The sequence below is a fragment of the Siniperca chuatsi genome, linkage group LG7 (genome assembly GCF_020085105.1).
Source record: "Siniperca chuatsi isolate FFG_IHB_CAS linkage group LG7, ASM2008510v1, whole genome shotgun sequence".
Taxonomy (NCBI): domain Eukaryota; kingdom Metazoa; phylum Chordata; class Actinopteri; order Centrarchiformes; family Sinipercidae; genus Siniperca; species Siniperca chuatsi.
Window position 1 is genome coordinate 29,009,367 of NC_058048.1, and position 282,638 is coordinate 29,292,004.

The 282,638-nt window shown below is 40.7% G+C and overlaps 18 protein-coding genes, 3 long non-coding RNA genes, 21 other non-coding genes and 1 pseudogene across 72 annotated transcripts in view; 25 read left to right on the top strand and 18 right to left on the bottom strand.

The window, feature by feature from the left end:
* The window catches only part of slc8a2b (solute carrier family 8 member 2b), a 165,196-nt gene extending 157,102 nt beyond the window's left edge, over positions 1 to 8,094 (top strand). For all 8 annotated transcript variants that reach the window (XM_044202644.1, XM_044202643.1, XM_044202646.1 and 5 more), the window contains one exon: positions 2,860 to 8,094. In XM_044202644.1, coding sequence (XP_044058579.1) covers positions 2,860 to 3,236 — 377 coding nt within the window. In that variant the 3' untranslated portion in view covers positions 3,237 to 8,094. The remainder of the gene's footprint in view (positions 1 to 2,859) is intronic.
* Positions 8,095 to 13,559: 5,465 nt separating this feature from the next.
* LOC122878868 (golgin subfamily A member 6-like protein 6) lies at positions 13,560 to 14,768 on the top strand (the record flags this gene model as incomplete). The annotated part of the gene is given in 1 exon segment (XM_044202342.1): positions 13,560 to 14,768. A coding segment is annotated over 1 exon segment (1,209 nt), but the record flags the coding sequence as incomplete, so codon positions are not given.
* On the top strand, positions 14,718 to 23,289 carry srsf7a (serine and arginine rich splicing factor 7a). 3 transcript variants are annotated; one of them, XM_044202341.1, is made up of 8 exons: positions 14,718 to 14,954; positions 16,150 to 16,383; positions 17,188 to 17,373; positions 17,549 to 17,635; positions 18,243 to 18,284; positions 18,580 to 18,624; positions 19,874 to 19,972; positions 22,375 to 23,289. In XM_044202341.1, exons 2-8 carry the CDS (start codon positions 16,160 to 16,162, stop codon positions 22,424 to 22,426), a joined length of 735 nt encoding a protein of 244 aa, XP_044058276.1. In that variant the 5' UTR covers positions 14,718 to 14,954; positions 16,150 to 16,159; the 3' UTR covers positions 22,427 to 23,289. The 3 variants fall into 3 exon arrangements, with proteins under 3 accessions (XP_044058276.1, XP_044058273.1, XP_044058274.1); XM_044202338.1 differs by lacking the exon at positions 22,375 to 23,289 and adding an exon at positions 20,982 to 21,246; XM_044202339.1 differs by lacking the exon at positions 22,375 to 23,289 and adding an exon at positions 20,982 to 21,246 and having other exon boundaries at positions 14,737 to 15,028.
* A 598-nt stretch (positions 23,290 to 23,887) lies between these two features.
* Positions 23,888 to 39,133, top strand: LOC122878869 (heterogeneous nuclear ribonucleoprotein L-like). Of its 2 annotated transcripts, XM_044202343.1 has the most exons (14): positions 23,888 to 24,043; positions 25,108 to 25,223; positions 25,450 to 25,687; positions 27,645 to 27,730; positions 28,157 to 28,253; positions 28,730 to 28,802; positions 34,369 to 34,401; positions 35,121 to 35,192; positions 35,594 to 35,841; positions 36,416 to 36,537; positions 36,969 to 37,170; positions 37,484 to 37,541; positions 37,732 to 37,842; positions 38,520 to 39,133. In XM_044202343.1, exons 1-14 carry the CDS (start codon positions 23,966 to 23,968, stop codon positions 38,576 to 38,578), a joined length of 1,593 nt encoding a protein of 530 aa, XP_044058278.1. In that variant the 5' UTR covers positions 23,888 to 23,965; the 3' UTR covers positions 38,579 to 39,133. The 2 variants fall into 2 exon arrangements, with proteins under 2 accessions (XP_044058278.1, XP_044058279.1); XM_044202344.1 differs by lacking the exon at positions 34,369 to 34,401.
* Positions 39,134 to 41,835: 2,702 nt separating this feature from the next.
* LOC122878880 lies at positions 41,836 to 46,824 on the top strand. 4 transcript variants are annotated; one of them, XM_044202373.1, is made up of 9 exons: positions 41,842 to 44,599; positions 45,531 to 45,601; positions 45,689 to 45,865; positions 45,956 to 46,017; positions 46,100 to 46,186; positions 46,274 to 46,315; positions 46,384 to 46,557; positions 46,637 to 46,672; positions 46,771 to 46,824. In XM_044202373.1, exons 1-8 carry the CDS (start codon positions 44,442 to 44,444, stop codon positions 46,670 to 46,672), a joined length of 807 nt encoding a protein of 268 aa, XP_044058308.1. In that variant the 5' UTR covers positions 41,842 to 44,441; the 3' UTR covers positions 46,771 to 46,824. The 4 variants fall into 4 exon arrangements, 3 of the variants coding, with proteins under 3 accessions (XP_044058309.1, XP_044058308.1, XP_044058307.1); XM_044202374.1 differs by lacking the exon at positions 46,384 to 46,557 and having other exon boundaries at positions 41,836 to 44,599; XR_006378564.1 differs by having other exon boundaries at positions 41,843 to 44,599; positions 46,384 to 46,672.
* LOC122879723 lies at positions 42,358 to 42,521 on the bottom strand. Its single transcript, XR_006378775.1, has one exon. It is a non-coding gene; the product is annotated as a U1 spliceosomal RNA (small nuclear RNA).
* Positions 43,515 to 43,705, bottom strand: LOC122879708. The gene has a single exon (XR_006378762.1). It is a non-coding gene; the product is annotated as a U2 spliceosomal RNA (small nuclear RNA).
* LOC122878876 lies at positions 46,815 to 48,560 on the top strand (annotated as a pseudogene).
* A 1,522-nt stretch (positions 48,561 to 50,082) lies between these two features.
* On the bottom strand, positions 50,083 to 50,273 carry LOC122879709. The gene has a single exon (XR_006378763.1). It is a non-coding gene; the product is annotated as a U2 spliceosomal RNA (small nuclear RNA).
* Positions 50,274 to 51,561: 1,288 nt separating this feature from the next.
* LOC122879710 lies at positions 51,562 to 51,752 on the bottom strand. The gene has a single exon (XR_006378764.1). It is a non-coding gene; the product is annotated as a U2 spliceosomal RNA (small nuclear RNA).
* Positions 51,753 to 52,748: 996 nt separating this feature from the next.
* On the top strand, positions 52,749 to 55,190 carry LOC122878887. The gene is made up of 2 exons (XR_006378565.1): positions 52,749 to 54,276; positions 54,357 to 55,190. It is a non-coding gene; the product is annotated as an uncharacterized LOC122878887 (long non-coding RNA).
* LOC122879732 lies at positions 52,965 to 53,128 on the bottom strand. Its single transcript, XR_006378784.1, has one exon. It is a non-coding gene; the product is annotated as a U1 spliceosomal RNA (small nuclear RNA).
* A 1,678-nt stretch (positions 55,191 to 56,868) lies between the features above and the next one.
* ech1 (enoyl CoA hydratase 1, peroxisomal) lies at positions 56,869 to 65,317 on the top strand. 6 transcript variants are annotated; one of them, XM_044202365.1, is made up of 11 exons: positions 57,085 to 57,313; positions 57,435 to 57,500; positions 59,037 to 59,205; positions 59,957 to 60,087; positions 60,179 to 60,303; positions 60,422 to 60,470; positions 61,564 to 61,628; positions 62,272 to 62,342; positions 63,002 to 63,073; positions 64,095 to 64,245; positions 64,380 to 65,317. In XM_044202365.1, the coding sequence occupies exons 2-11, from the start codon at positions 57,464 to 57,466 to the stop codon at positions 64,482 to 64,484; spliced, it is 975 nt and encodes a 324-aa protein (XP_044058300.1). In that variant the 5' UTR covers positions 57,085 to 57,313; positions 57,435 to 57,463; the 3' UTR covers positions 64,485 to 65,317. The 6 variants fall into 6 exon arrangements, with proteins under 6 accessions (XP_044058302.1, XP_044058300.1, XP_044058301.1 ...); XM_044202366.1 differs by having other exon boundaries at positions 57,460 to 57,500; XM_044202368.1 differs by having other exon boundaries at positions 57,087 to 57,313; positions 59,999 to 60,087.
* cep295 (centrosomal protein 295) lies at positions 64,818 to 82,396 on the bottom strand. Of its 5 annotated transcripts, XM_044202347.1 has the most exons (29): positions 82,041 to 82,395; positions 80,639 to 80,839; positions 80,185 to 80,309; positions 79,998 to 80,091; positions 79,167 to 79,280; positions 78,936 to 79,076; positions 78,292 to 78,475; positions 77,841 to 77,993; positions 77,353 to 77,589; positions 76,809 to 76,906; positions 75,470 to 75,673; positions 75,052 to 75,128; positions 73,937 to 74,759; positions 73,519 to 73,699; positions 72,964 to 73,161; positions 72,604 to 72,843; positions 72,380 to 72,477; positions 71,177 to 71,273; positions 70,550 to 70,774; positions 69,703 to 69,851; positions 68,674 to 69,136; positions 68,094 to 68,273; positions 67,259 to 67,818; positions 66,799 to 66,969; positions 66,625 to 66,685; positions 66,091 to 66,405; positions 65,418 to 65,514; positions 65,062 to 65,161; positions 64,818 to 64,941 (listed from the first exon to the last, which is right to left on the bottom strand). In XM_044202347.1, the coding sequence occupies exons 1-29, from the start codon at positions 82,137 to 82,139 to the stop codon at positions 64,900 to 64,902; spliced, it is 5,727 nt and encodes a 1,908-aa protein (XP_044058282.1). In that variant the 5' UTR covers positions 82,140 to 82,395; the 3' UTR covers positions 64,818 to 64,899. The 5 variants fall into 5 exon arrangements, with proteins under 5 accessions (XP_044058282.1, XP_044058283.1, XP_044058281.1 ...); XM_044202348.1 differs by having other exon boundaries at positions 64,818 to 65,161; positions 66,835 to 66,969; positions 82,041 to 82,396; XM_044202346.1 differs by having other exon boundaries at positions 64,818 to 65,161; positions 73,528 to 73,699.
* A 210-nt stretch (positions 82,397 to 82,606) lies between these two features.
* On the top strand, positions 82,607 to 90,993 carry med17 (mediator complex subunit 17). Its single transcript, XM_044202352.1, has 13 exons — positions 82,607 to 82,760; positions 83,315 to 83,559; positions 84,439 to 84,602; positions 84,833 to 85,052; positions 85,193 to 85,329; positions 85,747 to 85,828; positions 85,982 to 86,134; positions 86,701 to 86,831; positions 87,430 to 87,614; positions 87,933 to 88,070; positions 88,514 to 88,631; positions 88,866 to 89,025; positions 89,942 to 90,993. Exons 2-13 carry the CDS (start codon positions 83,325 to 83,327, stop codon positions 90,148 to 90,150), a joined length of 1,932 nt encoding a protein of 643 aa, XP_044058287.1. The 5' UTR covers positions 82,607 to 82,760; positions 83,315 to 83,324; the 3' UTR covers positions 90,151 to 90,993.
* Positions 90,989 to 94,670, bottom strand: LOC122878884 (V-set and transmembrane domain-containing protein 5). Its single transcript, XM_044202379.1, has 5 exons — positions 94,640 to 94,670; positions 94,151 to 94,504; positions 92,625 to 92,951; positions 91,857 to 92,000; positions 90,989 to 91,305 (listed from the first exon to the last, which is right to left on the bottom strand). The coding sequence occupies exons 2-5, from the start codon at positions 94,224 to 94,226 to the stop codon at positions 91,274 to 91,276; spliced, it is 579 nt and encodes a 192-aa protein (XP_044058314.1). The 5' UTR covers positions 94,227 to 94,504; positions 94,640 to 94,670; the 3' UTR covers positions 90,989 to 91,273.
* A 1,886-nt stretch (positions 94,671 to 96,556) lies between these two features.
* On the top strand, positions 96,557 to 96,747 carry LOC122879712. The gene has a single exon (XR_006378766.1). It is a non-coding gene; the product is annotated as a U2 spliceosomal RNA (small nuclear RNA).
* Positions 96,748 to 98,518: 1,771 nt separating this feature from the next.
* LOC122879733 lies at positions 98,519 to 98,682 on the top strand. Its single transcript, XR_006378785.1, has one exon. It is a non-coding gene; the product is annotated as a U1 spliceosomal RNA (small nuclear RNA).
* A 1,213-nt stretch (positions 98,683 to 99,895) lies between these two features.
* LOC122879713 lies at positions 99,896 to 100,086 on the top strand. Its single transcript, XR_006378767.1, has one exon. It is a non-coding gene; the product is annotated as a U2 spliceosomal RNA (small nuclear RNA).
* A 1,018-nt stretch (positions 100,087 to 101,104) lies between these two features.
* On the top strand, positions 101,105 to 101,268 carry LOC122879704. The gene has a single exon (XR_006378758.1). It is a non-coding gene; the product is annotated as a U1 spliceosomal RNA (small nuclear RNA).
* A 1,213-nt stretch (positions 101,269 to 102,481) lies between these two features.
* Positions 102,482 to 102,671, top strand: LOC122879717. The gene has a single exon (XR_006378771.1). It is a non-coding gene; the product is annotated as a U2 spliceosomal RNA (small nuclear RNA).
* Positions 102,672 to 103,680: 1,009 nt separating this feature from the next.
* Positions 103,681 to 103,844, top strand: LOC122879701. Its single transcript, XR_006378755.1, has one exon. It is a non-coding gene; the product is annotated as a U1 spliceosomal RNA (small nuclear RNA).
* A 2,154-nt stretch (positions 103,845 to 105,998) lies between these two features.
* LOC122879705 lies at positions 105,999 to 106,189 on the top strand. Its single transcript, XR_006378759.1, has one exon. It is a non-coding gene; the product is annotated as a U2 spliceosomal RNA (small nuclear RNA).
* A 1,287-nt stretch (positions 106,190 to 107,476) lies between these two features.
* On the top strand, positions 107,477 to 107,667 carry LOC122879714. The gene has a single exon (XR_006378768.1). It is a non-coding gene; the product is annotated as a U2 spliceosomal RNA (small nuclear RNA).
* A 1,016-nt stretch (positions 107,668 to 108,683) lies between these two features.
* On the top strand, positions 108,684 to 108,847 carry LOC122879702. The gene has a single exon (XR_006378756.1). It is a non-coding gene; the product is annotated as a U1 spliceosomal RNA (small nuclear RNA).
* Positions 108,848 to 110,062: 1,215 nt separating this feature from the next.
* LOC122879706 lies at positions 110,063 to 110,253 on the top strand. The gene has a single exon (XR_006378760.1). It is a non-coding gene; the product is annotated as a U2 spliceosomal RNA (small nuclear RNA).
* Positions 110,254 to 111,270: 1,017 nt separating this feature from the next.
* On the top strand, positions 111,271 to 111,434 carry LOC122879703. Its single transcript, XR_006378757.1, has one exon. It is a non-coding gene; the product is annotated as a U1 spliceosomal RNA (small nuclear RNA).
* A 2,133-nt stretch (positions 111,435 to 113,567) lies between these two features.
* Positions 113,568 to 113,758, top strand: LOC122879718. Its single transcript, XR_006378772.1, has one exon. It is a non-coding gene; the product is annotated as a U2 spliceosomal RNA (small nuclear RNA).
* A 1,075-nt stretch (positions 113,759 to 114,833) lies between these two features.
* On the top strand, positions 114,834 to 119,081 carry aamdc (adipogenesis associated, Mth938 domain containing). The gene is made up of 5 exons (XM_044202381.1): positions 114,834 to 115,035; positions 116,114 to 116,170; positions 117,666 to 117,812; positions 117,972 to 118,067; positions 118,384 to 119,081. Exons 3-5 carry the CDS (start codon positions 117,681 to 117,683, stop codon positions 118,522 to 118,524), a joined length of 369 nt encoding a protein of 122 aa, XP_044058316.1. The 5' UTR covers positions 114,834 to 115,035; positions 116,114 to 116,170; positions 117,666 to 117,680; the 3' UTR covers positions 118,525 to 119,081.
* Positions 115,062 to 115,252, top strand: LOC122879707. The gene has a single exon (XR_006378761.1). It is a non-coding gene; the product is annotated as a U2 spliceosomal RNA (small nuclear RNA).
* On the bottom strand, positions 119,082 to 134,105 carry ints4 (integrator complex subunit 4). Its single transcript, XM_044202351.1, has 24 exons — positions 133,955 to 134,105; positions 132,628 to 132,822; positions 132,235 to 132,352; positions 131,506 to 131,612; positions 131,250 to 131,364; positions 130,784 to 130,869; positions 130,572 to 130,622; positions 130,232 to 130,320; positions 129,695 to 129,815; positions 128,162 to 128,233; positions 127,852 to 128,026; positions 127,262 to 127,467; positions 126,990 to 127,132; positions 125,923 to 126,038; positions 125,598 to 125,731; positions 124,441 to 124,595; positions 123,629 to 123,722; positions 123,334 to 123,414; positions 123,089 to 123,219; positions 122,941 to 123,000; positions 121,387 to 121,546; positions 121,005 to 121,148; positions 119,931 to 120,051; positions 119,082 to 119,646 (listed from the first exon to the last, which is right to left on the bottom strand). The coding sequence occupies exons 1-24, from the start codon at positions 134,012 to 134,014 to the stop codon at positions 119,456 to 119,458; spliced, it is 2,925 nt and encodes a 974-aa protein (XP_044058286.1). The 5' UTR covers positions 134,015 to 134,105; the 3' UTR covers positions 119,082 to 119,455.
* Positions 134,106 to 134,856: 751 nt separating this feature from the next.
* LOC122878877 lies at positions 134,857 to 141,116 on the bottom strand. Of its 2 annotated transcripts, XM_044202364.1 has the most exons (4): positions 140,810 to 141,116; positions 139,577 to 139,737; positions 139,263 to 139,393; positions 134,857 to 136,648 (listed from the first exon to the last, which is right to left on the bottom strand). In XM_044202364.1, exons 1-4 carry the CDS (start codon positions 141,039 to 141,041, stop codon positions 136,306 to 136,308), a joined length of 867 nt encoding a protein of 288 aa, XP_044058299.1. In that variant the 5' UTR covers positions 141,042 to 141,116; the 3' UTR covers positions 134,857 to 136,305. The 2 variants fall into 2 exon arrangements, with proteins under 2 accessions (XP_044058299.1, XP_044058298.1); XM_044202363.1 differs by having other exon boundaries at positions 139,263 to 139,737; positions 140,810 to 141,026.
* Positions 141,117 to 142,833: 1,717 nt separating this feature from the next.
* On the bottom strand, positions 142,834 to 149,987 carry kctd14 (potassium channel tetramerization domain containing 14). Its single transcript, XM_044202376.1, has 4 exons — positions 149,830 to 149,987; positions 146,454 to 146,678; positions 146,056 to 146,190; positions 142,834 to 145,017 (listed from the first exon to the last, which is right to left on the bottom strand). The coding sequence occupies exons 1-4, from the start codon at positions 149,881 to 149,883 to the stop codon at positions 144,706 to 144,708; spliced, it is 726 nt and encodes a 241-aa protein (XP_044058311.1). The 5' UTR covers positions 149,884 to 149,987; the 3' UTR covers positions 142,834 to 144,705.
* A 1,211-nt stretch (positions 149,988 to 151,198) lies between these two features.
* rps3 (ribosomal protein S3) lies at positions 151,199 to 157,465 on the bottom strand. The gene is made up of 7 exons (XM_044202375.1): positions 157,342 to 157,465; positions 156,069 to 156,199; positions 155,745 to 155,838; positions 154,819 to 154,913; positions 152,992 to 153,179; positions 152,537 to 152,740; positions 151,199 to 151,273 (listed from the first exon to the last, which is right to left on the bottom strand). Exons 1-6 carry the CDS (start codon positions 157,369 to 157,371, stop codon positions 152,541 to 152,543), a joined length of 738 nt encoding a protein of 245 aa, XP_044058310.1. The 5' UTR covers positions 157,372 to 157,465; the 3' UTR covers positions 151,199 to 151,273; positions 152,537 to 152,540.
* On the bottom strand, positions 151,855 to 152,004 carry LOC122879722. Its single transcript, XR_006378774.1, has one exon. It is a non-coding gene; the product is annotated as a small nucleolar RNA SNORD15 (small nucleolar RNA).
* LOC122879724 lies at positions 153,625 to 153,774 on the bottom strand. Its single transcript, XR_006378777.1, has one exon. It is a non-coding gene; the product is annotated as a small nucleolar RNA SNORD15 (small nucleolar RNA).
* On the bottom strand, positions 155,196 to 155,345 carry LOC122879725. The gene has a single exon (XR_006378778.1). It is a non-coding gene; the product is annotated as a small nucleolar RNA SNORD15 (small nucleolar RNA).
* A 2,923-nt stretch (positions 157,466 to 160,388) lies between the features above and the next one.
* Positions 160,389 to 190,162, bottom strand: LOC122878873. Of its 6 annotated transcripts, XM_044202358.1 has the most exons (11): positions 189,924 to 190,162; positions 176,532 to 176,700; positions 174,892 to 174,983; positions 170,642 to 170,736; positions 170,392 to 170,452; positions 170,239 to 170,289; positions 169,555 to 169,664; positions 164,694 to 164,805; positions 163,250 to 163,451; positions 162,317 to 162,631; positions 160,389 to 160,754 (listed from the first exon to the last, which is right to left on the bottom strand). In XM_044202358.1, exons 2-11 carry the CDS (start codon positions 176,639 to 176,641, stop codon positions 160,616 to 160,618), a joined length of 1,287 nt encoding a protein of 428 aa, XP_044058293.1. In that variant the 5' UTR covers positions 176,642 to 176,700; positions 189,924 to 190,162; the 3' UTR covers positions 160,389 to 160,615. The 6 variants fall into 6 exon arrangements, with proteins under 6 accessions (XP_044058293.1, XP_044058288.1, XP_044058289.1 ...); XM_044202353.1 differs by having other exon boundaries at positions 170,239 to 170,452; positions 189,924 to 190,161; XM_044202354.1 differs by lacking the exon at positions 189,924 to 190,162 and adding an exon at positions 188,673 to 188,913 and having other exon boundaries at positions 170,239 to 170,452.
* A 100-nt stretch (positions 190,163 to 190,262) lies between these two features.
* LOC122878888 lies at positions 190,263 to 195,186 on the top strand. The gene is made up of 2 exons (XR_006378566.1): positions 190,263 to 190,382; positions 191,594 to 195,186. It is a non-coding gene; the product is annotated as an uncharacterized LOC122878888 (long non-coding RNA).
* Positions 193,924 to 223,748, bottom strand: LOC122878874. Of its 2 annotated transcripts, none has more exons than XM_044202361.1 (10): positions 223,512 to 223,748; positions 204,938 to 205,106; positions 202,590 to 202,678; positions 201,124 to 201,218; positions 200,724 to 200,937; positions 200,026 to 200,135; positions 199,558 to 199,669; positions 198,105 to 198,306; positions 197,171 to 197,401; positions 193,924 to 196,184 (listed from the first exon to the last, which is right to left on the bottom strand). In XM_044202361.1, exons 2-10 carry the CDS (start codon positions 205,045 to 205,047, stop codon positions 196,046 to 196,048), a joined length of 1,302 nt encoding a protein of 433 aa, XP_044058296.1. In that variant the 5' UTR covers positions 205,048 to 205,106; positions 223,512 to 223,748; the 3' UTR covers positions 193,924 to 196,045. The 2 variants fall into 2 exon arrangements, with proteins under 2 accessions (XP_044058296.1, XP_044058295.1); XM_044202360.1 differs by having other exon boundaries at positions 197,171 to 197,485.
* A 10,890-nt stretch (positions 223,749 to 234,638) lies between these two features.
* Positions 234,639 to 237,561, bottom strand: LOC122878890. Its single transcript, XR_006378568.1, has 2 exons — positions 237,506 to 237,561; positions 234,639 to 237,114 (listed from the first exon to the last, which is right to left on the bottom strand). It is a non-coding gene; the product is annotated as an uncharacterized LOC122878890 (long non-coding RNA).
* Positions 237,562 to 240,690: 3,129 nt separating this feature from the next.
* Positions 240,691 to 245,452, bottom strand: LOC122878875 (mRNA decay activator protein ZFP36L1). The gene is made up of 2 exons (XM_044202362.1): positions 245,023 to 245,452; positions 240,691 to 244,204 (listed from the first exon to the last, which is right to left on the bottom strand). The coding sequence occupies exons 1-2, from the start codon at positions 245,074 to 245,076 to the stop codon at positions 242,969 to 242,971; spliced, it is 1,290 nt and encodes a 429-aa protein (XP_044058297.1). The 5' UTR covers positions 245,077 to 245,452; the 3' UTR covers positions 240,691 to 242,968.
* Positions 245,453 to 269,578: 24,126 nt separating this feature from the next.
* LOC122878883 (ras-related protein Rab-1B-like) overlaps positions 269,579 to 282,638 on the top strand; it is a 13,741-nt gene continuing 681 nt past the window's right edge. The window contains exons 1-6 of one of the 2 annotated variants that reach the window (XM_044202378.1): positions 269,579 to 272,263; positions 273,946 to 274,018; positions 274,104 to 274,199; positions 274,395 to 274,490; positions 275,278 to 275,409; positions 276,285 to 282,638. The exon at positions 276,285 to 282,638 is cut by the window's right edge and continues 681 nt beyond it. In XM_044202378.1, coding sequence (XP_044058313.1) covers positions 272,250 to 272,263; positions 273,946 to 274,018; positions 274,104 to 274,199; positions 274,395 to 274,490; positions 275,278 to 275,409; positions 276,285 to 276,518 — 645 coding nt within the window. In that variant the 5' untranslated portion in view covers positions 269,579 to 272,249 and the 3' untranslated portion in view covers positions 276,519 to 282,638. Of the gene's footprint in view, positions 272,264 to 272,350; positions 274,019 to 274,103; positions 274,200 to 274,394; positions 274,491 to 275,277; positions 275,410 to 276,284 lie in introns of those variants that run through there. The other variant, XM_044202377.1, reaches the window with a different exon arrangement.

Consider the following 282,638-nt stretch of genomic DNA (forward strand, 5'->3'; position numbering starts at 1 on the left):
TTAATTTCCATTGGACATTTAATCCAATGCCAGCACTGCTGAATTTCTTGGAACTATGGACTCAGGACAGGACTTTACTCAGCATGTTGCCAGCCCAACTCACAACCGTGGCCATACCTTGGACCTAATGATCTGACCATTTCCTCTCTGGATGTGGAGGATTTGAGTGTCTCAGACCGTCAGTGTATCAGGTTCTCCACCTTGTTTCACTACCGCTCTATAAATACATTTACTGCAAGTAATTTCTCAGATGCCTACAGAGCCTCCTCTCCATTCTGCTGTATTAAGGCCTAACCCCTTCAGCTGAACACAGACCAATTAATCATAAAGTTTAATTCAATCTGTGGAGACTCTCGGACTCTGTTGCCCCTCTGACAGTCAGAAAACCTAGAGCCAAATCTCAGCCATGGCTGAATAGTGACACCCGTGCTCTATGTCGCAAGGCAGAACATCAAGGGAAAAAAGATAGGCTGCAGGTTTCACTTGAGATACTGAAAGGCTGTCTGGCAAATTATCAGCAATTTGTCAAAGCTTTAAGAGCGAAATATTTTGCCACCATCATCTCCAGAAACTCTCACAGTCCCAAAGCTGTGTTCCACACAATAAATTCAGGTCTCAACCCTGTTGCTGCTGCCTTGTCCTGTGCCGACCACAGCCATTTGTAAGGACTTTTTAAACTTTACCTCTACAAAAATTGATCGCATACGATCTAATATTTCCCCGCCCACCTATCATCCCTCACTGGTGTCTGCCTGCTCTGCCATCCTTAACGACTTTCAGCCTGTGTCTCTGTCACAGTCCCACATTTATGACACAATCTCTCACACAAAGTCCACCACCTGTCCACTGGACATTGTTCCTACATACTTTTTAAAGGAAGTATTGGACACTGTAGGTCCCACAATTTCCCTTATTATAAATAGCAGTCTTGCAAATGGAACCGTCCCGTCCTGTATTAAACATGCAACAGTCCCTCTCATTAAAAAGCCTAACCTTGACAAATCAGAACTAAACAATTTCCGTCCCATCTCCAAGCTCCCTTTTCCTGTCCAAAGGACTGGAGAAAATTGTCTACACACAGTATCTGTCTCATTTAGACAACAAGAACGTGGAGAAATTCCAGTCTGGCTTCAGGGCTCGTCACAGCACAGAAACTGCCCTTCTCAAAGTCTCAAATGACCAACTGTTGTCTTTAGACTGTGGTAAATGTGCCATTTTAATTATTTTAGACCTCAGCGCAGCTTTTGACACAGTTGATCATTGTATTTTATTAAACCGTCTGAAGGACCAGGTTGGCATCCAGGGCACTGCCCTTAAGTGGTTTGCCTCCTACTTAACCGACAGGGCTTTCTCTGTTAAGATTGGCAGCCTCTCCTCCTCTACTGCCCCTATCACTTGTGGAGTACCTCAAGCTTCCATTTTAGGGCCTATTTTATTTGCTCTGTACATGCTCCCTTTAGGCTCCATCTTCCACAAACACAATGTCTCACTTCACTGTTACGCGTATGACACGCAAATATACCTTCCATTGAATCCGGGGGATTCCAGTTCCATCACATCCGTCCTTAACTGCCTCCAGGATGTGAAATGCTGGATGGCAAAATGCTGCCTTCAGTTAAATAACAAGACAAAATTGATTGTTTTTGGTAACCCCCCCAACACCACGGGGAGTATAGCTGGCAACTTAGGGCCATTGACATCAAACCTTCATGCCCATGCCAGGAATTGTGGTGTCATCTTTGACTCTGCACTGAAATTTGACAAAGAGATGAACTCTGTGGTTAAAGGTTGCTACTTTCAGCTAAGAAACATTGCAAACATTGTCAAACATAGGTCTATCCTCTCTCAGCAATATGAAGACTGTTACCACCGCATTAATCTCCTCGAGGCTTGACTACTACAACTCACTGTAGCTGGGTGTTGGCCAGTCCTCTTTGTCTCGCTGCAGCTGGTGCAGAACGCTGCAGCGAGACTTCTAACTGGTACCAGGGAAAGAGACAGCATTACACCGGTACTAGCATCCCTGCACTGGCTGGCTACCTGTCAAATACAGGATTGATTTTAAGGTTCTTTTATTTGTTTTTAAAGCCACACATGGGCTGGCACCCCTGTACAATGCAGAACTTCTCTGCCCCTACTCCAACTCTAGGCCTCTTAGATCTTCACAACTATTGTTTTTAACGGTTCCATGATCGAGGCTAGTGGGTAAGCTTTGGAATAGCCTTCTGCTCTCGATCAAATGTTCCCGCTCCATTGACACTTTTAAGACAAATCTCAAGACCCACATGCGTTCAGTGGCCTTTGGATGTTCAGTGGTTTGATGTATTTTATAATAATTTAGTTTTTATAAATTGATCTTACAAGTTATATACTGTTTCTGTTTTACATTTGTGCAAATATTTTGATATTGCCTTGTATTCTATCATTGCTATTTATCATCATTATTGTGCCACTTTCAGTGCAAGTGCTTGTGTGCCTTTTTGCTACTGATGTCATTCCACACGCTGTTGTTGTGTTGTGCTGTTGACTTGAATTTGTACAGCACTTTGTTTTTAAACGTGCTATATAAATAAATTTGATTTGTTCCTTATAATGCAACATGTCTGTAATAACTGCAAGAATGTCAGTGTGAAGTTCACCACTTTTCCGCAGTATCAAAAATTTTGCCCAGAAAAGCAGCACTAAATGTGTTTTAGTGTGGATTTTTCCAATTTATAGTTTCTGCATCTGCGTGGCTGCGAGCATGGACGGATTATGAGACAACCTCTGGAAACAGATATGTAAAAGCTACCTCTGTTTGTGTGCACACATGTGTGAAGGTGCATGATTTACTCTCTCCACCTTTTTCTCTCATCCCAGACACCTTTGCTAGCAAAGTGGCCGCCATGCAGGACCAGCACGCTGACGCGTCCATTGGTAACGTCACCGGTAGTAACGCTGTCAACGTATTCCTGGGGATCGGCGTGGCATGGTCGGTGGCCGCCATCTACTGGAGAATCAAAGGGAAGGAGTTCAAGGTGGACCCGGGGTCGCTGGCCTTCTCCGTCACACTCTTCACCATCTTCGCTTTCATCTGCATGGGTGTGCTCCTGTTCAGACGCCGTCCCTCCATCGGTGGAGAGCTCGGCGGCCCGAGGATGGCTCGGCTCCTGACCAGCCTGCTGTTTCTGGGTCTGTGGTTCCTCTACATCCTCTTCTCCAGCCTGGAGGCCTATTGCCACATCAGCGGCTTTTAAAAAGGAGATGGAGGAAGTTCTGGAAGAATATTGCACAGCAACACACACACATACTTTGACACTCAGTCCATAGTTCAACATGAAACGAATGTAAGATTCATCTGTTTAATATGGCTCATTGCAGCCTGGAGATATCCTGGTCTTTGATGCAGGGATACTAAAATACTTCAGATACATGTTCACACACACACTATATGTACGCATGTATAAACCAATCATAACAAACACGCACACACAGTTACAGGCATGATGAAGGGCGAGAGGAAGTGTTTCCGAGGGGCGAGAAGTGTGAACACAGAAGGCTACTGCAGCAAAGTTAGCAGGGAGAAAGAAGTGAAGTTGACATTTTAGAGGTGAAAAGAGGGTCAGGTCAGGGTCGGTTCATTCTGTGGCATGGCAAGTTTATTTTAAAGCCAGGCGGGTTTAGGTTGGATTGGAGGGAGCTGTCCTGTAGGATCAGACCACTGATAGAGAAGAGGATGGAACAGAAACCTGTGCACACCGGACAAAATGCATCGTTGCATTGAAGGAACAACACCTTTGTTTGTCCCTCCCACCTCTCCTCTGTATCACCAACTTTACTGGTACTGCTTCACGCTTCTTCACTGAGGAGGTGGAGCGCTGTGTGAAAAAAGGAGTGGAATGTTTACAATAACAATAACATTAAGTTTGTTTACTACAGGAGGTTCTTATAAAGTGGGGATGCTTGTCAAATACACTGTATAGATGTGGGTGGTTCTCCACACGCGCTGTAAATAGTAAAAAACAGTGTACATAGAGTGTAGTGTTTTCAGTAGTCAGACAGTGAAGCCTACCACTGACAAAGTTAGAGATAGTGTAAAAAATGATCCCCCTGAATGCGTAGCTACTATTCTGTATAGAAAGTCAAAAAGAAAAGGAAAAACAACAGTCAGGTTCTTCTGTCAGAAAAGCTTCACTGTTTTTAAAATTCATGCACAGGCTGGAACAAACGTTCGTAAAGTGAAGACAGTTTAATGAGTCTGGGGCCGATGGTGATTTTGGCAACGTACTAAATAGAGACTAAAGTCTTAGCTGACAAAAACAAATTAATGATAAGCTGGTGAAATAACAGTGTAAAAGTGGATAAACATTTTTAAAGAGCCTTACCTCCCCAGCACCCTGCATTCCAGTCAGATGTGTCTCTTTACCGGATTGTAACCTTAGCCCCTCCGACAGAGGTTTTTAATGTCAAACCGAAGGATTAGGGTTTGCATGTGTAGCCAGATACAGAGCATCTTCTCATAAGTCACATATATACTATGTAAAAGGGAAATCCACCTGTAAATTACATCCCCACATTTATGTGTCTGCTCAGTGAACAGAAACTACCAGCTGTGTGTGTTGGCAGACAGGGAGGAGGCGAGATGTTTTGCCCAGTGGATGGTCTGAAAGGAACAAAAAGGACATTTTCCTCCTCAGAAGGACCAAATATGTTCTCACACACACACATGTGGAAACTTTGTTCAAGGCTTGTTGCTCCATCCAGATGGACTGAGATCTGAGTGCAGACACTGAACTACAGTCAGTCATCACTGTGTCATTGTGTGTAGTGACAAACTAATCCATTACTGTGGCATGTATCCTGGCAGACTAATCCTTTACCGTTAGTGAAAGCAGCATGGTCAGACAAACATGCATGGATGGTCGAACAAGACTTAACAGTATTACTTTACTTTCAAGAGTGAAGCCTCTAAAGCCAGTAAATTACGATTTAAGTCATTTCAAAACTGACAAAACAGTTTCCAATCATCAACATTCAGTCTACAGCGTATTGATTAGGACACAAGATCCTAATCTACACTTTAATTAGGATGCAGGATACTAGTCTACACCACACTGATGCTTCAAGATAGCACCCATACAATGCCTTAAGGAAAACTCTCAAGTAAAAATCTAGTATTCAAGTTTTCAGCTTTTTAATACTATCCAGGCTGCACTTTATTTGATGTAACTAAAACATACTGTGTTGTGTTTTTCTTTATTCTTTGGTCAACAAACTGTTAGTGTGCAGTACATGAAGGGAGTCACTGGAGGAAAACTATGAACTGTCTGAAGTTGTAATGTAACACTGGATCCAGGTGAAACTACCACATCACGTTTCTTGTCCAGTGGGAAGGGATTGTTGTAATTTGTCCCTGTCCATCCAGATGTGCTTAGAGCACAATAGAAGTACCAGAAATGCTAAAAATGACTTTCCATTTTAATGGAAAGTCTGCACATTGTTTCAAAGAACTAACTGGTGGTCTATCATCTAATGTTCTCCAGACTTTGTTTACAGGCAGACAGCTAACAGGACCACAGAAAACCTGTACAAAGCAGCGTCAGTGTCATTATAGGTTTAATCAAGACTATAGTCATAGTACCATAGCATAGGCTGTTTTCAGTGGAAAACGCATTAGAAAACACTGCCCTTCGAGGCATGTATGTGTTGCTCAGTATTACATGGCAGAGTTGGAAAACACAGTAAAATGTTCACAAGCTACTGAAACTAGTGGCTGCTAAATAAATAAGAAATCAACCAGAACTGAGCAGATGGAGCTGCAAACCAGTGAACTATATGCGGACATCCTCTGATTTGCTGTGACATTTACACACCGATATTTCAAGTTTATTACTTTTAACTTTGAGATGCATGAAGCTGAAAAGTGATGAAAAAATGTCATAGCAAATATCAAGCTGTGTGCAACATCATAGAATGATAATAAAGTAGTTAACTATTATCTTAGATTAGAAGCATCAAGGGTCCAGCATCCTTTTCTACATGAGGAAGAGTTGATTTATCATGTCGACACATCACAGTCAACGTTATTATTACTGTAATATTCACTGCCTGATATCAGTCACATTAAATATATTTCTGTGAGGACGTTGTGCTGCAGCTGCACATTTCACCCACAAATGATAAGTGCTGCACAAGTGGAATGTGTTATTACACACGATAATATCGGAAAGATTAGTTCAATTAGTTTACCCTTAACTAACTATACTTTGTAAACTTTCTAAAACCAATTTTGTATCTTTTCCTTGCAGATATAGCTGAGGTAGATTTTTTTGTACTTCTAAACAACGTTTAGAATAATATCAGTATATACAGTTGGTAGTGTAGATTACATTGTTACTGAATTTAGTGGATTAGATTTTGATATATTTCCCACAGTGATGAAGCTCCCCTTTGAAATGCTCAAACAGTGTAGTGTATCATAACCAAACAAAATCCCATCTAATTTACTGAAGTACGTTGTCTGCTGACTAGTTTGTGTCTATGTTACTAATGTATATTTCTTCTCATCAGATGATTTATTTAGATATTTATTTATTTACAAGAAGATTATTTATTTATGGATAAGCTATGCCGCAGGTCCTTGAGGCGAGCAGTGTGGAGTTTAGTTCAAGGAGTGTTGTTTTAATGTGCAATACAGGAAAAAAATTAAAACACATCTTATTTCGTTAGTGGCTTTGACAAGAGGTCAGTTGACATCTTTATCTGCTCCAGTGTTTGTTGTAACCCTCCGGCAACGTACATTTCTTCATTCAGTTCTCTTGAAGGAGGTGTTTTTGAGTGTAAGTAGCATGTTTACATGAAGAAACAGTGTGGAACATTGCCAGTATAATTGTCAGTCTCGGGTTGTCGTGAGCTAAAGAAGGACTTTCTGTAGATATTAATGGTGGCCGCGAGGCAGGTCAGTGGTGTGTGAGGTTGGAACAGTAGCTCAACTGTAGTCTACTCACTAAACCACCTGGTGGGACCAAGATTACATCACACACACACACACACACACACAGGTCTGCTGAAATCTATGACTGGGTAAAAAATGATCAGCACCAGCGGGTACAGAATGGATCAGCTCTGATTATGTACCCAGTGCACCCAGCCTTGCCCCAGCAGATGTGACCCTGGTGTGGCTCAGCACCCGAAAACAGAACTGTCCACAATGTCCAGACAATGTTCCATGTTTCCATGAACTTCTGTACTAACTGTCTGGCTTCGGCCTTTACTGTTCTGTAGCTAGATGTGATGCCTCCCCATCCAGCCTCTCCTCCTCACCCACCCCTCCCCAGTGTGTGTCTGTGTTTGCTTCCCCTCCGTGTTCCTCTGCAGATGCATGATGAAACCCCGTGTACGTGTGTTAGCAGCATGGTCTACTGTGATGGACGTCTATCGACATATTTTATCGGGCTGATTTCCCACAGTTTGAATCCCAAACACCAGAGGCTCTTTGTGAAATAAAATGAGCAAATGGCACAGACACAACCACAACTCCATACAGACATACTGTACTGAAGAGAAACACACACAGAGACAGCATTTATGGATTCAGTGTCTACTGCTTACTTGTTTTGTTACCTTTAGAAGCTGTGAAAAGAGAGCGTGCTCTGTTGTGTCAAGGCTACGTCCACAACGAGCAACACCCCGGGTCATTTGTTTGTTTGTTGATGTACGATATTTCTGCGTCTGTGTAAGTGTTCCCCCTCTTCTTCTTCTTCTTCTTCTCCCATTTGCTCCCTCCCAGGTCTTGCTCTTCAATGTGTCTCTCTGTGAAGTTTTTTCCTGTGATGATGAAAATTTCTCTCTCTGCCTGAACCTTTGTGGGGAAATAATGACCGAGTTACTACAATATCTTGTGATAGACATATACATTTATTCAATACTGTAATAAATTATTAACTAAAGATGATATTTAAGTTTTTTTATGAAATGCGGAAAAAGATTCTGAGAAAAAAATGACAACTTGTTTTTGAGAACATGGCATGAGGTGTAATGTGTTATCGAAAGAAAATTAAGGACTTAATCAAGTGAAGTTGAGCTTATTGGAATATAGTTTATTTATTTTCAAGGCGTAATGTGTCTGAGTCATTATTTTTGCTCTAAATGAGCAGCAGTCAAACCGACCATGAGACATTTTGCAGGTTAACCATAACTCTAAAGTTCTGTTTAAAATTACTGTTGGCTGACTGCAGTGTAAGTGTCCACTGTGCAGAAAAAATAAACATTGCAAAAATAAAATAAATAGAGCACTGGACTTGGTATGAGCAAGACTTTGAGAGGGATTCGAAGCAAAAAGAAAATGATTAGGACATCCTACTTCTGACCGGGCTCTTTAACTTTCAACAAGAAATGTTAAAAACTGTCACTTAATACAGAGGCTCTGGCTTTAGGGCCCCGAACCTGTGTCTGGTGGGCCCGTTCAATAACCACTGATCCATCAAACACACAACTACACACACACATCATGATCAGAAAGACATTAGCCTATCATGACTTCATTTTAATTTATGCTGATCAAAAGTCATTTTGCAAAAGAATATTTAATATTGTTCTGTGATACTAATTAGTCCTGAATCAGTTAGTCGATAGACGGAAAAATAATTGCCAATAATTTTAATAATGGATTAATTGCCAAAATGCCAAACATTCTCTGGTTTCAGCTTCTCAAATGTGAGGATTTGCTGCTTTCTCCCAAAGACTCCAGCACTAAATCAACAGATGGAGAGATGACCATGCATCCCTCCAGCCCAAGAAAGCAAACTCTCACTGTCTGCTGGCCAGCTTACACCAGTCTGACTTAAACAATAAAATAAGAGTACACACAGTATCATTAGTGACAAACATTTAGGAACTGGTGTAAAACTATGCAGCCCAATCTTGGTTTTGGTTTGTGAGGAAAAAGAAGAAAAAGGAGCCACTCACAAGTGAAGCGGTTCGGTGTAAGGATGCAGAGACATGCAATGAAGCAGAGTGAAGTCCTTTCCCCCGGCTGTTCGGTGGACACACAGGACAGTGAGTGCAGCGTCAGATCTGATCACTGTTGCTCACACCTGCCGCTGTTTGTCAGGTCTTTATCTGGACACAGCAACAGTCATTAGACACGTTAAACGTCTGTCTTTCATTATGAGGTTGATGCGTTTTAACGATGCAATTTCATAAACCCTCTAGAACAATACAATTAAAATTTGCACAAGACTTTTGGTCTATGAATGTCTCTACATTTAAGAAGAGGTGTGTGGAGCTTTTACAGACCTTACATACAGAACTGAGCTGCTATGAGCAACTCTGTGCGTAAAAAGGAGAAGGCGTCGCTCATCTCTATTACAGCATGTACTTTTTACACACAATAACTTAACTGTACGTTAAATAACATTTTTTAGTTTGTTCTTTTAATGTATAAAAAATTCAGGCAATTGCAAATCAAATTGCCATACTGCCATCTGCCAGTGTTCATTCCCTCGGTCATGTAGAGGAAGTAATGTGGGCCCACATGAATTACTTTGGGCCTCAGACAGCCTTCGTGGGATGTGTGTACATATATAGACACATATACTGTAGTTGTATAACTATAATACTCTAAAAATATAAATAATATACTATGAACTGAATTTAAATTTGCCCCTTTCAATCTTAAAAACACTGCACATATCTGCTTTATAATATAACCATCTGGGAAGCTTCAGGGAACGTTTCCTAGAGGTTCATGAAAGGTTTCACAAAGAAAAACTTATGAGAACGTTCCTGGAACCATTATACCTAATGGAAATATTCCTAGAACGTTCTTCAAAGTTTCTTTAAAGAGAACATTCAAGGAAGGTTACCTGTTTGCTGGGTCACAAATGAATTAGAAATAATCATAAAACTGTCATTTTAATTAGTTTGTGGTTGTCACATTCAGAAACAACTCCACATTCTTCAATGGGAAAAAATACAGGTATTCGTACTGATTAATGCATTAATGTACGTTTTGTTATCAAACAGCTGAAGCCCTGTACCATATAATGCATTCTGCAGCAATATATTCATAACTAGAAAATGCATTACCTGCAGAAAATGCAGTGTGAAAGCTGAAATAAATTGCAAATCATTGCTGAAAATACATTAATGTGAAATGAAATTGCCTCATAAATCTTAAAGCTCAAATGCATTGCAGTGTGCTGCTCAAAAACCTGGAAGCTGAAATGTAAAACTGGTAGAAGTGGGAGTTGAAAAAGCTGAAAAGTTGAATAGGAGAATGAATGTCCTGCTGCTGAATCAGCATTCACATTAATAAGAACAATAGAGTGAATGCTGCTGAATCTAGAGATAAAATAAGTATGGCAGATTATAACTAGTGTGCTAATGTGCATTGCAACTAAATAAGTTAATGACTCTTCTCCCAACACCCCTCAGATGGGCACACACACACATTCTGCAAGACATCAGAGGCATCGCTGACCAGGAGCCCCAACAAGAGTGTGAAGATTTAAGTGCATTGTTAATTTAACAAACAAGTTCATCAAACATCCCCATTTTTTGTATCTTATTTGCCATGGGCCAAGGAACAAAAGATTTGGGGTATTTGTGGACTTATTAAATTGCATGATAGGTCTTTTTGTTCTTTATTTTTTTAGTATTTGCTACTTTCTCACTTTGAAATGACACAATCTGGCACATGTATCCCATGAATGTCTTATCTCTAAAGCAAATCCAGATACAAAATGTAAACATTATTAGAGTAATACATGAAGAGATTGTGCAGTCTTTAAGGTATGTGCTTTGATGTTTCAACTCAGTTCTTGTTCTGTGAATATCGTATTATAAAGTACTGAACGCGTACACTGGGTATCAATCTTCTCACCTAACTTTTGGAAAGAAAGAGAATAAACATATTTAACAAAATGTGAATGAATCACTTGGGGACAGAACTCCACATACAAGCTTAAAATCACACACATTTGAAATATTATCATCTCATAAAGCTGATATTGCATTAGCTCCTACACATCCAGTAGACACAGAGAAATACTAGCTTTTATTTGGACTTGTGTTTCTGGCGGCTTAAGTAATATCAGTCCAATATTCACTCTCCTTCTAGCTCTGCTTTGGAGTTCATCAACTCCTGAGACAAATATCGGACTCTTTAGCTGCTAAAACCGCCCTGTTACCCAGCTCGCCATTAACATTTGGTACTGAGCAGATAGTGCACAGAGGGTTTATCAGAGCGACCTGTTGCTGCTGGGAATGAGGTTGAGGAGAGCGAACGCTAAACACTCCATAGAGCTGAGGGGGTTCGTCACCACGAGCAACCCCTTAAACATTTCACATGATCCATTGTTAACATAAAAATAATGACTGTTGAAGCTTGAAGTTTGAATTTTCAAACCAATCCCTATAAAATTTTTGGAAAATCTTGTCTGAATTGAATAAAATCATGACAGTAAAGATACATGGGTGTAGTGTTGAAAAGTGAATCAAACCAGAGACATGCAGTTATTTTATTTTTGTTATTTATTTTATTATTAGTAGTATCATGTTGTTGATATTTAGTTTAGTAATTCACTTCCACCTTCCACTGTGCAGCCTCCCCACCCAAAACACCTCCAACCCTTTCAATGAGCAGTGTGACATGTAAGCAAGGAAAAACTCCCAAAACATTAATAAAAACAATTTGGAAGAAACCTTGAGAAGGACAACAGAAGAGGGGACCCCCTTCCTGGGCTGACTGGTGCCTTGAAACTGCCCAGCGACCCCTTGAGGCTGCACTTACAGTATATTTAGCTAACATAACATATGTGCCACCCCTCTCACCTGCAAGTCCCACAAACCTCCTTTTGCCACCACGTCTCTGAGGACTACAACAATCTCAGGCTGGACATCTTCTGTGGTATTCGCCGTCCGTAAGTACATACCTGGACAAATAACACAATGGTTTTGATGTTCGTATTTTCAAACAGGATGCTTTACCTTTAAAGCATTTACTTTACTAACAGAAAAGGATTTGAGGATGAGGAATAGCCGAAGAATATGACGCTACTTAACACTTTCTAACACAAGTTTGGCTGGAGTTGCTGGAATGTAAATTTCCCCAAACCAAATGAAGAGCAGGACAGATTCACTATTGTTATTATCTCACTGGCACCTTGGTTCCCACACAGTGGATGTTCCAGTCCTCTACAGGTATTTCATGTGTTGCAGTTCCTGATAACGCTACGTTGAAGACTTTTCGATAATAAACGGTACATTAATACAAATAATCAGTATGAATGTCTTCATTATTCTCACTAAATAATGTGGTGTTGGTGTTTCCAACTGTGACCACGGGAAAACAATTAATTAATTTCTGATAATTCATTTGTGATCGTGTCAGTTTGGTCAATGTATTTTGTCCCACCTTGGTAATTAGGATAAATATAGATGGGAACCAAGTTAACAGATATATAGAGGGAAATAACTCATTAAAATACATTAAAATATACACTGATGCATCAGAAGTAGATAATAATAGAGTAGGAGTTGCATTCATAACACCAGATTTAAATGTAGTGTCAAATAAAAGAGTTAGTAACAACCTTTTAGTCATTTCAGGGGAAATGTTGGCTATTCTTTTAGCCCTTGAGTGGACAGAAAGCGTCAAACCAGGCAAAGTTTTATTAGGGTCAGATTCTGGTAGTGTGTTAACCAGTTTCAAGAGTATACAGTCAGAAGCAGGACAGGACATGATGCTGGAAAGAGATCAAATTATCTTCAGAATTACTAAATTAGGAATAATAGTGAAATTCATCTGGATTCCAGCACATACAGGGGTGGAGGGAAATTAACTGGCAGACAAATATGCAAAAGATGCAACTAAGAAAGTAGAAGGAAATATGACAGTAAATTATAGTAAGGCTGAAGTTAAAAGCATAAACACATTTTTATCTGAAAGCATATCCTGATTTTACAGGAAACAGTAGAACGTGTAATTATCAGTTGTCCTAGGTACGAGCAGGAAAGACAGATGCTAAAAAACAGACTGAGAAGAGATCGCATCAAATTGGAATAAAGGAGTTACTTCAGTTGAACTCAGGGTGTGTGGGGTACAGAGCAATATTTAGTTTTTTGGAAAAGACAGGACTTAGAAGAAGACTACAGGGTATAAGACCAGTCTGATCCACACTCCATTTCAGAAGGTGGCGGTAATGCATCAAAAGCTGTTTGCCAACCATAAAACATCAGAAGAAGAAGAAGAACGGTCACTGTATAGAAAGTGTTTTTTGTTTTGTTATGCTTCTGTTTTGTTATGTGTCCCCCCCCCCCATTTGTTAGTTTTGGTTAAAGTCATGATGTCACACACTCCGATACAATTGGTGACGGCATGCACCTTTAACACCTTTGGTTTGTAGCCGGCCAGTAAAATCGAAGAAGAAGAAGAAGAAGAGTTAGAGGAGGAAGAAGAAGAAGAAGAGTTAGAGGAAGAAGAAGAAGAAGAAAAAGAAGAAGAAAAAGAGTTAGAGGAAGAAGAAGAAGAGTTAGAGGAAGAAGAAGAAGAGTTAGAGGAGGAGGAAGAAGAAGAAGAGTTAGAGGAGGAAGAAGAAGAAGAAGAGTTAGAGGAAGAAGAAGAAGAAGAGTTAGAGTTAGAGGAAGAAGAAGAAGAAGAGTTAGAGGAAGAAGAAGAAGAAGAAGAAGAAGAAGAAGAAGAAGAAGAAGAAGAAGAAGAGTTAGAGTTAGAGGAAGAAGAAGAAGAAGAGTTAGAGGAAGAAGAAGAAGAAGAAGAAGAAGAGTTAGAGGAAGAAGAAGAAGAAGAAGAGTTAGAGGAAAAAGAAGAAGAAGAGTTAGAGGAGGAGGAAGAAGAAGAGTTAGAGGAGGAAGAAGAGTTAGAGGAAAAAGAGGAAGAAGAGTTAGAGTAGGAAGAAGAAGAAGATGAAGAAGAAGAAGAAGAAGAAGAAGAAGAGTTAGAGGAAAAAGAAGAAGAAGAGTTAGAGGAGGAGGAAGAAAAAGAGTTAGAGGAAGAAGAAGAGTTAGAGGAAAAAGAGGAAGAAGAGTTAGAGGAAAAAGAGGAAGAAGAGGAAGAAGAGTTAGAGGAAGAAGAAGAAGAAGAAGAAGAAGAAGAAGAAGAGTTAGAGGAAGAAGAGTTAGAGGAAAAAGAGGAAGAAGAGTTAGAGGAAGAAGAAGAAGAAGAAGAAGAAGAAGAAGAGTTAGAGGAAAAAGAGGAAGAAGAGTTAGAGGAAGAAGAAGAAGAAGAAGAAGAAGAAGAAGAGTTAGAGGAAAAAGAGGAAGAAGAGTTAGAGGAAGAAGAAGAAGAAGAAGAAGAAGAAGAAGAAGAAGAAGAGTTAGAGGAAGAAGAAGAAGAAGAAGAAGAAGAAGAAGAAGAGGAAGAAGAGTTAGAGGAAAAAGAGGAAGAAGAGTTAGAGGAAGAAGAAGAAGAAGAAGAAGAAGAAGAAGAAGAAGAAGAAGAAGAAGAAGAGTTAGAGGAAAATAAAGAAGAAGAGTTAGAGGAAGAAGAAGAAGAAGAAGAAGAAGAAGAAGAAGAAGAGGAAGAAGAGTTAGAGGAAAAAGAGGAAGAAGAGTTAGAGGAAGAAGAAGAAGAAGAAGAAGAAGAAGAAGAAGAAGAAGAAGAAGAAGAAGAAGAAGAAGAAGAAGAAGAAGAAGAAGAAGAAGAACGATGGTCACTGTATTTTGAAAGTATTCACCGGAAGTGTCGACATGCCCGTGCTGCTGCCGCTTTAGAGTCGCAGTGCGCAGATGCGGATGCCACACGGTCGGATTTCGTTGCTGGTGGTTAACCCAGTCAACCTGTGCGCAGGACATGTGGAAGATCCGTTAATGTTCACAAGAGTGGCTGTTTAGCTAGTTCATTGTGCGATAATAGTCGTTAACTGGTTAAATACCACCTCGGGCGTCTGTTGGAGACGGTTGAATTTAATCTCTGCTTGGAGCTGAATCAGAAATCGGAGGAACAGCGGAAGAAGGTAACGCTAGCTAACGCGTGCGATCGCCATTGTTTATGAGCAGGCGGAGAGCAAGGCCTTCGGCTAATTCCTGGGTATAACCACTCACATATACATATCAAACGCATATTATGTATTATTACATATTATCTGCCTTCATTAAACTATTTATTGAAGGCTTAGTGAGCTAGAAATGGCACGGCTCCATGGTCCCCTTGGCTGTAGGGAAGTTACGTAGACTGCTCCGCGCATATCGTTTAATTCAAGTGGACAACAGTTGGTATCAGATACCACAAATAATCACGATATTAAGATTTAATAGACTTCTGATGGGCCTGCTGTCCGTTTGTCCTTAACAAAACGTGCCCGGTTAATACATAACAAGCACCAACGGGTCTGTATCCACCAGTTAATGACGGAGGTTATGCAGATATTATAAATCAGTCGTGTCTGTGAATGTACTTGTGCCACATCCTTAAAAAAAAATAGCTAACAGGATTTGATTTATCGTGGTTTCAAAGAGACCCGAGGAGGTCGCGTTTGGCGGGCTAACAGGCTGTAGGACCCATGTGGCGCTGTTGCACCTGCTGAGTTACCAAACGAAATGATTTCAAAGCTCTTCTTCCACCGCTTTCCTGCAAAATCCTGCAAATCTCAAAACACACCATGGTGTGTTGCTGACAGTGAGCTTTGACTTAATTAAGGGCACGGAAAGGATTATATCCCCATATGGATCAATACAATCTCCCTGTAAATAAATCTAAAATCAGCAGCTGTATGTGTGGACTGTTAAGTCGCTTCAGAAAAAAAGGATCTGCCCAATAAATGCAATGTTATGCTGAAGGTTTAAAGAAGGCGGAGGGTCACTGACTATCTAATATCGTCTTAAATGTAGGGCTGCAACCAATAGTTATTTTCATAATTGATAAATCTTCAGATTATTTTCTCAAATAATAATAAATTAATCATTTAGTCTATAAAATAGACAGAACATAGTGAAAATGCCCAATGTAGTTTTCCAGAGCTCAGTGTGACGTCTGCACATTGCTGGTTTTATCCGTCCAAATACCAAAGGTTTTCAGGTTCTCTTGGAAAAATGTCTGAAAAGAATAATTATTAAAATAGTTGTAGAGTAATTTTCTGTCGATTTAACTCATTGATTAATGGAATAATTGTTTTAGCTCTACTTTATGTACATTTTCCCTTTTCCCAACAGGCAAGGAGAGATGTCATACTATTCATCTTCCCGTAGTTCGTCTCGGGCCACTGACTGTAAAGTGTACGTGGGTGACTTAGGCAATGGTGCTGCCAAAGGGGAGCTGGAGCGAGCGTTCAGTTATTACGGCCCACTGAGAAGCGTCTGGGTGGCCAGGAACCCACCTGGGTTTGCCTTTGTGGAGTTTGAGGATCCCAGAGACGCAGAAGATGCTGTGAAAGGAATGGATGGAAAGTGAGTAGTAACATTCCTGTCTTTTTGTTTTGACATTCTTCGAGATGAAGAGACGAAGCACAGAATATGCAAAACCTTAATAAAAATGACCCACTACTAACAATATTTTTCCCTTATGTTTAGCACTTAAACCCTGTGTGTATTAACTTGTAACAGACAAAATAATCAGAAATACTTTATTGATCCCCGAGGGGAAACTCTTTCGTTACAGCAGCTCTCTATCACGTCAGTGCACACAGGAATAGAAGTACTAAGCAAATCAGAATATAATACACTATAATACAGGTAAGATAAATGAAGTACAAAGTGGACATAAAGTATAAAATTAAAATAAGGGTAAAGTACAAAGTGGATTTACTGGTTGATGATAAGTATGTACGGTATAATAATATAATGTAAGTAGTAAAGTAATAGTGCAATAATGAGTACTATCAAGTTAAGTGTAGCTTATTAAGATGATTATGAGACGGTGGATATTGCACAGCAGTAATAGAAGTATGAATAAATATCAATAAACATGGAATTTTAAACTGAAAAGAGTATATTGCACAGCAGTATTAAAGAGAGAATATTGCACAATTGTTTCAAGTATTGCAGAGATGTTAATGATCCAGTGTCCCGTTTAATAACTTAGGTTCATACAGACTGACACTTAGAGGGAGAAGACAAAAGATGTAATCTAGAGTGTGTTTTTTTATATATATATATATATATATATATATATAATCTCCTTGCAGTCTGCATGAAGACCATTGCAGGAATTAAAACGGTCTTTGGGCTCTTGATGACATTTCTTCTCCTCAGGGTCCTTTGTGGTTCCCGTGTTCGTGTGGAGATGTCAACAGGCCTCTCCCGGAAGGGCCGTGGGCGCCCCAGCCGACGTCAGTTCGACCCCAATGATCGGTGTTACCAGTGTGGGGACCGGGGCCACTATGCCTATGACTGCTACCGCTTTAGCAAGAGAGGAGGAGGAGGAGGTCGTCGCAGCAGGTGAAGGAATACAGTCTGTTTTTCATGTGGTTATGGCTGATATGATGCACTTTGTCAGTGCGTGTAAGATGTTGACACTCATGCAGCTCATCATTTGTTGCAAACCATATTGGCCATCTTGTACCATCAAAGTAGAAGACAGAAGGAGATAAACTTGTTTGTCTTTCCATTCCAGGTCTCGCTCGCATTCTCGATCTCGCTCCAGGTCCAGGTCCCGAGGGCACCGCTATCGCTCTCGCTCCCGCAGCCGTAGCCACAGCAGGTATGTCAGCACTGAAACACGGACACACACTTGAACTATTAACAGGAAATTCTTGTTCTTGTGGGTTGTCTACAGTGTGGAGACAGCACGTAGTCTAAATTAGGAGGTCTATAATTAGTAAAACAAGTATGCAGGTGCCATTTAAAAGCATGACTCATCCAAAAACACAGGGGAACTTACTGTGTATTGAGTGCAGTCTGTCCATCCAGCCAGTTTTGGTGTCATGTTCCAGGGTTTGGAGCTCACATCAATTTTTAATGTGCTTAGTGGCTTTTGGTTCAAATGTTTTGGTGCTTTGAGCACCACAAACCAAATGCATTTGAGCCTGATTGTACCGGTGTGAGCTACAGGTGATATCATCCAACCTCAGCAAATCACATCAAACCAGATTCATATCTAAATTCGCTTTGCAAATAAGGATGAGCTCGTCCCTTTACAATCTGGTTTAAAAACTGTAATTGGGCAAGATTTTATAAACACGAATATAGTTGTTTTTATCTTAAATAATAAATGAGAAACAGTTACTTTGTCACGTTTTATTCATGCCAGCCAGGCCAACAGATGAGCCTTGTGTTTATCCTTTTTGTTACTCTTGTACTTTTCTCAGGAGCCGTCGCCGATCTCCATCCTACTCCAGACGCAGGAGCAGGTAAGAATACATCTTGTTGAACTCTAACTGTTTATAGAAGTACATTGATTCTTGTGCTTTTTGTATTGTTAGCGAGATATGCGAGAGGTGTAGCTGCTCCTCATCAGGGTTGTGTTAATCCAGTGCTGCAGCAGAATCTGACGGAGGGCAGAACAGATGATAATTACCCCTCTCAGGGATCAATTAACTACATGTGCAATTTCTTTCAGCCTCCCTCCAGTTGTAAACGCCTCAGGTGTTACCATCGTTCCCACCATAGCTGTAATTAAACTCTCATTATTTCCTGTAACGTTAGGTCTGGCTCCCCAGCTCGTTCCAAGTCCAGGACTCCAGTGAGAAGGTAGGTTGTGTAAGCTGCAGATTTTCAAATCATAGTTACACAGCTCGTATCTGAAACGCACTGTTGTTCTCATCGCAAACTAAGGTTGTCACGATACCAGAATGTTAAACTTCAATACAATACTTGATACCTCTTTCGTTACCACGACAAAAAGAAAAAAGGTCCTAGGCGAAATAAGATTATTTATTTATTTATTTATTTATTTATTTTGAACAACCTGCACACAGTGCTGGTACAGAAAAGTCACTGAACACATATTGAGGACCAGTTGATTTTCTTCCTCATTGTTTCATCTGTGCAGCCTTGGGTTGAAAATCTGATTATAAATCCGGGTTGTTGTTTTTTGGGTTTTTTTTTTTTTAGCTACGGTACTTTCGATACTACCGAATGTATAATTAACGGAGATCATATTGTTTTAAACACATGATATCGAAAAAGTATCAATACTTACACCCTTATCACAAACCCTTCCTCTCTGGTGACATGATTGTAGAGTGAAACATAAAAAGTAAAATTGTTTTGCTTTGTGATGTTTACACACTTAAAATGATTGCTGCTGATTTGCCTTTTTTTTTTATTATTTATTTAGTCAGCTCGTTCAGTTAATTCCTGTGTCATTTAGATGTTCTCTGTAAATCACAACTTTCAGTGGTGACTTGTGCCTTAGGCAAGAATTATGCTTCTCTGGGCTGCATGTAAGCGAACAGACACATTCGTGTGTGTGTTTCTTTCATGTCCACTAGGAAGCAATGTCACATTTAGCAAACTGCAATGGAAAGAAATCAGGAAACTGCAATCAGTTTCAACCCGGGGACACTGTAAACAAACCACTACATCCGTGTAACAAATGTCAAAGAATTTGGATATATCAATGTAAATGGACGGGACAGTGACAAGATGGGCAACAATATTAAGTGCCTTGAAGAGGAATTTAGTTTCCTCAGCTCTGCTAGAAGATCACTTTTGGCAGTACTATGCTGAAATGTATGCCAAAACTGAAAGAAAAAATAGAGAAGTTCTGTCAGTGTTGGATCAACCATTCAGTTCGCTTGATGGCAGGTCAGCACTCCACGTTGGGAGGTGTGCACGTCAGCTCCTCTGCGAGCCTCTGCAACCTACGATTACCCATAACGCCCTTCTCTGCGTTTGCGAAGATGTTCATATGTATCTCCGCAGAAGCATAATTCCAGCTTTATCATTCAATAGTGTTGCATGTAAATATTGTTGTTTTTTTTGTTTTTTTTTCCAGTCGCTCCAGATCTCGGTCTCGGTCTGGCTCTGCGCCCAGAGGACGCTCTGCCTCCCGATCCCGCTCACGATCTCCGCCAGCCAACCACAAGAGGAACAGGTAAACCCTCATTCTAGATGTCTCTCATTCACTGAAACAGGGTGTAGGCTGTCTAATTAATTTATAGTGCTTAATCCTGCCAGTTGTCAGTGTTTTGCCAAGACATTCTAGATGTAACATCTCAGAAGGAAGAGGCTCTAATAAGGTCTAGATCAACCATTATAGATTTTAGATATCACAGTTCAGACCATAACCATCTTGCGTTGCAAGACAGGGTCAGTTATGTTCTTCTCTTTAGCCAGAGCTAGGTGCTCCATCCTAGGCAGGTAATGGCTGTTAAATAGACCCTCCTTCCACCCGGGAGCGTCATGCTGCCACCAAACGACCACCACATGACGGTGAGATGGACGACCACAGAGACCCCTCTACCTCCGCGAGACAGAGAGATCTGCATCTTCTGCCATGTCTTCTGCCTCTGCTGTTGGGCAGTAGTGGAGTGGGAGGGGTAGAGAACAGTGACTTGGGCCCTCTGTCTGGTGTAGGGAAGTATAAGTAGATGAAAGTTTCGACCTCTCTCTTGTGCTCTCTTTTCCAACTCTTGATAGCTCTGCACTGTCAGCACTATGTAACCTCAGTGTAGCTCTTTATCAGTCCCACTTGATCTTGAAAAGAGAGCACATGAAAGACCGTCTCCGCTCAGCCAGTAAACTGTTCAGACTCGTAGCAGCTAAAACCAGTAAATTGCTCCCATATCCTCTGTACTCTTGCTTTCCTTTGATCTCACCCACCCTAGATGTAGCCCTATTCTAAATAAATGAATTTAGGCTGACAGAGCAAGAGAGAACATTTTATTTATTGAATTGACAAGTGTTAAGTAAAGATGGTCACAGGTAGCATTGTAAATGTATATATTTTCTTAAATTTTAATTCCCTATCCTGAATTTGGCTAGATCAAGAGAACTCTTCAGAAAAATATTAGCTGAGATCAGACAAAACGACACCATTGGTGTGACTTACGTTAAGCATCTTTGCAGCACAGTTTTGTTTATTTTTCATATTTTCTTTAAAGCGTGTGGTGGGAGCTGATCACTGCACTGACACCACAGCTGATCCCAGGCCCAGGGTCTGCCAGCTGGCGGTGTGTACGTCCTGCGGGAGGGTGACTAAGCGCTGACCTGAGATCAGCCTTCGCCTGCATCTGGTGTTAGACAGCGAGAAAGAGGTCGACCTACCGACCGAACCCTCCCCACAGTGAATGGGTGACCGTCTGTTCAACCGACGCACACGCTCAGACGAGATCAGCCCATGCACACATACAGTTGTTCTACTAGAATCACCCAGCCAGCCAGCCTTCAGATGTACCAGAGGGCTGACCCACACAGATCAGAGTTCGACCACTACTTTTTTAAATCCATTACCTACCTACCAGACCCCTACCTACCAGAGTTCTTCGGCCTCTGTCTTAGCTACTGAAAGTGAGAGAAAGAGAGCTGACGAGAGATCAGTCTTCAAGAGCCTCCCAGCGCAGTGTCTCTCCAAGTTGTAGTCATCCGTCCTTCAGTCCTTTCATCCTTCGCTTCTCTGTACTTGTTGTTTCTGCCACTGTCTCCAAAGGTAACCAAAAATCAAACCCCCTGACAAGCTCTCATGTTCATGGTGAAAGAAAATGCACAGGCTTGATGTAGTCTGGAAAACTGGTGATTATAGAGCTAAAGTTGAGCCTTTTAACAAGCATGCTCAGAGTACAAATGTGTAGGTGCATGTGGGAGTGCGTGGATGACTGAGTGAATGCAAGAGAGCAAGGCAACATTTTAATGGGCTGATATCTCTGAGGAGGCTTTGTCAGATATGTTTTTCTTCTTGTGCCATACATGTTTCAACATCATTACCATTTTAATGCTTTGCCATTATAGTATTTATTTTAGCCCTCAAACTCAGTACAACAATAATGGTGACTTTCAAATGCGCATCTGGTCATGGTATGTGCCCGCCCCCTCCTTTTTTTTTGTGTTTGTAGTTATTGAAGGATTAAGTAAATTAAATTGCTTCTCAGAGCAGAAACTATGCTAACAATCTGTCGTAGTTGCAAGCGAGGAGATGTCACAATATGTCAAGGACTTGTGTCATTTATTTGAATGGGTGTTTGTTTGCCCTGGGGGGCTCAATTATGTATTTAGCTTTTGACCCTGGACAGTTATTCCTCAGAAATACAAAGATTAGCTACCTTAGATGAATAAAAGACAAATAAAAAAAAAAAACAATCTGTGGCTCTTGAGATGAACCTTGGTCTAAGAGGTGAAAGAGGTATTCAGACAGTTAACAAATATCAGTGCCCATGCAGTCATGAACTTTCACAGAAGTTGTACACTGTATTAAGATGTTGGGTAATGTGGGATTTTATTTTCTGATCATTCTTCCATCCTCCCCTGTGGCGAGCTAACCCCTCTCTGTTTCTGTTTCAGTCGTTCCCGTTCAGCAAGTCCAAACCGAAGCCCTACGCCAGCAGACGACTGAATGAAGAAGACTATTAGTCCCCCCCTCCCCCCCAACCGCTCTCCTTAACAGACAGACCCTCAACCCCTGCACCCTGTCTGCTTTTACAGCCCTACAGCTGCTGTTTTTTGTACTTGTCTGTCTAGTCCCAGTCTTTTAAGTTTAATTTTCTCCCCAGGACTGCAGTCTTTGTGCAGCGTCAGATATAGTCAGTATAGCAGACGTGCATCAGTTTCCATTTGATAGAGATTGTGTTAAATGTTGCTGCTGCTGCATAGGTCATCTTTCTTCTCAGAAGTCGCGTAGCAAGTGTAAGAAGCAACACCTATGTTAGGGTAATACTGAATGTTGCAGCTGACTCAGTACAGTACAGTACATTTCAGTGGAAGATAGCCCAAGTGATGCAGTTTTAGAGCGGGAGGACATTGCATTGGGAAAAAAAACGCTTTTATTCCCTAAACTCACATTTCTGAACCTTAAAATATTTTTCCCCATTGTGAATCTGCAAATTATGTTGTGTTTTTTTTTTTTGTTGTATTGCTCTCCAATTTGATTTTTGAGTTCAAATGCTGTTTAACATTTCCACTCATGATGGCATAAGGAAACAGTTGCTGGCCTGCATGCCTTTAAATCTGATGTCACATTCCTACTGTTTGTTTCTGTGCTGCACTGCCCTTTTTACGAACCTTATCAGCTTCACTGTGTGCTGAATAGATTTTCCCCAAGTGTTGATTTCCGATATGTTCCTGTGACTTCTGATTTTAAAATATTTACAGTGCTTCAATTTGATTTCTGTAAGGGCTGCTTAAACAGTTTTGTTCTGTTCCTTACTTCTGTGGTAAGACAGTGGCAGTTTTATTTTTGAATAAACCTCTTCAACATAACGTCAGTGGTCTTATTTTATTTCACTTTTTTTTTGTTGCTGTATAACATTTGGTTTTTAATCATCCTCCTTGAATATGTTACTGTGAAAGATGTCCACAAGATATGAGCAGTTTTTCATTGCGGATATTTTTTTTATTATTAGTGGTGTATCACTAGATTAATGCCAGTGCTTTTACTGTACTTATGTGCAATTCTAAAAAGAAGACATTTCAAACTAAGTAAGGGTAAAAACTAGACATGACTCTTTGGTGACCATTTACTGCAAAACAGGTCTACAACTGGTACAAAATACAAACATCTTGAAAATTAAGTGGAGGAACAGTAGTCAAAGTAATGAACACTACTGGTGCATTTTTATATATAATTAAAAAAAATAATGTCTGCTAACTTGAACGCATTAATATACCAAGTAACTTATCAGAATAAACAGGTGGCTTAGGGTGCTTTGCGTAGATCTTTGGATAACGACATTAATACCGCGAGTTAAAGCCTATTTACGCGTCCTTTTCACCTATTGGTTGACACTCAAGTCACGAATAGATTGACAGCTGCCTGAGCCAATCACAGCGCGCGGTGGCGTTGTACTGGGCGTGGATACACGAGCCTCGTTTTTCTTGACTTTTCCGTCCATTTCAGTTCATCGTCACTACCACCATCCTTTTTAACCGGGACAACATGGCTACTGCGGCGAGCCGTTACTACAGCGAAGACGGCAGGGCAACGAAAAGACAGAAAACCGACGGAATGGCCACGGTGAGTTGTTTTTTGCGTGAGCTGCACTGGAGATTAGTTTAACTTGCATAACAAACACGGTCGCGGTGGTTTTCGTAGAGTTTGATTCATTCAGATGCGCGTTGAGGGGGGAAAAAAAAAAAATGTCACGACGCGTCACAGGTCATTACATCTATGTTTGTGTGACGGGTTGTCGTGCATAACTCTTGTTTTTAGTGAGCTAACGTTGTATATTATACGTCTGAGGCTAACGAGAACACGTCGCCTAACATATGTCGTACAGCTACCTGTGCTGTACGGTCTGAATGGGATCGTTTGAGGGCGGTTTCCCCAGCCGGGCCTCGCCTGAGCCCGGCTTTGTTCTAGTAACGTTACCGGTAACGTTAGCATTATGCTAGCCGTGAGCTACACATGGTAATCGGGGTGTTAAGACTGGCCAGCATCGAGTCGGCCGCTAGTTTGTGTGGGGTAACATTTTAGTCTCATTGATATGCAAGATTGGTTAAACCACCATTGCTTTAGATTTGGTGAAAAGCGTGTTAAATTAAACATTAAAACAATACACGAGCCGCGGCAATTGACTAACTACACACACACACACACACACACACACACACACACACACACACACACACACACACCGAGTGACCTGAGGTTATTTAGTATTTTGTTTTAAAGCAAGCATAACAAATACGGAACACGTGACAGACTCTATTGGCTGTTTTCTCTTTGAATTGTTTATTTTATTTTTTTAAATACCCTTATTTGTTTTATTAGTTTATATGGCTGGGACAATGCTCACTGATAAACATTTTTAAAAAAATCTAATTTTCATTTGCTATCTCTGGTCAGATGTTAAAAAGCCATCCTAAAAATAGAATACATCGTCATATTTTTTTTTAAAAATGCATCTACACAACATTATAAATATGCACAAAATAGTACATTACACATCTTACAGTAAATACAAACACTTACAGTTTGTAAAAATTGCAAGAAAGTCATGTGAGTAAATTTTAAATGAGACAAGAAAATGTTAACAATGAACTTGTTTGCTAATTTTATGGGGGGGTGTTTCTACACAGGGATACGAAGATCCACACAAGACCCTTCCTTCTGTGGTGGTGCACGTCCGGGGGCTGGTGGATGGTGTTACAGAGGCTGACCTTGTGGAGGCCTTACAAGAATTTGGAGCCATCAGGTAGAGAAAGGACCACAGCTTCATTTGTGTGGAAAATATGTGAAAGAAGAGTGTCCTTTCCACAGTGCTGATTAATTAACACAGCCCAAGGTTATGTGCATGGCGGGTTTAGTTCCTGCAAAATATGAAGTTTAGAATAACAAGCAATTAGCTGCAAATGTGGTCTGGTTGAATTTCCAGCATCTGCTTTTTTTCATCTGATCCCTTCATTGCTTTTTGTTTTTAGCTATGTGGTGGTGATGCCCAAGAAGCGTCAGGCACTGGTTGAGTACGAAGACATGAACGGATCATCCACAGCCGTAACCTATGCTGCAGACAACCAAGTTTACATCGCCGGCCACCCAGCCTTTATCAACTACTCCACTAGCCAGAAGATCTCCAGGCCGGGAGACTCTGACGACTCTAGAAGTGTCAACAATGTTCTTCTGCTCACCATCATGAACCCCATCTACCCCATCACCACGGTAAATGCAAATATTTGGGCTACTATAGCTGCATTTCCACCCAAAGTACCCGGAACTTTTATACCCGGGAACTACTTTTCAAGGAACCAAAAAGTTCCTCAGCTCACTGTTGTGTGCGTTTCCACCGCAGCCGAAAGACCCGGGAAGATTACACAAATTCAGATACTAGAAAAGCCACAATACACACATTTAGTTACTATTTATTTATCTGCAGAAATATAAATGTGCAAAATACAGCCTTTGTGTGCTTCAGCAGAAGACATGGGACGAGGGCTGCTGATGGTAATCAGTGTGCTTGCCTGGAGTAAACACACTGATCTGCAGCCGCAGTTCAGTGTTCCTGCCCGTTTTCATCTGGAAAAACACGTTGGAAAAAAATAAACATTGTCTCACTGCGACAGCATTAACAAGATATCATTATGTACAGTTGTATCAATTAATTTAGCCAACTCTTGTCTTAAGGAACACCACGATTCTACGCCATTAGTGGTTAGCGTTAGCATGTAGTTAATGTTAGTTTTTGACGTAGCAATAGTATTTAGCAAGCATTATGTGGGCCTTATGTGTTTTACCTTCAACCGACTGGTCATCCCGAAAGTCCCAGTACTTCTGAAAAGTCCTACCCCGGAGCAGGGACCTTTTTTGGGGGGGTAAATTAATGTCCCTGGAACTTAATTTAGACCCTGGTCCCTGCGGTGGAAACGAGTTCCTCCAAAGGTTCCTAGTCCCTGGGGAAAGTTTCTGCGGTCGAAACGCAGCTTATGTCTCTTGACTGGAAGTGTGGCGTTTCATCTCTTTTTTTTTTTTTTTTTTATTATTATTTATTTATTTTTTATTCATATGGTACAGTGGTGCCAGTGTTTAATTAATCTCTACAGAGCTGCATTGAGTGCCAGCCTGAACAACTGACGGCGTGTTGTTGAAGTGTCCGTAGCCTACTGTTGGTAGTACAGAAGCCTGTTAGAAGTTATGCTAGTTAGCTAATGTTTTAGTTTTAGCTTGTAATTTCTCAGTGTACTCCTCTGCTGCTCTCCTGGAGTTTGTTTCTGAGATGTTCTGTGTTATTGTGTTGGAAACATGCCGCCTAGTTAGAATTCCAGCAGAATTTGGTGTGCTAAAATATTTAATATGACTACAATGGTGGCAGTCAACTGCTCAGCATAGGAAACAGAAACCAAACATCCAGGGCTGCCACGCATGCAAGTCATTCATGAAACAAAAACACAAAACATTTCCTTTATCCAGCTTCTCTATTGTGAGGATTTGCTGGTTCTGTTTTCATATTGTGGTCTATCATAGGGGATTATTTTCATTATCGATTCTTTTCTCAATTAATCATTTTATCTATAAAATTAAAGAGTTTCCCTACGGGGATCAATAAAGTATTTCTGATTCTGAAATGTCAGAAAATAGTGACAAGTGTCTATCTAAGAGTCCAAGGTCACATCTTCAAATGTCTTGTTCTGTGTGACGAACAGTGCAAAACGCAAAAGTATTCAATTTCCAATCATCTAAAACAGAAGAAAGAAATGGAAAAACTTTTAGTTGCTGCCCTAAACTTATCCCAAAAATTTTTTTATGGATATTATGTTTTAGTGAATGTGGTCATTACAGTTAGAAAAGGTCTGGGTTTTTTATATATAATTATAATTTTAATTTTTTATATATATATATATATAAATTTAATTTTAATTAAAAAAAAAAAGCCATGCATAAGGAAACAAAATCCTGATCAAATTTTGAGATGCATATGGGCTCCTAGCTGTACTTGAAGTATTCACTGCAAACCATGACAACAACTTCTTTATACCTCTGCCATTTTTTGTATGTTAAACTGAGGTTACATTTACATATACCACGATGTTGTTGTGCTCACTTTGATTTAACGTTTGCCTCTGTGTTTCTGTGTAGTATGTATATAGTTGGTTTTGTTTTTTAACTCCGTAAATTTTCACAGGATGTCCTCTACACTATCTGCAACAACTGTGGGCCTGTCCAGAGAATCGTCATCTTCAGGAAGAACGGCGTCCAGGCGATGGTTGAATATCCTTTTCCATGAGCGCTATCTGGCATGGTCACAATCTGATTGTTGACTGCGGTGTGTTGACTACTAGTGGATTTCCACAGCATGACAAAAACAATATTCTAAAACATATAGATGTATTTCATGATACAGCACTAGTAGTTGCTGGTGACTGGCAGGTTTCTGGTAGGCTGCCAATCATAAGGATGCATATGCACATCCAAAAGTGTGTTGCAGGTGCTGGGTACAGATCTGCTCAAAAGAACAAAAAATACCTGCACATGACTCTTCTTCGGGCAAAAAAAAGTACCCGAGGAAGACCAGTTCTGGTCGAAATGTTGTCCTATCCACGTGGGATTACAGAAACTAGGAACAACATAACAGTGTGTATTTTATCTTTCTTATAACGTGGTACTTCCCTGTATTGTCCTTAACCCTGTCATCACATTTGACTCTGTGCAAAGCGCCCAGCGGGCCAAGGCATCGCTCAACGGAGCAGACATCTACTCTGGCTGCTGCACGCTGAAGATCGAGTATGCCAAGGTATTCCTGCAAAACATGGCACAGTCAATGTTCATAAACAAAATGGGTGTCGTGGGAACGGCATGAACACCTGCACGATATAATGCAAACCAAAACAATAGCCCTGGTAGGAATGTTATCTTTCTGAGTTGATGTAACACCTCATGACTGTCTTAACAAGATTACACGTTTTTACAAAGGTATAATAATTGCAGGTTATTGTTTCCGAACTCCATATTTTCGTGTGAAATTATAAAAGTGGTAAATCCATTTACCATAAAATGGACCTGTTTGTGTAGATGAGAACAGCAGCGGTTATCTGGACTGTGTGTCCAGAAAGTTGTAACACTAACGCAGTTGCTGTTGTTTCAGTTATATTTGGACTATAAGCAAACCTAATTTATAAATGTAAAAATAGCTATATATTTATTGTCAGCCAGGTTGAAACTTTGGTTTCTATATTCATGCTTGTATTCATATAAATTTTATTTCCTCAGCCCACTCGTCTGAATGTGTTCAAGAATGACCAAGACACCTGGGACTACACGAACCCCAATCTGGGAGGCCCAGGTAAAACCTTAAACACCCGAACACAGTTGCTGAGCGCCACACACGCTTTGTAGCTTAGAAGCCTGCTACTGTTAAGCACCCTTACTGCCACTGTGGGGAGTTTCAGCAAGCGGACTGCTGGGAAGATGGAGGCAACATCCTTCATTGATAATGCTACAGATATATTCTAAATTTGTGTTGAATATACTAATACAGTATTTTGGGAAGAACTTGTGTGGCATTATGACTGAAGTGTTGCTTACCTTAACACTTCTCAATACACACTATGTGGTCAGGGTTCATATGCAGGAGTCAGTTTGTTGTGAATAATATTCAGATAGATAGCTCATAACAATCCAACCATTTTATTACAAAAAAGTGGATATCAGTAATTTTAGCATGAGATCAGAAATGTGAAATGAATACCCACAATTCCAGTGACATATTTTAAAACTAAAAGCTAAACTCTGCTGTGTGGTGGGGATGGTAGGAACATATTTGCAGACAGAAAGATGACATAACTCACAAGCAACTGTATTTTTCAAGGTGAACAATTAGTCACTTTACTGGAAGAAAGCACGTGATGTCTGGAAATGGTATGTTCCTCTATATCTTGAGGGTAGCTTTCTTGGTCCTTGTGGCATGCAGTTGTTCTGGTTTGCTTTACCTGACTGGCTTTGGCTCGTTTGTCACAACAGAGTTTAAATGAAACGCAACATGCTCCGCCCCTTTTGGTCATTTAAAGTCTCACACAAGCGCACAAAATTAAAACATCTGTATCAAATAAGTTATTGCATCACGATTTAATGATTGCTGCATTTTAAAATGAAATTATCAAATTTTGAAATAGTAACTAAATCTCATTAAAACAGTATGTCCGATGATCATTTCCTCAAGATTATGCAAAGAGAAGATGTTAAAATTAAAAATGTTTAATTTATGCAGAAGTCATAAAGTTCATACAAGGCAAAATGACTGTCAATTTTTTTGTTTTGTATTAACCACAAAATTAGCTTTTATTCAGGACACCAAACCGTAGATATTTACATTGTATTGTAAGTTTAATCCTCTAAAATACAGTCAGCTACAGTAATACTGTAATGGTGGAAAGCGTAAACAAAGTTTCCTGCAGATCCTTTAAAGTCTTAAAAGGCACTGAATTCATTAAACTAAAAATAAGGCCTTAATTGGTATTAAAATGTCTTATATCAATCTTTCAAAAGTCTTAAAGATGCTAAGACATAGGAAGTAGGATTTTATGAATCTTTTACAAGGCTCGTGTATTTTTTATGCAAAAAACATTTTTCAAACTCGGTGGGATGGGAATCGAGGCAGTGGAATCCAGAGGTGGGTAGTAACGAGTAACACTTACTTAAATCACTAGAGTAAATTGTACTTGTCAGAGTAGTTTTAATACAGCATACTATTACGCCTCCACATGACTGTTCAGAACAGCATAATGGCTGAAGCTACAGCAGGACCATGGCTTTCAAATAGTGCTAGTGGCTAATCAGACAAATTAACAGCGCACAGTGCAGCAGGCTCCGGTTGTGAAGTCAGTACATCAGTGAACCGTGCTGACAGAGAGCAGGAAGTGGCTGTGGTGTTAATGCTAATGAATTTAATAATATAGATACACAGCATATCATGCTTCAGAACTACTACTACTCCTGCTTTCTGCCGTAATGTAAATATTCAAGCTAACTGTGTGCAGGCGGTGTGCATTTGACTAGTCGTGCTCATTGGCGTAGCCTGATGACGAGAGACAAAAGTAGAGACCAAATTATGCACATGGGGGGACAAACTACTTTTATTTCAATTAATGATGAAACATCACAGCATTATATCCTAATTAGCCTAAATGAGTCATGACATGAGACATTTTCAGAAAGATTAGAGACTGATTTGGCCACTTGTCTAATCTTACTGTGTTCATGTGATTGGACAGACCTGGGCTCACACCTGATCTGAATTTTGCCACATTATGACTCCGGTTATCAGTTGCTCTCTGATGAAATACATTTCTACATTTACTGGTTAAAGTTGTGTCTCCATTCATTAGGTACTTGAAACTATACAAAAACAATGCAGTGACAGCTGCACTTTATGGGACTGTGTATCCTGTTTCAGCAGCTCCTGAGCTGTAATTATTGCAGAAATGAACTTGTTGTTTCCAGTCCTTCATATCTCTTGGACAGTGTCACCAACCATAGCCTTAGTTGACCTGTTAGTCACTGCCAGTAATAATACAGTGACTATACATTCAATAGTCAGGTTAAGTACAGGACCACATGTGTAGCATCTTACCAAGGGTTGGATGTTGCTAGTAAATAATGTGTCAAATCCTTTAAGAGGAATTTGTCCATTATTGTTGTACATGTTGTTAACAATTGTTTAAGAACCAAACATATTTTAAAAGGTTTGCATGATCACAATGCTGCAAAATCTTTCAGCTGTTTCACAGTGCTACATTTCTTATTTAAATATCTTATCATAGAGAATTGAGACCAGTTCCTCATTGCAAAACCAATTCACTCTTGTACACAACCTTTTATTTAATAAGGCATTGTCTGTTGAGATCAAGATCTCTTTTGTATGAGAGACCAGAGTACAGCAGAGAGAAAGAAAAACAAACATAGCCAGACATGACAAAATGACTTTTCCTCTACAACGTTGTTGGGGTTTTGTTTGTTTTGTTTTTTTGTATTTTTTTATACCAGTTGTAGTAAAAGTAATAGGGAAGTTTTAAATATTACTTCTCTTCAAAGGATACATGAGGTTGATTTTAGGATTTGTGATACTTTGATTCCAATGGGGTTTCAGTGCAGTAGAGTTTTCTATCGGTTACAAAAGCCATCCCCGAGACAGAAGACAAAAGTGCTGTCTGATGAACACACTGCTGCGTGATGGGTGTTTCTTATTACCTCTTAAGAATCCTGTTTACGTATTTCAGCCATTAAGAAACAACCCTGTTGTGTGCAAAGTTTTCTTTTTGCCAGCATTTGCAGTTCCTGCCTTCCTTACCACACCTGTACATTCTGCAGGGTTTTTGGGATTGCTTGGGGTGAAAGAAGTGAGTTTAACTTGAAGTTCAAAATGTTAGCACTATTACTAATATTTTTTTTAACAGTTCAGGCAACATGTATTTCATCCTTGAAAAAAATGTGCTTGTCACCAAGACTGATCCTGGTCTTTTCCACTGTCATCTAACTTCTACCATTAAATTCTCCCATTTGGTTGTGTTTTTTAACTTTGACACAAAATCCCGTTGACCAACAGCATACTGAAGTCCTAGCACTTATGGTCAGAGTCCCACTCAAGCCAGCCAAAATGGGTATTGATATAAAATAAAAAGTGTGTCTGACAAAACCAGTTGGTGTCAGACAGCCAGCCTTATCTGTAGCTGATATTTTGAAGTGTCATTTGTCTGAGAAGTGAGAACAGAGGCATGGACCAACATCAGTATTAAAAAAATATATATATATCTGCAACATCATGTAACTCTTATCTTATCCTGATAAATCTGTGATCTCACCAAGTCCAAAAAACATGCACAGGAATTTGTGCTAAGAGGGAGAGGCAGATACATGCTGACAACATCACCACTCAGCAACCACCATCTCAACTATCCACTTCTTCAGTGAGGACACAACCACTATCATACAGAGGGCCAAATGTCCCCTGAGATACACGGGGATAAACTACAAGACACCACCCATTCAACATGACGATGTAGGACTGATATACCACTCATTCCTCATCTCCGCATTCCAGCACAAGAGCCACGAAGACAACGCACACTTCTAGAGGGTGGGGAGTTTTGGGCACTGAGCTACACTTGGTCCCTCCCCCCTTCCCCCTTTCCTACCCATTTTGAGACACAAGCGAATGACACATTGAAGCAGGCCAAAGCTTACATCTACAATCCCCCCCACTGTCTACACCAAATGGAGACTGATACCAGAGAAGACACAGCATCCACCCAAACAGAAGGTAGTGACAGACATCTCTCAGTACAACAGATGACGCATACTGATAATAACCAGTCGACCAAGATCACATTTTTAAAAGCCTTGGCCCTTCCTGTACTGTTTTGGGCTGCATTGCTCGTCACGCTTGTTGACACGAAAACAAAACATTCAAGCAACACACTCTCCGACACTTGCTGACGCCGTACCAACTGATCCAATAGATGACTCACACCCCCGAATCAAGCTGTAGCCAGTCACATTGGAGTCAACACAAGACAACTGATGAAGATAAGACACTGCTGACAACACCTTCAAGCACACTGAGAGCCCAGTCAGGCCCATTTTTGGTTTTACCCCTTATGTGTTTCCTCCAACATGGAATTCAGCTTTTCTCTCTTGCTCTTTCTCCCCATCTCTTCATCTTTTCCTCCCTCTGATTTTCTTACTACATGCATCCCTGTTTAGCTATCCCTTTTTTTTGAGTGCCGTTTTTTTTCCTTAATACTTTAAAGTCTCTAGAACCTGTGTAACGCCTTCCATGTGATGCAGGTTTGGCAATTTGCGGCTAAGAGGAGCCAGCTTCCCAACTGAAATGTGCTCTATGGCAGCCTCAAGGCCTACCAGTGGGCGCTAAGCGGACTATTCCAAAAAGGAACAAAAAGGATGGAAACGCCAGCCAAACGGTCAACCGACCCACCAATGGGCGTTTCAAAACCAGGAATCGATCCTGAGGTGGAGAGTTGTTTCCCCAAAAGAGGAAATGGATAAGAGTATGGGCTGAAATGAATTGAGTGGAGAGTGGTGGAACTACTGCAGCAAATATCCTCCTCCCACTGTTTGTAAACATGCAGTAAGTAAATCGAGACCCTCCTCAGGGAACATAACTGCACAGCACCACATGACCCCAAAGCCCAGCACCCAACATCGCCACACAAGACTGACATAACTCGAGTTTTTTTTTCCTCATACAGGCTTAAACTTTCTCTTTCTGGAAGAGGGTGATGGTTGTGGTTCTGTCGGAGCCTGCATTTCTAATGTCACTCAAACCTACTGTATGTCTGTTCGCTATGTCTTGCCGCTCCCTCTGTTGGCAGTTTAGAGCCATAAGGAATCTCATTTATGTGTGGTTTCCTGGACTTGTGTGGTAATTTTCTTTTGGGAAGTAAATCATGTTTTTAATCTGGAGAACGGGTGAAGTTCATATTAATTCATGTAGGATGTGCTTGGCCCATGACCAACACTGTTTATTACAAAACATTACATACCTGGACAGCCAGGAGAGCTTTTCATGCACCAGCCACAGTGGCTGCTGGTGTCCAAAATTTACAAGCTGCTTTTGCTCTTTTGGTTGCCAAATTGCTTGCAGAATCTGCATGAGCCTGGTTGGTCACCTGCAGAGGTACCAAGCCATCCGCATTTCATAGTAAATTTTTGTCTGCATTTATCCTGAAATACTTCTCAAATGAGGACAGGCAGCTTGTTCTTTAGTGGTTTTACTGCACTCTCCTGACATTTAACTGGGGGTAATTTCACATTTGCCCAGAAAAAAAAAATGTACCTTTTTGATTAACCTGGCTTCCATTCTGATTGTGTATGATTATTGTGTACCTGTACAGATGGTGATGCAGATGGCAATGGGAGCAATGCAGGTGTGTGTGAGCGTACAAACTTTATTTATACATGTAGCCATTTGTGATATTTATCCAGACTGATTTTTTTTTTTTTTTTTTTTTTTTTTTGTTTTTTTTGTTTGTTTGTTTTGTTTTTTTTTTATTTGATATCCTTCCTTGATCATCAGCATCCCCCTCATGTTTGCCATTTCCCCCAGTTCCACTTTATATGCTAAAGGTTTACCATTGTGGATGTTTTCAGATTAAAAGGGCTTGTGTTTTCAGGGTTATTTCCATAGAACTTAATATCAGTCTTGCAATCTGTTACATCCCTGTGCCTCCCTCCCCATTTCACTCAATTAATATTAATACAGACACTAAGATAATTTCAGCTACATTGTTTGATTGTTGTAGCCTGCCTTGAGTGTAATGGGGGGAGGGTTATACGTCTGTGCTGGTATGGCACTTACAGGCAAGATGAATCCATCTTGAAATGCATGCGTCTGTCTTAAATAACTTGTCAGGACTTTATCAAGGACTCCCATCAAAATAGTACTTATCTACTTAATGGTGTGCAAGCTGAGGCAGATTTTTGCATCAAAATGTCAGTCTACTGTGATACCATATCTTAAATGCGCAGGCATCCCATTGTCATGTAGAGATTGCAGCCAGTCTTGTTCCCAGTCTCTTCTTGTCATATTTACCTGTCACTTTTTCTTCTACCTTTCTCCTCTTCTATTGTTGTCTTGTTCTCACAGATGATGTGAATGCCAACCCCAACAAGCGCCAGAGACAGCCTGCTCTGCTGGGCGACCACCCTCCAGAGTACGGTAAGGCTCTCGCACCCCTGGGGAACCAGAAAACGCACTCAAACATGCTTGCGTTTACAAAATACTGTGCTTATCTCTTCTGTACTCTGACTAGGACTACTTCTGTTGTGTAGACAGTCTGGAGTATTACATTTGATGGGTTTTAGGATAAATAAGTCATTTATTTTCATTTTATTTTTATTTTTTTAAGTAAATGGGTCCTCCACACAGTGGCAGTGCCGTGTTGTAATTTTTAACTTTCACTATACACATGCTGTATTTATGATATAGCGACCAAATCTTTTTCTCCAAGCAATGACAACGTTTTCTAGAAAAATAGTTCTCTTGAGTTGCCCTCGCCTTGCTCTATTAGTAGCATATTTTCTGTCCTCTCACTTTCTGGTCTCTGCCTCACTCTTCAGGAGGTGGCTACCATGGCTACGATGAGAGCTATGGGTCCCCACCCTATGAGGGTCGCCGCATGGGTCCACCAATGAGAGGGCGTGGAGGAAGAAGCTACGGGCCAGGCTACGGACCTCCTCCCCCTCCTCCTGGCGAGTATGGTGGCCATGCTGAGTCTCCAGTTGTCATGTTGTACGGACTGGACCCCATCAAGATGAACGCTGACCGTGTCTTCAATATCTTTTGTCTCTATGGCAATGTAGAGCGGGTCAGTGTCTGACAGTAGATGAGTCTACTTTTGCTGTGATGTGGAAGGAGAGGCTGTCTGCACACTAAAAGTGGCAAGCTACCAAGTTTTTTTTGCATTGTTTCAACCTGCAAGATCTTTATCATGCAAACATCCATGTGAAAAACAGGCTGTATATACAGATAAAGAATGAAATGACAGCCCCACCTACAGTCACATGGTACAAAATAACACCCCTGTCAATTTGCTGTGTACAGAGAAAATGCGCAATGTAGCACATAAAGGGCATGTAATACACAGAAAAGTAAAAAAATGTGTACATTGTGCAGAATATGCATGAGAAGAAGCAAATCAACAAGCTGAAGTTATCAGCAGGGCAAGGAATGTTAAAAAAATAAAAATTTACCTTTAGACTAAAACAGGGATTATCAATTGAAAACAACTTAACAGACTGCTTTTTAAAACAAAAGTGAATCGGGTTTTCATGTGACATGGGTGGAGCTTTGTGTCTACCAATGAATGCTTTGTCTCTTGAGGGCAGGGCAGCACTGTATTGCAATACAACTGGTCAATCCTGTCTTGTCACTTTCCATAGGTGAAGTTCATGAAGAGTAAGCCTGGGGCAGCCATGGTGGAAATGGGAGACTGCTATGCAGTGGACCGCGCCATCACTCACCTCAACAACAACTTTCTCTTCGCACAGAGAATGAATGTGTGGTGAGTTCACCCTGTCCAGTTCCAAAAACACTTCTTTTGTCCAGAAGAAGTAAGCTTTGCTGTGAAGTAGGAAGCCTCAAGCGTATTAGAACTGAAGCATTGTGCAAATGAGACAAATTTAGTGCTGTTATAGTAATGCGGTTGTCAGTACACTAATCATTTCTTCCTTATTTAGTTTTTGGCCTAAGTGTTACTGAAGCTTCAGCACTGCACACAGTTTAAGCCGTACTTGATGGCAACTCTTGATGGAAAAACAATATATTTATGGTGGAAATTGGTGCACAACAAACACTGTTAATGTACAACTCCTCCTAACGTGTAGAACCCTTTGTAGGGGATCGGAAATGTCGGTGCTCCAGCCTCTCCTGGTGTCTCTCCTAACTTGTAAATGAAAATGCAGTTTTTAAATTTACAATAATCGTTCCCTGCAGCGTGTCCAAGCAGCAAGCCATCGTACCTGGTCAGTGCTATGAACTGGAAGATGGCACGAGCAGTTTCAAGGACTTCCACGGCTCCAGGAACAACCGGTTCACCTCACCAGAACAGGCGGCCAAAAACCGCATCCAGCACCCAAGCAACGTGTTGCACTTCTTCAACGCCCAGCCAGATGTCACGCCAGAGGTTTTCTCTCAGGTCTGTAGAAAGAGGAAATATGGGTGTTTGTTTGGAGGAGTGTAGGTTAATGTATTGAGTGTCACATGAGAAACTAATTTTACTTTAAAATTGACACACCATCACCTGCATTTTCGTTTTTATTAAAAAGGCAACATAAGGAAAACATTTATTGCCACTGATTTGTATTTTATTGCATTGGAATATATGTATGGCCAATGAAAGTAGTTAAAAACGTACTAAAAATAACTGTTGCAAGCTTTGACTATCAGAATAAAAGCATTTAAAGTGCTGTTTTGCACGCAGTCCCTAATAGATGTTGTCCTCTTTACAGATTTGTGATGAGATTGGTGTCAAGTGCCCCGTCAACGTCAAAATGTTCACAGGAAAGAGTAAGCTGCTTTGATTCTGCTTATTTAGATATTTGTTTTTAAGCCACTGAACATATAGAAACATTATAGTTAAAATCAATTGCGGCTGCTGTTACCTCTGGAATCCCTCCGTAGAAATAAACAAAGACAGATTTGTCACTTAAAGTACTGTGTTGTAATTTTGACCCCTGTCGGCCACTCTAACCACCAGGTGGTGCAGCTCCCAGTGACCGCAGTGCTTCAGGTCTGCTAGAGTGGGAGTCCATCAATGATGCCATGGAGGCCCTGGCCATGATGAACCACTATCAGATGAAAAACGCAGGTATGTGTAAGACACTCTCACATAATGTCTGAAATTGTTCCCATGAGCCTCTGTGGTGCTGGGCAGGAATTCAGACTTTAAAAAAAGGTGTGTTTCAGGTACCTTGACACTGTCCAGTTTGAGTAACAGACCATAATGCTTCATAATGCTTTAAGACAAGATTTTACTACTTGAAAATGTTATTACAGCGACAGCTGTCCTCTGTTGCGAAGATCTCCAGGTAAACTGCAAAACAGCATTCATGTTACAAAGTAATCTACCATCAATGTGCACTTGCGCGTATTTGATTGGCCACCGCAGTGCCTTGCCAAAAAAAGTTGCATTGCGTTGTGGCCTTCTGCATCGGCAGTGCAATGGCCTAATTCAAATGCATGATCGCTGCATTATTTTTATTTATTTTTTCACAGTGCTGCTGTCTGTAACACGGCCTGAAAAGCCATAATGTTGCATTAATTACATGTTCACTTTTTTGTAAGTATTTGTATTTACTTGCATAGTTATGACACTTGGCTCAACCCCGAAACTTACTGGAGTAACTTCGACAAGAGCAGATTTATACCAGGATGTAAACATTATTATTGGGTTAAATAAGCAAGGTCTCCCAGAGGAAGACTGATTTTGTCCCTTGGTTAATGTTTATCGTTGCCTAATTTTTAGTCTCTTCTCTCTCTTTCTAGCTGGTCCTTACCCTTACACCCTCAAACTGTGCTTCTCCACTGTTCAGCACGCCAACTGAGTGCACTCTTGTAGCCAGGAAGACGAAGATTGGTCCACCATTCCCATGTTCACATGTACTTTGACCATGACTGCTTGCAACACATCTGGGGAAAAATAGACTTTCAAAAACACATCAAATACTGTGAAATAATACCTTTTCACAATGTAATTGATCCCTAAAGTGCAAAGTCATCATATTTGGTATATTAAGCAGACTTATGCTAACAGGCATTTAACATTTTTGATATTTATGCCCCAGATGTGGTTTATAGAGTATCAGTATCCGTGTGTCTTCAATATTAAGTTGTCCTTTTTACTTTTTGTATTATGCTTATACAGGAATCGGACATGTGAGAAAGCATATTTGAAAGAATTGGTTTTATGCTCAGGTTGGTTCAGTGGCAGTGGACAACATGGTTTTGTAAAAGATTTGTCTTTTGGAACTTTTATTATAGCTCACTTTTTTTTTTTTTTTTGTTATTTTAATGCTACCTACTCAGTTCTGCGTCTCCATGTCTGATGGAGAATTGTTTTGTTCTAAGAAAATAAAAATAAAAAATCAATTTAAAATTGAGTTTATTGTGCCATCCTTTTGCATTTACTATTTTGTGCGCTCCTGTTTGTCCTGTCTGGTAAATTTTAACTGCTTTCAGGCTGATTTTCCCCAGCACTGAAGGTATTGTTTAGTTTACCTGGAGGATATGAGCAGAGCCATTGTATTTGATGGTGTTATGAAGAACTACACTGTAGTAGTGTGTCCCAAATCAATACTACATACTAATTTTGAGTATGTAGTGTATTCACACTGGAAAAGTGACCACAAAGTACACTCAAACCAGGCAGTATGCATACTAAATATGGTCAATTGTGCTGTTGATGGACACTAATATCCCACAATGTGATGCACAAAGGAAAAGGAGCAGCTGCTCACAGCTTGAAAAAAGTTGTGGATGGTGGTGAAACAGCTCCAGAGAGATCTTGGAAAGCATCAAGTATACAATCTTAAAGACCCCTGCTTTCAGGTTTAATTGCAGGGACATTCGAAAGTCACAGTTTGACGTCTGTGTCACAATAGTTTCATTTCATAAAGCCAAAACTGTATACTATTAGTATGTAGTACATACTGTAAAGAATAGGTGTATTGATTTTTGACACAGTTTAACTGTGCAACTAAACCAAGAGTTACTGAACTAGTGTGTAGTGGCTAACTGGTGAAAATTTGTCTTTTTGTTTAAAGACAAGGGCATATTTTTGGATACTTTTGGACCAATGAGTAGAATTTCTGTTTTCTCCTCATTTTCTTTTTAGAAAAGTTACTCAACCAGATGTTAAGAGCAGGTAAGAAGAGCATTTAAGGAACTGTGGTTGTCTGGTGAAACCGAGATGTAAAGTTGTGTATCGTCCGCATAACAGTGATATTTGACATGGTGATTAATTATGTTGCCCAGAGGGAGCATGTATAATTAGACGGAGTAGAGACCGGAGGCATTGTCTTCTGAAGCTGCTGACATTTTAAAAACCCAAAAACATTAGGTAAAATAACCAATAACCAAAGAGAATAGGACCCAGAATCCTTCCTTGAGGAACGCCAAATTTGATGTCAAGTGTCTGACACAAAGTTGCCTAAACTAACAAAGAATTTTCTTTCAGACAGGTTTGAGCAAAACTAGTAGAGCACTGTGCCAGAGAGACCCACTCATTTCTCAAGTCGATTGATTAAAATGCCATGATCAATCGTAGCGCTCAAATCTAACAAAAAGAGGACTGCTATATTGTTTGAAATTCTTAGGTCATTTACTACCTTTTTTTAATAAAGCGGTTTCAGTGCTGTGGTTGGATCGAAGACTGGAATATATCGAAAATATTACTGAATTCAGGTGACCTTGTAACTGCTCAAATACAATCTTCTCAAGATGTTGACTTATAAAAGGAGGATTTGAGACAGGCCTGTAATTAGCAAGGTCACTGATGTCCAGATCAGGCTTCTTAAGGAGGGGTTTCACTAGAGCTGTCTTAAAAGCAGAGGGGAAGGTACTTGGCTGCAGAGACGTGTTGATTATTCTTGTTGTTTAATGGGAGATGCACTGGAAGCTGGATTTTAAACAGTGTGGATGACTTCATTTTGTTGATGGTTACACCAATTTCGTCATCTGTTGTCAAACTAAAGGATGTCATAGTAGATGGAGGCTCACCCGTTTCATCATTTAAACTGAAGGCTGGAGATTGGTTCAAAAGGGTGTTTATCGTGGAGAAGAGGACTTTGAGGTTGTGTTTGTTATCAGTAATGATCTTTGAGAAGTGGGCTTGTCTTTCTTTTCTGACAGCATTTTTTGTAAATTCTCATGTGCGACTTTATGGGAGACTCTCGTGTGTCTCTGCCCTGCGACAATTTCTTTTTAGCTGGCAAATAGCAGATTTCCAAGGTGATTTGTGGGCTAATTCTTGGAGGAGCAGCAGTCTTCAAAAGAAGACCTCAACTTATTAAAATCATGCACTAGATCAAGCAAGCAATTGATGGAGGAAAAGTATTAATAATATCTAAAAACCTAGTCTAGTATAACTAACTAGCATAGTTATCAAGGATTCGCTTTACAATGGGAGTTAAAAATCACCAAGTAAACTAATCCAAACATAACTGGTAAGAACGATCGACATAAAAGTCAGGTAGAAAGTTGGTGTTGTGCTGAGGGGTTCGATAAATAGTCAGTTAGTACAGACTGCTGAGCTTTAATAACCAACGCTAGGTATTAAAAGCTTAAAAAATCCTCTTGTCTACGCGAGTAAAAAATAAAAACCTATAATTTGGAGGAGATGGTTCTGAAAGAATGGCAGACGCAGAGGCAACAATTGGTTAAAAATAAAAAAGTAAGGCCATGTTGAGAGATAAAATCATTAATATAAAAACTGATCTGATATTCAGAAGTGCAAACTTTTTCGCAGCGAATTGATTGAGTCAAGTGAGACACCTGTTCCAAGAATCTATTTAATATATCAGAATCAGAAATACTTTATTGATCCCCGAGGGGAAACTCTTTCATTTCAGCTGCTCACTGTCACGTCAGTGCACACAGGAATAGAAGTGCTAAGCAAATCAGAATATAATACACTATAATACAGGCAAGATAAATTAAGTACAAAGTGGATTTACCGGTTGATAAGTATGTACGGTATAATAATACAATGTAATAATATAAATAATAAGTAATAGTCCAGTAATGAGTACTGTCAAGTCAAGTGTAGCTTATTAAGATGATTATGAGACGGTGGATATTGCACAGCAGTAATAGAAGTATGAATAAATATCAATAAATAGGGAATTTTAAACTGAAAACAGAATATATTGCACAGGAGTATTAATCAGAGACTATTGCACGATTGTTATAAGTATTGCAGAGATGTTAATGATCCAATGTCCAGTTTAGTGACCTAGGGTCATACAGACTGACACTTAGAGGGAGGAGTTAAAGAGTTTGATGGCCACAGGCAGGAATGACTTCCTGTGGCGCTCTGAGGTGCATTGTGGGGGGATGAGTCTTTCGCTGCAGGTACTAATATATGGTCTACCTAAAAAAGCGTGCACTTGCGGCCATAAAACACATCACGCAAACTAAATGCCACTTTTTTTATAACTCTGAAAGTTACATACGAACGCATAAAAATTGTCGTAAATTAATAAAAAACTTCGTAAAAAAGCGTTTGAAGTTTCTGCGCGGTGTTTGCAGTGATCGGGTCGATTAAAACTTATCAGATTAGTGTGAAATCTTACGTATATTTAAGTCTTTTCATTCAACATGTTATCAGGGGAGAGCGCGAACGCAGTCCCCCACTACCAGAAATTATGCAGTCGAGATTCCCACATTTGGGGAATTCGCAGAGGTCAGCTCAGCCGGAGTGCAATGGTTAAGCCTCGCCCTGGGTGAACCACCTTCTTGATCATGGTATCTCCCCTGCCAGGTAAGTATGAGTTGTACACATCGGAGGCGAGCCACTCTTTCACGGACAGACCGAGCTCACCGACGGTGCTGACAAATTAATAAACCCAGAGGCTATTGGGGGGCGAATCTACAGGAATTTAACACACAAGAAACGGTTCTGTACTGAGGCTGAAAAACATTATTTTACACTAATTTACTTGATAAATAATAGCTATATTTCCCATCATGCAATGCTGCCTTCCCATATTACAAGCTAACTTAAAATCAACAGTTTTATCTATTTTACCTCCAACAAATGAGTAACAGCCCAGCGGCAAGTTCAAGCGAGCCAAAGCTAAAATCATACTGCAATCACAAGTTGTTTGATCCACTTTTGAAATTCAGAAGAATTAAAATAAAAAAACACACAAACCACACTCCCCCCCTCACATTACAACCACTTCCTGTTTCTTTGTTTACTGCTGGTGGGCGACCCACATTCCTGCTACTGCCACCTGCTGCTCTGGAGAGTGAACAACGCTGGCCGTTTTACAAAGCAGGATTTTTAACATGCTGTACAGTAAAACACACTGCAGTTCAACAACAGTAATCTATATATACTGTATGTGTCTCTGTATACGGCTAACTGCAAGGACAAATAATCATACAACTGAAATAAACTGCACACATACACAGTGTTTCTCGGGCTGTGAAACAACACTAGAGAGCAAAAGATGCCTAAAAGATTCAATCCAATCAATCAGAGTGAGGACTTAAGAATAAATGCATGTTTTCATATTTTTCATTAAATGTGGAAAGGGCAGTGAACACAGCACGTTTCTCTTTGCAATCTGCTTTTCTCACTCAGCAATTACTTCTTTAAACAGTTGCATGCATGTAACATTAAACCACTTTGCAGCCTCTTGCTGTCGATTCAAGAATAATGAACACGACATTAATTTACAAATTAAGTGTGCAGTTAATAGTCTCTGAAGAGAAAACAACAGTATTTCCATCTTTTATTAACATTCAACATAGAGAGGGGGGTGCACCGGTCCTGGAGGTTCTGCAATACCAGGTCGATGCGTGGAGTGGACGGAGCAAGCCCCTATTCCATCTCCCTGCTCCAAAAATCAATTTAATATATGGTCCCCGGGTAGGGGACGTATCAGATATTAAACTGATAAGAACAGATACTACACTTGATCTTAGCCAAAAGGCCGAGAAGCGATACTGCAAACAGGTCGGAGGCAACGACCTGCTTCCCCGCACCGGGTCCCTCACTGACGGGTCTGAAGGCCGGCGTGACGCTTTAACTACAGGCGGGGAAATAAGAGTAAAGCACGACGGACGACAGTCGAGGAAACTGTCGCAGTCGCTACATGGATGTTATTTTAAAGAAATACACGCATCAACAAATGTGGCTCCTCGGCGCTTCCTGGTCACGTGGTGCCTTATAATCCAATAGGAATTGAGAGCAGGAGACGCACACTTGCAACACCGTTACAATACACACAGCTGTGTGTGTATTTTACATTGATGTTAATGCTAACACCTGACTGATGATGCGCTTTTTATGACAAAGCGTCTGTTTTCAAAAACAAAAGCAGCTCCGACAGTCTCTAGTGGACATAAGACCTAACTGCAGTTAGCACCAGTTTACATACAAAAACACAAATACTGCAGCAGCAAATGCTCCTTCAAAAGCTTAAAAATATATATATATGCTTTAATGTGCAAACTGGGGCCTGTTGCACAAAAGTAGAATTAAGACATCCGGGATAAATGACTCAGCTGAGCTCAATAAAGCCAAAACATGTGCGTCCAGGCTTAATTGGTTGCACAAAGACCAAGCCAGGATGAGCAGACACGGATTCATTAAGCCAGGTGAAACCAATCCTGGATAGGTGCGCGCTCACGGCTCACTCAAATAGACCCCGCCACAGATCACAGATTAACTGATTTACCATGGCAACTAGAGCCGCGTACTTTTCCCCGTCGGAAGCACAAATCCTCATGGAGGCATACGAGGAGGTAAAAGATATAATTAAGAAGAAAGGCAACACCGCCACAGTGATAAAGCAAAGAGAAAAAGCGTGGCAAAGTATTGCAGACCGCCTGAATGCGTAAGTAGTGCACAATTACACACTCACCGCTCCGCTGAAACATCACAATTACAAATCAAATATTTAATTCACATCTCCAAAAACGCAGTTGTACTGTAATTATGAAACGGTTAAATTTTTTATTGAAATGCACTGCATATATGAGTGAAATTGTGTAACGTAACTCCATCACACTGTATAAAGCTATGATATATTATTATTAAAGCCTTACATTATTATTTTACGTTACTACGCTCAGTACGGTTTAATCTTAGCCGTTGTACTCTGCTTATTATGTTGTCCACCGGTTTTTGTGTTTCCCCTGCTTCTATTAATGTAAAGCAGCTTTGACAGAATGAAACAATTGTGAAAAGTGCTATATAAATAAAATTTTCTTGAATACATAGATGAGCTATAATAATAATCACTTTAATTTATATAGCGCCTTTCAAAGGACCCAAGGTTGGTTGCTCACTGCACTGCAAAAATGTCTTTCTTACTTAGTATTTTTGTCTTGTTTTCAGTCAAAAAAATATCTAAAAAAATCTTAAATATTTTCTAGAGCAAAATAACCTAGGAAAATAAGCAAAAACTCTGCCAGTGAAACAAGAGAACTTTTCTAAAAGTAAGTGTTTATGGAAAAAGTAAACTTATTTCAAGAGAATTTTTCTTATTATATTGACAGATATTTAAATTTTGCTTGTTTTAAGCACACATTTACTTGAAGTTTATATTTTTGGTCTAAACCTATACTTATTTTGCTAGGTCATTTAGAAAATCAAGAAAATACATCTTTAGTGTTTTTTTTTTTTATATATATTTTTACTGAAAACAATACAAAAATACCAAGTCATTTTTGTCAGTGTGACTCCATTAAATGTTCTTGTGATAAAGAATGTGTGTGTGTGTGTGTGTGTGTGTGTGTGTGTGTGTGTGTGTGCGTGTGATGTAGATTAAACATGAACGGGCCAAAACGGACATGGCAGCAGGTCAAAATCAAATACAAGAACATTCTGCAGAATGGTATGGTCCCTGACTAATATTTAACAAAGCACAAGCATATATTGTACCCAGAAGGTGCCTGCTCACACATTGTCTGTACTGTTTTAGCAGTGAAAAAGAATACCCACAGACAAGGCACGGGTGGTGGGTCACCAAAGGCTGACCTTACCCCAGCAGAGGACATGGCCTTGGAGCTAAATAAAGGCAGGCCCGTCTTAGAGGGGATCCCTGGGGGGAAAGAGACGAGCATAGGTTCCTCCCAAGATGCCACCCGCTTCATTCAAGGTATGTCCTTCCATCTCTACATGGAATACAACCACATTCATATTGAATCAATTTGGACTGTCTGACTTTGGTTTACCTATTGCCTTGCAGTGTCTGGAAGCACTGTGTTCCTGTTAGAGCCACCAGCACAAGTACCAGACGATGCTGATCCAGTGAGTACTCCATCAAAGGCATACTGTAGGCCTGGCATGTCTTGTCTACTAGCTTCAATATGAATCCGATTAAATGTGATAGGGTGAAAGCCCCAGTGCAGCAGCAACAGCACATGATGGAGACGATGATGAGGAGGAGACCATCTCTGTGGATTCCAGAAGGCATGAGGTATCATGTTAAGACTGTGAAAGTACTATTTACTCTACAATGGTGAGGAGTCCTCATCAAAATCAAAAAATCTAATTTCTTTTACAGGACCCAGATGCTATACAGTGGGAAAACCAGCCTGGCAACATAGTGCGTATTAATAAAAGGACACCACATCCTGCCAAATTCCAGCTGCGCTAATTGTATTGTGTTCACAGAGCTCACAAGCTATCAGAAAGTTGTATGGCAACCACCTCCGGCGCCAAATAGAACTGGCAGACATAGACATTCAGTACAAGAAGAAAAAGATAGAAAATCTTGCACTGGAGTCCGAAATAAAAAAGAGGACAATTAGGAAACTGGACCTTGAAATAAAAAAACTTGAGAGGGAGGTGAGATATGCCTTCAATGTACACTGTATGCTAACTGTAACACAAATGTATTAATCATTATTTTTCTTTCCTCCCCCAGCTCCAAGAAGATGACACAGCTCAAAATAAAAATTAGGTATATTCTCGTAAAGTCAAGTGAGCCATGACATATGAGCTCTTATTGTGAGCACACAGGGCGGTGGCATCTTTCTAAGGTATATTTTATTTTCACAGCAATCAGTACAACCAAGTCATCGTTATAAGGCACCGGCCTCTTTTGCCCACCCCAGCACCAGGTGTGGCCACTAGCCTATATGAAGGCCCAAAATTGTGTGTTCCTTTCTGCTCTGACAATGGCATGCCCATTCTTGCGAGATGTGGTGGATGAAGAAGCACTTGTGCTGAGGAGAGCCTTCAGGCGAGAAAGGGTCTTCAGGGACCGGTTGGACCCACTGGCCTTCCCTGATGACCATCTATATGAAAGATACAGGTTTTCTGCAGATGGCATCAGGTATCTATGCAGACTACTGGGTCCCAGGATTAAGCACCGCACTGCACAGAGCCATGCACTGAGTGTGGAGCAAATGGTTTGTGTGGCCTTGCGCTTTTTGCTAGTGGAGCCTTCCTGTACTCAGTGGGGATGCAGAACAGCTGAACAAGGCCACAATTTGCCGCACAATAAGGAGTGTGTGTCTGGCTATCAAAGCATTAGCAGATGTCTTCATCTCCTTCCCTGGCCACAGAAGACTCTGTGACATGAAAGAGGAGTTCTATAGGATTGCAGGTAAGAGGATCTACAAATTACAGGACAACTGTTAACACATAGTAGGATACTCATTACTTTGTGTGACAGGTTTCCCCAATGTCATTGGTGCAGTGGACTGCACACACATAAGGATAAAAGCCCCTCAGGTGCCCATGAGGCCGATTTTGTGAATAGGAAATCCTTTCACAGCATTAATGTTCAGGTGAACATAACTTTTTGATATTGTCCATTGACGAACACTCTGCATTGCCAATGATGTGCACTGATTGGTGTAATATTCCTCATCTTATGATTTCAGATGGTCTGCAATGCTGACTGTGTGATCAGCAATGTTGTGGCAAAATGGCCTGGCTCAGTCCATGACTCCAGAATCTTTCGGGCCTCTGAAATCTATCAGTGCCTATCACAAGGTAAGCCACACAACCCCTATTTATAACCATCATGGCTGTGTCAAGAATATCACTGTGTTTATGAGGTAGTAATGATGAGATTTTGTGTTGACAGGTGAATTCTCTGGTGTGTTGCTGGGAGACAGGGGGTATGGCTGCCAGCCTTTTCTCCTGACACCTTTCACAGACCCCCAGGAAGCACAGCAGGCCTACAACCATGCCCATGCCAGGACCAGGGCCAGAGTTGAAATGACCTTTGGCCTCCTGAAGGCACGCTTTCACTGCCTTCACAAATTAAGGGTCAACCCTGTTAGGGCATGTGATATTACTGTGGCTTGTGCTGTCCTCCACAATGTGGCCTGCCTGAGGAAGGAGAGGGCCCCCAGAGTGCCACCAGCCATGGACTGGGACAATCCGGCAATCTTCCCTGATGACGACAGTGGTCGGCTGCTGAGGGACCAATATGTGTTGAATTATTTTAGTTAGTATGTGTGCTTTCAATTTAGGTAAAAAATGTCCTGCTGTGGCAGAGGAAATAGGGTTTTTTTTTGGGTTGGTTTTTTTACGAATTTGGCCTCTTATGATGTTTGTGCGGTATACTGTGTGTAATACAAGGCTGCAGGGAGGCTACTGCATCCATTCATTTGTCTGTTCAGTTGATGTGTATGGATTTGTCCTGCATTTATTTTAGTGTGCAGACATGCAGGGTGTGTTATATACAGACCTTTGAATGTGTATGTATCATTTTGTATAATATGCTTTGATTCTGTGCTTTCCATCTTGTAGAGTCACTGTGACTTCAGTTTCGAAAGGAGCTGATAGTTTACCTGCTTTGTTTTGTCCTTATTCAATAAAGGAACATAATGTTACACATTGTGTTTTTATATTCATATGGAATGTGTATTTGTTTATATGACAGAGTACTAGGGCCCCACTGAGGAAAAAGGATAAAGTCATAAATTTATGAGGCTGGTTCTTTCTGCAGAAAAGCAACATATTCTTTTTACAGTTTTGATAGTTATGACAATGTGATACTTCATATTCTGGCACATCAGCATGTCTTTGTTTATGAAACCATACTGAAGTACAATTTCACGAAATGCCCCACATCTGTCATTTTAACAACTGTCCTCCTTTAAAACAACTGGTTACAATATTATGACTTTTTTTTTTTCCCTCTGTGGCCCTAATATTCTATCATTTTATATATAGCCTTATAGTCTATTGGAAACTGTAAATTATCTAATGATAGCAACATCATCTAAAAATCATTATTTATCCAAAATGATTGAAATTAATGATCACAAACGTTTAAATAATGACAGTGGGTCTAGTTATATGTGATAACAATGTATAGTGAGCAGTGAAATAACTATTGGTTTCCATTTGTGGCGACTGCTGACTGACATTAGGGATGAGATTAAATAGATCCTGGAATTTAGCCTGGTCTGGAGCAGGCTAGCTCCACAGAATAAATCTCCATGGTAATTTATACCATAACATATCCTCCTGCACCCTATCCAGCTTTAGTGCAACCGGATTAGGGATCAATTGAGCCAGGATCACCAAGATATCCTGGCTTAATCCCTTATCCTACTTTTGTGCAACAGGCCCCTGGAGATTACAAAGTCATGTCAATATCAGGTCAGTGTCTTATTTTCTGACTGACTGCTGTACAGTTTAGGACGCTTAGGAAGTACACGTGATGAGTACTGTAAGTACACTTTTGAGGTACTTTACTTGAGTATTTCCATTTCATGCTACTTTATACTAATACTTCACTACATTAAAGAGGGAAATGTGCTGCACTTCATCTGACAGCCAGTTACAGGAATAGTTCCCAGATTAAAATTTGACATACAAACCTTATAAAATGGTACATTATAGGTTAAAGTGCCCAGCAGTATGAGTTGGTTTACATATCAAAATGCTGCTTGTTTCACATAAGATCTGGACTCTAATATCCTCCAAACTGTTGTTCGGATGTGTCTGAAGAGTAACTGCAATTTCTATGTAATTCACACAAATAATTACTACTGTTTAACCTGTAGTTAATAACAGGCGGCAGCTTGCAGCCATAATGAGCTTCAGCCTATGAATACATAATACTCTCATTCTATATAATGAGTCCGTTTTACTTCTAATACTTTCGGCACATTTTGCTCTGGACCTTTTACTCAAATACAATTTTAAATGCAAAACTTTCCCTTGTGACGGGGTTTGTTGTTGATATGTTGCTGCATTAACTTCAATAAACGAAGCTATGAACGCTGCCTTGAACAGACACTTCTACAGCCTGTTACAATGTTGTAATAAACCCAATCAAAACTATTAATCCCAACCACCTGTGAGACTTTATTATTAAAATTAATTTTGCATTGAACATAGAGAGGGGGGTGCACCGGTCCTGGAGGTTCTGCAATACCAGGTCGATGCGTGGAGTGGACGGAGCAAGCCCCTATTCCATCTCCCTGCTCCAAAAATCAATTTAATATATGGTCCCCGGGTAGGGGACGTATCAGATATTAAACTGATAAGAACAGATACTACACTTGATCTTAGCCAAAAGGCCGAGAAGCGATACTGCAAACAGGTCGGAGGCAACGACCTGGTTCCCCGCACCGGGTCCCTCACTGACGGGTCTGAAGGCCGGCGTGACGCTTTAACTACAGGCGGGGAAATAAGAGTAAAGCACGACGGACGACAGTCGAGGAAACTGTCGCAGTCGCTACATGGATGTTATTTTAAAGAAATGCACGCATCAACAAATGTGGCTCCTCGGCGCTTCCTGGTCACGTGGTGCCTTATAATCCAATAGGAATTGAGAGCAGGAGATGCACACTTGCAACACCGTTACAACACACACAGCTGTGTGTGTATTTTACATTGATGTTAATGCTAACACCTGACTGATGATGCGCTTTTTATGACAAAGCGTCTGTTTTCAAAAACAAAAAGGAGCTCCGACAGTCTCTAGTGGACATAAGACCTAACTGCAGTTAGCACCAGTTTACATACAAAAACACAAATACTGCAGCAGCAAATGCTCCTTCAAAAGCTTAAAAATATATATATATGCTTTAATGTGCAAACTGGAGATTACAAAGTCATGTCAATATCAGGTCAGTGTCTTATTTTCTGACTGACTGCTGTACAGTTTAGGACGCTTAGGAAGTACACGTGATGAGTACTGTAAGTACACTTTTGAGGTACTTTACTTGAGTATTTCCATTTCATGCTACTTTATACTAATACTTCACTACATTAAAGAGGGAAATGTGCTGCACTTCATCTGACAGCCAGTTACAGGAATAGTTCCCAGATTAAAATTTGACATACAAACCTTATAAAATGGTACATTATAGGTTAAAGTGCCCAGCAGTATGAGTTGGTTTACATATCAAAATGCTGCTTGTTTCACATAAGATCTGGACTCTAATATCCTCCAAACTGTTGTTCGGATGTGTCTGAAGAGTAACTGCAATTTCTATGTAATTCACACAAATAATTACTACTGTTTAACCTGTAGTTAATAACAGGCGGCAGCTTGCAGCCATAATGAGCTTCAGCCTATGAATACATAATACTCTCATTCTATATAATGAGTCCGTTTTACTTCTAATACTTTCGGCACATTTTGCTCTGGACCTTTTACTCAAATACAATTTTAAATGGAAAACTTTCCCTTGTGACGGGGTTTGTTGTTGATATGTTGCTGCATTAACTTTAATAAACGAAGCTATGAACGCTGCCTTGAACAGACACTTCTGCAGCCTGTTACAATGTTGTAATAAACCCAATCAAAACTATTAATCCCAAACAACTAAAAGATTTTTATTATTAAAATTAATTTTCCATTGAACATAGAGAGGGGGGTGCACCGGTCCTGGAGGTTCTGCAATACCAGGTCGATGCGTGGAGTGGACGGAGCAAGCCCCTATTCCATCTCCCTGCTCCAAAAATCAATTTAATATATGGTCCCCGGGTAGGGGACGTATCAGATATTAAACTGATAAGAACAGATACTACACTTGATCTTAGCCAAAAGGCCGAGAAGCGATACTGCAAATACGTCGGAGGCAACGACCTGGTTCCCCGCACCGGGTCCCTCACTGACGGGTCTGAGTTTGCGTTTCAGTAACAACTCCGCTCCGTGAGACAGAAACAAAGTGCACTACACACGGCAGACGAGTCAAAGAGCAGAAGTGGAAGCAAAATGTGCCATTTTAACAAAAGTAAGGTCGTCGCATGTTCAGATACGCGACGCTTCCTGGTCACGTGACACGAGCTGGTCCAATAGGAATTTAAAACGTTATAACCGTGTTATTTACTGTCAGAAAGAGAGCCGGGACTTGTATTTTAAACTGAATTAATGTCATGTGGATTATAAATGCGAAAAGAAACTTTAAAATCGTGTAAAAAGTCCTCTGTGAAGGAAGAAAATATGTTTGATCTGTTAACTCTCCGACGAACAACAAACGGAGCTCCAGCGCACTCTGGCGGCGAACAGAGCGAACTGCACTCTGCGGTCGACTGCATATCCTCCACGTGCTCCTCATGCGAGTTAAACTGCAGACCTGCTGCAAAGTTACAGTTCGTGCAGATACAACGACTTATAAAATATACCCTTGTGATTTAAAACGTACATATATAGTGTATGGATTGTTATGTTTTATTAATTGTATTTATTATTGACTGCCGTCTGCAAGACAAATTTGCTCCTCAGGGATTTTCAGAGTGAGGACTTCAGAATAAATGCATGTTTTCATATTTTTCATTAAATGTGGAAAGGGCAGTGAACACAGCACGTTTCTCTTTGCAATCTCCTTGTCTCACTCAGCAATTACTTCATTAAACAGTGGCATGCATGTAACCACTTTGCAGCCTCTTGCTGTCAATTCAGGGACAATAAACATAGCAGTAGTTAAACATGACGTCAACCTACAAACATACACTAATCAACCACATCAAACCTCCACGCAGGTATCAAAATAAAACACGTTTGATACAATACAGCCAACTATAGCAGGGCACAGTATACTCTGCAGAGTGATGTACTATAAACAATGGTTAGTTACGCATCACATATAGATGAGCACAATCATTTCTCAATACAATTAAGACATTTAATTTTTACTAAGTTGTGTTGTCTTTTGTTTCTATCTTCCTAGAGAGAGAAAGAACATGCGTGTTTATACATTGAGTGTGCATGTTGTTGATTAGCTGCGCAGACTCAAAAGAGTTGACAATCACTTTACTATTGAACACGTCATCAGGGGAGAGCGCGAACGCAGTCCCCCACTACCAGAAATTATGCAGTCGAGATTCCCACATTTGGGGAATTCGCAGAGGTCAGCTCAGCCGGAGTGCAATGGTTAAGCCTCGCCCTGGGTGAACCACCTTCTTGATCATGGTATCTCCCCTGCCAGGTAAGTATGAGTTGTACACGTCGGAGGTGAGCGACTCTTTCACGGACAGACCGAGCTCACCGACGGTGCCGTGGCCATATGAACGCACGCTGCGATCGGCTCTGAAGTGAGACAGCGTCGAGTACTTTGAGGACATTTATCTTCGGAAGGATTTGACCCTGAATGCGCGACAAATTTGACACGTTTTTAAGTTTATTTTCTTCTTCCCATAATGCATTGCCAGTTATACGCCGGAGCTTTTTAAAAATGACTATTACCGTTATTACGTGAAAACGATCCGGCAAATTAAAATAAATAAATAAATAAATAAAAAACAATTCTGATTAACACATTGAATATAATATCGACAATTAGCTTGTTTTTAGCATTCTGTATAGCGAAAATGTCAAATGTTTTTCATTTCCGCATATGGGGGCTGCGCATGCGCCATAGAGAAGCGGTGAAAGGTTATACTTTAATTATTCTGCATCTTAATTGACTCTTTCACTGAGCCTTTACTCATGTTTCACTAACAAATGAAGTAATTTATTCAGTTAAAACATTGACAGTTTTGTGTTAAAAGATTTAACAAAGCAAACAGCTGCAGTAAAACACGTTCAGGTGGATTACCGAGCGAGCTGCAGAAACTTCCTCTGTCATGTGTATAAACAGTCGGTGCAATAAATACAGTTTGTATGAGGGACAGCTTGTGCCACGGGTCAAGTCCTCTTCAGCCCACAAAATTAATTAGACGTTAATTAGACTAGACAGCCGCCATATTAGCTCCATTTTAACGCTTTTCATTGTGTTGTTTTATCCACCTGCAGGATGAAAGAAACAAGTTATTTTTTAAGTTTTAAAGCAGCACAAAATATCCCCGGAGGCTGCCAAAACCAGCTGTGTCATTAATGTCTCGCAAGTTAATTTGTTACGCAACGGGGGGAAAAAAGCTGCACCCTTGGCGTTTGGTTCTGTTGACATTAGAGACCTGTTTTCCTGCAAATAAAGGATAAATCAAGTAAATTAGCTTACTCAAAGCCGCAGTTTGGTCCTGAAGCATCGCCCCACAAACAACGGGAAGTAAATGCTCCAGGTCCGAGGCCCCCTGTCCTGCCAGAGAGCAGCAGTCAGTCACGTTATGCAAATGAGTTCACCTCTCCACCTCTGCGTGCATCAGGTAGGACGTCAGGTAGGAAGTGTGTGCACTCCTCACACTTAATGTGTTTAAGTTAATATTAATACACGTTTCATTCTGAGGGTGTGGAGGGCACTTCAGCACAAAATGAAAACATCTGTATCAAAAGAGGTAATGCATCACATTTTATATGTTCATCACTGAATTTTAATTGTTGCATTTTACAGTGAAATTACTATTATCAAATAATCTGTTAAATAGTAACTAATTCTCATTAAAACAGTACGTCCGATGGTCATTTCCTCAAGATTATACAAATAGCAACAAGAAGAAAATGTTCAGTTTATGTTTGAAACAGTAAGTTAGAATGAATTTTTAAAAACTATCAAATCTATTTATTGAATCTGTATTACTGTAAATATAGATAATGAAGTCTGCAGTCTGACTTGACTACTACATTCATACAAGGCAAAATGATGACCGTCTGTCAGTTTCCTGTTTTTGTTCTGTATCAACCACAAAATGTGCTTTTACTCAGGACACCAAACCGTAGATGTTTCAGACAGTCAGCTACTGTGGTTGTGAAGTTATTACCAGTTAAAGTATGTTGCAATGCTGCTCACAACGCTTGCAAACTCATGTTGCATTGATCTAGTGATCTGTACGCTTAGCAGTAAGCATTCAAACTCGTGCAAATATGAGGTGGCTGCATTCAGAGGGCTAGAAATGTGATTTTGCACTTTAAAGGTAAGAATTTAGCGAGCCAATTTGGCTCTTTGCATTAAGAGTTTTGCACATTGAAACACTGTTGGGGAAAACTTTATTAGTCCTCGTGGATCCGGATCAGAACCGACCTGAGCATGTCGACACGTTTGACTCCTCTGATCAAGTCCTCTCAATATACACTGTGCAAGGAACAGATTTACTGAAGGATACAAATACAGACAACAAGCACACACACAGATAAGCAAACATAAATACATAGTTATTATATACAGACAAGACCTGGACAACAAACTGCACACAGATCAGACTGTGACCATACCTCCAGACTATATTTTAGACCTTGTAATCCCTTATGAACCTTCACGTAGTCTGAGATCTTTGGGCAGGGGTCTCCTGTCTGTTCCTGAGTCCAGGATGAAAACTAAGGGGGACAGAGCTTTTGCCATCAGGGCCCCGAGGATCTGGAACAACTTGCCTGAAGAAATTAGGTTGTCTGAGTCAGAGTCTGCGTTTAAGTCTCGTCTCAAAACACATTTTTATCTGAAAGCAGATCCTGATTTTACCTGAACTGGCTGTTTATTTTATTGCTTTTGTGTATTTTATGTACTTTATTTCTTTATGTTTCGTCATTCACTGTGGTATTTTATTTCTCTTGTTGTGAAGCACTTTGTACTTTGTTTTGATAAGTGCTCTATAAATAAAGTTTTATTGTTATTATTATATTATACTGCACATACAGGGTTGTGGTGCAAGAGTGCATGGCAGTGCAAAGAATATTGAATATTAAATACTTTTTAAATGTAATACTGTCATACATCCAAGGGTGGCCAGCCCACACTGACTTACAAGAAACTACCAACATAAGATAAGACTTTAGTCTTTTTAGGATTATTAGTTTCATTGCAATTATTTGTTAGGGACCGTGAACAAAAATCATTAATACAGAGAGGAGACGCTTTGTACGATATTTAGCTACTTTCCATCGTGCAGTTCCTGGGCAGGTAGACACACACATGCTACTAATTTAATTCATACAAATACAAGTTCAAAATAAAATAAATACTAAATGCAATCATACATGCATACAAATTTTAATCGTGCAATACAAATTCTCATTCCAACTTACTCCCAGCTGATTAAAAGCTGTCAAAACCATCATTTAAAAAAAACAAACAGTTAAAGTGTGGACAGATGAAGCTACAGCAGCTCTACAGGACTGATGCACAGACTGGTACATCAGAATCAGAATCAGAATCAGAAATACTTTATTGATCCCCGTAGGGAAACTCTTTGTTACAGCAGCTCGCCTTTACATCAGTGCACACAGGAGAAAGTACTAGCAAAAAATATAATACACTATAAAACACTATAAAAACAGGTCAGAAAATGAATTAAGTACCAGGTGGGTATAAGTATAAGATAAACTAAGTGTCGAGTACCAAGTGGGTTTACCGGTTGATGATGATAATACAGTATAATAATACAATGTAATAATATAAGTAATAAGTAATAAGCAGTGCAAGTACTGTCGAGTTAAGTGTAGCTTATTGAGATTATTAAGATATTGCACAGCAGTAATGGAGGTATATAATATCAATGTCAATAAATAGGAAAAACTAACATAGGAAAACTAAATATTGCACGGACTAACATGGGAAAACTAAATATTGCACGGAAAAAAAGAGTAGTACACAGAATATTGCACAATTATTCAAGTATGGCAGAGATGTAATGATCAATGTCCAGTTTAGTGACTTAGGGTCATACAGACTAACACTTAGAGGGAGGAGTTAAATGTTCAGAGATGCATCATCAGTGACAGCATACGTCAGCAAACGTGTTGATGATATCGGTGTAATGTAATGTGTAATGCATGTAATGAAAACAGAAGAGAAAACAAGCAAACAACATGACTGTATCAACATGAAGAATAGTAAGTTACACTACATACAAAGGTGTTTTTTTTTTAATGTGCATATACAGTATTGTTGGATAGTCCAGAGAATAAGTACAGTAATTTATTTATTTTTACTTTATCAACAAAATATTACATAACTACATAAGATAACACGAGCATAACAATAAAAAGCACAGAAATGAAAAACACGGTTTATTTGGCTCTCGCGTTTGAGCCCCGTCGGCCACCGTATGACGCTGTTCAGGACGGAGGTTGAGCTAAGCTAAGCTAAGCTAAGCTAAGCTAGCTAAGGAGGGGTTGTTATTGGTCACTGTTATATTGGCTGGGCTGCAACCTGTATCTTATTTTTTGCTATATATAGCAGTATTTTATTTCCGCTGCTTTCTGTACGTTTGTTGGCGTGCAACCTGCTAACTTTACCACCAAAGACTTTTGGTAAGACAGTTGTTAATAACTAGCTAGCGTTAGCTAATCAGCGTCTAAGGTGCGTTAATAGCGCACTGAGCTACAGAGACATCAGGTGAAGTGAATTAATTATCTCTCTTAATTATTAAAGAATCTGGACTTTGACACGTTCACAGGGAGATGTTGTCAGTCACTGTCCGGGCAGCTGTCACGAAATGTAAGTGACCATGTTTTGTGTGTTAGCTTAGCTTAGCTTGTCGTGTTTATTAAGGAAAATGTATGAAACGTCACAGTGCACCTGATGTTAATTATACAAATGTTTGTCAGGTCTATTAGCTTGTATGAGTTTGTAGATGCATATTTATTTAACTGAGGTAAAGAAAAACTTTGAGGTGCTATGTAGGTAAAAGGTCACCAGTGCAGTATTAGTGTTTCATGCAGCATGGGAGATTGTATTGTAGAGCTCACCTGTTGGGCTCAAATATGTATTTTATCATACTTTACACTAGGGCATGCAACTAACAATTATTTTTCACTAACGATGAAATTGTGAAATCTATGAAATCAGTCAGAAAATAGTGAAAAACGCCCATGACAACTTCCAAAAGCCTAAGGTCATGTCATTGACTTGCTTGTTTTCTCAATATTTTTCACACAAGACAAATAAAAGCAGCAAATCCTCGCAATTGAGAAGCTAGAAGTAGGAATATTTGGCATCTGTGCTTGTAAAATGACTTAATTTGGCGACGCTGTTTAATTTTATGTGGCTCCACTAACTGATTAGTCGAATAGTTTCAGCTCTACTTTACTCCACTTGGCCGGTGGATGTAACTTGCATGACCTTTTGCTCGACAAAACTTACCACCTCCTCTACCTGGCACCACTGAGTGAGATCCCACTGCCCCCGTCTCCTGTGTGACACGTTCTACCACACTTAACATAGATTTTGGGAATAAAAATAATATCTGTATTTTTAGATTTTGTTTCAGGATAGTCTGATTTTTTTTTTTTATTAAAGTGCAGAGTAAAAATACTCTGGATGAGCAAAGCTTTCTGGAGGCAGGAGTCTGTTTTAAAACAAACAAATTAACATGGCTTTTATTTTTTACTGCTGACTTTATTAAAAAAAATCCCTTTGAAGTTAAGTTGCTATAAATAACCACTATATGTGAGGGCTGGATGCTGGCACTGATCTCCCAAATCTATTAAATTTCGATTTTACAAAGTTTTTATTATTGAAGATTCAGTTACATCAGATGAGAAGTTAATATTAATATACATGTTTCATTCTGAGGGTGTGGTGGACACTTATACGGTATTAGGGCTACAAATAACGATTATTTTATTAACTGATTTAATCTGTAAATTATTTATTTGATTAATTGATTCATTTTGTAATCTATTTAAAAGACCACAGAATAGGGAAAAACATCCATCACATGTTCTGAGCCCAAGGTGACGTCTTCAAATGTCAAAATAGTCAATAATCAAATCCTCATGGAGTCACAATATTTTGTATTTTTGTTGGGGGGAAAAAAAAAATTATCAGCTGATTTAATAGATTATCAAAATAGTAGGTGATTAGCTTTCTGGGGATTTTCTGACTTGAGCAGACCAGCTAAAGCCATTTAGCCTCCATCGCTCGCTGTTCTTCTATTCCAAATCTAAGTTTTCAGTTTCCTGCGACGTCTCCTCCTGTTGTTCTGGATGAACTCATTCTGTTGTTTTCACCATTCTGTGTCTTCGCTCGCAGGCAGCGGGTTGTGGCTGCCCATTCAGGCTGCGGTCAGGACCATGTCGTCTTCAGGTGGTCCCATCTCTCCTTTCACCACCCTGGCCATCAGTCACCCAGCAGAGTCCGTCACACACGTAGAGCTTCACCGTCCTGAGAAACGCAACGCCATGAACAAAGCTTTCTGGAGGCAGGAATCTGTTTAAAACAAACAAATTTAACTTTTATTTTTTTACATTAAGTGCTGACATGTTTAATGTCTTAATATGTCTTCAAAAGGGATTTCTTTTTAAATGAAGTTAAGTTGCTATAAATAGCCGCTGGATGTTGGCACTGATCTCCCAAATCTATTCAGTTTAGAAAGTTTTTGATTTATTGAAGATTCAGTTACATATAGATAAATATCCATATTCCATAAATGTGAAAGCACCTCTAAGGATTTATCTCGGGAACTTAAATGTATTTTTATTCAACACTGTAGTTTTCTTTTGTTTACAAAATTGCTTAAAGTGCAAATTAGAAGCTTAACTGTAAATTTAACCAAAACTCTCCTATTGATACTTAAGGATCAATCTTGGATCATTAAATTGAAAAACATGTGATTTTATTAAAATATATTTGTATTTATTTTTTTACCATGTGCTGATAGATAAGAATGGCTGAGAGGTTGTCCAATAGTTGTATCACACAAGATAAGTGTTAGCAAAGTTATTTTCAAATTGGCTAATTTACTGTATTGCACATTTTTAAAAAGCAACTAGCCTACAAATTACTTAAAATAGATATTAAAAGATATTAAAGAACTTTAAGCGATTGGGTTGAAACAGTGAGCACATCTCCTTCCTAAAGCACTTCTTAACATTTTGTCCTGAAATTACAAGAAATATTTTAAAATAATGAATATTTAACTAATGTTAAAAAGTAATCCGCTTATTTAACAGTTTACCCGACAATGACAGGAACCTCTGGGTTTTTTCTCCCAGTGAGATGGTGGATTGCTTTAATGAGATAGCTGGGGACCCAGACTGCAGAGTGGTGGTGGTTTCTGGAGCGGGGAAGCTCTTCACAGCCGGTGGGTATCGGGCTGTTTTTTATGACATTTTTAATGACGCTGTCCTACGTAGAAAAGTTGTATTTATTTTCTGTACTGGGTTACTGGCCAGGTATTGACCTGATGGACATGGCCAGCGACGTACTCCAACCAGAGGGCGACGACACGGCCAGAATTTCCTGGAACATCAGAAAAACAATCGCCAAGTATCAAGAGACGTTCTCCGTCATAGAGAGGGTCAGACCCGAAGAGTGCTTCTGTTTATCAGAATCATCAAAGATCGGATCAGACTGAAAATGTTGGGTTGTCTGTGTATTTTCCTGTTAACTTATTGATTACTGTTTTGGTCTTGTAGTGTCCAAAGCCTGTTGTGGTGGCCGTCCATGGAGCCTGTATTGGGGGAGGTAGGGCGTCTTCATCACACTATTATACTGCAACCACAAATTTTTAAATTAGAGCTCAATTTTTAAGACCAGGGTCCTGTATCACAAAGTAAGATTAGTGGGTTTAGCCAGCTATCTTTGGACTTATATCTGGTTTTCTGGTGGTACGTAGCTAGCTCACTTTGATCACCATGGTAACAGATGCTGCACGGCTAACGTGATCCAGGTTAACTTCAGAAGATCAGATCAAAACCTGTCAACAGCCCGATCACTGACCAATCAGATCACTTGACAAATGTAGTCAGGGGGTCTGAGTTTACAAAGTAATAAAGAACAAAAGAGAGATTTTTATAGATCAGCAGAACCACTTTGAGATAGAAGAAAGGGTTTTACAGTTGTGTCCGCCGTGGATTTAAACAGCGTAGATTGGTTTTACACTCTTATTCATTACTGCAGCTCAGGATAACATGAGGTGACGTTGAGTATTAAATCTTTTTAGACTCAGATGATAATTGTCAAGAAATCCATGAATGGATAATCCCTTTATTTTCCATACTCACTCCAAACTACTGAACATGAAAATGCCAACTGCATTTAAAAAGCTCTATACAATAATAGTCTAACTTTTAATATATGAATATTATTCATGTTTCTGCAGCTTCTGCTATCCTAGTTTTGTGACAGTACTATAGATATTTCACCTCTCTGAATATCACTCTTTGATGCTGCAGTAACCCAGTGTCATATGAAGCACTCCACTCATGAATCTGATGTTGCTTGTAATTAACAACTCTGTCGTTGCTGGATTGGAAAACCCAAATTAACTGAGCCAGGTAACCCAGAGACAGCCGGTCTAAGCTGAACCTGCTTTGTGATACTGGATAAGGTTTCCCACAGCCACATTGTTTGTTTGCATGGAAAAGATGGCTGCTCTTTCATACAGGAGTTGTGATGTCTTGCCTGTCACTGTAAGATAAGTCTTCACAAAACGCTACCATTTCCTGCCACTGCACAGATCGAACTGACGGGATCTGAGGAGGTTGTGTAGTTTAAACTGGGAGAGAAAAGCTTTACACACTGTCATGTTCACTGTGGATGTTGTGCTCTATGGCAGGTGTTGACCTGATCACCGCCTGTGACATTCGCCTGTGTACCCAGGACGCCTGGTTTCAGGTAAAGGTACGTACACGTCCATCTAAATAAAATTTAAAGTAAAATGTTTTGACGAAGACGGGAAATGTTGCTTGGGGAATAGATAAATGATTAAGACCAAAAAAAAAAAAACCTAAGGAGCTGAAAAATAAAATGAGCTAGTGAAAGATAAATAGAAGACTTAAATTAAGTTTTAATTAATTTTATTCAAGAAAATATTTATTTTTACACTCGTTTTAATTATTTTACAAACATTTTTTTTTATTTTTTTTTATGATGTATCCAGTTACATTTTTGACTTTTCTGATTAACATTTTACTTTCTTTGTCAATTTTGGGGCTCCATATAAAACAACTGTGTGAATGACATTGAGTCATATTCTCCATCATTCATAGTGGTGTTTCGTTATAAGAAAGAAAACAAACAAATAATAAACAAAATATAGTTTATAAGAATGCATAAATAACAACAAGGATGTAGCATTTTAATTTATAAAACATAAATAAACAGTTAATATTTTATAGGAAAGACCCGAGTAGATCAGGAAGACCCCTTGCTGTGTTAAAGGACCCCTGTGGAAAAATCTTGTAGGTGATATTCTGATCCTGTCTGATACTTAGACACTGAGACTGTGGTAACATCATCCCTGTCTTTCTGCTTCGCTTAACAGGAAGTTGATATTGGACTTGCCGCAGACGTTGGAACTCTCCAGAGACTTCCTAAAGTCATCGGCAGCCGCAGGTAAACGGGCCATTTTAATAAACCGACGAGTCTGGGGGTGAGGTCATATCGTCTGCCCACTGTTAAAAGTGTGTAAAGCATTTTAAAGTGACAGAAATCACCATGTAACGACCAAAAGTCGCCAGCGATTCTCGCTAAAGTCTGGGCGCTTCAATTAGATGCAAATAAAAATAATGACGACCATGGAAACAACAAAGCCTCGTGTTGTAGGTTGCCATAGCAACACACAAACACGGCTGTCTGCTCAATCAGATCTGCAGGCACAAGTTTTTATTTTTGGGATTTTTTTTTTCTCCAACACACAAACATCTCTTAAAGCGTGAAGGCAACAGAGGAATCTCACAGCCATAAACTGTAGATTAGACGAGATTAGAGCATCTTCACCGAGTTCAACCCATCAAGACGCTGACGGAGTATCAATACACACATCCGCTCAACAATCCCAAAAACGGGCTTAAAACCCAGCGTCTGAACCAGGAAATAAAGATAACATTTAGATAAAGAAACATAGAAGCAATTTACAGTAATTGGTGACATTTTTAAGAGCTGATGGGAAGAAAAAGCTTACACCTATTAAGCTACAAATTCAGTTTTAAACCCTTTATGTGTGTAATAAGTCCATATTGCTGTCATGTGGTTAACTCTCCCACTTTCTCCAGCCTAGCGAATGAGTTGGCTCTGACCGCCAGAAAGATGTACGCCGATGAAGCCAAGAGCAGTGGACTGGTCAGGTAAATGCGTCCTCTCGTCAATCATCTACAGAATCACACACTTACAGTAATATGGGTGTTTTCTTTCATTAAATACTATTGTTTTTACTGAACAAAGGAGGCTAAGGACAGTTGTTGGCCAGTTTTAATTTTGTCAGCGGGATTGATTCTGACGCTCTGTGCCATCGATCAAAAAGTGATCAGCTGCAACAATCTTTATTGCTAAACTGATCGACTCAGCCATACTACAGGTGATGCAGCTTACAGGCTCATCATCTTTAGAGCATGTGCAGTGAATGTTTGTTTTCAGTGGGTTAGCCAGATATCTTTACACCTATCTTAGGTTTTCTGATGTTATGAAGCTGGCTCATGTTTAACCAGGGTAGATCACCATGAAAATGTCGTTATACTGGTTATGCAGGATCACCAGTGTTAGTCTCAATGAACCTGAAAACAAGAGGGGCTACAGGTTTGCTCTGTGTTTTGAGAACAAACCTATTAGTGGTGCTAGATTATCTTTAAAAATACTGAGTCATCAATGTACAAAGAACTTATTTCTTAAGTTTTATACTGTAGAGTGTAATCTGTTTAATACTCCTGACAATATACTGTTTTCAGTTTAATATTCCCTATTTATTGATATTTATTACTGCTGTGTAATATCCACCATCTAATAATATGGTTAATCTCCTACACTTAATTTGACAGTACTCATTATTGCACTATTATTACATTATACCGTACATACTTAACCTGTAAATCCACTTTTATACTTTATATTTTATACTTTATATCCACTTTATACTTAGCTGTACTATAGTGTATTATATTTTGATTTGCTTAGTACTTCTATTCCTGTGTGCATTGACGTGAGCAGCTGTAATTAAAGAGTTTCCCCTCGGGGATCAAAGTATTTGATTTCTAATCTGTCTTCTGAACTGAAGAAGCCAGTCTGGTAGGGATAGATTTAACCAAAAATAACAAACTTTAATTTCCAAGAGCAACCATCACACTTTGAAAACCCTCCACATTTCGCCTCCAGCCGAGTGTTTGCAGATAAGGAGGCGATGATGGCCGGAGCGCTGGAGATGGCCGGGGAGATCGCTGGTCGCAGCCCTGTAGCGGTGCAGGGCACCAAAATCAACCTCATCTATGCTAGAGACCACAGTGTAGCAGAGGGACTGGACTACATGGTAAGAACATCCACCTTTTTCATTAACACAAAAAAAACATGAAACAATGGAGGATTTTTCTGAACATGTTTATTTTTTTAAAAATGCAATTAAGTTCTCTTGATTCCATCGCGACCTTGTTCATCCTTTTCCAGGCTACCTGGAACATGAGCATGCTTCAGACTCAAGATGTGATGAAATCAGCTCAGGCGTCCATGGAGAAGAAGAGCCCCAAGACGATAGCTTTCTCCAAACTTTAAACCTCACTGAGGCAAGGTTCAGACATAACACTAAAGCTGCTATTTTATTCCTCCATTGTGGCCTTTCGAGGAATCTGTGGCTATGAGACTGAGAGGCTTGAAACCACTGTTGGAAATATGATTAGGTCAGACAGTCCTTGGGATTTGTATTTTTGTGTATCTGTAAGTGACTTACTGGATGTTTTTGTTTTTTAAACAACAACTCATCTGACAGTGACTGATTTAAAGTATCAATAGTAATCTATTTGCTAAAATAATTTTGCAACATCTTGCAACGGAAGTGCTGATTCAGCCTGCAGAACTTGAGTGAAAAAAAAAAAAAGTAGACTCAAATAACTTAAAATGCTTTATTAATAAAACTTTACAAAAATAATTTAAATCTACACAAGTAGAACTTGGACACATTCAAAGCCAATCACTGCAGAGGCTGCTTGGCACGAAGTTTCTGTAAGGTTTTCTGTGAAGAGAAAAATATTTTTCAATCAACTCCAACTCAGAATTCATGCAACTACAACAACATTGTTTGGTGCCCGCAGTTCTCTAATAAGTGTATATATTCTTTAAAAACTTGTTTTACCTTGTGGAACTCCTTGGCCTTCAGTCTGTTTTTTGCATAAGCTTCCTGTCTGCTCTTGATTGCTTTCTGATGCTTCACCTCATCCAGCTGCTCATACAGTCTGCAGAAACACATGATTGCCCACAGATACATTGCACCATTGTTGTTTTGTGAATGCCACATCTTTTGGATGTAATTCAAGCAACCAAATTTTAGGTTTAACCCTTCAAAAATCACTCTTCTTTGTAAGAAGAAAAATAAATCTATGGCTGAAAGACTTCTGGACTTTTGTTTGGAACTGAAAAACATCTGTTTTGGTGTATAGTAGTAATGATGGACAGCGTGGAGGTTAAAAGCTAATGATATTCTAGCAGTACCGTTGCGTTCTCTGGTACATCTTGGAAACATCCCGTTTCCTTTGCTCCGGTGTGCAGATCTTCACCTCATCCACCTTTTTCAGCCTGGAATCACTCGCTGAGGGAACACAGAAAATGTAGGTTAATGCTTCTATTACAGTTTCTGACATGTAGATGAAACCTAACAGGTTCTTGTTTTGCCCAAGAAAGCCATATAAAAACACATAGTACAAATGTTTCTTGATTATGCACCTGGTATTTAGAATAAAAAAAATTTAGAAAGCATTTAATGTATTTACTTGTCACACCTCCTAAATGAAAGCACAGACTTAAGTGAAACTACTGTAATAATAATAATAATAATAATAATAATAATAATAATATGCTGCACCTCTGTCATAGACTGAAGAAATTATCTTAACTGATTGAGCCCACTACGAGTCATCACTTGTACAGAAACCACTGCTGTTTCAGGGAGGTGAATGGCTGAGATAATTGTGATTTTTGGGGCCTGTAGGTTTTAAACGTTTCGTAAGTAGAATAATGACGACTCAAATGGTATACTTCAAAATTATTTAGATACAAATGTCCAAAAAGGAGATGCAACTTCTGACAACAAAAACCTAACTTGTGAGCCTGTGTAATTTGTCTTTTTATTGCAATCCAAGTGTCAAATGGTATAAAGTTAAGATACCTGGAGGGGGAAGCTGGGGCTTCTTCTGCGTGATGAAACCAGATTTCTCAGTAGTTTGGTGCTCGGCCTGTCCTCCCTTTGACTTGGTATTAGTCTTATGTTGAGGTTCTGACTTAGTCTTTGCCTTACAGGTGGCTGGTTGAGAGTCCTTAGACTGCTTTCTGGCTTCAGATGGAGCTTGAATCTTGGCAAGAGCCCCTTTGGCCTTGATTTCTTCCACCCTGCGGGATGATCTCTGGAGCAGAGCTCTGCGCTTCTGCTGGTAGACCTCCTGCAGGTCTCTGCTAGGACCCCACTGAAACTCCATGAGCATCACTGAATGTAGGGAAATAAGTTACAATGTTCTGACTGAAAAAAAGATTTTATGCATTTAATTAATTTGTTTGAGTATTGCTCCTTTTTTGTTCCTGATCACATCCATATTTAAAATCAAAGGCAGGTTTCCCCATAATTTAGCAATCTCCCCCATGTAGCACTCCCACCAGGGTTATAATTCAGTTCGATATATTCAGTCTGTAACAGATGTGATGTTACCTGGATGTGTTTGGTTCTTGTCCTCTGGAGTCTCATCCAGTAACAATATGGATTCTGACCCCTAGAGAAAACAATGTGCGTGTTCAGAGATCAGAAAAACGCCTGCTGCTGCAGCCAAGTCAACATGTATCAGTCAGTGGATTTTAGATGACATTTGCATAAGTGGACAGTCACCTCTGTCTCTTGGCCTTTCCCTCCTTCCTCCCTCACCCCATCTGGATGTTTGTCTTCCCAAATTCCCTCATCATCCGTGATGGTTGTCTCTTGGTCCTGCAGTGTGGTGTCTGTCAGGCTCACTAGTGTTATCTCTGACTGCTCCAGGATCCCCTTCTCACTGGCAGCCTCCTGATAGACAGGGAGAGATGATAGATGTGCACAACTCAGCCAGTCACATAGCACACAAGTTGTAAAAAAAAAAAAAGGACAGCAAGGTTTAAAACCATAACAAATTTCCCAAAATAGTTTGACATTCTACTCTACAAGTATCAACCTGTAGTTGTAGCATGACTGAACAACGCAGTGCTCTTAATGGGCAGGTGTTGCCTTTTCTTGGGCACTGCAATGGTCAGTTAATGTCTGAAAGACGATGCTTTTTTCAAAGTTTATCAAGGTGAACAAGAACACACAATCGTACCAATATCTTCTTTGAGACAGGAATAGCATTCCTCAGGTTTGAACCCTGCTCGGACTTCAGTTCTCCAGCACAGAGGTCGTTGAATGGGACTGAATCTCCGTGCCTTTTAGAAATGCAGCTTCCGTCTGCTTCCGCTCCCTCTGGCTGCGGCATGTCCACAGTAGGTGCATCATCACACATGGTTAAAGTTGACAGACACAGAGCTGTTAGTTCCACATCTGTCCTCGTGGTAGGAGACACCATGAGGACAGATTCTTGGGGATGGTGCTGGGAGGTGATGAGCTGGGAAAAAGATTCATGTAAGGTGGGGGAAGCAGTCATGCAGCTGGACGGCTCCTCTGTTCTAAGGCGCTCAGGAGACGGTTCAGACTCAACAGAAGGATCATCATGGGTTTCTAACTCTTCAGGTGTGGAAACACTGCGTTCCCTGCTGGCTGGCTGTCCTTCAGGTGAGTGAGGCACATCGTGTTCTGGCAGGTGAAAGGTCATGGAGGGGTCTGCTGTTTCGTTGTGGGTGACCTCAGCCAGTAGCGGGTGGAATGAGTCTGAGCCTGGAAACACTAAAAATGGTAAACATGAACATTTAAGTTTCTAACTAGGTAAGAAAAATACAAGATAGCTGACTTTGGCTCAAAAATAAGTAGCAAAAAGAACTGCAAGAACATATGACTCTTTTTGCTTCAAGTTCCCCAAATGAAACTTTAACTTGAGCTAGAAACAGACTATAGATATACATATTGTGCATGATAATAATATACTCCCTCTGATTCAACCAACATATGGTCTTGAGTCATTTTGGAATTCACCGTAATTACTTGAATATTTAATACCTCACCTTCAGTCCTCTCTGGGCCCAGGTCCATTGGACTGGTTTGGTTCTGCAGCGTCTGGTCCTGTGGATGTGGATTCCCACCCGGGACAGAGGCACTGTGTGACGAGGCTTCAGGAGGCAACACTGGGTATGACGGCATACTGGCCTCAGTTGAGACGCCAAGATCCACATGAGTTCTTTCACCTACAAACAGTGGATGAGCATAGTAGAGCATAACTCTCACAGAAGCCATTACATATGCGGATATAAATTGGCAGTGCAGGGAATGTTACTGCACTGGCTTAGAGCAATTCACCTATTTTAACTCAACTGTACTCATGGCATACTGAGCTATGTGATATGAGGGTTCGCTGACTCACTTAAAAACAGAGATTGGCATTAATGGATGTTTCACCATGGGACAACGACTGCAACTAACGGTCCATTTGATTAATTCATTTCTGTGTATCCATTAATTGAAAATGACAAATGGCCAACACCAAATTATTAAAGTAAATCAGTGGAAGGTTGGAGTCTGTATTGTCTACTAGTAATTTAAAATCTTACTACACGTTTCAGTTACCACATACAATCCTCCTTTTACCCGAGCTTCCACTGTGCTGGCCAGCAGACTCGTCCAGTTCCCCAACCAGCGGTCTCATCCGGCTCTCATCCAGACCTTCATCCAACCATGTGGTCAAATGCTCCGACGCCATCTGACTCATCAGCTGACCTGCATAAAAGTCCTGCCCACCACTCAGCCAATGAGAGCTGGACTGATGGGAGAGTCGACCAATCATCTGACTCAGAGTGGAGTCCCATCCACCTTGATCCAAGCGCACTGAAACCGGCGGACCTGGTAGATGACCAATCATGGACGAGTGAGCCGATGGTTGACCAACCAGTTGCCCCATGGCCGAGTCCCTATGGTCAGCAGTGAGACAGGATGACTGGTCTGTCAGCTGGCCAATCAGAGGTCTGAAAGAGTCCTGCTCTTGGTCCTCAGCCAGTGACGGGTCCTCGCCTGAGAAGTGCTCCTGGATTGGATTGACTGCATTGTCCCATTCCTGTAGCAAAAAACAAAACAGCAATTGAATGTCGGGTATTTTACAGCAAAAACTGACTATCTTCCATTTATTATGAGAGTTATAAGTTATCCAAATATGCCCAGAGAAGCAGAGTCAAACTGTTTAGAGCTGCCAGCTGCGATAACATGATCGACTCAGCCAGCACACCAATATACTGTACAATACAGTTTACAATTCCTTTAAGTACACGTTTGTTGTAGAGCTGGATATCGCCACTGACTTCCCGAATCGATTCACAAGGTCCCGATTCGGTTAGGGACATTTTAGTAACAATACCAATTTTGCTTGGATATGAAAGATTCTGAGAACTAATCAGAAATATTAATGCTGTAAATTGTACAAGGAACCCTCTAACCTGGTGCATTATTAAAAATATTAATATTTACATTAAGAATTTACCCTTTAAATCACCTATGCCAGCTGATATTTCCACTCAGATGCCCCAGTGTTTCCCTAAACATTATTATAATTATATAGATATTAAGAAAAAAATATATTTTCCAAAGTGGCCACAAAAAAACAACTGTGGCTTGTGAGTCACTGACCAGGCCACTCCTCTGTGCCCCTGCTCTGTCTGAGGGAAGAGACTGACGACCTGTAGAGCCTTCATCCTCCTCTCTCCTCTCTGAGACTCGAACCAAAGACTGCTGAGAAACTGAAGAGCCAGGTTCCTCCACATATGAGCCTTCGCTGTCTGCAGATCAACAAAGAGGAAATAAGACACTGCACTACTAACATTATACCGTCTTCTGATATAAAATACTGATTTATGTGCAACGAATGAGTATGGCCTGTTTAAATTGAATCATGTTTGTGGCAAATCTTTTTTTTTTTTTTTACTTTTCAAAACTGACAATTTAAGAAGCACACCTATTTCACACAGCGATTTGCCAGGTGTACAGAGGTGAGACTGTCTGATGTGCTCCATTATCCCCATTTGTATGATTATCACATCTCACTCCTCTAATTGATGGCAGAGCTTTTTGCCCTGCCTTTGAGTGCGGCCGGTATGAACAGCTATAAACATTTTCAGACATGGTTGGAGGACATGTACAAACTTCAGTGAAGCAACTTGTACTAGCCCACTTGCCAAGGTGCAAAGTAACACCAGGGCACAGATCAGAATCAGAAATACTTTATTGATCCGACAGGAAACTCTTTCGTTACAGCTGCTCACTGTCACGTCAATGCACACAGGAATAGAAGTACTAAGCAGCTCAAAATATAATACAGGTATGATAAATTAAGTACAAAGTGGATAGAAGTATAAAAAGCTCAAATATCAGAATCAGAAATACTGAAAATAAATGTAGATGTGACTACTATCAACCTACAAAATTGCAGAAAGAGAGGGTGTTCTTGTAATAGGTGTGTGCAGTCTGTGTAGTATACCTGTGGTTTTCCCTGTGGTGCTGAGGGAGATGTTAAGTTCCCTTGTGTATCTGTCTATAATGCGCTGGATGCTGCTGTCATTAAACACAGAGTCTACAGCCAGACCACGACAGCCTGCAGGCGAGCCGTCATTAATAGAGAAGCTTTGACCAGACGGAGAGGAGACATCGAGTAAATCTGCTCCTCGTCGTGGTTCTACACAATGTCTGAGGGACGGGGATTTATCTAATGAAGAAGTGGGAGAAGAAAAAGAGAGGAGAGCAGATTTAGGCTATAACAACAAGTTAGAAACAACTAGCATGCTGTCTAGTGTATATACAGTATCTCATATTGCAGATGCATAGCCATAACAAACCGCATTCATGTACAGCAGCACCCAACAGGTCCCACGGTAATGCTTACAGCTTTGAAGCACATAATCAGATTCTCTATTGAATGTTGTAAGGTGATTTAAATACTTCATTGTTCCAGCTTCTGGTAGATTTTCTGACCTGTAAAGCTGCACCGGCTACTTTTCGGATGTTTCTTATTGCTGGATTGCACAAGATTCAAAGCACAAATCAACCACATGGTCAAAATCAGGAACAAAGCACGATGTGCTACAAGAATTCTTCTGCTGTCCCTCACCAGTGTTGAAGTTTTGCTCAGGATCGGTGGTGATGTAGCTGCCGGTGGAGATGGTGGTGGAGGAGAGGCAGTCAGAATCAGGAGGCCTATGTGCAGACTGACACACACAACATAAAAAGTGGAGATAAACATAACAGACTCAGGTACTTGGGCTCACACAGTACACGCACAAAACTGGAGTGATTAAAATTTCTTCAACACATTTAAAAAGAGACCAATTCTAATTTGTTTTCTGCCATTTTTATTTTCAGCCGTCTTATTTTTTTATAAGTTACTCATACTATTTACTTTTGGTAAAGCACTTTATCCATCTGTAGTGAAATTACTTAAATTTGTATTTGGTATTAATGACCAGCAAATGCACATAGACTCACTGAGCTCAGTTCAAGTGTAGAAACCATCATGAAACGTATTTAGATAAAAATACACTTCAGGTAAAGTAATTTCACATCATTGCTCAGTACACAGAAACACACACAAAGACATACTCAGAATTACATCTCTCACACACACACACACACACACACACAACTGGAGTCATTAAAGAAGAGCCAGACACACAGAGCTCAGTTCAAGTGTAGAAACCCTCATGAAATGTATTTCGATTAAATACACTTCAGGTAAAGTAATTTCACATCATCGCTCAGTATACAGAAACAAACATCCAGACACACACACACACACACCCCCCCATCCAGACACACACTCAGAAATACACTCTTACATACACATTCACTACATACAGACAGACAAAGAAAAAGCTTCTCAAGCATAATCACAGGCTGAAGCAGATGTTGCCCAACGCTCAGATTTGGCTAGTTTTCATCATTGATCCACAACATGTGAACCTCAGAGGATGTTAAAAATGTAGAAAACACTGTGCCAATATGCAGTAAAATTCATGTCATTCATCTGTTACTAAAAGAGTACCATTATCACTGGTGTCTATAGAATGCTGTAAAATGTGGGCACAATCAATGGAAAAACATCGCTCAAATTGCAACTGCACAGGAGAAAAACACTAATATTAAAGTTGACACATGACAAAAACAAACAGGTTATCTCCAACAAAGGAGCAGGTAGATGCTCTTTCACTGCATATTGACTCAAACTGTTCCCCTGTAACTTTCTAATCAGCCTCTGCTGCAAAAGTTTCCAAGGGAAAGAACGAGTTACAGTTAATCTTCCGCTGGCATTGGTTACCTCTGTAAAGGGTTTGTAGCTTGTGATTGCAGGACCAGAGTAGTCGGCTCCTCTCCCAGAGTCGGAGGAAAGCGGAGAGATTATTCTCAGGACTGAATCTGAAAAACAATGTTCCAACCAAGTGGAAATATCTTCATTTTCAAACTTATTTTCTAATCAAATACAACCATTTTCCTCGCATCTGTATTCTTTATCTCATCACCCTTCACCTGCCGTCTACATACCAGACTCTGAGGATTCTGGAGATGTTCCTGCCCCCATCAGCAGCAGCCTCTCTCTCCAGATGAGATGGCTGGATCTCGTTGAGCTCGCTCCAGAGTCAGTTGGTCTTCCAGCAGTCCGCTGCCCACTGCTGGACCAAGGGGGTGTCTGCAGAGTCCAGTCAGAGGCCACAGACGATTCTGATTCTTCCTGCGGATCCGAGTCCACAATGTGTGAAGGAGGCGTCGCACTATCCTCCGGGCCTGGAGATAAGAAGTATTGACAATCCAAATCAACTTATATTCCTCTCCGTCGCTTGATGCATGGTTTGGGCATGTGATGAAAACAGTCTGTTATTCATGCATTTCTGGGGCTGAGCTGACCTGTGACTTGGCTGGTGTTGACTGGAGTCTCAACCTCTTGAATAGCACTGAGCTCATGTTGTTCAGTCATCATCTCCATGATGCCCGGCCTGACGCGGGTCACCGGGGGCTTTGCCGCTCGAGGAGGAGGGAGGAGTTCTGAGGGGAGGACTGACGCTGGGGCAGGTCCAGCAGGAACATTGCTCTGAGAGATGGGAACTGAAAATAATGGAAATAATAAAAAAAATTTACTCTACAATTTCGATGAAGCTGCAGTGTTTATAGTGACTTTAAGTGTATGCCATTTAATTTGTAATGAAGTCTAACACAATCACTGATTCAGAACTGCAGTATTGCATTTTAATACCAGTAGATCATTAAAAACAAGATACGTTTTAAAGAGTTGGAGTTCACTGGGAAATGTGTAAATCCATCCAATTAATTTTGATAACAAGTACTGAACAAAACAGCAAGGGGCATCATGGCACTTATCCGTCCCCAGAGATCAGCAAGACATTTTGACAAGATCACAAATAGATGTCCAAAAGGTGGAAAGAAATCTAACACGTCGGTTACCCGTCTCACCGCTGTTAGATGGCGGTTGTTGAGAGGAGCCATCTTTCTCCCGGTCTTCTAGGTGTGATAAAGTTCCTCCGTTAGTCTCCTCTATAGCTTTCAGCAGGGATGCAAGTAATTTGAGGCGGGTTTGATTGATGTTCTCTGAAACCAACACTTCACTGGCAGCCTCTGGAACTGGCTGTGGGTGACAAAATACGTCAGGAAAGTTGTTTTTCCATGTGCTGTAATTCTGCTGCAATATTCAAAAAGGCAACTTCAGCAGAGTTGCTCCTCGCAATGATGGAGGCACAAACATTTCAGCTGAGGGGGGAATCTGTCCACTCATTACTTTATACTGCTGCTTTATCTTTGTTTTGGATTTGATTTGTATAGAAACAAACAAAAACACCAAGGCAGTAATAGTCCCCTCACTTACTTGTGCATCAGTATGAATCAGAGCCTGCAACGTCTCCTTTTGCCTCCTCATCTGCTCCATCTCCACTTCCTGTCTCTGTCTCTCTTCTTGCTGCCTCTGCTGCAGCACTACTGCCTCCCTCTGCTCCAGCACCCGTCTCTGAACCTCCTGCAGCTCTTGTCTCTGCCTCTCCATGTCATCCTCTCTGGAGCTCAGGGAGCCAGTCTGCAGGGAGCCGTTCGGCCAAGATCCAGGCTTAACTGCTGCATGGCCTGGAACCAGAGGTGCATCATGTGTGAGGCTCTGGCTAATGGCTTGGGTAGGATCAGAGGTTGGCTGGACTGGGATGCTGGTTGAGTGATGTGTTGTGAACAGTTTGTAAGGCAGTGGCTCTGTGGTGACCGAGGAGGGTCTCGCTCTCTCTGGAAGGTGCTCTGTTACTCTCTCCATTATTTTATCAGTCAGCCAGGCAGTGGCAGAGGGTCTCTGGTTCCTGGAACTGTTCGAAATAGATTCTACTTCATCTGGCAGCAACTTGGAGTCAACCCTCAAACCGGAGCAAACAAGACGGGGAGGTGAAGCAAACATGTCAAACTCTCTTGTGGGAATTTCCACAGAGGTTTGTGGTTTGGCATGGATGTATGCAGGCACTGGACGAGTTGTATGGGGTTGCAGAGGAGTTGGAAGATGCACAGACTGAGCACTGTGCAGTGCTGGGTGAATGAGGCCTGGAGGTACGACAGCGGGCAGCAATGATGTGGCGGTCATGTTGTAACGAATTTGTAGAGCTCGCTGGTATTCCTCTAGGCGCTGGCGAGCCACTTCCACTGACCTTTGGTGAATTCTAAAATAAAGAAGGTGGTCCAAGAAATAAAAGTCAAGTCAATTTTATTTATATAGCCCAATATCACAAATCTGCTTCAAGGGGCTTTACAGTCTGTACAGCATACAACACTTATACTTAGACCCTCAAACTGCATTCTTTGAGGAATCAGTGCAATAAATATAGTGATGGTAAAAGTAACAGTATGTTTGAATGATGGGTGAACTGTTCTGTCACCTGTTGAGAATAACTGCATGTGAAAGTGGTGAAAGTGACTGGCTAATCACAAGAAAGTAGTTTGTCTTTAACATACCTGTTTTGTTCCAGCAGCCGCTGTTGGTATTCTCTAATCCTTCTGGTGTGGTCATCTTCACCTGCGGGATGCACCAGCTGGATAGTGCAGAGGTAACAATTATTCATCACTGAAGTAATTGTAATATGCTGAAGACACTACACATAGGATGAGCCAGCGATACCTGTAAACATTGTAATTTGACGGGAATATTGAGAATGGCATCTACTTTGATGTCAATTTAAAAATTTGAGCTGCACAAAATTTGAATTTGACATCAAAATCTTCATTTCAGAAATGTTGTCATCCGTCATTGCAAGCAGGCTTAAAAATCTCTTATCAACCAGGCACAGATCATTAACTCAGAATGATGGATCCCAACAAATGTGAGTTGCCATAGAAAGACAATATGAGAAAAGGACAACTGAGAAGGGCCTACCTCAGTGGCTAGACCAGGGGTGACTTCCTGGTCATGGACAGGTACTTCTGTTTGGTTAATAGGTTCTTCCTGGGTCACAGCAGCCTTCAGATGTTCTCTCTCCTGCTGGGCCTCAATCAGCATCTGCTCCAATTTGGCCTTCTGCTCTTCCAGCTCCTGGAGCAAAACCACCTGCTGCTGCTTCTCCCTCTCGAGCTCCTCTTCCTAGACACAAAAAATAAAATAAAATAAAAAATGATTCATAATCAGTGACTGCCACCAAGCTGCAAACATATTACCAATAAGGTTGATCATGAAGCCAGTTTTCAGCCAAGTTTTAATATTGAACGGATATCCAATGTGAGCTAGAAGGGGGGAAAAAAAACAAAACAAAAAAAAAACATGTGAGGCATCAGTTATCTTAAAGATAACGCAAGTTGAGACTTTGTGATTTGACTGGAAAGTGAGAGCCCATGTAATAAATTCTGTCTAGTTCCTGGACCAGGGCAGCTTCTCAGTTTGCAGCTCTTCCTCCTGTGAAATGCAGTCTTCAGAGGATCACCCTTCACTGCAGGAATGCCAGCCAAACCAGAGTGAGGCTCCTGTGTTCCTCTGCTGGATGTAGATGCAACATCCACCAGCCCCCATTATGCTCAACTTCACTTTGCTTTTTTACTAAAGAAAATCTTCAAAATTCTTTCTCCAAAACAGGGAGTCAAGTTGTGAAGTCTCTTCTGAAAAAGCAAGAAAACCCAGCCCAACACACTCGTGCTTTAGATAGAAGCTGGACTAATTAAGTAATGACGAACACCTGGATCAATACATTCAGACCAATCATGAAAACCACATGAAGCTATTGGGATAACAATAGAACCAGGCTTTGGATTCTTTGAAAAATCTTACACTGAATACAGAATAAAGCTTGGTAAAATTAGGATCAGGGCTGTTATGAAGGATTAAGGTATTGGACTGAACAGGTTTAGCTAACTATTGGTACCTTGGTGTGACAAAACTCAGCACTCAATTATCAACTTTCTGCTTCCTATAATTTAATTATTTGTCATTTAATGTGATGAAATGCAAAAAGACATGCCACAATCAACTGTATTGCCTGTGCCTTCACAAACAAGGAAATGAGGGAGAATAAGATTTAACGTTTTTGTAGGCATAACAGTATACTGCATGACTTTCCAGTATCTCCACAATATGTTCTTACAATGTGATCTAACAACTGTCACTGTACAAGCATTTAAACATGTCTGATGATTACCTGTGAATGGCAGCACACACTAGTCCTGCCTATGTTTGCATTTAAAATCATTCCTGCTCTGCAGCATACAAAATGGGAATCAGAATGTACCCTTTTCCTTCGTTCTTCTTCAAATTCATGAATTCTGTTAGCAAGTACATCAGGAAGTAGAGTATCTGCTGCAGTTGACTGCTCTGTTGTCTCCAATGCTGGTGGAATTGAATACAAGCAAAACACAAAATGATTATTATCTTGCAACAACTAAATATTTAAACTTGTTTTTTACTCAGGGATGTATGTCTGGGAAACAAAACTGGAATAGATCTCAAATTTGAGAAGAATGAATCTAACACCCAAAAGTGAAAGTAAATAAATAAAACAGCTCACATAACTCAGAAGCAGTAAGACTGCATCACTTTGACCATACAGTTAAGTTTTTAAAATAGATGAAAATATTAAAAATGATATTTATAAACATCTTTATATAGCAATAATGATCATTATCGATATAGAACTTACCAAAGCCCAGATAAATTAGTGTATATTGGGGGATGATGAAAACAGTGAAAAAAACAAAACAAAAGAGCAAATTTATCAGATTGTGCACGTCCTTCTAAATTAATCTCATTACAGTTGATGACAGTGAATGTCTTACCTGGCGGTAAGTGGACAGACTCAGGGAGCTCGATGGGGGGCAGTTTGTCTTTCTCCTCGCTGGTCAGAGAGCCTGTATCGATGGTTGTGTCCCGCTCTGGGATTTGATCGGTGATGGTGGCCGGTGAATCGCCCGCAGGCTCATGACTGTTCTGGTCGGTCCACTGGTTCCTCTGGCTCCTGATACGATCCAGGAGTTTCTTCAACGCCCGTCTAGGAGCAGGTTTGGAAGGCTCCACTGCAAGAAAAGAAAAACACTGAATGCAGTTCTAGCTTGGTAAAGAAGAAAAAAAATTACATCAAGATTATCACATAGGAGCAGTGCCTTGGTAGCCGAATGGTTACAGCACATGGCTGCATGGTCGTAAAAGTCGCCGGTTCGATTCCAGCCAGTGACTTTTGTTGCAGGTCAAATCTTAGCAAATCTTGTGACAACCCTTAAAAACTAATGACTTTGGGTTTTAATGTGTATGCGGTGCTTCTCTTCACCTTGGGCAGATGTTTCCTGCTTAGTGTCATGTTGTGTGTTTTCTGTTCCAGATGTGGCAATTTCATCCAGTGTGACGTCCAGCTCTTGGCTGCCTGTGGACAGAGCTGGCAGAGGCTCAGGTACCAGCTGGATCACCAGGTCACCTTTAACCCCTGGGATCAGACACAGTCAAGGTTTAAAGAGGCTCCATTAAAACTGTACACGTATGCTATATATCCCACCAAAGCATTGAGGCTATTTTGCGATGCAAACATACAAATAAAGCTCAATATAATGAAGATTTGAGAAACTGCATTGACAGACTGCCACCTTCTGGCTACTTCAAAAGTATTTGCATGGTTTTAAGCAAAGCTACAAATACTGAAAACCGGTGACACATACTTGTCTTTGTGACTATTTGTTACAAAACACATTCATAGCAAAATACTACACCACTGAACAAGTCCTTACTCCTCTCTCCGGTATACATGTCCTCAAAGGCAAACTCCATCTCCCTCTGGAAGTCCTCCCTCATCTCCTGTCTCTTATAGAGAGGCTGGAAGATCTGAGGAGGCATGTGGGACACCTGCTGTCTCCTCCTCAGCAGGTCTGTCTGCTGCATGTGCTCTAGTTCAACAAGCAAGCGCTCACGATCCTAAAGGAGACCATCAAAAACAGATCAGGCACAAAAAGCTACACTTAATATATTCAGCTTAAACATTTCTTGTATCTTTTTACAAGTAACATGCCACCTTGGCATTCTGATTATCATCTCTGACAAGATTACACAAGATATTAAACGTGTTAAGTGGAAAATCTTTTTATCCTACTATTAACTCCTTTTCCTATGAAGGACTGGACTACGATTTTGGACGACTGGGGTTCTGTTTCTATGTGACAAATATGTCAATTATAGAGACAAAACATCCATGTACCCCCAGTAATACAAACCATTACAATCTTTTTAATGAAAAGAAAAAAGGTCAGTCTTCTCACTTTGGTGAATGCTGTTGTCCTGCTGTCAGTCAGTGATGCAAGTAGCATCAGAGCAAATCATCTGTCAGATACATGTGAACAATTGTCTGTCTGCTCATGAAGTACCAGGTAAGTTGTACCTGCACGAGATGTTCCCTCCTCAGAGCCTCCTTCCCTCTGAGTCGAGCCTTCTCAAGCTGCTCCTCTCTCCTCCTCTTTTCCTCTCTCTGTAAGTCCTGCAGTCTCCTCGCCTCCAGCTCAGCTCCCTCATGGGCATTAGGCTGTAGACACAAATACAGATTAGACAACTCTGATAGGAAGGGGACTAACAAACCATGGGGATAAATGCATACAATAATCAGAGGGCTCACCTGCTTGGTGTCTACCTCTCTGTCCACTGTGGTCCCGGACATGTGGTAATATGTGGCAGCGAAGGCGCTCACATCAGATTTCTTTACTACATGTGGCCTCTTGAAATCGATATTCTGCTTGAACAAGAAAAGACAATGTTATTTTGACTCCAACCAGAACCTTAACTGTGCAACTTGTGCTCTGACACAACTGCCTCAGGGGAGAATCCCTTCAGATCAAACATGCTTGATATTTGCGATACATTGCAAATGCACAATGACATTTCAGCATTCAGCAGAAAACTATCTAAATGCGGCTGGGAGTTATATCTGTATTATTTTAGTTACTTAGTAACCACAGTGAAATACAGACCAAGTAACATTGTTCTGGTTTCCGTTTAGTTTCGCTTATATGCACGTCCCTCTCTCTTTTGAGCTTTTTTCTCACTCTTCCTCTATTTTTCTAACTTGGTAGCAAGGCTTATTTGTGTGTGGGAGGTAAAAACAGAGAGATCGAGCATAAGCCAAAACATGATTTGTGAATAGGCATTTGAACCCACAAACAGACAAACCTGGTTCTTCGACTTCTGAATCAACAGCCACATTTCCGATTTGTTCAGCGATTCAAATAGAATAATGAATAATGAGATACCGAACAGCAATTCAGTCCGATTATCAGGCTACAAACAGACTGCATCTTGTGACGTGTCACCTCGTTTTGTTAACTTTGTTAAATTTTCCAGACTGATTCTTACCATAAACTAAAATGTGAGCTACCAAATCCAGGTGGCTTGTCAGACCAACTTAGAACAGGAAAACAGAGCGATTATTATTACTGATCGGGCAAATCACCTGAATGGGGTTTGGAGGCGGCGGTGGAAGGCTGGCTACTTTTGCTGATCTTTCCTTTTCTGCCTGTAGTGCCTTCTTCCTGGCATTGATGGATCTACAGAAAAGCAAATAGACTTAATGTTCAGTTAATTTTACTGAATTCAAAACATGTAAATGCAAACAAGCAAATGTTTGTGATGTTGCTCACTGGCTGTTCCTCTCATGGACTTTAAGCCTCTGTGATTTGAGCTCCTTCAGGGCTTCTCGATAACGCTCCTCTGCTTTGGTGTGATTTTCCTCCTCCCTCTCAGCTATGGCTGCCAAGTCGGGTTCCTTGTGCAAATGAATCAAAATTACCACACACAAATCGAATGATTTGGACACTGTATTCATCTACTAGTCAAATTGTTATCAAGTGATGGTTTTGTTCACATTCTGGTTTCAGATGTTCTCCTTGGTTTGGCCTTTGATCATCTCAGTTTCAATGTCTCCAAATTCATCTTACGTCTTGTTTGCACTGAGGAACTATCTCAACAGTGACTAAAATGTCCTTAAGGGCAGCGACAGCTTCATTAACAGGTGTTTTGTCTTCATTCAGCAAAAGAAACTCCAGGTAATGAAGACAAAGTATAGCTTCTTGTTTTAGACCAATGTTATCTTACGTTTTCTTTTGCACTCCTGTGTCCCTGACCGAGAAGCTGGAGGCTCTCCTGGTATAACGTCTGCAGTGTGTGGAGTTTCTCCCTCTGCTGTCGCTCCCAGTCCTCCCTCAGCTCCTCCTCCAGCTGCTCCAGCTCACGCTGCCGTCTCTGCTCGACCTCTCGGCGGATCTGCAGCGCGATATACCGCTGCTGTTCCCGCACCTGGGATATATATATGAATGCTCAGTCTTAAAATAACAGCTAAGTTTAAAAACTATCCAGAGGGGTGTTTTTCATAAAGGTGGATCAAAAAAAAAAGCAAGACTTACTTTGAAAAGCCTGTATTAAATGAGCCTAACAAACGGAACCAGGACAAAGCTGTTTCATAACACCAAATCACAGATCAGACTCACCAGCCTGGTTTAAGAACTGTTCGTTCATGACTGTGAAACAGAGACCCGAGACATATCCCAAAAGTTCTTAGTAAAGAAAACGGACACGTTAAGACAAAATATTCACGCCCGGCCACAGAATACATGATATGGAGAGTAAAATATTACAGCAAAAATGAACTAAACCACTGCCATAAAGACAACAGAAGAGAACTTTTAGCCAACAGAAATCAACTATCCTGAACCCTCCGGCATGATTAACGTGAACTTTCTTTATAGTACAAGTGCTGCAAATTAATGTGCAAGAGTAATAATTTCAAATAGGACCCCAGACAGTTAATCTTCTAAGAAAGTTCTGTATTCGTTGGATGGATACTACTTACACTTACTTACATACAACACATTACAGCTTCGACATGGTAAATATACTGCGTGCATACCTTCAAATTGATTGTCTGCCTCCTCATTTTTAATAGACAGATTTCTGGGTGTCTGTTGAACTAATGGTAAAAAGGCTACTTACTATGAGGCTAGTGCCATGGGTCAAAGTTGATTATTGGTTTTATTTTAACTGCAGTGCTTTCAAAAGCACATATGTTGACTTGAATACCGTGCATACACTTTAGACTAAAAAGATATGAGCTCAGATTTGAAGTACGCTATAAGTGCAACCCATTTCAGAAATTAACTCGTGTTCAAAATGCAACAGTAAAGAGGAAATGTCGGGGAGACACTTTAGAGACAGATTGATTGTAACACTGGTTAAGTCTGAGGTGAAATGAAGCCTGAAAACTAACCTGGCCATACCAGATCAGACTTATTTAAAACTTCTTTATGAAACAGGATTTCCTGACAACAAGCCAGAGTTACTAAATTAGGCCTGGCTTAACTGGCCATCTTTTTTAATGAAACATCCCTTGGGTAATACTGTAAGAAGCTGTCAGTTTATCAGAAATCACGGACATGAAGTGGAGCACAAAGCCAAGACACCAATGAAAATAACTTGTTCTGTTATTATCACCAGACATTACCTGCTGTATTCGCAGTTTTCTCCTCCTTTCATGTTCTTCTCGTATTATCCGAGCCTCTTCGTTGGGGCTCAGTCTTAATTTGGCCACCTTTCTCTTCATTGTCTTCAAATATGCATTTCCCAAACGCACGTAGCAACACCGTTAGCCGTGCTAATTAATGTTAGCTAGCTTCAGTGTTGCAGGCATTTACAACCATCACGACTTAAACAGACATTTTTTTAGGAGGCATTTAAAACGTAAAACAAATGCGAATTAATTATGGAAAGGCCAAAGCAGTTGCCGAAAGACTAAATTCACCCCAGAAGGTTTGTTTATCGCATGAAATCCATGCCAACCTGAAAAAACGAGCGACCGTTTTTGTTCTAAACGTCACATCCGGTGGTTTAAACCGCCCGCCGCACCCGGTCCTTCCTTCTTTGTTCCTAGTTTCTACCATAGACTAAACAGGTTCCTACTTACATTATGTGCGTCTAAAAGCATTTTCCCTAACTAAATTACATAAAACTAAAAAAAACGACGACTACAAATTGAAATGATATGAAAGAAAGTAACACAACAAGCTTCCGAGTCCGTTAGCATCACGCTAGGGGGCAGTAGAGTGCGCCTGTACCTGTGTAGAGACCAGAGAGCGAAGAATGAGCCATTCAGGGAGCAACTGGAAAATATATCACAACTCCAGGGAATAACCTTTTATATTTGTGATTCTAGTGAATATCAGAGGTAAGATTTACACGAATAAAAGATTATGTTGTCATTTGGACATTTCTTTCGAGCTCCAGGGTCTTCATTTATCCTGTGAGAGTAGCAAGGGGCTAACGCTAGCTAGTCTTGCTAGCTAGACGCAGCAATACACAATCAGATGCAGCTAGTGCAGCCATTATTAGTAATAGTTATTTGTGCGGTTACTTAGTAAAAATCTCAAGCGTTAAAGACAAGTTAGGTCATTTAACAGATACACCAGCAGGTCCCAAAAGGTCCTAAATGGCTTAAATTATCATGGTCTTAAATAGATGACTTAACATGACAATTTCAGTGTTACTTTTAGATTTGGAGGTGGTGAAATACTGTTGATACCCAGTCCACTTATTTTCATTTTAAACATTTTTGTGAAGTGAATTTGTGTTGGGTCTACTCTAATTCAGTCTGGTCTTAAAATATGTCAAAATCTTCAGCCCCACTTGCAGAGACACTTCACTTAGCTGAATTGCTTTGTGCTCTACTGTGTCCCAGACAGTTTAAAGATTGAATCCCTCTGCTTGTCTTCCTCATATCAGCCTTGTCATCATGTCTGGTGGTCCAGCGGTGAGGGTCAGCATTGAGTCTTCCTGTGAGAAGCAGGTGCAGGAAGTGGCCCTGGATGGAACAGAGACATATGTCCCACCTCTGTCCATGTCCCAGAACTTGGCAAAGTTGGCACAAAGAATTGACTTCATCCAGGGATCTGACTCGGAGGAGGATGGAGTCGAAGGTGAACCCAGGGACCATGAGTGGGGCAAGCAGGAGCCAGAGGAAGAAGAAGGTAACGTATGCTCAAGAGAAAGCAGGCAGAATTTAGAGTCAAAGCTGGATTCTGTTAACCTGACTGGCACCAGCTATGATTGATCTATCACTGATGCACGAGAGCTCTCAGGTTGCTGCACAGCTAAGTTCAATCTTAAACTATTGTTATAGAGCTGAGGTCTCTTTATCAAGGTTCCCACAGGTCAGTACATTTCTGGACTTAAATTAAGTTTTGAGAAATGCATTTCAGATGGGGAGAATTAGTGAATTTGGTCAATTGCAGGGGGAACACCAGGCAATATTAGGGAATTCTATAAATTTGAATTACAGGAAAGTAGGAGATTATATTTTAAAGCATTAATTGCATCAAAACATAATCAGAGATGGTGGTAATTCACATCTTTTTTTATATAGTAATTGTAAAACAAACTGTAATGGTCCTGTCCTTTACTAATGCTAATTAATAAAAAAAAAGAAAAACAAGTTGTACAACTTTTCCCCAATAAACTGTTTATGCTCTGATGTATTCAGCTACATGGCCCTCATCAAGGTGGTACATTAAATTGGTAATTCTAATTAACTTAAAAAGTAAACCACCAGAAAGTTAAGGACTTTCACATGAAGATCAAGTAGGAACCTGTTACGATAAATGATAAACATAATAAAAAAATATTAAGGTAAAGAGACTTTGCTTAACATTCATAACTGACACCCCTTTCTCTAACACCTTATCAATACAGAATTCTCCAGTCCCCATGACCCTGCACAGGATTAGCGGGTATAGATGACAGGTGGATGGATTCAAAATAAAATATACTCTTATGTCATACATAAGAGAGTCATATGGATTCTGTTTTCTCTGATAGAATAAAATCTGATTAGCGGCTTCCTTACACAGGCACAGTGAAGTTTCAGCCATCTCTTTGGCCCTGGGACTCAGTGCGTAACAACCTGCGCAGTGCCCTGACAGAGATGTGTGTACTCTATGATGTGCTCAGCGTGGTGAAGGAGAAGAAGTACATGGCCTTAGACCCAGTGTCTCAGGATCCAGCAGCTGGCAAGGTAAACTGCTAAATAATATCACTCACTGCTATCAGTAAACATCTACAAGAGGGACAACACTGAATAAAGATCCTACAGATACAAAATGTTCAAATATGATGACGATCTTTGGTCTATATTTCTCAGAGAGATCTGTGCACCTTCTCTGGAAAACAATTTTCAAAGTTTTACACACATATTTACCTCCATCCACTGTCCATTCATAACAGCATGTTCTTGCCATTGTGCAGACCCCCCAGGTGTTCCAGCTGATCAGTAAAAAGAAATCATTGGCCACAGCAGCGCAGCTCCTCCTGAAGGGAGCAGAGAAGCTCAGTAAGTCAGTAGCAGAGAACCAGGAGAACAGGAGGCAGAGGGACTTCAATTCTGAGCTGCTGCGACTTCGCTCACAGTGGAAACTACGCAAAGTGGGAGACAAGATCCTGGGAGACCTCAGCTACCGGAGCGCAGGTGATAAGGCCTCTAATGTATACTCAGTCAAATCTGTAAAATGATTTTTTACAAAAAATAGTTGTCCTGTTGTGTTCTACAAAGTAATGTGAGGACAGTCTAACCCCAAGCTAACATGTTTTGACGATGTACCCATGCAGGTTCCCTTTTTCCTCACCATGGCACGTTTGAGGTGATCAAGAACACAGACATTGATCTGGACAAAAAGATGCCAGAGGACTACTGCCCCCTTGATGTCCAGATCCCCAGTGATTTGGAGGGATCTGCTTATATCAAGGTGAGAGGGTAACAAAACATGGATCAACATGTCTCTCCACAATGGCACGTTCTATTAAAATATGTCTGTGGTGATTTATACTGGTGAATTGTACACTACATGGTGATCAGCAGTTGGAGTTCATTGATTACCTACGTTTTTGTTCGCATTTTTGTGCGAATTGCATGAGAGGAAACGAAGAATTAAATAAAGGAAAAGGACATTGAGTGAAAAAACATCTTGAGGCAGCGGTGAATATTTTAGTTATGTAGAAATTATTTGGTGGACTCTGCTTACCTGTGTAGTGCAACCATAGCTCTTTTGATTTTGTTTTTTTTTTTACAATTTCCATACTACTGTCACCTGTAAATACCCATACATTTTTGAAGGTATCAGAAACATGTAGTTGTAATAGTCGAATGCTGTTTATGTCTTCAGGTGTCCATTCAGAAACAAGCTCCAGACATCGGTGATCTGGGAACCATCAACCTGTTCCGGAGGCCGCCAAAAACCAAAGCCGGTATGGTTCAATACACAAAGACAAGTAACTGTCTGACTCTCTGCCTGTAGAATTTTTATCATTTTTCATCTCTTCCCATTCTCCTCACCTGTCCTCTCTCTGATCACCCTGCCGCCATCTCTTCACAACGTTTTTTCCTTTCTTTGCGCCTAGGTACCCAGGCGTGGCATGTGAAGCTAGAGGCGGCTCAGAACGTTTTGCTCTGTAAGGAGATCTTCGCTCAGCTGTCCAGGGAAGCTGTCCAGATTAAATCCCAGATCCCTCACATTGTTGTGAAGAATCAGATCATCTCACAGCCCTTCCCAGGTCAGAACATTCATGACAACATCAAAGTGGGAAAACTTAAGCATGAATGGAGTCTTGATTTTGTTGGACATAATCATGAGAAGATCTGTTTGTTGCATATTTAACTTTAAAGGACACAGACTATGTGTCAGTTTTTTGCTTTTTTTACTCCTATACTGTAGGTTAAGTACGACCACTGCCCGTACTATGTTCTGATAGTTCTACATTAGTACCATACTCTAAAAGTGGACAAATGACTGAATGAATGTATTTGATGAACATAAAATAAGTAATGGTATGAAAGATTATTCCAAAACACTAAGGAAAAAGATTTTAAAAAAAAATTAAATTATATATATATATATATATATATATATATATATATATATATATATATATATATATATATATATATATATATATATATATATATATATATATATATATTATTAATATTTGCATTTTAATTACTTAAATAAAACATTTTAAATCAAACATTCCTGCTTTTTATCATCTCTGTGGCTCTGGAGTCTGCTCTGACAAACTTATTCATGCCTTGTTTGTTCCTGTGAACCCCCTTCTTATAGGTCTGCAGCTCTCCATCTCACTGTGCCACTCGACGGGAGAGAAGAAGAACCATCGGGCGTCTCCAGAGAAACCCAAACCAGACGACCACCTTTACGTACTGGAACACAATCTGCATCAAATGATGAGAGAGGTGAAACACTGTGTGAAGACACTCTGCATCTCATCTGAAGCTACTGTCAAATTAGTAGAGATATTAGCTCATTGCAGATATATCAGTATCGGTGCATAAAGTCATACAGAAATTTCAAATTCTGTTTTGAAAGAGTGTCACTTATCAACTGTAAAATGTCCCACCCAGTTCATTCCTTGTTGGGAATTGTTAAAAAACAAAACATTTTTGTCAGGAACCCTCAAAAATGTTTATTTATGTTATGGGTTGTGTAAAGAAAATTTACATCAGCCTATATAGAATTAATTAGATGCCAAACTGAGATCTGAATATATTTAAAGCATCACTATAATTTGAGGAGACATATTATATGCTATCTTCCTGTTGTTATACTATTTTATATAGATAACATAACTCGTAGTCTATTGTAACACAGTTTTATACCAGAGCAGACTCATCCATCATTTACTGCTGCTCTGCCTGCAACACATTTGAACCAGGATAAATACTGCCCCAAATATATCTAGAACCCTACCATCAGTACAAGTCTTTCACTTCATTCATAATGCTTTAATTTGATCAATTCTCATTTCTTTGAACAACCTTGTCTCTGTTACAGTTCCACAAGCAGCAGCTGAGCTCTGTGGTGATGCCACATCCTGCTAGCGCCCCCTTTGGCCACAAACGCCAGCGCCTAGCGGGGCCACAGGCCTACGACAAAGCTGAAATCTCCAGCTTGCAGCAGAATGAGGGGCTGCTGGAGAAGATCATCAAACAGGCCAAACACATCTTCCTACGTAGCAGGTAACTTTAGTTGTACCCTCTACGATTTTGCAAATGAGTAATATTGCTCAGTCTACATTATATGACACCCCAAACATGCTCCTCACTATTTGCAATGCCACATTTGGCCAAAAGGTGGCTTACTTTGTCTTTGGTCATCATAATTTGATCTCAAGGGGGAAAAAATTGTTAGCAAAAAAAAATCATTTTCAGAATTTCAAGTATTTTGTTAAAGCAGTGTTGACTATATAATGTTGAGTGGAGCCCTGTACTAGATATAATTTTTAGCCACTTGCTTCATAATTCAGCAGTATTAATGTTTGCGTTTGTAATCACCAGGACGGCGCGGACCATCGACAGCCTGGCCAGCCGAATAGAAGATCCCCAGATCCAGGCTCACTGGTCCAACATCAACGATGTGTATGAGTCCAGCGTCAAGGTGCTCATCACCTCGCAGGGCTACGAGCAGATCTGCAAGTAAGTGGAGGAGAAGAGGGAATGATAAAGGAAGAACCAGAGCAGAGAGGGAGACATTATATGGGACATACAGGAGAGAACCTGCTAATGCATTTATGAGCAGCTGTGGGTGTCTGCAGACCGTTTAATAACTTTTCAAATTATGTAAATTGAAAGCTATGAAATGTAATCGGAGGCCTGTTTTTTCAGCATGTTGTATGGGTATATTTTCAATTTTGCTTTAATTTTTAGTTTAATCCAATTATGAAATTAGAAATAGCAGTGACAGAGTCTTGCATGGCTGCGAAGTACAGAACAAACTATGACTTGTCTGCTTCTATGAGATGCATGTACACAAGAGTATGTTTTATTTGTATTTCATTACTGCCACATGGTTGGTCTCATTCCACTTGACTGACACGTATGATCACTCAGATAAGGCTTAACGCGTTTTGTGTATTTAGGTCCATTCAGCTGCAGCTGAACATCGGTGTCGAGCAAATCAGAGTGGTGCACAGAGACGGACGTGTCGTCACGCTGTCGCACCAGGAACAGGAGCTGCAGGACTTCCTCCTCTCACAGGTATCACAGTTGCCTTCCCTCATAGTTAACTTTCCGCAACGTTGGTGGAGGAGGCTGTATTTACTGGAAGCAGTATGTATGACTATAGACCTGTTGCGTATTGAGCTCAAAAAAGTGTGGTACAAATGTTCGAATGGTAGTTCGTTGTTTCCTGGTGCTAGTTATAACCGTTTTTTAATCACTTTTTAAAGTTGTGTATCCCTGCCTGCTTTTGTCCATCTTGTGTTATTACAGATGTCGCAGCATCAGGTGCATGCTGTTCAGCAGCTGGCCAAAGTGATGGGCTGGCATGTCCTAAGCTTCAGTAACCATGTAGGCCTGGGCCCAGTGGAGAGCATTGGAAATGCCTCCGCTGTCACTGTTGCCTCTCCCAATGGAGAGTACGCCATCTCAGGTGAGACGGGTGAGGTTGCTTCTGAGGTGAAAATGCTCATTAAGCCCTTCTATTTTTTTATTTTTTTTAATACTATTGTATTTAAGCACTGCTTCAATGGTAACAATGTAAACTCATGAAGAAAGCATGATCATACATATTTTAAAGATCCAGGCAGGAAGTTCTCATCTATCTTAAGAAAATCATACAGTAAATCAATTTTGAAACATGTTAAAAATCATCTATTTGTGAAGCTTTATTGTTGCTATTATGGTGTTTATTAGTCCACTAATTGAATTGTCCAGTACAACTAACTAGCTCAATAGCTGCACAATGTTGACCTATCAGTTTCATTAGGTTTTTGTGTCAGTATCTCAGAATCAAACAACAGGGACTCACCAGTGTGCACTGACATTCAAAAGTCACAGGGGGAGAAATAATATAATTTTCGCTACTAGCAATAGCCCTAATTGACCAGAATGCAATGCAGCAAAGAGCATTTGCATTTTGAGTTAATGGGCTCAACTTTCCTTTTTTTTTTTCCTGAATAACTAATAACTCTCGCACTGCTCTCACTATTGCTGTCATTCTTTGTGGCAACATGTGTAGAGCTGAATTCAACTAGGCCACACCCAGTCTCTGGTGGTTGTGGAAATTTTTTAGAGAAGTATGAAATCACTCAAGACCAAAGAGACAGGTTGATACAAGCTGAGGGATCATTAAACACGTCACCACAAAATAACTCCTGGAATTCATTATATCAACCTCATAAATGAATGTTACCTAACACTGTAAGAGTATCCTAAGGCAATTAAAGATAACGTTATACTGAATATTCTCATAACCTCAAATTACCAAGAATTAAGTGTGGCTGTATTAACATGAGCAGATTTTAGTTACAATTACAGTGTCTGTGTGTATCTGTTTGTCTATTCAGTGCGTAACGGTCCAGAGAGCGGGTGCAAAGTTTTGGTCCAGTTCGCACGCAGCCAGACCAAAGAGCTGCCGAAGAGCGACGTCATCCAGGACACCAAATGGTGCCACCTCAGAGGGCCGTGCAAAGAGGTCCACTGGAGCAAGATGGAGGGACGAAACTTTGTCTACAAGATGGAGCTCCTCATGGCTGCACTGACTCCCTGTCCTTAGATACAGCCTCTGTCTGCGGACTCCTTTCCTATACACAAAGTCACGGTTTATATACAATTAAATGGCAGCGAACTGGACAACTAACAACTCCCACATAGAATCCTCTTTTTCTAGAGATTTTCAGCCACAAAATTTGTGTCACAAAACTTGGAAAGGGATAGCAGTACATAGGTTTTGGAGCCATGATACAGGCCCCTTTTGACCAAAATGTGACTTTTCCTTCCCTTACACTTTTTATCCAACTCATAGACTTTTTGAATGAAGCCATAAACTCCTTTCCACCTCCAGTAGTGTCTGCTGCCTGCTCTGTTTTTTTATAATGTAATGTGTCCAGTGTATGTATACCTCAAAACAATTTGCTACAAAATGAAAGCAGAGTTCGTCTTTATGTATTTGTGCTGATTTGTCATATCATCATATGAAATAAAGCTATGAATTAGATGTTTTCTAAGGACTTCACACTAGCGTTATCCTAATCACTTATATAATTTGAGCAACAGCATTTTGGAAAAACTGACGTTCTTTTTAGTCTGATTCATCAGCTTTAAGAAAGACCCACGAGTGAGGTTTAGTTCTACCATCCAACAGATTGAAAATATCAGTCATATGGAATATATTACAAATCACTTTTTTAAATGATTATGTAACAGCTGTCTTCATTTGTTTGTTTTTTACTTTTTAAAAATTTCACTCGAAAGACCTGAAAAGTCTCTATCTATTATCACTGCATCTGAAGTCTGATACAGACGACCTGCTGTATAATTTTAAAAGTTTTTTCAAAAGCCTCATTCAAGTTTGGATGAATGGCAATTTGCTTAGACAATAAATACAGTATGTATTGTTTCCCAATGTCACGAGTGATATATTTACATTCAATCCAGTGTCATTAGCAGTGTGTTCAATACAAAAATGTAAACATTGACAGGTTTTCTTGGTACACATTTTTTCATAATTGAGAGCCGTCTTTCTGGCTGTATGTAACTTGCTGAACTAAAAACATTACTCTCTTATTTTATATACACAACACCTAAATTTTAAAAAGTAGTCCTTGTTGCAGCACCGACAAGTTTGAACAGTCTCTGGTGTGTTTTCATGCCAGGTACAAAGCACAGCTAGACGTCCATCAAAGAGTCTGCAGCTCTGTTGCATCATTTTCTGCATAAAGGGAGAATTGAACTTAGTCAATGAAGAAACTAACGTTAACACAACATACTGGTGTAACAAAGCTATAATAGAACTTCGCAGACCTTTGTACTCAAACACACCCCATACCTAGACACAATACATAACCCACATTCACAACCACTAAGCCATATTCATACATTTCACACAATGATGCAGCAGTAAGAAATAAAACTGAGTAAACAATGAGCTCCAGGGCAAACAAACCTCTCGTGTATATATATATATATATATATATAAGTTTATATAAAATGTGTTTTTATATTCAGATCCTGCATATACTTGTTTAAAAATTATTTTACCCTTGATCTAGAAAAGTAGCGGCACTTACTACTGTATACTTTCCTAGCTTTTTATTTACTTTGTTCACCAAGCTACTGTAATAACTCCCACTGAGTGGTAAAGTGAAGTTCATCTTGTGAGAGATTAATCCTTAGTGCAAAGTTCATCATGTTTCATACACCTGACACCATAGTTCATAAAGGTGCATGTACTTTATGAACTTATTTTTCATGTTGCTTTACCTGGCATCTGTTTCCTGCACCTCCATGCCACTATCTTCCTGTAGACCTTGTCTAGTAGCCACATGGCCAGCATGAAAAGGCCAGCCAAACAGGCCAGTGCCAAGGCAGAGACAGACAGGTACTGAAGGTCCTCATACAGCACCTCTGGAGGACAGGGACACAGGAGCAAAATCATACTTACTTCAAAAGGTAGTTTAATACAAAAAGGCTTGCAAACAGACTACTTTCCAAGGTGCAAACACAAAATGTTAGGAACGCAGCTTGTATGCAGAGATGAGGTAGCACAGTAGCAGGAAGACAATTGCCATAATATTAATGTTGACATGGCAACTCGGGTGATGGTAAAAACAGTGCAATGGCTTCAAGGGATTGCGTTGGACGCACCAAACTTGGTGACATTTTAATTATTGGAAGACAATTACTATGTTTCAATGTTAAGAATGGTAAGAAAAAGTAGCATTCTGATTTGTATGTCAAGGTCACCAATAACAAAATCTTACAGTATATCTTACAATATCATCTTTTTAACTCTACAATCCCTTATCAGTTTGTAATGTTTATCAAGGACAGACAGATAACTACTTGTTTACTGATGAACAACTATGATAAACTCAAAGTCCCTGCTTTAAGATCTAAAAGGGACATATAAAGTTCAAAAGTATATGAGTGTTAGTGCAAAAGAAAATGTGGTCAAATGAGGTTTTCCAAAATGTAGCGCTCTGATCGGTGTGATTTATAAATGACACACAGAAGCCCAGACCCACTCACCGTTCACTTTCAGGACAAAGCCAGCATCCTTGCTGCTTCCTGCTGTTTCTGTGACAGTGACCACGTAGTATCCAGCATCCTGCAGCCGCAGGTCTGACAGGCCCATAGAGCCATTGTTGTAGGGCTGCACTCTGCTGCTGTAATCCACCGTTATGTTGGTGTACATCCCCGGCTGCCAAGTCCCTATGGTGCGGCTCACCGCTCCTGACATAAAGGTCCATTGTATGGTGGGGATCCCAATGCAGGTAACATCCACTGAGAAAAACACATCCTCCTGAACTGACCTGGTGAGGCTCCTCTGGGGAGAATGGACGGAGATGGCTCCAGCTTCCAAAGTGAAAAGGATGAAGAGATGTGAAGATATAGATTATAGATTCACTGTGAAATGCATTTTGGAAAAGAAAAACAGATAAATACATAATATGGTGCAAGAGCTTGTACATGTAAATGTGTAAATAGATATGAATGCAGTATTATCAAAGAGGCAATGTATTACAGTAGATACATAGATAGATTTGGCTCAAATGGCACAAAAATATTGTACACTGCATGATAAACATATTTACCTTTCACACTAATATTCAACTTTCACCCAGATAGGACAGTAATTACAGGAGAAACATTTTACTGTATGACACAATACAGCTCCATAAAAAGAAAATATTTTACCTCACTGGTTTTGGTTCTCATGACACAGATAGTCATTGTTGCTGGCAAACAATGTGGCTCATTTGCATTAAATTCCATGTAAAGCCAGAAACGTGCTATTCTGTGCTTTCTGGAGGAATGAAACTTGTCAAACAAGCTGAGAAGTACCAATTTGAATGTAGCCAGCTGTATTGGCCTTGTGACTGTTTTGGCCGCCCCTCATCAAATATCTTCACAGGAGTTTCGTTGTGGGATCTGGTTCTGCTGGTGGAGTGTTTGCTTAATGAGGCACAGGTACACCTGAGAATACCAATGCTGACTAAGAAACAAGACAGTGTGGGAAAAAGTGCCTGTCCTTTGTTTCAGATATCACATAGATATAAAAGTCTTACCATTGTTCTGTGTGAAATAATCTATTAAATAAATGCTTTTAGGAGCTTTTTTTAGTTCATGAGCCAATTTTATTTCATTAATTTTAGCAAAGACGCTGTAGTTATTCTGTGCAGCTTGACTTCCATTTCTAATGAAATCAGTTACTGCTCTTTCCCAATTCCTTTTTATTTTCTTTGGGATTCAGATTTTCTCTAGTGTACTGGGACCTTGCGTGCAGAACAGGACAATCTGATGTTTACATGTACGCGGCCATGTGTACATGACTGTGTTGTGTTAATCTACTTAGCCCTGGTATGCAAGTTAAGACACAGAACCTGAGAAAAGTTTTCACTCCTGCCAGGTTCTCTATTTAAGTTCCTATTGAAAGAGCTGGACCCTCATCGTATCTACTTAGTCCTGAACAAATAGGCATGCTCTCAAACACAATAGTCAAATATGTGAGCTCTGCGTAGAAGACCAAATTATAAACGTGTTGGAATGCTTACCTAGGTGACACATATATAATGTGATGCTGAGAAACACAGCAACATCTTGTACATCCCAGAGCCTAAAATGCCACATTGGAATCCCAGACCCATTGGTCGAACCGCAGTAGAAGAATCTCCTCCAGGTTATTTCACATTTTGAAGCATTCTCCTCTCCGCCTTTCTCCTTCCAAAACAGCCCTTCCTCGTTCCCACGGTTTCCTCTTACACTGTCCTTTTTTACAGGTGTTTGTGTGAGTTTTCTGAGTTATTTTTGTTTTGTGAAGTGAAGAAGTGCTGGAGTTTCCCTCCTCTCTCAGGACTGTGCTGGATTTCTCTTCATACCTGCGCAAGTCAGTGCCAGCCAACCCACACCTATCAGACAGGTTCAGCCAGAGATTACTGAGCAAACATGTACTCTGTGATCTCACACACACACACACACTTGAGGGAAGAAAACTATAGAGGAAACAAACATATATCCTTATCAATTTACCAACAAACACTCACCTATATACGCAGACACACTATCACAAAATTACACCAGGATAGGTTGAAGCACCTGTATTCATGCTCTGACACACCTGGTAAAACATGTCAAACAGGAAGTGTGTATTCACACGTATGCATCAAGAAACACACAGTGAACACAATGTATAAGATGCTTAGAATTTGCTAGCTATGAATTTTAAAAAAAGGGAATATTTTTCATGTATTTATTACGTTATTACGTGATTTTCATGTTAGGATTCAGTTGTCGCTTTTCAAAAATGTTCTTGTTAGATTCTGTTCAGTTAACAAAAATAAAACTTACATTTGTATGCCAAATGTTGAACTTGAATATAAACATAAGAATCAGAACTCAAAATAAAGATTTGTCTTTATTTGTCTTTAAAAAAAAATGCTAGCTATGCTATATGTTTTGCTGTTGCACAATTCAAGATAATAAAATTTGCTTGGATTTTCCTTAAAAGTTAATAATTGATGCGCCATGACTTGATTTTGGCCACAGAAGGCAAAACTGTTTGCTACAGAAATGTTTTCACAGGTGAAACTGTATTTTATGTTTTGTTCGTGGATATAATTTAAAAAACGTGCACGCGGCTGAAGGACCGGGTTAATGTTTACGTAACTCTGCGCACGTTCCGTAACTAGCTTACATCGCTATGTACCGCTGCAGTTTGTCGCGGGAATACTTTGCTAATTAACAGAGTCGAATACGACGTTTAGTAAGTTCATTTTTTACTGACTAATTTAATATTTCTTGTAGATAAAATATCTTGTCAACTATTCAGATAACGATTATCGAGAAGCGAAATTGTTGTTGGCTATATTTGGGTGTTTCGCTTAGCTAACGTTAGCCAAGTTAACGCTAACTGCTAGTTAGCATGTCAAAAATTAATTTTCTTTTGTTTTATGCTTAATTATTCACTTTTTGTAGAATTAAAAACCGACTCAATACTTGAAGTTCTTGTCAGGGTGGCAGTAGGAGGAGGCGTGCTAGCTTTAGTTCAGTCCAGACTCCAGCCGCGCTAACGGCGGGTTGCTTCACCTCCGTATCATGATGCTAGTTAACGTTACTGGCTAACGCTCATAGAAGACTACGCTTTGTTATTTAGCATATTAAATTAACGGGCCAGTACATTAATAGCTAGTTATCGGTTTTGCTAAGATTGTTGACCAAAAATGTCAACTTATTGCGTTATTGGTACAGCAAAACTTAACTTATTAAGTCAGGACTATGAATTTTAATGCAGACCCCATAAGATAAACGTTAGCTAACGGTACGTTACTATTGGGTGGTTATTTCTTCTGTTCTGGATGAGTATGCAGTAACATAGTGTCTCAGGGAAATTATGAGTAATGGATGAATGCATTGCTGGGTTTTCATGACCTTGCACCCGTGAAGTGTGCAGTTAACTCTCCTCTCCACTAGAGACTGCTGGACGAGCTCTATTTGTTGTTGTGAAGTGAGTATTGAATCGTAGAAACATCTTCCTCAACATGCACAAGTTCCCTACACGTCATTAAAATACATTGAAATTATATATATATACATATATATTCTGGCGTGTCTGTAAAAAGAAAATTGATTTATTCGTTGTTTCTACTCTCCCACTTACGATTGGATTAAAACGTACCGCGTGTCCAGGAAGATACAAGAAGGCTCATTTGCGAACACTAGTTAAATATAAATGAAGCAACAAAGCAGCGCCAGTGGTGTATTATCTCAAATGTTCATTGTCCCTGTTTTGTATGGTGAACCAAATGTTTTGCTTTCACTTCTGCTCTTTGACTCGTCTGCCGTGTGTAGTGCACTTTGTTTCTGTCTCACGGAGCGGAGTTGTTACTGAAACGCAAACTCAGACCCGTCAGTGAGGGACCCGGTGCGGGGAACCAGGTCGTTGCCTCCGACGTATTTGCAGTATCGCTTCTCGGCCTTTTGGCTAAGATCAAGTGTAGTATCTGTTCTTATCAGTTTAATATCTGATACGTCCCCTACCCGGGGACCATATATTAAATTGATTTTTGGAGCAGGGAGATGGAATAGGGGCTTGCTCCGTCCACTCCACGCATCGACCTGGTATTGCAGAACCTCCAGGACCGGTGCACCCCCCTCTCTATGTTCAATGATAAGAAAAGGTGGAAACACTGCTGTTTTCTCTTCACTGAGAATATTAACTGCACACTTAATTTATAATTAGTGTCGTTATAATGGGTGTGAACTATAGGGGACTCAGGGGGAGCTTGGCTTCTCTTAATAACACATAATATGCCGTTTATGCCATATGCATTTTTATTTTTCTGCATCTTCATAATCATGTGTAAAATTATGCTGTTCATGCATGAGGGCGATTAATTACTAATTAACTCGAATTAATAAAGATACCGGCATGCATGCTACTCTTGTCATCATCTAAGCGTGGCAGCACAAAATCATAAACTTAACTAACTTTAACTCAAAGATCAGGAGAAAAAAAACAGTGGTCACTTCTGTTTTAAGAAAATTTACTGTATTATTCACTGTTAGCACTGTATTGTATTTGATGGGTGTTGATGAGGACTGGATCCCTTGAAGGCATTTTTGTTGGTATTTAAAATTGCTCATGCATGTGTGTTGTTACAGGCTGGTTTGTTGATATGTGTGTATTTATTTATTGTCCTTGAATTGACAGCAAGAGGCTGCAAAGTGGTTACATGCATGCAACTGTTTAATGAAGTAATTGCTGAGTGAGACAAGGAGATTGCAAAGAGAAACGTGCTGTGTTCACTGCCCTTTCCACATTTAATGAAAAATATGAAAACATGCATTTATTCTGAAGTCCTCACTCTGATTGATTGGATTGAATCTTTTAGGCATCTTGCTCTCTAGTGTTGTTTCACAGCCCGAGAAACACTGTGTATGTGTGCAGTTTATTTCAGTTGTATGATTATTTGTCCTTGCAGTTAGCCGTATACAGAGACACATACAGTATATATAGATTACTGTTGTTGAACTGCAGTGTGTTTTACTGTACAGCATGTTAAAAATCCATCCATCCATCCATCCATTTTCTACCGCTTGGTCCCGTTAGGGGTCGCGGGTGACTGGAGCCTATCCCAGTGACTTTGGGCCTTAGGCAGGGTACACCCTGGACAGTGGCCAACTCGTCGCAGGGCTAACACAGACACAGACAAGGACAGACAACCATTCACTCTCACATTCATTCAATACGGGCAATTTTTTTTTTTTTTTTTTTTTTTAGAGTTATCAATTAACCTACACATGCATGTCTTTGGACGGTGGGAGGAAGCCGGAGAACCCGGAGAGAACCCACGGTAACACGGGGAGGACATGCAGACATGTTAAAAATCCTGCTTTGTAAAACGGCCAGCGGTGTTCACTCTCCAGAGCAGCAGGTGGCAGTAGCAGGAATGTCGGTCGCCCACCAGCAGTAAACAAAGAAACAGGAAGTGGTTGTAATGTGAGGGGGGGGGGTGTGGTTTGTGTGTTTTTTTTAATTTTTTTTATTATTATTTTTTTTTATTCTTCTGAATTTCAAAAGTGGATCAAACAACTTGTGATTGCAGTATGATTTTAGCTTTGGCTCGCTTGAACTTGCCGCTGGGCTGTTACTCATTTGTTGGAGGTAAAATAGATAAAACTGTTGATTTTAAGTTAGCTTGTAATATGGGAAGACAGCATTGCATGATGGGAAATATAGCTATTATTTATCAAGTAAATTAGTGTAAAATAATGTTTTTCAGCCTCAGTACAGAACCGTTTCTTGTGTGTTAAATTCCTGTAGATTCGCCCCCCAATAGCCTCTGGGTTTATTAATTTGTCAGCACCGTCGGTGAGCTCGGTCTGTCCGTGAAAGAGTGGCTCGCCTCCGATGTGTACAACTCATACTTACCTGGCAGGGGAGATACCATGATCAAGAAGGTGGTTCACCCAGGGCGAGGCTTAACCATTGCACTCCGGCTGAGCTGACCTCTGCGAATTCCCCAAATGTGGGAATCTCGACTGCATAATTTCTGGTAGTGGGGGACTGCGTTCGCGCTCTCCCCTGATAACGTGTTCAATAGTAAAGTAATTATCAACTCTCTTTGAATTTAGCAGCTAATCAACAACATGCACACCCAATGTATAAACACGCATGTTCTTACTCTCTCTAGGAAGATAGAAACAAAAGACAACACAACTTAGTAAAAATTAGATGTCTTAATTGTATTGAGAAATGATTGTGCTCATCTATATGTGATGCGTAACTAACCATTGTTTATAGTACATCACTCTGCAGAGTATACTGTGCCCTGCTATAGTTGGCTGTATTGTATCAAACGTGTTTTATTTTGATACCTGCGTGGAGGTTTGATGTGGTTGATTAGTGTATGTTTGTAGGTTGACGTCATGTTTAACTACTGCTATGTTTATTGTCCCTGAATTGACAGCAAGAGGCTGCAAAGTGGTTACATGCATGCCACTGTTTAATGAAGTAATTGCTGAGTGAGACAAGGAGATTGCAAAGAGAAACGTGCTGTGTTCACTGCCCTTTCCACATTTGAGAAAAATATGAAAACATGCTTTTATTCTGAAGTCCTCACTCTGAAAATCCCTGAGGAGCAAATTTGTCTTGCAGACGGCAGTCAATAATAAATACAATTAATAAAACATAACAATCCATACACTATATATACGTACGTTTTAAATCACAAGGGTATATTTTATAAGTCGTTGTATCTGCATGAACTGTAACTTTGCAGCAGGTCTGCAGTTTAACTCGCATGAGGAGCACGTGGAGGATATGCAGTCGACCGCAGAGTGCAGTTCGCTCTGTTCGCCGCCAGAGTGCGCTGGAGCTCCGTTTGTTGTTCGTCGGAGAGTTAACAGATCAAACATATTTTCTTCCTTCACAGAGGACTTTTTACACGATTTTAAAGTTTCTTTTCGCATTTATAATCCACATGACATTAATTCAGTTTAAAATACAAGTCCCGGCTCTCTTTCTGACAGTAAATAACACGGTTATAACGTTTTAAATTCCTATTGGACCAGCTCGTGTCACGTGACCAGGAAGCGTTGCGTATTTGAATATGCGACGACCTTACTTTTGTTAAAATGGCACATTTTGCTTCCACTTCTGCTCTTTGACTCGTCTGCCGTGTGTAGTGCACTTTGTTTCTGTCTCACGGAGCGGAGTTGTTACTGAAACGCAAACTCAGACCCGTCAGTGAGGGACCCGGTGCGGGGAACCAGGTCGTTGCCTCCGACGTATTTGCAGTATCGCTTCTCGGCCTTTTGGCTAAGATCAAGTGTAGTATCTGTTCTTATCAGTTTAATATCTGATACGTCCCCTACCCGGGGACCATATATTAAATTGATTTTTGGAGCAGGGAGATGGAATAGGGGCTTGCTCCGTCCACTCCACGCATCGACCTGGTATTGCAGAACCTCCAGGACCGGTGCACCCCCCTCTCTATGTTCAATGATAAGAAAAGGTGGAAACACTGCTGTTTTCTCTTCCCTGAGACTATTAACTACACACTTAATTTGTACATTAATGTCGTTTTTATTGTCCCTGAATTGACAGCAAGAGGCTGCAAAGTGGTTTAATGTTACATGCATGCAACTGTTTAATGAAGTAATTGCTGAGTGAGACAAGGAGATTGCAAAGAGAAACGTGCTGTGTTCACTGCCCTTTCCACATTTAATGAAAAATATGAAAACATGCATTTATTCTGAAGTCCTCACTCTGATTGATTGGATTGAATCTTTTAGGCATCTTTTGCTCTCTAGTGTTGTTTCACAGCCCGAGAAACACTGTGTATGTGTGCAGTTTATTTCAGTTGTATGATTATTTGTCCTTGCAGTTAGCCGTATACAGAGACACATACAGTATATATAGATTACTGTTGTTGAACTGCAGTGTGTTTTACTGTACAGCATGTTAAAAATCCTGCTTTGCAAAACGGCCAGCGTTGTTCACTCTCCAGAGCAGCAGGTGGCAGTAGCAGGAATGTCGGTCGCCCACCAGCAGTAAACAAAGAAACAGGAAGTGGTTGTAATGTGAGGGGGGGGAGTGTGGTTTGTGTGTTTTTTTTAATTTTTTTTATTATTATTTTTTTTTATTCTTCTGAATTTCAAAAGTGGATCAAACAACTTGTGATTGCAGTATGATTTTAGCTTTGGCTCGCTTGAACTTGCCGCTGGGCTGTTACTCATGTGTTGGAGGTAAAATAGATAAAACTGTTGATTTTAAGTTAGCTTGTAATATGGGAAGACAGCATTGCATGATGGGAAATATAGCTATTATTTATCAAGTAAATTAGTGTAAAATAATGTTTTTCAGCCTCAGTACAGAACCGTTTCTTGTGTGTTAAATTCCTGTAGATTCGCCCCCCCAATAGCCTCTGGGTTTATTAATTTGTCAGCACCGTCGGTGAGCTCGGTCTGTCCGTGAAAGAGTGCGTCGCCTCCGATGTGTACAACTCATACTTACCTGGCAGGGGAGATACCATGATCAAGAAGGTGGTTCACCCAGGGCGAGGCTTAACCATTGCACTCCGGCTGAGCTGACCTCTGCGAATTCCCCAAATGTGGGAATCTCGACTGCATAATTTCTGGTAGTGGGGGACTGCGTTCGCGCTCTCCCTGATGACGTGTTCAATAGTAAAGTAATTATCAACTCTCTTGAATCTGCGCAGCTAATCAACAACATGCACACCCCAATGTATAAACAGGCATATTCTTACTCTCTCTAGGAAGATAGAAACAAAAGACAACGTAACTTAGTAAAAATTAGATGTCTTAATTGTACCGAGAAATGATTGTGCTCATCTATATGTGATGCGTAACTAACCATTGTTTATAGTACATCACTCTGCAGAGTATACTGTGCCCTGCTATAGTTGGCTGTATTGTATCAAACTTGTTTTATTTTGATACCTGCGTGGAGGTTTGATGTGGTTGATTAGTGTATGTTTGTAGGTTGACGTCATGTTTAACTACTGCTATGTTTATTGTCCTTGAATTGACAGCAAGAGGCTGCAAAGTGGTTACATGCATGCCACTGTTTAATGAAGTAATTGCTGAGTGAGACAAGGAGATTGCAAAGAGAAACGTGCTGTGTTCACTGCCCTTTCCACATTTGAGAAAAATATGAAAACATGCTTTTATTCTGAAGTCCTCACTCTGAAAATCCCTGAGGAGCAAATTTGTCTTGCAGACGGCAGTCAATAATAAATACAATTAATAAAACATAACAATCCATACACTATATATACGTACGTTTTAAATCACAAGGGTATATTTTATAAGTCGTTGTATCTGCATGAACTGTAACTTTGCAGCAGGTCTGCAGTTTAACTCGCATGAGGAGCACGTGGAGGATATGCAGTCGACCGCAGAGTGCAGTTCGCTCTGTTCGCCGCCAGAGTGCGCTGGAGCTCCGTTTGTTGTTCGTCGGAGAGTTAACAGATCAAACATATTTTCTTCCTTCACAGAGGACTTTTTACACGATTTTAAAGTTTCTTTTCGCATTTATAATCCACATGACATTAATTCAGTTTAAAATACAAGTCCCGGCTCTCTTTCTGACAGTAAATAACACGGTTATAACGTTTTAAATTCCTATTGGACCAGCTCGTGTCACGTGACCAGGAAGCGTTGCGTATTTGAATATGCGACGACCTTACTTTTGTTAAAATGGCACATTTTGCTTCCACTTCTGCTCTTTGACTCGTCTGCCGTGTGTAGTGCACTTTGTTTCTGTCTCACGGAGCGGAGTTGTTACTGAAACGCAAACTCAGACCCGTCAGTGAGGGACCCGGTGCGGGGAACCAGGTCGTTGCCTCCGACGTATTTGCAGTATCGCTTCTCGGCCTTTTGGCTAAGATCAAGTGTAGTATCTGTTCTTATCAGTTTAATATCTGATACGTCCCCTACCCGGGGACCATATATTAAATTGATTTTTGGAGCAGGGAGATGGAATAGGGCTTGCTCCGTCCACTCCACGCATCGACCTGGTATTGCAGAACCTCCAGGACCGGTGCACCCCCTCTCTATGTTCAATGATAAGAAAAGGTGGAAACACTGCTGTTTTCTCTTCCCTGAGACTATTAACTACACACTTAATTTGTACATTAATGTCGTTTTTATTGTCCCTGAATTGACAGCAAGAGGCTGCAAAGTGGTTTAATGTTACATGCATGCAACTGTTTAATGAAGTAATTGCTGAGTGAGACAAGCAGATTGCAAAGAGAAACGTGCTGTGTTCACTGCCCTTTCCACATTTAATGAAAAATATGAAAACATGCATTTATTCTGAAGTCCTCACTCTGATTGATTGGATTGAATCTTTTAGGCATCTTTTGCTCTCTAGTGTTGTTTCACAGCCCGAGAAACACTGTGTATGTGTGCAGTTTATTTCAGTTGTATGATTATTTGTCCTTGCAGTTAGCCGTATACAGAGACACATACAGTATATATAGATTACTGTTGTTGAACTGCAGTGTGTTTTACTGTACAGCATGTTAAAAATCCTGCTTTGCAAAACGGCCAGCGTTGTTCACTCTCCAGAGCAGCAGGTGGCAGTAGCAGGAATGTCGGTCGCCCACCAGCAGTAAACAAAGAAACAGGAAGTGGTTGTAATGTGAGGGGGAGTGGTTTGTGTGTTTTTTTTAATTTTTTTTATTATTATTTTTTTCTTCTTCTGAATTTCAAAAGTGGATCAAACAACTTGTGATTGCAGTATGATTTTAGCTTTGACTCGCTTGAACTTGCCGCTGGGCTGTTACTCATTTGTTGGAGGTAAAATAGATAAAACTGTTGATTTTAAGTTAGCTTGTAATATGGGAAGACAGCATTGCATGATGGGAAATATAGCTATTATTTATCAAGTAAATTAGTGTAAAATAATGTTTTTCAGCCTCAGTACAGAACCGTTTCTTGTGTGTTAAATTCCTGTAGATTCGCCCCCAATAGCCTCTGGGTTTATTAATTTGTCAGCACCGTCCGGTGAGCTCGGTCTGTCCGTGAAAGAGTGGCTCGCCTCCGATGTGTACAACTCATACTTACCTGGCAGGGGAGATACCATGATCAAGAAGGTGGTTCACCCAGGGCGAGGCTTAACCATTGCACTCCGGCTGAGCTGACCTCTGCGAATTCCCCAAATGTGGGAATCTCGACTGCATAATTTCTGGTAGTGGGGGACTGCGTTCGCGCTCTCCCCTGATAACATGTTCAATAGTAAAGTAATTATCAACTCTCTTGAATCTGCGCAGCTGATCAACAACATGCACACCCCCAATGTATAAACAGGCATATTCTTACTCTCTTAAGAAAGATAGGAAAGGACGTGCAGCTAAAAACAAAAGACAGCTCAGTAAAAATCAACATTCAACTATAATGTGCGTACAAGTAGGTGAATCAAATAGATGTGTGTGTGTGTGTAGATATATAAAAAGCAACAATGAACAACAACATTCAATGTCTATATACAAGTCAAACTGTTTCTGTATTTGTCAACAAGAGTGCTGCAATCAATATTGAATGAGTAGAGGAAAGCTGTAATGTCCCCGTGGGGCAATTTGGCGTGCAGACGGCAGTCAATAATAAGTACAACAATTAATAAAACAAATCCATACACTATCCATATAAGTACAATATACATACCTACACATAAATATGCACAAGTACGCAGGTCAGCGCCAAAGTCAGTGCTGTCATTGTCACTTGTCGCCAGAACCATCAGAGAGAGCAGTGGAAAAATAATGAATGAATAAATAAGAGAAAGAAAAGGGGGCACCATATCACATCCACAGCTGGCCACAGGCCAAATCAGCTTTTAGCTGAAGCAACAAAAGACCTGGTGTATCTGTTTGTTTGTATCCGCCTTGACGGAGGCAAGTTAAACTCACTATATATATAAGTGGTGCTGGATGAGATGGAGGTACGGATAAGATGACCTGAGCTTTCTGTGTGGCGCTGACTTGATACACGTGGCAAAGATCGTTTAAATTTACGCCAGTAACTTTGCGGCGCACGTTCACAATTCTCCCCAACAAGTTTGTTTTGCACACTGAGATTACCAAACCAAGAGATGATAGCTAATGTTAAAACTGACTCCCAAAGAAGTATAGCACACTTTGAACAGAGACTTGTCAACATTAATGTAATACTTACAATCTAAATTACTTTAAATACACGAAGTAGGTGGATACGTACAGTATACACGTGTGTGTGTAGTCTAAAGAGCGTGCATTATATTTGACATATCGCTACACACGTCCTGGAATTAATTTGTAAACTTAAAGGAAAATATGCAAATGCTTTTTCTTGCAGGTCTAAACATTTATAATATACTGTATATTTTGCCAATAAAACGTTACGAAGGATGTGTTTTGATGAAAAAGGTAGTCCAAGAAAAACATTTAAATTCTTTGAGAATTGCCATTTATTAGTGCCGTATCCCTATTTACAATCACTTCACTTTTATTCCACTTTCATTGAAAGAGACCTGTTAATTAAAGATAAATAATGTATTTGCATCTCCTGTACTTCCTGTAGCATATTTTAAGGGGAATACTATGAGAAATGTATTCTAGTAAGATAACATATACAGTATAAAATGCAGTCATTCTGTGATATGGTATTTTATTAAAAGTAATAATAATACAGAATGCTACTGAGGTTGTATGATGCTTAGAGCATATTTTAAGCATTAGTACTGGACTGTTGCACTTCACAACATGTAAAGTCTTACAATTTGGTAGATGTTCTGTGCCCTTTAGTAACTAACTCCCTGTTTTGAAATCACAAGGGTATATTTTATAAGTCGTTGTAGCTGCACGAACTGTAACTTTGCAGCAGGTCTGCAGTTTAACTCGCATGAGGAGCACGTGGAGGATATGCAGTCGACCGCAGAGTGCAGTTCGCTCTGTTCGCCGCCAGAGTGCGCTGGAGCTCCGTTTGTTGTTCGTCGGAGAGTTAACAGATCAAACATATTTTCTTCCTTCACAGAGGACTTTTTACACGATTTTAAAGTTTCTTTTCGCATTTATAATCCACATGACAGTAATTTTGTTTAAAATACAAGTCCCGGCTCTCTTTCTGACAGTAAATAACACGGTTATAACGTTTTAAATTCCTATTGGACCAGCTCGTGTCACGTGACCAGGAAGCGTTGCGTATTTGAATATGCGACGACCTTACTTTTGTTGAAATGACACATTTTGCTTCCACTTCTGCTCTTTGACTCGTCTGCCGTGTGTAGTGCACTTTGTTTCTGTCTCACGGAGCGGAGTTGTTACTGAAACGCAAACTCAGACCCGTCAGTGAGGGACCCGGTGCGGGGAACCAGGTCGTTGCCTCCGACCTGTTTGCAGTATCGCTTCTCGGCCTTTTGGCTAAGATCAAGTGTAGTATCTGTTCTTATCAGTTTAATATCTGATACGTCCCCTACCCGGGGACCATATATTAAATTGATTTTTGGAGCAGGGAGATGGAATAGGGGCTTGCTCCGTCCACTCCACGCATCGACCTGGTATTGCAGTACCTCCAGGACCGGTGCACCCCCTCTCTATGTTCAATGGAAAATTAATTTTAATAATAAAGTCTCACAGGTGGTTGGGATTAATAGTTTTGATTGGGTTTATTACAACATTGTAACAGGCTGTAGAAGTGTCTGTTCAAGGCAGCGTTCATAGCTTCGTTTATTGAAGTTAATGCAGCAACATATCAACAACAAACCCCGTCACAAGTTAAAGTTTTGTATTTAAAATTGTATTTGAGTAAAAGGTCCAGAGCAAAATGTGCCGAAAGTATTGGAAGTAAAACGGACTCATTATATAGAATGAGAGTATTATGTATTCATAGGCTGAAGCTCATTATGGCTGCAAGCTGCCGCCTGTTATTAACTACAGGTTAAACAGTAGTAATTATTTGTGTGAATTACATAGAAATTGCAGTTACTCTTCAGACACATCCGAACAACAGTTTGGAGGATATTAGAGTCCAGATCTTATGTGAAACAAGCAGCATTTTGATATGTAAACCAACTCATACTGCTGGGCACTTTAACCTATAATGTACCATTTTATAAGGTTTGTATGTCAAATTTTAATCTGGGAACTATTCCTGTAACTGGCTGTCAGATGAAGTGCAGCACATTTCCCTCTTTAATGTAGTGAAGTATTAGTATAAAGTAGCATGAAATGGAAAATACTCAAGTAAAGTACCTCAAAAGTGTACTTACAGTACTCATCACGTGTACTTCCTAAGCGTCCTAAACTGTACAGCAGTCAGTCAGAAAATAAGACACTGACCTGATATTGACATGACTTTGTAATCTCCAGTTTGCACATTAAAGCATATATATATATTTTTAAGCTTTTGAAGGAGCATTTGCTGCTGCAGTATTTGTGTTTTTGTATGTAAACTGGTGCTAACTGCAGTTAGGTCTTATGTCCACTAGAGACTGTCGGAGCTCCTTTTTGTTTTTGAAAACAGACGCTTTGTCATAAAAAGCGCATCATCAGTCAGGTGTTAGCATTAACATCAATGCAAAATACACACACAGCTCTGTGTGTTGTAACGGTGTTGCAAGTGTGCGTCTCCTGCTCTCAATTCCTATTGGATTATAAGGCACCACGTGACCAGGAAGCGCCGAGGAGCCACATTTGTTGATGCGTGTATTTCTTTAAAATAACATCCATGTAGCGACTGCGACAGTTTCCTCGACTGTCGTCCGTCGTGCTTTACTCTTATTTCCCCGCCTGTAGTTAAAGCGTCACGCCGGCCTTCAGACCCGTCAGTGAGGGACCCGGTGCGGGGAAGCAGGTCGTTGCCTCCGACGTATTTGCAGTATCGCTTCTCGGCCTTTTGGCTAAGATCAAGTGTAGTATCTGTTCTTATCAGTTTAATATCTGATACGTCCCCTACCCGGGGACCATATATTAAATTGATTTTTGGAGCAGGGAGATGGAATAGGGGCTTGCTCCGTCCACTCCACGCATCGACCTGGTATTGCAGAACCTCCAGGACCGGTGCACCCCCCTCTCTGTGTTCAATGATAAGAAAAGGTGGAAACACTGTTGTCTTCTCTTCAGAGACTATTAACTGCACACTTAATTTGTAAATTAATGTCGTGTTTATTGTCCCTGAATTAACAGCAAGAGGCTGCAAAGTGGTTTTATGTTACATGCATGCAACTGTTTAAAGAAGTAATTGCTGAGTGAGACAAGCAGATTGCAAAGAGAAACGTGCTGTGTTCACTGCCCTTTCCACATTTAATGAAAAATATGAAAACATGCCTTTATTCTGAAGTCCTCACTCTGATTGATTGGATTGAATCTTTTAGGCATCTTTTGCTCTCTAGTGTGGTTTCACAGCCCGAGAAACACTGTGTATGTGTGCAGTTTATTTCAGTTGTATGATTATTTGTCCTTGCAGTTAGCCGTATACAGAGACACATACAGTATATATAGATTACTGTTGTTGAACTGCAGTGTTTTTTACTGTACAGCATGTTAAAAATCCTGCTTTGTAAAACGGCCAGCGGTGTTCACTCTCCAGAGCAGCAGGTGGCAGTAGCAGGAATGTCGGTCGCCCACCAGCAGTAAACAAAGAAACAGGAAGTGGTTGTAATGTGAGGAGGGGGAGTGTGGTTTGTGTGTTTTTTTTTGTTTTTTTTATTATTTTTTATTTTTTATTCTTCTGAATTTCAAAAGTGGATCAAACAACTTGTGATTGCAGTATGATTTTAGCTTTGGCTCGCTTGAACTTGCCGCTGGGCTGTTACTCATTTGTTGGAGGTAAAATAGATAAAACTGTTGATTTTAAGTTAGCTTGTAATATGGGAAGACAGCATTGCATGATGGGAAATATAGCTATTATTTATCAAGTAAATTAGTGTAAAATAATGTTTTTCAGCCTCAGTACAGAACCGTTTCTTGTGTGTTAAATTCCTGTAGATTCGCCCCCCAATAGCCTCTGGGTTTATTAATTTGTCAGCACCGTCGGTGAGCTCGGTCTGTCCGTGAAAGAGTGGCTCGCCTCTGATGTGTACAACTCATACTTACCTGGCAGGGGAGATACCATGATCAAGAAGGTGGTTCACCCAGGGCGAGGCTTAACCATTGCACTCCGGCTGAGCTGACCTCTGCGAATTCCCCAAATGTGGGAATCTCGACTGCATAATTTCTGGTAGTGGGGGACTGCGTTCGCGCTCTCCCCTGATGACGTGTTCAATAGTAAAGTAATTATCAACTCTCTTGAATCTGCGCAGCTAATCAACAACATGCACACCCCCAATGTATAAACAGGCATATTCTTACTCTCTCTAGGAAGATAGAAACAAAAGACAACGTAACTTAGTAAAAATTAGATGTCTTAATTGTACCGAGAAATGATTGTGCTCATCTATATGTGATGCGTAACTAACCATTGTTTATAGTACATCACTCTGCAGAGTATACTGTGCCCTGCTATAGTTGGCTGTATTGTATCAAACTTGTTTTATTTTGATACCTGCGTGGAGGTTTGATGTGGTTGATTAGTGTATGTTTGTAGGTTGACGTCATGTTTAACTACTGCTATGTTTATTGTCCCTGAATTGACAGCAAGAGGCTGCAAAGTGGTTACATGCATGCCACTGTTTAATGAAGTAATTGCTGAGTGAGACAAGGAGATTGCAAAGAGAAACGTGCTGTGTTCACTGCCCTTTCCACATTTGAGAAAAATATGAAAACATGCTTTTATTCTGAAGTCCTCACTCTGAAAATCCCTGAGGAGCAAATTTGTCTTGCAGACGGCAGTCAATAATAAATACAATTAATAAAACATAACAATCCATACACTATATATACGTACGTTTTAAATCACAAGGGTATATTTTATAAGTCGTTGTAGCTGCACGAACTGTAACTTTGCAGCAGGTCTGCAGTTTAACTCGCATGAGGAGCACGTGGAGGATATGCAGTCGACCGCAGAGTGCAGTTCGCTCTGTTCGCCGCCAGAGTGCGCTGGAGCTCCGTTTGTTGTTCGTCGGAGAGTTAACAGATCAAACATATTTTCTTCCTTCACAGAGGACTTTTTACACGATTTTAAAGTTTCTTTTCGCATTTATAATCCACATGACATTAATTCAGTTTAAAATACAAGTCCCGGCTCTCTTTCTGACAGTAAATAACACGGTTATAACGTTTTAAATTCCTATTGGACCAGCTCGTGTCACGTGACCAGGAAGCGTTGCGTATTTGAATATGCGACGACCTTACTTTTGTTAAAATGGCACATTTTGCTTCCACTTCTGCTCTTTGACTCGTCTGCCGTGTGTAGTGCACTTTGTTTCTGTCTCACGGAGCGGAGTTGTTACTGAAACGCAAACTCAGACCCGTCAGTGAGGGACCCGGTGCGGGGAACCAGGTCGTTGCCTCCGACCTGTTTGCAGTATCGCTTCTCGGCCTTTTGGCTAAGATCAAGTGTAGTATCTGTTCTTATCAGTTTAATATCTGATACGTCCCCTACCCGGGGACCATATATTAAATTGATTTTTGGAGCAGGGAGATGGAATAGGGGCTTGCTCCGTCCACTCCACGCATCGACCTGGTATTGCAGTACCTCCAGGACCGGTGCACCCCTCTCTCTATGTTCAATGATAAGAAAAGGTGGAAACACTGCTGTTTTCTCTTCCCTGAGACTATTAACTGCACACTTAATTTGTACATTAATGTCGTTTTTATTGTCCCTGAATTGACAGCAAGAGGCTGCAAAGTGGTTTAATGTTACATGCATGCAACTGTTTAATGAAGTAATTGCTGAGTGAGACAAGCAGATTGCAAAGAGAAACGTGCTGTGTTCACTGCCCTTTCCACATTTAATGAAAAATATGAAAACATGCATTTATTCTGAAGTCCTCACTCTGATTGATTGGATTGAATCTTTTAGGCATCTTTTGCTCTCTAGTGTTGTTTCACAGCCCGAGAAACACTGTGTATGTGTGCAGTTTATTTCAGTTGTATGATTATTTGTCCTTGCAGTTAGCCGTATACAGAGACACATACAGTATATATAGATTACTGTTGTTGAACTGCAGTGTGTTTTACTGTACAGCATGTTAAAAATCCTGCTTTGCAAAACGGCCAGCGGTGTTCACTCTCCAGAGCAGCAGGTGGCAGTAGCAGGAATGTCGGTCGCCCACCAGCAGTAAACAAAGAAACAGGAAGTGGTTGTAATGTGAGGGGGGGGAGTGTGGTTTGTGTGTTTTTTTAAATTTTTTTTATTATTATTTTTTTTTATTCTTCTGAATTTCAAAAGTGGATCAAACAACTTGTGATTGCAGTATGATTTTAGCTTTGGCTCGCTTGAACTTGCCGCTGGGCTGTTACTCATTTGTTGGAGGTAAAATAGATAAAACTGTTGATTTTAAGTTAGCTTGTAATATGGGAAGACAGCATTGCATGATGGGAAATATAGCTATTATTTATCAAGTAAATTAGTGTAAAATAATGTTTTTCAGCCTCAGTACAGAACCGTTTCTTGTGTGTTAAATTCCTGTAGATTCGCCCCCCAATAGCCTCTGGGTTTATTAATTTGTCAGCACCGTCGGTGAGCTCGGTCTGTCCGTGAAAGAGTGGCTCGCCTCCGATGTGTACAACTCATACTTACCTGGCAGGGGAGATACCATGATCAAGAAGGTGGTTCACCCAGGGCGAGGCTTAACCATTGCACTCCGGCTGAGCTGACCTCTGCGAATTCCCCAAATGTGGGAATCTCGACTGCATAATTTCTGGTAGTGGGGGACTGCGTTCGCGCTCTCCCCTGATAACATGTTCAATAGTAAAGTAATTATCAACTCTCTTGAATCTGCGCAGCTGATCAACAACATGCACACCCCCAATGTATAAACAGGCATATTCTTACTCTCTTAAGAAAGATAGGAAAGGACGTGCAGCTAAAAACAAAAGACAGCTCAGTAAAAATCAACATTCAACTATAATGTGCGTACAAGTAGGTGAATCAAATAGATGTGTGTGTGTGTGTAGATATATAAAAAGCAACAATGAACAACAACATTCAATGTCTATATACAAGTCAAACTGTTTCTGTATTTGTCAACAAGAGTGCTGCAATCAATATTGAATGAGTAGAGGAAAGCTGTAATGTCCCCGTGGGGCAATTTGGCGTGCAGACGGCAGTCAATAATAAGTACAACAATTAATAAAACAAATCCATACACTATCCATATAAGTACAATATACATACCTACACATAAATATGCACAAGTCACGCAGGTCAGCGCCAAAGTCAGTGCTGTCATTGTCACTTGTCGCCAGAACCATCAGAGAGAGCAGTGGAAAAATAATGAATGAATAAATAAGAGAAAGAAAAGGGGGCACCATATCACATCCACAGCTGGCCACAGGCCAAATCAGCTTTTAGCTGAAGCAACAAAAGACCTGGTGTATCTGTTTGTTTGTATCCGCCTTGACGGAGGCAAGTTAAACTCACTATATATATAAGTGGTGCTGGATGAGATGGAGGTACGGATAAGATGACCTGAGCTTTCTGTGTGGCGCTGACTTGATACACGTGGCAAAGATCGTTTAAATTTACGCCAGTAACTTTGCGGCGCACGTTCACAATTCTCCCCAACAAGTTTGTTTTGCACACTGAGATTACCAAACCAAGAGATGATAGCTAATGTTAAAACTGACTCCCCCAAAGAAGTATAGCACACTTTGAACAGAGACTTGTCAACATTAATGTAATACTTACAATCTAAATTACTTTAAATACACGAAGTAGGTGGATACGTACAGTATACACGTGTGTGTGTAGTCTAAAGAGCGTGCATTATATTTGACATATCGCTACACACGTCCTGGAATTAATTTGTAAACTTAAAGGAAAATATGCAAATGCTTTTTCTTGCAGGTCTAAACATTTATAATATACTGTATATTTTGCCAATAAAACGTTACGAAGGATGTGTTTTGATGAAAAAGGTAGTCCAAGAAAAACATTTAAATTCTTTGAGAATTGCCATTTATTAGTGCCGTATCCCTATTTACAATCACTTCACTTTTATTCCACTTTCATTGAAAGAGACCTGTTAATTAAAGATAAATAATGTATTTGCATCTCCTGTACTTACTATGAGAAATGTATTCTAGTAAGATAACATATACAGTATAAAATGCAGTCATTCTGTGATATGGTATTTTATTAAAAGTAATAATAATACAGAATGCTACTGAGGTTGTATGATGCTTAGAGCATATTTTAAGCATTAGTACTGGACTGTTGCACTTCACAACATGTAAAGTCTTACAATTTGGTAGATGTTCTGTGCCCTTTAGTAACTAACTCCCTGTTTTGAAATCACAAGGGTATATTTTATAAGTCGTTGTAGCTGCACGAACTGTAACTTTGCAGCAGGTCTGCAGTTTAACTCGCATGAGGAGCACGTGGAGGATATGCAGTCGACCGCAGAGTGCAGTTCGCTCTGTTCGCCGCCAGAGTGCGCTGGAGCTCCGTTTGTTGTTCGTCGGAGAGTTAACAGATCAAACATATTTTCTTCCTTCACAGAGGACTTTTTACACGATTTTAAAGTTTCTTTTCGCATTTATAATCCACATGACAGTAATTTTGTTTAAAATACAAGTCCCGGCTCTCTTTCTGACAGTAAATAACACGGTTATAACGTTTTAAATTCCTATTGGACCAGCTCGTGTCACGTGACCAGGAAGCGTTGCGTATTTGAATATGCGACGACCTTACTTTTGTTGAAATGACACATTTTGCTTCCACTTCTGCTCTTTGACTCGTCTGCCGTGTGTAGTGCACTTTGTTTCTGTCTCACGGAGCGGAGTTGTTACTGAAACGCAAACTCAGACCCGTCAGTGAGGGACCCGGTGCGGGGAACCAGGTCGTTGCCTCCGACGTATTTGCAGTATCGCTTCTCGGCCTTTTGGCTAAGATCAAGTGTAGTATCTGTTCTTATCAGTTTAATATCTGATACGTCCCCTACCCGGGGACCATATATTAAATTGATTTTTGGAGCAGGGGAGATGGAATAGGGCTTGCTCCGTCCACTCCACGCATCGACCTGGTATTGCAGAACCTCCAGGACCGGTGCACCCCCCTCTCTATGTTCAATGGAAAATTAATTTTAATAATAAAGTCTCACAGGTGGTTGGGATTAATAGTTTTGATTGGGTTTATTACAACATTGTAACAGGCTGTAGAAGTGTCTGTTCAAGGCAGCGTTCATAGCTTCGTTTATTGAAGTTAATGCAGCAACATATCAACAACAAACCCCGTCACAAGTTAAAGTTTTGTATTTAAAATTGTATTTGAGTAAAAGGTCCAGAGCAAAATGTGCCGAAAGTATTAGAAGTAAAACGGACTCATTATATAGAATGAGAGTATTATGTATTCATAGGCTGAAGCTCATTATGGCTGCAAGCTGCCGCCTGTTATTAACTACAGGTTAAACAGTAGTAATTATTTGTGTGAATTACATAGAAATTGCAGTTACTCTTCAGACACATCCGAACAACAGTTTGGAGGATATTAGAGTCCAGATCTTATGTGAAACAAGCAGCATTTTGATATGTAAACCAACTCATACTGCTGGGCACTTTAACCTATAATGTACCATTTTATAAGGTTTGTATGTCAAATTTTAATCTGGGAACTATTCCTGTAACTGGCTGTCAGATGAAGTGCAGCACATTTCCCTCTTTAATGTAGTGAAGTATTAGTATAAAGTAGCATGAAATGGAAAATACTCAAGTAAAGTACCTCAAAAGTGTACTTACAGTACTCATCACGTGTACTTCCTAAGCGTCCTAAACTGTACAGCAGTCAGTCAGAAAATAAGACACTGATCTGATATTGACATGACTTTGTAATCTCCAGTTTGCACATTAAAGCATATATATATATATATATATATATATATATTTAAGCTTTTGAAGGAGCATTTGCTGCTGCAGTATTTGTGTTTTTGTATGTAAACTGGTGCTAACTGCAGTTAGGTCTTATGTCCACTAGAGACTGTCGGAGCTGCTTTTGTTTTTGAAAACAGACGCTTTGTCATAAAAAGTGCATCATCAGTCAAGTGTTAGCATTAACATCAATGCAAAATACACACACAGCTGTGTGTATTGTAACGGTGTTGCAAGTGTGCGTCTCCTGCTCTCAATTCCTATTGGATTATAAGGCACCACGTGACCAGGAAGCGCCGAGGAGCCACGTTTGTTGATGCGTGTATTTCTTTAAAATAACATCCATGTAGCGACTGCGACAGTTTCCTCGACTGTCGTCCGTCGTGCTTTACTCTTATTTCCCCGCCTGTAGTTAAAGCGTCACGCCGGCCTTCAGACCCGTCAGTGAGGGACCCGGTGCGGGGAAGCAGGTCGTTGCCTCCGACGTATTTGCAGTATCGCTTCTCGGCCTTTTGGCTAAGATCAAGTGTAGTATCTGTTCTTATCAGTTTAATATCTGATACGTCCCCTACCCGGGGACCATATATTAAATTGATTTTTGGAGCAGGGAGATGGAATAGGGGCTTGCTCCGTCCACTCCACGCATCGACCTGGTATTGCAGTATCTCCAGGACCGGTGCACCCCTCTCTCTATGTTCAATGGGAAATTAATTTAAATAATTAAATATTTTAGTTGGTTGGGATTAATAGTTTTGATCGGGTTTGTTACAACACTGTAACAGGCTGTAGAAGTGTCTGTTCAAGGCAGCGTTCATAGCTTCGTTTATTGAAGTTAATGCAGCAACATATCAACAACAAACCCCATCACAAGTTAAAGTTTTGCATTTAAAATTGTATTTGAGTAAAAGGTCCAGAGCAAAATGTGCCGAAAGTATTAGAAGTAAAACTGACTCATTATATAGAACGAGAGCATTATTTTATGTAAAGAATATTACTTGTGATGCATTGAGCTGTAAGCAGAGTTTTGATGTTGTTGCTGAACAAAGTGACTCTTTATGTCGGGTATTGTTCTGGTTTTTGGTGGACGGTAAACAACTGGGGAGCTTTAGAGGTTACAGGCATAGAATAAATGAGTTCAGGCATGCAGTAGAATTTGGCAATCATTTATATTAAAGTAAATAAGGGTGGGGTTAGATTTCCCCACCAGCCATATAGGAAAAAGTTGGTTAGTTGGTTCATAAGACAGGAATGCAGGTGATTTTATAAATCGACACTCTGTTGTGTTGATCAGCGGTGTACATGCCACTGATAGTTTCTAAATCCAAAACAAACTAAAGACCAAAAGGGTCATTTAACGTCTTGCTGATGATTCCTGATTTTTATGGTGATGAGACTGAAGAGCTGGTAACTATCATTTATCTGGTCACATGTTCACCGTGAATCTGCTCTGGTTTTAAACCACACATCACCGCAGAAGTGCTGAATGTCGGATGACATCTGTGTTTGTATCTGAGCGAAACTGAATGGTGTTGTCCCTTTTAATTACAGGAGGAAGACTAATGTCAGGGGGGGGGGGTGTTTCCAGTCTGTTGACATCGAGAAAGGGTAAGCAAGCAGTACTGGCCTTTGCTTCATGATTTCCTGTTACAGCTTAATGAACTACTGACAGCAGCATTGCAGCTCCCTTTCTAATTGTTTTTAACCTGTTGAGATTATTTAATGCAAACAGATTTTGACATACAGCTTTTTATTGGTTTGGTGGGTAGCACGGGCCAGTACAGAAATAGCTCCCAGTCAGCTCCTATGAATAGCAGCACGAACGCTAATGTTCATCTCAGCTGATTTGTCTGCGAGTTACACACCTCTGCTGCTTCAACACGTAATCAGGAAATATGTGGAGTTTCTTTTTTTTTTTTTTAACCCTTATTTCTCTCCTAAGGTATAATGAACAGCATATTAAAGTAGCAGTGCTAATACCTGACTCTTGTATAATTATGGTCAGAGCTGGCATTGTGGGAGCATTTGTACATATTTAATATTGTTTATTCTTGCCTTGATTTTTAAGGTGAAGAAGAGAACAGTGGAAATGTTTCAAATTCTTATGGATTGTGCTCCTGTCATTATCCTGCAAAATATCAAAACATTTTCAAAATTTTACACAGTATGACAGAGGTTTATATATAATTCTATAATCTGAAATAAAAACAGGAATCACACAAAGCTACTTGACAATAATGAATCCAGCATCTCCCATAATGTGCTTGTGTAGTGGCCAAACAATCACGTTAACGAGAACATCAAACAAGAACACGCTGTCAGGTAAACACAAATTTAAGGGTATTTATTTTAGTTTTTTTATACATTATTCCAAAATAATGTAACACCTGAACCGAGATGTTGATATTGTGATGTTTTTGCCACACAGTCATGGTTCTTCTGACGCTGATTTAGGTATCAAGTCAACATGTTTTACAACGATGGAGAGTGCTGAGGCTTAACTTCGGATGCAACTACGTTTTGAGTTTCAAAAATCCGATATTTAAATGGCCTTCAGTTTATTTGGTAAAACACGATGACTTTAAGGCCCCTGTATACTGTGCGATTTTGGGATGGTGGTCCTAGAGTGACTTTGGCGACTTAGTCAGGCCGACGCAATATTGAAAGCACTAATTTTAAATAAAGTTGTTCAGTTATAGCCAAAGCTTATTTTTAGTTTTGATGCATTTTCAGATCGATGAACCTAGTTGATGATGTGTGTGTTTGCTTGCATATTAGCTTTTTCTTTTTACATTTTTTTAGTTCTACAGTTTACTGGGCATTTATTACACAATAGACATGGTACAGTCTGACCGGATGTGGGCTGTGGCTCAGGAGGTGGAGCAGGTCGTCCACTAATCCCATGGGTGGTGGTTCGATCCCCACATGTTGAAGTGGGCAAGACACTGAACCCCATATTGCTCCAGCGCCTTGCATGTTAGCTGCTGTGTGAATGAGAGTATTTTCAAGCTTTGTTGGAACCCTGTAACATCACTTAATGAGGTGTACATACTCTGCACAGAGTCATCATCTACCTCTCTGTCTCAACCTTGTCTTATGGCAGGTAGCCTCACATAACATGTCCTCTCCAGAGATCGCTTCTCTCTCCTGGGGCCACATGAAGGTGAAGGGATGCTCCTCCAGCTACAAGGACTGTAAGGTCTGGCCTGGAGGCAGCCGAGCCTGGGACTGGAGAGAGACTGGGACTGATGTGAGTGGAACCAGAATCATAATACTCACTAAATACATATTGATGGCAACACAATATGAACACACAAACATGCTTCATAAACAACAGGACCTAGCATAGCGTTTTCCCTCTTAACAGTGATGACAGTGCTCACACATTATTTTGCTTTTCCCACCCCAGCATTACCCGGGAGTACAGCCTGCTGATCTGGAGGAGGTGCTGAAGAAGGGAATAGACTTGCTGGTCATCGGCAGAGGCATGAGTGAAGCTCTGCAGGTAAAACAGACCTACAAAAAGTCCCAATTTATTCAGAGTTTATAAAAAATAACCAATCAGTTTATGAATCCAACCTCAATTTGAAGTATGTACTGAGAATTCCTACTGGTAAGGCGTATTGCAATATCACATTAGACTTAGAAGGTATATAGTAGTAGACATTTGATTTAAAATGATGTATCACATCAGTCAAGGCAGCAGTTTGGGCCTGTGAGCTGTGACTTGGATATGATAGATGTAATTCATACTCAGGTGTTGTATTACAGATGGCTTCTGTGGAGAGTAAGTCTGTTTTTGCCGTCATCTCTTCGCTCAGGTTCCCTCCACCACTCTGGACTTTGTGAAGCAGAAAGGTGTCGACGTCAGAGTCTTGCAGACGGAGAAGGCTGTTGCTGAATACAACAAACTGGCCGGCCAGGGCGCCAAGGTGGGTGGGGTCTTCCACTCCACCTGTTGATGATATCACCCTTGCCTTACTGCACCAACTGAGATGACCTCCACAAGATGGGGGGCAGCCTGTAGTGCACCATTGCCCAGTCTCTGTTTTGCCATAGCTGGCTAGCTCTCAGCTTTTTTCAGCACACCTACAGACCACTGATTTATGGTAAGATTGAAACATTTTAATGTTCAATTTGAAGAGGGCAAGCCCTTTATTTCAGCCCAAGTGTTGCTAGCTGTGTAGAAGAGCACTGTCAACTCTAGAGGGTTAATAGAAATGTGTATAAGCGCATCAGAATGCCTTGGTATATTTGACTCTAGCTCCCTTTACACAGATCAAATCGGTCTACTTTAAGTGTTGTCTGAACAGAAAGGAATTCAGTTTGTCATTGTCAAGTTACTTTTATATCAAATTGAAGATGCAATACAACTACATTTGACTTCAAAGGCCAATTTTGGGGAATGTAAAAGTACAATGACCACTTTTCAAAAAAAAAAAAGACCCAGATAAATGTATAGATGAAAATGTATCTCTGTTTGTTTGCTACACAAAATAAAATTAGAAAATGAATCATCTCCATCGCATGGGTTTGTCTTTATATGAAACAATTGTAGAGTACAAAAATATTCCCTGTACAAATGACACACACCGTGAGTGAAAATAAACAAACTCCTGTGCTTCCTACGACTTAACCATAAATTATTTTTATGCATGCCATTTGCTTGCCCAAATTTGAAAAATGTATGTATTTTGAAGAGAAAACATAATGGAACACAAACAAAATGGTTTCACATTTTCTGTACAGTTTTGAATTTAGAAGGACAATTATCGTACGTAAATATGCACTGACGCAGCTAACACTAACGAACTTAAGATGGCTGATGATGAGCTAGCATCCTCTCGCATGTGAAAGCTGAAAAGAGTTCAAGCCTGGTCTGCCATTCTTTTGTTAGCGTCGCGTAGGTTTGGGCATGATGTAGACTTTGACGGGCTTGCTGAACGGAATGGTTCCCTCTATCGCGGCCTCTGGTGGCGGGAGGCTGTCGATGCTGTCGCTCCATCCGAGCTTGGAAGGGGAAGCGAAGGAGGTGGAGGAGGAGCTGTAGGCCAGCAGGAGGCGCACCTCAATCTGAGACGGCTCTGAGAGAGTGGAAACAATGTCAAACTGAATACACAGATGGTGAAGGGAAACTTTAAAAGTTTAGGGTGTGTAAAGGGTCTCCCTCTCAGATTTGATACATATCTAGATACACAGTCCGATACAAAAACTATATTTTGAAATAATTCAATAGCTATGATTAAAAGTCAATTTGATATTGTTTTCTTTTTAGCTAGGGGCCAGTTAGAAGTAGCATTGGCTGCTAATACTACATTTAAATATGTCACTAAAACAGAAACATCAGATGTGTGTGTATTATGCTGACCTGTCCACGCGGTGTGTGAGAGGTAGACCTGTGTGATGAGTCTGTGTCTGTCAGGTCCAGGCTTTCTGAAGTCTCCAGGTTTAGGATGGATCACGTGACTCTGACCGTCTGGATACAGAACCTGCAGAGACAGAAGGTGTGGATAATGAACAAGCAGTTCAGGGTTGTAGCTTAAGGACAACAATGAAACGCCATGTGGTTGTTAATGTGCCTGTTGCAAGGATTAGAATCTGTAACTTTATAAGTAGAGGACAGTCTCATCCTCAGTCCTTAAATCCAGAATTCAACACTGTTATTTTCACTGGGGCCAAAGCATCACTGAACTGTCCAACCACAGTATCTCTATCTCTAAAAGTAACAGTTAACCATAACAATCTTGTCAGAATCTGTACAGGTAAAGCAAAAATGTTGCCATAGCTTTAGTAAGCACCCACATTTTAACATCAGAATACCTGAAATTTTGGCATTTGGATGTAAAGTACAAATAACTCAACACTTGTAACTGAATCATAACTTGCACTGCCTCACTTACTCTCATTCACTTGCAGGCTTTGTAAGTAAGCTGATCCTGATGCAAGCTGACCTAATAGAGGTTATTAGCAGATGTTAAGTTCTGCAGGCTATGTACTCCTGAGGCAGAGACCTCTTTGCAGGGAAGGAGCAGCATTGTCAAGCTGAGGAACCGCTGGTTTTAAAGTCTTGGAGCACATGATTGTAGGGAAAAAACCAATCAAAAAGGTACAAACAGTTTTGAAGGTTGTGTGTGTATGTATTTCAGCAATTAAAGTAAACACAAGTGAAGATTATGGGAGGAAGCTTGTTTTATACTGTCAATATAATAGTACATAATAAATGTGTTTTTTATTTAGAACTAGTATGTTTTATTTCAATTCCCCCCACAGTGTTTATTCATTTGAACCTTGTTCCAAACTGTACATGACCTGATCTGAACCTGTCGAGCTCAGTTGGTGCTTCTTTTTCTGGCATGAATACCAACTTGTTAAACCCAAGCTGTACGTGAAAATCACTGTTGCAACAAAATCAGCAGAAATGTTTCTGAAACGCCAAACTGACCTGTACTTTGACTGTGTTCTGGGGGTCGTGGACATGCTCTAGTGTCGCATCGATGTCTAGCGCCACCACCAGGCCAGACGTGAACCTCAGCGGGTTGTCGGACTCCCCTGTCGGCTCTATGATGGTGGCTGTCGCCCGATGGATCTGTGAACCAGCAGGGAAATGTTAATGAAAACAAAAAAAGTATTCTGTTGATTAGGAAAACATGTTTATATCTGTGTAGATTTCCTTCATCATGTGAACAACTCTCAAGGTCTGAGAATTCATACTCATGCCATGGTGTATTTGCAAATACACACTGCTTGAGAGTGTGAAACACAGTACTTTAAGTCCATTTTTGGTTCAGTGGCCACACTGCTTCCTTAATTGACGTTCTATATACCTGTTCAGGCAGTCTGAGCTGCAGCAGACCGCTCTGTCTCAGGGTCGTCTGGAGGATCTTCACCAGCTCCACTGGTTTACAGGACGACAGCCGAGGCATCAGCTCCAAAAGCTTATCCACAAAACTGTCCTGGAGGTGGGGCATCTCTGTCAGAAACAGCCTGAGGGTTGCAGAGAACATGGAATGAAGAAATACTGAGAGGAGAGCATTCAGAGACGGTGACAGTTAGCCTGGCAAGTCTAAATGGACCCAGAAAACCCAGTAAGGAGTCGGGAAATTCTACCACAAAGGGGTAGTGGAGAAGCATATATGTTTTCAGGCAAGAGGGATGTTCAAGAATATACAGCACTTCCTCAGGCAGCAGCAAATTCAACCAGTTTCATTTTAGTTTGCCTCTTCAGTAGGACTCTGCCCTCCTCGACACCCATCTTAAGTCACAGTGAATGTCTACCATTCCTGTAGCTCGTTAGCACCCATTCATGTCAAACATTTAGAAAAATTCCCAGAGATAGTTAAGGGGTAAGAGATGATTGAGGAGTAGGAAATACAATTTATTAGAGACAAAAGGCAGGTAAAACGACAGACATTGAAGAAACGAGAGGGATGGATTAAATTGTAGAAGCTGAAGTTTCAGATTTTTTTAGGGAACTCTCAAATGGCCGGTCTGCTTCAGTTGTGCCACCCTCTGTATCTAGAGTACTCACAGAGCTCCATAATGTGCCAATGTCCTCAGGGTCAAAACTACACATTGAGAAGCAGCATTTATTTAATTCACATATCTAGAACAAGCTCCCATAAATCTCTGCTCTGTTCCAAATCTCAGTTCTTTTAAAATCAAGGCTTTAAAAGGTCCAGTGTGTAGGATTTAGTGGCATCTAGTGGTGAAATTGCAGTTTGCAACCATTTGAATACCGCTCGCCTTGCCCTCTCCTTCCAAGCGCGTAGGAGAAACAACGGTGGCCACGAAACTTGCGAAAAACACAAACGGCCCTATCTAGAGCCAGTGTTTGGTTTGTCCGTTCTGGGCTACTGTGGAAACATGGCGACCTCCATGGAAGGGGACCCGCTCCCTCTGTAGATACAAAGGGCTTATTCTGATGTAATGAAAACACAATGATTCTTATTTTCAGTTGATTATACACTAATGAAAACATACTTAGAAATATTATATTCCATTTCTGCCAATAGAGCTATTGGACAAAAAACTTTTCTGTTCGCCACTGCTGTAAATTAAATTACATTTGAGAATACTGAGTCGTAACTTGTATTCTCATGTTTTATTTAATTTTAGCTGTTTTTATCTTCTGTTTTATTTGACTCTATAAATCCTTTTTACATTGCCTTGTGTTACTTTTATATCTTGTTTTAATGCCTTTTTTTGTCTTATGTAAAGCACTTTGAAGTGCCTTGTTATTGCTATTGCCTTGCCAGGATTGACCAGATAAGACATGCTATGATTATGATTATATGTTAAAGACGGGGCTGTTCTGACTCACAAATTAAAGCTCAAATGTCCTAACAGTTAAGAGTTTGAAAGATAGATAGAGATCTTACCGCTGAAAAGACTCAATGTCCTGCAAAAACTTCTCACAGCTGCTGATGAGAGGATCCAACCTGAAGAGAAATAACAAACTTAGAAACATCTGCACACAAATAGAGTCCACCTGAAGACTTAAATGTGTGCGTGTGTGTGTGTACTGACCCTTGCCTGGTGCGAGCAGTCAGGATGAGCTGCAAAGCTTTGGCCTGGAGGCGAACATGATGTATAGTGGCCACCTGTCTGCTGTCCAAACCGCTGTACAGAAACTCCAGCTTGTAAGTTTCCTCTAAGATCTGCAAATACAACCACACACATTTAAACAGACAAAAGTCCCCCTAAATGATCTCACAGGTGTGGTAATACCAACACGTGTGTGTGTGTGTGTGTGTGTGTGTGTGTGTGCTGACCTGTTGAGCTGCCGCTGTGGCCGTGACGTTTTGTTTAAGGCAGAGAGGGACTGCCATGTTCCACAGCTTCTCCTGCAGAGCCTGAGGAAACAAGGCAAAGGTAAGACATCAAGGTCCTTACTTTGAAACCACCATTATGTTTCCTTCTACTCGTGTCAGTGTTATCTTTACCCCCAAAATAGCTATTTTGAGCCTTTTTGTCTTGAAAGTAGCACCAGCCTTCACATACTGAAACAAGTAACATAAGGCTTCCCAAACAAATATTATAAACAAATAACAAAATTACAGTCCCTACCTTCATGAGCAGCAGCTGGCAGCGCAGGTATGTAGCACAGAAATCCGCAGCTCCAGCAAGCTCTGTCTGCAGCTCCCCCAGCCGCTGCAGGTCTCTGACAGACACAGGAGGAAAAAGACATTAACATACTCCTTCTCATCCATCGACCGAAGAGATGCTGATGCATTCCAAAATTCACCAGTTACGTTCACCATTTTACCAGATAAACGCGGGTTTCAGATCATAAAACAACCTCCAAACTTTGTCAGAGCGCTGGATGACTTTATTGCTTGAGGTTAGCAACAAATAACATCCATTCGGTGATACTTGACTGTGGACTGGACAATTACTTTACTGCAATTCAAATATTAATCACATTCAGTGTGTGTTTTTGCACACAGTATGTTCAAATGTTTAACCAGTATGTCAATAATACAAAAACATTAACACTAATAAACAAGACCTCTGAAAGTCAGTCTATAGAGCATTCGACACCCTCTATCCTCAGACTCTGGTCTAAGGGCTGGTGGAGGAGAACACCACAATGGCCACAGTCAAAAACGAGTAGTTTTTAGAGTATATGATTTCAAAAATACAATTTAAACAAAAAGGGGACATACCACTAAATATAGCACTTCATGTGTTACTTAATGTAATGTTTTGGATGGACAAAATAAAACTTGCTAAAAGCTGCTAAATTAAAAAAAAATGTTACAAAACGACAAGTACTATTCAGGAAAAAAGTATGTATGAATTAAAGTTGGTTCCTGTGTGCTTCTGTGTTTGCCTATGTCACATTGTGTGTGTGTGTGTGTGTGTGTGTGTGTGTGTACCGTATGGTGAAGTCCAGCAGGTCCTGGGCTCCAGGTGCTTCCAGGTTCTGGATGGTGCTGACCCTGTTCAGACTCTGCTGAAGGAAGAGCTGAGCTGATTCCACAGAACCCGAACCACAACGCGAATCCACCAAGTCCAGACCGTTGCCTGGCAACTAAAAGAGGGGGGGAGACAGTGAGTGTACCATTGACTGTCTTGTAAATGTTGTGTAAAGGGACGTGTGTCTGACCATTAGTCTGATAATACAAAATATATCCGAACTTAAGTGTCAATGGCCCTTTTCCACAGCAGGAACTGTGATTTGGCCTGTTACTAGCTGTGGATGTGACACGGTGTCTCCTGGTTTCTGGCTTCTTTTTCCCCGCTGATGGTTTTGGTGATAGGTGACAACACTGATGTTGGCGTTAAGCTGTGTATTTGTGTACCCAGAGACCTTTTTTAGGAATTCAGCCTGCATTTTGACAACAGGAACCTGGTTCCAGTTTTGGCCCCAAACATTCTCTGCTCCTTAAGTAGGACTTTCTAATGAGCCAAGAACTACTGGGGTGGAGTTTGCAGCACTGAATGTTTCCGACTGATCAAATCCCAGCCTAGAGATAGCTACAACTTGTGTACAGCATCATTCAGACTGCAGACAAGAAGTGGTTGTTACTAGTCTCAATTTTCTTGTTTTAAAAAGCCCTAAAAGGGTCCATCCTAGGTAAGCTGACAAGACTCTAATCAAATTGATGATTTGAAAAAGAGCCGAAACGATCGATCAACAGAATATTAATGAGGAACTACTTTGATAATCGACTAATTGTCATTTTATAAGCTTATAAATTTGTGAGAATTTTCACTTTTGTCTTATGTGATAGTAAACTGAATATTTGGGTCTGACAAAACAGGCAATTTGGAGGCGCCACCTTGTACTTTAGAAAACTGTGATTGGTATTCTTCACTATTTTCTGATTTTACAGAACAAACCAATAATCAGTTAATCAAGAAAATAATCAGCAGATTAATAATGAAAATAACTTAATTGTAGCCCTAGTTGGAAACTGGATCAAAGGTCAAAGTTTAGCCCATGGCATTGGAACCTTCTGTATTGTTGACATGGACTGCAGTAATATGACTATTGACCTTATTCTGAATACTACAGCGTTTCAGTTCTCACTCTTAGTGGCGGTACGAGGTGTGACAGACTGTCCCTCAGGTAGGCATAGTGTCTGAAGGTGTGGTCGGAGAACAGCGCCGGCATGGTGGGACACGACTTGGCGGCGTTGAACACCAAAACCAGCACCGCGATGTCTGAGATTAACAACCAGAGTCAAGAAAGAAAAACAAACAGCTCTGTGTCCCTGTGGGCTGATTTGTGAAATGAAGTGGGCAGCTAATGTGGAGACTTTCACTTGTAGTTCAGCGGCTGCAGAATAAGGCTGACGTGGCTTGTCTGCATTAACGTAGGTGTGTTTTGAGATTTTCAGGTGTGTGAAGGATACAGGCCGGATCGTCCATGTCAGGCTCTGGTGTGTCGAAATATGGGTGCGTGCTGAGCAATTCGGGAACCAGCGGCAACACCAGTGTTGGGTGACGGGAACCCAGGAACTTCAGACACCTGAGGGGAAAGAAGAAAATAACAAACACAACCAGTCATCATGTACAGTTTCTATAAGAACAAAACATAACACCAGATTCAAGGCTCTATTTTTCTTTACCAATGCGTTTAATTCTTTGATGAGGACAGAGAGTTCAACTGTTCCCTTTCTTACGGTTGTTGTCGCTCTAACGGGGTTGAACATCACAGTCACTTTGTGTATGGTACCATACTTTCATGACAATTGTAAAGGTCCAGTGTGTAATGTTTAGATGGAGCTACTGGCAGATATGGAATATAATATTAGTTATATTCCATATGTAACTTATACAAATATAAGTATGTTTTCATTAATCACCTGAAAATAAGAATTGTTGTGTTTTCATTACCTTAGAATAAGCCGCAACTTCACATTATTTAACAATTTAAATCTTTCCATCACTTGCTCTGATAGTTACGGAAAACGTGTTGTGTTACTATGACAACCAGCAATGTTAGCTGCTGCCTAAGTGCATATTTAACAGGGTTTTTTGACATGTTGACTTTGATGTTTATTGCTTGTTTCTTCTTTTTTGATATGTCTGAAAACTTTAATACGATATGTACGTAACGTAAATGTTGCCTTGTTGTTTTCTGTAGTGACACTAGTTAAATTGTACAATAAGAAAGTTAACAAGACTTGCAGCACCCTTGGCCCGTCCTTGAGGCACCCTCAAGTGGCAAAGCAAGCACTTTGGGAACCACTGCCTCTAAGCCTGGTCCTAATACTGGACTTGCCTCCTAAATATGGAACAGCCAAAATGTCTTCACTCAAAAGGTCTAAAAATCGAATCACTTCTCATAAGAATTGCAGAGCGCACACACACACACACACACACACACACACACACACACACACACACACACACACACACACACACACACACACACACACACACACACACACACACACACACACACACAGAGTCTTACTTCCAGACAGAGTTGCGGTCGGTGGGATACTTGTTTAGGTTCTTTAGCAGCTCCAGCAGAGCCAGCTGGATACACTCTTTAGTGGAGACGTTGGTGTAACAAATTAATTCGTGGAGAGCTTCTCTGATGTCACGAGACGAGTCCTGGAGATCGACAGTGACTTCATCAATGTGTGCAGACTTGAATAACGAGTGTTGTATAACAAACAAGAAAATACAAAAACATATTTAAGGTTTTAAAGATGTTTGACCAGTGTGTATGTGTGTATATACCTCCAACACAGCCAGCACAGTGTCCAGCTGGTCCTCTCTGAGTGTAATATGGGTAGAGATTTCTCTCAGCACATGGATGGACTGCAGCCTCACTTCCTCGATCTCGTCGTTGAACATGTCAACCAGGAAGTCCAGACACTTTTCGGCAAAGCTGGGAGACGACCGAGCCAGCTGGCACAACGCCTCCACCGCCGCAATACGGACCTCTGAAATAATATTAAAGACAGAGAAAACACCAGTGGGAAAAGCACGTCAGAGAGCTTTAAATATGTAAAGCGCAGTAAAATGAATAAAACTAATCCTGAGTAGAAGATAGAGGGAAAGGCAAGTAAAGAGGGGAGACTTACTTAGATGCCACATTTTAATTTGTAATTATTCATATTTGCTGACACCGTGAAAACTTGGAAGAAATTCTGACTACATACAGGTGGTAAAAAGCCTTAAAAACACTTGTAAACAGAATCATTATTGTATATCAAAGTACCACATCAGTAACATCCTGAGGCTGTGTGGGTACACCATTTGTAGCCTTTGGTCTCTGTTTACATCTGGACCAAATTCAAAGACATGCTGCACCATGTTTCACATACCAAACATCTCGTCCTCCAGGCCATGAACGAAGGCACCGCAGGCCCCTGAGGCGATGAGGTTGACAGTGGTTGTGTCCAGTTTCTCCTTGGGGGCATCGTCGGCCCACTTCCTGCCAGAGGAGAACTCTCCAGAAACAAAGAGCTCCTTGGCCCGTTCATGGGCTGTACGCTTTCTCTGGACACAGAAAACAGGAGGAGGAAAAGACAGTGAGTGGAGGTGTGTAGATTAACATTATTAGAATTTCTTATTTTGCTCACAGATTTTCAATAAAAAAGCAGATATCTTGTGAACAAACTTCAAATCACTCACCCTGAGATCTGACATCAGCTTCTTATCCAAAGTTTGCTCCAGAAAGTGCGGACTGACCTGCAGCATTGAACCCTGACACACGGGAAAAGATTCAACAAGTTTCACTTTTGAACGTTGTGTTTGTGTCTCAATCAAAAGCCGTTTTCAGACAGAGTACGGAACATTACTGGCTTTATCTGTCTGTTGAAGTAATGGCCTTTTGTCTTTTAGATGTAGGTGTCCCTTATGTAAATGTCCGTTATGGCTTTAACAGGGCTGTTATGGAAAGAGCCACAATGCTCCCGTGATATTTGACTTGGTGTGTGAGAGAGAGTGGTGTAACCGTTGGAGAACAGTGGTGAGGTGAAAGGTTTAATGATATGAAGCAAGAAGAGTGTCGTCAGTTCTCTCACATGCTGCATCAGTGATGGATTAAAACATGTATTTGCTGTTAAAGCCTTAATTAATGACCACTGTGAGTGTCAGGGATGCTCAACCCTCTTCTCACAGTGAATACCATGATAAATTTCATCATTTATTAGATGGAAAATTCTGCTGCCTATTTTATAATGGCCAAAATGGCTGTAGTTTTTAATGTTAATGTGACGGCATTCAAGTCAGACTTGTTGGAAGTGTTATTATGTTAAATGTTACTACATCCGACCTAGTCAGATTGCTGTAGCGACCTTTACGTTAAAGTGACTCAGGAGCTTATTCAGACCAAGGTTATTATCGTTAATTAAAACAAAGGAGGCTTTACTAAAAAACGAACTGTATTGTGTGTTTACAAAACTACTAAAACAAACTAAAATTATAGAGAAAATGTCCTTAGTTTTCGTCTTTGTCAATTTATTTCATACTACACGAGCCTAGTATTTCAGGTGGATAAGAAATCTATCTTCCAGTTTTTTAGCTGTGCCAGTTTTACGCCAGCTGTCGACACCTCACGGTCGGTGACGTGTTGCCAATCCATCTAGGCCACGGCTGGCATTCCCATTTGGGATTAGTTTGAATACGATATGAATAGTTTGTCACATAAAAGCAAGTGCCTTGTAGTATTGGAAGGTGATAAAATATGTGAAACATTTCTCGAGGGGAAAAATCCCATGAATCTGATCGTCCTTTTGAAAGAAATACCCAATATTACAAATAAAAACTGAACTAAAACTAAGCATTTTCAAATAATAAAAACTAAACTAGCAAACCCGCTTTAAAAACTAATTAAAACTAAACTGAAATTGAAAACAAGAAGTCAAAACGAAATAAAAATAAAAACTAATGAAAAATGCAAAACTATAATAATAATAATAATAATAATAATTATTATTATTATTATTATTATTATTATTATTATTAATATTCAGACATGAGACTCCAGTGACAAACTGCCATAAAATGGGTAGAAACGTGGAAATGCGTGAACATAATATTTTTTATTGTTTGTGTGTCAATTTGTACCTGTCTATAAGGCCTAGACCCAAAAAACAGTATTTATAGGGATGAAAATAACTGTGTGAACACTGTGTGTGTGTTTGTCTGATCCTGTTCCCTCACCAGTGTTTTGGCGGCCTGCACCCGGACCATCCAGGAGCCATCGCTGACCATGTGACTGATCTTCCCAAATGCGTCATCAACCAGTCGGATCTCCTCATTGGACGACGGGATGGGCACAATGCTGATCGGACAGAAACTACAAGTCAGGCAAGGCCACTATAAAATGGTGCAGCCAATCAGTTAGTAAATGGCTACATGTAAATTTAAAATGTAAAGTACTAACTTATTTTTGGTAACCTTCAGCGTTTAAGTAACTAGCTAACCAAATCAAAATATCAGCTATCAATATAATAAATCTCACACAAATCCAAGAGTTTCTGACTTTTCTGGGTTTCTGCAGTGTCAAGTCAGTGAAGAATACTTCAGCAGAGACAGTTCTTACAGACATGAGTGGTTTGGACCCAGCGTCTGGCGCTGAGGCTGACAACTTTCCACTCCTTAACGCTGTAAAGCTTGTGATGTGGCTGATCCAGAGAGTGGAGCTTACACTACAGCTATTCTGACAGCAAGGCATTCTGAAGATCAGCGTCTTCTCACCTTTCTGGGTACAGCTGGCTGAGCACCCAAACCATCTGCACCGCTGCAGAGCGGACCTGCTCATAATCATCTGACAGCAACCTGCAGGCCTGCAAACACACACACACACACACACACACACACACACACACACACACACACGTGTTTACAGCCACTGTAGCTGTCAGCCATTGTCTGCTCTTGCCACCACCAGAGCATGATTAAAATCAATAACAGTACTCTTAACTACGACACATGATTTGAAACACACAGGTCTAAATGTCCACTGTGAGGAAGGTCTGTTGACTCCAGGATTTCCATTATTTTGGCAGGTTTCAGTAAAGATAAACAGCGCTGTTACCTGGTCATAAATGATCTCATGAATCTTCATTCCTCTCTCATGCAGCTGCAGCTGGAAAACAAACAGCAGGAATTATATTAAAAGAATCATCACTGAAATAAGAGCGGACTGGGTTTTCTCCCTGATTGTAATGACATTGTGTGTGGTCCCTTAATAAATGAGTGTGGTGCTGGTTAGGTTTTTGGTGAGGGCGGGTGTTGGCGGTGTCCTACCATGGCTTTGAGGGCTGCGGTGCGGACTCTGGGGTCCTGGTCTCCAAAGTAGTCGCTGATGATACTCTGGACGTCCCTCACTCCCCCTGGAGCACCGAGCAACATGTAAAATGACACAATGCAACAGAAACATGATAACACATCACACAACAACTCAAAGCACAATCATGATCCTTAAATGTGAGTTTTCAAGAGGTGATTTCAAAGATTTGAGAGTTAATTTGAGTTCTGACTGTAAATTCCATAAAAACTAATATTTCCAATCAATTCTGCCACAAAAATAAACATAAAAAGTGAAAAAACTGGTGTAACAGAATACATGTTTTTATAAATATTCCTCTCTATATATCAAACATTTTAAGGTATTGAGGACATGAGATTCAGTTTAAGAGCATGCACACATTGTATCTTAAAGTAAGGAGAGTCGCAGCTCAGCCATCTAAATATACTGAGTGATTGCACCAACCTAATGATGTGCCCAGTCCCTCGTTGTCTTTGGTCAGAGGAGTGTCCACCATGCCGAGACATCCGAGGAGCTGCAGACACTTGTTCCTTACCCCGAAATAGGTATCCGACAGGTGCTGAGAGGAAGAAAGAGAGAAAGAGAGAGAAAAAAAAGAAGAGTTTTGTTGCTTTGAGCAGAAAGTCCTGTTGAATCCGTACAGTCCGTAAAGAAGACTTAATGATGAGTACTGTGTACGAACTGTGTGTGCGTGTGTCACCTTGCAGGCCACCTCTATGAGCCTCTGTCTGACTGTAGGACTCTCAGGTAGTTGTGTACCAATGACCAGTAGAGTGTCCAGCAGCTGGGCGAGGACCTGATGAGACTCTGCAGACAGAGAGAAACGGTGCAAACACAGACACTTTGTTAACTACTAAAAGTTGTTTTTTTTTTGGAGGGGGTGGTCAAATGTTTTAGTGCTTTGCCAGAGATGACTCTGTAGTTGCAATTTACACTGCTCTCCTAGGGAGGTCACTGAAAACTTACATTTTTTTAAATTCCCTTTTAATACCCATATTTCGAAATACGTTTAAATATCATCTTTAATAAAAACAGATTACCATTTGATCATATCAGCTCGACACTTTTCATACAATTTTCCTAAATCCTGCCTAACACGTCTCATTACATTGTTATGTGAAAACACAAAACACTGCTCAGTGCATAGGAACAATAATGCTGCTTAGCAACATTGATGCACTTTTTAAAATATTAATATGTCTTAACAAACACTGTGTAGGCAGTACTCTGTAAAGAAACAAAACAAATCACAATATATTTCAACGAAATCTCTTTCCCAATGACTAACAAATAATAGTAGTAGTAATAATGTGTACTTATGGCTTGTTGAGTGTAAAACCAACCACTAAACAGAATGACAGAGAATCTAATTTGCATGCATGTAAATAAATGAGAAAAAAAATCCAAAATGTGTGTAAATGTGTCTTACTCTCATTGCTGAGTGTGTTAATGGCGTCGTCTATGATGCAGTCGGGGCTGAAGCCCTGCGTTTTGGACAGCAGACCCAGCAGAGAGGCAATCTTCAGCCTCACCGAGTTATCTGTCTCCTGGGAGAGGACATCAGCAGCATCAGATGTGTTTCGTATGTGCAGCTTAGCTTAGACTCAACCAAATGAACACAACTTTAAGACATTGTAAATTGTGCTTACAGCTGCAGAGCATGGTTTTATCTCTTTCATGCGAAATACAATGTCAATAGGGGCACCATAGGTATGTATGAGCACAGCAGAGCTTTGAAGAGATTATCTTTATATTTGTAAAGCTCTCATTAAAGCAACAGATCATTCGCACATGTTCCTGGTTACGAGCCATAGTTCTTTACCTTGTAGTAGTGCTCCAACAGGATCCTGACCACACCTTCCACGCTCTCCGTCTCCACAGGCTTGCGTGCGAACTGCAGCAGGTACTGCAGGGCATCAGTAGAGTTGGTGGCCTTACAGAGGTCAATGTGCAAAGCTGCAGACTTACTGGGTTTGGACAAACGCAGCTTCTTGGCAGGAGTTTCTTCATGGGGAATCTGTCAACGTAAAACAGGTGAAACTGAAATTTCTTTTCTACAAAAAGCAGGTGGTATACGAATTTCCCCTCATGGTGTGTAATCTCTCCTTTTCTGTTCAGACAAAACCTTCAACCTGCACTATTTATTCAGCATTTCTCTGTCACGTGAACATTTTATCTACCAACAATCACTATTTTCTATTCTTTGAATCTTATGAGTCTGACGCTGCACTGCTTCATACTGGTTCCTCGTAAAATTAGCAGACCTTTGGCTTTATTATACGTTTGTTCTCAGTGTAGGTTTAATGATAACATCAACTAGATGGAGAACAAGAGGTGACACATGTTTACGTTTGATGGGTGATGATTATACTGAGAAAACATGGGGTAATAATAATAATAATGATAACGATACAATCATGGGTTCAATTCACACAACAGCCAGCTTTCTCAAAGTCACTCCTGAATAACAGCCGCAACCTAAGAAAGTCTGTCTTCAGCGTAAAACTTATGGCACCAAAACATAATAATGTCACTAATGTAATATACTCCGCTGACAAAAACTAGAAAATAAATACTATAACGTTACGTATTACTATGCTACACTCTTGATGCGAATTTACTAGCACCTGGAAAGGTCACATCAGGTGTTCAAAATATTAATGTAAACCAGCAGATCAGTTTTGACAGTGAAAAGAGTAACGTTAAGGCTACAAGTGGGAAATACAGACTGTACCAAGAAACCACTAACTAACAAGCATTAACGTTACAAGCCACATACATTTATTTGATTTAATTATCACTAACTACGAGCTAACGTTATGTTATATTCCACTTAAAAGTTAGCTAGCTAGCATTTGACAACGCATTCAGTTGAGATTGCTAGCTCACAGGAGTGAGACAGCCGGCAGCCCAACTTAGATTTAGAACTGTCATCAAACAACAGCTTTTATTTCGTACAAACATCACATATGTGACCTACTTAGTGTTGTGTTGTGTTGTGGCTGTGAGCGGCTAGCGGTTACTGGGTTATGTTAGTTAGCCATTTAGCATTAGCTAACAAGCTAGTTAGCTCTCAAACTCAACTTCCAACTGTCATCTTTGGTTATGAGTCTACAGCGAGCAGCGATAAGAGGGTTTCATGTGCTTACCTGTAACGTTACAACTTTGGAAAACTCCTCATAAACTCGCCTTTTGAGATGTGCTGCCATGTTTAGGGAAAGACAGTTAGCTAATGTTAAGCGTTCCTCTTCGGCAGCAACATAATATTGTCCCTTTACGTTTTCCGTAGCTACGGTAAGAAAAGCAAAACGCGTTTTGTAAATTACGCTTGTTTTGATGTAGTCGCTAATTTGACTTTTTACTAAATTGACATTTGACTAACGTTACATATCAGGATTATGAACCCAGATATTTAAATATTGGCAGCTATATTCAAAATGTATGGTGATCTGCCTGCGTTAGCTATATAGCTGGATCTAAAGGATGGGTTCACACAAAAATTCCGTTTAGAGAGTAAATCATCTGCAAGACTTGGAGAAATGTGGATCTAAATCAAACAGACATTTAGGATTTCGTAAATGCATTCAGTCAAAAAGTGTTTCAATTGTTTGTTTTTTTACATGATTTTTATTCAAATTATTATTATTATTATTACAGAGTTTTAAATTGAAATTGTAACAATTAGGGTTACAACTAACGATTGGTTTTATTATATGTTAAACTGATAATCATTTATATACCCAATTAATCAATTATTCGTTTAGTCTATAAAATGCCATAAAATAGTGAAAAATGTGCATTCCAGATTGGTTTGGGGTTTTACAAGAAACAAATATCAAAATAGTGGCCAAACTGACTAATTGGTTCAGCTCTAGTTATTATATTACTTAATTTTGTTAATTTTGTAATGCAGTGGATTAAGACAAGTATGTTTAAAAATTACTGTAGAATTTACAGGTAAAATTAAAGGCACTGTTTTAGAGAATACAGATGTTTCAAATACACAAACAAATGAAAAACAATTAAATACACATACTTAACGGATTACAAATATTGTCACACAATTTATATTCTGTGAGTGACTACATTTCAAAGTAGTCAAGCCTAACTATATTTATCGATAAAGTTCACAGTTTACACAAGTCATCCTTTTTTAAACTAATAAATAAGCTCATGATACTGTTGCTTTCTAAACACAACACGATTTAACCTTCAATCAATGGAAAGTTGAAACAGTTCATGAATTGATTTCATTGACAGAAGCACGCAGCACGGACTCTGTTTGTCAGTGTCATGATGACCTGAACGCCCGTCCGCAGCTGTGCAGTGCAAAACTCCTCCACTGCAGCGGCTGACTTGCTCAAAGGCACTTCAGCAGGAGTTACTGAGGGAGAGTTTCTCCTTTCATTTGGCTTAACCTATTACACACCAACATTTCAGCAGCAGAGATCTACACTACTAATACTATCAATTGTACAACTACCACTACAACTAATTCAAAGTCTATTACATACAACTAACACGACTGCCAGCACTTCTGCTTGTACTTGTGCGGTACAGCAACGGCCGCTGCTTGCTGCTCAATAAAGCGATAGGAAGGAAGAATCGATGAGTTGCTGAACATTTTGGTCTGGATTTTGGATGGGATGGCTTGATATTCAGATAGCGTCACGTGAAATTTCTAAGACTGATATATTTCTTAAAGACATTTTTTTTATATATTATACACAGAAAAGGGGAAGCTGTTCAATGCTTCAAACAAAAATAAGCGAGATTTGATCAAACTTGAGGCGTGTTGCCACCCATTACAGCTGCCATTTCAAGACACTTTTTGTGTTCTTTCTGCCTCTAAGTATCTGTGGTATGTGCGCAAATTTAACAAATTAAATCTTGCAATTTTTGGCATTAACCTCTTTCTTTTTTCTGTTCAGTTTTTTCCCAGATTCTTTGTGAAATTCCTGATAAAAATACAGTATATGATAAACATTTGCAAACTGTCATATCTATACATTTTAAGCTCTATTAAACTACTGTGTTTGTTGCCTGATAAATTCTATGATCATAATCGTGCAGCCATGAAGAAAAGGCAATGTGCAGGAGTTTGTTTCTTTCGGTATTTACCCTTATGGTTAATTTCAGCTGTCACCCAAAGTTGTTTTAGGTTTTTAAATTTGATAAACATTTTATTTTGTGCAGAAAATAAAATATAAAAGCATTCTGTTTTGGCATTACAACTTGCACTCTCTAGATATCTAGCCTGTCATCACCACACAATGCCAAAACACATGAATTAGCCTACTGTTGTTAGCTTAGCTTCGTGTGTAAAATGTAAAGTTTATGCTTATGGGCCAAAATCTGAATTGTAACACACAACACGTCTCTAGTGTGTCTAACTGTCTGGGATCCATGGGGATTTGGAGCTTGAAAATGGGGCCATGGAAGCAGGAGAAATCCTGCTTAAAGCCAAAAATAACACAAGAACAGACACAATGATCAACAGTCAGTTCATTTCCTGGAGCTCGATGCCAGCTGCAGACGCTTTGGCCCTCTTACGGTCTCCTCTCCATGTGAAGAATCCCACTATGATCACCATGACTGGCAGAGCCACACAGAGCGTGATGCGGCTGATTGGCAGCTGGACTGGACGTGCCGGGGTGGGTGAAGGAATCAGATTCTGGGCAGTGGGAGGACTTTCAAACAAAAAGGTAGATGTGAAGTCCAGAAACGTCCCCCTGCTGTTTTCTGTGGTGTTCACCTGACACCTAAACTTCCTGTTGTTGTCTTCCCTCTGGAGCTTTGTGACCAGAGTGATGTTGCAGCGAGTGTGGCCAATCAGCTCGTCCCTGCACAGAGGAGAGATTATCAGAGAAACATAACGCGGCTGTCATTCATCAGTAGTTCATTTTTATACATTTTGTATTTTGCTGTTTTTCAGTAATTAGAGGATAAATACAATGATATTCTATATCTTAGTGTCAACAAATCCCCAAACCAAACAATGAATTGATCCTACTAAGGAATGTTGTTGTGTATTCAAAGCCTGATATATCTTCTTTGTGCCATAGAGCTCCGTCGTCGTCCAGAAATTATTAAAACACATCAGTGAGCCGCTCTGCTGCACTGGGTGACATGTTCCTTCATCACCATGAACACACACATTATAGTTTATTCTGACTCAGTCCGACACACACCGTCCGGCTGCCCCAAACACTCACTACAGCACCACATGTGGATTAATCCGCCGCTGGAAATAGTCCCCAACTATTTCCTCATGTATGAGTAACTTCGATAAAAACTACAGTGACCAGCTGTTTTAGGAAATTACTGAGCCTTTAAAAAAATTAATTATGTATTTGTAAGTCATTTAAATAATTAAATACAGCTTTGTGCTTAGTAATAATGTATGGAAGCCCATTTCCGCCAGGAAAATAGTAGATGAATTGTTAGGAATGGCAAAAATAAAAGTTACAGTTTTGAAGTCAAAATTTAAACTAACTTTTCATCTGTTTCTTTCCTTTTCCTGGCAGAAATGGGCTTCAATAGAAGCAGTGTTAATTTTGGCAGCTATTTTAGATTTAGTCTTAGTCTTCAAATGAAAATGCGTGTACTTAAGTTTTAGTCACATTTTAGTCACTTTTATCCTTAATGGTTTTAGTCGACGAAAACTAAAGACGTTTTTAGCTCAGTTTTAGTCAACAAAAAGTCATTAGGCTACATTTTAGTCAACTTTTAGCCAAAGTGTTTTCTCTCTTTAAACTAAATTAATTCATTACCATTAAAATCACACTAGTGCTGAAACAATTAACATTAATTGCCAAGCCCTGCATGTTTCACTTACAAGCTTTGAAGCGAGCAAACTGATGTTAGCTAACACATTAACCCAGCCAATGTTAGCCTGGAAACCAGGCTCATTCATTCATTTATTGCCGCAAACTGAAAACGTTTTTGTGAGAAAAACTGGCTTCCAGCCAGGCTAAGCCAATGTGGCTTGCCACAAGTTGACACAGCCGACTGCCCAGTAACACTGACTTAATGTTAGCAAATTTACATGCTTAATGTAGACTCACGATATTCCAGACACTTCATCTTTTTCTCTAAATTCTATAAATAAATACTTCCACGTCATTGGCAATATCTGTCTCATCCTTGTTTCCACCTCTTTCGACTCTGAACAATCTCTACATACATTTCATCATAATTCTTATTATCAAAGATCTATTTTTAGCTCGTCAATGTCTCGTCTTAGTCGTGGAAAGGCTGTTGACGAACATTTTTTGTCATAGTTTTCGTTAACGAAATTAACACTGAGTAGAAAGGTATTAATTACTTTTTAAAGAAGCAGATTTTTTTCCTTTTGTAATGTTTAATTACTTTTTAAAATTACTTTTTAAAAATAAAAATATCCAATATATAAAAAATACATTTAGTTTTTTTTATTTTGTTGATTTTGTTACCTGTTAACGATTGCAATTGTTACAAAGTCACCTGTCACAATACAGCTGAACATGGAACCATAATGAAACAATTACTTTACAAATATGCGTGTATTTTATTATTGTTATTATTATTTTTAATGTCTGTCTTGTTTTTTGATAGTTTCTTTCTATTGGTATATTAACATTTTGTTACATCCATCAATCAATCCATAATATTTATTATTTTTATATTATTATTATTAAAAAAAAAACAACTAATAAAACTAATAAAAATTTTGGTAAATAAAAAGTAATTTTCCTCAAAAGTGTAACTGTCACACAACACAGTTCAATACCGTCCTGAGGGTCAAAACACAACAACATTTCACAAAACATTTCAGATTACGGAAAAGGAGGGACAACACTTCTTGTTTGTGATTTGACATAATCCAAGTCCCTGGCGACAGTTGTCAGTGTCATTTCCTGTTTATACTTTGTACTAATCTCAGCAGTGACCTTGCACGAATGTTAAACTAGTTTGAAAGGATGGAAGAGGAGACCGAAATCATAAGGACAAGGACATTCATACGATGTAATTCTCGATGTGCTTTCAACAAGTCGTGACATCAAAATGTCCTGTGGATCTCTGAAAGCACGCTTGAAAGAATTAGGACTGAGGAGACGAAGCAATAAGGTATAAACGACTGGCCAGTTAGTCATCTAAGGGACTTCCGTGCAGCTGACCATTCTAGTTAACTTTTACACATGCCCAGAGCGTCATCAGTTGGCTGACAGCGAAACAACCAATCACAGCAGCGTAGAGTTTAGAGCGTCCCTCCGGCTGCTCCAATCTAGCACCAACCCACCTTAACACATCCATTGAATAAACACTGAATTGACTTGAGTTCTGTCCAATCACAAACAAGAAGTGTTGTCCCACCTTTTCCGTAATCTGAAATGTTGTTTTGTTTTAACCCACAGGGCCACCGTAGTTCAAAGGTAGCAGTGACTATTAACAGAAAAATGACAGAAAACTAAAAACCTGCTGTCTTTGGGCAGCTTAGTGCCATCCCCAGCCACCCAGCTGAGGTTGAACACGCTGGAGTACGACCTGCAGCTCCCAGCATCATAGTAAGTGAACAGGATGCAGCTCAGGGCGAGGGTTCCTCCAGGCTTCAGGTCATTGATGGTGGAAAGTGAAATGATGGTGAGGAGAGAGAGGTAAACGTCAGTAATGGGTTTTCCATGCATCAGACAGACGTAGGAGCCGGCGTCGTCGACCCGGAGGTCACGGAGGCTGAGAGAACAGTTGGATGTGATGGACATGCGGCTGGATTTGTCTGAGTCCTCCCTCACCTGCCCCCCTCTGACCTCCTCAGTGTACCGCACCTGGCCGCCTTTGTAGAAGGTCCAGAAGATGAGGGAGCAGTCCGGGGAAACCAGGTTGCTACATGGCAGGAGGGTGTCACCTCCAAGTCTGCTGTACACAAACACTGCATCTTTTACGCACCTCACACCTGGAAACACAAAAGTGAAATAAATCCCTGCCAGATTCATCACCAGAAGATGACCAGTGTTACACGAAAATCTAGGATTTTTTTAGATGTTGCGACACTACAGCACTGGTTCCCAATGTTTTTAATTTAGCTTGTAACCCTTAATTCAAAGCAACGACTACTTGCGACTCCTCTTCACATGGTGCATGTGTATAAGTTGTGAGCTGTTCAATCAAAGAGTTTTCAATTTTCTCTTCTCAGACAGTTTAATTTGATACATTTTGAGGCCTGAAAGGGTAAAACTATCCAGTATTCCTGATTTGAGGCAGAAAATACATTTTGTGGATCACTTGCTTGAGTTTTTACACCCAACTGGGTTTTATTCGTTTTTATGTAATTTATCATTTTTCAACTTGAACATTTCCCTGAAGCCCTTGGCCACAATCAGTAAACTACAGCAGCTAAAAGAGTGTGACTCAGTGATATCTATATTCATGAGAGGGCTGGATATATTCACATCATCAGATTGCATGATTTATATGTATGACGAAAGAAAAATTGAGAAATCCTTACAACTGTCTTTGACTGCAACCCAGAACCAAAAACTGGGACCAAAAATCAGGAACTGACATGGAAACCAAACCAAATCCATTGGTGGAAACTAAGAACATTTACTGTACTTTATGCTGCTTTATACTTTTAGACAAAATACTGTTAATAAGTTTTACTCCACTACATTTATTTGACAGCTATGGGTGTACTTTTAAGATTTTACATTTAAAAAACATACGATAAACTTATGAAATGGCTTATGTGACCCTGCCGTCACAAAAAAGCAGTGTCTGCTTGGGGCCACTTATCACATGCTCCAAATGTCTATGAGCTGTTCGCAGTTCCACCAGTCAAATTATCCACTATATCTCAAAAAAAGCACACATTAGTGAAATGTCCAAAAACAAAAAAAAAACGACACTTACTTGTCATGGAGTATTTTTAGTATATTTTGTACTTTTTATTGTATCGGTACTTTTATTGGTTCTTCCACCACTGGCCAAATCAAATCCAACCCTAAACGAAGCAAAATGAACCGTACCTGTTAGAAGCAGACTGGTAAGCATCAGAACTCTCATCGTCTGTGTGTTTTCACCTCGACAGCAGCTCTGTTTGTCTCTCTGCTGCTCCTGTTGCTCTTTCAAGAAGACTGTCCTCATTTCCTGTGTTAAACTGCACTGAACATGACGCACACATCGGCCTTCATCTTTACTCCCACGAGGGACACAAATATCGAACTTCATTGTGATAGTCCGTATTATGTAATTAGACATTACCAAATGTAATGTCCTGCTAGAATAGAGTGTGTGCAGCTAATTAAAGGATGCACACACACAGTGATGAGACCTGCTGTTTGATTAATGCAAAAATATTACATTCATTAGCAAATTATTTGATCATCAGGACACCACTGTCACTTTTTAATGCATGAAACTTCATTGTTGTCCTAGGAAACAGTAGCTTGACAAAATAATCTAAGGTCCACTTACCAGCTTTCTCCAGAGCTTTCAACAGCATCTCATGGTGATAAAGGCAGATGGTGATCATCGTTAAATGCAGTTGAAAGTGTTGGAAGGCAGTAAGTGACCTTGAGCTAAGATTTTGTCAAACCACTGTTACTATCAGTTCATTCAATACAAGTGAATAGTAATGTACTGCTTCTACTCTCTGTTTCACATTATATTACAAAACCTGCTGCCTTAAATTTACATTTAAAAGAACTGTACACATGAAATGCAAATTGTTTATCTATTATTTTTTCCTTTGAAAGGAATGTATGAAATTTTATTCATCGTGTGATTCCTTGTGATGTGTAAAGTTTGTTTTCTATGCTACCGTAAAAAAAAAAATCCACGTCTTATTTTCTAGATACTGACAATAATTACAATAGTGTCACTGGATGTTATCACTTCAATTTTGTGTTTAATAAAACACGCCTCTCTCGCGAGGCACCTGTGTTTCATGTCATTGCCCATCTCTCTCTCCCATCATTTGCTGTCATCTCTGTCCTGTCGAATCTAATGAAGGCATAAAGATGCCAAAAATATTTAAAAACATATTTATAACTGCATAATTATGAGAAGAAATAAAAAAAACCTGCCGATGTCAGTCTGCTTATACTGTAAGTGAAACAGACTGAATACATGTTAAGGATGCTGGGAGACATGCCAAATTTCCTAATTAAACAAAGATAAAACCATCCAGCTTGTGACCAGCTGCTTTATTTATTGTCACTAATCAATGCCACTTTTCTTATAATGGGATCTAAGGTGTGAAATGCAACAGTGTGCAACTTTTCTCTATCTGGGGGTTTTAAGAGGAAGTGTGATTGTGACACATTGTGGTTAAAATACTGTAGCTTGCATGTCCACACCTGCCATTTCTATGAACAAAGGAAGGCAACTCACTTTGACCTGGTTTTTGGGTGGCGAACCAAAATTATCTTTCAAATCTTCCCAAGCTATTGGCGTTGTTTAATTTTATAAACCACACAGTTCTGGTTAAATTAAAAAAAAAAAAAACATTCTTCAGGAGTGTGAGAGCATCCAACCGGACCAAGCGCATAAAAAGTACATGATCTACAAAACAATGAAAAACAAGAGGCTACAACCATGCTAGCAGCTGTCTGAGGCTGTACGTTTAAACAATGACAGTGCTAACATGCTGATGTTCAGCAGCGGGTATGATGCCATGCTCACCATCTTGGTATAGCATGTTAGCATGCTAACATTTGTTAATCAGCTCTAAACACAATGAACAGCTGAGGCTGACAGCAATGTCACTAGTCTTGCAGGTATTTAAACCAAAGTATTGGACAGACTGAAATTTTGATCTGAAGATGGCCCTTGAGGAAACGTCAGTAGGATTTATCCTCTGGGGATCATGAAGGTCTACACAAAAATCCATGGCAAAACCATCCAATAGTTGTTGAGTTATTTCAGTCTGGACCGACAGACCACGATTGCCATCCGATGCCTCTTGCAAGGAAAAATCCTGCAACATCCAGTTTTCTCACATAAGCACTCTTTTACATCACTGAGTGAAAGAATAAAGTAGAGAATAAAGTTATGAGACTTTTACTTTATTTATCAGAGCAAGCAAGAGCTTACAACAAAGAACAGTAAATTTGATTAAACAATTACAAGTTCAAAACATAGTAAAACAGATTTTTATCAGACATTTATTTCTATCCCTTTCCTTTCTTATCTCTGGTCTACTCACTGGCAATCTCCATTCCAGATCCTGCTGATTCTCCGATCCTCAGTCTGCAACTGAGGGTGCAATGCAACACTTCTCTAAAACTGAGGGTTTTATATATTTTTTCTTTCCTTACATGGACATCCTACATTAGATAGCCTAATTGACAATCATAGCTCAACCAGGCGGAGAAACAGATGTTGTGATCTATGAGTGGATGACTACATGACAATAATTTTTGTTTATGCCATTCTCTCATTTTGGTGATTCACAGGCTAAAAAATCAGTAACGAGCAAAAGCTCATTATGTTGATCTTCTGCATTTTCTGGTGTGGTGGAATGGACTGGTTCGATTACGATCCGGACCTTAGGCACTCTGTTTCCTCTCTTCTTTAGGCCTTACTTTTCTGGCAGGCCTGTTTGATTCCACAGGAAATTAAGGCCTTCTGCACTTATCATCAATGACTGTTTTTCGGGTCTTGTTGACACTAGATAATGAATATTAGCCAGAATAAAGTCGTCCACCTGAAAAATCTACAGTGAAATTGTCTATGTGCATTTTACTTAATAATTCATAAATGTTTTGATTAAATTAAATCTTTATTTAAAGGCTCTAATGTTTTCTGTCACATAAGGTTGAGTCACTCACCTGAAGTTGACACATCGGCGGGACACTTGAGGGATGTGACCACGGACTGCTCTAATCTCTGGCCTTTCTGCTACAGGACAGAGTTTGTATGCACTGTTTATTGTTGTTTTTTCACACTCTGATCACACAGGAAGTGGTCTGACATGAAGGTACGCTGACTGTTAGATCCCCTGCTCTGTGGTGAACACTGAGGTTGCTGCTCTGCTTTCTGCTAAAATGCTTGTTCAGCTTTTGTGCTTTTTGACCTTTTTGTTTCTTATAATCTGGGTAGTGGATTGCCCAGTGTTGTGTATATGACGCAATGTTTTCCTCAGTGACTGAATTTCCCCTGGTACAATTTATAATATAGAACAGAGACATATTTCACACCAAACTTATTTGCAAGGGGTATGCTCACTATATGAACGCCTGTATAACGTCATCAGATCTAACACACAACAAACTTTGGCCTCAAAGATGACTGTAGAGTCAACACATCTCTGAAAAAGTCCCAAGACATAATTCCCTTCACAAAAGTACTTTTCATTGCAGTGCTGTTGATTTGTATTGCATTATATTGTCCAGGTGTTTATGTTAATATGTCCATTCCCCAGTAGCTGGTGCACAAAAGGTACCTAATCAAACAACTTCCTTTTAAAGTTTGTGAGTGAGAAAAAATTATTTTGTAACTGGGTAGTTATAAAATAGCATATAGTAACATGATTTCACTGACATTATACAGGATATTAAATACCATTCATATTTCTAAGCACCTAAAATTAACAGATTAAGTCTTTGTTGTAAGAAAGTAAGGATATATAAATACTTCGGTGGACCCATCACTTTATCTTAAACCACAGTACCTTTGAATTTCATTATATACAGATGCTTTACTGACCCATTATGTCTAAAATGGCTAGTGTTCAAAATCAAGACCCCTTTTTAACACGGGTGCATAAACATGCAGCATGACTCAGCATGCAAATCAAAATATTTTAGAGAAACTGCAGCAATAAATGTGATTTATCGAAATGCTCTCTGTTATTTTTAGAAACAGTATGTACAGTTTTCACTTCTGCTATAAATGACAGCCGAGAGAAGCAGCCCTCTCATCACCACCAGGTGAATGTGAGTTTGTAGAAGTAGTCGTAGCTCCTGGACAGGAAGCTCTTCTCCATGACGTGAGGCTGGATGCTCACCCTGTAGCCCTGACTCTCGATGTCCATCTTTACACAGTCCAGCAGGTCTTTGACGGACGGGACGGCCTTCCAGGGTCCGAACGTCACCACCGACTCCTTATCCGCCTCCAGGCTGTTGATGGCGTTGTCATAGAAACCCAAATCCTCCTCCGTCCGCAGTACGCAGATCATGATGGTGGAGTGGCGGGCGGCAATGGCCTCGGCTCTGGCGATGCGAATAAGCACCTGGAAGAAAAGTGAAATTACTGCGTACATCAACAGCCATATAGATTACTTTGATTATGGATTACAGGAAAACTATCTGAAAAGTGAAGAGTGCATCCATGGCTGGAGTCAGCTGACTTCACTGGAACTATTTTCCCATTGCAAATTTGCATTTGAAAGTTTTTTTAGTGTCATCTAACATAGAAAAACACAAGTTGCGTCGATAATTTAATCATAGGATTTTGTTATATTATCGTTTGTCATCTTATGTCATTTTGTCTTTGATCCAGACACATTTCATTTTTTCTATCAATTTAGTATTTCGAGTGGCTCTTAATACCACAGTACCCACTACTTTTTTCAGCAATTCAAATGGTGTATTGTGCTCATTAACTGCTGTTTGCCATCATTGTTGGTACAACAACGGAGTCACTCTGAGGTTTGTAGAGCTACAGCGTTGCTGATTTATATTAAGAAAATTCAATAAAATGATTTGAATAAAATTACCATAACATGGCAACAAGTGTGAATGACATCAACGTAGCTGTAGAGGTCGTTGTAAGTCGACTTACAGAAATAGCCACCAATAAATCAACAACTTCACCGGACTGAAAACGACTAACATGAACACAGTGTCTGACTGAATAATGATTATCAGGCTAGTACACATAAGCCTCCTCAGCTGTTTCAAAGACTCCAACCAGTGAAATCAGGATTGTAATATATTCTGAGAGCTTGAAGCTGATTACTGCCAAACTGATTTAAGTTACATGAGAATAATCTACATTTGTAGTGAAAATATCAAGTTTAGCACTTTCCCAGAAACAAACAATCCTCCATCTAAGTTTGACATTTGTCAGGAATAAATAGAAGAGGAGTTGGGTAGTTAGCATGAGCTCTGATTTCTTTGTCTTTTACAGTTTTGTCCACTCATTTCAGAAAAACAAAAGAGTGCTTTCAGAGAGAATGATTTCATAGGTTACAGTGTTCTGGAAATGAAGTGGATTTTCGTTAGTAGTTTGTTTTTGTGTTGAGACTACATCAGCGAGTGTAGCTGACCTCGATGTTTTCTTTGTAGTGCGGGACTCTGGAGAGGAACTGCTGCCTTCCCACCAGCTCTCCAAACAGCCGAGGAGTTTCCTCTAAGCGTTTGATCAGTGGTTTGATGTTGTAGTACACCGCCTCCCTGTGAACCTGCAGAAACACACACACACACATCGGTTCATACGGTACACTGTGATAACATTATTATTAAAAACTCTTAAACTAAAATACATTTAAACATGCAAACAAATCACGTTTGTTTCTGAAGTGACAGGAGGAGTTCTGTTTCAACGAGCCTCTCTAAGAAATACATTCAGCTTTATAGACCAGTAAACTATCAGTGATTTCTTTAAAGCAGGTGACTAATATTATATGAGTTTGATTACTTATAAATAAAACTACAGGACTCAAACCTCCTGGACGTTCTCTGTGGGCAGCAAGTCTGATCTCAGGAACTCGAGGACGCCTCCAAAGTGCGAACCATCGCGGTCGATGAAGTAGCATCCCTGTGCGTCGGTGCACAGTTTGGGCTGTCTGCTGAACAGCTCGGCCAGCTTGGAGTCGGGGTGTTTCCTGAGCGTGCTCATAGAGGTGCTGAACAGGTGACCCCCGACATTTAACTGCACAACAGCAGAGTGCTGAGGGGAAAGATTATTAATTAGTAATTTATTTCAACTATATGAAACTGTTGTCTCCCTTTCGTTGCCTGTCCGGACGGAGCTTGTGCACTGCTGCTTTGAAGACAGTTTTAAGTGGTAATGGTTTCGATTTAACATGTCCGGCAGAAGATGTGACCATACCTGACAACACAAATTTCATGTGTAGTTGCACATGAAATAAATCACATGGAGATGTAAATAACTTTATCAAAAAGAAAAGATAATGTTTTAGCAGTCTCTTAAGTAGGCGTCAACAACTGAGACCAGAGTCGAGTTTAACTCTCTTGTTTCTGTCAGCTTCTCTGATAAATCTTATCAGAAATCATCTTCCTTGAGTACTGGTTTTCAAAATTTGTCAAGCAGCTGCCTGTTATGTTGGCTTATTAGTTGGCTAAACATTTAGATCCGAGCTGGGCCAATATATCAGGATATATTAGCTTATTGCAGATATTTCGGTACTGGCATATATGACAGAGAGAGAATATCATGGAATTTAGGTCTGCAACTAATGAATATTTTCATTATCGATTAATATGGTGATTATGTTAGTCCATGTCAGAAAACAGTAAAAAAAAAAAAATGCCCATCACAAATCCCAAATTGACGTCTTCAAATGTCTTGTTTTGTTTGACCAACAGTCCAATACGCAAAAGATATTTAGTTTAATATCATAGAAGACTAAGAAAACCAACACATTCACATTTGAGAAGCCTGAACAAGACAATTGTTTGGCATTTTTGCTTCAATATGACTTAAATGATTAATCAGTTATGAAAATGGTCTAAAAGACTTAACGATTATGCGACTAATCTTTTCAGCTCTGCAGTGCAGAAATGCCAATGATATGTTTAAAGGTGGGGTGTGTGCGATTCTAATCCAATTCATTTCATTTTGTCAAATTCAGCGAATATCTCCTCACGGTTCGCTAGCTGTCCGTTCAGTGTGAGCGCTGAAAAAAACTCCGGTGTTTGTACTCAGCCCTGGCTCTGTAAATGGGAAACAAACAAAAACACTATTCCAGCCATGATTTGTGTGCCAGGTAACGTTAAATGACTTGCCCACGGACATTCAGCTGACTCTCTAGTTTGCCAAGCTCTGCTGCTGTTGTGATGTTAGCTATAGCAGCAGGAGAGTTGTGAGCGTCGCTGTCTGGAGCTGCTGTGCTCGCTCTGGGAAACCGTCTCGACAGTCTGTAGCGACAGTTTGCTAACCCACAACCCGGCTAACGTTAGTTACATTACTTGTATATTATTTATCATGGTATTGGATTCCTCCAGAATCACACACCCCACCTTTAAGGTAGTTTAGAAACAGAGTCGTAATTACACAGTTTGTCCACCAGAGAGCACTGACAAGTATCTTTTTCAACCAATGTCCTGCTCTGTACATATTTTTGTCACAATTCTTTAATCATCAAATGTAAGTGAACCCTATCAGAAATGTCTGATAATGTTTAGGAAAAAAGAAAAGATAAACTAATATATTGTTATCAGACTTTTTAAACTCAACTACAAACATCAATTCTGGCTTCAAAAATCAAGTATCAGTCAGGCTATAATTTAGATAAAATGTTTTATTCGTATGATGAATGTATAAATTAAAACTTTCCCTGTGTGGTTGCTAATACCCGGTCACAGTGTTTTATTACAGCCAAAGTAGTCCTCAACCAATAATTCAATGCGGTGATTGAAAGAAATCAAGTATAGTTGTTTTAGGATTGTGTGAGTAGAAATATCAAATGTTTGTAGGCTACAGTTTCATTTCTGTGTTTTATGTAGATGCTGATTAGAGTGATTAGTGAGAAAACTTTGGGGTTTGGGAACTTGTGATGTGCATTTAATATTATTTTGGCATTGTATAAACTACACAGAACATAACTGATACTGTAGATTAAATGACGTGAGTGAAAATATCTGTACTTGCACTCGCTAACAGCAAAATAACACAGCACCTCAGTTACTTTCACACACATACAATCCCTGTGGGGTTGTGTGTATGCCATTGACATAATGCTTTCCCTTTAACCATCGCAACTAACTGCCTAACCTTAACCTAATTATAACATGTAAACCAAGTCTTAACCCTCAAAAAGCTGTCTCTACGGGGACCACACAAAGTCCCCATGAATTAGTGTGCATTCAGGTGCATTCAAGAACATGAAACACTGTGTGCGGGAAGGGTGTCACCATGATTTGCTCAGGATGATAAGACCACATGCCTCTGCTGCGCTGTCTGTCAGAAAATCAGTGATGTCTGTTATTCCGGATACACCCAGTTACAGCAGCAGTGACAGCGGGTTTACAGGACTGAATCATTCATGTTAAACTCAGTCCCAACTCCAAAAACAGACTGACAAGAGTTTAGTATCTTAATTGAACTGTAACAGTCTATATAGTTTTTGGATAGGCTAATATAACACACCCTTGTGGCCCAGCACTGATCCTGTGAAAGCTGAGTTATTAATGTATCTGATCATAACAGGCAGATAAATACTCACAAATTAAACAACTTAATTAGTGTTAAATACAAACAAGCCAGCAGCATCTTTTGTACTCACACAGAGCTTAATATAAACTCAGTTTACCTTTTTTTTTTTTAAAGACACGTTGGTTTTATGCAGTGGTGAAAAGTAACATTTACTCAGTGCAGTATTTAAGTACAACTTTGAACTACTGTTTCTATTTGACTTACTCCATGTTACTTTATACTTCTACTTCACTATCATTCATAAGGAAATGTATTTTTTACTCCACTATTGGCTTCGGCTAAAAACTACATTTCTCTCTGAGATACAATTAAGGAGTTAGTCTTCCAACACGAGACATAAACTTTCACTTCTGTCTAAGCAGATTAACTCATTTTCCTCAAAAGTTGGATTTCAAAGTCCTGTGGAACAGGTCAGCTGTTAAAACCGCCTCGAACAAACTCTTAGACCTTAAAGTTGCCAAAAGGAAAGAAAAGATCTGCAGTGAATGATGGCCTCATCACGCAGGCCAATGGAAAAGTCCCTGCTGTCAGTGCTGTGTAGCCTGTCTGCGCTTCCATCCACCTGTTCGGCCACCTGCTCAGTTCAGCTCGCACTACTCCACTAAATATCCAAACTGCGATATTAAAATTATGTTTTTCTTACTGGAACTGCGAGCGAAGACTGTTTTTCATGTGATTTGTAGTCCGGCAGACTCATCTTGACTTCAGTGTTTGTCCAGGTGGGAGCTGGGAACTTTTACACTGCTCAACAGGTAGGAGCCAGGGGGCGTGGCCTAACCCGGACCTGATGCTTTAGTGCTGAGAAGATGAGTCACTCAGTAGTAAAATTGTGTAATTATGCTGGTTGGACGATGTGAATTCTTTACAAATCTACCTAAAACATACCTGTACAGACTGATAATTTATCTACTTATAACCCCCATCATTTTATGTTGTATTTAGTTTTAATCTTTCGTTTGACCATTCCGTTATTATAATGCTATATTTTACTATATATATATATTTTTTACTATATTTTACTGCATTTATATGTGCACTTTGTAACTGTGGTTTTGTAAGATGCTACAGATATGATGTACTTGGAACATAAAAAATAGAAATGTATGAATTAAAAGTAAAATTTCATATTAAAGCAGTCCAAGATTAAGCAATCGCTCAAATTAATGCCATAAATATAGAGAAAAGGGTTCATAATACATCAGTGCATTTCTTCGTAATCAACAGAGTAGTAGGACTTATAATTTATTTATTTTTTTAAACATGCGGTGCTTTCATAGAGCCTTCCTATGCAGTGGTGTGCTGCGCAGACAGACTGCATTTCTGGTACCAGGAAATGGAGCAGAGTGAGACATCTCTTCCTGCCAGGTAGGTATCACGTGACTTTAAGCTCACTCTTGCACTCAAACGCTCGTTCAAGTCGGAGTCACTTTAACCCAGAGGAAATAAACTACTTTTATACAACAGCTCCTAACACATTCTATCTAAAAACTTTGTCAAAAAGGTTCACAAATGTATGAACAGAAGGAAACAAGAGCATGTCAGAAAACTTATTCATAAGTGGCAAATGAAATAATTCAGACCAGTTAAAATAAGGTACGTGAGTGCAAATAACCAAGACATGATCTGCCCACAAAAAGCTCATGAACTCTCCAGCAGGCAGAACTTAATGTTTAGCCTTATTTGGCTTAACAGTACAAGCTACACAAAGCCGAGTTCATTTCTATGAGCACAATTTTAGACATGATTTTTGCCTAAAACCTGTCGAGTGACAGGATTTAGTGAGAGATTTAATTTCTACCATGCTAAATCTTATCATTTGAGGGGATGGCCACACTTTAGCTTTCTCTGTTGCAGTTTGCCTAATGATTTGTGTATCTGTTGTAAAATATTGAAAGCGTCACATTAAATGTAACTATTTGACTACCAAACTAACTTTGTAATTCCCCAGCTTGTCCTGGGTTCTGAAGACCTTGTGAACACTACGTGAAACAAAGTGACCACAACATGTTAAGTGTATTTTCCAGATTTTATTGATTTTGTACACAAAAAACAGGGTCTTGCTTCCATCTGGTGGAACGCTTGAAAACCTGTAAGAGACAAAACAATTAAAAACCAGCTTCAAACAATTGAAATTGATCTTGCTGAACAAAAACAGGGATATTACTTCATGCTTTCTTAATAACTAAACCAATTATAATGGTTTTCGCCAAAGGCAAACATGCTACAAATATTCATTTCCTCATGACGCTGCAATGACTTTTAGAAGAGTCAAATCATTTTGTGACTGGAGCTTACAAGGTCAAGATTGACACATAACCGGTTCAAGGTAGGTTAATTTCAGGTTTAAACTGATTTGACATAAACAGTGTAAAAACACCACACATTTTTCTCTCCAGATTTTCAGCAATCATACAACTTACTTTAGATTTAAAGCAATCTTGTATTAAACCGTGTTTATTGTTAAAGCTACTGGGAATTTTAAGTATGTCATGAAAAACAAATTCAAGTAAATCCTGTTAAAGTAGGTATTAATTTTAAGCGTCGCTGTATTTGTACTTTAGTTCCTATTGCAAGCAGATCCACCTTGCCTTGGTCAGTTTGTTGGCACAGTATTCACCAACCAAGAGTCAGTTTCCCCACTTCTTTACGGTTCATAAACTGCTTCAACCCTTCTCAGACAAATGCCTCGATGTCTTCAACTGAAAAGGACTCCCCGCTCTGGGGAACTGGAGCAGAACCACAGAACGTGAACCTGCACCAGTAACCACCAGAACCAGAGTGAGTCCTGTTCCGACTCGTCATCGTATCATCACTGAAGGGACAAAAAAATGACTATATTTTGCCTCTAATAATTGCCTGGATATCCACAAATTAAGTGGACAGATTAACCATAATTTGTTCACCTAAAAAAAGCACCATGTACATCACTATCGAGGCCTACAGTGTGAAATAACTGAATCTAATTTTAACACATTAAAAACATCCAGTTTACTACCATCATGACAAAAAACACAGTACGAGCTTCAGCTATCAAACGGCTTTTAAACGGTGTATGGATGCGGCTGTGGTCGCTCAGTTTGGTTTTTTTTGGAGCATTATAGAGATCAATTATTTCAAGATTATAAATAACTGTCCTCTCGTGATATTGAGTCATTATGTTATCATCAAGATAATGATTCTGTGGTGCCCATTATCCTAATGGAACAAGTATTACACTGCTATTGTGATCCCAAACACAGCTTTAATGTTAGCAAAAACAAAACAAAAAAAAAAAAAAAAAAAAAAAAAAAAACAAACAAACAAACAAAAAAAAAACAGCCTGCTGGTGACGGGACCCTGCCGTCTCTTACCCTTTTATGCTGTGGGTACAGGTGTTCCCTGGGGCATGGCGGGCACCTCTGGCTTGGCCCCCTTCTGCTCAGAAATGGGTGTGGTGGGCAGGTTCTCCTCCTTGGGCTCCACAATGCTGACGTGGTCAGGCAGGGGCTTCTTGGGGCCAATCTTACCGCTGGGGTCCCAGGGCAGCATGATCTTCACCTTGATGCCCAGCACACCTGAGGATGACCAACAAGCACATCAATAAACATGTATCAGAAACCAAAGCTATAAAGTACAGAGCCAAAAACAAAATGCTTCCTCCTCCAAATACTTGTGGATCGCACTGTATCACTAGGTTTGGTTTCAGTACCACTAACCAGGTTGTCATAGAAGCACAGGCGTAAAAAGATTTGCAATGAGAGCTAGCAGAAAACCCAAAAGGTGTTATTTCTTTAATGTTGCTGCTGCCTGGCCGAGCCGCACTCACCCTGCCTCAGCAGGACGTGGCGGACTGCTGTGTCGACGTAGTAGTTGACGGGGTCTCCGCTGTGGATCATCAGGCCGTCCACAAACTTCATGGACTTGGCCCTCTGACCCCTCAGCTTGCCGGACACAACAACCTCGCAGCCCTTGGCGCCGCTCTCCATGATGAACCTCAGAACACCATAGCAGGCCCTGAAAGAGGGGAGGGTAAGAACCGTGTTAATACACAACCATTTACCAAGAATTACAGTCAGTGCTTCCCTGTTCTTTTGGTGAAGGAGGACAACAACAGTTTGTCAAGATGCCAAGAATTATAACTTTTACTACACTGATCGAAGACAGCAGTTTAAGCTAGGTTTAAATTTAAACACAAGGAATTAACAGCAGTGTTGCTGTAGATACTGACTGTACATATGTATAATTCAAAAAATTTCAACTAAATCAGTATTAATTACAAGCTTTAGTTTGGATAGAATTTAGTTTATTTACTACTTCTATCGCAAGCAGAACCACCTTGCTTTGGTTAGTCTGTTGCCATCTTATTGACAGGCCTTCACAAAGACAGTCAGGTTCTCTACACAATACCTTAATCAGGTAACAGTGTGTGTGTGTGTGTGTGTGTGTGTGTGTGTTCAACCCTTCTCAGACAAATGCCTCGATGTCTTCAACTGAAAAGGACTCCCCGCTCTGGGGAACTGGAGCAGAACCACAGAACGTGAACCTGCACCAGTAACCACCAGAACCAGAGTGAGTCCTGTTCCGACTCGTCATCGTATCATCACTGAAGGGACAAAACCTCAGACACGTAAACTTCCCGAGAGCAAACAGGGCTGCTTATGACAGGCCAGTGAACTCTGATATTTCCGACACCTTCATTAATCACTTCTACAGAAACACGTCATACTTGCTGCTTTTGATGTGTAGTCTGGCTTTTTAAAAAGTATTTTTAATTTTATTTATAATGCTTCAATTGTATTTCCTATTTATATTACGAAATTAAAACAGTTCTGTTTATCGTCTGCTCACAGATATTACAATGATATTTTCAAATGTGGACAGATAAACACCATTTAGTTTCACACTTCAGACCAAATTGTTTACATCACTATTCAGGGCTATACACTAAATTAATCAAATGTTCACTTTCACGGCAAAAACCGTACAACAGGTTGCATTTTTGAACACAGCTTTAAAACAAAACTATTCACTCCCATTAATTCCCCATCTGATCAATGATTCTTAGAATAAAAAAAGAATGGCCAGCCAAACAACCAACAGAACGAAATTGCCGGCAAGAATTTTATAAGGACTTTCACACAAATCCATTTTATATTTTTAAATCAGTTAATCCTAGTACAGTCTTACAGTTTTAGACATGCTACGTGCATCATTTTGTGCTTCCCCAAATTAAGACCACATTTCTAAATGGTCTGGACTTAAATACAAAGAAGAAAGGCAGCTATCAACTCTAGGTACGAATCTGTCCATTTCGCCAGCGATATGATGTGAAGGAATCCAGGATTTTTCACATTTGTCAAATCTGATCTCTACAGTGAAGAGATACTGAATCTTCTTGCTGAAGCGTCTCAAGGTAAGTTACAAATTTAAAGTGGAGATTAGTGTCAAAATGCTACACGTCATCTTTGGGATAAGTACCAATAACGCCAGAGGAGGTGGGAAATAATAATAATACATTTTATTTAATTTGTGCTTAAAAAAAAAAAAAAAGATACTCAAAGGCACTTTAAGACAGATATCAGTATAAAAAGGTAGCATGTTGAATTAGCCATGAGACAGTAAATCCTACCAGTTTTTGTACAGCACCGCTTACCTACGGACAGCCAGGCCTCCCAGCAGCTTGTAGCGCAGAGACTCTGCCTGAGCGATGGCACACAGACCACGAGTGGCAACTTTCTCAGCATACAGCTAAAAGACAGAAGAGACAGTTTAGCCAAATATCCTGCATGCTGCCGATGCTAAACTACAGGTCGGGGTCAAAATGGCTCCTAGATCCATTGGTGAGGGAGTGTAACAGTCTCTCTTCATTACATTGGATTAAATGCAGACACATGAATCCGCTCTATTTCCAATGCACACTGCTTTCAGAAAGAACAGCGGTAGAAACAGAAAATCTCATTACTGCTATCAGAGATGTTAATCTTTCTTGGCTCTGTGATTGGAAATGCAGCACACTCCCGATTCTTCGACCCTTCTCAGACAAATGCCTCTGTGTCTTCATGTGAAAAAGACTCCCTGATCTGTGGGACTGGAGCAGAACCACAGAACGTGGACCTGAACCAGTAACCCGCGGAACCAGACTGAGCCCTGTTCTGTCTCGTCATCGTATCATCACCGAAGGGAAGACAATCAAAATTCTGCAGCCTTTGCTCCTGCATTCATTTTCTTAATATGAACAGGATGTGTTTTAACATTTGACTTCTGTAATAGACGTGTGCATTGTAGTCAAGTGTTGTGCACTGGTCTGCAACTATTTCTTTTACTTACACACAAATCTGAAAGTTATCTTGACAATTAAATACTGTAGCTATTGTGCACAAGTTTGTTGCCTTTACTGTTGGATTTGATCATTTTAATTTGATTTTGAAGCCAAACGCGCAATTACCAATATTAGCACCAAAGATTTATTTCTCTTTATTTCTGTAGCACAATTAACGTGTGTTAAACATACTGCCACGAGCACAATACCATGTTTTTTCTTCGGCATTAAAAGATCCGAGTGAGCACTTCATTACTTACCTCCACGCTGCCCTCGGGGAAGCCGAACCTCTTCTGGACCACAGCGGTGAGCTCTCTGATCCGACGGCCCTTTTCTCCAAGAACATTCTGGGTCCTAAAGACAGTTTAAGACATTTAGGGTTACACTGTTCCTGGGCTAAATAAATAAAGTCAACAGCATCAAATAAAAAGCTCACTGACATGTTCAAAGTTCAGTTTTGTTGTATGACAGCTCAGAATATTATGGCCAAGCTATGACCTTGATATATTTACATCTTGCTAAAAGTGATGCAACGGTAAAAATTAACCCGCGTACGTTTATAATAATAAAGTCAGGACACTCACCTTGTGGCCAGGATGATGATCTCAGTCCTGGTTGGAGTCACACGCACCTCCACACCGGAGTAACCATCCTCAGCAAGCTCGCGAGTCAGGAACTCGTTCAGCTCGGCCTTGAAGATACCGTCTGAGACGAACTAAAGAGTACAGGGTCAGCTTAACTACGATAGAACTGACAATCACCAAGAAGAAAAACACGGGGGGCTATTTTTCCTGTTGGAATTAGGAATTACAATAGATATATTACAAGGTTTCAGTCAGTGGTGGCTTGAAGTGAGAATGAATGAAGGGAATGTTTGTCCTCGATTGAGTTTCAGGTGCGCTTCATCACTTTAAAAAAGGGAAACGCCGCCTAAAAACACGGCTGGTGTCCTTTTTTAAAAAAAAAAAAAAAGCCTTGTAAAGTTAGTTTTAATTTAGATCTAGTCAAGGATGTAAAGACAAAAACTAGAGATGCTCCACAGCGAATACAAGGACGTAGTGACAGCAATGATGCAATTTATCCTGGCATTTTGGATCGTGGCACATTAAGTATTTAGAGCACAATCACCAACTTAATTTCACTTATAACATCACGGATTCAAGTACTGATGCCTCGTTGTTTCACAGGTCAACTATGTAGTTAGCCGATTATACGTGTTTAGTTTCCCCATGGCTTACCAGAAATACTGGGCAGATCTGTTTCAAGTTGCATTTTAACTCCAATATACCGAAATACGATGCTTCTGTCAGTCGTTTGCACCCATCTAAAATTAACTACACTGACCATTTGATGTTTGGAGTCAAACATTACTAACATACTACTTCTTATTGACCAAACTTCCTAATATTTGCCGGTTTTATCTAAAGGTAACGTTAGTTAACTTTCACTCGGTCCCCGTTCATGTCACTATGAAGCTAACGTTAGCTTACCAGCTAAACCACATTAGGGGACCTGAAACTAACTGTGTTTAATACGAGACGAGGAGAGATATTTCACAAGGTTTGAAGTCTGGTAGAATTGCTCTTCACTCTACCCGACAGTTTTACTTGAGGACGGGGTACGGTATGTCTGTGGGTCCCGGTTTATAACTCATGCTCGGCTGCGGTGCCATGTTAGCTTGCCAAATGAGGAGGACGCGGCGCGACAGCATCTGGATTAATCCTCTCCAGACCAGCGGCGGACAAGCTCGACTAACACCGGGGCGAACTCGAAACGCTTGTACCCTAACCAACATGACCCCATTTTTACATAAACCTGCTACATGTGTGTGTAAAACGAGGATAAAACATTGCTAACCTTCCTCTTCTTGGAGATTTGCACCGCCATCTTCCGATAGGCCGTAGACAGGAAAGGACCCTCGGATGACGCGGAAATGGCTTTATACCAAAATAGCAAACTTCCGGTGACGTCATATCCAGGCTGCCGCTGATATTTGTAGTTTTTTTTTTTTTTTTTTTAATAGATGCCAGTCGCTTAATTTCTAAATAGATACCCCAAGCAGGAAAACTGGGTTTTTTAGATTTTAACAGTGAATCCCAGAAAGATTATTTAACAGAAAACATGATGAATTATTTCTATTCGCCTTTTCACATGTAAAATAAATCTTCGTAATCCATGATTTTCTGGTTATTGTTCAGTAGGTACCTTGTGCACAGGTGTATTAATAACATATCGTTTCATCAATCGTTTCCGCGATAAATGTGACATATATTGATATTGATTTCAGGTGATACGGACCAGCCCTTTACACAACGAACAGTGTGACCTAATTATCCATATAAAAGTAATTATACAAAGTATTTGGCTTTTGTTCCAGGTGAGAGTCAGAGTCCTGGAGGCCTGCGAGGGCCTCAGTGGGTTTGAAGCTTTACATTGTCACATAGTCTATCTTAATGGGCAATTTACATGACTGCTTATTGAGGTAATGTCATCATTTGACCTACTAGCAGGGTCAGCAGGGGTGCTTGCAAAGGTGTTGATGATTATTTTTAAACAGTATTTTTACTGAAGATTTTGGATTCAAAGTAATTAAGCGTAACTGCAAAATTGTTTACACAGTCTATGGTCATTGAGACATTACAAATTGGACAAAATTTAATATAAATGTAACTTATAACATGCAAATTGACAGTTGATGACTTGTGCATGAACACTAAACAAGCTAGTTAGAAATAAGACTCGGATCATACATATATCTGTTACAATTAGGTGGGTACAAAAATCAAGACTCAAAAGTCTTAAATATTTAAAAAAAATATATAAAAAAACATCATTGGCATTGAAATATAATCTTTTAAATTCAGTTGAATAGTTGCTGCTTTCAGGACAGGCGAAATCCAAAGAAAATGGGATTTATTGGATGAATACAGGGGATAGGCTATATTTGCAGCAGTGCTGGTAGGGGTGCATGTAAAATGGGGTGTGTGCATGTGTGTGTGAAATATAAATAAATAAAAAATATAACTCTCTTAGCCACAACTCATCACAGCAATTGATAATGATGATGATTATTATTACACAGAGGTAGTCATGTGTCCATGTTAATAGTATCTGTGCTAACAATATACACATTGTTATCAAACAACATAATCCCCTGCGCTATGTAACGTATTAAAATAGCCCTGCAATAAATGCAACTTTTGAAAATGTTTAATTCACCTTCATTTGCATACTTGGCAGTGGACAGAACTTTTGAAAAAAAACAAAAAAGCCCCATCTCCTATCGCGTTTGATTATTTTATTTTGAAAGTTTTTACCGGAATTGTTTGGTATGGTATTGTTTCTGTCTTGACACTAGTGGGGCTGATAGTTGGCACTTGTATTTTGAAACATGAATGTTCAGTGCCCTCCAGTGGTCACACTGTGGGACTGCAACACTGCACTATATTCGTTGTTGACAGCGTTAATGTCGGTGTTATTGTTATCATTATTATTATTAATATCAATATGCACAATTCCTTACTAGTGCGATTATTACAAATAACACAATTATTGGTTAAGAACTATATTATTTAAGTGATGTTTAATAACAGGCTTCTGGACTGGAGATCCCGTTATCATGTCTGCCTGAGTGTTTACTGGTCACAAAGAGGAAATTTATCAAAGTTAGTTGTGATAACACAGTACAACTTCCGGCCAATACTTTCAAAATAAATTTAACTTAAACTGAAGCAATTAGAAGCAAATTAAGAGAAATATTGATTAAATGATTATGTAATTGCTCTTTAGTGGTCACAGTTAGAGACTCCAACTCCACACCCTTTAAGCATAATAATAGAGATATGTATTCTCATTATTATTATTTCGACATAGTCATTTTAGTATTAATGCTAATAATATCTGTACGAATACCAATTGAGGAAGCGGGCGCAGCAGGCAGATACAAAAATATGTTGCCAAAATTTTATAATAGCTCATAAGGAGTTGCAACTCTTTACGATAGTCTTGTAAAAAGAACATTATTGGTAAAAATCTGTATTCTATCATATCTTGCATAAAATTTTTTTTTTAGAGTTTTTAATGAGGTAATTTAACTTTTTTTGTGGAGAAACCATTTGAGACAAATTATTCAAAGCAGAGTATTTTTTGTGTCTTAAAACATGTCTAGAGGGGACTTTAACCTGACAACTAAGTCTTAACCCTCAGACAGACCTTATTTGGGGGTTTGAGGCCCATTATTGCTACTGCTGCAACTAAACCAAAAGATTACTATACCAATAATCATGGGCCAGTCAAGAATGGTCACAGAGTTGTTCCAAAGCCACTCCTTTGATATTTTAGCTGTGTGCTTAGGGTCATTGTCTTGTTGGAAGGTGAACCTTCAGCCCAATCTGAGGTCCTGAGCACTCTGGAAGAGGTTTTCTTCCAGGATATCTCTGTACTTGGCGGCATTCATCTTTCCTTCAATTGCAACCAGTCGTCCTGTCCCTGCAGCTGAAAAACACCCTCATATCATGAGGCTGCCACCACCATGTTTCACTGTTGGAAACGGTAAACAGGAAACGGTAAACAGGAACACCAGAGGGTCGACTCCACTGCTTGTGCTCCACAGTCTCATGGCACTGAGTTTGACTGAGAAATGACTGAGTGAACTTTGTTGCTGTTATGAAGCTGTGTGTGCACTATAGCACTTATTTCCCCTGTTGTGATCTCACAAAATCACGCTTGCTTTCTTGTTTCTTTCTTGTTCCATTTGACTTTTCAGCAATGTTACTGTGTTCCCAGATCTCAATTAACTTAGTGAGTACAATGTAATTATTAGTGGTGGGAATAATGGAGCTAAATTATCCTTTTAACCTAAACCAGATTTATAGATTCTGGATTTGTCAATAAAGGAGGAGGAGTTTGCAATTTGAAGAATTTTTAATGAGGTAATTAAACGTTTTGTGGAGAAACAATATGAGATAAATTATTCAAAGCAGTGTATTTTTTGTGTCTTAAATCATGTGTGGATAGTCTTATACCTCAGACAGCCCTTTGAAGAGGTGAGGAAGAGACAAAATGTCCTCCCTTTCCAGATTGTTTGTCACAAGGATGAAAGCACACACATTCACACAGATACGAACAGAGGCTACTGTGTGCTGTTCTGTGGTAGAAGTCCACTGTCTCTGAGCACAGTATCGACACTCCGTGTGAGGTGGTCTTTGTACTTCAGCAGTCGGTCGTCATAAATCAGCTGGTCTGCTGTCAGCTTGGGTTGTGCTGGAGCTCTGCACAGACAGAAAGCAGGGACGCAAGTGTTATATACAATCTGAGACAAACACTAGCACCATAGAGAACTCAAATCTGCATTTAAGAGATTTCCTTTAACAACATCCTCCATGTTCCTCTTAGAAACACTGGGGTCTCCTGGATAATTTAACAGTATGATAGTTTTTCAGAATTTGGCAAGGAGAAAATCTTCACATATTACAGTACTCATCAGCCCCAGCTACTGTTTCTATGGCAAAGACGCCTGTCAGAGGCGAGACTCAGCTGTAGCAAATTCAGAACGCTTCATCTTTGGAATTAGGAACATAACTATATGCCATAGTAATTAAATTAATCTAAAACTGATCCATAATCTAAAAGGAAACTGAATGCTTTCATCAGGTTTCTATGAAGTGTAATCTAGGCTCAGTGCTAGGATGTTTCTTACTGAAATTAATAAAAACTCAAACTGGAACTCAGCTTTATCTTCCATTCATATGAGGGAATTCTGTGTAATTCTGTGGTTTAGTATTGAATGAACTGGAGTGCTGACTGGAGTCTCTGCTGATGGTGTTAACCAGGGATTAACCTGTGACAGATGCCTCCTATGAACAGGTCCAACACAGGTTAAATGTGTTCAGTAGAGTATAGTATGAGGTGTGTTATATTGTTCAATTAACTCCAGAGATCAGCTCTCTTGGGTCAATGAGGAACACAAGATCTAAACAAAAATTTTATTCAAAATTAAATAAAGCTTTAAACATGGTGTCAATAGGAGACTGCTATACTGTATATATGCAGGCTAAGAGGTTGGCCAGCCCTATTCTAACATCATGTACACAATGGTTAAGAAATCAGATTACTGCAGAAAGGTGACTGTAACCTGGTTACTTAAGTGCATGTAAACAAACTGACTGACCAGATTTACTAAGAAAATGTTGCAGAGCAAATGTGCGCTGTGTTCTCACTGAGAGGGAAACTGAAGGTGTAGGTGGTGTTGATACAGCTGATGCTTCACTAGAAGCAATGCGGCCGAATGCATTAAATAAATATCAAAAGACAAAACAGTGCTGTAGTGATTTTACAATTCAATGATTGTCAAGTTAAAATTCAAGTCTGATGAAAACAACTTCCAAAAGCAGCTCTCTTTTTGCAGGTGTGACTATCTGATGTCATTTAGATTTCTGTAGAATAAAGGTAAAGTCAACTTTCCTCTCCAACTACAACCTCTCATGGTGGTGTAAATCCTATGTGTGCTATGTTTACGCCTGCTCTTCAGATCATTTCAGATTGTGAGACCTTAGCGAATCCAACAAAATACATAATGAACCTCAGTTAACATGTCTATTATTTGCATGGTCCTCACTTCAGTGCATGTGCAGTAAGGAGAGAGGCACACACTGAAAACACTTGCTAAAATGACTCCAGACTTGTGGGTCTGTTTGATAAACACATTTACTCTTTCAGGAGAATGCAAGTTTGTTTTATTGCTTGTTTTCCTGCAGCTACGTGGTGGAATTGTGTGACGTTCTCCCAACAAATAATGCAATCACACATAGGAATTGATTAGGAAGTAAACAACCTTGTGTGGTACATCCGTGCTATTTTACTGTCAACCCTGGAACCAATCTGTGGGCTCATCTCTCCATGGACGGCCGTGTAGAACACAACTCGAGGATTGACAATGATCTTGCAGTTGTATCGATTCAGTGAAGTGGCGGGTTCGTGGTACAGGTGAGCCAGGATGTTCACCCCGGACACATTCTTCCAGTCGTGGTTCTGCGGGGGCGGAGTTTTGGAGGGAGGAGGCGGCCTGATGGGGAACACGTAATTCTCAAACATGTAACCCCTGTCAACGCCATATGTCTTTTCCAGCAGCGGCAACAGCTCCAACCAACTGGTAATAGAATGATTTAAAAAAAATACATTGGTAACACTTTTTAAACACCACCTATGTACATTCATAAGCAATATATAAACAAATACTTTATAACACACAATAGCACATAACGAAGTTGGAAGCACATATGGATATGTCTAATGTGTTGCATTTGTAAACATCTATAACTGCTGTATAAACATTATTATAAGGTAGTTATGATCACATAAAGATACACTGTACTTCAAGTAGTAATAAAATTTATGAACCATTTTAAACGCCTATGAATGAAATCTAATTGTTAAATCGAGTAATAAATACTTTGTTACACAATAAAATAGTTTATCCTTTAGTTATTCATAAATTTACTTATTCATGTAATTATTTTAACATTTCATTTCTCTGAAAAGGAGATCTAAAGTAATGCTTTATTAATGTTTACAAATTCTTATAAAATGTTAAAAACTATTAAGCACTTTAAGAGCGTGGGATCCGAGACTGTATTTCATACAGCTAGTGTACTGCGAGAACTCGATCAAGTACTTCATTTGATACAAGGCATCATTTCCCAGAGGTCGATTTATCAAAAGAAATTTGTCTCATTTCATGAGTCTACTCTCATAAAGAAAGTGCTACCTGTTGACTGACTGGGGCAGTATGAGCTCGTCTGTGTCATGCAGGGCCACGTATCTGGATTGGTACATGTATCTGTAAATACAGTCATTGAGAGCAGGGATCTGGCCGTAGTAGTGGATGTCACCTGGACTGACATCAGGCTTCCAGCTTCGAGATACACGCAGAAATCTGGACATAGACCAAGGAATCACCTCTACTAAACCTGAGAAGGAGACGTTGAAAGGATTAGATTAGAAGGACACGTGTTAGCAGCCAAGAGGTTTTAGTTTAGCATTTTTGTTACATTCTGGGAAATGACTTGACTTGTCTTATATAAATTATAATCTTTAATAATATCATGAAATCAAACCTGTTTTAATGCTATTTACTAGCATTTTTCAGCAATAGCATTCAGTGTATTTAAATTCAGTGATATAGTAGTTTTATTTGTTACACTGAGTCTGCCATTTCCGCGCTGGGATCAAATTGTCTACCTACACACGATGGATTCACAGCAAACGATGCAGCATTTAATCCAGCGCGTGTAATCCATTACTGTTTATAATTTCATCTCACTGATACAGTATCTGCCTCACTGTTTACTGTATCAGAGCTGGATTAAGTTACTGCTAATGCTAACCCAACATGTCCTACCGCTGCTGCTTCACAATAAAAGCACTGAACTGGTGAAACACACTGGCTTTAGTTGTGAAGCAGTCACAGGAAACAATGTATTTGTCACTGAGGTTAGCACTGACAGCAATTGTTCACCAAAAATGCATCTACAAACAAGACATGGTCATTTTTTATCAGTGGCTCAGTTCTAAATACTGCAGGGAGTAATGAAGAGTCAGGAGCAGCCACAGTGAGCTGTTAGAGGAAGAGCTGCAGGCGACAGGCTGCACTCCAACTCTTCAGCTGCCTAACCAACTCCTTTTACGGTGTCCTGCTGCTGCTGTGTGGAGAACCACTTGTGCTGTGTGCAACATGAAATCACGATGGAAGGCATGATGGAAAAAGGCAGATTATTGACTGACGTCTTTAATAAAACATGAGTTTGGGATGTAAATAGATGCAAAAGTTGCTCTTCTGTTTTTCTGACAAAGTAGCTGCAGAGAGAGTGTAGAGTTTTTAGAAAAATAAAGGTCTGACCAGGGTTGACTTCTAGCTGTTGAGGAAACAATGCTAACACTGACCTGGAAAGCACTGTATTTGTGGTTTTGTCCTGGGTATTGAACAATAGAACAGCCTTTTATCCTTACCTCCTCCAACTCCTTGGGAGCTGAACGAAAGGGAAAAGGGTGTTTGGCTGCTCTGCTTACATTGTTCACACAATGATGCTCATAGGGAAAGCATGGAAAATGAATGGATGGATAAAATACCCCTGTTGCAGTTGCTAGTGCGGTGAGGGGAGACAACACAATCACACAGGAAAAAAAAATACTCCACCTCCACTATACTTCACCTTTGCGTGTGTAGTAGTCCAGAATGCGCTGTGTATCGTCGTTGCAGCTGGTCTTATAGATGACAACTCTGTTCACCCCCAGTAACTGCATCATTTCCAAACTCTGGACCAACTACAATACAACACAGGTATTTAGTTGACACACTCCAGGGACATGTGAGCACTAAAATGCAAGACAGTCAAGTCTTAGTTTCTCCATTATTAAAGGCAAATAGTAGTAAGAAGCATTGAGGAAATGTTCTCTGGACTTACTGTAATGTATGATGGAAAGGTGCTAGGCATGAAAATAAGTAATTAAAGCCAATAGAAAAGGAAAATGCAACTGCAAGGGGGCACAAGCCAGTGTCTTCCTGTGCCAGTCCCAAGTCTGGATAAATGCAGAGGATTGTGTCAGGAAGGCCATCTGATGTAAAACACATGCCAAATTAAAAATGCGAATCATGACAATGACTTCCATACCGGTTCACCTACAGGGTACCGATGGAAATTGGACTACTGTTGGTTGAAGATGAAGAAGGAGGGGAGGAAGGTGTGTTTGTAGGCAGAGAGAGAAGAGGAAAGCTAAGAATGTAGGACTGACAGTAGGGACTTTGAATGTTGGGACTATGACAGGGAAGGCTAGAGAGTTGATTGACATGATGCAGAGAAGGAAGGTGGACATACTGTGCGTCCAGGAGACCAGGTGGAAAGGTAGCAAGGCTAGAAGCTTAGGAGCAGGGTTCAAGTTGTTCTACCATGGGTCAGATAGGAAGAGAAACGGAGTAGGAGTTATCCTGAAAGAGGAGTTTGTGAGGAATGTTCTAGAGGTGAAAAGAGTATCAGACAGTTACGATGAGTCTGAAGCTGGAAATTGAAGGGGTGATGTTCAATGTTGTGAGTGGTTATGCCCCACAGGTAGGATGTGAGTTAGAAGAGAAGGAGAAATTCTGGAGTGCATTAGATGAAGTGATGCAGAGCATCCCCAGAGGTGAGAGAGTGGTGATTGGTGCAGGTGAAGGGAACAGAGGTGATGAGAATGTGATGGGCAGGTTTGGTCTTCAGGACAGGAACGCAGTAGGACAGATGGTGGTAGACTTTGCAAAGATTGAAATGGCTGTAGTGAACACTTTCTTCCAGAAGAGGCAGGAACATATGGTGACATATAAGAGCGGAAGTAGAAGCACTCAGGTGGACTACATCTTGTGTAGACGTTGTAATCTGAAAGAGACCAGTGACTGTAAAGTAGTGGTAGGGGAGAGTGTAGCCAGACAACACAGGATGGTAGTGTGTAAAATGACTCTGGTGGTGAGGAAAATGAAGAGGACAAAGGCAGAGCAGAGGACGAAGTGGTGGAAGTTGAAAAAGGAAGAATGTCATGTAGTTTTCAGGGAGGAGCTGAGACAGACTCTGGGTGGTCAAGAAGTGCTCCCAGATGACTGGACCACTACAGCTACTGTGATCAGGGAGGTAGGAGGGTTCTCGGTGTGTCATCTGGAAAGAGGAAAGTGGACAAGGAGACTTGGTGGTGGAACGAGGAAGTGCAGGAGTGCATACAGAGAAAGAGGTTAGCTAAGAAGTGGGACACAGAGGACTGAAGAGAGTAGACAGGAGTACAGGGAGATGCAGCGTAAGGTGAAGGTAGAGGTGGCAAAGGCCAAACAAAGAGCATATGAGGACTTGTATGCTAGGTTGGACACTAAAGAGGGAGATGTGGATTTGTACAGGTTGACCAGACAAAGAGAGATGGGAAGGATGTGCAGCAGGTTAGGGTGATTAAAGATAAGGATGGAAATGTATTGAAAGGTGCCAGGAGTGTGATGGAAGATGGGAGTACTTTGAAGAGTTGATGAATGAGGAAAATGAAAGGGAACGAAGAGTAGAAGAGGTGACTGGTGTGGAGCAGAAAGTAGCAAAGATTAGCAAGAGTAAAGTGAGGAGGACGTTGAAGAGGATGAAGAGTGGAAAGGCAGTTGGTCCTGATGACATACCTGTGGAGGTATGGAAGTGTCTAGGAGAGGTGGCAGTAGAGTTTCTGACTAGTTTGTTTAACAAGATCTCGGAGAGTGAGAGGATGCCCGAGGAATGGAGGAGAAGTGTACTGGTGCCAATTTTTATGAACAAGAGAGATGTGCAGAGCTGTGGCAACTACAGAGGAATAAAGCTGATGAGCCATACAATAAAGTTGTGGGAGAGAGTAGTGGAAGCTAGGCTAAGGGCAGAGGTGAGCATTTGTGAGCAGCAATATGGTTTCATGCCTAGAAAAGAATACAACAGATTCAGTATTCGCTTTGAGGATGCTGATGGAGAAGTACAGAGAAGGTCATAGGGAGTTGCATTGTGTCTTCGTAGATTTAGAGAAAGCGCATGACAGGGTGCCGAGAGAGGAGCTGTGGTATTGTATGAGGAAGTCTGGAGTGGCAGAGAAGTATGTTAGAGTGGTGCAGGACATGTGTGAGAGCTGTAAGACTGTGGTGAGGTGTGCTGTAGGTGTGACAGAGGAGTTCAAGGTGGAGGTGGGTTTGCATCAAGGATCGGCTCTGAGCCCCTTCTTGTTTGCTCTTGTGATGGACAGGCTGACAGGTGAGGTTAGGCAGGAATCTCCATGGACTATGATGTTTGTGGATGACATTGTGATTTGTAGTGAGAGCAGGGAGCAGGTGGAGGAAAATCTAGAGAGATGGAGGTCTGCTCTGGAAAACAGAGGAATGAAGCTTAGCCGCAGTAAGACAGAATACATGTGTCAATGAGAGGTGGAACAGTGAGGTTACAGGGAGCAGAGGTGAAGAAGGTGCAGGACTTTAAGTACTTAGGGTCAACGGTTCAGAGCATTGGAGACTGTGGAAAAGAGGTGAAGAGGCGAGTGCGAGCAGGTTGGAACGGGTGGAGAAAAGTGTCAGGTGTGTTGTGTGATAAAAGAGTATCAGCAAGAATGAAAGGAAAGGTGTTCAAGATGGTGGTGAGACCAGCGATGTTGTACAGCTTAGAGACAGTGGCACTGAAGAAAAGACAAGAGGCAGAGCTGGAGGTAGCAGAGCTTAAGATGTTGAGGTTCTCTTTGGGAGTGACTTAGTGTTGTCACGATACTAGAATTTCTAACTTCGATACGATACCTTGAAAAATATCGATATTCGATACCATTTTCGATACCACAGAGAAAAAAACTGCCACAATATTAAGGGGTTATTTTTTTAATTTAAAGTTAAATATAACAAGTCTAGAACATATATTTTACATTAACAAAACTGTCCTGAGGTAGTGCACTTGTTCAAAAGCCTCTCAGATTGCATTACATTCAAAAACCAATAAAGTGCAAGTAAAAAAAAAGTGCAATCTTTTGTATTTCCAAGTAAAATCAAATCACAAAGTCAATAAAAGATACTTAAACTTCAAGCAAAAACAAAATCAGTGCAATCTTATGCATCAAGTATCAAATTAGTAAACAAAATAATTAAATGGAATCTGTTGCTGCAGTTTTTGACCACACTTAAAATGAACTGAATGAACTAATCTAAGAACTTAGGTTAATGGTAATAGATATTTGTTAACATGAATAAGCAATGAAATACTTACAAAACATTTGTTAATCAAAGTTAAAAGTTGATTTAAACTAACATTCACTAATACACTGTACATGTACTAATTAAAATCCAAAGTTCTATTTGTTAATATTTTTTCATTGGACCAGAGCTAACATGATCCGTTCTATTTTTATTACCTAATACCTACTGTTATCAAAGATTAAAATATACTGTAACAAATGCATTGCTCATCGGTCATAAAAGCTGGTTAATACATTAACGTTATTTGATGAACAGATTTAAACGCAAACGTGCATCACACGCGAAAACAGTGCTCACTGGATTGACATGAAGTCGTCAAGTCACCTTTATTTATATAGTGCTTTTAACAATACAGATTGTGTCAAAGCTCTTAACAGTATCAAATTGGAGGACAGAGTGTCAGTAATGTATAATAATACCAACCTCGAGAAATTCTTTATACAGATCCGGGTGTCGGTCTCTCAGTTGCTTTGCTATATTAGTGGTGTTAGCGCCTTTTGTTAGCACTGTTCTGTAGCATCTCTTGCATATTGGCTTGCTTGTGTCCTTCGGCTTTCCATGTTCATTTGCCTCATATGCAAAATATTTCCAGATAGCACTCCTGCTGTGTTCCTTATCAACCAAAGCCGGTCGCGCGGGCGTTGCACTCGCCATCTTTCCATTCACTTCACTTTTGCTAACCAGAGCGAATGAGACGAGTGCGAGTGTGGTGGTCGTCAACGCGCCTTTGGAGAGAAGTGAAAGTGCAGCTAGTATCGATACTTCGGGAAATTAGTATTGGTACCGTTCAGATATTTCATTATCGATATTTATCAAAATATCGATATTTTTGACAACACTAGAGTGACGAGGATGGAAAGGATCAGGAATGAGTACATCAGAGGGACAGCTCATGTTAGATGTGTTGGAGATAAAGTCAGAGAGGCCAGATTGAGGTGGTTTGGACATGTTCAGAGGAGAGACTGTGAATATATTGGTAGAAGGATGCTGAGGTTGGAGCTGCCAGGCAGGTCTAGAGGAAGATCAAAGAGGAGATTTATGGATGTAGTGAGAGAGGACATGAAGTTAATTGGTGTGAGTGAAGAGGATGCAGAGGACAAGGTTAGATGGAGGCACATGATTCGCTGTGGCGACCCCTAAAAGGGAACAGCCGAAAGGAAAAGAAGAAGAAAGCCAATAGAAAAGGAAGAAGCAAGATGAGTAGGTTTCTTTTGGTCTGTCCTATTTTGTTCTTCTGCATTTCTCATTTCTGTCTTTGTCAGGATACTTTAGAAAACTTCAATAAATAAAATAACTGTAAAATCAGTGTTGTGTGACATTACCTGCAGCACGTTGCTGAAACGATACATGGTGGAGAAGCAGACGGCGAAGTTGTAAGGAAAGGAGTCACTTTTCGCCTTCTTGTTCTTCACCTCCAAAAACTCAAGTTTGTCTGTGGCCACAGAAAAGAATCACAGACACATTGTGACAATCACATTTCATTACTGTACAGTACATTCAACTAGGAGGGAATTTTATATCTTTGGGTTTTAGACTTTATGTCAGACAAGACGAGCAATTTGAAGACGTCACCTTGGGCTTCAGGAAATTGAGATGGGCATTTTTCACTATTTTCTGACATTTTATAGACCAAACCATTAATCATTTAAATTAGAAAATAATCAGCAGATTAATTGATAATAAAAGTAATTGTTAGTTGCAGACGTACTACCTTCTCATTACACACAGTAAATAGTACAGGGTGATTTAAGATAGGCAGTCATGCAGGATGTGATAATACAACACGACTAAGTTTACAGCCATGCTAGGGGCTCTGAGGCTGTATTTAGGCACAGAGATCACCACAATCATTAAGACACGTCGCCTGGGCACCACAAACCATCAACTTTGACCTGGTGGCATTACAGGAAGAGTCAGAGGATCATCAAAGTCAACAGGATTCATTTTCTGGGCACCATGGACGTAATTTCATGGCTAAAAATCTGATTTGCAAAACCCTTCACTACCTTTAGAGTCGGCAGCAGAGGTCACAGCAATATGAGATGGGGTCTCACAGCCTGAGGGGAGAGGACACATGATGTATGCTGTCCCGTACGCAAAGCCAAAGTGATAAGGGATGATGTCGATGACACCTTTAGCGCTGTTCAGTTTGCCCTTACAACAGAGATGGCAGTAATAGTCTACTGTCTCGCTCCTCAGCATCACTGCAACAACACGAACCTGGCATGAGAAGACGAGAGTAAGGATGTTATTACGTCATGGGGAGCATGTAAACTTACAACCTACCTTTTTATCTTGCCATTTTTAATTGTGGACACTGAACCCACTTGTTTTATTGCCATATTGCATCCACTGAGCACCACAGGAAATAAAACTTGGCAGAGTTGGTGCCCTGCTAACTTAACTGACCTCTTTTTTTCCTGTGCGGTGCTCCCAATAAGCTGCTACCAGCTGTGTCTTCGTCCCGATGACTGCCACGAAGGTCCCATTTTGTTCCCGAGGAACTGCATGAGTGAAAAATGTTAAACCAAGTTGTTGCCTAAGTGCTTGATACTGTCAACAGTTGTCTTTGCACAAAAGCTACTAAGCTGCACATTTCTCTGCAGTCACGCCACAGCATCAGTAAATAGAAAGCCAAAGAAATGTTTGGGTTGGAGTACACAATAAAAGGATAATTGTTATCACAACCAGGGTCTTTTTTACATGGTTCTGGCCATCAGTCCTGTCAAGAATAGTAACACTGTAGTCACCAAGTACACTGCTGAGAACTGGGGACACAGTCTTTTCCTTTCGGCTGTTCCCTTTCACGGGTCGCCACAGCGAATCATGTGCCTCCATCTAACCCTGTCCTCTGCATCCTCTTCACTCACACCAATTAACTTCATGTCCACTCTCACTACATCCATAAATCTCCTCTTTGGTCTTCCTCTAGACCTCCTGCCTGGCAGCTCCAACCTCAGCATCCTTCTACCAATATATTCAGTCTCTCCTCTGAACATGTCCAAACCACCTCAATCTGGCCTCTCTGACTTTATCTCCAATACATCTAACATGAGCTGTCCCTCTGATGTACTCATTCCTGATCCTGTCCATCCTCGTCACTCCCAAAGAGAACCTCAACATCTTAAGCTCTGCTACCTCCAGCTCTGCCTCTTGTCTTTTCTTCAGTGCCACTGTCTAAGCTGTACAACATCGCTGGTCTCACCACCGTCTTGAACACCTTTCCTTTCATTCTTGCTGATACTCTTTTATCACACAACACACCTGACACTTTTCTCCACCTGTTCCAACCTGCTTGCACTCGCCTCTTCACCTGTTTTCCACAGTCTCCATTGCTCTGAACCGTTGACCCTAAGTACTTAAAGTCCTGCACCTTCTTCACCTCTGCTCCCTGTAACCTCACTGTTCCACCTCTCATTGACACATGTATTCTGTCTTACTGCGGCTAAGCTTCATTCCTCTGTTTTCCAGAGCAGACCTCCAATCTCTCTAGATTTTCCTCCACCTGCTCCCACTACAAATCACAATGTCATCCGCAAACATCATAGTCCATGGAGATTCCTGCCTAACCTCATCTGTCAGCCTGTCCATCACCAGAGCAAACAAGAAGGGGCTCAGAGCCGATCCTTGATGCAGACCCACCTCCACCTTGAACTCCTCTGTCACACCTACAGCACACCTCACCACGGTCTTACAGCTCTCATACATGTCTTGCACCACTCTAACATACTTCTCTGCCACTCCAGACTTCCTCATACAATACCACAGCTCCTCTCTCGGCACCCTGTCATGCGCTTTCTCTAAATCTACGAAGACACAATGCAACTCCCTATGACCTTCTCTGTACTTCTCCATCAGCATCCTCAAAGCGAATACTGCATCTGTTGTATTCTTTTCTAGGCATTGCTGCTCACAAATGCTCACCTCTGCACTTAGCCTAGCTTCCACTACTCTTTCCCATAACTTCATTGTATGGCTCATCAGCTTTATTCCTCTGTAGTTGCCACAGCTCTGCACATCTCCCTTGTTCTTAAAAATTGGCACCAGTACACTTCTCCATTCCTCGGGCATCCTCTCACTCTCCGAGATCTTGTTAAACAAACTAGTCAGAAACTCTACTGCCACCTCTCCTAGACACTTCCATACCTCCACAGGTATGTCATCAGGACCAACTGCCTTTCCACTCTTCATCCTCTTCAACGTCCTCCTCACTTTACTCTTGCTAATCTTTGCTACTTCCTGCTCCACACCAGTCACCTCTTCTACTCTTCGTTCCCTTTCATTTTCCTCATTCATCAACTCTTCAAAGTACTTGTAGCAGCTTCCTTAACAAACCTTGCAGCCGCGGTGAGGGTCAGAGGTGGGTCCTGGGTTTGAACATTTGTGACACGCTTGAAGTCTGTACTTTACAAATGTTCTGAGATCCAACATGCGTTTTGTAGGTTTATTGCACATGAGCCATCAAAGCATGGCAGACAGAGGATGGACATGAAAACCAGATGCATAAAACAGATAACGTAGATGGACAAACACAGGAAAATCAGGCGATCAACAACAATTACGGCTACCCGTCCCTGACTCTCAACCTGGCCTCAGGTAAGTGCGCACCTTTACAGACATACGTGCATGTGCACCTGCTCCCGTGAGCTCCGCCCCCTCAGCACCAGACCAACCCACACACATGCAGCAAACACACAGTGCACCCATGTTCTGTCTCCTACAGTACTTTCCATCTTCCCATCACACTCCTGGCACCTGTCAATACATTTCCATCCTTATCTTTAATCACCCTAACCTGCTGCACATCCTTCCCATCTCTCTCTTTGTCTGGCCAACCTGTACAAATCCACACCTCCCTCTTTAGTGTCCAACCTAGCATACAAGTCCTCATATGCTCTTTGTTTGGCCTTTGCCACCTCTACCTTCACCTTACGCTGCATCTCCCTGTACTCCTGTCTACTCTCTTCAGTCCTCTCAGTGTCCCATTCTTCTTAGCTAACCTCTTTCTCTGTATAAACTCCTGAACTTCCTCGTTCCACCACCAAGTCTCCTTGTCCACTTTCCAGATGACACACAGAGTACCCTCCTCCCTGTCTCCCTGATCACAGTAGCCTGAAAGCTACACGACATTCTTCCTTTTTCAACTTCCACCACTTTGTCCTCTGCTCTGCCTTTGTCCTCTTCATTTTCCTCACCACCAGAGTCATTTTACACACTACCATCCTGTGTTGTCTGGCTACACTCTCCCCTACCACTACTTTACAGTCACTGGTCTCTTTCAGATTACAACGTCTACACAAGATGTAGTCCACCTGAGTGCTTCTACTTCCGCTCTTATATGTCACCCTATGTTCCTGCCTCTTCTGGAAGAAAGTGTTCACTACAGCCATTTCCATCCTCTTTGCAAAGTCTACCACCATCTGTCCTTCTGCGTTCCTGTCCTGAAGACCAAACCTGCCCATCACATTCTCATCACCTCTGTTCCCTTCACCTGCACCAATCACCACTCTCTCACCTCTGGGGATGCTCTGCATCACTTCATTTAACTCACTCCAGAATTTCTCCTTCTCTTCTAACTCACATCCTACCTGTGGGGCATAACCACTCACAACACTGAACATCACCCCTTCAATTTCCAGCTTCAGACTCATCGTAACTGTCTGATACTCTTTTCACCTCTAGAACATTCCTCACAAACTCCTCTTTCAGGATAACTCCTACTCCGTTTCTCTTCCTATCTGACCCATGGTAGAACAACTTGAACCCTGCTCCTAAGCTTCTAGCCTTGCTACCTTTCCACCTGGTCTCCTGGACGCACAGTATGTCCACCTTCCTTCTCTGCATCATGTCAATCAACTCTCTAGCCTTCCCTGTCATAGTCCCAACATTCAAAGTCCCTACTGCCAGTCCTACATTCTTAGCTTTCCTCTTCTCTCTCTGCCTACAAACACACCTTCCTCCCCTCCTTCATCTTCAACCAACAGTAGTCCAATTTCCATCGGTACCCTGTAGGTGAACAGCACTGGTGGCGGTCGTTGTTAACCCGGGCCCCGACTGATCCGGTATGGAAGTCATTGTCATGATTTGCATTTTGACATTGCTAAAATCGAGTCAGATGGATGAAGAAACATGAGCAGCCCGACAATCAGAAAACAAACTTCCAGATTAGTTAAATAATTTGGAAGAGAAAACAAAGGCAAACAGTGAAAGTATTATTCAAAATGTAAACATCCACTGACTTTCTGACCTTAACCTTTCTGTAATTGTGTGCACAGTTCCTGTACAGGGATTATTACTGACATTTTTGGTGCCTCACTTTCAGTTTGACCTCCAAATAAAGTTAGATAGTTTGGTTAAATTTGGTTACCTTGTACATCCTGCATTCAGATAAACCTTGGAAAAGACTGTATAACGGCAATGATTTTCATACCATTTTGAATCACCAAATGTGAAAAAAGTGATGTAAGCAATCAATGTTATTTACCACATCAAAAGGAAACAGTGAAAATTTAACATTCCAGTGAATGGAGAGTGATCATGAGACAGAAGTTCAGAAACAGGAAATACTTTTGTTACTTTTGAAAGTTTTATCAGGACAGATGTCAGACAGACATTTTCAAAAAACTTCAGTGATCAGCAATCAGTAACGGTTAGTTTACCTATTTTCCCTGAACAACTTTGTGGAGGCACTGGGATGGGTTTTAGGGGTGCTGGGCGGGGTGGGATCCAGGACTGGAAGCTCCTGTCAGGCCTGTCGATCCACAACAAATGATTTTGGTGAGATCATATATACAAATCATAGTTAGAGAGGAGGAGACTGATTAAGAATATTGTTCTGCTACTGTAGTTTTTCTCCATTAATTGGGTGCATTTTTAGAAACAAGAGACATTTCAGCAATGACCGCTGAGGGCAAAGAAGGAAGTAGTGTGAAATTGAATTGGTTTCCATCCAAATGTAGCTCAGATTTTAACCAAATTTCCAGAAAATCTGCAAAAGAAAATGCTAATTAATGTGTGTTTCATCCGCTATCTTTATGCGAATATTGGGAGTTGGGCGCATCTAAATGAACAGCTGGTGGCGCTAATTCATCAGTTGGGTGCCATTAAACCACTGCAGAAGAAGAGGACTCAACGAGATGAGGTAATTAAAAGAGTAACAGTCAAACCTCAAACAACGGAAAACAATGCAGAAAATGTGACGGAAATACAACATTTATGTTTCATGTATTAATTTGAGGAACATTACAGTCTCATCGCTCCACACAGATCTGATTATTTCATCTGCCGCTATTTTTAGTCTCTTCAGCGGAGGCTTGAGAGACAAAAGTCAATGCTTGATGTACATTTATTCATTAAGTCTGTTTCCATTGCACTTTGTCAGTTTGTTTTTATCAAAACATCAGATTTTCCACCTCAGCCAAGCGTAATTTTGTTTTGCAACATTTGGACTTTAAAACATTTCAAGTGTTTCCACTGCAGCTTTTAATGCGCAAATTGAAAATGCACATAGAAATAGGTGGATGGAGACACACTATTATACAGCAACAACATCCACAGAGGGAGGAGCCAGCGTGAATGGATGACAGCACTGTTTTGTTTAATATGAAATTGTATCTCAATGTAGAGTGACAGTCAGAACTTTGAGCTTACTGCATTTTATGTTTCAAGTCAAATGGGGAAGTAAGATGAAGAAACACAAAGACACACTCTGGTTATCTTTGGCTGTGATGTACTGATAAGTGACGCAGTGACAAAACCAAGTGTGAAGAAGCTACTCCTCAAAAAGCCAAAGTGTACTCATGCAGGACTACTGAACAGGCCTACAGGGCCCAGGGGAACAAAGGGGGTCAGGTGGCCCCCAGGCCACAGCCTCTGTTTGAAGTGACATTTGTGTGACAATGAATGTGTTTTTTGCACCTCGAAATTAACACCTTTTAGATTAATTTTGATTCATCAAACTTCACTAGTAGTGAGAAATCCAGATTTTCCTGTGAAAAGAGTGACATATACCCGCAAAGTATGGGAAAACAGCTGTTCAGCTGTAACACACATACAAATAAAAACACAGAATAAAGTGAAACACTGCTGACCACTTCATTATATGAGATGCTGCACATTTAAGTCACTGATTTTTCCTTCTCCACCTGTGCTGTAAACAGTTTTCATAGGGACAAAAAGTAGTTCCAATATGGACTCAACCCTCCATATCTGAGCCACATATAATGCCACAGTTGAGTCACACTCAAGACATTTGAGTTATTGTCATATTGAAACAAATCAGACTAGTAATTTCACCCACCAGTAGTTCCAGATCAGCTTGATGAGATAGAGGATGACAACGACTGCACAGATGTAAAAACTCAGTCGGAACTTCTTTAGAGAGGGCTGCTGATTCTTGTAGACAGACATATTGCCTCAGTTCTGGTGCTTTTTTCTCCAATACGTCTTCGTGATCCAGGTGGAGAAACCTGGACAAGCAGAAGTGAGTGAGTGATCTCCAGCTGCTCAGACACCAACTTGGGAGAAATAGTTACAGGAAGCTGAATACTTGCTGAATAGAGAAAAAAGTAGGCAATAAGAGCATGCATCCTCTCCAAAACCATGCTGAAAGAACCAGACTAGAACTGCTGCTCATGGCCTGTAGGGACTGCAGTGTTCATTCCATCACACAATAGGGGAGCAATGGACAAAACAAAGCAACAACCCCTTATAGTAAACGTTTTGATTAATGATCAGCCTGTTGTTCCTCTGACATATTTTAGATCTCATTTCCAAAGGCCTACACATTTCTGAGGCTGTAGTGACTGATGTTGCCCTTTCCGATCATTACTGTGTTTTCTTTTAAAATGACCATCTCTGCTGACACCAGCAGAATTAAAACAGCTTTGACCAGAACGCGATTTATCAATGAAAACTTTACAGCAATAACCTTGACCTACAAAGGGCAAGGCAGTCTTTTTCTCTGAAATTATTCATTAAAAACAATAATGCATACACCTTATTTACTGTCGTTGACAGACTGACAAACCCCTCAGCATCAGTCAATCCTGAACTGCTGTCATACAATGACTGCTTCTTCCTTCACAGATAAAATATTTTATGATAAGACAAAGTCTGTAACTCCATCTAGGGCAAAATAGCCATGTCACCTTTGCCTACGCATCAGACTACTCGTAAATTAATTTGGCACATTTCCACCCCATAGATAAAGAAACCTTATGCAAAGAAAGTTTGAAATCTGAGGCTTACTACCTGCTGCCTTGACACTCTGCCTACAAGCGTCTTTAAGGATGTTTATAACTGCATAGCATCAGATGTACTCCAGATAGTCAATAGTTCTCTTCAGTCAGGCCTTTTCCCCAGGGCTCTGAAGACTGCAGGTATTAAACCTCTTTAAAAAGTCTAATCTGGATGCCTCAGTAATAAATAACTACAGGCCCATATCAAACCTACCATTTTTAGGAAAGATCAATGAAAAGGTTGTTTTTCAGCAACTTAGCGCTTTCCTGGTGCAACACAATTTCTTGCTTATTGCTTTTCAGTCTGGATTTCGACATCACAGCACTGAGAATGTTTTGGTATTACTGGACCTCAGTGCTGCATTCGACACGGTTGAGCATAACATACTTCGACAGACTAGAAAAGGGGGTTGGACTTTCTGCTACTGTGCTAAATTAGTTTAGCACATCATATTTACAAGATAGGGATTACTTCATGTCAATTGGTAATTATGAATTTAAGCAAACAAAAATCACATGTGGCGTTCCTAAAGGGTCCATTCTTTTTTTATTCAACAGCTACATGCTCCCCCTTGCTTAGATTATAGAACACTATAACATCTCCTACCATACTTATGCAGATGACACAACTCTACATAAAAAAGTGTCACCACATGACTACAGTCCCGTACACTTGCCGAGTAAGTGTATTTAACATATCAGTGAGTGGCTGTGCCAAAACATTCTACAACTGAACACAAAAAAACTGAAATAAACAACAACTTGTTTTGGCCCCAAACAAGACAGATTAAAAGTCAATGCTCACCTTGAATCCATGACACTAAAATCTACAAATCAAGCCAGAAATCTTGGTGTAGATATGGATTCGGACTTAAATTTCAACAGTCACATAAAGACAATTACAAAATCAGAAGACTGTCCAGAATTACAAATATGGCCAGTAAAATTATTGGGAAAGAGCAGAAACAACTGGGATGTATATACAAAACACAGGTGAAACAAAAAGCCCGACAAATTGTGTCTGACCCTGTTCATCCCCTTTTAAAGAATTCATAAAGACGCGATAGAGCCCCTGCAGCAACCAAGAACATTTACAAGAAGTCTTTCATACCAAATGCAATAACTTCGTAAACTAAATTTGTAAACCCCATTCACACTGAAACCAATTGTCCGTTATTGTTGTCTGTACTGTGCATGTTTTGTTATTAATTAGGCATGAATTGTGATTTACTATGATGTCTTTTTAACCTACCTGTTGCTCAACTAAGGCAAACAGCCTCTCCTGCTGAGGCTGAAGGGGAGGTATTGATAGCAGGGCAGACAAAAGGTGGACCAGGGTGAGCATTTCTTACAACAGGTGGAGCGGATAGGTGTGAAGCAGTAGGGGGACAAATAGCCCTCTCTCTACGTTGTTCTCTGAAGCGATTGTCTCTCTTTATGGCCTAGGAAATTAGGGCATCGAGGGCGTTTGTCTGGTCTCGAGCAGCTAATTCTTCATTAATTATTTCACTGAGCCCATTAAGAAAAAAACCCTGCAGAGAGCTATCGTTCCACCCGGAGTCAGCAGCTATGGTTCTAAATTCAACAGAATATTTGGCGACACTACGGGAACCCTGGCGGATATGGAGTAGATGTCTAGCAGCTTTACCCTGAACAGGTTAGTCAAAAACTTTCCTCATCTTAGCAATGAAATTAACAAATGAGGAGTTAATGGCAGATTGATTCTCCCACACAGTGGTGGCCCAAGCTAAAGCGCTCCCACTAAGCAACCCTATAATATACGTAATCTTAGATTTATCAGTAGCATAAGTGGAAGGCTGTTGCTCAAAACCGAGGGAACATTGCATTAAATAAAAGACCTGTCGTATGGGGTGCAGTATGTCGAGTCCAATGAGGCTAAACAAATCCAACAGAGAGCAGGCAAAGTTCAAAGTCCAGAATCCAGACAGGGTCCAAGGGAGACAAAGAATCCAAACAACAGAACTCACGGTAAGAATGCTGGGGGAACTGGGCATGGGAACGAGGTACAACGAAACTGAACAAAGACCAAGACCTGGACTAAATACCCTAAGAGAGGTGAGACAACGAGACACAGGTGTAAACAATCAAGGAGGGGCCAACAATCAAAACTGGAGGGAAAGCAAACAAAGACAGGAAGTAAAACCACAAGACACACAAGGAGAGGAACACACTACAAAATAAAACAGGTAATGATAAAACCAAAAGTGATGGCTGCTGGGATCCTGGGTGGGCGGAGGGGGTCCGGAGGAGGGATTCAAGGGCTAAGTGGTAGACTTCGGGTGGACGGCCCAGGGACTGGACAGGTGCGGAGCTCATCTCATGAGGTCCGTGACAAAGATCAAAACCATCTGGAGGCCTGGCGGAATGCCGGCGGCACAGGCAGAATGTCACAGGGGGCACAGTAGGGCTACAAATCTTGCCTCATGCTGGATATTGCTGCAAGGTTCTCTACCATAATGGGAAGAGTTGCAAGCCAGGGTCTGGATATTATTGTCCTCTCCATTAAGGAGTATACAAAATGATATCAACTGAGTCTTGAATTGAGAGGTGGAATTTCTCTAGCGTGGAGAACACTTCCTTCAACTCTTCCATGAGAGAGTAGACTGCTGGGTCCATGACTGGTCGGATCATTCTGTCGTATGGGGTGCAGTATGTGGAACCAAATGCAGACGACCAGGAAGCGGTATGAGGATGAAGTAGCCGGATGGCTACAGCGTTTACAGACAGGTACAGGCGGACAGACCGCTAGGCAGACAGGCAACAAACAGGTAACAGGCAAATAGGCAGATACAGGTCCAGGTACAAGAATATGGGTTACCGGCTGGCAGTGGTGGAAACAAGGAAGTGAGTCCAATGAGGCTAAAAAATATCCAACAGGGAGCAGGCAAAGTTCAAAGTCCAGAATCCAGACAGGGTCCAAGGGAAACAAAGAATCCAAACAACAGAACTCACGGTAAGAATGCTGGGGGAACTGGGCACGGGAACGAAGTTAAACGAAACTGAACAAAGGAAAAGACCTGGACTAAATACCCTAAGGGAGGTGAGAGAATGAGACACAGGTGAAAACAATCAAGGAGGGCCTAATAATCAAAACTGGAGGGGAAGCAAACAAAGACAGGAAGTAAAGCCACAAGACACACAAGGAGAGGAACGCACTACAAAATAAAACAGGAAATGACAAAACCTCAAACTATCAGAATCAGAATCAGAAACACTTTATTGATCCCCGAAGGGAAACTCTTTGTTACAGCAGCTCGCCTTTACGTTAGTGCACACAAGAGAAAGCACTAGCAAAAAATATAATACAATACACTATAAAAACACTATAAAAACAACAGGTCAGAAAATAAATTAAGTACCAGGTGGGTATAAGTATAAGATAAAATAAGTGTGAAGTACCAAGTGGGTTTACCGGTTGATGATGATAATACAGTATAATAATACAATGTAATAATATAAGTAATAAGTAGTGGTGCATGTATTGTCGAGTTAAGTGTAGCTTAATGAGATTATTAAGATATTGCTCAGCAATAATGGAGGTATATAATATCAATATCAATAGATAGGAAAAACTAACATAGGAAAACTAAATATTGCACGGGAGTAATACACAGAATATTGCAATTATTCAAATATGGCAGAGATGTAATGATCAATGTCCAGTTTAGTGACCTAGGGTCATACAGACTAACACTTAGAGGGAAGAGTTAAAGAGTTTGATGGCCACAGGCAGGAATGACTTCCTGTGGCGCTCTGTGGTGCTTTTTGATGGGAAGAGTCTTCCGCTGAAGGTGCTCCTTTGCTTGACCAGCACGTCATGGAGCGGGTGGGAGACACTGTCCAAGATGGCATGTAGTTTGGCCAGCATCCTCATCTCTGACACCACCGCCAGAAAGTCCAGCTCCACCCCCACAATGTCACTGGGCTTACGGATCAGTTTGTTGAGTCTGTTGGCGTCCGCTACCTTCAACCTGCTGCCCCAGCATGCAACAGCATACAGGATAGCACCGGCCACCACAGACTAATAAAACATCTTCAGCATTGTCCGGCAGATGTTGAAGGACCTCAGCCTCCTCAGAAAATAGAGGCGGCTCTGGCCCTTCCTGTAAACAGCTTGAGTGTTCTTGGTCCAGTCCAGTTTATTATCCAAGTGTACTCCCAGGTACTTGTAATCCTCCACAATGTCCACACTGACTCCCTGGATGGAAACCGGGGTCACTGGTGCCTTGGCCCTCCGTAGATCCACAACCAGCTCCTTAGACTTTGTCGCACTGAGCTGCAGATGGTTCTGCTCACACCATGAGACAAAGTTCCCCACCACAGCCCTGTACTCAGACTCCTCACCACCGCTGATACATCCCACCACAGCAGAGTCATCAGAAAACTTCTGAAGGTGGCAGGACTCTGTGTGGTAGCTGAAATCCGTGGTGTAGATGGTGAAGAGGAAGGGAGAGAGGACAGTCCCCTGAGGGGCCCCAGTGTTGCTGACCACGCTGTCTGACACACAGTGCTGCAGGAGCACGTGCTGTGGTCTGCCAGTCAGGTAGTCCACAATCCAGGACACAAGGGGGGCATCCACCTGCATTGTTGCCAGCTTCTCACCCAGCAGGGCAGGCCGGATGGTGTTGAAAGCACTGGAGAAGTCAAAAAACATGATCCTCACCGTGCTTGCCGGCTTGTCCAGGTGGGTGTGGATGTGGTTGAGCAGGAAGATGATGGCGTCCTCAACTCCCAGTCGGGGCTGGTAGGCAAACTGAAGGGGGTCCAGGAGGGGTCTGACCATGGACCGCAGCTGTTCCAGCACTAGTCTCTTTAGGGTCGTCATTATGTGGGAGGTCAGTGCCACCGGTCTGTAGTCCTTGGAGCCACTGGGACGCGGCGTCTTCGGCACAGGAACGAGGCAAGATGTCTTCCACAGAACAGGGACCCTTTGAAGACTCAGGCTCAGGTTGAAGACATGTTGAAGGACTCCACATAGCTGGGGGGCACAGGCTTTTAGCACCCTGGGGCAAACGCCACTGGGCCTGCAGCCTTGTTTGAGTGGAGTTTCATCAGCTGTCCTCTCACCTGGTCAGCAGTCAGGCACACAGCAGAAGTTATAGGTGGGGGACGGGGGGAGTCATTAGTGTGAAGAGGGCTGTTAGCCTGATGGTAAGATTTGGACCTGAATCCATCCCCCCTAGGGGGGAGCAGAGTACTCAGAGGAGCTTGAGGGCCGACAGCAGCTGAGTTAGAGGGGGGATGAGTAGGAGCCGGTGTGTCGAATCTGTTAAAGAACAGATTAAGTTCGTTGGCCCTGTCCAAGCTGCCTTCAACTCCTCTGCTGCCAGTCGGTCTGAAGCCAGTGATGGTCTATAACAAGACCTGCACAAACCTAAGTACTCAGTACCCAGTATGATGCACCACTTGAGGGGACACAAAAAGGGCAACTAATGGACAGGTAATAATTAAGTAATTATTCCGTACTCATTAACTATTCAGTATGATGCTCCACTTTACTTTAGGGGACACAAAAACAGTAACTAATGTTTAAGCAATTAGTAATGAATGAATCGTTACTAGTTTTGTGCCGTTCACCGGCTGGTTCAGAGTGAATCAGGAACGACTCATGAAGAAAGCGGTCAGTATGATCGATTCACAGATATTCATGAACTAATCAATTACCTAATGATTCATTAATATAAGATCCCCCGGTCTGTTCTCTGGTAACTCATCATTGTCTACTATATAGTCCTCATTAGGAATTATTAGGGAGGTACTTATTAACAATTCATCAATAATCAAGTCGTTCTTGATTTGTTCCTCACTTGTTTCTTAAAGATCTGAAAAGGGGTTAATTCAACATTAAGTTATGGTTAGAAAGGTTGGTATATGGTTGAGGTTGAAAAATCTACTTTTAATCAACATTTCTACAGCAGTCACAGTTTGAATGTTGAAAAATGTCATTGAATCAACATTGTATTTGAGGCTTGTTTTCAACATTGAAATACTAACATTTAATCAATATTGTCTCAATTTGCCTACTGCCAACTTTCCAACCGAAATATTTTAAATTAAACAAGGACAGGGGAACAACCATTTTAGGGGGTGTGGGACACTGTTGTTTTAAATAAAGCAAACGACAAAGAAAACAAAATAATTTATATGTAATGAGGAAAACATCTTAATGTTAATGTTTTTGGAGAGAAATGGCAAAGAGGAGGGAGATCCAAGCCCTCCACTTAAAAGAAATGCTATATTCAACTGCTGTAACTGCCCAACTGTCATCATTTCTCACCAGCCTGTGGAGAAGGAGGTAAGTTTTAATCTTTTAACTGAGGAAAATGCTATGTCAACTCATAGCTGCATTACTCTTAGGAAACTGGTCCATTGATTGTAATAACAATAGGCTAGTTTGCTCAGTAAAAAACATTTGAACCAGTGCCATTATCTCGCTGTCTTTACAGGTTGTCTAATGTTGCAATGGTTAGTAAATTAAATATTGTAAAGTGGTCGTATTTGCTGTTAAAAAAAATTATGCCAGCTAGCATTAAGCTAATGTTAGCCTTTAGCATGTGTGATGTTCACTCTCATTAACCCCAGCAAATACCAGGCTTCTGCTTAAATATAGTATGATTGTATAATGATCAATTGGGTGAAAACAAATGGTTGCTAGGATTAGTAGCAAACTTTTCTTAGCAAATTAAACTTACTGAAGCTGTAGGCTACTATTAAATGTCACCGTTGCTGGTGCTCAAACAACTAAGATTATATACATCCACTGTTATACTTAGTGTATATGCTAAGCTAAAGGATGCAAATGGATGATTGTTTATTAAAAGAACATAAAAGATTTTTCAGGTTAGTTTGACTTCAAATCCTTTTGAGAAACAGAATTCTTCAAAAACATTTTAAAGTCATCCTTTCAGTTAAAGGGAAACTTTCTGTGGGTTCCTTTTCAGGATTCATGTTAACAGTATTTCAAGCTGTGTGCTGACACCTCCTTTGAGACTGGTGGGAGCTTCCTACATAACTTGCACCTGACTTAGGTAAGTGAAGTGAATTTTAGGTCAAAATAAATATTTCACAATATTGTATTGTGGAGAGCTGCTTGCAATGTCCTTGTTTTCCAGCAAGTCTTTTTTGTCAAGGTCTGGGCTGCAAACTCAGTCACTTACTACTTTACTACTAAATACTGGCTGCACTCAGGAGATACTTGGGGGAAAGCACTAGTCTGTCAGAGTTACTGTGTCAAAATTAGCTGTATGGTCATTTCTGAGGCCATGGTTGTTTTGTATTTTGTAATGGGATTGTACAATGTAAGTTGTTATTTTGTCCACAAGCATGTACTGGACATTAAAATGGAGTCCAATACAAAAACAACTGCAATCTAAGTGCATTACATATTCGATAGATGTTACTTTCTGTCCGTCCCCTTAGCTACTCCAATCAACCTCTCGCTTTCCAATCTGTCAAGGTTGGACTGCAAGGTGATCTACAGAAAACAGCCACCATTACAAACAGTCTACCGTGAACTTCAGGTGGGAATGCAAGGCAGACAAGAGGCCCTTCAAGGAGACAGTAAAGAAAGACTGCATGTTATGTGAGTTTGTACCACAATAAACTATGGATAATATGGATTAATTAATTAATGAATGCCCCTTTTAGCCCCATTAAAATAAATGATGAGATAATTATCGACCTCGACCCTGGAAATTCAAAAAATGGCTCTAGAATGTAAAAAAAGTACGTGGGCAGCGCTGGGAGGGGGCGCAATTGGATAGACCTAAAACCAATACAGAGCAACGAAACGAGTGACGTTATGTAGCGCTGAGCGATGGGGCAGTGCTTGGTCTGTTTTCAAGCAGGAAAAGAATGGCGGCCTACTAACAAACTGTCTCAAATTACAGCTAAACAGTACAGTGAAATGTGTTTCTGAAAACATCTGTGGCGGGAAATAAGCAATGCAGTAACAGAATCTTGATTCATATTTGATCAGCGCTGCCTAGTTTAACAGATCTGATCTGAGTTTTGTTTTCCTGGTGGACAGTCCTGCAGACTGGACACAGGCCCAGACCTACAACCAATCAGAGCAGCGAAACTTGTGACATGTGACTTTTCAAATAGGGGGGGTTGGTTGATGACAAAAGCTGCCACCATATACGTCACCTGCCTCCAGATCAGCCAATAGCAAAATTCAGCTGCAATAGCTAGGTTTCAACCTGTGGAGAGTAGTCACTATGCATATTTATAACACAATATGTAGAATTCAAGTAGTTTGCACTAAAATAGCAAGATTTGGACCTGAATCCATCAACACCACTACTAAAACCCCATATACATTGGTTTTCAGCTGAAAAAAGTGATTTGGGGGTTTAGTTACTTTTTAAGGTTTTAAAATGTAAAAAACTGTTCCATAAGTATTTCACTCCCTGTTTAAAAGACATGTGGTGATACTATATTTCACTTTATATATTTGATCTGTAAGTTTCCTAAATAATCCAAAGCCCATTTAATAATTTTGTTAGTAAATATTATGTAAATTTAAATTGATCTTACTGTCACAGATTTTTTTTTGGGGAAATGTTTCAGTTAGGTAATTGTCTTAATTTTTTATTAAAGCAAAAGTTTTCTTGAACTTCACTTACATTTGGAGAACAATATCATTTTGTACACATGTATAAATAAAGAAAATGTAATATAAAGGTCTGGTTTCTTGTAGTTAATTAGTGCTGGATTGTGGATTAGTTTCAAAATATCAAAATCAACTAAAATTCAACCCCATGAACCTTTTAGATAATTGGTGAATCAGTGTTGATTCACTAACATTGTTTCAATATATAATCAGCTAAAATGTAGCTGCAGACTGACTTTTAGGTGACGGATGAATCAATATTGATTCAGTGTCAGTCATAGTTGAAAATCTGATGTTTATTCAACATCAGTCATAACGAGTGCTATGTATGTTTTGTAGTTCCCTTTATGCTACTCAAAAATATATATACAGTAGATCAGTGAATAAATAATAAGTCTTAGAAGTAGAAATAGAAATGACAACGATTTTACATGGTGGAGTGCTGAGGATGAATTTAGCAGTCTGAGGGAAGAAGCTGCTCTGTAGTCTGGTGGTACGACAGCGGATACTTCTGTATGTCTTGCCAGTTGGCAGCAGGGTGAACAGGCTGTGGCTGCAGTGGGTGCTGTCCTTTAGTATCCTTTGGGCATTGACACCTCACCTCACCGATATCACTGATGCTCGGGAGGCTGGTACCAATGATCTTCTGAGTGGTTTTGATCACTCGGTGCAGAGCCCTCCAGTCCCGGGCCGTGCACATCCCATGCCAGTTTGTGATGTTTCCAGTCAAGATGCTTTCTATTGCTCCTCTGTAAAAGTTAATAAGAACTTGGCACGAGAATTTTGCCTTTTTAAGTTTCCTTGAGAAATACACCCGTTTCTGAGCTTTCTTGACCAGGGTGGAGATGTGAGAGGACCATGTCAGGTTCTCTGTGATGCTGATTCCCAGGAACCTAAAACTATTCACCTGCTCCACCTCAGCTCCACTGATGTAGACAGGGGTGTGTGTCTTGCCTCCATTTTCCTGATATCAGCTCCTTGGTTTTGCTGACGCTGAGCATCAGGTTGTTCTCTGTCCACCACTCTGCAAGATTGTTGATTTCCTCCCAATATGAAGTCTCAATGTTGTTTGTAATCCGAAATAGTAGCTGATTAATAGCCTATAACCACTTTTAGCACTATTTAGCACCATTGTTAGTGTGTATATAGGCCTGTCACGATAACTACTTTTGTTGGACGATATATTGTCCCAGCAATAATTGTGATAAACAATATTACTGTCATTTTAAGGGCATTTGCATCACATTCCATCGCATTTACATGCATAAAGCATAGGGGTTGTGTCAGTTGCAGCAAGGGAGAGATAGAGAAATCTTTAGCCAAATAATCACAAACTCACTACAGGGACATTTTATATTAGAAGAAGAAAGTTAAAAATAAAAAAAAGTACAAAGGAGGGAGAAGATCAAACTATTTACATATTTACAAGCTATAGGATCTATAGTCTTTAAGAGGGTCTGAAAATCTAAGAAAGTCGCCAAGTTGGTTACACTATGTGTGTTACAGTTTGAGGTTTTGTCCTCTTTCCTGTTGTATTTTGTAGTATTCTCCTCCCCTTGTGTGTCTTGTGGTTTAACTTCCTGTCTTTATTTGCTTTCCCTCCAGTTTAGATTGTTGGCCCCTCCTTGATTGATTGTACCTGTGTCTCGTTGTCTCACCTATCTTAGTGTATTTAGTTCAGGTCTTTTCCTATGTTCATTGTTGGGTCGTTGTCCCTGTCATGTGCATTTGTCAGAGCCTTGCTGCTCTGGAAGAGCTCACATCCCCCAGTGTTTACTTGCAGTATATAATAAAAACAGTTGCTATCTCATCCATATAACCACTTCCTTGTGTTCTGCATTTGGGACCCAGCAGAAGTCGACTCTCTCGTGGGAGAGTTGAGGGAAGTGTTCTCCATTATGGATAGATTCTGCCTATCCATTATAGACTCGGTAGATATCAAACGCAGACTTTTTGTATACTCCTTAATGGAGAAGACAATATTATCCAGACCCTGGCTTTCGACTCTTCCAATTATGGTAGAGAACTTTGCGGAGTTGCGGAACTCTGAGGTAAGGTTTGACTCCCAGCCCGCTAGCAAACAGCCAGACTCCTGGCCCGCCAGTCATCAGCCTGCACCGCTGCCCAGTGCTCCAGAGCCATCGCTGCCCAGCGCCCCAGAGCCGTCAGCAGTCTGGCCAGTTCCTGTGCCACAGCGGCCCCCAGTTCCAGGACTCTCTGCTGGATTGCAGCAGCCCCCTGGACTCCCTGCTGGATCGCAGTCACCTCCTTTCCCGGCTGGATCGAAGTAGCACCACAGATCTCCAGCCACCGCTGGATCGCAGTCGCCATTCTGCCAGGCCTCCAGATGTTTTTGGTCTTCGACGCGGACTTCATGAGTTGCTCTCTGCATATGTCCAGCCCCCGGGCCGTTCGCCCGAGGTCCACCACTTGGCCCTTGAATCCCTACTCCAGGCCGTTGTCCCTGTCGTGTGCATTTTTCGTTGTACTTTGTTCCCGTGTCCAGCATCCCGGCATTTCTTACCGTGAGTTCAATTGTACTGATTCTTTGTTCCTTGGACCTTACCTGTACTGTGGACTTTTGTAGCTTTGCCTGCTCTCTGTCGAATTTGTTTGCTTTGTTTGGACTTGCTCCCTGGTTTTGACCGAGCCAGTACCTACACTCCCCGTCTCCGTCCCTGGAGCCTCACCGCTCTGGAAGAGCTCACATCCCCCAGTGTTTACTTCCAGTATATAATAAAAACGGTTGCTATCTCATCCATATACCACTTTCTTGTGTTCTGCATTTGGGTCCTTAAACTGTGCACTATAACAGTGTGTGTGTGTTGTGAAACTCCACACAGAGGGCAGGCTGCTGTTTATTCTGGCATCATGTTGGTGACATTCTTATGTAAACACAACAGGCAATATTGAGGACAGCAAAAATGATCAAGGTCATGTCCAAATATTGTACAATAGGTCGATAACGTAACGATCGTATCCTACAGGCCTTTGTGTGTATATATAAGCAATAAATAAGTGCAATTATCAAAGTTGTACAAGTTTCACCCACATTTGGAGTCATGAATGTTTATTTCAGTTCTGCTTTATTCTGCTGTGAATGCAAAATGTAAAGCCAACCCTCAGACTGAAGGAAAAGAAAGCCACTGTGACTGTATGACTAAAAGGTAAAGTTTTAAAGAATCTGGAGGTGAGTATCAAAATAAAAAGTAAGTTGTTAATTTTTAATTCAACACTGCAAAAGCTGTTGGCTGACTGGCAAGTGGTAAAACAAACAAGGAAGTCTTAAGATGTCGATGTCTGACTTAACAGAAAAAAAAAATAGAAATAAAAAAGACTTTCCCCCCTTTTATGTAAGTGTGGAGGGCTGAATTGGTGGGATTTGTGAGCCCAATGTTTCTAAAATCCTAGCTAGGCCTATATTCTAGCTTCTTTCACAAACGAAATGTTTGGAAACCTAAATTACTTATTTCTTCTTGACTTTTTTTATATTATGTGTCACGCAACTGTTACATCTCAATACGGAACTGACTTTTACTCTCCCGTTATGTCAGTGTGCACTATGTGCTATATAGTGTGCTGAACTGGTGACACCCAAACATAATCTAACAAATAATATTATTAAATTACTGTTTTTTTATCACGTATTTGGCATCTTTACAGCACGCACATAGGCGTTATCTAAGTCATCCGACCGCTAACGTACGGTATAAAATATATAAAATATACTCTTTGCCACAGAAACTATTCAACATTATACAGTAGGCCTACTTGCAAACATGTCAATTCACGCTGTAAGAATGAGGACGTAACTTGCCTTTCTCGTGTGAGCGCAGGACTAAAGGATACATATTTTCCCAAACGCAGAGTTGGGACGTCAAACACATCCACATCGCTCTTTGGCTGGTGAGCAGTTTGTCTCAGAGCCGCATCATCTCCAGTCTGTTTCTCGTTAACACATAACTTTTATACATTAAGCTAAAAGAAAATGTGTTTTCCTGCCTGCACTGTGCTCCGCCGTGTGTAACGGAAACCACTGACGCACAGCAAGATGAAACAGGCAGCAGGAGGAAGAGGCGGAGGCCCTTCCTCCTGAGGAAAGTGAAAGTGAAAGTAGTCCTTTGGCAAAATAGTTTTTGAGACTTTCATGCCGATAAAGCATTTGAACGGAGTTGAAGTCGAATTGAAATCTAAATCTTTAAATGTAAATGAGATGGCTGCAAAACGTCAGTTCCGAGGTAGAATCAGAATTTAAATGAGCAGATATACGAACCCAGTAAGGCTGCAAATCTTTGTTTTTTTAAATTATATTTTTAATGATGAACTTGTTACTGTTACAGCCATAAAACAGGATGAATAAGGGTAGCGCATGGCCAGTTGTAACTTTATTATCTTATTTACATTTTTCCAAAATCGTAGAAAAACAATTTTTTATTTATTTATTTTTCTTAGATTTTTAGATTCAACTTTATTGTCATTACACATGTACAAGTACAAGGCAACGAAATGCAAAATACTTACAGATGCAATATAGAATAGGCTGTAAGGTTAAATAAGTGAAATTATTAAAGTTTGCAAAGTAACTGCAAACCTGGTGTGATGGCACGGATTACAGCATCAATGATCTCTGACTCTGGATAGCTAAGCCCACTTTCAAAAGGTTAGCCTATCTTTTTGCCCTGGCTCGCCTAATTGGCCTGATATCTTAAAGTCTTCGCGCCACGTAGAGCCAGTAGGAGCTGCTGGAGCCCTGTTCTTGGCTGGGGTGCTGGACTTTGCAGGGGGGTTCATGCTTGTGTTCATTAGGTCATGCATTGCATTCTCCGTTTCTTGCAATGACAGCCATAACGCCTCTACCTCTCTCTGGAGGTTTTCCTGTTCCTCAGTTTGATGAACTATTTCACACTTGGATTTTGTCTATTTTGTTCTGCACATTAAGGAGATCTGACATGCCCTCATCCTCTAGATCGGCCACTTCATCCCGATCAAGGAACTTTATGACATGTGAAATTAGTTGACTGCGTGTTTGACTTCTCAACAATCTGTTGTTCTACAGTCAGTTTGTTCAGTGCTCCTTTAATTTCCAGCTTCAGCTTCTCTAATTCAGATTCCATTTTATCAGTGGCCATAAGCAGTACAATGAGTTTTCTGACTTAATTGGCTTTTGCTGCTCCCTAGTGGTCATTTTTTCCACACTTCAGGATACACGTTGTGGAGTTGTAGAGGATGAGGAAGGATATGTTGTGGAAATTGTTCTGCAAACACTCAGCACACATGAAATAAACACACAAAACACTGACGGGTTGAATATTAAATTATATTCTACAATATTGGTCACTTTTCCCTCACACAGAAGTCAGAGGGAAGTGTCTCATCACTTTTATGGTATTCCAGCAAACAAGGAATGAAATGCAATTGGTTCTCTGCCCAAAGTTAAAGGTGGGATAAGAGATTCTAATCCAATACATGTCTTTTTGTCAAATTCAGGAAATATCTCGTCCCGGTCTGCCAGCTGTCCGTTCAGTGTGCGCGCTGTTTGTACACAGCCCTGGCTCTGTAAATGAGAAACAAACAAAGTGTCTACAGCGGCTCTGACCAGGACTCTGACTCTGAGGACGACGAAGACACAGTGGGTTCAGGCGGGGACAGGAGAGGCGTCAAGAGGAGCGAGACGAAGGTCGGGCAGCGACAGCGTGTAGAGAATATTTTTCACATCTAACGCGGTGGATTAAGGATTTATTTTGACCAAACCAGAGTTGATGATTGTTGGAACAGTTTAAAGACTTAACCAAGACAGTTTTATTTTGTTTTATTGTGTTTTACAATGAGTCAACAAGGCAAATAAGGCGATGTTAGTCTTAGAAACTTTCTTTCTGAAGGTGTATGGTTGTATTTTTCTGTTTAATAAGGAAAATAGGTGTAGGAATATTCCCCTTCCTGACATTTTATGATTTTATTTTGTTTACGAGACTAAAAAAAGACTAAAGAGAGCTTGTGTAACATAGCAAACTGGCAGCTCTCACGCACCTCCAAGCTGAAACTATAACTGATAATTTTAGTTAATGTTTGAATGTTTTAATCTCTTAAATATCTTAAATACTTACACATTGCACCTTTAAAGTATCAAAAGTAAAAGTACTAATTTTGTAGAAAAATGGCCCCTGTAACTGATATATTATCATATATGTATATTAAATTATTACTAATGCATCAATGCACGAGTAGAATTTCATTGTTGTAGCTGGTTGAGGTGGAGCTAGTTTTAACTACTTTATATACAGTTAGGTAGCTTAGTCCAGTGGTTCCCAATCTAAGGGTCAGGCCCCCTCCAAAGGGTCACGAGATAAATCTGAGGGGTCGAGAAATGATTAGGGAAGAAGAGAAAACTAAGTTGTGATACCCAATCTATACTGATTTTTTTGGACGTTTCTTTAATCTTTGTTCTTTTGTAAAACATTAGATACTTTGATCAGTTAATTAAATGAAACCATCTGAGAAGTTTAGAGAAACGTCTCGTTGGTGGAAGTGCGAGAGAGAGAAACTTGTATTTCACTAAAGCGTCCACTAGATGGCATCACCTCTCTACATCTCTACTTGACTTGACTCTGACTCCCAGGGTCTTTTGGTCTCTTCATTTCTTATTACTGGACATTAGTGCTCAAAGAAATTTCTGTAATATTCTGTAATTAGAGAAGCTCTGTAATGATGAAGAATACAAATGAATGCTAGCATTACCCACGGTAACATTTATGTCATTTAAGACATTTGCGTAACAAGCTACTATTGAACATTAGAACAATAGAACATTTGAATGTGAGTTAGGTGATGTGATGAGTGTATAAATCTGCTACACACACACACACACACACACACACACATTGTACATAGCTCGATGGCTAAAATAATTCATTTTAATATGCATTCAACTAAATCTTTGTACAGATTGGTTAATGCCTACAGACCCAGGCAGGTAACAGGAGACATTTTTAAATAACTCATTCCCTCAAATTAGTTAGCTGAAATGACTTAGTTCATTACTTTAAATGAATAGTGTTGCAGCAGGCACTGAAGGTACTGCTTCTGTTGACTGCTGGCTGGGTGAGTTCCTAACAGCTCCTAACTGTTATAATACAGTGTGTATCACAATGTAATAAACATTGGGATTCAAGAGTTTCAAGGGGATGTCTGTCCTAGAGTTTTTGTTTTTATAAAAATGTATTTTCAGATTTTATTCCACTTGACGTTGTAGCAATTTCACTTTCTTGGACTGAGATATGTTGATGTGCGTCACATTTTGGCAATGTTACAATAAACATCACTTTATCATATTTTACAGGGCGACAGATTGTGTTGCAATGTTTTACAGTAAGCGATGAAATGTTGATCTCAGCCAGGTCGTGAACTCTGAACTTTAAAGTTCTGGAGCACTTCATTGCTGCAGATGGATGTGCAAAGAACATGGACTGTGTGGATATAAGTAATTTCAGGACAAAAATATTGATCCAGAAGGCACATCTATCAGGTTTTTCCTCCTGACACCTGCTGTGCTCCATATGGACCTGCAGAGGGAGCTGCACAAATATTCCTCTTGCTTAAATTTGCTTAAATTTTAATGTATTTATTTCTTTCATTTCAATGATTTTTTTCTTTTCTGCAACTGCTATACAAATAAAAAATAAATAAAATATAATTCAGAAAAAATGAAGCAGATAGATCAATTATATTGAAATGTTTGTTACATGTTAGACCAGATGCAACAACAATTTAACACTGAAAGGAACATTTAATCACAAAACCTTTACTTCTGAATACCTTTAGCTTTACTTAAAGGGTAGGTTCACATTTCTTCAAGCCTGTCTTGGAACAATTGTCAGGTACCCATATGAACACTGAAACAGGGTTTTGCTTGCTGTAAAAAGATCTGTTCCTAATGTGCTAAGTTTGTCTTTTTAGTGCAAAATGACCTCTGTGTTGCTGTTCCTCCGACGCAGCTCAACAAGGAAACACTGTCTGTGGAACATTTGATACTACAAAAACTGTAACTTTGAAAAACTGACTTGAAAAATTGTGAACCTATCCTCTAAGCCAAAGATTTGAGTGTTTCTTTCACAACTGGTGGTGCCACAGGTTGACTGGTCTTCATGAAGACCTCTTCTCCAGATGATGTCTATTCCTGTGCCATGCAGGAGTATGTGCTGAATGTGCAGGATGTGACAAAGTAGCAGCAGTATTACTTTACTGCTCCTCTGCAGCAGGAGATTCCCTTTGGGACTGAACGTGGCACAATGCAGATGGAAGTACAATCAGACAGACTGTAACCAACAAACAGTCAGACACAATACAACCAAGGAGTGCACTCAGGACAAAGTACATCAGTAACACAAATCAACGGTAAACAGGAACACCAGAGGGTCGACTCCACTGCTTGTGCTCCACAGTCTCATGGCACTGAGTTTGACTGAGAAATGACTGAGTGAACTTTGTTGCTGTTATGAAGCTGTGTGTGCACTATAGCACTTATTTCCCCTGTTACTTTCAACGGAGAGGACACATATTTGTGTTCCCCACAGCACCTGGAACTTCAGCATGTTTTCTTAAAAGTTAAAAATATATTTAAACTTTGGAATAATTGCTATGAAACTTGGAACATTCATGGTCCCCAGAGGATAAATCCTAAAGATTTCAATACTACAACTTATTTAACACTTATGGAGTGTCTACTTCAGTGCATCTGACAGAACAGGTACGCTCCTTTTCAATCAATCCAGCTCGTTTCACTCACACGTTTGCTAATTTTTAGCGGATATTATAAATAAAATAAAATTATAAAACACTCTGCTTTGAATAATATTTTAGGTCATGTATGGTTTTTCCACAAGTACCAGAACTTGAGTAAATATACCTTCCACCTCAGGCAATCACTTTCAGGACATATACATGCATGGTTTTTCAATATGGTGTTACCTTGACTTAAACTCTCAACTGTTTGCTCATAATGTTCACAATCTAAGACTCAATGCTTCATCATAAACTTGTTGTCGTCATTGTTGTATGTCTGTCTGGATGCAGCAAATTATTGACTGTACTGTAAATGTCATAGTTGTACTTGAGTTGGAGGCTTACACGGGATAGGAAACATTGATTTCAGCTTCTAGCGCAACTTTAACTTCAACACAACTGTGTTGTTTTATTTGTGGTGTATTTGAGGACATTTGTAATTCAAAGAGATCCCTCCACACACACACACACACACACACACACACACACACACGGTGATCTATATTCTGATATCATATCTTGCATCAATAGATGCCCAGCCCAAATGGGCTTACAAGGCAGACTATCAATTTCCATGGTCATAGGTGTGAGACCAAATATACAAATTTGATGATATTTACAAATGACAGTTTACCGTTCGCCTTAGTTTCTCTTCCAAATTACGTTTGTTTAAAACATGTCTAATCATGTGGCTGCTTGTTTCTTACCCCATTCGACTTATTTTTAGCAATGTTACTGTGCTCCCAGATCTCATCAATTAACTTAGTGAGTACAATGTAATTATTAGTGGTGGGAATAATGGAGCTGAATTATCCTTTTAGCCTAAACCAGATTCATAGATTCTGGATTTGTCAATAAAGGAGGAGAAGTTTGCAATTTGAATAATTTTTATCGAGGTAATTAAATGTTTTGTTGAGAAACAATATGAGACACAAATTATTCAAAGCAGAGTATTTTTTGTGTGTCTTAAAACATGTCTAGATCAGAATCAGAAATTCTTTGATCCCTGAGGAGAAATGCTTTTTTATTTTTTACTTTTTAGATAGTCTTATACCTCAGACAGCCTTTTGAAGAGGTGAGGAAGAGACAAAATGTCCTCCCTTTCCAGATTGTTTGTCACAAGGATGAAAGCACACACATTCACACAGATACGAACAGAGGCTACTGTGTGCTGTTCTGTGGTAGAAGTCCACTGTCTCTGAGCACAGTATCGACACTCCGTGTGAGGTGGGCGCTGTACTTCAGCAGTCGGTCGTCATAAATCAGCCGGTCTGCTGTCAGCTTGGGTTGTGCTGGAGCTCTGCACAGACAGAAAGATTCTCAGAGCTGTAGCAAATTCAGAATTCTTCACCTTTGGAATGAGGAACATAACTACATGCCATAGTAATTAAATTAATCCAAAACTAAAAGGGAACTGATTTAATCTGCTGAATGTTTTCATCAGCAAATTAAATTTATTAATTAAATAAAGCTTTAAACACAGTGTCAATAGTGCAGGCTAAGAGGTTGGCCAGCCCTATTCTAACATCATGTACACAATGGTTAAGAAATCAGATTACTGCAGAAAGGTGACTGTAACCTGGTTACTTAAGTGCATGTAAACAAACTGACTGACCAGATTTACTAAGAAAATGTTGCAGAGCAAATGTGCGCTGTGTTCTCACTGAGAGGGAAACTGAAGGTGTAGGTGGTGTTGATACAGCTGATGCTTCACTAGAAGCAATGCGGCCGAATGCATTAAATAAATATCTTATCAAAAGACAAAACAGTGCTGTAGTGATTTTACAATTCAATGATTGTCAAGTTAAAATTCAAGTCTGATGAAAACAACTTCCAAAAGCAGCTCTCTTTTTGCAGGTGTGACTATCTGATGTCATTTAGATTTCTGTAGAATAAAGGTAAAGTCAACTTTCCTCTCCAACTACAACCTCTCATGGTGGTGTAAATCCTATGTGTGCTATGTTTACGCCTGCTCTTCAGATCATTTCAGATTGTGAGACCTTAGCGAATCCAACTAAATACATAATGAACCTCAGTTAACATGTCTCCTATTATTTGCATGGTCCTCACTTCAGTGCATGTGCAGTAAGGAGAGAGGCACACACTGAAAACACTTGCTAAAATGACTCCAGACTTGTGGGTCTGTTTGATAAACACATTTACTCTTTCAGGAGAATGCAAGTTTGTTTTATTGCTTGTTTTCCTGCAGCTACGTGGTGGAATTGTGTGACGTTCTCCCAACAAATAATGCAATCACACATAGGAATTGATTAGGAAGTAAACAACCTTGTGTGGTACATCCGTGCTATTTTACTGTCAACGCTGGAACCAATCTGTGAGCTCATCTCTCCGTGGACGGCCGTGCAGAACACAACTCGAGGATTGACAATGATCTTGTAGTTGTATTGATTCAGTGAAGTGACGGGTTCGTGGTACAGGTGAGCCAGGATGTTCACCCCGGACACATTCTTCCAGTCGTGGTTCTGCGGGGGCGGAGTTTTGGAGGGAGGAGGAGGCCTGATGGGGAACACGTAATTCTCAAACATGTAACCCTTGTCAACGCCATATGTCTTTTCCAGCAGCGGCAACAGCTCCAACCAACTGGTAATAGAATGATTTAAAAAAAAATACATTGGTAACACTTTTTAAACACCACCTATGTACATTCATAAGCAATATATAAACAAATACTTTATAACACACAATAGCACATAACGAAGTTGGAAGCACATATGGATATGTCTAAAGTGTTGCATTTGTAAACATCTATAACTGCTGTATAAACATTATTATAAGGTAGTTATGATCACATAAAGATACACTGTACTTCAAGTAGTAATAAAATTTATGAACCATTTTAAACGCCTATGAATGAAATCTAATTGTTAAATCGAGTAATAAATACTTTGTTACACAATAAAATTGTTTATCCTTTAGTTATTCATAAATTTACTTATTCATGTAATTATTTTAGCATTTCATTCTCTGAAAAGGAGATCTAAAGTAATGCTTTATTAATGTTTACAAATTCTTATAAAATGTTAAAAACTATTAAGCACTTTAAGAGCGTGGGATCCGAGACTGTATTTCATACAGCTAGTGTACTCACGAGAACTCGATCAAGTACTTCATTTGATACAAGGCATCATTTCCCAGAGGTTGATTTATCAAAAGACATTTGTCTCATTTCATGAGTCTACTCTCATAAAGAAAGTGCTACCTGTTGACTGACTGGGGCAGTATGAGCTCGTCTGTGTCATGCAGGGCCACGTATCTGGATTGGTACATGTATCTGTAAATACAGTCATTGAGAGCAGGGATCTGGCCGTAGTAGTGGATGTCACCTGGATTGAGATTAGGCTTCCAGCCATCAGATACACGCAGAAATCTGGACATAGACCAAGGAATCACCTCTACTAAACCTGAGAAGGAGACGTTGAAAGGATTAGATTAGAAGGACACGTGTTAGCAGCCAAGAGATTTTAGTTTAGCATTTTTGTTACATTCTGGGAAATGACTTGACTTGTTTTATATAAATTATAATACTTAATAATATCATGAAATCAAACCTGTTTTAATGCTATTCACTAGCATTTTTCAGCAATAGCATTCAGTGTAATTAAATTCAGTGATATAGTAGTTTTATTTGTTACACTGAGTCTGCCATTTCCGCGCTGGGATCAAATTGTCTACCTACACACGATGGATCCACAGCAAACGATGCAGCATTTAATCCAGCGCGTGTAATCCATTACTGTTTATAATTTCATCTCACTGATACAGTATCTGCCTCACTGTTTACTGTTCGCTCTGGTACAGCTGTATCAGAGCTGGATTAAGTTACTGCTAATGCTAACCCAACATGTCCTACCGCTGCTGCTTCACAATAAAAGCACTGAACTGGTGAAACACACTGGCTTTAGTTGTGAAGCAGTCACAGGAAACAATGTATTTGTCACTGAGGTTAGCACTGACAGCAATTGTTCACCAAAAATGCATCTACAAACAAGACATGGTCATTTTTTAATCACTGGCTCAGTTCTAAATACTGCAGGGAGTAATGAAGAGTCAGGAGCAGCCACAGTGAGCTGTTAGAGGAAGAGCTGCAGGCGACAGGCTGCACTCCAACTCTTCAGCTGCCTAACCAACTCCTTTTACGGTGTCCTGCTGCTGCTGTGTGGAGAACCACTTGTGCTGTGTGCAACATGAAATCACGATGGAAGGCATGATGGAAAAAGGCAGATTATTGACTGACGTCTTTAATAAAACATGAGTTTGAGCTGTAAACAGATGCAAAAGTTGCTCTTCTGTTTTTCTGACAAAGTAGCTGCAGAGAGAGTGTAGAGTGTTTAGAAAAATAAAGGTCTGACCAGGGTTGACTTCTAGATGTTGAGGAAACACAATGCTAACACTGACCTGGAAAGCACTGTATTTGTGGTTTTGTCCTGGGTATTGAACAATGGAACAGCCTTTTATCCTTACCTCCTCCAACTCCTTGGGAGCTGAACGAAAGGGAAAAGGGTGTTTGGCTACTCTGCTTACATTGTTCACACAATGATGATGATAGGGAAAGCATGGAAAATGAAAATACCCCTGTTGCAGTTGCTAGTGCGGTGAGGGGAGACAACACAATCACACACAGAAAAAACTACTCCACCTCCACTATACCTCACCTTTGCGTGTGTAGTAGTCCAGAATGCGCTGTGTATCGTCGTTGCAGCTGGTCTTATAGATGACAACTCTGTTCACCCCCAGTAACTGCATCATTTCCAAACTCTGGACCAACTACAATACAACACAGGTATTTAGTTGACACACTCCAGGGACATGTGAGCACTAAAATGCAAGACAGTCAAAAAAAGTTTTAGTTTCTCCATTATTAAAGGCAAATAGTAGTAAGAAGCATTGAGGAAATGTTCTCTGGACTTACTGTAATGTATGATGGAAAGGTGCTAGGCATGAAAATAAGTAATTAAAGCCAATAGAAAAGGAAGAATCAAGATGATTAAGTTTCTTTTGGTCTGTCCTATTTTGTTCTTCTGCATTTCTCATTTCTGCCTGTCTTGGTCAAGATACTTTAGAAAATAAACTTACTTTTCAGTAAATAAAATAACTGTAAAATCAGTGTTGTGTGACATTACCTGCAGCACGTTCTTGAAATTATACATGGTGGAGAAGCAGACGGTGAAGTTGTAAGGAAAGGAGTCGCTTTTCGCCTTCTTGTTCTTCACCTCCAAAAACTCAAGTTTGTCTGTGGCCACAGAAAAGAATCACAGACACATTGTGACAATCACATTTCATTACTGTACAGTACATTCAACTAGGAGGGAATTTTATATCTTTGGGTTTTAGAGTTTATGTCAGACAAAACGAGCAATTTGAAGACGTCACCTTGGGCTTCAGGAAATTGAGATGGGCATTTTTCACTATTTTCTGACATTTTATAGACCAAACCATTAATCATTTAAATTAGAAAATAATCAGCAGATTAATTGATAATAGAAGTAATTGTTAGTTGCAGATGTACTACCTTCTCATTACACAGTAAATAGTAAAGGGTGATTTAATTGAAACTATAAAGAAGATAGGCAGTCACGCAGGATGTGATAATACAACAAGACTAAGTTTACAGCCATGCTAGGGGCTCTGAGGCTGTATTTAGGCACAGAGATCACCATAATCATTAAGACACGTCGCCTGGGCACCACAAACCATCAACTTTGACCTGGTGGCATTACAGGAAGAGTCAGAGGATCATCAAAGTCAACAGGATTCATTTTCTGGGCACCATGGACGTAATTTCATGGCTAAAAATCTGATGTGCAAAACCCTTCACTACCTTTAGAGTCGGCAGCAGAGGTCACAGCAATATGAGATGGGGTATCACAGCCTGAGGGGAGAGGACACATGATGTATGCTGTCCCGTACGCAAAGCCAAAGTGATAAGGGATGATGTCGATGACACCTTTAGTGCTGTTCAGTTTGCCCTGACAACAGAGATGGCAGTAATAGTCTACTGCCTCGCTCCTCAGCACCACTGCAACAACACGAACCTGGCATGAGAAGACGAGAGTAAGGATGTTATTACGTCATGGGGAGCATGTAAACTTACAACCTACCTTTTTATCTTAACATTTTTAATTGTGACTGAACCCACTTGTTTTATTGCCATATTGCATCCACTGAGCACCGCAGGAAGTAAAACTTGGCAGAGTTGGTGCCCTGCTAACTTCACTGACCTCTTTTTTTCCTGTGCGGTGCTCCCAATAAGCTGCTACCAGCTGTGTCTTCGTCCCGATGACTGCCACGAAGGTCCCATTTTGTTCCCGAGGAACTGCATGAGTGAAAAATGTTAAACCAAGTTGTTGCCTAAGTGCTTGATACTGTCAACAGTTGTCTTTGCACAAAAGCTACTAAGCTGCACATTTCTCTGCACTCACACCACAGCAGCAGAAAATAGAAAGCCAAAGAAATGTTTGGGTTGGAGTACACAATAAAAGGATAATTGTTATCACAACCAGGGTCTTTTTTACATGGTTCTGGCCATCAGTCCTGTCAAGAATAGTAACACTGTAGTCACCGAGTAAACTGCCGAGAACTGGGGACACAGTGACATCACTAAAAACGAGTCAGATGGATGAAGAAACATGAGCAGCCCGACAATAAGAAAACAAACTTCCAGGTTAGTTAAACTAATTTGGAAGAGAAAACGAAGGCAAACAGTGAAAGTATTACCCAAAATCCATCCACTGACTTCCTGACCTTAACCTTTCTGTAGTTGTGTGCACAGTTGCTAAGCTGAAAGGAAGAAGAAACAACAGAAGAGAGCTGAAATTGTTGTGATTACACCTACAGGTGCTTTCACACCGGTAGTTTGGTTCGTTTGGACTGGACCAAGGATTTTGCATTTTAGTTCTGGTCCGGTTCGCGTTCACACTGACTATTTACAAATGAACCAAGAGAAAACCCAGCATTTCGTTGACCTTTTATGGGCCCAGAACTCTTGTTGCATATTTTGTAATTGTGCTTTTTACGGAGATCCTTTTCAGGTGGTCTTTGTTTGGTTTTTGGTCCGCACCAGAGTACGTTATGTTTAGTGGAAGTGTCTTTGTGTAAGAGTTCTGCAGGTGGTTAGGTTTTGGCACCAAAAGCCCTTTGGTTAAGGTTAGGGAAAGATCATGGTTTCAGTTACATATTAATAAAGCAACCACATCCTGTCTCATGATTCAAATCACTTTTGACTTTCAGTATTTAACCGAGACTATGATCTTTCCCTAACCCTTAAGCAAGTGCTTTGAGTGCTGAAACATAAGCATAAAAATTCACCTTGCCAATTTTTCTTAGCAGAATGTGTACCCACCTTTTTACTCTTACATCAACTTTTGTGACTTAGATTCATCCTGTTACTACATTGTACATCCTGAATTCAGATAAACCTTGGAAAAGACTGTATAACAGCAATGACTTTCATACCATTTTGAATCACCAAATGTGAAAAAAAGTGATGTAAAAGCAATCAATGTTATTTCCCACATCAAAAGGAAACAGTGAAAATTTAACATTCCAGTGAATGGAGAGTGATCATGAGACAGAAGTTCAGAAACAGGAAATACTTTTGTTACTTTTGAAAGTTTTATCAGGACAGATGTCAGACAGACATTTTCAAAAAACTTCAGTGATCAGCAATCAGTAACGGTTAGTTTACCTATTTTCCCTGAACAACTTGGAGGCACTGGGATGGGTTTTAGGGGTGCCGGGCGGGGCGGGATCCAGGACTGGAAGCTCCTGTCAGGCCTGTGGATCCACAAATGATTTTGGTGAGGTCATATATACAAATCATATTTTTCTTGACAAGAAACGTTCAACAAGCAATTCAAGAGGTAAGAGAGGAGGAGATTATGAAGCATATTGTTCTGCTACTGTAGTTTTCTCCATTAATTGGGTGCATTTTTAGAAACAAGAGACATTTCAGCAATGACCGCTGAGGGCAAAGGAGGAAGTAGTGTGAAATTGAATTGGTTTCCATCTAAATGTAGCTCAGATTTTAACCAAATTTCCAGAAAATCTGCAAAAGAAAATGAAATGCTAATTAATGTGTGTTTCATCCACTATCTTTATGCGAATATTGGGAGTTGGGCACATCTAGATGAACAGCTGGTGGTGCTAATTCTCCAGTTGGGTGCCATTAAACCACTGCAGAAGAAGAGGACTCAACGAGATGAGGTAATTAAAAGAGTAACAGTCAAACCTCAAACAACGGAAAACAATGCAGAAAATGTGACGGAAATACAACATTTATGTTTCATGTATTAATTTGAGGAACATTACAGTCTCATCGCTCCACACAGATCTGATTATTTCATCTGCCGCTATTTTTAGTCTCTTCAGCGGAGGCTTGAGGGACAAAAGTCCATGCTTGATGTACATCATCATTCATTCGTTAAGTCGGTTTCCATTGCACTTTGTCAGTTTGTTTTTATCAAAACATCAAATTTTCCACCTCAGCCAAGCGTAATTTTGTTTTGCAATATTTGGACTTTAAAACATTTCAAGTGTTTCCACTGCAGCTTTTAATGCGCAAATTGAAACTGCACATAAAAATAGGTGGATGGAGACACACTGATTGTTATACAGCCACAACGTCCACAGAGGGAGGAGTCAGGGTGAATGGATGGGTCAGCAAAATGTTAGACTGTAACACAAGAGGCCGTTGTTAGTATCCTGTTTCCTACTGACAATCACCGTTCATTTCTAACCATGACTGCTCCCCAAACGTAACCAAGTAGTTATTTTAACCCAAACCACTATCTTTCACTAACCCTCCTAACCAAGTCGTTTTACTAACCAAACCTTGACAATAGCGCCGGCAGAGTTAAAAACAGTTTCACTTTTGTAACAGTGTACTAACGATTTTGGAAGGCACTGACGTCAGATCAGAAAGCACTTATGCTTCATTTTGGAGGGAAATCAAACTGTCAGCTGATTTAGAGGACTTGTTGAAACCAAATGTCGAATTTTGAAAATAGGAGGCACAAACACCGAAACTGTGCTGCAGTTTATAAAACAGCAACTGCCTGATCAAAATGGAGTGTTCTCCCTAGTCAGACAATAAAATAGTTTGTGACTAGATTTTCCCACCTTGCATTGCACGCTCCTACATCACGGCTGCATTTTCGAATCTCTGAAATTTTTGGCAGACACCAGGTAGCCAAGTAGAGCAGCTTAGTGTTTTCTATGAATGCTGAATTTTTTTATTTTTTTTTTTTACATGCAGTGTTTCAGAGTGATTCCATATGTTTGTTGTCTGTGGCTTTATGCAAGCAATGCAAGTATATTAAAAGTACAGAAATTACAAAGAATAAATGTAGCAAAAGACACAGCACTGTTTAAATATTTGTTTAATATGAACTTCTCATCTCAATGTAGAGTGAGAGTCAGAACTTTCAGCTTGCTGCATTTTATGTTTCAATTCAAATGGGGAAGTAAGATGAAAAAACACAATGACACACCCAAGAGTGCTTATCTTCTGCTGTGATGTACTGACAGCAGTGACAAAACCTCAAAAAGCCAAAGTGTATTCATGCAGGACTATTCAACAGGCCTACAGGGCCCAGGGGAATCAAGGGGGTCAGGTGGCCCCTAGGCCACAGCCTCTGTTTGAAGTGACATTTCTGTGACAATGATTGTGTTTTTTGCACCTCGAATTTACACCGTTTAGATTAATTTTGATTCATCAAACTTCACTAGTAGTGAGAAAGTTCCAGATTTTCCTGTAAAAAGAGTGACTTATACCCACAAAGTATGGGAAAACAGCTGTAACACGCACACAAATATAAAACACACAAAGAGAATAAAGTGAAACACTGCTGACCACTTCATTATATGAGATGCTGCACATTTAAGTCACACTGATTTTTCCTTCTCCACCTGTGCTGTCAACAGTTTTCATAGGGACAAAAAGTAGTTCCAATATGGACTCCACCCTCCATATCTGAGCCACATATAATGCCACAGTTGAGTTGAGTCACACATCAGACTAGTAATTTCACCCACCTGTAGTTCCAGATCAGCTTGATGAGATAGAGGATGACGACGACTGCACAGATGTAAAAACTCAGTCGGAACTTCTTTAGAGAGGGCTGCTGATTCTTGTAGACAGACATATTGCTTCAGTTCTGCTGCTTTTTTCTCCAATACGTCTCCGTGATTCAGGTGGAGAAACCTGGACAAGCAGAAGTAAGTGAGTGAGTCTTATCCCTCAGATGCTTCAGCTCCAGCTGCTCAGACACCAACTTAGGAGAAATAGTTACAGGAAGCTGAATACTTGCTGAATAGAGAAAAAAGTAGGCAATAAGAGCATGCATCCTCTCCAAAACCATGCTGAAAGAACCAGACTAGAAGTCCTGCTCGTGGCCGGTAGGGACTACAGTGTTCATTTCATCACACAATAGGGGGAGCAATGGACAAAACAAACCAACAACCACTTATAGCAAACATTTTGATTAATGATCAGCCTGTGGTTCCTCTGACATATTTTAGATCTCATTATTTCCAAAGGCCTACACATTTCTGAGGCTGTAGTGACTGATGTTGCCCTTTCTGATCATTACTGTGTTTTCTTTTAAAATGACCATCTCTGCTGACACCAGCAGAATAAAAACAGCTATGACCAGAACACGATTTATCAATGAAAACTTTGCAGCAATAACCTTGACCTACAAAGGGCAAGGCAGTCCTTTTCCTCTGAAATTATTCATAAAAAACAATAATGCATGCACCTTATTTACTGTCGTTCAAAGACTGACAAACCCTCAGCATCAGTCCATCCTGAACTGCTATCCACCAAATCATGCAGTGACGTTGCTTCTTTTTTCACAGATAAAATAGTTTAAAACTCATTTCCACCCCATAGATTATGAAACCTTATGCAAAGAAATTGTTTGAAATCTGAGGCTTACTACCTGCTGCCTTGACACTCTGCCTACAAACTTCTTTAAGGATGTTTATAACTGCATAGCATCAGATGTACACCAGATAGTCAATAGTTCTCTTCAGTCAGGCCTTTTCCCCAGGGCTCTGAAGACTGCAGGTATTAAACCTCTTTTCTAAGTCTAATAGTAATCAATAACTACAGCCCATATCAAACCTAACGTTTTTAGGAAAGATCAATGAAAAGGTTGTTTTTCAGCAACTTAGCGCTTCCCTGGTGCAAAACAATTTCTTTAATGCTTTTCAGTCTGGATTCAGTAGCATAAGTAGAAGGCTGTTGCTCAAAAACAAGGGAACATTGCATTAAAAAAGACCTTTCGTATGGGGTGCATATGAGGATGAAGTAGCAGGATGGCTACAGTGTTTATTGGGGTGAGGTGGCTTACAGACAGGTACAGGTGGACAGACTGGTATGCAGACAAGGGCTAAGTGGTAGACTTTGGACGGACGGCCCGGGGGCTGCACATGTGCTCATGAGGTCCGTGACGAAGATCAAAACCATCTGGAGGCCAGGCGGAATGCCGGCGGCACAGGCAAAAGGTCATAGGGCGCCGGCGGCAAAGGCGGAACCCCTCCGGAGGCCGGAGAACCAGATCATGGCCCGGCGACAGGACAGAAGGACAGGGAGCTGGCGACAGGACAGCAGGACAGGGATCGCTGCTGCTGCGATCCAGCGGCGACAAGGGAGCGCTGCTGCTGCGATCCAGCAGCGACAAGGGATTGGTGCTGCTGCGATCCAGCCGGGAAAGGAGGTGACTGCGATCCAGCAGTGAAAATGGTTGGTACTGCTGCGATCCAGCAGTGAGTGCTGGGTGCTGCGATCCAGCAGTGAGTGGAGGCAGCAGGCAGTGGTGGAAACAAGGAAGTGAGTCCAATGAGGCTAAACAAATCCAACAGGGAGCAGGCAAAGTTCAAAGTCCAGAATCCAGACAGGGTCCAAGGAATCCAAACAACAGAACTCATGGCAAGAATGCTGGGGAATTGGGCACGGGAACGAGGTACAATGAAACTGAACAAAGGAAAAGACCTGGACTAAAAACCCTAAGGGAGGTGAGACAACAAGACACAGGTGCAAACAATCAAGGAGGGGCCAACAATCAAAACTGGAGGGAAAGCAAACAAAGACAGAAAGTAAAACCACAAGACACACAAGGAGAGGAACACACTACAAAATAAAACAGGAAATGAAAAAACCTCAAACTATAAAAAGACCTGCACAAACCTAAGTAATCAGTACCCAGTATGATGCACCACTTGAGGGGACACAAAAAGGGCAACTAATGGACAGGTAATAATTAAGTAATTATTCCGTACTCAGTAACTACTTAGTATGATGCTCCACTTTACTTTAGGGGACACAAAAACAGTAACTAATGTTTAAGCAATTAATAATGAATGAGTCGTTACTAGTTTTGTGCCGTTTACCGGCTGGTTCAGAGTGAATCAGGAACGACTCATGAAGAAAGCGGTCAGTATGATCGATTCACAGATATTCATGAACTAATCAATTACCTAATGATTCATTAATATAAGATCCCCCAGTCTGTTCTCTAGTAACTCATCATTGTCTACTATATAGTCCTCATTAGGAATTATTAGGGAGGTACTTATTATCGATTCATCAGTAATCAAGTCGTTCTTGATTTGTTCCTCACTTGTTTCTTAAAGATCTAAAAAGTGGTTAATTCAACATTAAGTTATGGTTAGAAAGGTTGGTATATGGTTGAGGTTGAAAAATCCACAAAAACATTTCTACAGCAGTCACAGTTTGAATGTTGAAAAATGTCATTGAATCAACATTGTATTTGAGGCTTGTTTTCAACATTGAAATACTAACATTTAATCAATATTGTCTCAATGTGCCTACAGCCAACTTTCCAACCGAAATATTTTAAATTAAACAAGGACAGGGGAACAACCATTTTAGGGAATGCAACCGCATGGGGGCACAAGCCAATGTCTTCTTGTGCCAGTCCCAAGTCTGGATAAATGCAGAGAGTTGTGTCAGAAAGGGCATCCGACGTAAACAACATGCCTAATTAAAAATGCGAATCGTGACAATGACTTCCATACCGGATCGGTTGGGGCCCGGGTTAACAACGACCGCCATGCGAATATTGGGAGTTGGGCGCATCTAGATGAACAGCTGATGGCGCTAATTCTCCAGTTGGGTGCCATTAAACCACTGTAGAAAAAGAGGACTCAACTATGACTTCCATACCGGATCGGTCGGGGCCCGGGTTAACAACGACCGCCACCGGTGCTGTTGACCTACAGGGTACCGGTGGAAATTGGACTACTGTTGGTCAAAGACGAAGAAGGAGAAGAGGAAGGTGTGTTTGTAGGCAGAGAGAGAAGAGGAAAGCTAAGAATGTAGGACTGACAGTAGAGACTTTGAATGTTGGAGCTATGACAGGGAAGGCTAGAGAGTTGATTGACATGATGCAGAGAAGGAAGTTGGACATACTGTGCGTCCAGGAGACCAGGTGGAAAGGTAGCAAGGCTGGAAGCTTAGGAGCAGGGTTCAAGTTGTTCTACCATGGGTCAGATAGGAAGAGAAACGGAGTAGGAGTTATCCTGAAAGAGGAGTTTGTGAGGAATGTTCTAGAGGTGAAAAGAGTATCAGACAGGTTGATGAGTCTGAAGGTGGAAAATGAAGCGGTGATGTTCAGTGTTGTGAGTAGTTATGCCCCACAGGTAGGATGTGAGTTAGAAGAGAAGGAAAATTCTGGAGTGAGATAGATGAAGTGATGCAGAGCATCCCCAGAGGTGAGAGAGTGGTGATTGGTGCAGATTTCAATGGGCATGTAGGTAAAGGGAACAGAGGTGATGAGAATGTGATGGGGAGGTTTGGTCTTCAGGACAGGAACGCAGAAGGACAGATGGTGGTAGACTTTGCAAAGAGGATGGAAATGGCTGTAGTGAACACTTTCTTCCAGAAGAGGCAGGAACATAGGGTGACATATAAGAGCGGAAGTAGAAGCACTCAGGTGGACTACATCTTGTGTAGATGTTGTAATCTGAAAGAGACCAGTGACTGTAAAGTAGTGGTAGGGGAGAGTGTAGCCAGACAACACAGGATGGTAGTGTGTAAAATGACTCTGGTGGTGAGGAAGATGAAGAGGACAAAGGCAGAGCAGAGGACGAAGTGGTGGAAGTTGAAAAAGGAATAATGTCGTGTAGTTTTCAGGGAGGAGCTGAGACAGACTCTGGGTGGTCAGGAAGTGCTCCCAGATGACTGGACCACTACAGCTAATGTGATCAGGGAGACAGGTAGGAGGGTACTCGGTGTGTCATCTGGAAAGAGGAAAGTGGACAAGGAGACTTGGTGGTGGAATGAGGAAGTTCAGGAGTTTATACAGAGAAAGAGGTTAGCTAGGAAGAAGTGGGACACTGAGAGAACTGAAGAGAGTAGCCAGGAGTACAGGGAGATGCAGTGTAAGGTGAAGGTAGAGGTGGCAAAGGCCAAACAAAGAGCATATGAGGACTTGTATGCTAGGTTGGACACTAAAGAGGGAGAGGTGGATTTGTACAGGTTGGCCAGACAAAGAGATAGAGATGGGAAGGATGTGCAGCAGGTTAGGGTGATTAAAGATGGAAATGTATTGACAGGTGCCAGGAGTGTGATGGGAAGATAGAAGGAGTACTTTGAAGAGTTGATGAATGAGGAAAATGAAAGGGAACGAAGAGTAGAAGAGGTGACTGGTGTGGAGCAGAAAGTAGCAAAGATTAGCAAGAGTGAAGTGAGGAGGACGTTGAAGAGGATGAAGAGTGGAAAGGCAGTTGGTCCTGATAACATACCTGTGGAGGTATGGAAGTGTCTAGGAGAGGTGGCAGTAGAGTTTCTGACTAGTTTGTTTAACAAGATCTTGGAGAGTGAGAGGATGCCCGAGGAATGGAGGAGAAGTGTACTGGTGCCAATTTTTAAGAACAAGGGAGATGTGCAGAGCTGTGGCAACTACAGAGGAATAAAGCTGATGAGCCTTACAATGAAGTTGTGGGAAAGAGTAGTGGAAGCTAGGCTAAGGGCAAAGGTGAGCATTTGTGAGCAGCAATATGGTTTCATGCCCACAAAGAAGAGTACAACAGATGCAGTATTTGCTTTGAGGATGCTGATGGAGAAGTACAGAGAAGGTCATAGGGAGTTGCATTGTGTCTTCGTAGATTTAGAGAAAGAGTATGACAGGGTGCCAAGAGAGGAGCTGTGGTATTGTTTGAGGAAGTCTGGAGTGGCAGAGAAGTATGTTAGAGTGATGCAGGACCTGTATGAGAGCTGTAAGACCGTGGTGAGGTGTGCTGTAGGTGTGACAGAGGAGTTCAAGGTGGAGGTGGGCCTGCATCAAGGATCGGCTCTGAGCCCCTTCTTGTTTGCTCTTGTGATGGACAGGCTGACAGGTGAGGTTAGACAGGAATCTCCATGGACTATGATGTTTGCGGATGAGATTGTGATTTGTAGTGAGAGCAGGGAGCAGGTGGAGGAAAATCTAGAGAGATGGAGGTCTGCTCTGGAAAACAGAGGAATGAAGCTTAGCCGCAGTAAGACAGAATACATGTGCGTCAATGAGAGGGACCCAGGTGGAACGGTGAGGTTACAGGGAGCAGAGGTGACGAAGGTGCAGCACTTTAAGTACTTAGGGTCAACAGTTCAGAGCAATGGAGACTGTGGAAAAGAGGTGAAGAGGCGAGTGCAAACAGGTTGGAACGGGTGGAGAAAAGTGTCAGGTGTGTTGTGTGATAAAAGAGTATCAGCAAGAATGAAAGGAAAGGTGTTCAAGACGGTGGTGAGACCAGCGATGTTGTACAGGTTAGAGACAGCGGCACTGAAGAAAAGACAAGAGGCAGAGCTGGAGGTAGCAGAGCTTAAGATGTTGAGGTTCTCTTTGGGAGTGATGAGGACGGACAGAATCAGGAATGAGTACATCAGAGGGACAGCTCATGTTAGATGTATTGGAGATAAAGTCAGAGAGGCCAGATTGAGGTGGTTTGGACATGTTCAGAGGAGAGACTGTGAATATATTGGTAGAAGGATGCTGAGGTTGGAGCTGCCAGGCAGGAGGTCTAGAGGAAGACCAAAGAGGAGATTTATGGATGTAGTGAGAGAGGACATGAAGTTAATTGGTGTGAGTGAAGAGGATGCAGAGGACAAGGTTAGATGGAGGCACATGATTCGCTGTGGCAACCCCTGAAAGGGAACAGCCGAACAGAAAAGAAGAAGAAGAAGAAAAAGAAGAAGAAGAAGAAGAAGAAGAAGAAGGGGCACTGTTGTTTTAAATAAAGCAAACGACAAAGAAAACAAAATAATTTATATGTAATGAGGACATCTTAATGTTAATGTTTTTGGAGGGAAATGGCAAAGAGCAGGGAGATCCAAGCCCTACACTTGAAAGAAATGCTATATTCAACTGCTCCAACTGCTTTAACTGCCCAACTGTCATCATTTCTCACCAGCCTGTGGAGAAGGAGGTAAGTTTTAATCTTTTAACTAAGGAAAATGCTATGTCAACTCATAGCTGCATTATTGTCTTAGAAAATTGCTCCATTGATAATTGTAATAACAATAGGCTAGTTTGCGCAGTAAAAAAACAAAAACAAATGGATGTTAGCAGAATTAAAGAAGTTCTTTAGAAATGTCCTGCTATTTTCTTTTAGAGCAAACATTTAAACCGGTGCCATTATCTCGCTGTCTTTACAGGTTGTCTAATAAACTTACACAAAGCTGTAGGCTACTATTAAATGTCACCGTTTCTGGTGCTCAAACAATTAAGATTATATACATCCACTGTTATACTTAGTGTATATCAGAATCAGAATCAGAAATGCTTTATTGATCCCCGTAGGAAAAACTCTTTGTTACAGTAGCTCGTCTTTACGTCAGTGCACACAGGAGAAAGTACTAGAAAAATAAACACTATAAAACAGGTCAGAAATAAATTAAGTATCATAGTCGGTTTAAGTATAAGATAAACTAAGTGTCAAATACCAGCTGGGTTTACTGGTTGGTGAAGTCAGTCTAAAATACAATGTAACTCCTTATGTAATAAATAATATTAATAAAGCGGAGGTGCATGTACTGTCGAAGAGTAATTGAGGTATATAGTTTCAGTAGCAATAAATAAGAAAAAAATAACAAGGGGAAAACTAATGTTGCACGGAGGTATTACACAGAATATTGCACAATTTATTAATTATAGCGGAGATGTAATGCTCAATGTCAGTTTAGTGACCTAGGGTCAAACAGACTAACCCTTAGAGGGAGGAGTTAAATAGTTTGATGGCCACAGGCAGGAATGACTTCCTGTGGCGCTCTGTGGTGCTTTTGGTGGGATGAGTCTTCTGCTGAAGGTGCTCCTTTGTTGCCAGCACGTCATGGAGCGGGTGGGAGACACTGTCCAAGATGGCATGTTGTTTGGCCAGCATCCTCCTCTCTGACACCACTGCCAGAGAGTCCAGCTCCACCCCACAATGTCACTGGCCTTGCGGATCAGTTTATTGAGTCTGTTGGCGTCCGCCACTTTTTAGCCTGCTGCCCCAGCATGCAGCAGCATACAGGATAGCACTGGCCACCACAGACTCATAGAACATCTTCAGCATCGTCCGGCAGATGTTGAAGGACCTCAGCCTCCTCAGAAAATAGAGGCGGCTCTGGCCCTTCCTATAAACAGCCTGAGTGTTCTTGGTCCAGTCCAGTTTGTTGTTATGCTAAGCTAAGGGATGCAAATGGATGATTGTTTATTAAAAGAACATAAAAGATCTTTCAGGTTAGTTTGACCTCAAATCCTTTTGAGAAACATCCATCCATCCATCCATCTTCTTCCACTTATCCGGGCCAGGTGTCCAAGCAGGCTCCCAGACTATTCCTCCAATCCTTCGATGTCACCGGGTCTTCCCGGGGCCGCCTGGTGCTCAAACACCTCCCGAAGGCGTTCCCGGAAGATGCCCTATATGGCTCCTCTCGACATGTCACCGTTTCTGGTGCTCAAACAATTAAGATTATACTCCACTGTTATACTTAGTGTATATGCTAAGCTAAGGAATGCAAATGGATGATTGTTTATTAAAAGAACATAAAAGATCTTTCAGGTTAGTTTGACTTCAAATCCTTTAGAGAAACAGAATTCTTCAAATACATTTTAAAGTCATCCTTTCAGTTAAAGGGAAACTTTCTGTGGGTTCCTTTTCAGGATTCATGTTAACAGTATTTCAAGCTGTGTGCTGACACCTCCTTTGAGACTGGTGGGAGCTTCCTACATAACTTGCACCTGACTTAGGTAAGTAAAGTGAATTTTAGGTCAAAATAAATATTTCACAGTATTGTATTGTGGAGAGCTGCTTGCAATGTCCTTGTTTTCCAGCAATGCTTTAGTCTTTTTTGTCAAGGTCTGGGCTGCATACTCAGTCACTTACTACTTTACTACTAAATACTGGCTGCACTCAGGAGATACTTGGGGGAAAGCACTAGTCTGTCAGAGTTACTGTGTCAAAATTAGCTGTATGGTCATTTCTGAGGCCATGGTTGTTGGTATTTTTTTAATGGGATTGTACAATGTAAGTTGTTATTTTGTCCAAAAGCATGTACTGGACATTAAAATGCAGTCCAATACAAAAACAACTGCAATCTAAGTGCATTACATATTGGATAGATGTTACTTTCTGTCTACCCCCTTAGCTACTCCAATCAACCTCTCGCTTTCCAATCTGTCAAGGTTGGACTGCAAGGTGATCTACAGAAAACAGCCACCATTACAAACAGTCTACCGTGAACTTCAGGTGGGAATGCAAGGCAGACAAGAGGCCCTTCAAGGAGACAGTAAAGAAAAACTGCATGTTATGTGAGTTTGTACCACAATAAACTATGGATAATATGGATTAATTAATTCATTAATTAATGCCCCTTTTAGCCCCATTAAAATAAATGATGAGATAATTATATTTGGTTTTGTTTAATCTGGTTTGTTAGCAAGAAGAACATAAATCATACTTCAATTTTAGCAATATATGTTGATACCTGAATAGTGGCTACTAAACTCCAAAGTTTTGGCTGAAGTGCCTCGACCCTGGAAATTCAAAAAATGTCTCTAGAATGTAAAAAAAGTACACGGGCAGCGCTGGAGGGGGCGCAATTGGATAGACCTAAAACCAATACAGAGCAACGAAACGAGTGACGTTACATATCGCTGAGCGATGGAGCAGTGCTTGGTCTGTTTTCAAGCAGGAAAAAAATGGCGGCCTACTAACAAAGTCTCAAATTACAGCTAAACAGTACAGTGAAATGTGTTTCTGAAAACATCTGAGGTGGGAAATAAGCAATGCAGTAAGAAGCTGATTAATAGCCTACATGCCCTACAACTTTACTCTGGAAATAAGTCTCAGTTGGAAGCATTTTGCACGTTATCACAGCTGTGTATTAAAAATGTGTTTTGACCAGGAACTACTTTTGACCAGAGCACGTGAGCCAGGGGCACGCTCAATCTGAAAACGGAGTGCACCGCTTTGCTATGGATTCGGTGTGAAACGGTGTGCAATGGGCTCTAAAGCACGCTTTCTCGCTTTGGTGAGTGTGTCAGAGGTGTTAGCCAATTAGCAGCGACGTGTATATAAACACAGCCGTATTAAAAAGGCAGTGCAGTGCGCTTGCATAACACAACAGGGTTTTCAACGCACCACCGTTTCCATTTAAAAAAACTTTTTTCTATGTTTTGTCAGGGCTGAATGCGCCTCAGGCAAAGTCATGGGCAAAGTAGGCCTAAAACCAAACCCTATGCGCCTATTAGTGTGCAGGTGCATGCTGTCAGTGTGTGAGCGGTTCTCAAAGAAAACTCAAGATGATATCTAGAGATATACATTTTGATTACGAGTCACTGTTGGGTGATGTTTAGCACCATTTTTGTTGAAGTAATATATCTTTAAAGGTGCTATATTCCCCTAAGAACCACTTTTAGCGCTATTTAGCACCATTTTTAGTGTGAATATAGGCCTGTCACGATAACTACTTTTGTTGGACGATATATTGTCCAAGCAATAATTGTGATAAAAAAATATTACATTGTTTCATCATTTTAGGGCATTTGCATCACATTCCATCGGATTGGAGGAGCAGCGGCTCTACTCGAGCTCCCCGTGTGACTGAGCTCCTCACCCTATCTCTAAGGGAGCGCCCAGCCACTCGGCGGAGGAAGCCCATTTCGGCGCTTGTATCCGCGATCTTGTCCTTTCGGTCACTACCCAAAGCTCATGACCATAGGTGAGGGCAGGAGCGTAGATTGACCGATAAATCGAGAGCTTTGTCTTTCGACTCAGCTCCTTCTTTACCACAACGGTCCGATACAGCGCCCGCATCACTGCAGGCGCTGCACCGATCCGCCTGTCAATCTCACGCTCCATCCGTCCCTCACTCGTGAACAAGACCCCGAGATACTTAAACTCCTCCACTTGGGGCAAGGACTCCCCACCCACGCGAAGAGAGTAAACCACCTTTTTCCGGTCAAGAACCATGGCCTCAGATTTGGAAGAGCTGATTCTCATCCCAGCTGCTTCACACTCGGCTGCAAACCGTCCCAGTGCATGCTGCAGGTCCTGGTTTGAAGAAGCCATCAGAACGACATCATCTGCAAACAGCAGAGATGAGATCCTGTGGTTCCCAAACCGGACACCCTCCGGCCCCTGACTGCGCCTAGAAATTCTGTCCATATAAATTATGAACAGAACCGGTGACAAAGGGCAGCCCTGGCGGAGTCCAACATGCACCAGGAACAGGTCTGACTTACTGCCGGCAATGCGAACACAGCTCCTGCTCTGGTTATACAGGGACCGGACAGCCCTTAGCAAAGGGCCCCGGACCCCATACTCCCCAGAGCACTCCCCACAAAGCGCCCGGGGCACGGTCGAATGCCTTCTCCAGATCCACAAAGCACATGTGGACTGGTTGGGCAAACTCCCATGAACCCTCGAGCACCCGATGGAGAGTATAGAGCTGGTCCAGTGTTCCACGACCGGGACGAAAACCACTCTGCTCCTCCTGAATCCGAGGTTCGACTATCGGACGAATTCTCCTCTCCAGTACCCTGGAATAGACCTTACCGGGAGGCTGAGAAGTGTGATCCCTCTGTGATTGGAACACACCCTCCGGTCCCCTTCTTATACAGAGGGACCACCACCCCGGTCTGCCAGTCCAGAGGCACTGTCCCAGACCGCCACGCGCGATGTTGCAGAGACGTGTCAGCCAAGACAGTCCCACAACATCCAGAGACTTAAGATACTCAGGACGGATCTCATCCACCCCGAAGCCTTGCCACCAAGGAGCTTGCCAACAACCTCAGTGACTTCGGCCAGGGTGATGGATGAGTCCGCCTCCGGTCCCCAGCCTCCGCTTCCTCTTCGGAAGACGTGACAGCGGGATTGAGGAGATCCTCAAAGTATTCCTTCCACCGTCCGACAACATCCCCAGTCGAGGTCAACAGCTCTCCACCCGCACCGTACAAGGTGTTGGTGAAGCACTGCTTCCCCCTCCTGAGCCGTCGGACGGTTTGCCAGAATTTCTTTGAGGCCGACCGATAGTCCTCCTCCATGGCCTCTCGAACCTCTCCCAGTCCTGAGTTTTTGCCTCTGTGACCGCACGGGCTGCAGCACGCTTAGCCTGCCGGTACCTGTCAGCTGCCTCGGGAGTCCCACGAGCCAACAAGGCCCGATAGGACTCCTTCTTCAGCCTGACGGCATCCCTTACTTCCGGCGTCCACCACCGTGTTCGGGGATTGCCGCCGCGACAGGCACCAGAAACCTTGCGACGTGGGGCCGTCCTCCCGTGGACCCACCACCCGCAGGAGGATCCGTAAGGGGCGGTGCAGAGAGATCTGGGCGGCAGTCGAAGGCAGGGGCTTCGGCGACCAGATCTCCGGACACAGAAACTGGCTTTTGAGAAACAGAATTCTTCAAATACATTTTAAAGTCATCCTTTCAGTTAAAGGGAAACTTTCTGTGGGTTCCTTTTCTGTGGTAGTTTAGGTGTATCACTTCCTGTTTTATTTTGGTAGTATTCTTTTTCCCTTGTGTGTCTTGTGTTTTTACTTCCTGTCTGTGTTTTCCCTCCAGTTTTGATTGTTGGTCCTCCCTTGATTGTTGGCACCTGTGTCTTGTTATCTCACCTCCCCTAGGGTATTTAGTCTTGGTCTTTTCTTTGATCTGTGTCAGATCATTGTTGTACACATGGTGTTGTTCCTTGCCGAGCCTTTGACTGTGAGTTTATCTTGGATTCTTTGTTCTCCGGTGATTCTTGGATTTTGGACCATTTTTGGATTTTGGATTTTGTCTGCTCATTACCTGTCTGCTCCCCTCTGCCTGTTCTTGCCTGCATTCCACCCAACAATAAACACGGTAGTTATCCGGCTACTTCACCCTGAGACTGCTTCCTTGTCATCTGCTTTTGGGTCCACATACCTGCATATAGCACCTCGCCATACGACATTTTCAGGATTCATGTTAACAGTATTTCAAGCTGTGTGCTGACACCTCCTTTGAGACTGGTGGGAGCTTCCTACATAACTTGCACCTGACTTAGGTAAGTAAAGTGAATTTTAGGTCAAAATAAATATTTCACAGTATTGTATTGTGGAGAGCTGCTTGCAATGTCCTTGTTTTCCAGCAATACAAAGTCTTTTTTGTCAAGGTCTGGCCTGCATACTCAGTCACTTACTACTTTACTACTAAGTACTGGCTGCACTCAGGAGATACTTGGGGGAAAGCAGTAGTCTGTCAGAGTTACTGTGTCAAAATTAGCTGTATGGTCATTTCTGAGGCCATGGTTTGTATTTTTTAATGGGATTGTACAATGTAAGTTGTTATTTTGTCCAAAAGCATGTACTGGACATTAAAATGCAGTCCAATACAACAACAACTGCAATCTAAGTGCATTACATATTGGATAGATGGTACTTTCTGTCCACCCCCTTAGCTACTCCAATCAACCTCTCACTTTCCAATCTGTCAAGGTTGGACTGCAAGGTGATCTACAGAAAACATCCACCATTACAAACAGTCTACCGTGAACTTCAGGTAGGAAGCATGGCGCCCAGGACAACTGATGTCCCCACTGAGATCTGGAGGAGGACACACCGAGGATGCAGAGGTGGAACGAAGCGGCGAGGGAAGAGAGAGGGGTGCAGACAAAAGAGACTTAAGAATAAGAGATTTAAGCCGTGTCTGCCTTCTCTCGTCATGGGCAACGTGAGATCGCTGGCGAATAAAATGGATGAGCTAACGGCGTTAGCCTGGAGTCAGATGGAGTTCCGTGAGTGTAGCTTGATGTGCTTCTCTGAGACATGGCTACACCAGGATATCCCGGACCATAACGTTTCCATCGACGGCTTTCAGACTGTTCGGGCCGACAGGGATCACACCGGGAGCGGTAAGCGGAAAGGCGGCGGGCTTGCTGTTCTAGTTAACAACAGATGGTGTAACCGTGGTCACATTACCATCAAGCAGAGTATCTGTAGCCCGGACATTGAATTGTTAGCTGTGGGACTCCGGCCATATTATCTGCCACGTGAATTTTCACATGCCATTGTTGTGGCTGTTTACATCCCCCCCTCTTCTAATCCGGCATCGGCGTGCCACGCCATTCACGCCGCCACAGCACAACTCCAGACTCAACACCCGAGTGCACTCATTTTAATCTCGAGTGACTTCAACCATGTCAGTGTTTCAACAACACTGACTAATTTCACCCAGTATGTGAGCTGTCCTACTAGAGAGGAGAGGACACTGGACCTGCTGTATGCTAACGTTAAGGATGCATACAGCTCTTCCCCCCCTCCCCCCTCTGGGTAGGTCTGGTCTGGCTATGTGCCTCTGGTTAAAAGGCAGCCTGTGACCACAAGGACAGTGAGGAGATGGTCAAGGGAGGCCTATGAGACACTGCAGGATTGTTTTGAGGTGACAAACTGGGATGCACTCTGTGAGCCTCATGGAGAGGACATTGAAGGGCTCACTGAGTGCATCACTGGCTACATTAACTTTTGTGTGGACTGCAATGTCCCAACCAAGATGGTCCATTGTTATCCAAATAACAAACCGTGGGTAACAAAGGACATCAAGGACATTCTAAATGCCAAGAGGAGGGCCTTTACTGATGGTAATAGGGAGGAGGTGAGGGCTATCCAAGCTGACCTGAAGGTGAAAATCAGGGAAGCCAAGGAGAAGTACAGGAGGAAGCTGGAGCGGAAACTCCAGCAGAACAACATGAGGGAGGTCTGGAGCGGCATGAAGACCATCACTGGCTTCAGACCGACTGGCAGCAGAGGAGTTGAAGGCAGCTTGGACAGGGCCAACGAACTGAATCTGTTCTTTAACAGATTCGACACACCGGCTCCTGCTCATCCCCCCTCTAACTCAGCTGCTGCCGGCCCTCAAGCTCCTCTGAGTACTCTGCTCCCCCCTCCCCATAAGGCTAACGGCCCTCTCCAGACCGACGACTCCCCCCCTCCCCCACCTGTAACTTCTGCTGTGTGCCTGACTGCTGACCAGGTGAGAGGACAGCTGATGAGGCTCCACTCAAACAAGGCTGCAGGCCCTGATGGCATTAGCCCCGGGGTGCTAAAAGCCTGTGCCCCCCAGCTTTGTGGAGTCCTTCAGCATGTCTTCAACCTGAGCCTGAGTCTTCAAAGGGTCCCCATTCTGTGGAAGACATCTTGCCTCGTTCCTGTGCCGAAGACGCCACGCCCCAGTGGCTCCAAGGACTACAGACCGGTGGGACTGACCTCCCACATAATGAAGACCCTGGAGAGACTAGTGCTGGAACAGCTGCGGCCCATGGTCAGACCCCTCCTGGACCCCCTTCAGTTCGCCTACCAGCCCCGGCTGGGAGTTGAGGACGCCATCATCTACCTGCTTAACCGCATCCACACCCACCTGGACAAGCCGGCAAGCACGGTGAGGATCATGTTTTTTGACTTCTCCAGTGCTTTCAACACCATCCAGCCTGCCCTGCTGGGGGAGAAGCTGGCAGCGATGCAGGTGGATGCCCCCCTTGTGTCCTGGACTGTGGACTACTTGACTGGCAGACCACAGCACGTGCGCCTGCAGCACTGTGTGTCAGACAGCGTGGTCAGCAACACTGGGGCCCCTCAGGGGACCGTCCTCTCTCCCTTCCTCTTCACCATCTACACCACAGACTTCAGCTACCACACAGAGTCCTGCCACCTTCAGAAGTTTTCTGATGACTCTGCTGCGGTGGTGATGAGACGGAGTACAGGGCTGTGGTGGGTTTTGTTTCATGGTGCGAGCAGAACCATCTGCAGCTCAATGCGTCAAAGTCAAAGGAGCTGGTTGTAGATCTACGGAGGGCCAAGGCACCAGTGACCCCGGTTTCCATCCAGGGGCTCAGTGTGGACATTGTGGAGGACTACAAGTACCTGGGAGTACACTTAGATAACAAACTGGACTGGACCAAGAACACTCAGGCTGTTTATAGGAAGGGCCAGAGCCGCCTCTATTTTCTGAGGAGGCTGAGGTCCTTCAACATTTGCCGGACAATGCTGAAGATGTTCTATGAGTCTGTGGTGGCCAGTGCTATCCTGTATGCTGTTGCATGCTGGGGCAGCAGGCTAAAGGTAGCGGACGCCAACAGACTCAATAAACTGATCCGCAAGGCCAGTGACATTGTGGGGGTGGAGCTGGACTCTCTGGCAGTGGTGTCAGAGAGGAGGATGCTGGCCAAACTACATGCCATCTTGGACAGTGTCTCCCACCCGCTCCATGACATGCTGGTCAAGCAAAGGAGCACCTTCAGCGGAAGACTCATCCCACCAAAAAGCACCACAGAGCGCCACAGGAAGTCATTCCTGCCTGTGGCCATCAGACTCTTTAACTCCTCCCTCTAAGGGTTAGTCTGTTTGACCCTAGGTCACTAAACTGGACATTGAACATTACATCTCCGCCATAATTAATAATAATTGTGCAATATTCTGTGTACTACTTCCGTGCAATATTAGTTTTCCCTTGTTAGTTTTTTCTTATTTATTGCTACTGATACTATATACCTCAATTACTCTTCAACAGTACATGCACCTCCGCTTATTAATATTATTTATTACATAAGTAGTTACATTGTATTTTAGACTGTACTTTCATCATCAACCAGTAAACCCACTTGGTACTTGACACTTAGTTTATCTTATACTCATACCGACATGATACTTAACTTATTTCTGACCTGTTTTATAGTGTTTATAGTGTGTCATATCGTTTTCTAGTACTTTCTCCTGTGTGCACTGACGTAAAGACGAGCTACTGTAACAAAGAGTTTCCCTACGGGGATCAATAAAGTATTTCTGATTCTGAATGCAAGGCAGACAAGAGGCCCTTCAAGGAGACAGTAAAGAAAGACTGCATGTTATGTGAGTTTGTACCACAATAAACTATGGATAATATGGATTAATTAATTAATGAATGAATGCCCCTTTTAGCTCCATTAAAATAAATGATGAGATAATTATATTTGGTTTTGTTTAATCTGGTTTGTTAGCAAGAAGAACATAATTCATACTTGAATTTTAGCAATATATGTTGATACCTGAATAGTGGCTACTAAACTCCAAAGTTTTGGCTGAAGTGCCTCGACCCTGGAAATGTCTCTAGAATGTAAAAAAAGTACATGGGCAGCGCTGGGAGGGGGCGCAATTGGATAGACCTAAAACCAATACAGAGCAACGAAACGAGTGACGTTACATATCGCTGAGCGATGGAGCAGTGCTTGGTCTGTTTTCAAGCAGGAAAACAATGGCGGCCTACTAACAAACTGTCTCAAATTACAGCTAAACAGTACAGTGAAATGTGTTTCTGAAAACATCTGAGGTGGGAAATAAGCAATGCAGTAAGAAGTTGATTAATAGCCTACATGCCCTACAACTTTACTCTGGAAATAAGTCTCAGTTGGAAGCATTTTGCACGTTATCACAGCTGTGTATTAAAAATGTGTTTTTGACCAGGAACTACTTTTGACCAGAGCACGTAGCCAGGGGCACGTTCAATCTGAAAACGGAGTGCACCGTTTTGCTATGGATTCGGTGTGAAACGGTGTGCAATGGGCTCTAAAGTATGTTTTCTCTCGTTTGGTGAGTGTGTCAGAGGTGTTAGCCAATTAGCAGCGACGTGTATATAAACACAGCCGTATTAAAAAGGCAGTGCAGTGCGCTTGCATAACACAACAGGGTTTTCAACGCACCACTGTTTCCATTTAAAAAAACTTTTTTCTATGTTTTGTCAGGGCTGAATGCGCCTCAGGCGCATAGGGTTTGGTTTTAGGCCTACTTTGCCCATGACTTTGCCTATTAGTGTGCAGGTGCATGCTGTCAGTGTGTGAGCGGTTCTCAAAGAAAACTCAAGATGATATCTAGAGATATACATTTTGATTACGAGCCACTGTTGGGTGATGTTTAGCACCATTTTTAGTGTGAATATAGGCCTGTCACGATAACTACTTTTGTTGGACGATATATTGTCCCAGCAATAATTGTGATAAACAATATTACTGTCATTTTAAGGGCATTTGCATCACATTCCATCGCATTTATATGCATAAAGCATAGGGGTTGTGTCGGTTGCAGCAAGGGAGAGATAGAGAAATCTTTAGCCAAATAATCCCAAACTCACTACAGGGACATTGTATATTTGAAGAAAAAAGTTAAAAAAAATGTACAAAGGGAGGGAGAAGATCAAACTAACTATTTACATATTTACAAGCTATAGGATCTATAGTCGCTAAGAGGGTCTGAAAATCTAAGAAAGTCGCCAAGTTGGTTACACTGTGTGTGTGTGTGTGTGTGTGTGTGTGGGGAGAGGAGCTGCCTGAGCTACACCCACAGTGAAACTCCACACAGAGGGCAGGCAACGAGGGGACGGAAGCAGCAGCGGGAAAGGAAATAACTGCAAAACGCAGCAGTCTTGTAATGGCAGGGAAAACCCTGCTGATTATTCTGGCATCATGTTGGTGACATTCTTATGTGACATTCTTATGTGACATTCTTATGTAAACAAACACACATGTAAACACAAAGGGCAATATCAAGGTCAGCAAAAATGATCAAGGTCATGTCCATATACATATATTTTATATATATATATATATATATATATAGTTAAATAAGTGCAATTATCAAAGTTGTACAAGTTTAACTCACATTTGGAGTCATATTTATTTCAGTTCTGCTTTATTCTGCTGTGAATGCAAAATGTAAAGTCAACCCTCAGACTGAAGGAAAAGAAAGCCACTGTGACTGTATGACTAAAAGGTAAGTTTTAAAGAATCTGGAGGTGAGTATCAAAATAAAAAGGAAGTTGTTGGTGAATATAATGCAGCCCTGCTGGTTCATTTCCAATTCAACTCACTTTTACTATCCTACTATACAATTACTATTATGTCAGTGTGCACTATTGCTGAACTGGTGGCACCCAAACATAATCTAACAAATAATATTATTAAATTCCATTTTTTTTTTCACGTATTTGGCATCTTTACAGCACGCACATAGGCGTTATCTAAGTCATCCGACTGCAAACGTACGGTATAAAATATATAAAATATACATTATACAGTAGGCCTACTTGCAAACATGTCAATTCACGCTGTAAGAATGAGGACGTAACTTGCCTTTCTCGTGTGAGCGCAGGACTAAAGGATACATATTTTCCCAAACGCAGAGTTGGGACGTCAAACACATCCACATCGCTCTTTGGCTGGTGAGCAGTTTGTCTCAGAGCCGCATCATCTCCAGTCTGTTTCTCGTTAACACATAACTTTTATACATTAAGCTAAAAGAAAATGTGTTTTCCTGCCTGCACTGTGCTCCGCCGTGTGTAACGGAAACCACTGACGCACAGCAAGATGAAACAGGCAGCAGGAGGAAGAGGCGGAGGGCCTTCCTCCTGAGGAAAGTGAAAGTGAAAGTAGTCCTTTGGCAAAATAGTTTTTGAGACTTTCATGCCGATAAAGCATTTGAACGGAGTTGAAGTCGAATTGAAATCTAAATCTTTAAATGTAAATGAGATGGCTGCAAAACGTCAGTTCCGAGGTAGAATCAGAATTTAAGTGAGCAGATATACGAACCCAGTAAGGCTGCAAATCTTAGTTTTTTTAAATTATATTTTTAATGATGAACTTGTTACTGTTACTGCCATAAAACAGGATGAATAAGGGTAGCGCATGGCCAGTTGTAACTTTATTATCCTATTTACATTTTTCCAAAATCATAGAAAAACAAAATACTTACAGATGCAATATAGAATAGGCTGCATAGTTTAATAAGTGCAATTATCAAAGTTGTACAAGTTTAACCCACATTTGGAGTCATGTTTATTTCAGTTCTGCTTTATTCTGCTGTGAATGCAAAATGTAAAGTCAACCCTCAGACTGAAGGAAAAGAAAGCCACTGTGACTGTATGACTAAAAGGTAAAGTTTTAAAGAATCTGGAGGTGAGTATCAAAATAAAAAGGGAGTTGTTGGTGAATATAATGCAGCCCTGCTGGTTCATTTATAATAACTGAAGCTGAAGGCTGGGAGAATATCTGAATCTTGTCAGTGAATATTTGTGCTTTGTATGAGGACAAAAATGACAAAATTATAAGTAAGACCACTAAGTCATGCCCATTTCAATGTGTCATGTTGCTGCAGTGCTAACTGTAGTTGAAATGTCAATCCTTCTAGATTTCTGCATCCAGACTGGTTTGTCCCCACATGGGGATCACGTGAGCACTTGTCCAGTGGAAACCTGTGTGTCAAGTGTGGTTTCTTTAGTATGTATAATATGAGATTTTTTTAAATCAAAGGGCCCAACGCATTGCATTAAGCTGAACAAGTGAGTATCTCAACAACAGAGCTGAGTAAAGTGAACATTAAAGTACAAAACATATATAATTAGCTAAAACTTAAAGCACAGTAGTGCTAGTCTGTAGGCAAATAAGGTGAATCAAAAAAACAAAAGAAATGAGGAGGAAGAGAGTGCAAATGTGGAGTAAGTGAGATACAGAAATTTTGCAGCAGTGGTATGAATTTAAAATGTTACATGTTGGTTATGAAAGAAAATCTGTGTGCTGCTTTGGCACTGGAGGCTTTAGAACAGTATCAAAAATTCCAAACCTAATCTGGAGCTAACAGTATATAAATAATGCCTAAATATCTAACGTGTGTGTGTTTGAATGTAAAAATCCATTTTCCATTTCGGTAAATAGTTTCAAACATCCTGCAACTCGCACCAGCAAGCAATCATAATGTTGTTAATCACGTTTAACGCATGGGCTGTAAAATGATGGAATTTAATACCTTTTAAGACTTTTTAAGGGCCTTTCAATACATTTCCATACAACACCTCATTGCCACTTCGAGTTGAATTGTAGCGGAATTTATTTATCAACTTTTAATACTTTTTAAGACCCCACGGACACCCTGCTTGTACCTACATGTATGTATCGGTACACCTTGTGTACTAGTAAAACAAAATACACTGTAAATTGGGAAGAACTACGCTGTACATTGCAGGTTTTCAGTTGTAAAAGATGGCGTTGCTGCAAAACCCATCTGTAAGCATAATAATGAAGTCCGGCCTGTCACAGTTCACCAAAATACATGGAGAAGGCACAAAACATACTGCATGTGAGCAGGGATTGTAAACCAGCTTGAACATTGTCTCTACACACATACATGTGAGCGTGTGACAGATCTGAAGGAAGGCTTGTGTTGTGTGTGTGCAGGTAGAGCATAGACATCCTCCTCTACACTTCCTGTGCGTCTGGAGGATGAGGAGGTGTGTCCGTCTGTTATTCAGGGACAGAAGGAAAACTTCAGGGCCACATTTCACCTTTCAAGACAAGGGGTCAAGTGCTGCCTCAATAATGGATGCTTTCATTTGTAAACAAAATCATAGTTGGGTGTAAAGGTCAGATGTGGGTTTTCCTGGCCTGAAATAACAACAAGTGTATGTGAAGCATGTGTGGTGCATGCATGGTGTGTGTCTGTGTACAGTGTTACCATGGTGCACAAGAATTCAACTTTAATTATTGTGTTGCTTGTGTGTGTGTGTGTGTGTGTGTGTTCTAGGTGTCTCTTTTGTCTCTGTCTTTGTCCCTTTCTGACAGTAGCTCAGCGACACTGGAAATCAGTCAGTTAGTCTATTTATTGATGTCAAATGATGTGGTTTTTGCATTCATTTGAATGGCCAGGATCATAAATATCTAATATAGTGTTTCACAAGCAGACAGGAAACATGAACACCAACATACTGTATGTCGAAGCAGCAACTGCAAGAACAGAGACAGATCTGCATTCCTCTTTCTGTATCACTGGCTGCTTGTTTTAACAGCAACCTGTACTGATATCACCGGGCTGTAATACTGAGCTTTTCACCTTACTGTCATCATGTCTCTTCCTCCTCATGGCAACTTTGTGAGTATTTTCTCTTGTGATCTCATACACTTCTTCCATGCCCTGCTTCCACTTTCCCATGCCGTGGTGATGATTGCTGTCTCCTTGTTCTGAGGTCAAGTTAAACAACATGTCAACCGGCAGTTGTGGGGAGCGACCATACAAGAAGTGGAAGGGTGAAAAACCAGTCATTTCACTGCGAGTACAATTGTATGCGCAAATCAGTTTGTTTAGTTTAGTCTTTCTAGTTCCTTTTGTCTCTCTGTGAGGGTGTTTAACATCTGTAGTAGTGTTCGGTTAAACTGCTCTACCTGTCTGTTCCCTTGGGGGTGGGAGGGAGTAGTTTGTGACCCAGCAACTCCACAGTATTTTTCAGTTGTGTGAACAGTTGGTTTTCAAATTCACCACCCTGATCATGGTGTATCTTTGTTGGGAAGCCAAATCTCAGTGCACAGTCATTAATGATTTTGCCTGTTTTGGAAGTCGTGGCGTACGCCTGGGTGAAACGTGTAAAATGGTCAATGATTACTTGGCTTCTTGTGTTTGAGACATACACATCTCCTCATGACTTAATCCTATATTTCTCGTTGCATATGGGGCCAGTAAAATTGGTCCTGCATCAATGATGTAGTCCTGTCTACACCTTGATGGCCCATTTCATCATGGAGTTCCTTTAACACTGTACTTTTGTGTTTTCCTGCAAGTACCAGTTGCTTTCTGCTTGCAGTTTTTCTGTATAACAGTTTCATTAATCTCCAGCTTGTCCCACTCGCTCAGGAGACATGTGATCTGTGAACTGAGCGGTTTTAGTTCTGGACTTGATAGCCTTTTTTCTGCCAGTTTGTGCTGAATCACTGGTCCAACAGTGGGATCATTCCGTTGATCGTGTTTGATTTGTCCTGTTGTTAGTGGAATGAGGGATGTGTCTGTAGCTATTGTGGCACATTTGACTGAGACACCCACGGACCACAACACACTGGATTCGTCCTGATTCTCCACTGCTTGTGTGGCTGCTCCAATGACATTATATGACATTTCTTCCACTCTTTCATTAATGTTTTCATGTCTAAAGGCAGTTTGGACAGACTGTCTGCATCAATCATTTTCCTTGCCTTGATGAAAATCTGCCAGTTCTGCCACCCATCAGCACCCTGTTGCATTCAATTTGGCAGTGGACAGTGCATAGGTAAGTGGTAATCATGAAATTTCTCTGTGATCGTCCCTTTGAGGGCTAGGAACTTTAAGTTTCCTGAAAGCAGATGGTATTTTCTCTCTGCTGCAGTTAAAGTACGGGAGCCATAAGCAATCACACGGAACTTTCCATTCTGTCTTATACTGTACTCTGTACAATACTGCACCCAGTCCCTGGTTGGAAGCGTCAGTATGGAGAACAAATGGCTATTAAAACTCTGGAAAGCCTAGAACAGGAGGCTGAATGAGATGTTTCAAGACTGGTGCATGTCAGTCCACTGTTGGATGTGTTGGATGGAACTCCTCTGGTGTTTCGTTTTGTTTGCCACTTCCTCTTGTTGTTTTGCAAAGTCTTGGTTTCTACAGGTACTTTAAGCAAATCATACAAAGGGCTGGCAAAACGTGAAAAGTCTTTAATATACAGTCACAAGATTGCCCTTCACTCAAAACAAAACAGTAGCTGGCAGTTTGTTTTTCAGGGCTCTCACTGCAGCAGTTTCAATTTAATTAATTTATTTATATAGCGCCAATTCATAACAGAAGTTATCTCATTGCACTTTTCATACAGAGCAGGCCTAGACCGTATTCTTTAGAATATTAGCAGTATCAGCAGGGCCCATCCTGTTTCCCTCAGCAGACACAATCCTCCCAAGGTACCGTACTTCTGCTTTAAACAGGTCACACTTTCTTGGTTTCAGTTTTATCCCATCCCATCTCAGCCGTTGCAGCACCCTTCTGACATCATTGACATGATCCTCGAATGTTCTGCTAAACACAAGCACATCATCAACACACATATTTCATCCCTTAACCCCTCTAAACACTCATCCATGCAGTGCTGGAACGCTGCAGGTGTGGTCATGAGCCCAAACGGGATCCGGACCCAATCATATAGGCCCCAGGGGGTCACAAACAACTGTACTGTCCTTGACCATGAACCCCTGGTGGTATGCTTTACCCTGGTCCAGCAGTGAAAAGATGGTGTTTCCTCCCAGGTTGTCCATAATGTCCTGTACTCTGGGGATTGGGTGGCGATCCGGGTGGGTTTTCTTATTGAGCTCCCTGTAGTCGATACATGAGCGTAGAGTACTGTCCTTTTTTCTTACACAGACAACTGGGAAGGAGTAGGAAGATGTAGACTCTGGGTGGCGCTTTTCTTTTCCACCAGAACTTCACTGGACTGGATTCACATTAGTTACTCGCATCTTTCCTATCTTTTTGCCCTGGCTCGCCTAATTGGCCTGATATCTTAAAGTCTTCACGCCACATAGAGCCAGTAGGAGCTGCTGGAGCCCTGTTCTTGGCTGGAGTGCTGGACTTTGCAGGGGGGTTCATGCTTGTGTTCATTAGGTCATTCAGTCAGTTTGTTCAGTGCTCCTTTAATTTCCAGCTGCAGCTTCTCTAATTCAGATTCCATTTTATCAGAAGAGTGGCCATAAGCAGTAAAACGAGTTTTCTGACTTAATTGGCTTTTGCTGCCCCCTAGTGGTCACGTTTGCACACTTCAGGATACACATTGCCAATGTTTGTCTGACGACCACCTCCTTTCTCTGATGCCTGGGTTTTTTGAGGTGATGATCATGCAGTATAAATGTGTTATTTTTGCCTATTCTAAAAATGGTGTATTTGAATATTTCTGCATAATGGGGTCCCTAAACAGTATTGGAATTGTATAAATTGGGTATGACTGGAAAGCTGAGACTCTTGTGGATTCAATGAGCCCAATTGTATTCATGTGTGAAGTCCCCATAGTAGCTGTTTCATTGTAGTGAGACCATTTGAAGCTTGACCTCACTGTATAAAATGACCTATTGTGACCTTTAGGATAATAACAACCTCATGAAACTTTACAACCACAAACTAGAAACCTAGGGCATTCAGAGGATATATGGCTTTCCTAGGTAAATTATAAATGAGGGGGTTTCTGAGCAATTTCCACAACAGAAGTACTCGCCATCCAATCTTTGATACCAAATCACAGCATGAGTTTTTCTATTGTGTTCCTTAAGGTCTTGGTGTCTTAATGTGGTATTTTGGAGGGATTTCTGACCATTTTCGAAACCTCTGTGTGTCTCACCTCAGTTCCTACCAATATACAATGTCTTTCAATGCCACAAGGAAAACATATCGAAGAGTTTTCTCAAACAACTTTCCCCCAACTTTTGTAAATGTTTGTTTATGGCAGTGTGTCAGTGTCTGCCAATGTCTTTAATGGTTGTGAATGAATGGTTCCTCTCCGTCTTCCTCAATCAGTGATGAAAGCCAATGGCAACAGGAAGACTCTGTTCTGAGTCAGAAGAAGTCGGTCTCACACACATCAGATGGAAGCGTATAATTGCTTTGTGTGCGTCAGGGATGTAGTAGTCATTTCCTCAACTTGTTGAAGAAAAAAAAAAGGATTTCCCCTTATTAAATCTGTCCTGCTTTCTTACAGTGCAGACACTTTGCAGCTTGCTCTCTGCTTTGCTTACATTCTTTTGCTGTAATCCTTGTTTTTTCTGCTAAATGTTATGGACAGCAGATCCTGGATACTTCCAATCACTGGGACTTTAATTTATGAAAGACACAGAAGGCTACCACCATATTTCTGATCACTTTTATTACTTCTTCAGTACTGCGCAAGCGTGGCCTACAGCACAAGCCTTCTGCTGTGTCTGTGACTGGAAACCTGGGATTAGCTGACGCTAGTTAGCAGCAAGATGACCTCCTTCTCCACGGATGATTTTCACAAACTTCTTCAGAAAATTGTTTATGGTTCGAGGTGTCCGACTTTATATTTGCAGATAGGGGACCAAGGCACCTCTCAATGAGACTGATGGGGTTTGAACAATCTGATTTCTGATTTTGAGTTACTGAATTGAAGACAATTTTGTGCCATCCAACAGTTGACAACACTGAGACAGTCTAATACAGGAGCTAGGCTTTTTGGCTCACCACGTTTCAGGGAAAGGTATATGTGTGTGTCATCTGCGTAGGAATGAAAAGAGACATTGTGATGTTGAATGATTTGGCCAAGTGGAGGCATGTAGATAGAAAATAAAATTGGACCTAAACTTGAACCTTGCGGTACACCACAGGTAATGTGAGTTGTAGAGGATAAGTAAGGATATGTTGTGGAAATTGTTCTGCAAACACTTAGCACACATGAAATAAACACACAAAACACTGACGGGTTGAAGATTAAATTATATTCCACAATATAGGAGATTTTTCCCTCACACAGAAGTCAGAGAGAAGTGTCTCATCACTTTTATGGTATTCCAGCAAACAAGGAATGAAATGCAATTGGTTCTCTGCCCAAAGTTAAAGGTGGGATAAGAGATTCTAATCCAATACATGTCTTTTTGTCAAATTCAGGAAATATCTCGTCCCGGTCTGCTAGCTGTCCGTTCAGTGTGTGCGCTGTTTGTACACAGCCCTGGCTCTGTAAATGAGAAACAAACAAAGTGGCTACAGCGGCTCTGACCAGGACTCTGACTCTGAGGACGACGAAGACACAGTGGGTTCAGGCGGGGACAGGAGAGGCGTCAAGAGGAGCGAGACGAAGGTCGGGCAGCGACAGCGTGTAGAGAATATTTTTCACATCTAACGCGGTGGATTAAGGATTTATTTTGACCAAACCAGAGTTGGTGATTGTTGGAACAGTTTAAAGACTTAACCAAGACAATGTTATTTTGTTTCTGTTGAGTTAAGTGTGTTTTACAATGAGTCAACAAGGCAATGAAGCTAATATTAGTCTTAGTTCGGAAAAAGAGAGAAACTTTCTTTCTGAAGGTGTATGGTTGTATTTTTTGTTGTAATATACGATCAGTGAACCCAAAGATGCAGAACACAATAGGAGGGTTTAAATGACAAAGTCAATCTTTATTTTAACTACATGGAATAACTGGGAATGGCTCTTCTCCAGAGTGGTAGGTCCGATGCCGTCCTCAGCGCTGGGAAACAGTAAGCCCGGCTGTGGGGGATTGGGCAGATCCAGGAGCGGCGAGAAGAAGCCACAAGGATGGAATCTCTGGTCGGTGCTGGAGTATTGGGAGAGTACGGCCCCGACTCCAATGTCCGAGGCATCCACCTCCACCGTGAATTGTCGCGCTGGGTTGGGTTGGATTAGGATGGGGGCCCGAGGAAAGAGGGCTTTAAGTTTGGCTAGGGCTGCGTCCACTTCAGCGTTCCAGGAAAAGGGGATCTTGTAAAACGTGAGTTTGGTGAGAGGAGCTGCCACAGGGCTGTAATCCCTAATGAACCTCTGATAGAAGTTAGCAAACCCCAGGATAACGCTGTAACTGCTTACGAGTAGCGGGTGTAGGCCATTCTGAGACAGCTTTAATTTTGGCCGGATCCGTCCTCATCTGTCCACTCTCGAGGATGTCCTCCAAGGAAACTCACAGAACTAGTCTGGAACTCGCACTTCTCTGCTTTAACAAAAAGTCTGTTCTTCAGGAGTCGTTGCAGAATCTGACGGACATGGACAATGTGACTGGCTTGGTCTCGGGAGAAGAAGAGGATGTCGTCTAAGTAGACAAAAACAAATTGGTTCAAAAGTCTCTAAGAACGTCATTCACTAGCACCTGGAAAACCTCTGGGGCGTTCATAAGTCCGAATGGCATGACTAGATATTCAAAATGGCCCAAAGGTGTGTTGAAGGCTGTTTTCCACTCGTCCCCCTCCCGTAATCCGGATCAAGTGGTAGGCATTCCGAAGATCCAGCTTGGTGAAGATCATAGCACCATGAAGGGGTTCGAAGACTGAATTGATTAGTGGCAGCGGTATTTCTTTTTAACGGTGATCTGGTTGAGTCCTCTATAGTTGAAGCACAGATGTAAAGTCTTGTCCTTCTTGGCCACAAAGAAAAAGCCCCTGCTGGTGAGGAGATTGCCCGAATGAGACCTGCCTGTAGAGAGTCCTTAATGTAGGTCTCCATGGCTTCCCTTTCCGGTCGGGACAGGTTGTAGAGGCGGCTAGATGGAAAAGGAGCTCCAGGGAGAAGGTCATAGGGGCAGTGTGGTGGTAAAGACGGGGCCAAGTCTTTACTAAACACTTCTCTTAAGTCATGGTATTCTTCAGGAATCAGGGTTAGGTTCTGGGTTGAGTGGTGGCGTTCTGACCTCTGATGGAGACTGAGTGGATTGCAGTCAGGTGGAAAGACAGTAGGGGCTCCAACTCATAATTCTCCCAGTAGTCCAGTCGATGTGTGGATTGTGTTGATGCAGCCAGGGGAAGCCCAGAACTAGTGGTGTGTTGGGAGACGAGATGAGCTGGAAGCGGATCTTCTCTCGATACCAAGGACACAGGGATGGTGCAATGAGTTACTTGAGCTAAGGGTCTGCCATCAAAAGCTTCCACCTTAAGTGGCAGCTGTAGAGTCTCCGTGGGGAGACCAGCCTGTCGAGCCAACTCCATGTACAGAAAGTTATCCTCTGCTCCGGAATCGACGAGGGCTAGCAGGGGGAGCGATCCCCGTTGGTGGTAGAGGGTGGCTGGGATTTGCAGTCGAGGTGGTCCCTGGTCCTCACGGGACATGTAACCAGAAAAGTGGCCCCGGTGGCCACAGTAGAGGCACTCCCCAGCCGCTTGTCTGCAGGGCGCTCAACTGGTGTAAGATGGGCTCGACCAAGTTGCATGGGTTCTGTCTCATGTTGCGTGAAATCTGGGTGAGTGGACGACTGGGGCGGTGGTCGCGTATGCGGTTGTCCATCCTAATGCATAGCGAGGAAACTGGAGAAACGTATGCTGGCCCGGCTCATGTAGAGTGATACGTGGACCCGGACAGGAAGCGGATCCGTGGCGTGGAGCAGGCTGCGATGTGTAGACCCGGATAGGCAACGGACCCGTGGAGTGGAGCAGGCTGGGTCCGAGAAACTGTGGCTCGGAAGGTGTAGCTGGCAGAGTCCGAGAACCATCTGGCCAGGGTAGCATAGCAGGAGAGACAGGTAAACAGACAGGTAGGAATCCAGAAGGAGACTGGAGCTGTGATCACTGGCACAGGGTAAGTCTGAGGCAGAAGCAGATCAAAGTCAAAACGAGGCAACTAGAAATACTTGCAAAGATACTTAGCTTCATTAAGTGAGAGGCCTCGGAGACGATCTGGCGCTGGTAGTGTGGTTGAGCCTGGTTTGAGCTGTGGAGACTGATGAGTAATTGGAGTCAGGTGAGCCAGTGATCAGCAGCAGGCAGGAAACCAAGAAGTTAGACCAGAAGACACACACACACACACACACACACATCTTGGGATGAACAGAGGACACACAAGAAACACAAGGAGAGGAGAGCATACAGGAGCACGCAGGGATTGGAAGGGTATGGTGGCTGACTATGACATTTTTCTGTTTAATATGGAAAATAGGTGTAGGAATATTCCCCTTCCTGACATTTTGTGATTTTATTTTGTTTGTTTACGAGACTAAAAAAAGACTAAAGAGAGCTTGTGTAACATAGCAAACTTGCTGCTCGCACGCATCTCCAAGCTGAAACTATAACTGATAATTTTAGTTAATTTTTGAATGTTTTAATCTCTTAAATATCTTAAATTCTTACACATTGCACCTTTAAAGTATCAAAAGTAAAAGTACTAGTTTAAGTACTAGTAGAAAAATGGCCCCTGTAACTGATATTTTATTATATATGTATATTAAATTATTAAATTATTACTAATGCATCAATGCACGAGTAGAATTTCATTGTTGTAGCTGGTTGAGGTGGAGCTAATTTTAACTACTTTATATACAGTTAGGTAGCTTAGTCCAGTGGTTCCCAATCTAAGGGTCAGGCCCCCTCCAAAGGGTCACGAGATAAATCTGAGGGGTCGTGAAATGATTAGGGAAGAAGAGAAAACTAAGTTGTGATACCCAATCTATACTGATTTTTTTGGACGTTTCTTTAATCTTTGTTCTTTTGTAAAACATTAGATACTTTGATCAGTTAATTAAATGAAACCATCTGAGAAGTTTAGAGAAACGTCTCGTGGTGGAAATGCGAGAGAGAGAAACTTCTCTCGCGCGTCCACTAGATGGCATCACCTCTCTACATCTCTACTTGACTTGACTCTGACTCCCAGGAGTCTCTTCATTTCTTATTACTGGACATTAGTGCTCAAAGAAATATCTGTAATTGTCGTAAGGGGTGCTGTACAGAGGTATGTGGACCCAAAAGCAGATGACGAGGAAGCGGTCTCAGGGTGAAGTAGCCGGATGACTACCGTGTTTATTATGGGGAATGCAGGCATGTACAGGCAGAGGTGAAAACAGGGGAGTGAGTCCAAGGTGGAAAACACAGTTCACAAGGGAGCAGGCAAAATCCAAAAATAGGTCCATGGGAGAACAAAGAATCCAATACAACCTTACAGTCAATGCTCGACAACTCAATGATCCAACACTGAACAAAGAAAAGACACAGACTAAATACCCTAGGGGAGGTGAGACAACGAGACATAGGTGCAAACAATCAAGGGAGGACCAACAATCAAAACTGGAAGGAAAACAAAGACAGGAAGTCAAAACACAAGACACACAAGGGAAGGAGAATACTACAAAATAAACCAGGAAGTGATAACACCTAAACTACCACAGTAATATTCTGTAATGAGAGAAGCTCTGTAATGATGAAGAATACAAATGAATGCTAGAAATACCCACGGTAACATTTATGTCATTTAAGACCTTTGCGTAACAAGCTACTATTGAACATTAGAACAATAGAACATTTGAATGTGAGTTAGGTGATGTGATGAGTGTATAAATCTGCCACACACACACACACACACACACACACACACACACACACACACACACACACATTGTACATAACTCGGTGGCTAAAATAATTCATTTTAATATGCATTCAACTAAATCTTTGTACAGATTGGTTAATGCCTACAGACCCAGGCAGGTAACAGGAGACATTTTTAAATAACTAATTCCCTCAAATTAGTTAGCTGAAATGACTTAGTTCATTACTTTAAATGAATAGTGTTGCAGCAGGCACTGAAGGTTCTGCTTCTTTTGACTGCTGGCTGGGTGAGTTCCTAACAGCTCCTAACTGTTATAATACAGTGTGTATCACAATGTAATAAACATTGGGATTCAAGAGTTTCAAGGGGATGTCTGTCCTAGAGTTTTTGTTTTTATAAAAATGTATTTTCAGATTTTATTCCACTTGACGTTGTTGCAATTTCACTTTCTTGGACTGAGATATGTTGATGTGCGTCACATTTTGGCAATGTTACAATAAACATCACTTTATCATATTTTACAGGGCGACAGATTGTGTTGCAATGTTTTACAGTAAGTGATGAAATGTTGATCTCAGCCAGGTCGTGAACTCTGAACTTTAAAGTTCTGGAGCACTTCATTGCTGCAGATGGATGTGCAAAGAACATGGACTACGTGGATATAAGTAATTTCAGGACAAAAATATTGATCCAGAAGGCACATCTATCAGGTTTTTCCTCCTGACACCTGCTGTGCTCCATATGGACCTGCAGAGGGAGCTGCACAAATATTCCTCTTGCTTAAATTTGCTTAAATTTTAATGTATTTATTTCTTTCATTTCAATGATTTTTTCTTTAATATTCTTACTTTAAGTATGTATATATGTATGTACATACAGTATTTGGGTAGCTATATTTACGCTAGTATATAGGTGCTATGTATGTATACATGAGTGTGTATATGTGTATATATTACAACTGCTATACAAATAAAAAATAAAGAAAATATAATTCAGAAAAAATGAAGCAGATAGATCAATTATATTGAAATGTTTGTTACATGTTAGACCAGATGCAACAACAATTTAACACTGAAAGGAACATTTAATCACAAAACCTTTACTTCTGAATACCTATAGCTTTACTTGAAGGGTAGGTTCACATTTTTTCAAGCCTGTCTTGAAACAATTGTCAGGTGCCCATATGAACACTGAAACAGGGTTTTGCTTGCTGTAAAAAGATCTGTTCCTAATGTGCTAAGTTTGTCTTTCTAGTGCAAAATGACCTCTGTGTTGCTGTTCCTCCGACGCAGCTCAACAAGGAAACACTGTCTGTGGAACATTTGATACTACAAAAACTGTAACTTTGAAAAACTGACTTGAAAAATTGTGAACCTATCCTCTAAGCCAAAGATTTGAGTGTTTCTTTCACAACTGGTGGTGCCACAGGTTGACTGGTCTTCATGAAGACCTCTTCTCCAGATGATGTCTATTCCTGTGCCATGCAGGAGTATGTGCTGAATGTGCAGGATGTGACAAAGTAGCAGCAGTATTACTTTACTGCTCCTCTGCAGCAGGAGATTCCCTTTGGGACTGAACGTGGCACAATGCAGATGGAAGTACAATCAGACAGACTGTAACCAACAAACAGTCAGACACAATACAACCAAGGAGTGCACTCAGGGCAAAGTACATCAGTAACACAAATCAACGGTAAACAGGAACACCAGAGGGTCGACTCCACTGCTTGTGCTCCACAGTCTCATGGCACTGAGTTTGACTGAGAAATGACTGAGTGAACTTTGTTGCTGTTATGAAGCTGTGTGTGCACTATAGCACTTATTTCCCCTGTTACTTTCAACGGAGAGGACACATATTTGTGTTCCCCACAGCACCTGGAACTTCAGCATGTTTTGTTAAAAGTTAAAAATATATTTAAACTTTTAGCAAAAGGGCAGCACACTTCCGTTGGGTTTTTAGTGATCTGTAGAAAGCAGAAGATGCAGCCAGCACTTCCTCCTCTAGCACGTCTTTAGCTCTTTAAGCTTAAAAAGAGTTACTTAGCACAAGCCATTTGTACAACTCCAGTATCGCATGAGCATATTGTGACGAAAGCCACCAAGTTTGTCAGAAAACATGAGACGTAATTAACTTGAGATGACAACCAATATTTGCACCAAATGTTTGATGATGCTTTCGTTGTTGTGTTTTTTATTCAGCCACCTTTGCAAGCTTCCTAGCAACACACAACTAATTCTTCTCGTATTTTTAGCTGCAGTCAGTGGGTGTATTGGTCTGGCACTTTGATCCAGTGAGTGAAATATCTCAAACCTTTGGAAGAATTGCTATGAAATTTGGAACATTCATGGTCTGCAGAGGATAAATCCTAAAGATGTCAATACTATAAATTATTCAACACAGAAAGCAACACTTTTGCTCATTTTTGTCTGATATTTTTGTCTGAAAAAATTAGCAAAATGCAAGAAAAAATATCAGTAAAAAAAATCCAAAAAATATTAGTAAAGTTTCCAGTAAAATGTAATAAAATATGCAGAAAATAATGAGTTAAATATCTGAAAAAATATCAATAATATATCTGAAAAATAATAATAAAATATCCAACAAAAGGTAGTCAAAATCTGAAAAATATTACTAAAATATCTAACAAAATTCTGTGTCCATTGTGTCTTAAACCCCTGCCAGTTTGGAGCAAGTTTAAGTTGCATTTTTCATTTGGACGACAGAAACTCCTGAGAAATGTGTGAAAACGAACATGCAATTCATGTTTTTGATGTTATTTAAAGATTCCCTCCAGGCATGTTTTAAGACATGTAAAATACTCTGCTTTGATTAATAATTTAGGTCAGGTACAGTTTTTCCACAAAAAAGTTCAACCAACTGGACAATGCCTGGCTTCCAAACTAGTTGTGATCAGCAAATTATTGACTGTACTGTAAATGTCATAGTTGTACTTGAGTTGGAGGCTTACATGGGATAGGAAGCATTGATTTCAGCTTCTAGCTCAACTTTAACTTCAACACAACTGTGCTGTTTTATTTATGGTGTATTTGAGGACATTTGTAATTCAAAGAGACCACTCCACACACACACACACACACACACACACACACACACACACACATACAGACACTTATACACACACCTCCTTTAAACTTTGCCCCAAACCCATCCGTTAATCAATAATTCTTTTTCACTCCCCTCTCTCTAAGCCCGGCACAAACCCTTTCCTGCTACTGAATTCTTCCAAATCACTTCATTCACCCATCTCTAGCCACACACACACACACACACACACACACACACACACACACACAGGAAGCCGCCCCTCACCCTCTCTCCCAGGATGATTCCAGTCCATTCCCATTGAGTAGCATTAGCATACAGATGTTAGACTGAAAAGGGAAAGCAGGGAAACACAAAGGGCCTGCATGACCAGGAGGGGAGGGAGGGGTCGAGGGGCTGCACAGGGATGGCCCTTGGCCTTTTTAAGGTCTTACAGACACACACGCACACATTCATGCACACACACCACGGGTATTGAATGGTAAGTGGCCATGGGGGTTGTGGGAGTCTGCTCCTGCTTCACTCTACTGTTATTCATTCACTAGAGAGAAATCCTCAGCCTGCCCACAGCTGAATGCCAACACACACACACACACACACACATTCACACATTATTTTTATGGAAACACAAAGTGTTGAAGAGTTGGAATCATAGGAAAACTAAACATTCTTGTGTGTTTCTCAACTGATTTTCTATAACTTCTGTAATCAACTTTTAACACCATAAACATTATTAACTTGGATTTAGTTGTTGTCTAGTGTTAGTCCTTATATTTTAAGTCCTGCTGGGCGATTTAGGAGTGACAGCAGGTTCCAGTTCAGTGTTTTGATTTTTGGTTGAACTTAAGTAAAATAGTCAGTTTAAATCTTTTACACTACATCTCACAGGGAAGTATACTACTTTTTACTCCATTATATTCCTCTGATAGCTGTAGTTACTCCACAGATTACATGTTCACATAAAAACACACGATCATGTTATAAAATACAATGTGTTGTTATAGATGAAACTGTTTTATGCTTGATTATCTCTACCAGCTACAACATAATGATTTTTTTAATACACCCCCTTCTCTCACACACACACACACACACATACACATACACACACACACACACACACACACACACACACACACACAGGAGGACGTCAACTTCTGCTCCACTTTGTGTGAATAGATGGAAATCAGTCACAAGTATCTCTGTGCCCCATTGTGTGCTGGGAAGTCTTTGTTCGAGCATCTGTTGCCCAAACATTCTCCTCAGTGTCACTCACTCTAAATTGGTCTCTTCAGACGAGTTGCAACAAAACTCACTCCTCTTCCCACACAACACACACACACATAAACACACACACAGAGGGGAGGGCCGAGAGATTCCCTAAACGCAAGTAAGAGAAAGAGTTAATCTTTGTTCCTTTTGTGTGTCAATGAGACACAGATGATGGTAAAGGCCATAGAAGCAGTGGCAGCATTTTAAAGTGATGCTCGTGGGAACGCTTACCCAAAAATGAACATTTGTGTTATTCCATCACGTCAACCACAAAGATTTCCTGCTCCACATTTTATTTTGTGTGCCATTTTTGGCAACTTTTACTGCACTTACAATGAATTTGACTTCCAAACAAATCAAACATTGTAGATCTAAGACATTTATTGCAGTTGGTATATACTGTATACAAGAGTGAACTGAGTGAGTCCAAAGACAAATTCAGTTTCCATTGAAATCAATTACTTCTGAGAAGTGTAAGAGTTATTCAGCACTAAATCCAACACCTCTTTGCTTGTGCATCCCCCCCCTCATATTCCAGACATTCTTCTAACTACGTAATACAAAGAGATTTTGTCAAAAGTGGTCTTCTCTGCGGAAGGTATAACTGCCTTAACCTGCACTGCTTATCTTGCTGAGCTAATCAGAGTCAGAGTTCTGATCATTTCCCTCTGAGTCATATGATCTTGCAGAAAACAGGGAATACAATGTAAGGAAAGTGTTTTTGTAGAGATGAGAGTGAGCAGAGGGGGAGAATCTGAGACAGGTTATGCTTGAGCATGGACACAGGGATGTGAGGATACCACTGCAGACATACGTTCTCAGTGTGGAAGATGTGGATCAGAACTGAAGCTGTTTGTGGGAGAAGAGACTGAAAGAGCTGAATATCAGTCTTAAAGTAAGGTGTTGGATTTCATTCTTTTGTATCTTTATGTGCCTTGCTATTTTGCTCAAGTTTTATTCTGTTTTTTTACTCATAAGTTACTCAAGATAAAAATGACCTACTTCATAGGAAGATATCGTAAATCCTACAACATCCTTAATTAACTGCATTTGATTGTCTCAGTACTTTTCTGTGCAATAACAATAAAGTTGAATCTAATCTAATTTAATCAAATCACTTCAGACTTCTTGTGCGTTCTATATAAAAAATTACACAAAAGTATAATGCTCTTATTTTTCAAGGACTTTTATTTTGAAATAAAGATGGACAAATATATTAAGATAAAGAGCTAGGATATCAACATAACCCTTGGAATGTAAACAATAAATGCACTTAAATTATGTAAAACAAAAAACACAATATCAAACAACACAATATAGGTTTTGCTTTGAAAAACAAAATAAATAAGACTTTAAGTTAACAAAAGTTACAAAAACCACTTGCTGTCAAGTCAAGCTAACAATAAGCTACAGCAACAAGAAGCATCTCTGGACTCATCAGGGCAGGCTGAGTCGATTTCATGACAAAAACAAACAATAAAAATCTTGCCTGATTTCATTTGAACTCGCTTGATTTCACCTGCCACTCAGAGAGTTAGCTAGCTAGCTAGCGTGCAACAGAGGTCGACCTAAAAACACATTGTCATCAAGGCAACTCTGATAGATAAAAACTATAAACAAAGGTCACCTTTTCACCTGTTTGTTTACATCACAAGAGAAGAAGATAGCACACATTTTAAACAGCTAGGAATTTCCACACACTAAGACCACAATGCAGTAATACAGCAGTCCTGATAGACACTCAGATTAGTCACACATGTAAGATGAAATATTAGCTCTCTTTTCTAACATTAAAATAGATTTTTTCTTTCTTGTGATGGTTGTGTAGCTCCCACACTAATGTTCATAGTGTGCCCACATTTTTATTTACCACTGCTGACTCACACTGAGGCCATGAATGTGTGGTGAACCCCTCTTTCACCACCGTTTTGCTTTGTATTTAGATAACAGCACTTAACAATCGGAAAAAGGTTATTACAGTCAGAGGTGTGAGGCTGAATGGAGAGGAGAGTAGACTCACAGTATGCTCACACCAACAGCAGAAAGTAGCGCTCATGCTACTGATCGAGGATGTTTCCCAAAAGTTCAGATGCAGTATTATCTGTAAACGTCTCTCGTTGAAGAGAGAAACCACAGACTAACTTCCTCAGCTGCTTTTGCTGTGAAAACTCAGTGAGTCTTGATTTCTGCCAGGCCCATTAGCCAATAAGGCAACATACATATAGAATGCCAATTTTTTTTTCTTTCTCCTTTCCTCTCCTCTCCACGAGCCCTCTTAAAGCTACTGGATAGCGTAAACCAAGCAGATGGACATCATGAATGCATAAGTAAAGCATAATTTCTCTGGTATTATAAAAAAAAATGCATAAACACAATAACAAAGCAAACTCTGACAGAAACAACACATTTTACAAAAAGCAATAAATAAGTCTAAAAAAGTGTTAAGCTATAAAAACAATAATCATAACACTGTCATGGCTAAAGGCTAGGCTAGGTGTTAACAGTACTAGTAGGTTAGGGGAACTAAAACATCAACTTTGGTAACTAGAGAGAGTCAGTGGGTTGCCTACACGTATGCTATTTTTTTGTTGCTAAGGCAGTTTAGCTGAACCACTGCAAGGCATTTAAAATGGCTAACAAATACAATCAAGTGGCCATAGCCATATAACCAATCAATTAATCAATCAGTGACAGCATACAGTTATTTAACCCTCTTACTCATGGACAAGAGGTTGGTTTCATACAGTCGGAGAGCCCTAAATATGACTGGAGAAGTGCTGCAGGCTGGCATCACTGAAGTTATTTGTAAAGAGTAAAATAAGAAATAAGATCTGTAAAAAATAACAAAAAAGTGGATAACACACCAGTCATACATAGGGCAAACAACACTAATCTTAAAATCCTTCTTAAATCAGGGTACAGAAAATTCTCACACAGAACTTCCCACTGAGCAGGAACAGCATACGGGTGAATGCCAAGCTAAGTGAAGTACCCTCAAAGTAGTCTCTAAAAATGGGTATACAACAGTATACAGCAGTAACAATGGCATAAAAGAACAACCTTACGAAAATAATAATAAAACAAAAAGAGAAGTCAGCTAAAACTGGACGAACACTGAGCAGCGCTACAACTGCTTGGATGAGAAATGCAATATGCACAAAGTTAGGTACGTTTACCTGGCTGGATTTAGAGAGGAACTTAAAACCTAATGTTTTAATCCTTTGTGACTGGTATCTGAACTGTTTTATAATGTCTAGTTTTAATAATGGAGTTTCTGCTTCATTTCAACCCTATATTGTGTGGAGATTACATGCATCATAGCCCCTCTTTTGTTTTTGGACTGGTCACAAAAACCCTACATCAGATCCTGGTCACATAGAGTTAAACAATTAGACCATCTATCCCTGATTAAATTCAGCTCTCCAGTAAAACCCTTTCCTACTCGTCCGAAACAGACAGGCGGCTAAAGATGGGCAGGCGCCGGCCCTCGAAGCTTGGTGACTCTGTGCCGCTGGAGGAAGAGCTGAGGGAACAGGAGGAGGTGTAGCCTTCCTCAGACAGGGAGTCTGCAGAGGAGCAGCGCTGAAGACCAGGGGGTGCATTCAGGGAGACCGGTAGCTGCTGGGGGAGTTGGTAAGGGAGATTCGGGTTTTTGGAGGTTAAAGTGGAGGTGGGACACCTGGCACTGACAGAATCACTCACAGCATAGAAGTGCAGAGCCGAATCACCGCTGTCGCCTGACAGTTCGGTGATGCCAGAGAAGGGGTAGGGACAATGCTTCAGTGACCCCGGCTCAGGGAAGAGAGGGGAGAGAAGCTCTGGGCTCCCTATGGAGGATGGAGGAGGGGAGACAGAGGAGGCCCGGGTGAAGAGAAGGGAGGAAGGCTGCGACTCCTCAACTGGTTGGAAAGTCTGTGGAGAGGATGAGAAGCCTGCAAAGCTGAAGCTGTGACGCAGCAGAGGAGGCCTCAGCTTCTGTTTCTGTGGAGGTACGGCGGCATTGCCAGCGTGGAGCTCATCAGCATTGTGGATGAAGTGGCAGCGGGCGCCATACGGGCAGAACCCTATTGTGTGGAAAGTGCGGCAAGGCTCTGTCTTGTACTTGGGGTGCCTGCTGAGGCCTCTTAGCTCATCCAAGCCATGTGCGAACTGGCACTTGGCGCCGTACTTGCAGGTCCCGCTTTCCTCGAAGGTGCGACAGAGTTCGGTCTTGTACCGGGTGGAGATGTGAGGCGAGGGGGCTGGGGGTCTGAAGGCAGAGGAGGAAGCAGTGGAGGAGAGAGAGGTGTTGCTGATGCAGAGACCTGGTGGAGGGAGCAGCAGTGGCGGGGACACATTAGCCATTTTGTCTTCTCTGCCTCCCAGGCTGCTGACGTTGCCCTCGATCATGCTGACCGAGCGGTCGACTCTGAAGGGGATGTGGCTGAGCGAGGAGCGGGGAAACTGACCCTCCTTGCTCCACTGCTGGTTGGAGGCCACGTTGAGCCCCCAGCAGGTTGAGTCGGTCACCTCAGAGCTGCTGCTGCTGCTGCTACTGTTGAACTTGGAGTTGGGGAGGGTCACGGGGCAGAGAGAATGGCGACGCTGGAAGCCCAGGACTCTTAGACTGTGCTGCTGCCGTTGCTGCTGTGAGCCAGTAGGCGAGCCATCTGTCGCCTCCAGGCCGCGGAAATTCTGTCACACAAAAGAAGAGAGGAGAAGAATAGATGTGAGCTCTCTGCATTCCTGGAGCGCTGAAGCGAGATTGGCAGGGCCAAGTTGAGCTGAAACGAGATTTTGTGGCAGCTAAAGCAACAGGGCTGATAAATTATATATATATATAAATTTACTCAAGAAGTTGAACCATGCTTTATCTTGAAAGTTTCAGTTTTCAGTTTCATGGAATAAATAGAAAATACATTTTAAATAGCAAAAGATATGTTGAATCTTTAACTGGATTGCGAAGTAACATTTTTGAACCCATAAAACATACACATGTGAAACTGCAAGACTTTTTTGCAGTTTTACCTTATGGTTTAGGAAGTCCTATTAAAACTAGGTTTTCACTTTTCTTGTGACGTATTCAATGCTTTTCAGATTTTTTAACAAAAAGCCAGATGTTTTGAGCTCTAAACCAAAAGCTGCAGTAAAGATAAAATTTACAAACTCACTCCAATCTAGATTGTCCCCAAAACACTGAAATTAATTATTGCATCATTAGTGATGCCATATTCCTGAATGAATTTGAGGTACATCCAAAGAAAAACACTTCTATCAACACTATCTGTTGGTAATTAGGCATTAGTTTTATAACTTTTCACCACTTCATTATCATTTCCCACATTAAAGAAATATTGTTAATACTTTACTGCTTTAATTGCGAGTCATCCCAGGCAATGTGTGATCCACACATCCCTGTGTGGATCACAGAAAAGATAGTAGACATGCCATAGTAGATGTGGCATGTGGGTAGATATGTATAAAAGTTTTTAATTGTCATTGGTTGCTCTCACCTTGAAGAACTCCTCATCCAATTCCTGGAAAGGCGTTAGAAAGTCGGAGGGCATGATTCTCTCCACCGTCCTCGCTGATTAAAGGAGCTGAATGTCTGATCCCACAGTGGAGGACGGCTGAGGAGGACTTTCTGGGTCCGAAGAGAAGGAAGAGAGCAGGACAAAGTCTGGTTTTTGGGGAGCTGAGACGAAAGAGAAAATGCTTAAGGGTCTGGGGAAACCTCAGAGATTTCTATTTGGTCCTCTGAAGGTTCCTTTCAGGTGGTTTTAGACGGAAGGAGAAGAGAAACTGCTTGCTCCAGGAGTTGAACGAGATCTTTTTAGGGAGGGAAGGGGAGAGAAATCAAGAAGTAGTCAGGTCCGTTGTGAAGGAGACACGGAGTTGGGAGAAAGAACAACGTGACCCCAGGAGGAAAGTTCCTCGACCATCTGTTGGAATCTGCTTAAATAGTTGGGGAAACCCACCCATACACACCCACCCCCTGCCTGTGTTCTTCAGGGGGCAGGGCAGGGAGTGTCTGTTAATGTGTGTGTGCGTTGGGGGGATGGGACCCTGCATTGTAATAGTGTGCTGGGGGGCAGGGTGGGCACAGAAAGAAGAGGAGGAAGCTGAATGAAGCTACTTTTCTACCCATTCATTACCAAATCCTTAAAGATGCATTCTTTCTTTTTCAACAGGCCGTCCCTCACTTTGTTTAGGATCAATACAGCTAAGGAGATTATGACAAATGTTGCAAACACCAAACACATTTACTGTCATTGTTGCAGTTAAAATGCAGCAAAGTTGTTAGAAATATTAAAAAGTATATTTGACATGTACATGTGTATGTAAAAGGTTTTCACAACTCTTATTTTACATGTAAGGTTATTTTCCTCCAAATGTTTTCAGCTACACTGCATTCACCTCTGCTTAGGGCGATCAAGCTGAAAATGAAGGAATGATCTTAAGAAGCTGAATTTTATTACATGACTGCTTCTGGAAACTGACAATACAGTTAATATAAACAAGTCCCAATATCCTTTAACTGGAGTTGACTTTAACAGGATGTATGGTAAGTTAAGTAAGTTAGGGTAACAACAGAAATCACAACTCATAAACATTTAAGAGTAATGACATGTTTTCTAATTGGACACAATCAAGGTTTTTGCAATAAACTGGCTTTCAGAAAGCAAGCTGCAAAGAAGAAAGAATATTTTTGACAGATTTTTAAGATTATGTTCAGCAATGTTGTTAACAGTAACACACTACAATGAGTTTCTACTTTATGGAAAAGTTTAATTCCAACACATTGTATCCACTACTACTTTAATAACACCATCTGGGATATTAAGAACATGTATTGTAGTCTCAAATGTTACATTATTTCTCATCATAAATTATAGATGGATGGATCTCAAACCCTAAAAATTAACTGAGATTTGATGGTTGTCTAACTACTAACCCAGACTAGCCTTCTTGTTTCTGTTATATTAAGAACAAAACAAAGTACTAACAATGGCGGCATGGTGAGTCAGTCTGGGATATAATCCACTTTTTTTTGTTTGTTTGTCTTCCACGTGTCTGTGTCAGTCTACAAACTCCAAACTCATGTCGATTGGATACTCCAAAATGCCCACAGGTGTAAACGGAGTGTGAATGTGTTAGACTAACGATCTGTTCAGGGTGTACCCCACCCAGTTTTGTGAGTTGAGTTTTAGTTCTTGAACATTTCTCAGAGTCAGAGATGCCTCACGATCAACTGACAAAATGTATTGTAAACACACACAAGTTGTTTACATTAGATAGCATGCTGACCTTCCAAGCACAATGTAATGTACTTTTTACCATTCAATTCTGAATGAGTTAAAATTTCACTCAGTTTTCTCAGTGTATATTATAAGTCTTGGCATGTGGGTCAGTGGTGATCCGACCACTCCCTCAGCAGCATGTTTTCATCGTCATGGTATGTCATTTCAAAGCTTGCTGTTGTGTTGAAATGCTAATTCAGATCAGTAAGGATGGTTCAAAGCTAGCAGGATGGAAAAGTGTCAACTGTGGACTGATCCTCAGTTGAAAGCGGCTGCGGCTCAGGAGGTAGAGCGGATCGGCCACTGATCACAGGGTCGGCGGTTCCATGCCCAGCTCCTCCTGTCCACATGTTGAAAAGTCCTTGGGCAAGACACTGAACCCCAAATTGCTCCTGATGGTCAGGTCAGCACATTTCATGAGCTCAGAAAACAGCCCTGTTTTCAGCTTTGTGACGATGCGTTTGCCAGCTAATCCAAAAGGAGTTTTAAATAGTTTATTTAGCTTAAGAAGTAGGAAGATTTTCTCGACCCATAAAGGAACACTTCATCCTTCAGTTTATCACAAACATTCAAAATCACCACATTTAGAGCTACATGGTTTTCACTGGACAGGAAGTAACTAGTAACAAAAGCTGTCATACAAATGTAAACATACAATATTTGTCTCTGAGATGTAGTGGAGTAGAAGTATAAAGTTGCATAAAATGGAACTACTCAAGTAAAGTACCAGTACCTCAGATTTGTACTTAAGTACAGCACTTGAATAAATGCACTAAGTTACATTCCACCACTGGTCAAAAGAACTATATAAATGCAGCCATTTACAAAAGTCAGTGACAATAAACAACAACAACAACAACAATAATAATAATAATAATAAACTTTATTTCTATAGCACCTTTCAAAAAGAGTTACAAGATGTTTCACAAAATACAATACCATACAAGCAAATCATAGAGGAATAAAACAAACAAAAAAAATGTAAAGAACATCATACACAACAAATGCAATAAAAACAGGAAGTTCAAGAAGTGGTCAAAAAAGTGATAAAACAAAATATAAAAGAACAACAATAAAAGATTGTAATAGACATTATAAAAATATTATACAAATGCCAGTTTGTACAGGTGGGTTTTTAAAAGCTTTTTAAACAGAGGCACTGACTCAGCTGATCTGATGTTGAGGGGGAGTTTGTTCCACAGCGTTGGAGCTAGAACAGTAAAAGCATGATGCCCTTGGTTTTGAACCTGGACTGTGGAACTTTTAACAACTTTTGACTCTTTGATCTGAGGGGTCTCTGAGTCGAGTAAGGGGTTAAAAGAAACCAGACCATGTAGGGATTTAAAAGTAATCAGTAGAATCTTAACGAATGGGGAGCCAGTGTAATTCAGCCAGGACTGGGGTGATGTGTTCCCTGTGTCGAGTGCTTGTGAGAAGTCTTGAACTGTAGATGGGAAACTGCTGTATTCTTAATGGCAGCAAGGCAGCAGTGCAGAGAATCCAGATTGTTATGGTTTTCAAGGCTAAACGAGACATCCAACTGGGAGTCATTGGTGTAACAATGGTAGGACACAGCGGTGAAATGGTCAAGGGGCAACAGATACAAACTGAACAAAATAGGGCCAAGGACTGAGCCCTGTGGGACCCTGCATGACATGAGAGCAGTTGAACAACTTTGAATATTCTGTTTGATAAGTAAGATGAAAACCAGTTAAGAGCAGCTTCACCTAGGCCAATCCACTTCCTGAGTCTGTTGAGTAGAATGGTATGATCAACTGTATCGAAAGCTATAACAACCTGTTGGTGGGGACTTGTAGCTCAGCAATAAAAATCCACTCATGTTGCTTTTCTGGAGTGCTGACTGGTGTTAATGTTGGAAAGCAGAACAGTGGAGTACTCTGTCAGCTTCCACAAGTGCTGCCACTGCCTTAGGACTGTTGATGTGTCTGTTTCAACAGCAAATGATTAGTGCAACTGTTTTTATGTGCCCCAGGCCTTTGGTATGTTTTGGACTTGACTGAAAATGTTTGGATAGACATAAACATTCTAAACATTTTTTTTATTAAAATAACCTATTTAAAGCACAGTGCAGCAGTAACAAATCATTTGAAAATCAAATTAAACCAGAAAGTTATTTTCTTCCGAAGGACTGCCCTGTCCACAGAGTCAAGAGTATATTGCTTGTTTGTTAGAATCAGGGTTAAGTTTAGGTTCCGACTCTCACTGAAACTCAGTGACCACATGCCATTTGAACCTGTTGTTGTGTATTGTACCATTTGACACTCTTTAAAGTAGGAGCAACATTCTGTCTCTGTATGGACACTGCAGAGACGTTCCAGACAGTGTCCGTGTTGTGGTAAGGTTATCCCGGGTGTTGAGCCCATCAAGGAGTCAGAATCAGAATCAGAAATACTTTATTGATCCCCGAGGGGAAACTCTTTTGCTACAGCAGCTCACTGTCACGTCAGTGCACACAGGAAGAGAAGTACTAAGCAAAAAAAATATAATACACTATAATACAGGTCAAAAAATAAATTAAGTACCAAGTGGGTATAAGTATAAAATAAAATAAGTGTGAAGTACAAAGTGGGTTTACCGGTTGATGATGATAATATGGTATAAAGTAATAGTGCATGAACTGCCAGGAGCTACACACAGGAAGTGTAAACACTGCAGTGTGTACTGTTTGAGGGATTCAACAGGTAATACTGAAACGATTCAATGAAATGATACAATGAAAAAGTGTGTGTGTGTGTGTGTGAGCAAGAGAAAACAAGTAACAAGGAGAGTGTGAGTGCATCCGCACTAACCCGACTAGATTTGAAAACAGACCTTACTCTCTCCGTTTTGGCCCTTCAGCCACACACCCAAAAACTTCTCACATTTTAGTGTGGATGCCTCTCTACACTAAACTGAGCTCTTAGAAAACAATGATGTAAGCCTGCTCAAACATGGCCAGAGGCTTGTGGCAGTAAAATTAAGAAGACAACTTTCTGTCACCTCTAAACCTGTCTGTCATCATGTCCTCATTTTAAATGTAAAAACAGCCAATCACACAGCACAGGTGATGCTTTAGAACTACAATATAATTATGTTGATTTTGTCAGACGATTGATATCTCGGCTCAGCAGTGCAGGACTTAGCATTTTCCTCATTAACAGGTAGTTGTCTCACAATAGAAACATAAAAGTATGTAAATGAGTGAGTGAATATCTAAATGGTGAGCGCGCTGTCTGTCCCATTGCTGACCAGATGTTGGCTGAAATGAACAGTGTAATCATTTGCTGACTGAAATAGAATGAAGAAAAAGAGATTGTTTGAGTGGGAGTGGAGTGATCTTTATGGAAAATACCTGAAAAAGCTACTGTGGATGCACGTGGTTTTATTTAGTTTATATTAACAAGTAACGCGAGCAGTGAAAGGTTTGATGTTTGGGTTGTTTGTGGCTGTAAGACCGTGAGTGACGGTTCATTGTAAAGAGGCTGCAAAGACAAACTGTAAAACACACAACAGACATGTCTTATCACAACGCCTCACTGATACGTTACTGTGGCATGCGTATGTGTGTGTGTGTGTGTGTGTGTTCAGGGTTAAATAACTGTAATCCAATGTGGTTTCCTCCCTGTGGTCGGTTGGTTTGGTAACAGACTGACTGTCGTTATGTCTCTCTCTTTTCTCTCCTTGTTTCTACCTCTTTCCTTTTTTACTGTCTACCCTCATCTGCACTATTCTCCCTTTATTTCTTTCCACTCTACATGTTAGTCGAGTAATTTGTCCATCACCCCCTCCCTCCCCTGCATGTTCTTGTATTTTTCCTGTTACCTCTCTCTCTCTCTCTGTTGTTGTGGTCTGGTCTAGTGACACAGCAACTGAATGTGTTCTTATGTAAGCAGCATAACTGTCTGTGGCTGTGTGTGTGTGTGTGTGTGTGTGATTGTGTGTGAGTTGGTGGGTGGCAGAGTATGTGGCTGTTTTCTCAATATGTACAGTGCACTGGTGTAATGCAGTGTCATTATGGTGGTTAAACTAATAACCCAGAACATGATCATGTAAATAAATGTTTTTCAGAAAGCTTGTTGTACACACTCAGTGTTTACTGGTAGTGTTACTGTTGTACTCAGACTGGGTATTGTTTAAATAGTTAACAGGTGATATATCAGTTACGTTTTGATACCTTACTCTGATGAGTATTTTTTTAAATAAATAATATTTCATACATTCATTTAATTTTAGCTTCTCATTTACAAAATAAGCCAAACATCTTAAATACAACAGTGCTTAATGTTTTCTTTAAACTAACAGCCTTAGAGAAACTTTGTCTAAATAAAACACAGTTTCAAATTAGCAAAACAATTATTCAAATCAGGTAATATCTGACCAGAGAATAAGTAAACGAGGTGAAGAACATGACCAAGCCTTTGGTGCAAACTTTTGCCTACAGTTACGGTCACAATTTGCAATTCGGTCAGTTGTCAAACAGCACTGACTTTTGATACATAGCACTACATGTCACAAAGAAAGTGCTGCATTTTATATTTCATGTTTGCCTGTGAAATACAAAGATTTGCATTTGAATGCTCTTTGGACAGGTTCCACTAAATTAAGCTATGACACATGCTTTTTTTTGGCAAATTCTTTTCCTTCTTTGTGCAACACTGGGTGGAGAAAAAGCCTTTAATTAGTTACGGATGAGAGTCAAAAACATGTTAAAATATTCTGACGGACGTCAGCTGAGCCAAACCTACAACTGGATCACAAACCACCTTATCAACTGTGATAGGAAGGCATTTCTAAAAGAGCTCTTATCAGGCTTGATCAGATGGTTGGGGACTAACAACAAGGGTACATTTCACATCATATCATGATGGTGGTTTACTCTAACCTTGGCTGGGAAATGTCCCTTGCCATGTCAGTTAGCAGTGGTTTGGGTGGAGATGAGGGAGGAGCAGGTTTACAGAGACTGGCACAACACAGTAACACAGGCTGGCTAAGCTGTAAGTTTTATGGGTTGCAGTATGTTGACAACAAAGACAAATATGGGATGTAATGTCCGCCAGTCAACATGGCTAACGCTTTTACACAAAATGTTACGGTTAAACATTAAACAGACAGCTCACGAATGATCTGAAAACTGAAGTATGTAGTTTGGATAGAAAGCTGTTTATGGCAGATGGACAACAATCCCAAGTGTGGAGATAGCAGTTATTTCTGTAACAATGCTAAACTATTCCCTTTAATCATGAAAAAAATAAGAATGAGCTACTTTGCTTAAGTAAACTGTCATTTTGTTCAACCTAGTAATTTTCTCCAAATGTTTTAGAAAAGAAAGGCCTGGAAGGGAAATGAAAACATAAACTAAATTATGCCAAACCTGGAATAACTATGACAAAACATAGGTTGTAAGTATAAAGCTAAACTTATTTAGTGGTAAAGTTAATAAAGTAATTATGAAAACATCATTTCTTCCTGCATTGTCACATGCAAACCAGTACAACACAATCTCAAAACACCCCAGCATGGTTGTTGGCCCCCTGTCAGAGCCTGTCTTGGCCTTTTTGTTGAGGCCAGCATGACAAGAGCTCCATTGTCCACAAGCTTCTCCATATGTTCCCATACACACCACAGTGAAGCATTATGGACAATACCAGCACGCAGGATCTAACTGTCCTCTGTGTCTTAATCAAGGACAACGGCTCATCCTGAGACTCACATGGCTGAGCTGCAGTGTATTTGGTCAAATTCTTTTAAAGTAGAGTTGCCACTGCATCCATCAGCATTTAAACATTTTTTAATTGAGATTGGATGATACTATAGGTTTATGTTATGGTCATAAGTTTTAATTACTTCAACTTTCGTCATTTCGGCATTACTGATGCCGAGATATCAATCGTCTGACGAAATCAACATAAATATATTGTAGTTGTATAGCATCACGTGTGTCGTTCATTTCCTAAATAAAAAAACAATTCTTGCTTTGAATATTCATCCTCATCTCCTCCCTGCCTGCCCATTGTCATGGATGTTGGCTCTTTTAGATCATTTCCATTTCAGGGTGGATCTGAATGGTCGTCAAGTACCCTGTTTGCAAAGCCGTAGTCTATTGTAACCTGCTGTGTTTGTTTGTCATGATGGTACTTTGCTCCCACTTTCCTACATCCATTGGTGTAGCATAAATGAGGGCCATAGCCATCAGATGTCCACTGCCTTGTTTCCTCTACTTCATCTGTTATCTGTGTGTATCGGGACACTTCAGTGTTGTATTGCACTTACACTATATCACCAATAAGATGTAGAGCCTCAGTTTGCTTCAGATGAAGTGCTTGGTGGATTGTTAAACAGTATCTTTCGAAACAGACAATCCAGCAAACATGCCCACTTCATTCGTGTGCGGAGGTGATAAAGTATTTCAACTTCTCTATCGAGCTCTCTTTTTCATTCTTCACATATCACTTTTCATATGTGCAAGTGAGTCACACTAAGAATGCCTTCCAGGAAAGACTATTCAAAAGTTTGCCGCAGGCTTTGAGCGGCCATTTGGAGTAGGCATAAATACTTCTGGAGATTTCCTGAAAAGTCCAAGTTCACAACTTGTGACAAAAGCTGACATTTTTCTTTTCTTTCCTTTTTTCGTAAGATTATTTCATTTTTGGCCCTTTTGCCTTTATAAGATAGCAGACAGTATAGAGGAGGCAGGAAAATCAGGGGAGAGAGTGTGACAGGGGTATGACATGCAACACAGGCTTCCCGTCTGGAATTTAACAAGGGACGTTGCATTTACAGTATGTAGTATGCACCTTACCCTTTGGCTTTCAGGATGCCCATATTGTCATGGCACAGGTACTGGTAATATAATTTGTTATTAGGTCTAGGGCATTTAATTACCGCTAAGCCTTATGGCTAAAACAGCTACTAACGGGCCATACATACACTAAATGCCTTGGTTTCCAACACAAGACAGGATGCAGGCCTAGAACTTGACCAGTTTTCCACTGTTTCTCCACTTGTTCCTCGCTGTGTTTCTCACTCAGCTGCGTGGTCGGGCCAGCCCGCTCCGGTCATCTTCTCATTTTAACAACTGTGCACTGAGCTTGGTTGGTTTCAGTTTATTTAGGTTAAGAAATAGACGCAGACAGAAACTAAACCAAAATACTTCAGGTTATCATCAACAAAAGACGCCGCTCTCCTCTCTTCTTCCTCTTGTCTCGATCTCTCTGCCCTCTGGCAGGCTCATATTAGGTAAGACCCACTCTCTTGAGACTTGCAACCAATCAACATGACAAATGACAACCTGTGCCTGTGACAATGTGCTGATGTTTAAAAAATCGGACAATCGAACCCCAGCTGTCGCGGTAAAGACTCAGCCTTAATGGTATGCACTCTAACAGGTGAGCTACAGGGGTTCTCCGTATGCTTCTTTTCAAGTACATTACGTTCTAAACTTCCCATGTCCAAAATGTGACCTCTCAGGTTCAATTTGAAGGCAGCAATAACTGTTAAAGTAGCACAAAGCAGAAGTACTGTTGCTGTTAACCTGCAGTTTATCATACCTGAGCACTGATTTAGAGTGGTGGTTAAACTGCTGATCAGAGTTATGTTTTAGGTGTGCTGTTTTACAGTTTTAGCACTAATAACAATAATAATCATACAGCTTTGTTGTAAACCTTCTTTGTATAAAAAAGTTTTAAATCATCCAATGCTAATCAGTAATAAAACTGAAATTGTTGCAAAATAACCGCAGAGGTTTTGGTAACAACCTGATATATGATGTTCAACAGGGTTCAACAGTAACAGTAACGGTTAGTGCCCATAAAGCACACAGGACCACAGCAACTATATCTGCTTTTTAGCTGGTGATTTATGGGTCCTTTTCTAAGGTGCCAGAAAATATTTCCAGCCCTGATAGGAGTGAAACAGTTTTAAACGGCTGATTAAAGTGAAATGTTATAGAGATTAATGGTGACCACAGTTGAGAAATGAACATGTCGTTGAAACTGAGAGGTGAATGGTGACCCCAGGCTGTTCGCGACTGTTATACTGAGGTGGATAAATCACTGTGCAGGGACCTGACTCCGGTGAGGCTGCACAAACAACCGCGTCACGACAAGTTGCTGGAGGAGGACATTTCACTTTGTCTTTGGCCTCGTTCCATCCATCAAGCCAGCTTCCTCTTTTCTAATTGTACTTCTACCCCTCAGAAAATGTTTTCACAAAAAAAAACATGCTCTCCTGCGTGGTAAACTGAAATAATTATGACTTTGTCTTCTCCTCATCTCATCTCTCATCCAACATCTGCAATGTTGTAAAACCAGACGGAGAGGATGATAGTGACTGTGGAAAAGGAGATAGATGTTACTGAACTAACTAACCCACCTCAGTCAACACAGTGCTCCTGGGATTTCCTGTCTAAAAGATTAGAGAACTCACCCACCTCCAACCCAGACAATGAAAGCAAACTTTAATGCACAAGTTAGTATTGTGAAATTCAGGTTGGAAACTACAGGTGAGTGGTATGATAGATAAGAAGATGATTAATATAGGTCACCAGTTTATTCTTGCATTAAATCTGCTCAGTGAAACTGAAACATGTGTATGGCTCCATGCTTTCTGATCTGTGGATCTCTGGGTCGTGCAAAAGTTTGATTGGGCCCAACAGATGCTTGGAAGGGTTTAATAATGTGAGCAATGCATGCTGCAGCTTAAATTCACTGCTAATTATGCAACACATTACTGACTTGATTGTGGGTTTGTCAAGTTCGAGATTGTGCCTGTTACTTACAAAGTGCTTCAATTTTCCAAGGCTTTCATGAGTTAGCCAGCCCCAATCAATTTAAACAGAGACCTTTATTTACATATTTGTTTTCTCTCTGTTGCTGGCATCGTTTCATTGGGCCTGATATATTCTTACCCTTTAAGCTTTTGAGGCTTAAATTTCATTCATGGTTTCTGATATGAGTTTGTCAGACGTTTTGTTTGTTTTGTTCTTGTTTCATTCCTCCTATTCCTCCCCCTTCATTTCTTTTATGTTACTATATGGTATGTATCTCTTAATGTACACGCGCAAGGGGCAACTGCAATGGTGGAAGCTAATGGGGAGCTTAAAAATAATAAACACAAAAGGCCTCTTTTAAAGAGATAAAGCTTAGACCTCTGTACTGCTTCAGTGCATCAGGTAATTGCATCAGGAAGTTTGTCATGTACATGCCCATTTATTTTTAACCAGATATTTTCCCAAAATAAGGAAATTGTGTAAATTGTTAATTACTTTTTGTAGCGGCTTCCTTAACAAACCTTGCAGCCGCGGTGAGGGTCAGAGGTGGGTCCTGGGTTCGAACATTTGTGACACGCTTAATTGTCTGTACTTTACAAATGTTCTGAGATCCAGGACCCACCTCTGACCCTCCTTATAGGGTCTGGTGCAAATTTTTAGACCTGGGAAGACCTCTGCTTTCAAGTCATCGCACTGGAAGAGGTTGAGAAAAACCAACAAACCAACAAATTGGATTGCAGAGTCTGAGCCATGCTGGGCTGATATGACAAATAGAACTATCTGTTAGTCACTTACAGAGGAAACACACACTTTGAAGCAATACTCCACTAACTATCTGTTTTTAGTTACGTATTCAAGGTAAGCAAGTGTTGTTGTTGTGAGCTACAGACATAAACAGCTGACAAATGAAAGACATGTACATGTTGGCACAGTTTAGTGAAAATATGAGTGCTTGGGAGATACTGAACATATGGACCAACAGTGGAGAAATGAATTACACAACAGGAATGGTTGGAGAAGTTTCTATGGACAATTTGTTTCTATGGATATAGTAAAATATGGTCACTGTTGTACCATTGTAACTGATCACTTCAAGACAACAGGGGAAGACTGTTTGATACTCGAAAGATAGATTTTCAGTGGAGTACTCCTTTGACAGCATTGTTAAACATCCATTGCAGCAAAATACATGAATGTTCTCATCGACAATGTTCTCTTTCTCCATACAGTCATGGTCATCGGGTCTAAGGTCACAGCCGCTGTCCTTTTCTCGCTCCCTCTGATCCCCCATGCACACAGCCTCCTTAAATCCTTTCAGTTGACCAACTGGGCTCGCCCCACACCCTGCACACACACACACACACACACACACACACACACACACACACACACAGCTAACTGTTTCATCCCACTCTCTCTTTCTCCACCAACAAGGAATCCCTGACTTTGCCCCTTCAGTTCACTCTTGAGGAGGGAAGCAGCAGCCGGCCCGGCTTCCTGGAAAAATATCATGTCCAAAGAAAGAAAGAGTGAGTGTGTGTGTTTGGGGGGGAGGAAGCTTGGGGGAGGGTGGTGGTGAACAGAGTGTTAAGAGCGTCCACTGGATTATGTTTTGACAAAAGACTGGACCCCCCGCTGCTCTAATTTTCCCGCCAGTCAGTTTCCTGTTTCCTGGAATCTGGCAACGTGTCACACACACATACACACACACAGGCCATTTGGTGCCAGCTGCTCACCATGATGCAACAGCAGAGTGACCAGCAAGCCCTCGGGGCATCTGGTTAATAAAGACTTCCTTTCATCAAATCCCTGGGAACATAATCCATACATTATTTTATCACATTGCTTGGAAATCGCCTTAAAAAACAGGCGGACAGAGAATCTGCAGCATCCTATTCATCCTGTGACAATAGTAAAAAGATTATTTGAAGCTGACTGTCAGTGTTTTTGATGCTCACAGCATGTTCAACATGTGGTTTATTATTTCAAAACCTGAGTAAAACACATTTAGATGTTTTCTATATTTTTTGTAAATGTATTAACAAATCCTTACCAAAGCCAATGAAACGTTTTCTTGGATTTACAATTAAAAAGTTTATTGTTATTTTTGACACTGACACTCAGCCTTGTAGAGCTCTCACACTACAGTAGCAGAACAAAGTTACACTAGGTCCTCTATATTGATAAATAGAAATACAGAAATTATTACAGTTGCATTTCTTAATACTGATTTCATTTTTTCAAAACGCTTCGTACAAAACTTAACACAAAATTACAATGAATCAAACCAATTAGCAATTTGCTACATTCTGCTACATCTACATCTAATAAATAAATATGCATAAACTTGTAACTGGGACACCAAGCGCCTGTTGTCATTCCTTGATGACCTCTATGAAAGACTTGTGCCAGGTGAGGAAAGGGGCAGGTGAGGTGGACTCCAGAACATGTAACAACAACGTGCTGAGCTGTATGTCAGTGAGGAGAACTGTGTGAACCGTTTTGAAAAGGTTAACTCAGTACAGAGAAATGTGACTTAGTAATTGTAAAAACAGTAAATAAACAAAAATCTACCAACTCATTTGTGTGCTGTACCATGACAGTAGCAGAAATAAAAAATGACCTGGAGACGAGAAAAGTATAATTTTTTTTTGAAAAACACTAACAGGCACTAAAAGTTGTTTAATTATCAACCAGTTTGACGAGTCTGATGAGCCCCGAAGCCCCCAAACGGTCTTTTCTGTATTCTTCTTGTGTACAGGCTTGCAGTTCGCAGTTCGGCATGTATGGGAAGCGTCGAGGGCAGCGAGTGTGTATGAGAGCTGGTATCTGCAGCAGCTGAGTTGCGTGGAATATATGGGTTTGTAGTACAGAACGGTCTCAGCAGTGAGCACATACATCTATGGTAAGTCATTCACCACTAACGCTTTGTCACGCAGTACTCATTGAGTTTGTTACGCTGTTTAAGGTCATAATGCTTCCATTTAGATGTCTGGCAGTTAGTTTGGTAATATATAAAAGCAGAGTAGGTGGGACTTTAGAGTGCGAACATATGGCTTCATATGGCTACTTCCTGGAGGCGGTGCGTACCAGTGCAGACTTAGTACGAATCGAACTTGGAAAAGTATTAGTTGGAAATAATTGTTTGTTCATTTTTGGCCAGCACTACTGTTGAAGAAGCAGAAAGACTAAAACATGCAAGTGCAAATACAGATTTCTCCTGCGTCACAGCATCATTGTGGAAGTCAGTATGAGTCAGTGGAAATACAAATGGTAGCTTGCTGAAGGGCTGATAAAAACGTCTCTAAAAATAATCACCTGACCAGAGGCTGCTGCAGCTTTAAGTGAATCTCCAAATGTACGTACAAATGTATGACACTGTGCAGAACATGCTGTGCCGACACTCAGTGTTCGCTACAAATGTCTGAGGACAAATGCCAGCCTCCCCGACAAACACACACACACACACACACACACACACACACACACACACACAAACCTCCAATGCCAAACTGTCAGCTACCACAACTGGTGGACGGTTGCTAAGGTGTGTGTGAGACAGACTGGACCTTGTTCACTCCAGACAGCCCCAGTCTTCTGATACAGTGTAAAGGAACACACACACACACACACACACACACACACACACACACACACACACACACACACACACACTCATTAGGTCTGGGTGTGAGTCTAAGAGGTGTTGTTTGGTGCTAAATGAGACCAGTCTCCTCAGCAGCTGCTGCTATGTTATTTTAACAGGGGCTGTCGTATGTGTGTGTGTGTTTGTGTGTGTGCACCTCTTGAACCCTCAGCTGTTGGTAGCTAAGGCTCTTTTTGTTTTTGAATTACATCATATAGTCGGGAACAGACAGCCAGGAGGGGGGCATCCGATCTTTTAGTGGTTTTGTTAGAGTTAAGTAAGGTAAGCAACAACAGCATAAACATCAATACACCTGTAAACAGTACTAAGACAAATTAATATGTTTCTTTTACTGAAACTAAGAAAATAAATAAAACTAAAAAACTACATTCGTGTGGCAGGTGTGTAAATTCATCACATATCAAACATGTGTAATGATACACATTCATGCATTTGCCAGAAACTGAATCAAGTTCAAGTCAACAGTAAAAACAAACTTTCAAACACACGCACCTATGTCTCACACATGTAGTGCAGTTTGTTCTGCTGCTCTGGTTTGAATTACATACAAAACATCTTGTGAATGCGATGCTGTTTAGAGACTGACTTGGAAGTCCCCAGTGTTGGACTTTCCCTCTAGCACGAGAAAGACATTTAATTTGATTTGATAAAATGGGATTTACATGCTAAACTTAATAAAACCCTTCTATATGTTTATATAAGATCCTGTGTCTAAAAACAGTAACATGATAAATTACACAAAATCAGAGTTAAAATGCAGATGACACTAGAGACATTGTTTTATTTAACTGTATGTCAACCAGGGCCGGGATAATAATTCAGGCTGGGACTCTAACATCAGTCCAGGCCAAACTCCACATTCACTCCATTCACAACGGACCACGTATACAAACAGCCAAGTGTCTTCATTTTCAAGAGTTAATCAATTGCATTTCCATAATTAAGGAATAAATATTCATATTTTGTGCACTTCGGGAGTGTTTGTTTTGCACCTGGCATTTCCTCAGAGCTCTGACTTGTTTATCATCATGAAGCTGTGGTCGCTCTGAGTAACTGGAGATACTTCCACCTGACAGAAAAGACTATACAGGTCTTTATTTTCCAGATTATTTCCATGCATGCGCATCTCCTGCTTTCCTGCATAGCATGTTTAAGTTTTATAAAACATGGAATCAACTCGGAAAAGGGAGTTGTGATATGACGTGCTGAAGGCAGCCCTGCTAGTATGTTTTTACTTTTTAAACACCAACCATGTCCCTCGATCATGAAGCTATCTGTAATTCTACAGCATTTAGCGACTCTTTCCTCCCGGACTTTTCTCCCTTTAATGCGCTCCTCTCAGCTCTACCTTTTCTCTTTCTCTCGTTCGCTCTTTCTCCTGTGGCGTCCAGTTTTTCTCCAAACTGCTCGTCCACGCACGCTCCATGCACTGACTGAGCGTTGTGTTGATGTGTGTGCATGCGACCAAATGCGTGTGATGACAGACAGAGCTCATACCATCAGGCTAAAAGCAGGCGGGGGCTCACGCTCTACAGTTCTGAGGGACTGCAGCTGCCCTGGGTTGTTTTCTCTTTGATTTACCCATTTCATTTAACATTTTTAACACTGGCCTGACACTCCAGGCCAATCAGCTTGCCAGGCCACCAGAAATTCTCCCTGTGCTCCCGATGGCCAGTCCGGGTCTGATGTCAATTTTTGCTCTGTGAAACTTTGGTAGTAAAGCTCTCGATTTGGTAGAAGAAGCACGTTCATAAAGCAAAATGAGCTTTGAGTTTCAGTTTTTCCTTCTGGGCGTTATGCAGAGCTTTTACTGGTATTGTAGGAATGTTGGCTATGGACCAGTATGATATGAAGTCAGAGGAGTTAGAAGTCATCATCCCTTTATATTTTGGAACATAGTCTCATTGTCTCTCTCAGTCTCCCATTCAGCTGCTGTGATGGTATTCCAAACTGGTAAAAATGTCTGATGTGGCTGACAACATGCTTTTTCCAACACTAGAGGTGTTCAGTACATGTATGAACGAATCTTTACCAACAAATCCTTAAATTGAACTGACTACACAGACTCACCATTGTCACTCACCGAATATAGTAGCTTTTAGCAGTGGAGCTCGTCTCACTGGTGACTGAGAGCACCACTGTCAGCTCAACCATCATCCACAGTCCGTTACTTCCTCGTCAAAAGCATATTGAAGAAACACGAAAGCCACAGAAACGGTCATAAACTCATAACCAGTTGTAAATAAATGGCTGCTGACTTATTAACATTACCTTGCATAGGCTAGTTTTGTTATGAACTGAACGTAACACGCTGAACCTACTACTGAACTGAGGACAATCAGAATGAGCGCAGCCGTATGAACAGTGATGTGTTTACTTACTTATGAATCTATAAATTTAATGACAAAATCATCATGATTTGGATGCTGCATTTTATTTCATGCATTTTTAAAAGGAGAAAAACATCAGGCCTAGTGTGCATGGTTTGTGTTCAAACATTGTTTGTGTTCCATCATTTGAACAACTTTTTCAAATGATGGATTAAAAAAACTAAAAATTCAGACACGGTATTCACACTAAACAGGAATATTACGTTCCATGTAGCGTCACAACAAAATAAAGTCTAACAAGACATTATACTATTTTATTTGTTTGCTTGTTGTGGTGAAGATTAAGAAACGAAAACATGTTGTGCTTTTGAACTTAAGAGCGTCAACAGCATCATCAGCCACATTCCTGAGAAATAAGTGTGTTTATGGATGCAGCCATCCGGCCATATCTAACGGAGTCATTTCCATAACAAACATTAATTCCCTTTGGAAGTCCTGCCCTCTTTTTGTACAATACAAACCAACAGAGCTCATGCAGCAGTCCACTGAACTGTTCCCTTTCCACTGCTATTGTTCCTTGTTTGTTTTCCGGCCTCCACTGACCCCATTTATCCACAACAAGTCCAATCAGTGTTACCGTGTTTTATTGTTCTTGGAAAAAGGTCTTGGTTGTGGATAGTGGAGAGCAGAGGAGGAGACTCCTAGACTCAGCTGCTGGTGCTAAGGGAGAGGATTTACCTGCAGCCTCTGGATGACTGAACTATCTGATGTGTCAATCAGTACCATTACATGCAGTCACGTAACCAGGTTCCTCAGAGAAACCAGGTAACGCAGGTAATCGGACAACGCATTTACATGCACTGTAGTAACCTGGTTACTGTAAATCTGTTGTTTACATGCAGCAGGTCAGTAATATCTCCAACATACTATTGTGCGAATATTGAGTTGGGCACATCGAGACAGCTGGGTGTTATTAAATCATTGCAGAAGAGGAGCACACAAGATGACTTAATTAATAGAACACCAGACAAACCAAAACAATGGAAGTGTGGCACTTAGCCTGTTTGTTTCATGTATTAGTTTGAGGAACGTTACAGTCTCCTCATCGCTCCACACAGATCTGATGTTTTTATCTGACGGCATTTCTCGCCTCTTCAGTGGAAGCTTGAGTGACGATTAAGTCACATGCTTCATGCACGTCATGATTTGTTTAAGTCTGTTTTCATTGCACTTTGTTGCATTTTGTTTTTATCGGTACAGCAACTTTTCCCAACTCAGCCAAGCGTAAAATAATTTTTATGTGCAAATTTAAAATTGAAAATGCTCATAAAAACAGGTGCATGAAAATGCCCTTACTGTATCCTATCAGAGTATAGTGTTTTTCCAGTTAGTATACAAGAAATCAACACAACATTTGGACTTTAGAAGACTTAGCAAGGCCACTGTCAATTAAACTTAACTAAGACAGAGCTAAATATTTTTCCATTTATTTTGTGCATTGCATTGCGGGACGATGGTGTTCTTTAACAGCACTCTGAAAACCAGTGTAAAATTAGTTTGTGTTACAGAATTGAGACACAGTTTAGGTCAGAATCAGCTGTTTGTACAGGGAAACAAACCCGTCAAGCACTCTGTCCAATCACGTAACGTTACGTAAAATGAAGTGGAAAGCATATCTGTATGTGTTGGTGTGGACGGACCAGTTTCAAGATTTCTAAAAATGTTTGTCTGCCTTTTGCTAAAAGCCTGGACATCATGTAAAAACATGTACACACACACACACACACACACACACACACACACACACACACACACACACACACACACACACACACACACCTCTCTTTTCTCTGTTGCTCTTACATAAACACACGCAGGGGAGAACGATACACAAGCAACTGTGCATGTGTGTGTTCACAATTACACGTGTCTCCTGTCAACAGGTCTGCAGACCAAACACACTGTGACATAATTACAACAGGATAAGAAATAGGGTCGACAGAGGTGTGTGTGTATGTGCATGTGTTTCAGGGGTGGTCTGGTACACATACAAACCTTGATGGCAGACATAAAAACAAACACAAGCATACACACACACAGACACACACACCACCTTGTACACTGTGTCCTTATGCCCTGTGTGAATGTGTTTTCATGTGTCTGCCATTGATATGAACCAGTGAAACATATTGAGCAGTGTCTGTGTGTGTGTGTGTGTGTGTGTGTGTGTTGTCCCATGGTGTTGATAACAAGCGAGCTTTGACCACATCCATTGCTTCACATCGATAATCCGAGCAGTTAACGAGACACAACGGGTGTTACGAGGCTTCCTCTGCATATGTGTGTGTGTGTGTGTGTGTGTGAGTTTGTGTGTGTGTGGTTAGCTGTGTGGTAATGTTTGAGCGACGAGGGGTTAACGAACACAGCTGCCGTCAGTTAGAGTGTACAGCCAGAACTCTGGATGTGGTTTACTCTATCTGTATGTGTGTTCCTGTATGCGAACATGCTACAGAATCTAGAAATCAACTTTACACATCAGAGTTGTTTTTCAAAAGTTATGACACTCGAAGCCTGCAATTGTAGTGTAATAATATTTCTGTTTAGGAAATTTTCATCTGCATCTGGACCAATGTTTGCTCAAAACATTCAGCTAGTCATTGTGACAGTCATGCTGATTGGCTGACATGATTTTGGCAGAAAACCTGTGAATATTTGGGCTTTTTGGCCCGAATCAGTGAATGTGTTGCGTTTTCCCCTTCGGTTTCTTTTCACACAGAAAAAAAAATCAAACATACCAAAATCACTAAAACTAGATTAGTCTGAGTCGGGAGTGAGAAAGCAAACACAGAAAGAAGCTCTGATCTGCCAAAATATCAAGAAGGCAACGCACTTCGTTGCTAGTCTGGGTCAGACCTTGATGCTCTCTCCGGCTAGCTGCTAGTAACTGTTGATTTGGTCCAACCATATCCCAGAATGCAAAGCGCATTTGGCTCTGGTCAGATTGAGATCACAATCCCACCACAAACGAACCGTTGCAGAATTTGTTTGTGACTGTGTTCAGATCTGTTCAAGCAAATCGTACCAAGAGGGAAAATGATCCAGAGTCCGATTAAACTGGACTTAACAACACAGGTTTGAAAACACTCTTCTACACACTCTTTATTTGGTAAGTCTCCCTTCACTAAATTCCTCTTGTGGACAAAAGTCATGGATTTTATATATACATATATTATATTTGGGTTAGAATAGATAAAAGTAGAAGAAGAACTGGGCAATTAGCATGAGCAGCATTGGTCACTGTGGCTGAACCAACAAAGAAAAGAGACTCACACCTCAGCAGGACATCAAGGGAAAAAGGAAGAGGATGTCATTGTACCTCCAATAATGTTTGATTGACAGGTGATTTCTGAACTGCAGAGCAGAAATCCTGCAGGAGGTGACATTTATTAGCAGAGACGGAGAACAAGATAGAATAACACCTTTACCTTTAATGGCGTGTTAACAGAGACATTATGACTTAATACTGTTGGCTATGGGTGTGTCTGTGTGTGTGCGCGTGTGTATTCATTGTGTATTTATTCTTTCCTGCAGTAGCAGAAGAGAGGGGTCTTTTAATATGAGAGTCATGTTGCTTCCTGTCTGTGAAGTGTGTGTGTGTGTGTGTGTGTGTGTGAAAGGGAGACAGAAACTGACAGAAAGGAACTGCCTGTTATGTAAAACACACACACACACACACACAAATACCTCTAGTTAGAATGGACAGCTGGTCTGTTGGCGGGAAAGTAGAGGACAGCTGTCACTGGAGAGAGAGAGAGCAGAGGAGCGAGGGTGGGGTTACATGCCCCCAGAGATGGACAGAAATACACGTGTATATAGAGAGAAGGAAACAACACAAAGATAAATAAAGTATGATGCAGACAGTGAGAGAAAAACCTGGAAACAGAGAGGAGGTATGCTCCTGAGACTCCAAGAGAGATCTAACATACTATCTTTGCAGCTAATTATCTCAAGTTAGCTTTACAATCAGCAGAGAAAACCTCAGCATCATTTAAATCACTACAAACTGCCCTGTCAGTAAAAACAGACTTTAAAAGTTTACTTCCTTTTGGATTTACTGCTTTAATTGGAGACCAATGACCTCAGCTGCAAAAATGCACCACTTTCTATTATTACAACAGATGGGGAGATTTAGAAAGATGCCCTCTAATGTGGCCTTTTTTCTCCTTATACACTCAAGACTGACTCTACAGAGTTACAGACAGTTGTTAAATAATTACATGTATATCCAATATACACCTTGCTGTAGGTCAGTGATTCCCAATCAGTGGTACGTGGAATAATTGTGAAGCTCAGCTGAGTTGAAAAAAATAATACAACTTATGATTTGTTAATATATATCCACAGTGTTTAGGAGAAAAATCAATACACATGTAAGATTACAAATTAGAGTGATGCTGATCTTCATAGTTATTGTCACAATAACTTACCAACTATGGCAGCCTGCACAAGACGTGCCTCAGTTTTTCCACCAACCTGAGTCAATTGTAAGTTGATTAAGACTGCAGAAAGACTAGTTAAAAAGACAACAAAAAGCTAAAAGTAAAGAAACTGTAACTGGTTGAAACAACCAGTTTCTGTCACTCCAAATGACAATAGCACAAACACAAACTTGGCCAAAACTACTAAAAAATACCATTGAACAATACCATAAAGCCATCCCATCCATCAAAGGGTATGATAAAAGGGTCCTTAGGCCCATCTGATAGGGCTGTGGGGCTACGTCTGACAAAAAGGTTGGGAACCACTGCTATAGATAATGGAAATATAATGCAACACACTAATTTGTCCATTATTTTCACACATCAGGACACCTCATTGTGTATTATTTTATACGTAACTACATTACGTAATTTAACTTCAGATTGATTTATCAGACTAATTATAAACAATCTTAATCTACTTTAATCTGATCCAATAACTTAATCCAAGAAGTTTCTAACTTCTGTATTTTAACTTCTTTAGTTTGCATCAGTTAAGGTGCTTTTATTCGGTGAAGTGCCTCTAAATCAAAGTCAGTTTAATTTCAAAGTTAGTTTCAATTAAAATCGAGCTAGTAAAGCCAAAGAAATAGGCTATCGTGAACAACACAGTCGCAGGGAGCTGGTGAAGGTGCATAGTGGCTGAACAAAGCGCCACTATCCTTTGACACCAGTTTCATGTGCAGTTTATACAACAGGTTAGGAAAAGATCGTGGTTTCAGCTAAACTTTATTACAACACGTTGTGTCTCGTACTTCATCTGACCGTCAACTTTCTCAATATTCAACCAACACCACAATCTTTCCCTAACCTTAACCAAGTGCTGCGAGTGCCTAAACACAACCACAAAAACACCCATCATGCTGTAGATTTTGTACAAATGAAAACAAATGAAATACCTTATCAGTAAAGCTTTGGCAGATAGGTTCAGATAGTGTAAACATTTGGTGACTTGGCAGATTTGTTCATTAAAAACATTTACTCATTATGTAATTAGGGCAGCATTATGTTTCTCTCAAAACGTATTTCCTATTGCACATTAGTAAATATAAACAGAAATTGTAGAGACAGGATTGCATGAAGATGTGCACATTTTGAAAATATTCAGCTCTTGTTCTTTCCAGCTCTCTGTCTCTGCAATAAGGCCTTCATTCAACATCCAGTTTCAATGAGGTTAATTATCTGTCGCCTAATTGGCCTCAGGGCCGTCCCTGCATGGTCTCACACACACACACACACACACACACACACACACACACACACTGGGAAAAGAGCAAAGTGACTCCACATAAATCTTCAGCTTTTAGTCAAAAACACCTTTTCTAGTTTAGCTTTTATTTTTAGTCTTCAGCTTTATTTTTAGCCTTTCCTGACGGATCAGTAAGTTTTTAGTTACATTTTGGGAAAAGAGAGAAAAAAAAAACGTGACAATAAATCAGATTTGACTTACTCATATTTGGTTTTAGAAGATCTGCTTTCTGTTTACTTTTTAAAAGTAAAAGTAAAGTTTTTATTTTGATTACCAAATACATGTTTTATTTCCATAAATATATATAATCTTTAACACACACTCTTGCAAACTGAACACTACATGTTTTCAAAGGCAAACAGACACACACACACACACACACACACACACACACACACACACACAGGCTGACAAACAAACACACATACATGCAGGAGCCAGGGAGCGTGGTAAAATAAGGGTGAATAGTGAAAAGCACCTATTTATCCCCGCTCCCTCAGGTCTCCTGGGACACACACTGATGGGAACAATGATCGGTTTAACTCCATCCACTGACCTGCACACACACAAACACATACACACACACACACACACACACACACACACACACACACACTGCTGATGTTTTTGTATAGCCTGACTCACACACTCTTCATTCTGTCAGAGACACACATACAAACGCAGTATCACACACTCATCTGCTGCTGAACACATACATACACTCTCACACTAGATGCACTTTCTGTTACTTGAGAACAAACTTTGAGATACTAGTGAAGCAGTACATAATGATTACTTCCTAGATACATGTGAATCTACATGTTGACCACTTGAGCCGTTCCAACAGTGCAAGGGCAGCGACACATGTTTTTGCCGTGTTGGCTCTGTACTCTGTGTAATTTGATTGTGTTTGCATAAGTAGAAAAGCTGAGGAATTGTAGCTCTTTTTATACATAGATCCCATTTTTAGGGCAACAGAATCTATTGGAAGTTTTTAAATAAACCTATATAAAGTGATCATATTTAATAATTGAGGCCTGTATAGTAGCTCTCTTCTTCCCTTCTTGCTGGTTTTGGTGACGTTTTGCCTTCAGTCTGGTCTTCAGCAGTGAAACACATGATCAGTTGGATTGAGGTTTATGTGACTGACTCCACCAGTCAACAACATGAAAAAATCTTTTTTGTTAACCTGTCTGTTGTATTGTCCTTAAAGGTAAGGTACTATGTACAGAAAGGGCTGCACGTCCAATAATGTTCACCCGATACGGATGTAAACACCATAAACATGTGACATGCAAATCACTCAGAACAATATTAAGATCAGTCTACTGCCATTACACCCCCACTCCACTGTCTTCACACTTCTTTTAGTTATGTGCACACTATTAGAAATATCTGACTACAGTCACTTCTCTTCTGTGTGCAAGTTGGTCAAGACTAATCCGATTTCACGTGTCATATGTTTAAGGGTCAGGTTCTCTTCTTCTTTCATTCTTCCCTGTTATTTTCTGAACCCACTCAGCACAGTTAAAGATTCAGAAAATGTTCGCTTCCATTCATTATTGTACAGTATGAAAACCAGCTTTCACAGAGTAAGAAAAGCCCTCGCAATAAATCGAAAGTTTGCAATTCATTTATTTTTGTGTTAAAACCAAAAAATATTCTTTTCCATGTTTCTCCCCTTTTCTCGATCTATGATTTTAGAATATAGCTTAATTTTCTTTCTTCCTTTTCTCATTTTCCCACCCTTCCTCTTTGTTAATTTCTTTCTCTTCTCGTTCTTTATATCTTCTCTTTCTCCCTGTCCCTTCCCCCAGTTTTCCCACCTCCATGCTCCACCGGGAGCACCACAAAGCCTGCCGCTGCCCTAGCAACCACTGCACCGCCGCCTCTGCCCCGGCAACAGGCCGTCGCCAGGGCTGCTGACCCCTGACCCCATCACAGCTGCTCAGCCATCGCATATCCCACAATCCCCTGCTCTCTGCTCACTCTCGTGACCAGGGGGTCACACACGGGAATCAGCAGTAAATGAGACTGCTTTGTTTTCCCTTCGTCCTCTGTCCATTTCTAAAAAAGGAGGAGAGAAGAGGAAGCAAGGAGAAGAGAGAAGGGGGAAGGAAGCAAGGAGAAGAGAAGAGAAAAGGAGAGGTTATGAAAAGAAAAAAGGAGAAGAGAGAAAAGTAGAGAAAACAGTAAGAAGAGAGGAGATGAGGAAAGGAAAGAAAAGAAAAAGAAAGGAGATGAAAGGAAAGGACAATAAAGGAAAGAAAAGGAAGGAAGAGAAAGAGAAAGAAGAGTTGAAAATAAACAAGTAGAGGAGAGGTAATGAAAGGAAAGGAAATAAGGAGAAGAAACTGGGAGAGAAGACAAGAAGAAAAGGGAGGAGAGAAGAGGAGAGGAAAGGAAACAAGGAGAATAGTGCAGATGAGATGACTGGAAAGGAAAGGAGCCAACTGAGGAGAGCAGAACAGGAGATTAGAGAATGATGGCTGGCGTGTAGACCTGGCCGTGTTTACACTAACCAAAAATTGGGTTTACATGTCAAAAGGTGCTTCATGATATTTTCTAAAGGCTCTCTGTCCACATTTATGTGTATGAAAAAGTTAAGCTTAATTTTTTCTATTGTTAAGGTGGCCTTAACTTTACAGAGCAAGTGTGATGAGCAGAGGTGTGAGCCATGAAGTCAAGATTCACAAAAAAATGGATTAGATGTTAAGTAGAAGTTTGAGAGTACATAATATCACACATTCATGTTTTTGCAACCACTACGTGACACTGCAATGTGAAACCAATATTTTCAAATTTCCTCTTTTTGAGGAGCTTTTTCAGAAAGATATATTTAAGATTCCATCTATGTGTCGAGAAAAAGTGATGCATTTAGAAATTCGTCTGCATTAGTGTGGCTCGACTGTTTTATCTGTTTTTATGCCCAATAACCAAACTCACACCAACAATACTTTTGTATTAAAGTTGCTGTCAGATAATTGTAAATTGCAGTGTTTTCACACATATTGGTATTAATGTCAGTGTGTTACAGCCTCCGAAGGAGATTTTTAACCTTGATATCAGTAAATTGAAAATCAAAGATAAATTATAGTTTCATGGATAGAAATTCAATTATCTGCAGTTTAGGATAAACAGCTCCATTATACCATTCAAGTGCTGTGATCACATAATACCAACACCATGCTTCAACACATAGCCGTGAGAACAACAACAACAACTCACCAGTCATTAGCAGAATAATCAACCACATCATTGGACTGTGTGTGTCGACAATAACAAGGCAGATCGGTGCACTTTGTGTTTGAGTGGCTCAGTGCATGAGCGCTGTTGTGTTTGTAACAGTGAGAAGTACGTGACAAGTAAAGTGATATATTTGACATTTAAGAAACCTAACATAATATTATTTAACCATCACAAATCATTGGGTATGGGTTTGAAAATGAAGACTTATTTTCATTTAATTATTATAAAATAAGCAGTTTTGCTATAGAAATGTCCTGCTCCACCTTCTGCAATGAGGAATTATCACAGACATTTTCAGTTTTACCTCCAAGTGGAGGGTTTAAATAATCTGGCCAAAACTACAAAAATAAGACCCCATTTGTTATAATCCAGATTTTTTTATAAAGCTGCTACAATCAACATATTTATATTAACTATGTATCAAATTACTACTTCTATGTAAAAGAGGTCACTAGTAGTGACAAATCCACAGAGAATTATCACTCGACTCATTTGTGTCTTTCAGCTCATTGCTTTGTTTTTCCGACCCGCGACTTTACTGTTTTCAGTGAAACAGCTCTGATAAACCTGCTGTACACCTGCCCATCAGCAAATGGCAGGCAGACAAGGTTAGCGACTAGCTGTTGAAGACAGTGGAACATCTAGCAGCTTCAGGGCCTGATATTTGTCTGAAGAGTTGGTGGAGACCAAAAACAGAGTTAAAAGGAGTGTGAATATTGGACTTTGCCAGGTGGCCAGAAACACAACTGCAAATGAATGCTAATGTAGCTCTGCATGCGACAGGCGTAAATAAGCAATTGTTTGCTAAAAAGGTTCACTATCAACTCTAGAAGGTGATAATATTTCAGTCCCGAGTGGCTAAAAAAATGCAGGTTCAAGGTGAACTTGGATGTTAGTGTTACGTAATTAGAGCACTAGTCCACTAGGAGGCCCTGTGATCAAAGACTTAAGAGCGACAGGTATTTTGTTCTATAAGAAAATGTCATAAATATAAATAAATATGTGTTTTCTTCAATATCAGTGTCTCCAAGATAGCAACTGACATGCTGCTGTCGTCTTGTAGTTTCTTGGGTGGATCCACTAGAATTACGTCCTGCCAGTGACGTATGACGCACGGGAGACGCTGTCAGTTTGGGGTGATGTCAGTCATGAGCAGAGGCACAGTGTGGTGCAACTCACCACAGCAATGACAGATCAGCACAAATACACCGAAAGGAAAAGAGCAAAGAAATGAGTTGACGGTGAAGTTTAGTTTAGACTTAGGTTTAGATTTAGAGGGTGATTGTATCCAGCAATGCAGTGTGCGTCTGTGTTCGCAAGTGTGTGTGTGTTACTTGGTTCCAGGTGCTGTCCCCAGTGTAACCTGAGCTGGTCTTTATCAATAAATAATGCATCTGAACCAGTCAGCTCATCAGTCAGCTCGCGAGATACGTAGCTCCGGCTTATTCTGCCATTTGCCCTCCAAAGGACGGATACAGCCACACGCACACAAATATCCATACACACACACACACAGATAGATGCAACAGAACAGTAAACAACATCCCAGAGTCTGAGATAATCTCACTGTTTTCAGCTTCAGGATTCAATTTCAGGTGTTTTTTGTTTTGCCGTGTCACCTGGAGCGACCTCACAGATCATGAATCCTGAATAGTAAGTGTTGTTTCTTTCTGTATGCTGTGTGTTCCTGTGTTATGGATGTGTAATTGTTCAGTTCCTACAAGACATATACTGTAGGCCACATGAAACGCTGGGAGACAATTTAAGACCTTGTAACATCCTGGGACCTTGTTTTTGACCTGGATATCCACTGTTCAGCTATATTTGCAGTCTTGTGCCTTGTGTTTGTTGATGTGTTAACTCTGCCCTGTATTTAAATACTGATATACTAACTTAATCTTGTGTGTAGCTACTAATGTTTTAGCTCCATCCTGTGTTTGAGTATTGATATGTTGCTTTAATACTCTGTGTATGTATGTCAAATATAAAGTAGAAAATAGATGATCTTTAATAGAGTTGTGAATCAGGCGTTCAGGCTTACAGAAGAAAAAGTCTAGCTCATTTTCTGCATAGATAGTTCTAGGTAACTTGTAGTTGGATCACTAGGCCCCTGCGCTGATGGGTATCGTAGTCCTTAGAGCCAGTTCAGTTGCCACACCAAACTGATAATGAAAGTTCTTCTTCTTCCTCTCTTTTAGTATTAATAGGTTAATAATAGGTCCACAATCTGCCACAGTCTCTCGTCACTGTTAAACTATATAATAATTACAATATATTGCATATAAAATATGTAAAACAAATTAGCAAACTCTTCAATACTGGTGTGTTTATGGACGATATGCACCGAAGCTCAGGAGGCTTGTTTACATCCCACTAACTTTAAGACTCTTTGTTTGACTTTCAAAAGTCAAAAAGTGATGACTTGACTTGACTTGACTGACAACACAAAAAAATTGCACTTGCAAATACAGCCTACTATGTACTATGTATGTATTAAAAAAGGCAAAGACTTGCTAAAGCAACTTGTGACTCCACTGCCAACATGGTGGCATAATGGGGGGAAAACTACTATATTTTTACAGCTAATACTCTTGACTCTGGATGAAACCACAGATATCTAATATCATTCTGACAGCAGTGTGTGTATGTGTGTGTGTGTGTGTGTGTGTCTGTGTATTTATGTTAAATTTGTGTGTTAGACTTCCAAACTCAGAACATGTCTACACAACGAAGATATTTTGGACAGTCTTTACTTTTTCAAGATTTGTAATCTGTTTCACAAAACGCTAACAGCTCATGGAATTGCTGTTTGTCAGCCAGTTTGACTTAAACCTAATCCTTAACCTTAAACATGTACTATAAAAGACAACGCTAAATACAAACATAAAATACTTGATCAGGCAGACATGGAGGTGAGAGAAGAAAATCTTTTTAGTGATAATCCATTTTTTCTCTGCCAACATAAAGTGGAAACATGTTGGCTGTGTTTCACAGTCGTGCTGTGGTTACAAGGGTGTGCAGTATGCCACCATCTGTGTCGGTATCTGTTAAATAAAAAATATCTGCATTTGTAACTATATTTGGATGTGCACCAGAAGTTGGAGGGAAATATACTGAATGTGAGTATTTTCAGAATGACTGGTTTTCTTTGGTGCAACTGACAATTTTACAGTCTGGTTTTCTAAGGATTCAATATGACATTTAACATTTGAATAAAGTACAAAATACAACATCATAATTCAGTTATTTACAAAAATCCTAGTGGAAGACACTGAACTGTCAAACGTTTTTATATGTATGTACATCTATGTGTGCGTGTGCGTGTCCTCCTCCAGTGACTACCTGTTCAAACTTCTTCTGATTGGTGACTCTGGAGTCGGAAAGTCATGTCTGCTGCTGCGATTCGCGGTAGGCCTGTAAAAAAAACCCCCCACACTTTATTCCAAACACTTTACTGCTTGTTTGTTGATCATATGTCACACACACTCCCCAGGATGACACCTACACTGACAGCTACATCTCCACCATCGGAGTCGACTTCAAGATCAGGACCATCGACATGGACGGGAAGACAGTGAAACTACAGATTGTAAGAGTTTGTTTATCAGACGTAGTCAACGGGATGGTCTGGAGTGGCTTCTCATTAGGAAACACCATGATGTTGTTTATCAAAGCAAAAAAGTCAAATGTCATTAAAATGTCATTTAAGCTCAGTGTACCTGCAGAGTCGGGACTGACCATCTTACTGTGTGTGTGTGTGTGTGTGTGTGTGTGTCTCTGTCAGTGGGACACAGCAGGTCAGGAGAGGTTTCGAACCATCACCTCCAGCTACTACAGAGGAGCTCACGGCATCATCATCGTCTACGACGTCACTGAGCAGGTCAGTGTGTGTTTTTGTCACATCATCAACAACATAATTCAGTTCAATTCAATTTTATTTATATAGCGCCAATTCTTAACGTTATGAAGTTATCTCATTGCACTTCTCATGTATAATAATAATAATAATAATAATAATAATAATAATGATATATAACCAGACAAGGCAGATAAAATGAGAATAAGGCCAAACAACATGAGCAAGGAGGAAGTAAAAACAGTCAAATGAATAAGATCAAATAAATACAAATAAAAACAGTAAAAACAATAAAAGACATATCAAACATTTCCAAAAGCTTTCACAAAGAGAAACATTTTAAGAAGAGATTTAAAAGAGGCTAGAGACTTAGTGTGTCTGAGTTCAGTAGGCGGAGAGTTCCAGAGAGTGGGGGCTCTAATGGCAAAAGGCAGATTACCCTTTGTCACAAACTGTGTCCTGGGAGTAACCAGCAGGGCTCCATCAGCGGATCTCATCGGTCAAGAGGGTACATACCAAGTCAATAAGTCAGAGATGTCATTTGGAGCAAAGCCATTTAAGGCCTTAAAAAGGCAATACAATTTTAAAATAATATCTAAGGTGGCCCGCAATCACAGATCCAGACTCTGCAGCTCTGGAGGCAGAAATACCTGCTGAAAGCGACAGAAGGAGAGAGGAGAGAGACGAGAAAGCACAAAACTACAGCAGAGAGAAGATGAGTTAGTATCATGCATAATAGGAGACAGTTTGAACATTAACTTCTCTCCTCCTCGCTCTCTCTTCTTTCTCTCGCTCTCTCTTTTCTCCCCAGGAGTCCTTTAACAACGTGAAGCAGTGGTTGGATGAAATAGATCGTTACGCCTGTGAAAACGTCTCACAGCTGCTGGTGGGAAACAAGTCTGACCTCGTTAGTAAGAAAGTGGTGGACGCTGCCACTGCTCAGGTAAAAGGCTACACACTCTGCTTAAATGTACAACCTCCAATTACTATTAAACAACTCCAACCATCGCTCTAGCAGCTGTGAGGCTGTGATCCTCATTTAACACCAGAAAAATTGTTTGGATGTTACAAAAATGGAAAGACAACTTTGCTGGATAATTTTCACTTGGAGGGCAAAATGTAAAGTTTGTTTGTTTAAAGGTTGGTGCCAGAGGAAAGGCCACATTGTTACCTGAGTCAAATGTTAACATTAGCATGCTAATATGTTAACTTAGTTTGTTAACATGCTAATGTTTTGTATGCTATGTTGGCAATCATTTTTAAAGCTGGGGTTGACAGGGATTCAGCCATTAGTTTAAGAGTTCCTGTCATGAACTGAAGTGTTGGGCAAGGGGAAAGTCTGACCTGATGGTGGCGCTAGCTTTGGGAGAATTTGCACTTTTCCTCCACATTTCAAAGAGAATTTGTTCAACTACATTTATCTGATGGCTAGCGTTACTTTGAAGCGTTTTTACATGCAATACACAACGGAAACTCATAAATTATGATGCTCTGGTGTAGCTTTAAAATACCCAGCAGAATATAAAGCATTTACACCGCCTACAATATTAATTTGCTTACATGTCAACTCATCAATAATTTAAGATTCTGTGGGGATTCATTTTCACAATGAGTACTTACTCACATTTTACTGCTAATACTTAACTCTTAAATAGAATTTTGAATGTAGAACTTATACTTATACTGGAGTATTTGGTATTGACACATTTGGATGATTTTGCATATTAATTGTTATTATTTGTTACACTTTGCCTCCTTTCTGGATTCCTTCCTCCATCCCTTGTTCCTTTTCTCCCACGTTCCTCTGTCTCTCTCCAGGACCTGGCCTCGTCTCTTAAGATCTCCTTTCTGGAGACGAGTGCTAAGAGCTCTGATAACGTGGAGAGGGCTTTCCTCACCATGGCCTCTGAGATCCACAAGCGCCTGGCCAATGAGGGAGGGGGCATGCAGGGCGAGTCGAAAGAGGCCAGGGCCCAGAGCGCCAAGATCAACAGCGCCCCTCTGTGGCTGGGAGGGGAAAAACAGACGCAGGAGGCCAGTAACTGCTGCTGAGCAGGAGACAACACCGTGATGACATCACTACACTGTTCAAAAGAGAGAGGTGTGTCATTTTAAACACACGCACCTGTCTAGTTTCAGGACTATGTGATTGTGTGTTTTGGACACACACATATTGTCAGAATTTTGACATCTTTGCTATTGAACTAAAAACATATATAAAAATGTGGCTTTTCAGGAGGACAAAACACGTGATTTTAGCTTGACTACAACATATTTTTTAGGCTTGGTATTTTTGAATTATATATATATATAATGGCATTTCTGCTTTATTAAAGAGCAGAGACAAACAGGACAGATGACAGAAAGATTTGAAACTCAGCCAAATGAACAACCAGGACAGTGTGGGTGACAAGGTTTGGGAAGAGTTTTATAAGAGGACCATTTACTGAATCCCTCCTTTAACTCAGCATAAAAGGTGAAAATTGCAAAAAGCGTAAATGCAAACCTGAAAAGAGGTGATTTATTGTATTCACCAGTTTTTGTTGTGTTTCGCATGTTGTTTGTTTATGTCAATAAAGATATCTTAGGAGTCTTGATGCTGAAAATATGGATAAAAGATCTGATATATATAAAAAGGCCTCATATAAATATGTACATATGAGCGTTTTCTGATCTATCACCTCTCTGGTTCAGGTCGGATTGAGTTTAGGCTACAAAAACTACAAGTTAAAGTAAGTGGGAGCTCACCCTCATGGTCAAAAGAAACCAGCATTGACTGGTTGTATGAGACGGGACATGAACCACTGTGTCCAGTGGCAGACACACACATTTTGTACTCAAGAGGAACATTTCATGAAAATGTTATCATAGGTCATTCTTAGAGTTTGAACAAAAGACAGATGCTGCATAATGCAGTGTAGGAAGTGTAAGAGGACACTTGTAGCATGACTAACACTAGGGGCTAAAAGTCAGGATCTCAGCTGCTTTAATTTTGGCCCTTCTTATTTAATCTGTCTCTTGTGAGTCCCCCAACTTTATGGAAATTAAAAACTACATCACTGGAGTGTTAAATTGTAATTTAAAGGATCACAAATGGACCTGTTAGAGCCAGAACTGGAGTAATATGCTCTCTGTGTTCAATGTTGTTCATAAGCAATGCGGATGCATTCTGGACCAATTTAACTGCAGTTGCAGCATTATTCTGACGTATAAACACACAGTTGCAGTAATCAAGGCTGGAGGAGATGACATGGAGGATTTGCTCAACTATATTTTTGCACAGCATTGATCTAATTTTAACTATATTTCTTAATTTGAGGGAGCAGGACATTAAATGTGCGAAATGGATCAGAAATAACTTCAGAATTCTAACCGAAGGATTTGCTGTCAGAGGCCCAAAACAGGAGGTTATATCATCTGAAATCTGTTCAAAGCCAATAAGCCGAACGTCAGTTATGTTTTTTATAGCAGCACAGCAGCTGTTCAGGGCATCCAGATAATTAAACCTTTAAAGGTAAAAGATTCTCACAGGATTAAATTCATCATTAAATCTCTGCAATTATTACAAATTGTTGGATATTCTCAGGAGATATTAGCCTGACAAATATCACTTGGGTATGTGAAGTGATTTCTCATAATTGCCTGACAGCCCTGAATATGTTATATTTGTGCCATTGTTCACATTAATCAATACTGTTGCTCTGATTTGAGTAAAGGATTCTTCCAGTGACACAAAGATTCATTGCAGATTGATTCCTATGTCAGCTGGAAACATTTCACAACCAGGGCCTGCATTTGTCATGTAGCATCCAGAATCCCTCGTGGGAATCACATGAAAGTTAAACTAGAACTAAAACCACTATTACCTCAGAGTAGGAATTTCGAGTTTTTAAATGACGCTTCCCTTCCTGACTTTCAGCAGGAGGACAACTCCTGGGAGAGAGCGTTACGTCACTGTTTTAAATTTGACTGAACTGCATGAAAAGACCTTTGTCAGCCTTATCCAGTCACATTGAGAGAGGAAGACACTCTTCTGTTTTGCAGACCCCCCCCCCAAAAAAAAACAAACAAAAAAACCCGTAAAGACATATGAGGTAAACTCAGCACTATCCTCACCAGTCAAGATAAGAAAAATGTATGGAGGGCAATCTCAGAGACGATCAACACTTCCTTTCAATTTGCCAGTTGCTGCCCTGAGGAGTGTGAGAAGCGCTGCATATACAGTTTTCACAAAGTGTTGTGCAGCGATATCAGAGTTTAATGAAGAGACTGAACAAACAGATCTGAGTATGATCCTCAACAATGTCTCCTCAAAACATCTCTCCTCCCACAGCATGTGCTTCCACCTGACCTCCATCTCCTGGCATCTCCAGACAGGTTAAGACACATCTGGAGCTCTCCTTAATATCAGCCGAGATAGTAGCCGTGTCCAAGGTTAAGAAAGAGGTGATGCTTTTACTCCTCAGTCTTAAAGTACGACCAAATATGTGTCAATCTGACAAATATGAGCTCTGACCTGATAAGTAGGTTGTAGCTGATAATTTAATTTAGGAAAGGAACATGCGCTGCAAACACTAGTACTGCTGGACCACCTCTTACCGGAAAGAGGGCAAATACAAAACAGGATGGGGGAGAAAAAAAATACAGGTAAGCTGCTGTTAGTTTTCCTTCCACTAGATGCCAGTCTTGTTTCGCTTTTTAGCTCTGTTGCCTCTGCTAGAAGGACAAACTAACAAAATGAGCCTGGCTGACACATCGGTCACATCTGGATCATTCACACGTTTCGATCTCTCGTTTTTGTTCTTGTTCCTTCCCTCTATCTCTTGCTACGTCTCTGTTTCTTTTCCATCCTCCTCTTTATGTATTACTTCCCCCACATATTCACATCTCCCATTCTCCTTGGTCTTCTGTCTCAACTTCTCCCATCCATCTATCTCTCGTCCTATATCCTTCTCCCAGGTCTCTTTTCCTCTGTATTTTTTAAGCTCCAGCTTCCACTCTCCACATCTTGCCTCTCCTTGTTCCTCTTCATTTCTTTCTTTCTCCCTCTGTCTCTCTGGTCTGACTGTGTGGCTGCTTGCTGCTTTGTTAGTTTGGCTGTTGTTTGATTCTGGGACAACGTAGAGGGCAGATGTAGAGTATATTAAGGTGTGCATTGATATCACAACAGGTGGATGCTATGAATGGGTTTAAAGCTGCGATACCAGGAGGAAAACAAATGAATACCCTGAAAAAACAAAGACCAATAGATTCAAAAATCTGGAATATGTAGCAGTAGTGGATGTTAAATATGGCAAGAATTGAGTTTCCTGACATGCATACACTAAAGATCACTTGGTCAAAATTGACCCAAACTGGTTCAACATGGCACCAACACTGGGCTCAGTGCTCGTGTGTAGAAAGCCACCTGAGATAATAGGTTGTTTTGAGCCAGTGTTAGTGTTAGGGCCATGCCATATGCATCGTTTGGTACAACTATCAATTCATTTGGGACAGTTTAGAAAGGCAAAACTTGAGCTTGTTGTTTCTAACAGTGGGTCAAAATAACTTATTTTAAATAACATTTTAGTTTGGGTAAATGATCCAACAGTAATAATAAAAATAACACCAACACTCGGTCAGAACACTTCATTGGAACAGGCTAAAGTTAACCATGCGGTGTCGGTGCTATAGTGACTGTCAGTGTGTATCTTCACACAGCAGTAGCTGAACAAAGCCTGAGGGCCCAAAGACTGAACAACTCTTATTGACATCAGTCAAAAATACATGGCATTGCAGGGTTAATCTCATCCACCAAAACTTCTCTACTTACTTACTGTATTACACTTCTCTGTAACACTGCTAACACAAATTAAGACAATACCGCCACCTAGTGGCCTCTATTAGTGTTAAGATTCAAAACCGAGATCCTCAGACTAAGCAGGTAGTAGTAGGATAAAAGAAGGCTTTAAGATGTCAGTGTGCAGTAGGGATGCACCGATCTGATCCGCTGCATCGGTATTGACACTGATCAGGTATTGGCCATAATGTGACCGCTTTAAATACAGTTTCTTTGTCAATGTCATTATAAAATCCAGTGTTTCCTCTATCAGTTACATTCATTCAGTCTCAGCAGGCTGCTGTTCATCAGTTTCTACAGCAATCCCTTTTAAAAACAGATTTCAATTTGGGAAGAAGAAAGCACTGGTATCGGATCGGTACTCGGCATCAACAGATACGCTGAGTCGAGGTATTGTGATCGGTTCTGAGATACTGAGATTGTTGGATCAGAGCATCCCTAGTGTGCCACATAAGGGTTGCAGTAGGTAGGCAAAAAACCAAAACACAACCAAAAGCAGGACACAAGTCACAAAAACTGAAAGAGGAAACAAAGCTAGGCGGCACATCAGTTAACCTGGCAAAGACTAGAGTTACTGGGCACACATGCGGGTTAATGAGGATCAGGTATGCACACAGATGGAGGATCAGGAAACTGGGAGGGGCGGGACACTCTGGGACGGCCTGATATGACAGCAAGGTTAGTGCCTGGATAAACAGGACTCTTCAGTCAGATGAAGATGATTGCATAGATGAAGTAGGGATTGTGACAATTAGTCCTGGTACCCTCTGTGTAATCCACAATACAAAACAGGTGAAATGTATTTGCAAATGACCTGACAGGTGTTTGTTTGAGGTGGGGTCCAGTCAGGCTAGAGGAGAGGTAGGCGGTGCCAGAAGCTCAGGTCCTAATTACAACATACCGCATTACAATTAACTGTGCTTTGAGTATGTAACACATTTTAGGGCTGCAAGTGAAGATATATATTTTTTAAATCTGTCAATTCTTTTTCCAATTAAGCGATAGGTCAGTCTACAAAATCTCCTCAAATTTAAAAAATCTCAAACCAGAAAATGTTTTTGCTTAATAAAAGACTTAAATGATTAATACATTATCAAGATTAACTGCCAGTAAATTTTGTGTTGATCAGCTAATCAATTAATCTACTTTAACACTGAAAAGACAAATACAAACACAAAATAAAGCATATTCACAAATACCAAAAAGGCAGATGGAGCAAGAAACTCCGTTGTATGAAACTCATGACAGAGGTCCAAGTGCTCAGAAAACAAAAAATAAACGACTAATCACATGAAATACATACTTGTGCCCACACATCCGGCCGACTCAAGCTTTCAGTCATGACATGAAACCCCTTTTTTATAGCATCAAATAACTAATTAGAACCAAACTTATCAGAAAAATGAACACTTGAACAAACATCAGCGTGATAAGAACTATCCAAAAATGACAGAAACCATCTTTGGGAAACAAAGATATTTGACAAGTACTTTGATTTTTTAGTTCAGCCAATGTCCCATCTGGTAACATGGAGGGGGTGGGGTCATTGAGTCTATGGTCTCCACCTTCCCAGTACTGACCCAGTTGGACTGAGAGCTCACCTGGTAGATTTGTACACATGCTGAGGTGTGACAAAGAACCACCACAGCTGTGCTGATTGAAGCTGCGGCCACATAGGATTTTATCTGGTAAAATGTACTTGTGTGCTGAGGTAAAAAGCAGGCTGGACAGGAAATCAAACACTTTATTGTCATGAGCCTCCATCATTGTCCTTGCACTCTCTGCAGCCGAGCAGTGTCCCTCCTTCTCTGCCGTCTGTATTATTTCTCTTGCAGCTACATTAACAAGGATAGAAATAATCAATATTTACAAATGAGAGGTCGTTCCTACCCCCTCTCTCAAACTCGCTGGATGTTGAAGATCTTGTGATTTCGTACGTCAAAGTTCAGTCAAAGCAAAGCAATTAACGGTGAATACGTCTCAGTCTGTTCCTCACTGAGATGACCGAGGACTCCTTGAGACTCTACCCCAGGCTCAGATGATCTGAAAACTGAGGTGACTGCATTAACATCTGTTTTCCTGGGACTGATAGACTGCTCACTGATGTGCAACAATGTCTTTGTTTCCAAAGAAGCCCTTGCTTCAAACCTTCAGGCTTGTTGCAGTATCATGCAGTGATTATGAGACTGTCCAACAGGCTGAAGGAGTTCATACCCCGGCGCGAGGCTCCGCGGGCCAAAAATGACATCATTGCGCCTTTCATGTTGGGCTGCAAGCTGTCGCGGAGCTTCGTTGTGCACCTCTGAATTTTTGTAACTAGGACGCCTGGTGCG

Bases quoted from the DNA above. Each gene is read 5' to 3' on its own strand.
- srsf7a (XM_044202338.1), top strand. From the start codon at position 16,160: ATGTCATACTATTCATCTTCCCGTAGTTCGTCTCGGGCCACTGACTGT. The intron at 17,374-17,548 runs GTGAAGGAATAC...TTTCCATTCCAG, and splicing joins GGAGGAGGTCGTCGCAGCAG to GTCTCGCTCGCATTCTCGAT. The intron at 17,636-18,242 runs GTATGTCAGCAC...TACTTTTCTCAG, and splicing joins CGCAGCCGTAGCCACAGCAG to GAGCCGTCGCCGATCTCCAT.
- LOC122878869 (XM_044202343.1), top strand. From the start codon at position 23,966: ATGGCTACTGCGGCGAGCCGTTACTACAGCGAAGACGGCAGGGCAACG. The intron at 35,842-36,415 runs GTCAGTGTCTGA...CACTTTCCATAG, and splicing joins TCTATGGCAATGTAGAGCGG to GTGAAGTTCATGAAGAGTAA. The intron at 37,843-38,519 runs GTATGTGTAAGA...CTCTCTTTCTAG, and splicing joins CTATCAGATGAAAAACGCAG to CTGGTCCTTACCCTTACACC.
- LOC122878880 (XM_044202372.1), top strand. From the start codon at position 44,442: ATGGCAACTAGAGCCGCGTACTTTTCCCCGTCGGAAGCACAAATCCTC. The intron at 45,602-45,688 runs GTATGGTCCCTG...GTACTGTTTTAG, and splicing joins CAAGAACATTCTGCAGAATG to CAGTGAAAAAGAATACCCAC. The intron at 46,187-46,273 runs GTATCATGTTAA...TTTCTTTTACAG, and splicing joins TGGATTCCAGAAGGCATGAG to GACCCAGATGCTATACAGTG.
- ech1 (XM_044202365.1), top strand. From the start codon at position 57,464: ATGTTGTCAGTCACTGTCCGGGCAGCTGTCACGAAAT. The intron at 60,304-60,421 runs GTCAGACCCGAA...TTGGTCTTGTAG, and splicing joins CGTTCTCCGTCATAGAGAGG to TGTCCAAAGCCTGTTGTGGT. The intron at 62,343-63,001 runs GTAAACGGGCCA...CACTTTCTCCAG, and splicing joins AAAGTCATCGGCAGCCGCAG to CCTAGCGAATGAGTTGGCTC.
- cep295 (XM_044202345.1), bottom strand. From the start codon at position 82,139: ATGAAGAGAAAGGTGGCCAAATTAAGACTGAGCCCCAACGAAGAGGCT. The intron at 74,760-75,051 runs GTATGTTAAAGA...TCTTTATTTTAG, and splicing joins CGGCTGCTGGAACAAAACAG to AATTCACCAAAGGTCAGTGG. The intron at 72,478-72,603 runs GTATGTAGACGG...ATTGTTTTTCAG, and splicing joins TCCAGAATCCTCAGAGTCTG to ATTCAGTCCTGAGAATAATC.
- med17 (XM_044202352.1), top strand. From the start codon at position 83,325: ATGTCTGGTGGTCCAGCGGTGAGGGTCAGCATTGAGTCTTCCTGTGAG. The intron at 88,071-88,513 runs GTAAGTGGAGGA...TTGTGTATTTAG, and splicing joins GGCTACGAGCAGATCTGCAA to GTCCATTCAGCTGCAGCTGA. The intron at 88,632-88,865 runs GTATCACAGTTG...GTGTTATTACAG, and splicing joins AGGACTTCCTCCTCTCACAG to ATGTCGCAGCATCAGGTGCA.
- LOC122878884 (XM_044202379.1), bottom strand. From the start codon at position 94,226: ATGTGGCATTTTAGGCTCTGGGATGTACAAGATGTTGCTGTGTTTCTC. The intron at 92,001-92,624 runs GTGAGTGGGTCT...CCTGTCCTCCAG, and splicing joins CTTTGTCCTGAAAGTGAACG to AGGTGCTGTATGAGGACCTT. The intron at 91,306-91,856 runs GTAAAGCAACAT...CCCTTTATGCAG, and splicing joins GTGCAGGAAACAGATGCCAG to AAAATGATGCAACAGAGCTG.
- aamdc (XM_044202381.1), top strand. From the start codon at position 117,681: ATGTCCTCTCCAGAGATCGCTTCTCTCTCCTGGGGCCACATGAAGGTG. The intron at 117,813-117,971 runs GTGAGTGGAACC...TTCCCACCCCAG, and splicing joins GGAGAGAGACTGGGACTGAT to CATTACCCGGGAGTACAGCC. The intron at 118,068-118,383 runs GTAAAACAGACC...CTCTTCGCTCAG, and splicing joins GCATGAGTGAAGCTCTGCAG to GTTCCCTCCACCACTCTGGA.
- ints4 (XM_044202351.1), bottom strand. From the start codon at position 134,014: ATGGCAGCACATCTCAAAAGGCGAGTTTATGAGGAGTTTTCCAAAGTT. The intron at 123,220-123,333 runs GTCAGCACACAC...TTGTATTTGCAG, and splicing joins CCACAGCGGCAGCTCAACAG to ATCTTAGAGGAAACTTACAA. The intron at 120,052-121,004 runs GTCAGTTTGGCG...CTGTCTCTGCAG, and splicing joins AGAACACAGTCAAAGTACAG to GTTCTGTATCCAGACGGTCA.
- LOC122878877 (XM_044202363.1), bottom strand. From the start codon at position 141,011: ATGAAGTTCGATATTTGTGTCCCTCGTGGGAGTAAAGATGAAGGCCGA. The intron at 139,738-140,809 runs GTACGGTTCATT...TTGTGTTTCCAG, and splicing joins TACCAGTCTGCTTCTAACAG to GTGTGAGGTGCGTAAAAGAT. The intron at 136,649-139,262 runs GTTTTTAGTTTT...TCCTCTGTGCAG, and splicing joins AAGCTGCCCAAAGACAGCAG to GGACGAGCTGATTGGCCACA.
- kctd14 (XM_044202376.1), bottom strand. From the start codon at position 149,883: ATGAGTCTGCCGGACTACAAATCACATGAAAAACAGTCTTCGCTCGCA. The intron at 146,679-149,829 runs GTAAGAAAAACA...CTTTCCCCTCAG, and splicing joins AGTCTTCGCTCGCAGTTCCA to CACTCTGCTGTTGTGCAGTT. The intron at 145,018-146,055 runs GTCAGCTACACT...CTTTTCTTCCAG, and splicing joins ACTACAAAGAAAACATCGAG to GTGCTTATTCGCATCGCCAG.
- rps3 (XM_044202375.1), bottom strand. From the start codon at position 157,371: ATGGCGGTGCAAATCTCCAAGAAGAGGAAG. The intron at 156,200-157,341 runs GTTAGCAATGTT...TGTACTCTTTAG, and splicing joins AAATCTCCAAGAAGAGGAAG to TTCGTCTCAGACGGTATCTT. The intron at 153,180-154,818 runs GTAAGCGGTGCT...CCCCTCTTTCAG, and splicing joins GGAGGCCTGGCTGTCCGTAG to GGCCTGCTATGGTGTTCTGA.
- LOC122878873 (XM_044202353.1), bottom strand. From the start codon at position 176,641: ATGTCTGTCTACAAGAATCAGCAGCCCTCTCTAAAGAAGTTCCGACTG. The intron at 170,737-174,891 runs GTAAACTAACCG...TCACTCATGCAG, and splicing joins AAGTTGTTCAGGGAAAATAG to TTCCTCGGGAACAAAATGGG. The intron at 162,632-163,249 runs GTAGCACTTTCT...TTCTATTACCAG, and splicing joins CTGCCCCAGTCAGTCAACAG to TTGGTTGGAGCTGTTGCCGC.
- LOC122878874 (XM_044202360.1), bottom strand. From the start codon at position 205,047: ATGTCTGTCTACAAGAATCAGCAGCCCTCTCTAAAGAAGTTCCGACTG. The intron at 202,679-204,937 runs GTGGGTGAAATT...GTGGATCCACAG, and splicing joins AAGCTGATCTGGAACTACAG to GCCTGACAGGAGCTTCCAGT. The intron at 198,307-199,557 runs GTGAGGTATAGT...TCTCCTTCTCAG, and splicing joins GGACTACTACACACGCAAAG to GTTTAGTAGAGGTGATTCCT.
- LOC122878875 (XM_044202362.1), bottom strand. From the start codon at position 245,076: ATGCCCTCCGACTTTCTAACGCCTTTCCAGGAATTGGATGAGGAGTTC. The intron at 244,205-245,022 runs GTGAGAGCAACC...TTTGTGTGACAG, and splicing joins TGGATGAGGAGTTCTTCAAG to AATTTCCGCGGCCTGGAGGC.